Consider the following 288358-nt stretch of genomic DNA (forward strand, 5'->3'; position numbering starts at 1 on the left):
CTGCCCTTACGCACGGGGAATGCTCCGTAAAGTTCTATCTGCTAATTTTACTAAAACATCAAGATAATGAAAGTAGTGAAATAAGACATTTCACTTGTGTCTTTTTCACAAACATCAGCAGGCAAGAATTTCATCTCTATTTGATGTATAATATATGCTGTGGTGTTCCTGTGAAGATATAATTCAGCTTGCATCTATCATTTTACCCTGTGGAGGATACTATAACAAATGGCAAGTCAGTGCATTCATGCAGTTGATGTGGGAATAACAATTGTCATTATCATTGCAGTTTATCAAGTTATAATGTCCAGTTCATTCCTGACAAATAACACACTTTGTATGCATTGTTATTGCAAATTTCCTCCTTTTTTTAAAAAACAAATTCCTTCTCCACCCCTTGCAATACACTACCACTTGCTTAAGAGCGGTCAGGTGGCCGAGCCTCTGCCAATGTTGTGCTGTTTCTACCAACCTGAAAAGAGTGCAAGAGCAAACGGAGGTGATGTGCTTTCCCAGAAGCACAGATTACTGACTAAGAAAACTGGGTAGTTTCACAAACAGTATTTGGCGTACTATGGAATTTTAATATGACTCATTTGACTTGCACATTGGATATCAAAGTAACTATCTGCATATTCCATCATTACCAAGAAACGAGACTTAATCTATTTAATGTTTCATATTATAAAGTGTTCACGTGACCTTGAAGAATGACAATAAAAAACAAAGGAACTTCTTTATACTTCCGAGTTTTGCATGTAATTTCACATATATGCACACAATATATAATGGGTAGGTTTCATTGAGTCAATATCTATTGAAGTAGTGTTTTACTAGTATTCCTTGCCTTTTTAAAGCAAGATCTAATTAGACATATTTGACTATGGTGATGCCAACAAAGGGCAGAAGTATAAACAGAACCCTTGGAAGTGAATGTTGTCAACGGAAAGTATGATGTAATGAAACAGAATCCCATCTTATTAATGTCTGCAAAGCACACGTTTTATTTACTGCATACAACTATTCAACAATTAAAAACAAGTCAGAAGTGAATTAGAAGGCAGTTCTAATTTGCACAGTACTAATATCTTTATGCAAATTAATAAAGATGCTGTAAACTGCATAAAGATGTTTGTATAGAACATATATGAAATTCAGCAGTCCATAAAAAACTGGAAAACTTGGCTTTCTTCTTTTCCTCCTCTGTACTTTTAGAGAGTGTGTGTGTGACAGTTTAATTATTTACATCGAAAATAGAATCACAGTTTGAAATCAAGAGTAACATTTTCCAGGAATTATAAATCTCACAAACAAACTACATTTTTAATTAATAAAAATGAACATACACAATACTTTGTGAAACACATTTATTATTTTGACAGTATTTCTTAGGGTGGGTCTCTTTAATTAGTTAACCTTGCAGTCATATAAAATCTGGTTTGCATTTGCTTGGATCCAACATGCAAATTTAATTCAGTCAAAAAACCAAACCCAACAGTCTGACGCGTTGGATCATATCTAACACTGAGGGCTTCTGATCCCATGAGAAAATGTTATAGCGGTTAACCATTGAATACGGCCAGTAAAAAGTTAAGTTTTCAATATTTGAAATATTAAGGCAGTTTTAAGATTCTTCAGCAACCTACTCCCATCCTACACATAGAACAGTAGAAGAAAGGTTTGATTTCTTCCTTTGAATTAGAATGTCTAGAAACATTCCCTAAAATAATGTACTATGAATAAATAAACCGGAATTTACTGGAAAGTTTCAGCGTAACTACGGCATAAAAGCGGAGTTGTGCCATTTTCCTTCTCCCAAGAAAATTCACATGTAACTGATTTATGCCGAAACAATGCTACGTGTGAAATTCCTCAATCGTTTGCGCCACTCCCGACTTATATCCGCCGAAAACGCACCATCCATTGTCATAGCCCCGTCCCCCATGCAAAAGACCAAAGTATGCGGGTTTCCTGCACTTATGCCAATTATGAACCCCAAATTTTGTGCTGCAGGACTCAGTCATATTTCTGGTGTTTTGGGTGACTTCTTTTATTTCTCCTTACAGAGATTTGCACTGTACTTTTGATTGTTTTTTACAGCACCAGAATCGGTTACCTTAAAAAGAGAATAGCTTCCACAATTGTCTTTTCTTAATATGCGTAAGTCTTGGTTTGATGGCATCATTTTTTAAAAAATGACATCAATAAGATAAAGAGGGACTTAGAGAAGGAAGATGTTCTGCCCTCCCTCGGGTGCAAATTATTTATACGGATTTCTGCTTGTTTTACGGAGTTTTCTTTATGTTCAGGCTATGATGAGACTCTCAGGAAATTACAGTGTAAGTTGCCGTTGGCAAAATCGGCGTACAAACCAGCCGTAAAATTTCAGCGTAATTTTGGTGCATATCAGATCGAGGAAATTCCGGTCCATGTATGTTTAATATTAAGGGGCATTTTCAGTGCAAGTTTAGCATTAGTGCGAAGAGATTTCCATCCTGTATCCAGGCACAGCCACAACGCTCGTTTGCAAGTCTGTTACAATTCCAGCCAGTCAAAGCAAACACAGTTCTGCCTGGCTGGAACTTGAGATACAGCAACTAGTCTCAGGCTGGTATTTGCAATCTAAATGCACCTCAAGGCCATTTCCTTGTCAATCTTGTTTGCAACTCCAAATGCCACGGATAAAGTGATGGCTGAACGAATAATGGAAAAAAAAATCCAGCAAACTACTTTTAAATGCTTGACTCAATGAATGTGTCCACAATCGCCTAGGTGCTTGATTTCTTTTAGTAGCACACCGATTAACACAAAACTCTGCCCTGTGCTGCTCGGACACAATCATGAACTCATTTAAAACAAATGGTTCAACAACTGCATTAAAATAGCACAGGAAGAAATTTTATGCATACACGTCAAGCAGAAAATTAAACTCCATTGTCTTATTTGGGAATCATATCCAAAGTAGCATTTTAAAAATGAAATTAAAATATGTATTTGGTACAGTTGGGCACATAATATTCAGAGACGCACAGATTAATACATGCCATTATATGCAATATATTAACCCCAACAGGAACGTGCTAGTATTTACCACTTTCATCACAATCGATTTGGAGAAATTTAACGCAACACTAAAGTTAAGCAGACACATTTCTGAATGACTCAAATAGAAATCTCTTGACTTAGCCAGTCTCGTAACTTTGGCCAGTTTGCGCAGAAATCCCAGACTTTTTGTTAAAAATGGGTGTCTCACTTTTGTAAATGTGACCTTATTTCTTTTATATTTAGATTCCATAGGGCGTCCTCCTCTTTTTAATAAAATGTTCTGTCAAAACGTTTACTTGCAAATCAGAATTTGTAATGGCAAATTTTCTTTGACTTAAGAAAATTAAGCCTCTGAAAACTACATTAATGATATAAACCATCCTAAAACACTCCAGGTACAAGGCGGTAAGCCACTGCATCCGTATAACGCTTCCAGTCCTTGCCATATTTGTTTAAGCAACGATGCTCATCCCTGATACAGCGATGGACCAGCAAAATTGTCATGTAGATGATGTAGAAGTATGGCAGGAGGTGTCCGAATCCACAGGCCAGGCAGTAGGAAAGGGAGCCAATAAGATCCCCGGTGTAGTTAAAATGGCGAGCCACCCCCCAGAATCCAGAGACCATCAGCTTACTGTAGTGCTTTTTACCATCAATGGACACATAGGAACATTCAATATACGCAGGAATCCTGCCCCAGATCTTGCAGTTTCCATCTGTGCGCCGGAAGAGATCTTTCTGGTGGTTTGTCATTCTGAAAATGTAATAGCCAACCAGCCCCAAGAGAAGGACACCGACGACATTGGCTGTCGATAGTTGTACTGGGTTGTAGACTAGGTACAGGCCCTGAGACATTGAAGAGAACATTAGCTTCCAATTTAAGAATGGTAATATCATGAATATTTAGTAGCAGTCTTTTTTAAAACCTAATTTATTTGTAAGAATAATACTCTATAAAATTACAGAATTAACAAGTGTGAAATACATATTCCCTCCTCCCGCAATGAGTGAGTTGTGAAAGGGCTTCCTCAGAAATGAAATAAATGGAACACTTTACAGTTCTGATTCGGCCTTCAAAGTGAGGAAGATTCTAGCAATCTGTGGCGAGACATTAGCTGACATTCAGTCCATGTCGGTGAAACATGCAGCCTCCCTCAGTTGAGCAGCTAAATTGGAATCTCGCCACGTCAGAAAATCTGAGGCACAAAACGGATAGCACTTGTTCCTCAAGGACTTGAACAAATAAACTAGGCTAACACTCCAGTGCAACACTGAGGGAGGCTGAATTGTTGGCGGTGCCATTTTATGGATGAGAGGTTAAACCAAGGCCCCATCTGCCTGTTCTAGTGGATGCCAAAGATTGGATAGTATTACTTAGAAGAAGAGCAGGAAGTTCTCCCAGAGCTGGACAACATTTTTCCTTCAACCACACCTCCAAAAACAGATAAACTGGTGATTCATCTCATTGCTGATCTTGTACCAGAATTCATTGCTTACGAAGCTCTTTGAGATATTTCCGAGAGAAGTGATAAGGCACTATATGAACGCACATCTCTTTCTTAACATCCGATTCCCATAACTCTCTATACTGGGTTAAGTGCCATGCTAACGCTGCCATTTCCCATTGCAGAGGTATCGTGCAGGCGTTGGACACACGGCTTTAAGACCAGGAAGTCTCTTCTCTTGCCAGTAAGCCCATTTATGACCTTGCACTATTGGAACAAATCAGTGGAAAATGAAGGGCCTGCTTGTATTTACATATTTTTTGAAGGCCTACTGATGCTCATGCAACCTCGTGTCACATGCCTCCTGCTCCCCCCGTGTTGCCTGGTTGGAAAATACCAGGCTGTGAGCTTGTGGTGGATTTCCGGTACTCAACATCCAATTTTCTGCCCCCACTCCTATCCCTGCCTGTGTCACCAGTGCATGGTAGCAGAAAATCTCTCCTCACGTTGAGCTTTCCTCTGGGATCTGCTCCACATTATTATTCTTTAAAGAAACAACTTGTACCATCATCACACCCCCATCAAAGTGAACAGAGAACAAATCTGAAAGTGAAGTATTTATTGGTATAACAGTTTAAAATTGTTTTACCTGCAGAGTGTAAAGGTATGGCAGCCAGACACAGTCACCCCAACCCAGGTACCAGCCAAAATGGTCATGGCAAATATCAATTGTCTTCAGATACCATGTTTCATTCCAGAAGAAATCCAGCACATAAATTGCCTAAAAATACAGTCAGTGACTTTACAGTGATCACATGAAAAGCTAATCAACATTTGTAGAGACATTGTATATGTATCATTAACATTCTCCGCCCCAGCATAGGTTCCCCAATGCTGCCTGCCAGAATCATAATTTTGCAGCACAGAAAGAGGCTGTTCAGCCCATCGTGACTGTGCCAGTTCTCTGAAAGAACTATCCTCTTAGTTCCATTCCACTGCCCCTTTCTCATACTTTTTTCAAAATATTTATCTACCTCCCTTTTAAAACCTATTATGGGTTCTGTTTCCAGCACTATTTCTGGTAGGGTATTCCGCTGTGCAAAAGAAACATGTACAAACCTTTCCCTTTGATCTTTTGGTGCCCTCTAGTTAGCAACTCACTGACCAGTGGAAATGTACTCCTTCATTGGCTAACTGAAGCCGCTTTTACATAGCATCTGACCTTAAAAGATAACCTTAGAGCCTAGCATTTGTGAATCAGTTTGTGGCATTATGCTGTTAATTGTGCCAGTCTACAGAAACTGGATTTAACAACAAACATTGGAAGCCAGCTAACAGATGCCAGGCGTTTGGAATCCAGCTTAAAAGGCCAATACAAAAGCACTCTTCTGCCCCTATATACCCTCAGTTCATGCGGGTACTGCCTCCCATCCTTGTACACCTGTATTCTTCTCCCCATTACATCCAGTTCACACTGGCACTCATGCCCCACTCACTTCCCCCTCGATTCAAATTGGCACTCTTCTCCTGTTCTCTTCTCAGTTCAAGTTGGCACTCGTCGCCCTTCCCTCCCCAGTTCGTGCCTGCACGTTTAAAATGAACTCATTTAGAGTTTATCATTCAAATCAGAACATTTAAAACAGCAATTACTTCATTAGTGCCTACCAATGTTGTCATCCATTGCAGTGCTCTGAGGCTCTTTCCAATGAATTTTTAACATTTCCGAGGAAACAGAAACATACTGTACCTGCAGCACATTCACCAAGATCATGGAATTGGTCACTTGACCATAGAGCTCTTGCTGTTTGGCAGCAAAGGAAAGGTTAATAAGGGTCCATGCCACAATACCAGGACGACCATTAAAGAACAGCTTCAAGTCAAACCACTTTCCTATCCGTGGGTTAAATTCAATTCCCATCATGTAGTCGTAGAAAAAATTGTCAGTAAATTTGCTAAAGAAAGGGAATAAACAAGTAAATATTGTACTTCAGCTTTAATAAAGTAATTAGCAATGCTAATATTTTTAAACTGTACTTTGTTCTCTTTATTCAGTTGTTTGTGGGCTACTCCATTACAGAAGGGTGGATCTATCCACTAGGCTTCTGCTCACCAAGGCCACCAATTTGCAGTTTTCAACAACAGTCCCAACAACAACAGCAACAACATGCATTTACATAGTGCCTTTATTGTAGAAAAATGCCCTAAGGTGCTTGAAAAGTTGTGATTGCATGGCCAAAGAAGGGAACATCAGGAGAGGTGATTAAAAGTTTGGTCAAAGAGGTAGGTTCTAAGTAGGGTTGTAAAAGAGGTGAAAAAGCAGAAAGGTTTAGGGAGGGAATTGCAAAGCGTATGGCCAAGGTGACTAAAGGTACGGCTATGAAGGGTGAGGCGAAGGGGAGGAGGGAGATGCATAACATGTCAGAGGAACTGAGAGTTTGGAGGGGGGTGGGGGTGGAGGGTGTAGTGCTGGAGAATGTTTCAGATAATGAGGGCTGAGGCTATGGACTGATTTAAACGAATAGAGGAGAATTTTAAATTTGAATCATTGGGAAACTGGGAGCCCAAGTAAGTCAGCAAGATAAAAGGTAATGTGCATGATAGGTTTCAGGCTGCAGAGTTTTGGATGAGCTGAAGTTTTTTTTATATATTCGTTCATGGAATGTGGGTGTCGCTGGCAAGGCCAGCATTTACTGCCCATCCTTAATGGAGGGTGAAGGATGGGAAGCCAGCCAGGAGATCATTGGAATAGTTGAGTCTGGAAACAATAACGGTATGGATGAAGGTTTCAGCAGCAGTTGGGCTGAGGTAGGGAAAGAGGCAGTCGATGTTACGAAGATGGAGAAAGTATGGAGTCAGAAGTTCAGCTCGGAGTCGAACAGGATGCCAAGTTTGGGAGAGTCTGGTTCACCTTGAGAAAGTGGCAAGGGAGATGGATGGAATCGGTGGCAAGGGTAGGAACATTGTGGTGAGGGCTGAAGATAGTGTTTTGCTGACAACCTGAAACGTTAACCACACCTTTCTCTCTCCACAGATGCTGTCTGTCCTGCTGAGTGTTTCCAGCATTTTCTGTTCTTTATTTAAGCTGGAGGAAGTTGCAGCTCATCCAAGATTGGATGTTGGATAAGCAGTCCAACAGCACAGAGGCACTGGACGGGTCGTGAGAGGTGGTGGAGATGTAGAGATGGATGTCATTAGCATATACGTGGCAGCTGGCTCCACAGCCACAAGGGGCAACATGTGAATGAGGAAGAGGAGGGGGCCAAGGATACAGCAGGGGTGCAAAGAGAAGCTTTTGACAGCGATGGTCTCGGTACGATTGGAGGAAGAAGACTTGTCGAAAACTGCAGAGAGGATGAGGAGCTTTAAGTGGGATAATGCACCACATTCACAGAGAATGTCATTGTGGCTTTCATTAGGGACATTTCAGTGCTGTGGGAGAGGTGGAAACTTTACTAAAACAGTGAGCTGGAGACAACATGGGCATGGATGTAGGAGGCAACTATAAGGTCAACGACTTTGGAGAGGAATGGGAGGTTAAAGATGAGGCAGTAGTTTGCATGGACAGTGTGGCCAAGGGTGTGTTTTTTTTAAGTATGGGGTGATAACAGCAGTTTTGAAAGGCAGGGGGGACAGTGCCCGAGGGAACAAATCACAATGTCAGCCAGCACTTACACAGTTCATTACTATTCTGTAAACTGCTTCAATAAACCTGTATGTTCAGCTTTTAAAATGGAGCATTGGAGGGGCAAGCAACGCTGACTAAAACCCGAGAACAGGTTCTCATCGAACAATTCTTCATTATATGTTGCAGATTAAATTCTTACCAGTCTTTTGCATTACTGGGAAAGAGGTATGCCTTTATCATCACAAATGTGGCCACAGCATAACCCAGGATGTTGGCACACCACAACAGAGGAATCCAATTATCAAAAATGATGGTTGGAGAGAACCAATAAAAATAGTTGGCATTAGCAAACCAGAGCACATGGGTAATGATCCACGCCTGTAGTCCATTGATCTCATACTTATTGATCAGACCTGTAAAGTAAAGACGCTATTTTAGGGTTCATGTTCTTTTGAAAACAATTCAGCTATCAGACTAATGAAAGGATGGGTTACTTCGTCTTTGGCCAATTGGGTGTCATACCTCCCACCATTGGGAGTCTGGTTTGGCAGCAGTCCCCAGACACAAGTTCAATCAGGTACAGCTAGAAATTCAGATCGGATAATAATTGTTTAATGAGCTCACTTGCCTTGAAAAGCAAACGGCTGGAGGGGACCTATACCAGCACTTCCCACAGCTATGCACTTTCAAAAGCAAAGTTTCTTTTAAAGATGGCCGAAAAGGAGAGAGGTACCCTGGAGCATTCTTGCCGAGTTCTGAGCTGCCAGTTCAAAAGCATCATTGAGTGAATTTTTTGTGCAGGTCAGCTGCTCAATTTATTAGATTAAGGATTTCACACCAAAAAAGATGAACGTGCGACTGCTGCATGTCATCGTGTGAGCTCAAGGTGCCATTTGGGCCTCATCAAAATACGGTGCAACAGTGCATGCTGCACTGCATCACTGAATGGTGTGCAAAAGGAGTGACCAGAGGCAAACTCTATTATAAACAATCAAACTGGATTTATTTAATTATGGAACTGTTTCTTGAAATAATCCTGATTTGGGAAGAAAAGAAAATCCATATCGGCAGTTTCTGCCGGGATCTGGGCAAATATCATGCAGTCTGGCACTGCTTCTTGAAAGCTCACACAACGTAACCATCCCGCCACCCCACATCACAGTGACCCACCCACTGACCATGAAGGGCAATGACCTTAACTGACATGACCAGTACTATGCTGGGCTCCCCCCCCCCCCCCCCCCACAACCGCCACCTCCGCTCCTCCACAGGCCTAATTATTTTCCAAAAGCCAAGATCAAACAAGCTGCCTCCATCCTTTTCTTGATCCTCACTGTGGTACAACCACAGACATGCCAAGAAACCTGGACGTATCGATGCACTTCTCTTGCAAGCACCATGTATTCAAAATCGGTTCAGAACATCTATGGATGTACTTTGAGAATTCAATATAAAAAATAGCCTTGCATCTGCTTTAGAACAGAAGCAATCGCTTTCAAGACCAAATGATTAACAGATGTTAACAAAACCAAACTTTGTGATTCGAGGCCAAGTGGAAGCACACATTTAGTGCTTTGAATAAAAGAAATCCTAATGCATTATCCCTGAGCAAGTTACTCCTTTTCCACAATGGCCATCTCCTCTTATCCTTGTTACATTCAACCGTCTATCAAAGCAATGTGACTTGGCTGTGCTTTTTACTGCTTGACAAAAAAAAATGAAAGATTAATCTTACCTGCAGGGGTATATGCACCATCTTGCACTCCACCAACATAGCCAGGAAGGACCTTGTGACAAACATCAGGCACACACATGTACAAAAACACCTGCAATTCATGTACAGAAAAAGTGTCTTAATAACTGGCAAGAAACCTGTTGGAATGGGTAATTTAGGAAGATTTAGTTGTACTACCAGTAAGCCTCATCAGCAATGAGTCATTCTGATGGAAGGGAAGGACTTGCTGGGCCAATTATTTTTGTTGTTCCAAGCTTTTATCTCCTCTTTAGCACAACACAGTCACTCAGAAACAGCAAGAATTGAAACTCTATCATTCTGGCTCATGCATAGTCACAAGCAGCACTAGTTTTTCTTTATTTTGTATAGCCTGATACCAATCTATGATATAAATAACTAACCTGGGAAGAGTGGAGTATGTGAAAATATGCAGCAGTTTATTCCAGACATCACTAAATTATATCTTACTGCTTCCTAGTTATTCCATTCATATGTTACAATCATGACAACTGGGTATCATGATGGTTTGGTTGAGAGAGCCATAGTGTGTTCAGTGGCCATGATGAGCACACAATTAGACTGGTTATCTGTACGAGAGTCAATCCCACTGCAGTTCTTTCTGATCAAGCAACCTAAAATGCATCTCTCATTTGACAAGGAATTCCATTTCAACATGCACTCAACAAATGTCCCCCTTACACTGGGAACAATTAGGCTTCCTTATCAAAATTCTGGTTTATTAAAAGAAATGGTTTAAAACTTGCCCAGCTCCACCTATCCTCCTATCAGTTGCCTGCAAAGCATTATTGGCAGTAACAAGTGGCTCCCAGGCTGTATGAGACGAGAGGTTTCCCTCGTAAGAACATGACTGGAATTAAATTAAACATTCCCTCCTTGCTGAGCACAAGACATATAAAGCGTAATTCCACAATCCCGTGAGCACAGCTACCCATTGGGAGAGCAGAATCATCCCTGCAGAGTTCCACATGGTACCCGGCACAAATCCACCTTAAAGAAAGTCACGACTGTGTTATGTGGAACACGCACTCTTTGTTTAAATGGGTTGAATCAGAATCTGTGTTTTTTTTTTATTCATTCATGGGATGTGGGCGTCGCTGGTGAGGCCAGCATTTATTGCCCATCCCTAATTGCCCTTGAGAAGGTGGTGGTGAGCCGCCTTCTTGAACCGCTGCAGTCCGTGTGGTGAAAGTTCTCCCACAGTGCTGTTAGGGAGTTCCAGGATTTTGACCCAGAGACGATGAGGGAACGGCGATATATTTCCAAGTTGGGATGGTGTGTGACTTGGAGGGAATGTGCAGGTGGTGTTGTTCCCATGTACCTGCTGCCCTTGTCCTTCTAGGTGGTAGAGGTCGCGGGTTTGGAAGGTGCTGTCGAAGAAGCCTTGGCGAGTTGCTGCAGTGCATCCTGTGGATGGTACACACTGCAGCCACAGTCCGCTGGTGGTGAAGGGAGTGAATGTTTAGGGTGGTGGAAGGGGTGCCAATCAAGCGGGCTGCTTTGTCCTGGATGGTGTTGAGCTTCTTGAGTGTTGTTGGAGCTCATCCAGGCAAGTGGAGAGTATTCCATCACACTCCTGACTTGTGCCTTGTAGATGGTGGAAAGGCTTTGGGAAGTCCGGAGGTGAGTCACTCACCACAGAATACCTAGCCACTGACCTGCTCTTGTAGCCACAGTATTTATATGGCTGGTCTAGTTAAGTTTCTGGTCAATGGTGACCCCCAGGATGTTGATGGTGGGGGATTCGGCGATGGTAATGCCGTTGAATGTCAAGAGGAGGTGGTTAGACTCTCTCTTGTTGGAGATGGTCATTGCCTGCCACTTATCAGCCCAAGCCTGGATGTTGTCCAGGTCTTGCTACATGCGGGCTCGGACTGCTTCATTATTTGAGGGGTTGCGAATAGAACTGAACACTGTGCAATCATCAGCGAACATCCCCATTTCTGACCTTATGATGGAGGGAAGGTCATTGATGAAGCAGCTGAAAGTGGTTGGGCCTAGGACAATGCCCTGAGGAACTCCTGCAGCAATGCCCGGGGGCTGAGATGATTGGCCTCCAACAACCACTACCATCTTCCTTTGTTCTGGGTATGACTCCAGCCACTGGAGAGTTTTCCCTCTGATTCCCATTGACTTCAATTTTACTAGGGCTCCTTGGTGCCACACTCGGTCAAATGCTGCCTTGATGTCAAGGGCAGTCACTCTCACCTCACCTCTGGAATTCAGCTCTTTTGTCCATGTTTGGACCAAGGCTGTAATGAGGTCTGGAGCCGAGTGGTCCTGGCGGAACCCAAACTGAGCATCAGGGAGCAGGTGCCGCTAGATAGCACTGTCGACGACACCTTCCATCACTTTGCTGATGATTGAGAGTGGGCTGATGGGGCAGTAATTGGCCGGATTGGATTTGTCCTGCTTTTTGTGGACGGGAAATACCTGGGCAATTTTCCACATTGTCGGGTAGATGCCAGTGTTGTAGCTGTACTGGAACAGCTTGGCTAGAGGTGCAGCTAGTTCTGGAGCACAAGTCTTCAGCACTACAGCCGGGATGTTGTCGGGGCCCATAGCCTTTGCTGTATCCAGTGCACTCAGCCGTTTCTTAACAGCACATGGAGTGAATCGAATTGGCTGAAGACTGGCTTCTGTGATGGTAGGGATATCGGGAGGAGGCCGAGATGGATCATCCACTCGGCACTTCTGGCTGAAGACGTTTGCGAACACTTCAGCCTTATCTTTTGCATTCACGTGTTGGACTCCGCCATCATTGAGGATGGGGATATTTACAGAGCCTCCTCCTCCTCTTATTTGTTTAATTGTCCACCACCATTCACGACTGGATGTGGCAGGACTGCAGAGCTTTGATCTGATCCATTGGTTGTGGAATCGCTTAGCTCTAGTCTATGGCATGTTACTTCCGCTGTTTAGCATGCATGTAGTCCTGAGTTGTAGCTTCACCAGGTTGGCACCTCATTTTTAGGTACGCCTGGTGCTGCTCCTGGCATGCTCTTCTACACTCCTCATTGAACCAGGGTTGATCCCCTGGCTTGTTGGTAATGGTAGAGTGAGGAATATGCCGGGCCATGAGGTTACAGATTGTACTGGAATATAATTGCTGCTGCTGCTGATGGCCCACAGCGCCTCATGGATGCCCAGTTTTGAGCTGCTAGATCTGTTCTGAATCTATCCCATTTAGCACGGTGGTAGTGCCACATAACACGTTCGATGGTATCCTCAGTGTGAAGATGGGATTTCTTGGAGATGGACATTGAAGTCCCCCACCCAGAGTATATTCTGTGTCCTTGCTACCCTCAGTGCTTCCTCCAAGTGGTGTTCAACATGGAGGTGAACTGATTCATCAGCTGAGGGAGGGTGGTAGGTGGTAATCAGCAGGAGTTTCCTTGCCCATGTTTGACCTGATGCCATGAGATTTCATGGGTCCAGAGTTCAATGTTGAGGACTCCCAGGGCCACTCCCTCCTGACTGTTTTCCACCTCTGGTCGGTCTGCCCTGCCGGTGGGACAGGACATATCCAGGGACGGTGACGGAAGAGTCTGGGACATTGGCTGAAAGGTATAATTCTGAGGGTATGGCTATGTCAGGCTGTTGCTTGACTGGTCTGTGGGACAGCTCTCCCAATTTTGGCACAAGTCCCCAGATGTTAGTGAGGAGAACTTTGCAGGGTTGACTGGGCTTGGTTTGCCTTTGTCGTGTCCGGTTTTATTCTTATTATGACTTTTTTTAAGCTAGATTTTATAACTGAGTGGCTTGCTTGGCCATTTCAGAGGACAATTAAGAGTCAACCACATTGCTATGGGTCTAGAGTTACATTTCGGCCAGACCTGGTAAGGACGGTAGGTTAAAGGACATTAGTGAACCAGATGGGTTTTTACGACAATCCGGTAGTTTCATCGCCACTATTACTGATACTCGTATTTTTTCATTCCAGATTTTATTTAATTAATTGAATTTAAATTCCGTGGCAGGATTTGAACCCTTGATGCCAGATTATTAGTCTAGGCCTGTGGATTATTAGTCCAGTAACATAACCACTATGCTACCAAACCCACTGCGTGAGGATCGCTTTATGCATTGGATTTCAGTTGAAAAAAAAAACTTAGTTTAAATAAAAGATTTTTTTAAAAAAACAAATGGAGCATCTATGTTATATTCATATGAATGGATAAGGATTGCAGCTGTTACATACTATGACTATGCAGATTTTTGTGTTGGGTATTATAGCTGGAGCATCTGAATATAGGTCATGAGGGAATTTTTGAGGGATTATTTTTATGATTTTTTTAAACATTTCTCTTCTAAAATTTTCATCCAAAACTCTGTTGCCCGTATCCTAACTTGAACCAAGTCCCGTTCATCCATCACCCCTGTGCTCGCTGACCTACATGGGCTCCCGGTCTGAGATTGCCTCGATTTTAAAATTCTCATCTTTGTTTCCAAATCCCTCCATAGCCTTGCCCCTCCCTATCTCTGTAACTTCCTCCAGCCTTACAACTCTCCGAGATCTGTGCGCTCCTCCAATTCTGGCCTCTTGCACATTCCCGATTTTAATCGCTCCACTATTGGTGGCCGTGCCTTCAGCTGCCTAGGCCCTAAGCCCTAGAATTCCCTCCCTAAACCTCTCCATCCTTCTTTAAGACGCTCCTGAAAACCTCCCTCTTTGACCAAGCTTTTGGTCACCTGTCCTAATATCTCCTTATGTGGCTCAGTGTCAAATTTTGTTTGATAATCGCTCCTGTGTAGTGTCTTGGGATGTTTTACCACGTTAAAGGCGTTATATAAATGCAAGTTGTTGTTGTTGTAAATTTGAACAAAGAGTGACAGCAGCATTGTGATACTAGGTGACGCAGCACACCTTGTGACTTATAAGGAACAGGCCTGTGAGAAAGTAGTCCCACACTGGTGCGGTCACACTGTCCTTGAGGTCGTAGGAGTTCTGTGAAGTATGGTGGATCCTCAATGGAGACTTTCAAAGATCAAAGCAAACCAATAACCCTGTTATCACTTCAGCTTCACAAATGTAGAAACTGAAAACATCTTTGGTAATCACAAGCTTCCTTTAAATGAAGGAAAAGACTAAATTAAAAACATGACGACTATATTTGTTTTTTTAAATATTTAAAAAAGCGATGGGAAGTGTTCCAGAGGAAGTGGTTTATGTGGTGGGCCAGCTCAAGTGACACATGAAGTTCCAAATCAAAGTGAAAGAAGCTGTTGCTCAACAATCGGGTTTAGACATCTGCAGGTTGACTGACAGGAACCCAGAACAAAAAGAGTGAGTGTCAGTACACAAAGTACTATAGAGGTACAAAGGTTGTGTCTGCAGTCTGGACTATGTTCTCTATTCTTGATGCAGCTTGGAAGAGAAGATTATTTTATAAACACACAACAAACTACCTTGTAAGCTCTCTCTCTCTCACACACAGCTTGCTTCCACTCAGCGGAGACCACAAACTTCACAACCATCAATGCTGCTCTGTTGCCTACTGCTCCTAACCCACAGACAGAATTTATCATAACAAGAGGATATGTGAAACTCCTCAAAAAAACAATCAAGACACTTATTCATTTCACGCTTCTCTCCCAACTGAAAGACTTAAATCAATTTTTAAGAATGGATCTGTCAAGAAATCCTGAGGCAGATCCTCTTCTGAGGACTTTAAAAGCAAGCTGACATACAGACCCTTAGAAATGCCTCTTACAATCGCTCAGAAGGAGCTAGGCTCTTCCTCTGCCTTCGAGCCTCTTGAAATGATTGCGTTTTTTTCTTCTCCCTCAGAAACTTTTCCTCCGACCCTTTTTTATTACTGGGGTATGGTTTAACATATAAAATACAGCTCAAGTGGTCTATGCCGGTGTTTAAACTTCACATGAGCCTGCTCCCATTCTAATTACCTCTTCACACCCTTCACCCCGATATCCTTCTTTTCCTCTCTCCCTCGTGAATGCATCAAGCTTCCCCTTAAATGGGCCAATGCTATCTGCTTCAGCTACTCCGTGTGCCAGTGAGTTCCAATTCTCATCACTGTAATGAAATTTCTCAATTCTTTGTTAATGGTTATCTCATATGTATGACCCTTGTTCTGAACACACTCACAAGTGCAAACAGTTTGATCACATTCACCCTATCGAACCCCTTCTTAATTTTGAAGTCCTCTATCAGGTCTCATCTTATTGTTCTCTTTTCCAGAGAAAAGAGCCCCAATGTGCTCAATCATTCCTGACAGTTGCGTCTTCCCAATTCTGGTAACATCCTTGTAAATCTTTTCTACACTTTCTCCAGTGCTTCATTATCCTTTTTACAGTACAGAGACCTGGGTGTCCTTGTACACCAGTTGCTGAAAGTGAGCATTCAGGTGCAGCAAGTGGTTAGGAAGGCGAATGGTATGTTGGCCTTCATTGCAAAAGGATTTGAGTACAGGAGCAGGGATGTCTTGCTGCAGTTATACAGGGCCTTGATGAGACCACATCTGGAGTATTGTGTAAAGTTTTGGTCTCCTTATCTGAGGAAGGATGTCCTTGCCATGGAGGGAATGCAACAAAGGTTTACCAGACTGATTCCTGGGATGGCAGGACTGACATATGAGGAGAGGTTGGGTCGGCTAGGCCTATATTCACTAGAGTTTAGGAGAATGAGAGGTGATCGCATTGAAACATATAAAATTCTAACAGGTCTAGACAGACTAGATGCAGGGAGGATGTTCCCGATGGCTGGGGAGTCCAGAACCAGGGGTCACAGTCTCAGGATACGGGGTATGCCATTTAGAACCGAAAAGAGGAGAAATTTCTTCACTCAGAGGGTGGTGAACCTGTGGAATTCTCTACCACAGAAGGCAGTGGAGGCCAAGTCATTAGATGTATTCAAGAAGGAGATAGATATATTTCTTAATGCTAAAGAGATCAAGGGATATGGGGAAAAAGCAGGAACAGGGTACTGAGTCAGACGATCAGCCATGATTGTTTTGAATGGCAGAGCAGGCCCGAAGGGCCGAATAGCCTACTCTTGCTCCTATTTTCTATATTTCTATGTTTCTATGTAGATCTGCACAAAACACTCCAAGTGTGGCCTAATCAAGATTTTATATTCTAGTCCTGTAGAAATGAACAAACACTGGGCATCTTCCATGATTTTTTCCAAATAGCCACTGTTCATGTGCGCATCTTGAAAGTGAGTTTTAGCAGGCTATTTAACTGGAGAGAGCATCACAACTCGAGCCTGATTGCATCCTTACCTAAAGCCCGCACATGGACACTTCCACCAGGGGCTGCTGGATAGCGGTCAGGAGAGAGATCCCTAACCTATGGGAGTTGGGGCGAATTGCAGGACACCCGCTGCAGACTCAGCTGAGATCGGCCAAGTCGGCATAGACCAGAGATCACATGACATCACAAACTCAAATACAATTAATGGTGCACATAGGAGGAGAAAGATAACTGGCACAAGGGAAAACCAATCCACTTCCCTGGCACCTTTCTGATCTGTATGAATCACCTACTCACTGGATAAGCACATTTCATGGAAGAGACCACGAGACATGCCATTTTAGATGGGTAAGTATACACAACACGGATCCGCACACTTCTTGGTGGGAGGCTAAAAGTTACTCAATACAAAACTCTTCATAGGGTATACAGGCCCACGTGCATCTTTTTGGATAAGTATCAGATAGGTTGGTTGCTGTGGAAGATGTGATGAAGGCCTAACTGTTCTGGTCGTACAAAGTCAAGATCTAGCCCATTAATTCCTTAGAGTGTTTCACTCAATCACATGACCCACTAACGAGTGTTTTTAATATTAGGAGACCTGTTTTTAAAACTTTTTTTGTTGGGATCTCACAAAAGGAATTGGTGCCTGCCATTTTGTTGGCAGCTCATAAATCATTTCCACTGTCCTGAGAAAGTCAAATGGACATTCAGCTTGTGGCTAACGGGCCCGATTTCCTAACATAGATCCTACTTTCTGACATGGCAATTTCTGAGTCCTTATGCTTGCACCTTGAAGTGAGGGCAGACCTTGTACAAAGGATTTGTTGGCTTCTTTGGAACATATTTGGCTCATCCTCAGAACCTGATCTACCCCCTGGTTTTGTTTGGGGCTTTCTCCCATTGGAGCTGTGAATTGTTGCCAAGTCAATAGATGGAAGGTCATCACCCTGAAATGTTAACTCCATTTTTCTCTCCACATTTTTCTGCTGTCTGACCTGCTGAACGTTTCCAGCATTTTGTGTTTTTATTTTAATAAAACACATTGTTCATTTTATCGATGCTCTTTGTTTGTTCTTAAAGTTAAAAGGTTTTCTGGATAGCCTTAAGTAAATACATAAAATCCTGGTAGCAATCTTACTGCAGGATATTTACAGTAACCTGCGGTCGATGTATTTTTTACAATCTGTGCTTCAAGTGTTCTTTTGTTCCCTTTCAGATGGTACGGCCGTGGCTCAATTGGTAACGGAAGGTTGTGGGTTCAAGTCCCAGAGACTTGAGCACATAATCCAGGCTGACACTCCCAGCGCACTACTGAGGGAATGCTTCACTGTTGGAGGTGCCGTCTTTCGGATGAGATGGTAAACTGAGGCCCCATCTTCCCTCTCAGGTGAACGTGAAAGATCCCATGCCACTACGTCGAAGAGGAGCAGGGGAGTTCTCCCCCAGTGTCCTGGGCAATACTTATTCCTCAACCAACATCACTAAAACAGATCATCTGGTCATTATCACATTGCGTGCAAATTGGCTGCCTGTTTCCTACTTTACAACAGTGACTACACTTCAAAAGTACTTAACTGGCTGTAAAGCATATTAGGATGTCCTGAGATTGTGAAAGGCGCTATATTGAGCCCATGGAATAAAAAAGGGCAGTGGCAGCATGGAGAAGAAATTGGCTAAGTAACAGGAAACAGTGTAGTGCTGAACGGTTGTCTTTCGGACTGGAGGAAGGTACACAGTGTTGTTCTCCAGGGGTCGGTATTAGGACCATTGCTTTTTTTGATATATATTAATGACTTGGACTTGGGTGTACAGGGTGCAATTTCAAAATTTGCAGATGACACAAAACTTGGAAGCATAGTAAACAGTGAGGTGGATAGTGATAGACTTCAAGAGGACATGGACAGGCTGGTGGAATGGGCGGACAAATGGCAGATGAAATTTAATGCAGAGAAGTGCGAAGTAATACATTTTGGCAAGAAGAATGAGGTGAGGCAATATGAACTAAATGGTACAATTCTAAAGTAGAGCAGGAACAGAGAGACCTGGGGGTATATGTGCACAAATCTTTGAAGGTGGCGGGAGAGGTTGGGAAAACAGTTAAAAAAGCATACGGAATCCTGGGCTTTATAAATAGAGGCATAGAGTAGAAAAGCAAGGCAGTTATGTTGAACCTTTATAAAAGACAGTTTCGGCCACAGCTGGAGTATTGTGTCCCATTCTGGGCACTGCACTTTAAGAAGGATGTGAAGGCCTTAGAGAAGGTGCAAAAAAGATTTACTAGAATGGTTCCAGGGATGAGGGACTTCAGTTATGTGGACAGACTGGAGAAGCTGGGGTTGTTCTCCTTAGAGCAGAGAAGGTTAAGAGGAGATTTGATAGAAGTGTTCAAAATCATTAAGGATTTAGATAAAGTAAACAAAGCAAAACCATTCCCATTGGCAGAATGGTCGAGAATCAGAGGACACAGATTTAAGGGATTGGCAAAAGAACCAACAGCGACATGAGGAAAACTTTTTTTTACACGGTAAGTAGTAATGATCTGGAACGCGCTGCCTGAAAAGGTGGTGAAGCAGATTCAATCATGGCTTTCAAAAAAGAATTGGATAAATACTTGAAGGGAAAACTTTGCAGGGCTACAGGGAAAGAGCGGGGGAATGGGACAAACTGGATAGCTCTTTCAAAGAGCTGGCACAGGCTCGATGAACCGAATAGCCTCCTTCTATACTGTAACCATTCTATGATTCTATATAAATGCCAAGTTCTTTCTTTCTTTCATTCCTTTAAAGGAACCTTGTAATTAAACGTTCCTTAAGTCCAGTTAAACACATATTAAAAAATTGTCTCTTTCCCCACCCACATGCCATTCATTCTCCACTGGATAATGGAGCTTGACTTGGTCAGGGTATCAAAATGAAATGGCCTAGATTTTCCACCCAAAACCTAGCCCTAAAAAGGGAATTGGAATGCCTTGCTGTAACTTAGCATCTTCCGGTGGAATTCTGTACCTAAATTTTAAACAAAATTGGCAGCCACACGGTTAAAGGCCTACAAACAGAAACTTACTTGAAAACAGACCCACGTGGCATAGATCTTAGCAGCTGTCCAGTTGAAGGATGGGGCTCGACTCCAGATGTCACCGAAGCTCGACTTTCCAGAGTATAAATCAAGAAGAGGACCAGATAGAGCACACTGGTACTGGTCACAGGACATCACAAAGTAAAATACAATTAATGGAGCACATAGGAGGAGAAGGATAACTGACACAAGGGAAAACCAATCCACTTTCCTGAAAAAAATAAGCACAGGTAGCCATTTCAATTATTTATTTTTTTAAATTTGAAAAGTATTTTGAGAACCACCATATAATGGCAAGAAATTAACATGTTAAAAGTATGAAATCAATAAATCTTCAAAAACTGAATACCTAACATTATAGAAACTAGTGAGTGTCCGAGTCTAGTAATAACAGACGTACAACTCAAACTAACTCTGGCTGACTTTCCTGCCGCTAATAATAAAAGCCCTACTGTCATCCTAGCTGAGATCAACTAACTTAACACATGAAGTGGACATGCCGGTGATGGACTGGGGTGGACAAATGTAAGGAGTCTTACAACACCAGGTTATAGTCCAACAGCTTTATTTGAAATCACAAGCTTTCGGAGCTTTTCTCCTTCGTCACGTGAGTGAAGGGTTCCATAAAGGCACAGCATATATAGTCAGAGAACAATGCCTGGTGATTACAGATAATTTTTCCAACTGCCCGTTATCACACCTCGGCAGAGATATAATCAAAGCAATCAAAGGAGTGGATGGTGTTCAGACAGAGAAACATTACATCCAGGACTACTGAATACACAAGGGGTCAGAACACAAAGACAGAGAGAGAGAGAGAGAGAGAGACACCTGAAAGGCAGAGAGAGAGAATGACCAGTTGTATTAAAAACACATAACTTTTTTTCGCTGGTGGGGTTACATGTAGCGTGACATGAGCCCAAGATCCCGGTTGAGGACGTCCTCATGGGTGCGGAACTTGGCTATCAATTTCTGCTCGACGATTTTGCGTTGTCGTGTGTCTCGAAGGCCGCCTTGGAGAACGCTGGTTTGTTTGAGGTTGGACACCTACAGACGCTGAAAGACGCCCTAGTAAGAACGGGATATGATGCTCGACTCATCGATCGACAGTTCCGACGGGCCACAGCGAAAAATCGCGTAGACCTCCTCAGAAGACTAACACGGGACGCAACCAACAGAGTACCCTTCGTCGTCCAGTACTTCCCTGGAGCGGAGAAACTACACCGTGTTCTCCGCAGCCTTCAACATGTCATCAATGATGACGAACACCTCGCTATGGCCATCCCCACACCTCCACTACTCGCCTTTAAACAGCCACCCAACCTCAAACAAACCATCGTTCACAGCAAATTACCCAGCCTTCAGGAGAACAGCGTCCACGACACCACACAACCCTGCCACGGTAACCTCTGCAAGACATGCCAGATCATCGACACAGATACCACCATCACACGAGGGGACACCACCCACCAGGTACATAGTGCATACTCCTGTGACTCGGCCAACGTTGTCTACCTCATACGTTGCAGGAAAGGATGCCCCGGAGCGTGGTACATCGGCGAGACCATGCAGACACTGCGACAACGGATGAACGGACACCGCGCAACAATCGCCAGACAGGAGGGTTCTCTCCCAGTCGAGGAACACTTCAGCAGTCAAGGACATTCAGCCTCCGATCTTCGGGTAAGCGTTCTCCAAGGTGGCCTTCGAGACACACGACAATGCAAAATCGTCGAGCAGAAATTGATAGCCAAGTTCCGTACCCATGAGGACGGCCTCAACTGGGATCTTGGGTTCATGTCACGCTACATGTAACCCCACCAGCTAAAAAAAGTTATCTGTTTTTAATACAACTGGTCATTCTCTCTCTCTCTCACTGCCTTTCAGGTGTCTCTCTCTCTCTCTCTGTCTTTGTGTTATGACCGCTTGTGTATTCAGTAGTCTTGGATGTAATGTTTCTCTGTCTGAACACCATCCACTCCTTTGATTGCTTTGATTATATCTCTGCCGAGGTGTGATAACGGGCAGTTGGAAAGATAATCTGTAATCACCAGGCTTTGTTCTCTGACTATATATGCTGTGCCTTTATGGAACCCTACACTCACCTGACGAAGGAGGAAAGCTCCGAAAGCTTGTGATTTCAAATAAAGCTGTTGGACTATAACCTGGTGTTGTACGACTCCGTACATTTAACTCAACACAGATTGGGGATCGAATCTGCTAACTTCCTGTTCCATGTAGCTCAGCTAATCACTGCTGTAAGTAAATAAGTCATCAGGTGAAGCTTCTCCTGGTTTTTAATTCCCTCTGTTGATTACGGTGTTTCACTCCCACAGCTGGGAGGATGGTGTGAAGGCTTTCTATTGACTTACAAACCAAATATTTGAATTCTGCAGCAAACTGACAGGCATAATATTATACATGTTTATGCTCCAAGCCCTTTATGCTTTGGGATGTTTCATGAACGAGGGAGGAGATGCATCTGGTGGCAAAAAAAAGGGCATCATTTCATCTGCCTCTTGCTTCTGTTCTGGGCAAACGGCTTTCATGGGACCTATGTCTTGTATGTCTGCAACAACAGCAATTGCAGCAACTGGCATTTATGTAGAACCTTTGAAGTAGAAAAACGTCCCAAAGTGCTTCACATAGGTCTCGTCAGACAAAGATGGATGCTGAGCCAAAAAAAAAGGGAAATATTAGGAGGGATGACCAAAAGCTTGCTGTAAATATTCAAATGGTTCAAAAATAAAACCAGGGCATAGTGTGAAAAACTGTGCCTACACCAATACTCTTCAGGGTTTGTGCACACTTCATTCTCAACATTTTTTCCTCGTGACATTTTTTTCTGCAGGTGGATGGAGTAAAAACTGAAGGAAGAGTGGAAGAATGGAAGGTAAGAGGTCATGTTGAACTTGCAGTGGTGGAACTGAAAGTGGGTCTGACCAGCCTCCCCATAAATGTATAGAATTTGGAATAAATGAAACCCTCATGGTTTTCTTTACATCCAATGGTCCAAATTTGTTTTGTGAATGGAAGCTGAGTTACACAATTTGTTCTGCAATTCAGCTCCCATTCATTACGTACTATTCTCCAGTGTTAGGAGGGTGATTGGAGAATCATGCAGCACAGAAGGAAGCCATTCAGCCCATCATGCCTGTGTCGGTTCTTAAAAAAAACTATCCAATTAGTCCCACTCCTCTGCTTTTTTCCCATAGCCCTGCAAATTTTTCCGTTTCAAGGATATATCCAATTCCCTTTTGAAAGTTACTGCTCAATCTGCTTCCACCACCCTTTCAGGCAATGCATTCCAGTGATTATGAATTGACCTGGCTCATATCCTTTACTGTACGTATATGCAATTTATAACATTAGGTAGAAGGAGAAATTAACAAATTGTATTTATATAATGCATTTAACATAGAAAAATATGCCAAAGCTTTTCATAGAGGAAAAAAGAAATGAATGGATGCTGACTTTTTGTGAGACAGTTACAGATTAATTTTAACGAGGCATTTGAAGGAAAGAAGAAAGAACTTGCAATTATGTAGGTGGTTATATGTACTCAGGACATCCCAAACCGTTTCATAACCAATGATTTGCTGTTAATTGTAGTTACTGCTGTTATGTAGGCAAAAGCAGCAGCCAACTTGCACACCAAGCTCCCACAAAACAGTAAATGAGACGAATGAGCAGCTCATCTTTTTTTTTAAATTGGTAGTATTTGTTGAGACACAAATGTTAGCCAGGAGACCTAGAGAACGATCTTCTCTCTACTGCCATAGAGTTTTTCATCCACTGGGTCAGGCAGTTGGGATATAATGTCTCATCCAAAAAGATAACAGCACTGACAACGCAACACTTCCTTCATACTGCAGTGGAGGGTCAGCATAGATTATTAGCTCAAGTCCTGGAGTGGGACTTATACCCACAACTTGCTGACACAAAAGCAAGAGTCTTACCGACTGAGCACAGCTGACAATGAGCAAAGTGAGCAAATTAGAGAGCGCAGGGGTAAAGGTTGATTGTATATTGTGATGCACTTCAATTTTTACCAACGACATCCCTAATTCTCGGTCAGTCAGTATCTAACAACCAGCTTTACTACAATGGAAACCACAAATAAACCCTCGTATATGAGGGTGTCGAAAAAAAAACAAATAAGAAAAAACTGCAAATACACATCATAGCTATCGGAGGATTCAATTTATAATTTAGCCGGCTCAAGTTTTTTTTGAAAACCATCCTCAATGTTGATATGGAACAGAAATGTTGCTATGGAACATTCACTTGTTAGGACACGCAGAAGGCTTCTGGTCCCGCAGATTGTATTGTAACACATACATGCAACCTCAGGGTAGAACTGTGAAGTTCTTGAACGACATCTTTCTTATGAAAATCTCTTCTTTAGAAAAAAAATTGAAGCTCCTGACATTTATATAGAATTAGATTCATTGCAGAAGGTAATGGATTTGAGATGAATCAGTCCAATCATCACAGATCAAAACAAATGTTATGACATACTGTTTACTCTATAGGCAAATCACTGGGCAAACACCAATTCCTATAAAGCTGTTTAATCGTATCAAGGTGCAAACTGTAGATAGAAAGTCTGTTTATAGAGAGGTTTTTCAACATTCTCTTCCAGAGAAAATAGGATTTTTCATTGGAAGATATTAATACTTTTTTGAGTAGAAAAATGTCTTACTTAAATACTTGGATGTTTAGATGAAACATTAACTATTTATGAATAAACCTCCTGTGTTGATCATGGGTAGTTTGGGGCATGCACTCTCGTCTCTGAGTCAGAAGTTGTGAGTTCCAGCCACATCGAAGAGACTTGAGCGCGTAATCTACGCTGGCATTTCAGAAGTGCAGTACTGAGGGAGTTCTGCACTGTCGGAGGTGCCGTCTTTCGGATGAGACTTTGAACCGAGGCCCCGTCTGACCTCTCAGGTGGATGTAAAAGATCCCACGGTACTATTTGAAGAAGAGCAGGGGAGCTGTCCCCAGTGCCCTGGCCAATATTTATCCCTCAACCAACGTCACTAAAACAGATTATCTGGTCATTGTCTTATTGCTGTTTGTGGGATCTTGCTGTGCGCAAATTGGCCGACGCCATTTCCCTACACTACAACAATGACTACATTTCAAAAGTACTTCATTGGCTGCACTTTCGTTCTCTGTATTTGCTGTCTGCACTGAGCTAATCGCACACTTCGTTCCTCATTGTGGTCTTGCAGTTGACTCTCAAAAGTCAACGAGAATACAAGGCTCAACTCCTGGTTGTCCAGACTAATTTGAACCTTATATGCAGGTTTTCCTTAAGTTGTACCTTTCCCAAAAATCAATCCATATACTTGGCAACACAGTAAGAAAATGAAGTGAAAAATAAATAGATAAATTGAAAAAAAGAAATTGCGCTTAAATGGTGCCTTATTGCATTTCTCAGAAACGTACCAAACCACTTCACTAACAAAGAATTACTTCGAAATTCAGTTATTATTTTACATGGGTAAATATATAGTATAAATCCCACATACACCTTCAGCCCACAAGATAGTCCCTATGTGGCAAAGTCCTGTTACATGTTTGTCTGTTATATTCATTTTCTTACCAAGCTCTGCCCCATTGCCCCAGTTGCTCCTTCTCACTTGGGCCAACTCCATTTGCAGGATTCTTGCTTTGTCGTTTTACGGCTCCTGAGTTCATTGTGGCAGGCATGGTGCTCTGTTACAAAAGGACATACAGCCAAAGGTTGGTTTATGTAAAAATAAAGGCATAGTTATTATTGACAACAACTTGGGCAGCCCTGCAGTATAAGCAGGTCTTTGTGGTTGCAATTAGCTGGCTATCATCTGACAGGACACTTTAGCGGATGACAATTTTGAAGTAACCAGATAAGCAGAGAGTTAATCAATTGAAACCCAAGGCTTAGTTTTATTTATTCTACAAATTCTAAGATCATGAATGTTTCAGCACTTTCACAATAACTGGGTCAGTATAAATATTGAAATTATACCTTTTTCTAGTAAGATTTTTATGCTGTATTCATGCAGCTACAAGCAGATATCCTGATGCTCCCAGTGTAGATTCACTGAATGACGCCACTGTCAAATGTGTGACTTACGAAATGTGTGGCAACGGAACCCTGTGTGAGAACCTCTCTGGATACATCGAGGGCATCCTGAAACCCATCGTACAGGGAACCCCCAGCTTCTGTCGTGACACTACAGACTTCCTACAAAAACTCAGTACCCACGGACCAGTTGAACCAGGAACACTTCTCACCACGATGGACGTCTCGGCACTATACACCAGTATCCCCCACGATGACGGCATCGCTGCGACAGCATCAATACTCAACACCAACAACAGCCAATCTCCGGAAGCCATCCTACAACTCATCCGCTTCATCCTGGATCACAATGTCTTCACCTTCGATAACCAGTTCTTTACCCAAACACACGGAACAGCCATGGGGACCAAATTCGCACCCCAATACGCCAACATTTTCATGCACAAGTTCGAGCAGGACTTCTTCACTGCACAAGACCTCCAACCAACACTATACACCAGATACATCGACGACATTTTCTTCCTATGGACCCACGGCAAGGAATCACTAAAGAGACTACACGATAACATCAACAAGTTCCATCCCACCATCAAGCTCACCATGGACTACTCCTCAGAATCAGTTTCTTTCTTGGACACACGAATCTCCATCAAAGACGGGCACCTCAGCACCTCACTCTACCGCAAGCCCACGGACAACCTCACGATGCTCCACTTTTCCAGCTTCCACCCTAACCACGTCAAAGAGGCCATCCCCTATGGACAGGCCCTGCGAATACACAGGGTCTGCTCAGACGAGGAGGAACGCGATGGACACCTACAGACGCTGAAAGACGCCCTAGTAAGAACGGGATATGACGCTCGACTCATCGATCGACAGTTCCGACGGGCCACAGCAAAAAATCGCATAGACCTCCTCAGGAGACTAACACGGGACGCAACCAACAGAGTACCCTTTGTCGTCCAGTACTTCCCCGGAGAGGAGAAACTACGCCATGTTCTCCGCAGCCTTCAACATGTCATCAATGAGGACAAACACCTCGCTATGGCCATCCCCACACCTCCACTACTCGCCTTTAAACAGCCACCCAACCTCAAACAGACCATCGTTCGCAGCAAACTACCTAGCTTTCAAGAGAACAGCGTCCACGACGCCACACAACCCTGCCACGGTAACCTCTGCAAGACATGCCAGATCATCGACACAGATACCACCATCACACGAGATGACACCACCCACCAGGTGCATGGTTCATACTCCTGTGACTCGGCCAACGTTGTCTACCTCATACGTTGCAGGAAAGGATGCCCCAGAGCATGGTACATTGGCGAGACCATGCAGACGCTGCGACAACGGATGAACGGACACCGCGCAACAATCGCCAAACAGGAGGGTTCCCTCCCAGTCGGGGAACACTTCAGCAGTCATGGACATTCATCCACCGACCTTCGGGTAAGCGTACTCCAAGGCGGCCTTCGAGACACACGACAACGCAAAATCGTCGAGCAGAAATTGATAGCCAAGTTCCGCACCCATGAGGACGGCCTCAACCGGGATCTTGGGTTCATGTCACGCTACACGTTACCCCACCAGCGAACAAATGTTATCTGTTTTTAATATAATGGGTCATTTGCTGGCTCTCTCTGCCTTCCGGATGTTTCTGCCTCTCTCTGTGTTTTTTTTCTCTGTTTTTTTTCCCTGTTTGTTTTTTTGTTGAATGTGTATTCGGGGGTTCTGCAGGTGACACCTCTCTGTCTGAACACGGTGATTGCCTTGGCAACGGGCAGTTGCAGGGGCAGTCTGTAAACACCATGTATTGTTCAATATGTATAAATGCGTAGGCTTCAAGGAGCTCTTGAAACATTTGCCTGAGGAAGGAGAAAATCTCCGAAAGCTTGTGAATTTAAAATAAAATTGCTGGACTATAACTTGGTGTTGTAAAATTGTTTACAATTGTCAACCCCAGTCCATCACCGGCATCTCCACATCATGACTACCATCGACACCACAAACTGCCGGCTCACAGTGGAAAGGATATCCAAGAAGATCGCGCATTTAGACACAGACATCAAGTTTTTACAGAGCTGCAAGAAAGCAGACAAGATCCCGAAAGGACTCCAGATCACGAACCCACTCAAGTCCACATACAACTCGGATTACGCTGAGAGACTCTGCCGCCGTACCTCTCGCACACTCCGCAACCATCTCATACACCAACTCTACAGCAGACGCCACAACCTCGAAACCAAGATAGAGTCCATACTCTCAACCTGTACTCAGGACACAGCAGACCAGCTACGTTATACCGCCAAACAGACGAGGCAACGGAACTACGCTGCCTACATGAAAACCAAGAGCAGGAAGCTTGAGAAACTCGGCATCACCACCAGCAACGACCAAGCTTCCCCTGGTACCACGGTTGCAACCACAGGGAAGTCTATTGTCAATTTATCCGACCACACCCTTCAACCAGACGAAATCGAAGTTCTCAGCCGAGGGCTCAATTTCTGCCCCACTACCAAAATGGACCCCACTAGTCTCGCGGCGGACACAGAGGAATTCATCAGGAGAATGAGGCTCCGGGAATTCTACCACAAACCCCAAGATTTCAGCAGCGAACCCAATGAGACAATCGACGATCCGGAACAGCAGACAGAGGGATCCGCGGTACAGCAACCGAAGAGGAAAGAGTCAAACTGGACTCCTCCGGAGGGTCGCTGCCCTCAGCTGGACATGTATGCTCAAGCTGTCAGGAAATGCGTCAATGCCAGATTCATCAGCCGCACTCAGAAGACAGTCCAGAATGTCACCCGAGCACAACGCAACGCCATCAACGCTCTCAAGACCAACCGCAACATCGTCATCAAACCAGCGGACAAAGGAGGAGCCATAGTCATACAGAACAGAACAGACTATTGCAAAGAAGCATACCGACAACTGGACAACCAGGAACACTACAGACGGTTACCCGCAGATCCGACCAAAGAACACACCCACCAGCTCAACAAACTGATCAAGACCTTCGATCCAGACCTTCAAAGCATCCTACGCATTCTCATCCCACGTAATCCCCGCGTGGGAGACTTCTACTGCCTCCCAAAGATACACAAAGCCAACACACCCGGACGTCCCATCGTATCAGGCAACGGAACCCTGTGTGAGAACCTCTCTGGATACATCGAGGGCATCCTGAAACCCATCGTACAGGGAACCCCCAGCTTCTGTCGTGACACTACAGACTTCCTACAAAAACTCAGTACCCACGGACCAGTTGAACCAGGAACACTTCTCACCACGATGGACGTCTCGGCACTATACACCAGTATCCCCCACGATGACGGCATCGCTGCGACAGCATCAATACTCAACACCAACAACAGCCAATCTCCGGAAGCCATCCTACAACTCATCCGCTTCATCCTGGATCACAATGTCTTCACCTTCGATAACCAGTTCTTTACCCAAACACACGGAACAGCCATGGGGACCAAATTCGCACCCCAATACGCCAACATTTTCATGCACAAGTTCGAGCAGGACTTCTTCACTGCACAAGACCTCCAACCAACACTATACACCAGATACATCGACGACATTTTCTTTCTATGGACCCACGGCAAGGAATCACTAAAGAGACTACACGATAACATCAACAAGTTCCATCCCACCATCAAGCTCACCATGGACTACTCCTCAGAATCAGTTTCTTTCTTGGACACACGAATCTCCATCAAAGACGGGCACCTCAGCACCTCACTCTACCGCAAGCCCACGGACAACCTCACGATGCTCCACTTTTCCAGCTTCCACCCTAACCACGTCAAAGAGGCCATCCCCTATGGACAGGCCTTGCGAATACACTGGGTCTGCTCAGACGAGGAGGAACGCGATGGACACCTACAGACGCTGAAAGACGCCCTAGTAAGAACGGGATATGACGCTCGACTCATCGATCGACAGTTCCGACGGGCCACAGCAAAAAATCGCATAGACCTCCTCAGGAGACTAACACGGGACGCAACCAACAGAGTACCCTTTGTCGTCCAGTACTTCCCCGGAGCGGAGAAACTACGCCATGTTCTCCGCAGCCTTCAACATGTCATCAATGAGGACAAACACCTCGCTATGGCCATCCCCACACCTCCACTACTCGCCTTTAAACAGCCACCCAACCTCAAACAGACCATCGTTCGCAGCAAACTACCTAGCTTTCAAGAGAACAGCGTCCACGACGCCACACAACCCTGCCACGGTAACCTCTGCAAGACATGCCAGATCATCGACACAGATACCACCATCACACGAGATGACACCACCCACCAGGTGCATGGTTCATACTCCTGTGACTCGGCCAACGTTGTCTACCTCATATGTTGCAGGAAAGGATGCCCCAGAGCATGGTACATTGGCGAGACCATGCAGACGCTGCGACAACGGATGAACGGACACCGCGCAACAATCGCCAAACAGGAGGGTTCCCTCCCAGTCGGGGAACACTTCAGCAGTCATGGACATTCATCCACCGACCTTCGGGTAAGCGTACTCCAAGGCGGCCTTCGAGACACACGACAACGCAAAATCGTCGAGCAGAAATTGATAGCCAAGTTCCGCACCCATGAGGACGGCCTCAACCGGGATCTTGGGTTCATGTCACGCTACACGTTACCCCACCAGCGAACAAATGTTATCTGTTTTTAATATAATGGGTCATTTGCTGGCTCTCTCTGCCTTCCGGATGTTTCTGCCTCTCTCTGTGTTTTTTTTCTCTGTTTTTTTTCCCTGTTTGTTTTTTTGTTGAATGTGTATTCGGGGGTTCTGCAGGTGACACCTCTCTGTCTGAACACGGTGATTGCCTTGGCAACGGGCAGTTGCAGGGGCAGTCTGTAAACACCATGTATTGTTCAATATGTATAAATGCGTAGGCTTCAAGGAGCTCTTGAAACATTTGCCTGAGGAAGGAGAAAATCTCCGAAAGCTTGTGAATTTAAAATAAAATTGCTGGACTATAACTTGGTGTTGTAAAATTGTTTACAATTGTCAACCCCAGTCCATCACCGGCATCTCCACATCATGACTACCATCGACACCACAAACTGCCGGCTCACAGTGGAAAGGATATCCAAGAAGATCGCGCATTTAGACACAGACATCAAGTTTTTACAGAGCTGCAAGAAAGCAGACAAGATCCCGAAAGGACTCCAGATCACGAACCCACTCAAGTCCACATACAACTCGGATTACGCTGAGAGACTCTGCCGCCGTACCTCTCGCACACTCCGCAACCATCTCATACACCAACTCTACAGCAGACGCCACAACCTCGAAACCAAGATAGAGTCCATACTCTCAACCTGTACTCAGGACACAGCAGACCAGCTACGTTATACCGCCAAACAGACGAGGCAACGGAACTACGCTGCCTACATGAAAACCAAGAGCAGGAAGCTTGAGAAACTCGGCATCACCACCAGCAACGACCAAGCTTCCCCTGGTACCACGGTTGCAACCACAGGGAAGTCTATTGTCAATTTATCCGACCACACCCTTCAACCAGACGAAATCGAAGTTCTCAGCCGAGGGCTCAATTTCTGCCCCACTACCAAAATGGACCCCACTAGTCTCGCGGCGGACACAGAGGAATTCATCAGGAGAATGAGGCTCCGGGAATTCTACCACAAACCCCAAGATTTCAGCAGCGAACCCAATGAGACAATCGACGATCCGGAACAGCAGACAGAGGGATCCGCGGTACAGCAACCGAAGAGGAAAGAGTCAAACTGGACTCCTCCGGAGGGTCGCTGCCCTCAGCTGGACATGTATGCTCAAGCTGTCAGGAAATGCGTCAATGCCAGATTCATCAGCCGCACTCAGAAGACAGTCCAGAATGTCACCCGAGCACAACGCAACGCCATCAACGCTCTCAAGACCAACCGCAACATCGTCATCAAACCAGCGGACAAAGGAGGAGCCATAGTCATACAGAACAGAACAGACTATTGCAAAGAAGCATACCGACAACTGGACAACCAGGAACACTACAGACGGTTACCCGCAGATCCGACCAAAGAACACACCCACCAGCTCAACAAACTGATCAAGACCTTCGATCCAGACCTTCAAAGCATCCTACGCATTCTCATCCCACGTAATCCCCGCGTGGGAGACTTCTACTGCCTCCCAAAGATACACAAAGCCAACACACCCGGACGTCCCATCGTATCAGGCAACGGAACCCTGTGTGAGAACCTCTCTGGATACATCGAGGGCATCCTGAAACCCATCGTACAGGGAACCCCCAGCTTCTGTCGTGACACTACAGACTTCCTACAAAAACTCAGTACCCACGGACCAGTTGAACCAGGAACACTTCTCACCACGATGGACGTCTCGGCACTATACACCAGTATCCCCCACGATGACGGCATCGCTGCGACAGCATCAATACTCAACACCAACAACAGCCAATCTCCGGAAGCCATCCTACAACTCATCCGCTTCATCCTGGATCACAATGTCTTCACCTTCGATAACCAGTTCTTTACCCAAACACACGGAACAGCCATGGGGACCAAATTCGCACCCCAATACGCCAACATTTTCATGCACAAGTTCGAGCAGGACTTCTTCACTGCACAAGACCTCCAACCAACACTATACACCAGATACATCGACGACATTTTCTTCCTATGGACCCACGGCAAGGAATCACTAAAGAGACTACACGATAACATCAACAAGTTCCATCCCACCATCAAGCTCACCATGGACTACTCCTCAGAATCAGTTTCTTTCTTGGACACACGAATCTCCATCAAAGACGGGCACCTCAGCACCTCACTCTACCGCAAGCCCACGGACAACCTCACGATGCTCCACTTTTCCAGCTTCCACCCTAACCACGTCAAAGAGGCCATCCCCTATGGACAGGCCCTGCGAATACACAGGGTCTGCTCAGACGAGGAGGAACGCGATGGACACCTACAGACGCTGAAAGACGCCCTAGTAAGAACGGGATATGACGCTCGACTCATCGATCGACAGTTCCGACGGGCCACAGCAAAAAATCGCATAGACCTCCTCAGGAGACTAACACGGGACGCAACCAACAGAGTACCCTTTGTCGTCCAGTACTTCCCCGGAGCGGAGAAACTACGCCATGTTCTCCGCAGCCTTCAACATGTCATCAATGAGGACAAACACCTCGCTATGGCCATCCCCACACCTCCACTACTCGCCTTTAAACAGCCACCCAACCTCAAACAGACCATCGTTCGCAGCAAACTACCTAGCTTTCAAGAGAACAGCGTCCACGACGCCACACAACCCTGCCACGGTAACCTCTGCAAGACATGCCAGATCATCGACACAGATACCACCATCACACGAGATGACACCACCCACCAGGTGCATGGTTCATACTCCTGTGACTCGGCCAACGTTGTCTACCTCATACGTTGCAGGAAAGGATGCCCCAGAGCATGGTACATTGGCGAGACCATGCAGACGCTGCGACAACGGATGAACGGACACCGCGCAACAATCGCCAAACAGGAGGGTTCCCTCCCAGTCGGGGAACACTTCAGCAGTCATGGACATTCATCCACCGACCTTCGGGTAAGCGTACTCCAAGGCGGCCTTCGAGACACACGACAACGCAAAATCGTCGAGCAGAAATTGATAGCCAAGTTCCGCACCCATGAGGACGGCCTCAACCGGGATCTTGGGTTCATGTCACGCTACACGTTACCCCACCAGCGAACAAATGTTATCTGTTTTTAATATAATGGGTCATTTGCTGGCTCTCTCTGCCTTCCGGATGTTTCTGCCTCTCTCTGTGTTTTTTTTCTCTGTTTTTTTTCCCTGTTTGTTTTTTTGTTGAATGTGTATTCGGGGGTTCTGCAGGTGACACCTCTCTGTCTGAACACGGTGATTGCCTTGGCAACGGGCAGTTGCAGGGGCAGTCTGTAAACACCATGTATTGTTCAATATGTATAAATGCGTAGGCTTCAAGGAGCTCTTGAAACATTTGCCTGAGGAAGGAGAAAATCTCCGAAAGCTTGTGAATTTAAAATAAAATTGCTGGACTATAACTTGGTGTTGTAAAATTGTTTACAATTGACTTACTCCACCAAGAGCTACCCAAGGTGTTGGTCTGACGGCAGAGTATCATTCTGCTGGCTTCTCATTGTACACTGGAGTCAACACAACATCCTATAAGCCAATACAATCAAATATCATAGTATGTATAAAGATCTGGGGAGCACAGTGTGTTAGATACAGGCCTTTCACCTCTGGAACCTGGGTTCAAATAGAGTCCCCCTTGCTGCATTTCCTAGGTTTCACACTGGCTCATTATGGGGCGCTCCTCAAAGGCTGTGACCGAGGCATGCTGCTGGGCTGGGTAGAAGGCGTTTTACTCCACATCTGGCTGCGCTATATCTGACTTGGCATGAACATCTGTCACACTGATAAGCACAAAATTTAAAAATGAAATGACACGAAGGGAATCAAGGGATACAGGGATAGAGCGGGAAAGTGGAGTTGAGGTAGAAGATCAGCCATGATTTTACTGAATGGCGGAGCAGGCTCGAGGGGCTGAATGGCCTACACCTACTCCTATTTTTTATGTTCTTATGATGCGCATAAACACTGCCAATTAAACCTGACATTTCTAGCACTGCTCCAGATACACAACAACATATCAAAAAGGCATTGTCCTAGATCACTGGCTGTGAACACGTGAAGGCTCAACTTCTCACTGGCTCACTCGCAAACAGATATCAGCCACCTCCCCACAGAAAGGGTGGGAATCATTATGGGGAGTCAACAAAGGGCTGATCCTGTACGCCAGCCATCAGCTTGTTTCACACCACCAATGGGGCAATTTGCTCTCAGGGAGGGAGAAAATATTTGTCCGTTAAAAAAAACTGATGAAATGCAAAGCCTTCCTGCTTCAGTGTTGTTGATCAAGTTATGTAGTTTATTGTTCCCTCTGTAGTTTATCCTTCTTCCCAAACTACCGAACTGATCAATTTACTGTAGTGGAGTACAGTTAACAGCCAGGGCTAAAACTCAAACCTGATAATCATTTGTGGATTTGGGCCACCTACAGTAATCTGCTAAGCGTTTTGTGTTTAATCCATTGTCTAATCACTAATCAGGACTGCTTAGAAAAGATAAGTACTTCAAAGGAAACATCTAGGTGAGGACAAAGTTTATTTCATGATATTTATGGCAAACCTCGGGTTTCTTCCACCAGCAGCAGACCACATACTTATCACAGATTTTTAACTTATTTTCTTCTCTTTAGAATAGGAGACACTTCTCTCTGTTATGACACATTACACATGATTAAGAATCCACCCCAAGGAAGAGGAGATGAAAGGGACATAGTGATATGAGCTCTGAAATGTTTTACAATTAAAATAAGGATGCCTTATTGACGAAGATGGTGTTAATGGGCTTAAATTTATTTCATATTCCATTTTATTCATGCTTTTTTTTTTATTCGTTCATGGGATGTGGGCGTCGCTGGCAAGGCCAGCACTTATTGCCCATCCCTAATTGCCCTTGAGAAGGTGGTGGTGAGCTGCCTTCTTGAACCGCTGCAGTCCGTGTGGTGACGGTTCTCCCACAGTGCTGTTAGGTAGGGAGTTCCAGGATTTTGACCCAGCGACGATGAAGGAACGGCGATATATTTCCAAGTCGGGATGGTGTGTGACTTGGAGGGGAACGTGCAGGTGGTGTTGTTCCCGTGTACCTGCTGCCCTTGTCCTTCTAGGTGGTAGAGGTCGCGGGTTTGGGAGGTGCTGTCGAAGAAGCCTTGGCGAATTGCTGCAGTGCATCGTGTGGATGGTACACACTGCAGCCACTGTGCGTCGGTGGTGAAGGGAGTGAATGTTTAAGGTGGTGGATGGGGTGCCAATCAAGCGGGCTGCTTTGTCCTGGATGGTGTCGAGCTTCTTGAGTGTTGTTGGAGCTGCACTCATCCAGGCAAGTGGAGAGTATTCCATCACACTCCTGACTTGTGCCTTGTAGATGGTGGAAAGGCTTTGGGGAGTTAGGAGGTGAGTCACTCGCCGCAGAATACCTAGCCACTGACCTGCTCTTGTAGCCACAGTATTTATATGGCTGGTCCAGTGAAGTTTCTGGTCAATGGTGACCCCCAGGATGTTGATGGTGGGGGATTCAGCGATGGTCATGCCATTGAATGTCAAGGAGAGGTGGTTAGACTCTCTCTTGTTGGAGATGGTCATTGCCTGGCACTTGTCTGGCGCGAATGTTACTTGCCCCTTACCAGCCCAAGCCTGGATGTTGTCCAGGTCTTGCTACATGCGGGCTTGGACTGCTTCATTATTTGAGGGTTGCGAATGGAACTGAACACTGTGCAATCATCAGCGAACATTCCCATTTCTGACCTTATGATGGAGGGAAGGTCATTGATGAAGCAGCTGAAGATGGTTCGGCCTAGGACACTGCCTTGAGGAACTCCTGCAGCAATGCCCGGGGGCTGAGATGATTGGCCTCCAACAACCACTACCATCTTCCTTTGTGCTAGGTATGACTCCGGCAACTGGAGAGTTTTCCCCCTGATTCCCATTGACTTCAATTTTACTAGGGCTCCTTGGTGCCACACTCGGTCAAATGCTGCCTTGATGTCAAGAGCAGTCACTCTCACCTCACCTCTGGAATTCAGCTCTTTTGTCCATGTTTGGACCAAGGATGTAATGAGGTCTGGAGCCGAGTGGTCCTGGCGGAACCCAAACTGAGCATCGGTGAGCAGGTTATTGGTGAGTAAGTGCCGCTTGATAGCACTGTCAACGACACCTTCCATCACTTTGCTGATGATTGAGAGTAGACTGATGTGGCGGTAATTGGCCGGATTGGATTTGTCCTGCTTTTTGTGGACAGGACACACCTGGGCAATATTCCACATTGTCGGGTAGATGCCAGTGTTGTAGCTGTACTGGAACAGCTTGGCTGGAGGCGCAGCATAAGGCCTCCTTTACCATGTTTAAAATATACCATTGCCCTTTACCATGGCTCAATTGGCAACCCATTTGTATTATACTGATATGAAACAGTACAAAACAGTACAAAATGCACAAAGTCTACAATATCAGAATGTTACAACAGTGACTACACTTTAAAAGTACTTCATTGGCTGTAAAGCACTTTGGGATGTCCTGCGGCCGGGAAAGGCACTAGATAAACGCAAGTTTGTTCGTTCGTTACTGGTATAAAAGCTAGTACTATCAGCTAGTCGGTGGTGAGGACAGAAAGCTGGCTATGCTGCTGCATTGTTACCCTTTGGCTCAAATGCTGACTCAAAAGCAACTTGCACACTCATTACTTTGTGTCAGCGTGCTGCACCCAATTGTACTTGTGCCAGCCAGGTTATCAATGCTGCACACCTTCCTTCCTTCAAACTACCCAACAGTGCTACCATTATACAGTATTTGCATGAAACATGTGTTTATACATAGAAGTGTTGCTCTGCGATTTAGAGGAACACCAAACTTCAGCACATGCGGTCAGTATTAAAAGCCCCGAACAGTTACACTTGCCACTGACACATCTTCTGCCAGCCTAACAAGTCAGACTCGAGCTGACAGGGTACAGTAGTAGTACTGATGGGCATCATATTACAAAGGAGATGTGTGTTGGCTCTTGGTGTTAAGACTAGAGCTGACTCTGCAATTCCATCTCCAGTCCACCACCTAGGGTAAGTTTCACTCCTGGCAGCAGTTAACAGCAGGACAATGCCAACATGTCGATGCTCAATTCTAAGTGCCACTTTGCAATTACATCTACGTGAATGCACTACTAAAGTCAAATATAACAGAGGGTAAACCTGACCAATGTTTGTCAATGTTTCTCAAATTGTGCACAACTGTTTGGTCTAGGCATCCAGTAACCCAGATTTGGGATAGGTATTATGCCAGTGCCAATTCATAGACACTATAAATTTTACAGCCAAGTCTGTTACAGTCTCAGTACCATTTTTCCCAGGACATATAATGAATGGAACAAGCACAAATTATATGGGAGTCACTCCCCATAGGACCTGACATACACGTGGAGCAAGAAAACAGGCACACATATTTAAAGAGTTACTGCTGTGCAGTTGCCCCAATAATAACCAGCAAGCAAGTAGAGCAGATAACAATGCTTCCTGGTTAATTAATAACATTACAAGATAAGAACTGTAGCTAGATATTCCACAGGGGATAGTAAGATCCAGGTCCAGTCACCTCTCTCAATAGTGGTAATAGGCATCAGTGCAGAGAGGTAAGAGGCTTTAGTCACAACCCTAATGGGTAACACCATAGAAAGAAATTGTGAGGTCCAAAAATGCATGGTTGCCATTCTAACAATTACTTCCTAGTGTGGATACTTTACTCCTCCTACGCAACAGCATTCTTCCAACTTACCTTGATTGTGGCACCTCCTCAAGATATCTGGCGTTTTTAAATGAAATTGCCTCAGGAACATAGGAACAGGAGTAGGCCATTCAGCCCCTCGAGCCTGCTCCACCATTTGATAAGATCATGGCTGATCTGTGATCTAACTCCATATACCTGCCTTTGGCCCATATCCCTTAATACCTTTGGTTGACAAAAAGCTATCGATCTCAGATTTAAATTTAGCAATTGAGCTAGTATCAATTGTCGTTTGCGGAAGAGAGTTCCAAACTTCTACCACCCTTTGTGTGTAGAAGTGTTTTCTAATCTCGCTCCTGAAAGGTCTGGCTCTAATTTTTAGACTGTGCCCCCTACTCCTAGAATCCCCAACCAGTGGAAATAGTTTCTCTCTATCCACCCTATAATATCTTATAAACTTCAATCAGATCACCCCTTAACCTTCTAAACTCCAGGGAATACAACCCCAATTTGTGTATTCTCTCCTCGTAACTTAACCCTTGAAGTCCGGGTATCATTCTAGTAAACCCAAGCTGCACTCCCTCCAAGGCCAATATGTCCTTCCGAAGGTGCGGTGCCCAGAACTGCTCACAGTACTCCAGGTGCAGTCTAACCAGGGTTTTGTATAGCTGCAGCATTAACTTATGCCCCCTTGTATTCCAGTCCTCTAGATATAAAGGCCAGCATTCCATTAGCCTTATTGATTATTTTCTGCACCTGTTCATGACACTTCAATGATCTATGTACCTGAACCCCTAAGTGCCTTTGGACATCCACTGTTTTTAACTTTTTACCATTTAGAAAGTTCCCTGTTCTATCCTTTTTTGATCCAAAGTGGATGACCTCACATTTGTCTACATTGAATTCCATTTGCCACAATTTTGCCCATTCACCTAATCTATCAATATCGCTTTGTAATTTTATGTTTTCATCTACACTGCTTACAATGCCACCAATCTTTGTGTCATCGGCAAACTTAGATATGAGACTTTCTATGCCTTCATCTAAGTCGTTAATAAATATTGTGAATAATTGAGGCCCCAAGACAGATCCCTGCGGGACTCCACTAGTCACATCCTGCCAATGTGAGTACTTACCCATTATCCCTACTCTCTGTCGCCTTTCACTCAGCGAATTTCCTAACCAAGTCCGTACTTTTCCCTCGATTCCATGGGCTTCTAACTTAGCTAACAGTCTCTTATGTAGGACCTTAACAAATGCCTTCTGGAAGTCCATATAAATAACATCCATTGACATTCCCCTGTCCACTACTTTAGCCACCTCTTCAAAAAATTCAATCAGGTTTGTCAGGCATGACCTACCTTTGGCAAATCCATGCTGGCTCTCCCTGATTAACTGAAAATTCTCGAGGTGTTCAGTCACCCTATCTTTAATTATAGACTCCTTTGCATGCAATAGTACCGTACATGCAAACACATGTTTAATTTCTTCAGCTGGTTCCCTCCATAGATGTTATATACTTTGCTCTATTGTGGAGTTTACCAACCTGCTCCGTCTTATGAAGGAGGGAACCAACCACAGATGAAGCAAAGAACATAAGAGCTCAGTGAAAACATCTTCCAGACCCTCAAAAAGGCAATAAAGTAAAATTCCAGAACACTTTGACCAGCTGCTTTCCATTGCTATTTCTCCATCATTTTAGCATTGCATAAACCATCAGGTTGCATGAAATATTTGATTATTTATTGAGTATCACTTCAAAATTTTCAGCCCCATTCTTTAACAGAGTTGTTTTAAATGATATTAATTTATATAGCATTAACTGTTTTACCTAGGAGCCTATTCCATATATCCATTGCTCTTTGGAGAAAAAAATTCTTCCAAGCTCTCCTCTCACTTTAGTTTAATTAATTTTGTGCTCACGCTCTTGGTTCTGGAACCACATTCAAAATTAAATAAACTTGCATACAACCGCAATTTCCAGGATTCTCATGATTTAAAAAAAACACAAAACATATCCCCTCTCAATCTTTTCTCTAAGGGAAACAAATTTAGTTCTTTGAGTCTTTCATACCGGAGAGCCCTAAATTTGGGAAAAATCCTCGTCACTCTAAACTGAACCTTCCCAAAAGCCTCAATATTCTTTTGATGGTAGGGTGCTCAAAAGTCCATATAATATTCCAAATGTGATCTCACCAATGATACAAGGTAACTTGCTTCAACTTATAATTAAATCTCCTTGAGATGTATCCTTGTGTTTGATTAGCTTTGTTGATAGTAGCTTCATATTGACTGTAAACTTCTAGTCAGCAATCATATCCCATCTTTTCAAATGGACATCCCTTCAATGGGTAAACATTTCATGATTCTTGTTCCAACTACATTTCTTTATATCAAAATTAAATGTAAATCAGGAGTCAGAGCCCAACCTCATTTTAGATCAAATCTAAGTCAGCCTCCAATGGAATGTAACCCCACTGCGGTGTCAGCCCTGGTGTAAAAAGTGCCCAAGGGTCCTTGGGGCCTCCAGCATACTTTCTAAACCTTTCTTAATTAATTGAAATGTTTTGATGATGTGGATGCCTGCACAGAGTTAAAACTGCTAGGGAACGGGGAGATCTGTGCATTTGTGTATGTGCATTGGCAGAGCTCTTTCCTAAGGAGCACAACTGAACTTTCAGTCAGGGAGTGCAAATGAGTTACACCACAGCCTGGCTGAAGGCTAAACTGTGCTTTGGTTTGAGACTGATTCACACCACAACTGGTGTAGTTCCTGCCAATTCTGAAGTTAAGCAGAGTGAGACTCTCTGGAGGACATTAGGTCCTGAGGCTGGATTTACACTACAACTTCTCAACATCAGTGTAAAATTAAACCAACACGACAGTCACAGGACATATGCAACATTAATGCACCTTTATATGAACACTAAAAGCACCCAGTAAATTGTTCTGGAGCATGTTCACGTCTGTTGGTTAAGCTACCTACAGCAATGGGCCTACAATATTTAGTCCTTAGCAATGAACCTACTTCTTACATGATAAAAAATAATTTATTTGGATCTATTTTGCTGTTTGCAGTCCACCTTCACTGAACTTTTGTATGACATCCACTCTTCACCATATTTGTTCCTTTTTTTGAAGAAAAAAATCGGTTTGCATTTTAGGTTAAAATCTAATACTTTATTTGTCACTGCAGTCTTGGTTTCGATGTTGACATAATAATCTTTGTAAAAGGATTTGTCTCTGTATCAAAAAACAGAGGGAGAGGGGGAAGACTTCAGCTCTCGCCTCCTGAGATATAATAATACTGAAACAGCCACTTTTAAACCTGCATATGTTAACAGTACAGACTCAGCTTCAGGCGCAAGTCCTCGGTTAGGGGCCCGGAGGGGTAAGGCATCGTCTGCCAATGCAAACTCCGCCCCACGGCGGCTGACAGCGCAGTATGGAGCGAGCATCGTGTTTATCCCCCGCTGCAAACCGTTGATCCAGTCCAAATAAGGGGTTAAATTCCACTGGCAGATGAACACGTTTAAATGCGTCCACCCGCCCACCCCCCGACTTTATTTTTCGCGATACGAAGACGCAGCAAAGAGATCGAGAACCGTTAAAAAGAGGACAATGCCTCGGGTTTAACTGCACTAAAATTACAATGAAACAAAACGATCGAAAATTACAAACGTGCCTTTGGTTGCATCCTTACCCTGCGCTTTGCCCCAGGACTGCAATCTCTTCAAGTTGCCCAGCGCTTTTTACTGAGATGCTCCAAACCCGCTGCACCGGGACCGCGTTCCCCCCTCAGCACCGCTCTGTCAGCTCTCCGCCTGTCAATCACCAGCCGGGGCCGCGTTCCCCCCTCAGCACCGCTCTGTCAGCTCTCCGCCTGTCAATCACCAGCCGGGACCGCGTTCCCCCCTCAGCACCGCTCTGTCAGCTCTCCGCCTGTCAATCACCAGCCGGGGCCGCGTTCCCCCCTCAGCACCGCTCTGTCAGCTCTCCGCCTGTCAATCACCAGCCGGGGCCGCGTTCCCCCCTCAGCACCGCTCTGTCAGCTCTCCGCCTGTCAATCACCAGCCGGGGCCGCGTTCTATGAATGGCACGCCCTGTCGCTGGCAGACCCGCCAATCAGATCTCGCAGCACCTCTGATCTGGCACGGGGAGGGGCGCGTCCTTGGCAGCGATTGGTCGGAGCGCCTCAAACCATTCCATAGTTCGATCTGGGGATTCTGAGCAGTAACCATGACGACTGGACAACCTTCACATTGGTCAGGATGAGGAGGCAATGACTGAGGAAGATGTGTGGTGATCATAATTGTTGCTGTGCAGCAAGCAGACAGGATAGCATCCAGGCATTTCCTTTTCAAACATTAACTTGGCTAGCCTTGAAAAAAAATCGTTGTGATAATTCAGTGTGCTAGGAGGTATGCAGAAGATGTTGCCAATATTTTCAGCATGACTATGTCATTGCATCACTGATTGGATGTGCTATTCATTAAATTTACAGACTTGGACTTCCTTCGTCAGCCATCAAAATACAACATTTTAATTGCAGTGTTGCCAACCTGATGAATTTCCAACCTTAGCTCAACTCTCAATGGGAGCCAAAATGGTAGATTAGTACCCACAAACTTCATGAAGTTTTCAGAAAGCTCTTGATAACCTACATAAGTCTTCAGTCTCCTGATCCTGCTGAAAACTCTTGGACCAAAGTCGTGAGCCCTCTGCCTCTGATTTATTTTCTTTTTGCTCATTGGCTGAAACTATTCTTACAAACATGGACAAGCAGACACGACTGGGTGTATTCTATAGACCACCAAATCATAGGAAGGATATAGAGGAGCAAATTTGCAGGGAAATTAAAGAGACGTGCAAAGGCTATAGGATAGTGATAACGGGAGACTTCAACTATCCAAATGTAGACTGGGATAACAATAACATAAGGGGCAACAAGGGGGAGGAATTTTTGAAATATATTCAGGATAACTTTGTGGACCAGTACGTTTCCGGCCCAACGAGAAAGGAGGCATTGCTGGATCTTGTTCGAGGGAATGAGGCAGGTCAAGTGGAGCAAGTGTCAATGGGGGAACATTTAGGGAACAGTGATCATAGTATCATAAGGTTTAGAATAGCTAGGAAAAGGACATGGACCACTCTAAAGTAAAAATACTCAATTGGAGGAGGGCCAATTTCAGTAGGATGAGAACAGATCTGGCCCGAGTAAATTGGAATCAAAGATCGGCAGGCGAAACTGTAATTGAACAGTGGGCGGCCTTTAAGCAAGAGATGGTTCGGGTGCAGACTAGGTACATTCCCACGAGGTAGAAAAGTAGGGCAACTAAAGACAGAGCTCCCTGGATGACAACAGAGATAGAGAGTAAGATGAAGTGGAAAAAAGGGGTGTATGACAGATGTCAGGTTGATAACACAAGTGAGATCCAGGCAGAATATAGACATTTCAGAGGGGAAGTGAAAAAGGAAATAAGAGGGGCAAAGAGAGAGTATATAGACTGAATAGACTGGCGGCAAACATAAAAGGGAATCCAAAAGTCTTCTACAGGCATGCAAACAGTAAACGGGTCGTAAGAGGAGGGGTGGGGCCAATTAGGGACCATAAAGGAGATCTACTCATGAAGGCAGAGGGCATGGCTGAGGTACTAAATGAGGAATTTGCATCTGCCTTTGCCAAGGAAGAAGATGCTGAGAGAGTCTCAGTAAAGGAAGATGTAGTTGATATGCTGGATGGGCTAAAAATTGATAAAGGAGAGGTACTAGACAGGCTAGCTGCACATAAAGTAGATAAGTCACCCGGTCCAGATGGGGTGCATCCTAGGTTGCTGAGGGAAGTAAGGGTGGAAATTGCGGAGGTACTGGCCATAATCTTCTAAACATCCTTAGATACGGGGGTGGTGCTAGAGGACTGGAGAATTGCAAATGTTACACCGTTGTTCAAAAAAGGGTGTAAGAATAAACCCAGCAACTATTGGCCAGTCAGTTTAACCTCGGTGGTGGGGAAACTTTTAGAAACGATAATCCGGGACATAATTAACAGTCACTGGGACGAGTGTGGATTGATTAGGGAAAGCCAGCATGGATTTGTTAAAGGCAAATCATGTTTAACGAACCTGATAGAGTTTTTGATGAGGTAACAGGGAGAGTAAATGAGGGCAATGCTGTTGATGTGGTGTATATGGACTTTCAAAAGGGGTTTGATAAAGTGCTGCATGGTAGGCTTGTCATCAAGATTACGGCCCATGGAATAAAGGGGGCAGTAGCAACATGGATACAGAATTGGTTAAGGGACAGGAAACAGAGAGTAGTGGTGAACGGTTGTTTTTCGGACTGGAGGATAGTGTACAGTGGTGTTCCCCAGGGGTCAGTGCTGGGAACACTGCTTTGCTTGCTAGATATTAATGACGTGTACATGGCACAATTTCAAAATTTGCAGATAACACAAAACTTGGAAGGGTAGCGAACTTTGAGGAGGATAATGATAGACTTCAAGAGGATATAGACAGGCTGGAGGCACGGGTGGACACGTGGCAGATGAAGTTTAACGCAGAAAAATGCAAAGCGATACATTTTGGTCGGAAGAACGAGGAGAGGCAATATAAAGTAGAATGCACAATTCTAAAAGGTGTACAGAAACAGAGAGATCTGGGGGATACGTGCACAAATCGTTGAAGGTGGCCGGGCAGGTTAAGAAAGCAGTTAAAAAAGCATACAGGGTCGTGGGCTTTATAAATAGAGGCACAGGATACAAAAGTAAGGAAGTTATGTTGAACGTTTAGAAACATAGACATAGAAAATATGAGCAAGAGCAGGCCATTCGGCCCTTCGGGCCTGCTCCGCCATTCAAAATGATCATGGCTGCTCGTCTAACTCGGTACCCTGTTCCTGCTTTTTCTCCATATCCCTTGATCCCTTCAGCATTAAGAAATATATCTATCTCCCTCTTGAATACATCTAATGACTTGGCCTCCACTCCCTTCTGTGGTACAGAATTCCACAGGTTCACCACCCTTTGAGTGAAGAAATTTCTCCTCATCTCGGTTCTAAATGGCATACCCCGTATCCTGAGACTGTGACCCCTGGTTCTGGACTCCACAGCCATCGGGAATATCCTCCCTGCATCTAGTCTGTCTAGTCCTGTTAGAATTTTATATATTTCGATGAGATCACCTCTCATTCTTCTAAACTCTAGTGAATATAGGCCTAGTCGACCCAATCTTTCTTCATACGTCTGTCCTGCCATCCCAGGAATCAGTCTGGTAAACCTTCGTGGCACTCCCTCCATGGCAAGGACATCCTTCCTCAGATAAGGAGACCAAAACTGCACACAATACTCCAGGTGTGGTCTCACCAAGGCCCTGTATATCTGCAGTAAGACATCCCTGCTCCTGTACTCAAATCCTCTTGCAATGAAGGCCAACATACCATTCGCCTTCCTAACCGCTTGCTGCAACTGAATGCTCGCTTTCCGCGACTGGTGTACAAGGACACCCAGGTCTCATTGCACCTCCTCTTTTCTCAATCTATCACCATTCACATAATAATCTGCCTTTCTGTTTTTACAACCAAAGTGGATAACTTCACATTTATCCACATTATACTGCATCTGCCATGTTCTTGCCCACTCACCCAACTTGTCTAAATCACATTGGAGCCTCTTTGCATCCTCCTCACAGCTCACATTTCACCCCAGCTTTGTGTCGTCTGCAAACTTGGAAATGTTACATTTAGTTCCCTCATCCAAATCATTGATATATTTATTGTGAATAGCTGGGGCCCAAGCACTGATCCCTGCGGTACCCCACTAGTCACTGCCTGCCACCCGGAAAACGACCCATTTATTCCTACTCTCTGATTCCTGTCAGTCAACCAATTCTCAATCCATGCCAGTATAATCCCCCCAATCCCATGTGCTTTAATTTTGCACACTAACCTCTTGTGTGGGACTTTATCAAAAGCCTTCTGAAAATCCAAATACACCACATCCACTGGTTCTCCCCTATCTATTCTACTAGTTACATCCTCAAAAAAGTCCAGCAGATATGTTAAGCATGATTTCCCTTTCATAAACCCATGCTGACTTTGTCCAATCCCGTTAATGCCTTCCAAGTATTGTGTTATCACATCTTTTATAATAGACTCTAGCATTTTCCCCACTACTGATGTTAGGCTAACTAGTTTGTAATTCCATGTTTTTTCTCTCCCTCCTTTTTTAAATAGTGGGGTTACATTTGCCACCCTCCAATCTGTAGGAAGTGTTCCAGAGTCTATAGAATTTTGGAAGATGATCACCAATGCATCCACTATTTCCAGGGCCACTTCCTTTAGTACTCTGGGATGTAGATTATCAGGCCCTGGGGATTTGTCAGCCTTTCGCCCCATTAATTTCCCTAGCACTTTTTTTTACTAATACTGGTTTCCTTCAGTTCCTCCCTCTCACTGGACCCTTGGTTCACTAACATTTCTGGTAGTTTATTTGTGTCCTCCTTTGTGAAGACAGAACCAAAGTATGTGTTTAATTGTTCTGCCATTTCTTTGTTCCCCATTATAATGTCCCCCATTTCTGACTGTAAGGGACCTACATTTGTCTTCAGTAATCTTTTTCTCTTGACATATTTATAGAAGTTTTTACAGTCAGTTTTTATGTTCCCTGCTAGTTTACTCTCATACTCTATTTTTCCCCTCTTAATCAATCTCTTTGTCCTCCTTTGCTGAATTCTGAACTGCTCCCAATCCTCAGGCTTGCCGTTTTTTCTGGCAATTTTATGTATCTCCTCTTTGGATCTAATACTATCCCTAATTTCTTTTGTAAGCCACGGTTGAGCCACCTCTCCTGTTTTATTTTTGCCCCAGACAGGAATGAATAATTGTTGTTATTCCTGCACATGTTCTTTAAATATTAGCCATTGCCTATCCACCGTCATCCCTTTTAGTAAAATTCCCCAATCTATCATAGCCAACTCGCACCTTACATTTTTGTAATCTCCTTTATTTAGATTCAGGACCCTAGTTTCGGATTCAACGACTTCACTCTCCATCTTAATGAGGAATTCTATCATGTTATGATCACTCTCCCCTATGGGACTCCGCACAATAAGATTGTTAATTAATCCTTTCTCATTGCACAATACCCAGTCTCGGATCGCCTGTTCTCTAGTTGGTTCCTCAACGTATTGGTCTAGAAAACCATCACGTACGCACTCCAGGAATTCCTCCCCCACAGTATTATTGCTAATTTGGTTTGACCAATCTATATGTAGATTAAAGTCACCCATGATTATAGTTGTACCCTTCTTGCATGCATCTCTAATTTCCTGTTTAATGCCCTCCCCTACATCTCCATTACTGTTTGGGGGCCTATAGACAACCCCCACCAACGTTTTCTGCCCCTTGGTGTTTCTTAGCTCCACCCACACAGATTCCACATTGTGATTTTCCGAGCCAATATCCTTCCTCATTATTGCATTGATTTCCTCCTTTACTAACAACGCTACCACACCATCTTTCCCTTTTTGCCTGTCCTTCCTAAATATTGAATACCCCTGGATGTTCAGTTCCCATCCTTGGTCACCCTGCAGCCATGTCTACTTAATCGCAACTATATCATAACCGTTAATATCTATCTGTGCTGTTAATTCATCTACCTTATTGCGAATGCTCCGCGCATTTAGACACAATGGGCTCGATTTTCGCACCCCTGAGTGGGTGCGTTCGTGGCAGGGGGTGCTGCGAAAATCGGGGATTCCCGGGACGGGTCCGGAGCCCGGCTCCAACCCGCCCACTTCCAGGTTCCCCAGTGATGCGCTGACATGCGCGAGCAGCCCCCGCATGTGGGACTCCTACCGGCAATGAAAGCCGGCGGATTGCCACTTAAGGTAATTATTTTGGTACTTCAGGTCATTTACAGACCTGATTAACATGATATTTTAGGAGGGGTGGGATTTTCCAAACACTCCCAGTTGAAATGGACATGTTGCAGCCATCAGCCTGTGGGAGCTGCAAATGTCCATTTGACAGGTGGCGGGGTAGAGACCCTCACTCATTGCAGGAGGCCACTCTGTCACTCTGGATAAAGTTTGGCCTCCACCACCCTCCTCCTAACAATAAAATTCACAAACTTGCACAGTTACCCCGGTGTCCAGACACATTTACCTAACTTGCGGACCCATTCAAATGTACATCTTCCGGATGGGGGCCGCCGTAGCTGCAGTCATGACCTCCTCAGAGGACGAACAGCATCACCAGCCTCGCCGGCCACAGTGTCCACCTCTGACACGTGGTGCCCCACAACACATTGCTGTGACACATCCACCTGCACAGCAGGAGGGAGGGCAACGGCAGAGAGAGATGCGTCGCAGAAGGCACTACCCTCACCACAGGGTCTACAGACCGAGGCTCAACTTCCTGGACCTCTCTGAGCAGCAGTGCACACGGAGGCTCAGATTCAATTGACATGTAGTCGTGGACATCTGCAGCCTCCTTCATGCCGAGCTGCTCCCGGCTGGCCCGAGCACCGTCTTCTTACCTGTCGCTGTCAAAGTCACCACTGCCCTCAATAACTTCTCCTCCGCATCCTTCTAGGGTGCCACCGGGGACATCGCCGACGTCTCTCAGTCGTCTGCACAAAAGAACCCTGCAAATACACCTACACCCACTCTGCAGTGACACAATGGGTGGTATCAGCTGTGGGTCTTCATCGTGATCCTCAGGAAAGGGCATTATTGCACAAACCAGACAAGATTCGCAAAGGTGTGGCAGTAGTGGTGACAATATAATACATTATGTGAGTTGATCAGAAATTAAATATAAGTAAAAACCATGACAAACCCTCAAACACCCTTGTGCATCCCCTTCATGCTCACGACACGTTTTCCTTACGCTTCCTACTACACATATGTGATGCATGCCTTGTGGCTGCAGCACAGGTAGTGGCAGGTTGAGTGAGGCTGACCATGAAAGAGATGCATGAGAGGGTGAGTATGAGATAGAGCCATGAGATTGTATGAGGATTGGGTTGAGTGGTAGTGGTGGGATGAGTACTGGCAAGGTGAGTAAGTGCAGGTAAGATGAGGATGAGGTTTGAGTGGGTGTGAGGAGTGATGTGATAGAGTAGTGTTGGCAGTGCAGAAGGAGATGTGGGGTGGGAGCGGTGATGTGGCAGACGGAGTGTAGGGGAACTATTAAGTGTACTCACTTTGGCTGACCTACTTAGGTCATTGAAGCGCTTCCTGCACTGTATGCAGGTGGGCGATATGTTGGTGGTGCAGGTGACCTCATCTGCCACCTCGAGCCAGGCCTTCGTGGTGGCAGAGGCAGGCCACTTCCTCCCGCCCGCCAGGGGGAAGATCTCTGTCCTCCCCCTCCTCCTCACCCCATCCAATAAGAGCTGGAGTGAGGCATCATTAAACCTGGGAGCAGCTTTTCCCCTGGGCTGCTCCATGCTGTAATTTTTCCTATTTTCTGCAGCATCAGTCAGTGGAGGACTGCCCCTTTAAATAGGGCTCCTCCAGCTGACAGCCTATGCTGCGCATGCACAGTCCGCCCGCTGCGCAGCTTTCCAGCGCAAAACCCGGAAGCCAAGGTAAATAGCTTCAATTAGCCTGCGATTGCGTGTTGAGCACCCCGATTTCACTGGGCGCGTTACCCACGCACCCAGTCGACCCCCTGCTGCGAACCCGCCGCCCTCCTAATATCGGGCCCAATGCCTTTAGACTTGTCTTTTTAAGATTGTTAGTCATCTTAGTTTTATTTTGCACAGTGGCCCTATTTGTTTTTCGCCCTTGTTTTCTCTGCCTTCCTCTATTGCTTCTTCCCTTTCTGTCTTTTGTTTCTATCCTTGTTTCCCCCTCTGTCTCCCTGCTCAGGTTCCCATCCCCCTGCCACTCTCGTTTAAACCTTCCCCAACAGCACTAGCAAACACCCCCGTGAGGACATCGGTCCCAGTCCTGCTCGGGTGTAACCCGTCCCGCTTGTAGAGGTCCCACCTTCCCCAGAACCGGTCCCAATGTCCCAGGAATCTAAATCCCTCCCTCCTACACCGTCCCTGCAGCCATCTGGTCTATTCTCCTGTTCCTATATTCACTAGCACGTGGCACTGCTAGTAATCCTGAGATCACTACCTTTGAGGTCCTGCTTTTTAATTTATCTCCTAATTCCTTAAATTCACCTTGCAGGACCTCATCCCTTTTTTTTTACCTGTGTCGTTGGTACCGATATGGACCACGACTACTGGCTGTTCACCCTCCCTCTCCAGAATGCCATGCAGCCGCACCGTGACACGCAACATGCCATCCTGGAGTCACATTTGCGGCTGCAGAAACGCCTATCTGTTCCCCTCGCAATTGAATCCCCTATCAATATAGCCCTGCCACTCTTATTCCTCCCCTCCTGTGCAGCAGAGCCACCCGTGGTGCCACGAACTTGGCTCTTGCTGTTTTCCCCTGATAAACCATCTCCCCCACCAGTATCCACAGCGGTATATCTGTTTGAGAAGGAGATGGCCCCAGGGGAGTCCTGCTCTGGTTTGGCCACAACTGGAGTATTGTATCCAGTTCTGGGCACCGCACTTTAGGAAAAATGTGAAGGACTTAGAGAGGGTGCAAAAGAGATTTACTGGAATGATTCCAGGGATGAGGGACTTTAATTACATAGATAGACTGGAGAAGCTGGGGTTGTTCTCCTTGGAACAGAGAAGGTTGCGAGGAGATTTGATAAAGGTATTCAAAATCATGAAGGGTCTAGATAGAGTAGATAGAGAGAAACTGTTCCCATTGGCGGAAGTGTCAAGAACCAGGGGGCATAGATTTAAGGTGATTGGCAAAAGAATCAAAGGTAACATGAGGAAAATCTTTTTTATACAGTGAGTGGTTAGGATCTGGAGTGCACTGCCTGAAGGGGTGGTGGAGGCAGATTCAATCATGGCCTCCAAAAGGGAACTGGATAAGTACTTGAAAGGAAAAAAATTGCAGGGCTATGGGGATGGTTGGGGTGGGGGGGGGGGAGCGGGTCTAGCTGGATTGCTCTTGCATAGTGCTGGCGTGGACTTGATGGGCTGAATGGCCTCCTTCCGTGTTGTAACCTTTCTATGATTCTATGATTCTACTAAGTCTGAAACGCTGTTCCACATGAAGTGCAGAAACTTGGCATGTATGGAGCTTGGCTGTGATGCCCCAGAGTCAAATAGCTTACTGATAATCATTCTGAAGACTCACACATGAACAATAGCCACTTGAATGAGGTATTGGGGAGCAACAAGTCCTAACAGAACCAATCAACAGTATAGGAGTGAACAGCTCATGGAAATGTGTCCTGGCCTAACCACCTTCAGCTGCTTTATCAGTGACCTTCCCTCCGTCATAAGGTCAGGAATGGGGGTGTTCACCGATGATTTCACAGTGTTTAGCTCCATTCACATCTCCTGTGATAATGAAGCAGCCCACGCTAGCAAGATAACATCCAGGGTTGAACCGACAAGTGGCAGGTAACATTTGAGCCAAACAAGAGAAAACCCAACCATTTCTTCTTGACCTTTAAAAGCACCACCATCGCTGAGTCCTCTATCATCAACATCTTGGGTCACCACAGTCCGGAAGTTTAATGGAACCAGCCATATCAACATCCCTCCCCTGCAACCTAGAAAAGAGAAGGCTGAGTCTTTAAGGTAATGAAAGGGTTTGATTGATTAGACGTAGAGAAAATATTTCCACTTATGGGGGAGTCCAAAACTAGAGGTCATAAATATAAAATAGTCGCTAATAAATCCAATAGGGAATTCTGGAGAAATTTCTTTTCCCAAAGAGTGGCAAGAATATGGACCGCTCTACCACAAGGAGTAGTTGAAGCGAATAGCATAGATACATTTAAGGGGCAGCTGGATAAGCACATGAGGGAGAAAGGAATAGAAGGGTATCCTGATGAGGTTAGATAAAGTCGGGAGGGAGGGTGCTCTTGTGGAGCATAAACGCCAGCATCGACTAGTTGGGCCGAATGGCCTGTTTCTGTGCTGTAGTTTTGATGTAACACAATGTAAACTCCACCACAGAGAAATGCAAGAGCAGCATCATTGTAGGAACACCACCATCTCCAAATTCACCTGCAAGTCACACACCATCTTGACTTGGACATATATCACTGTTCCTTCATTGTAGCTGGGTCCGAATCCTGGAATTCCCTACCTAACACCATTGTGGGAGCAACATCTCCATGAGGACCGCATTGGTTCAAAGACAAGACCCACCACCACCTTCTCAGGTCAACTAGGGGTGGGCAATAAATGCATAGCCAACATTCCAAGAAGAAATTACAAAAGAAGGACAAGGGAAAACATTTGGAGGAGAAAATAAAACAGAAAAAGCAACAGATATCAGAAATTGAGAAAAATAATTGAAGATAAAGAAAGAATTAAGTATATGAAATATAGAAATGTTTTCAGTTGAAGTTTACAAACAATTGCTCCAAGGGATCAAAACTCTGCTATGGGTGAGGATTCCTAATCTCATGAAACTATCATGTGAACCAGAGAATTAACTGAAACAGAAGTTTGAACAAAAAAGAAAGAATAGAAACACAGAAAAATGCTTGTCGCAAAACTTTTTAAGGATCTGGAAAATTACTTTAAAAAGTGAAGGAGGAAAGTGAGACAATGTTATTTTACAGGTTGGTGCTGAAGATTTCTCATTGTCTTGTTATTAATTAGTAGCATTAGTGTATTGTTTTATTACCATTATTACCAATAATTACTTTATTATTACACAGTACTAGCTAAATCACAGTACATGATCAAGCCATATTCTGACTGTGCTTGTAAGCTGTGGCTGGGACACAAGTTCACAACATAATTACAGATGAGGAAGGCCATTCAGCCCATCTTTATTCATCCATCCAGAGAAATTCTAATATCTTCCCCATTGTATCATCCAATTGTTTCTTAAATTATTCCAGAATTCTTGCCTCTAATTCTGTATATGGAAGTTTATTCCATGCGCTGATCACTCTTTGTGTAAAGAAGACTTTCCTGATATCAGTCCTAAAATTACTTTTTTATTAGTTTGAACCTGTGTCCCTTTGTTCTTTGTTCTTCTAGTTTAATTTAAAGTAATATTTCAGGTTAACTTTTTCCATTCTCTTAACAATCTTATAGACCCCTATAAGATCACCTCTCAGATGCCTCCTTTCTCGGCTCAAAAGCCCAGTCTTTCCTCATCGTTCAGGCCTCTGACTATAAGGATCAGCATCTTGGCACTTTTCTACATTGCTTCCAGTGCATGAATGTCTTTCTTATTTCCTGGCAATTAGAATTGGATGTAGTATTCAAGATATGGTCTGACCAGAGCTCTGTACAATTTGATCATTTCCTCCTCTGACTTATACTCTACTGTTTGAGTATGCAGTTCAGCCTCTTATTGGCTTTGTTGCTTGCTGATTTACATTCATAGAACCATAGACTCATACAGCACAGAAGGAGGCCATATGGCCCATCATGCCTGTGTCGGTTCTTTGAAAGAGGTATCCAATTAGTCCCACTCCCCTGCTCTTTCTCCAATAGCCCTGCAATTTTTTTGCTTTCCAAATATATATCCAATTGCTTTTTAAAAATTATTACTCTTCTCCTTAGCCTTTTTAGGGTCAGATACAGAGGGACTATCAGTCATAGACACAAGCCAATTCTTTTGGTAAACTTTAGCAATGTTTTTATTAACGCGTGATTTTGGTCAACAAACAGTTAATCGTAAACCTTTGTATGGAGAGTTTCAATGCTCAAGACCAAGGGAAGTCAGGGTGGAATTTGCAGAGGTCCTGGCCATAATCTTCCAATCCTCCTTAAATATCCTCCTTAGAGGACTTGAGGATTGCAAATGCTGCACCCCGTTCTAAAAAACAGGGGACAGGGATAATCCTGGTAACTACAGGCCAGTCAGCCTAACATCGGTGGTGGGGAAACTTTTAGAGACGATAATCCGGAACAAAATTAATTGGCACTTGGAAAAATATGGGTTAATAAATGAAAGCAAGCAGGGATTTGTTAAAGGCAAATCGTGTTTGACTATCTTGATTGAGTTCTTTGATGAAGTAACGGGAGATGGTTGATGAGGGTAGTGAGGTTGATGTTGTGTATATGGACTTCCAAAAGGCGTTTCATAAAGAACCACATAATAGACTTGTTAGCAAAATTGAAGCCCATGGGATTAAAGGAGCAGCGGCTGCATGGATACAAAATAGGCTAGGGGACAGAAAGCAGAGAATAGTGGTGAACAGTTGTTTTTCAGACTAGAGGGAAGTGTGCAGTGATGTCCCCCAAGGGTCCGTGTTGATATATATTAACAACCTGGAATTCGGTATACAGAGCATAATTTCAATGTTTGCAGATGAAATGAAACTTGGAAATGCAGTAAACAGTGAGGAGGCTAGTAACAGGCTTCAGGAGGACAGAGACAGACTGGTGAAATGGGCAGACACATGACAGATGAAATTTAACACGGAGAAGTGTGAAGTGATTCATTTTGATAGGAAGAATGAAGAGAGGCAATATAAATTAAATGGTACAATTTTAAAGGGGGTGCAGGAACAGAGAGACTTTGGGGTGTGTGCACACAGATCTTTGACAGTGGCAGGACAAGTTGAGAAGGCTGTTAAAAAACATATAGTATCCTTGGCTTTATAAATAAAGATGATGTGGAGATGCCGGTGATGGACTGGGGTTGACAAATGTAAGGAATCTTACAACACCAGGTTATAGTCCAACTGTTTTATTTGAAAATCACAGGCTTTCGGAGGCTTTCTCCTTCATCAGGTGAGCGAGTGTGTGACGAAGGAGAAAGCCTCCAAAAGCTTGTGACTATAACCTGGTGTTGTAAGATTCCTTACATTTACAAATAAAGGCACAGAGTACAAAAGCAAGGAAGTTATGCTGAACCTTTATAAAACACTGGATAGGCCCCACCTGGAGAATTGTGGCCAATTTTGGGCACCACATTTTAGAAAAGATGTTAAGGCCTTAGAGAGGGTGCAGAGGAGATTTACTAGAATGGTACCAGGGATGAAAGACTTCAGTCAGGTGGAGAGACTGGAGGAATTGTTGTTGTTCTCCTTAGAGATGAAAAGGTTAGGGGGAGATTTGATCGAGGAAAGAAGGAGAAGCTGTTTCCGGTGCCAGAAGGATCAGTAACCAGAGGACACAGATTTACGGTAATTGGCAAAAGAGCCAGAGGCGACAGGAGGAAATTTTTTTTTTACACTGCGAGCTGTTATGATCTGGAATGCACTGCCTGAAAGGGTGGTGGAAACAGATTCAATAATAACTTTCACAAGGGAATTGGATAAATACTTGAAGGGAAAAAAATTGCAGTGCAAGAGGGAAAGAGCGGGTGAGGGGCACTAATTTGATAGCTCTTTCAAAGATCCAGGACAGGCATGATGGGCCAAACGGCCTCCTTCTGTGCTGTATCATTCCATGATTCTAGGAAGGTGGAGGGTTGATCGGACCCGTGGTCTTCGAATGGTTTGCTTTTTGACGTCTTCCGTCTTCTTAGGCGACAGTTTCTTACCATTGACTGCGGCCCTCAGGAAGGCCAAACAGCTTCCTTCTATTCATTTTTTTCTGCCTGTTCGGTGCATGAATACTTGCATGATCTTCTTCTTCTCCAATCCAAAGTCCTTGTCCACGTGCACAGTTTTTGGTGATTCGCTAACCTTGTTTAGGGTAGTAAATCATGAAGTTTCATAGCCCAGACTGTTAGTGTGGTCATGAGCCATCTGTTTTCCACGTTCCATTATCTCCTTTGTTTCCTAGGTCCCACCATTTCCTTATCTGATGGTAACCTCATGATGTGGTTCGCTTCTTAATGATAAACTAGTTCAGAGTGCAACAGTCCTTGCCGTCAGTGACTTGATGTGTTAAGGTTCTTTCTTTTTATGTCAAGCAAACTTTTTCCAATAATCCTTCACAATTGAATCTGTAAGAACTCAAACTGTTGCTCAATTAAATGGGTTTAAGAGACTTGCCAGTTTGCCTTGATATGAACAGCTTGAGAAAGGCCCTCAATGGAGTAGGAATCAGAAAACAAACAAAACCGGTGTCTCTTTTTGAAATATTTTTATTTGACCCTCTTCTGGATTCGGGAATGCCAGATGTCAATTTGGATAATGTAGCAAGTCAGCAAACTGCCCTTTCACCTCTGCATCCTAGATTTGAATCCTTCTAACTGGCATCCTTCTATGTGAATGAGCTTGGATAGTTTTCACCCAAGTCCTACTGTCCACGGCCTCACAGCACACAATTTGATATAATTTGGAAACCAAATGGGGAACTCAGTCAGAGATCATAGGATATCTGGGAAAAGTACAAACCAGTAGCTAGGAATGTATTATGGAGTTTGGAGGTATGGCATATTATTGGCACAGACTGGAGGGAACTTTACTCTGCAAATAAATAACAAGATGCTCCACTTTTCCAGCTTCCACCCTAACCACGTCAAAGAGGCCATCCCCTATGGACAGGCCCTGCGAATACACAGGGTCTGCTCAGACGAGGAGGAACGCGATGGACACCTACAGACGCTGAAAGACGCCCTAGTAAGAACAGGATATGACGCTCGACTCATCGATCGACAGTTCCGACGGGCCACAGCAAAAAATCGCATAGACCTCCTCAGGAGACTAACACGGGACGCAACCAACAGAGTACCCTTTGTCGTCCAGTACTTCCCCGGAGCGGAGAAACTACGCCATGTTCTCCGCAGCCTTCAACATGTCATCAATGAGGACAAACACCTCGCTATGGCCATCCCCACACCTCCACTACTCGCCTTTAAACAGCCACCCAACCTCAAACAGACCATCGTTCGCAGCAAATTACCTAGCTTTCAAGAGAACAGCGTCCACGACGCCACACAACCCTGCCACGGTAACCTCTGCAAGACATGCCAGATCATCGACACAGATACCACCATCACACGAGAGGACACCACCCACCAGGTGCATGGTTCATACTCCTGTGACTCGGCCAACGTTGTCTACCTCATACGTTGCAGGAAAGGATGCCCCAGAGCATGGTACATTGGCGAGACCATGCAGACGCTGCGACAACGGATGAACGGACACCGCGCAACAATCGCCAAACAGGAGGGTTCCCTCCCAGTCGGGGAACACTTCAGCAGTCATGGACATTCATCCACCGACCTTCGGGTAAGCGTACTCCAAGGCGGCCTTCGAGACACACGACAACGCAAAATCGTCGAGCAGAAATTGATAGCCAAGTTCCGCACCCATGAGGACGGCCTCAACCGGGATCTTGGGTTCATGTCACGCTACACGTTACCCCACCAGCGAACAAATGTTATCTGTTTTTAATATAATGGGTCATTTGCTGGCTCTCTCTGCCTTCCGGATGTTTCTGCCTCTCTCTGTTTTTCTTCTCTGTTTTTTTTTCCTGTTTGTTTTTTTGTTGAATGTGTATTCGGGGGTTCTGCAGGTGACACCTCTCTGTCTGAACACGGTGATTGCCTTGGCAACGGGCAGTTGCAGGGGCAGTCTGTAAACACCATGTATTGTTCTATATGTATAAATGCGTAGGCTTCAAGGAGATCCTGAACATTTACCTGAGGAAGGAGGAAGTCTCCGAAAGCTTGTGAATTTAAAATAAAATTGCTGGACTATAACTTGGTGTTGTAAAATTGTTTACAATAAATAACAAAACTGCAAATGCTAAAAGCCTGAAATAAAATAAGAAAAAGCTGGAAATACACAGCAGGTTAGTCAGCATGTATAAATAGAATCACAGAATCATACAGCACACAAGGAGGTCATTTGGCCCATATTGCCTGCGTCAGCTCTTTGAAAGTGCTATCCAATTAGTCCCACTCCCCTGCTCTTTCCCCATAGCCCTGCAAATTTTTCTTTTTAAAATATTTATCCAATTCCCTTTTGAAAGTTACTATTAAATCTGCTTCCACCAGGCATTGCATTCCAGATCATAACAACTCGGTATGTAAAAAAAGTCTCCACATCTCCCCTCGGGCTCTTTTGCCACTTGTCTTAAATCTGTGTCCTCTGGTTGGCAACCCCCTTGTCAGTGGAAGCAGTTTCTCCCTATCTACTCTATCAAAACCCTTCACATTGGTTGGATGTGTTCAGCATTGAGTCTGCTATGACTCCTAGGCCTCTTTCAACTTCATCCTTCGCCATTTCAATATTAATGGACATGCTGTAAGTTCAGCTCCGATTTGTTGCACCTGAGATGCAGATTTATTACTCTATCTACGATGTAGTGGCAAATACAGTCAGCAAGTACTGTAGTTACCCTTCACCCAAAGTGCAGTGACCAAGAGCCAAAAAAAAAGCCACACCATCACAAATACAGCTGGCAAGCACAATGCTGTGAGCAGGGACCAAACATAGAGCCACAGCATCACAAATATATCCAGTAAGTATGGTGTAATATCTCACTAATATGATATTCCTGAATCCACTTGTTATAGAGAGACTATTTTGGACCAGGCTACTTTGTAGTTAGATGCTAGTCAGGATATACCTGTTGTATTTCAGTGTAGATACATACATGGTGAGGATATACCTAGTATATGTCATTGTAGATAAATGTATGGTCCATATAAATTCTATTGTACTCCAGCGCAGATCTGTGGCTTTTAACCCTTTCGGTGTAGGTAACACTCCCAGGAATCAACTGAAAATAATAAGGCCTCTTGTCCAAACTTCCAAAAGCCAGTGCCAACCATGCAAAGAAAAACAATGTTATCATTGCAGAAAGCATTTTTAATGAAGCAACAGACATAGTAGTAAGTTAACGAATACAGAAATCTAATAGAACACAGAAATCACAACCCAGGGATCCTTTTGTGGGCTTCTGAGGACCAGGGACCTCAATTTGAAACCTGTGTTGTAGATAGCTGCATGGTCAGGATATACCAGTATGCTTTTTCTAAAATAGCCAATAAGGAGATACTGGGTTGTTCCAGTGTCATCAACCAAAAAGCAAACAAAAGTGCCCCCTTTTAAATGGGCACAACTAATAAAGAACTTAACCATAAAAACAAAGGAAACTTATAAACTTAAATAATAATATTGTTACTAGAGTCTACTAGCGCACTAGTAACCAGTCCCTGCGGTGCCCATCGGTCGCGGAAGGCCTCAAGCGTACTGGCGGATACATACACTCCCTCTCCAGGACCACCCGGGCATGGCAAAGCCACGGAATAGAGGCAGGCAGCCAGAGCGACTACCCAATAGGTCGCGTCCAACCTGGACCTGTGGATGGCCACCAGGAGCAGACCCATGAGGAGGTCCTCTGACTTGCCCAACCCCCTCCACACCGGGTGGTCAAAGATCAGGAGCGTGGGATTGAAGTGGAGCCAGAAGTTGAGGAGCAACCCCTTCAAATAGTGGCTATACCAGTATGTGTCAGTGTAGATAGAGGCATAGTCAGGATATATCAGTATATGTCAGTGTAGTTAAATGCATGTCCACATGGTATAGATAGAAATATAGTCAAACTAAACCTAAAGTAATTTGGTATCATTAAATGTCTGAGTACACCAGGTGTATGTCAGTATAGGTAGAACTGTGGTCAGGACATACCTTGCGTATTTTAGTGCAGTTAAATGTACACTCAGGATATACTGATGTGTTTCAGTGCAAATAGATGTATGGTCAGGATATGGATGATGTATTTTAGTGTACTCGGATACATGGTCAATATATACTCTGTGCAAGCAGTGTAGTCAGATATAGGTACAGTATTTACTGCATATTGCAAGCTGAAATCCTTTTACTACATGCTGGCTTTCAAACAAACATTCTGAACACTGCTGCATGATGTGGAGTAATAAGGAAACAAAGGCCCACTTTGTCATGTAGGCTGTTCTTGAAGACATATGAGTCTAATGGCAGATTGCAGCTAAATCCTTGCAGAGAAAGGGGGAATGAATGTACAGTGGAACACTATTGCCTGTGGAGGTGTAGCAATCAAGGACAATAATAATTGTAGTGGAAAGACATGTCAACATGTTGGAGCTTTTATTATATTATCAGCCTTGGCACATGGTAACACTCTTACCTCTGAGTCAGAAGGTTGTGATTTCAAGCCCCACCCCAGGACTTAAGCACATTTCAGTGCAGTACTGCATTGTCAGAGGTACTGCCTTTAAAACAAGACCCCTGCTGCCTTCTTAAGTGCATTTAAAGGCCAGACGATATCATACGAAGAAAAGCGGGGGAGTCCTCTTAGTGTCCTGGATAACATTTGTTCCTCAACCAACACAATCATTGATCTCATTCCTGTTTGTGGGACCTTGCTGTGCTCAAATTGGTGGTAGCATTTACTGACAAAACAACACTGACTACACTTCAAAAGTAATTCATTGGCAGCAAAGCACTTTGGGATGTCCTGAAGGGATAAAAGCCATTGTATAAATGCAAGTTCTTTCTATCATATTGTTTTGCTTTATTAGCTGTTATGAACGTGGGTTTTTAAAGATCTGGTTTTATAATGGGAATATATAAGGTCTGAGCATATGAGAGATTACAGAATGTTTGAAGGGGAAAAAAAAACACTGGTTGGTTGTGAGTATGTACATCAGCCAAGAGGGAGAATTTTTGTTTGAAAGCTTGATACGGAGCTAAAAAGGATGGGCAAAGGAAGAGTAAACGTGAGAGAAAATCAGAACAACTGACAGGAAGTAGTTTTATCTGGAAATAGAAATTTAGGACAGTGAGGAATGGTAAAAGTACTGGAAGGAAAAATTATTAAGGCTTGAAAACAGAAGACACAGCTCAGGAAATATCAAAGAATATACACGGGGCAAAGTAAAAATGTTCGACAGTGGTACACTAAAAAGATTAGTTATCATTAAAGAGCAGGAAAGAGAATCTGTATGAGGCTGACATAAAGCAACAGTACAGCAATAGAACAGTAAGTAGAGAGCACGGTGGAGAGATGCAAGTCTTTCTAAAGAAAGAAAAACTTGCATTTATATAGCTTCAGTCACAACCTTAGGCTGTCCCAAAGCGCTTTACAGCCAATGAAATACATTTTAATTGTAGTCATTGTTGTAATGTAGGAAATGCGGCAGCCAAATTGCACACAGCAAGATCCCACAAACGGCAATGAGATAATGACCAGATAATCTGTTTTAATGATGTTGGTTGAGGGATAAATATTGGCCAGGACAGCAGGGAGAGCTCTCCTGTTCTTCTTTGAAATAGTGTCATGGGATCTTTTACGTCCACCTGAGAGGGCAGACAGGGCCTCGGTTTAACATCTCATCCGAAAGACTGCACCTCTGACAGTGCAGCACTCCCTCAATACTGCACTGGAGTGTCAGCCTAATAGGAACAGGAATCGAACATTCAGACCCTTGAGCCTGTTCTGCCATTCTATTAGACATGGTTGATCTGTACCTTATCTCCATTTACCCGTCTTTCCTCCATATCCCTTGATACCCGACAATAATCTATCAATCTGTGTCTTGAAAATTTCAATTGACCCAGCATTCACAGCCTTTCCCGATATGTCTCCTCTGGGCGCTGAGACTACCCCGCGGGAGTGCACATTCCTGAAATTTGCTGTTACAGCTCCTCACCAGTAATCTTAATGGTTGATTGTCTGCCCATTCATGGTCCTAGTTGTAAGCCCAAAAGAATATATTAAAGGAAATAATGAAAAATAGAGAGCAGACTGCAACGGTTTTAAAATTCTCCCCTGCACCATTGGGATCTGGGGTGGAGAGTGTCACCCGGAGCAGTTCTGTCAAACAGGTTTTTAAGTCACTTCATGGACTCCCAGGCTGCCTGTAACTTCTGTGGCCTGGATGAGTCCATGTTTCACATTTTTACCGAATGTGGGAGGTTGCGGCCCCTGTTTCATTATTTGAAGGGGCCGCTCCTCAACTTCTGGCTCCACATCGGTCCCACGCTCCTGATCTTTGGCCACCCAGTGAGGAGGGGGGCAGGCAAGTCAGAGGACCTCCTTGCGGGTCAGCTCCTGGGCCTGGCCAAGGTCCACAGGTCCAGGTTGGATGTGGCCCATGGGGGTGGTCGCTCTGGCTGCCTGTCTCTCTTCCGTGACATTCTCCGTGCCCGGGCGGCCCTGGAGAAGGAGCACGCGTTGTCTGCTGGTATGCTTGAGGCCTTCCACGAACAGTGGGCACCGCAGGGACTAAAAGGCGTGGTAAATAATGCAAATAATATTCCTATTTAAGTTCATAAGTCTCCTTTCTTTTCGTTTAAGTTCTTTATTAGTTGTGCCCCTCTAAAAAGGTTTTTAGTTTGATGACTCTGGGGCAACCCAGTGTCTCCTTATAGTTTAATTATGTAAAGCAACGGCTTACACCAATTGGTTAATTTAAATCACTCTTTTGCTCTGTGTTCGAATCAAATTGCAGAACAAGTATAATATTGTATAAATGCCAAATGAGCCCAGCCACGATTCGAGGGGCAGAAAGGTAGTAGAACAAGCGGTAGCTGCAAAGTTTGTCTTTTTGTGTCAATATACTGCAATAAAAATATCACATAAATTGTAGCCAGATGGGATTAAACTCGCGGCAAACAGAGTAAACTAAATAAGCAGAGATTGCAAATGGTAATAAACCCAGGCGACAGCAGTTACATTTGATGACATGGAAATGACAATCTGTCATTGAAGCCAATTCTCCACCTCCCTCTGCATCAGACAAGATGAAACTGACCCGGAAGGAAAGCCGGAAGTTGATTGCAAGGCAATAGCAGCAATTGGAGGAGTTCGCAGTGCTTTAGGTTATAATCAATCTAGTTTCGGTATACTTTATACCAAAAAAAAAGTTGTCTTTTTGCATAATGCTAGGTCGTAAAGTGACATTGGCGACTTGCGCACTGAACCAGTGGGCATTAGATTTTGAAGGAAACCTTCAAAGAATTTTGAAAAGTAAGTTTTAAAGGATAAGTCTCGATGCAGTTTAAATGGATAACAGGAAGGGCAACCTCGCAATAGTACACCATTGCAATCAGAAGCATTTTTATTACTGTACTTGGAAATACTTGTTTAGAATTTAAATATGTCTTTCTCCCGCCCCCTCCAGGATTGTAATTGATTCTATGTATCGGCGATCCAGCAACCGCACCCATCTTGCAGGATTCGTAAACCTGCAGTTTATCTTCTAAAGTATGGTAGATCCATCATATGGGAACTGCCAGCGGCACTGATATACTGACAATACTTTTAACAGTTTCAGGACTGTACCATTGTAACAACCTAAACATCAATAGTTTTATTGCAGATGTATATAGCTGTTCATGCATATGTGTCTGTTTTCATTTCTGTGCACTCATTTTTCGTTTAGATATTCGTAATCTGTACACTAGTCAAGAGAGAACATGTACCCCCAGGTCTCTGCCGCTGCTGCTTGGAGGTGTATTACTCTCTCCTCATGTGGGGAAGTGTGTGGCCTCCACTCAGTTTTGACTCTCGATAGTCTTGCTGAGATCTTGAATGCATCATATTGGCAGAAGTGGCAGCCTGTGTTGTATTACTCTTCAGCACACTTCTGTCGGTGCTTCAATATGCTGCCACTACCACCTTGTTTATGCATTCTTGCAACAACACTATCATTCTTCAAGGAAAGGAAGTGTATCTATTGGTGTGGGGGAGAAAGTAATGTGGAGCATCAATTAGAACTGCCCTTAAATCACATTCAGTAGTGAGATACCCCAAGTGTCCACAATGTGTCAGAGATACTTAAGTTAAAGGGTTAAATATTTGAATACACATACACTGGTGTAGCCATTGCTACACTTGCAACAGGATGGACTTGGGCCTGTTAATGAGGAAAAAAATTAAGGTACATTCACATGCCTTGATCCTTGGGCTGATAACATTATAAAGAGGCCTTGAGAGGATGTTAGCAGAGTTGCAAAATCACACACTTTGGTAGTGATTTATAGGTTTGGAGAAAAGAGGCAGGAATAAAATAATGCAAGTGTATTTTGTGAAACTAATTAAAATCTGGCAATGGTAGTTTCCATGACAGGTCAGTTTAGTTGATTGACATCTTTGAAAATAACCAAAAAAGTTGAATTGGTCACTTTGATTAGTCAGGTCACCTAAAGTGGGATTGAAGTTTAAGGTAAAAATGTCAGATATTGCCCACCTAAAGCAGAAGGTTTTAAAAGAGGGTTAGAAGGTTCCAGAAGAATTGTTTTGAAAGTTGAGGGAAGTAGAAAGATCAAGTTGTTGTAGCTAACAGTTAATTCAATAGCCTAAGTTTCTAAGTACAGAGGGAAAAAAACAGTGTATCAATCAATAGATAAAATATAATGCAGAGAAGAAAATGACCAAAGAAAGAAGCTGGTGGCTGTGGACGACAACTTGCTTCAGATGAAACCCAGCGGAAACATCAGAGTATCACGGCAGAAGATGGAATTTGCAGAGGGCCAACACAGACACAAAGGGCCTCTTTCTGTGCTATAAACCTCTATACACTGTAACCAACCTGCTACCAAGGGAAGTGCTTTGAAGGTCACTCTACCCAAAGGATAGCCTTAACACTGGAAGCCTACCAGTGGCATGTTGACTAAACTATGAACCATACCTTAATCTTGGATGTGGAATGTTGCTTTGCTGGAGTGTATTTAAGCAAAACGTGGTTAATACTGAAATATTCTGATACTTAGTTGTTAATGTGCTTATGATGATTTAGATTCTGTCAATCTATGCTTAATGTAAATCAGAATGTAAGTCAATGTAAGCACAATAGTAACTTAAATTTACTTTTACTGTAACCATCAATGCCAATCCTTACCATATGGTAGGTATTGCTAATTAAGATAGTGTTAAGTAATACATCTGTGTCTGACTCAGTCTTTGATGCCTCTAGTAAGTAAAAGTTAAACAGCTCTTCGCTGCGTGCTGTACTGTAGTCATGCTTTTGAGACCTGGTTTGGTTAGTAATCAATATATCTTTTGGGCAAGGTAATGTAGGACAGTTAGAAGTAAGTTAATTCAGGCATTATATCGTGAAACTCTAAATGTAAAAGGTACATCCCGATCTAATTCTCTGATACGTAGATAGAAACAGGCCATTCAGCCTAACTGATCCATGCTGGTGTTTATGCTCCATATGATCCTCCTCCCACCTGACTTCATCTAACCATATCAACATATTCCTTTCTCCCTCATGTGTTTATCGAACTTCCCTAAATGCATTCGTGGAAAGGTGGAAAATTCGTCTGATATCCTTCAATTAACATAGGTTACATATTAAAATGTTTTAGTACAATCTTTCTTCCATATCATACGGATTTAGCATTCACACTTCCAACGAGTGTTTCGACAATGAGCTCTCAAGTTAGAGGGCCTGTAGACACGTTGCAGTCATTTTATTGACATTTCCACTTCGGCTTCGGGGGGGTGGGGAGGCAGGGGGGGTAGGGGGTGGTGGTGTGAAATATCTGTGCCAGTTTCACTCAGATTACCAGCCACCAGGGCAGGGGTGAGGGGGAAGGAAAGAAGAAATGACGTTGACAATCAGATCATTACCAGGGAGAAATTTGTTAATTTCCGCAGAGAGGGGTAAGCTTAACAGCGAAGAGATATATTTATTCCAACACTGTTGAACTGTGCTTCCTGGAAGTGGGAAGAAATAGAAGAGGGAATATTAAGGAAAAAGGCCAAATAGCTTACTGAGTCATTTAATATTTTAAATGATGGCTGTTCATCTGTGGTTTTAATTTTCCCGTTCTCTTTATGGGTTCTGTTTTGCACCTTGAACTGATGACATGGCTGAGACTGGAGGATTATGAAGGTGAATTCAAGGCCCACGGCGTTGCGGTGAAGACACACTTCACTATTGTTTTGTCATGTAGTCAAATCGTTAAATTGCAACAGTTTCCTCACTGTTTTATGGAGTTTGAACCTTAACAAAATTAGTAGTTGTAATTGAAATAGAAGTGTACTGATTTTTTTATATATATATTCTCGTTTACAACACATTTGTTTTTGTGTTTGCCTAAATTTAGAGGTTTAAATAATCTACAAACAGGTTTTCAAATATATTCTCAGTTTTAAAAAATATTTTGTATTTAAATATATGCAGGTATCGAAATAGCAAAATCAAAAGGGGCAAGGTACAGGCTTGGACCTGAACTGGAAATCTGGTGAGTAAAGTAAGAAAAGAAAAAAAGGAAGACTTTATATTGCTCCTTTCATGACCTCAGGACATCCCAAAGCGCTTTATAGCCAATGAAGTACCTTTGAAGTGTGGTCACTGTAGTAACAGAGCAGGAATAAACTGGTCATTCTCAGGTTGGCAGGCTGTAACTAATGGGGTGCCACAAGGATCAGTGCTTGGGCCTCAGCTATTTACAATTTTTATTGATGACTTAGATGAAGGGACCGAGTGAAATGTATCCAAGATTACCGATGATACAAAGGTAGGTAGGAAAGTAAGTTGTGAGGAGGACACAGAGTCTGCAAAGGGATAGAGAGAGGTTAAGTGAGTGGGCAAGAAGGTGGCCGATAGAGTATAATGTGGAGAAAGATGAGGTTATTCACTTTGGTAGGAAGAATGGAAAACTAGAATATTTTTTTAAATGGTGAGAAACTATAAAATGTTGGTGTTCAGAGAGATTTGGGTGTCCTTGTACAAGAAACACAAAAAGTTAGCATGCAGGTACAGCAAGCAATTAGGAAGGCAAAATGCATTTTGGCCTTTATTACAAGGGGATTGGAGTACAGAAGTCTTACTACAATTGTACAGGGCTTTGGTGAGACCGCACCTGGAGTACTGTGTACAGTTTTGGTCTCCTTATCTAAGGATTTCATTTCATTTTGGTCTCCTTATCTAAGGATTTCATTTTGGTCTCCTTATCTAAGGATTTCATTTCCAGTTTTGGTCTCCTTTTCGAGGATTTCATTTCCAACAACGTTCACCTGAGGAAAGAGGAAGCCTCCGAAAGCTTGTGAATTTAAAATAAAATTGCTGGACTATAACTTGGTGTTGTAAAATTGTTTACAATTGTCAACCCCAGTCCATCACCGGCATCTCCACATCTTATCTAAGGAAGGATATACTTCCTTGGAGGCGGTGCAGCGAAGGTTCACTAGATTGATTCCTGGGATGAGAGGATTGTCCTATGAGGAGAGATTGAGTAGAATGGGCCGATACTCTCTGGAGTTTAGAAGAAATGAGAGGTGGTCTCTTTGAAACATATAAGATTCTAAGGGGGCTTGACAGGGTAAATGCTGAGAGGTTGTTTCCCCTAGCTGGAGAATCTAGAACTAGGGGGCATTGTCACAGGATAAGGAGTCGGCCATTTAAGACTGAGATGAGGAGGAATTTCTTCTCGTAGAGGTTTGAAAATCTTTGAAATTCTCAACCCCAGAGGGTTATGGATGTTGAGTCGCTGAATATGTTCAAGGCTGAGATCGATAGATTTTTGGACTCTATGGGGATCGGGCGGGAAAGTGGAGTTGAGGTCGAAGATCAGCCATTATCTTATTGAATGGCGGAGCAGGCTCGAGGGGCCGTATGGCCTACTCCTGCTCCTATTTCTTATGTTCTTATAATGTGGGAAACGCAGCAGCCAATTTGCGCACAGCAAGGTTACACAAACAGCAATGTGATAATGACCAGATAATCTGATCCTGGAAGTATGTGTGGAGAGGGTGATATTTTGATGAACGGGTACAAAATCATCTCGATTAACTTGTCTTGCTAAAAGCTCTATATGGAAATTCAGAATAAATGAAATGTGAGGAGTACATGTTTGTGAAGTTAGTGTAGTGTTTGAATCCCTCTGCCCGCTTGAACAGCAAAACACTTCAGCAGGACTTGTCTCCTGCATCAGACGCTTAGTTGAAAATGTTTGAGCGATCCCTTTGTGGCTCAGTAGATAAAGGTATTGTGGAACTGAGCTATACCTGCTAGAAAGATCCCAGGTTCAATCGCCAGTCTGCTGAGTTAATGAAGCTGTGCTGGGGTGGCAGAGCAGAAAGGGAAGCCCAGATTCCCACCTCTGACAGCTACCCAGTAAGCCCAGACCACAAGTACTGCAGTCTTTTTAAACATTCATTCTCAAGATATGGGCATTACTAGCAAGGCCAACATTTACTGCCCATCCCTAGTGAACCTCAAGAAGGTGGTGGTGGGCCACCTTCTTGAACTGCTGCAATCCGTGTGGTAGAGATACTCCCACACTGTTGTTGGGTAGGGAGTTCCAGGATTTTGACCTAGTGACATTGAAGGAACGGAGATATATGTCCAAGTTGGGATGGCATGTGACTTGAAGGGGAACTTGGAGGTGGTGATATTCCCATGCACCTGGACATCAGATAAGGACAAAATTGACTTGAGATGCCTCTGCAGCTGAGTTGGCAATTGGCACCCACCATCTAGACCCAAACGTGAGGAATGGCCCCAGCCTGTTTAGTCTTTTCTGATAGATCTATTATCTCAGTTCCAGTATCATCCGTGTGAATCTTTTTTGCACCTTCCCTAATGCCTCTATATCTTTTTTATAATGTGGAGCCTAGAACTGTTCACAGTACTCCAAATCTGGTCTAAACAAGGTTCTATATACAAGTTTACCATAACTTCTCTGCTTTTTAATTCTATCCCTCTAGAAATGAACCCCAGAGCTTGGTCTGCCTTTTTTAATGGCCTTGTTAACCTGCGTCGCTACTTTTAGTGATTTGAGTATCTCTACCCTTCGATCCCTTTGCTCCTCTACCTGTTCAGACTCTTATTATCCAAGCAATATGTGGCCTCCTTATTCTTTCTACCAAAATGCACCATTTCACACTTATCTATATTGAAATTCACTTACCAATTACAAGCCCATTCTGCAGGTCTACTAATGTCTTCTTGCATTTTAACACATTCTCCCTTTGTATTAACTACACCCCCCCCCCCCCCCCCCAATTTCGTGTCGTCCGCAAATTTTGAAATTGTAAATGGTGAACAACAGTGCTCCCAGCACCGATCCCTGTGGAACACCACTTCCCATCTTTTGCCAGTCTGAGTAGTCGCCCTTAACCCCTACTCTCTGTTTTCTGTTTTGTAGCTTGCTATCCATTCTGCTATCTGTCCCTTGACTCCACATGCTCTGACCTTAGTCATGAATCTACCTTATCGAAGACCTTTTGAAAATCCGAATAAATTACATCTACTGCATTACCCTTGTCTACTCTTTCTGTTACTTCTTCAAAGAATTCAGTAAGGTTGGTCAAGCATGACATTCCCTTCTGAAATCTGTGCTGACTATTCTTTATTATATTTTCATTTTCTAGATGTTTTTCTATCACATCTTTGAGTAAAGATTCTATTATCTTTCCTACCACCATTGTTAAGCTAACTGGTCTATTGTTCCCTGGGTTTGTTCTACCTCCCTTTTTAAATATAGGAATAACATTAGCTGTTTGCCAGTCTCCTTTTCTAATTAATTTTTATATATGTGTAATAGTGCCTCTGCTCTCTCCACATGGGATTGTGGAATTTTCTTGGATTTTTACTGGTGCTATGGGGATCGTATTCTACCCATTTTTACATGAAAACCATATATCGGTGGTTTTGGTTATGACTTGTATGCAGATACTGGAAGGTAAACAAGTGTTGCACACTTTTCTTGTTTGAATGTGGTTGATAGCCTATACTTTCACTGTTGTGGTTGGATATTTTCAGCTGCTGCTGAACATGGCCACTCAAACAGTCTTCGGTGACGAGCTGCGATAAAGGCTCCAGCCTTACAGTCGAACCAAAAACTTTGTGCAACACCCTTTAAGGGGATGCAGTCTTTTTGTTTGCTTAACACATTGTGTCAACACACATCAATGTGTTGCATGCATATGATGGCATTACGAGGCAAATGACACACAGCTGTTAACGGCTCTTACCCTACCCAGTGATGAAAACCGTGACTCTTTAGATCGATTTACAAGTAAACTACTTGATGTACTTATTTAACATCTCTTGTATTTCTCTTTCAGAAAAGTTATTTTGTGTGTTTTTTTCCTTTTCAGTGGGTATGGCTGTGCTGATCACTACTTGGAATCTGATACCCTTCTTCACTCGTTTCAAATGCTGGCAGAACTCTTGGTCTCTCCAGTCACTGAAGACATAATGTGTGATGTAGGAATGTGAGTGCATTTAGTGCAGAAATGTTGATTAGATCACATTAAAATGATCTCAATACCATTAAAGCTGGGATTTTAGATTTGAGGGGTGAATGTCAAGTTCCTCTCTGTTATTTTAACACAGGCATTAAACCACTTAAAATAAACAGGTTAATGCCTGAATTAAAACAAATTAAAACAACATAGAGTGGAATGTGATATAAGCATGTTGTGTTCATACCAGAGTAGCACTAATTGTAATCTCTACCCTAGCAAGTCTGGTAAAGGTCTTGGATGAGGGAATAATCGTAACCGATGTAATCAGCAAAACTTGGAAGACTTCAGTAACTAGTTTGCTGAAGTTAAATCCTTATGTTACATTTCCTCACTCTTCTCCCCATTGAACGACTGTTCCATGGTGAAATTACTAACTTTAACCCTATAATCAACTGGGTTAAGAGGAAATTACGCCACAGTGATTGTTGGGCGGTTATCTGTCTGAGAGGTGCATGTAACACCACAAACTGAAAAGTGATGGTGAAACAGTTTGGAACGATTACCCTTGATGAGGTTACTGCCTTGGAATCTCTCTCATACAACAACTTACACTTCTATAGCACCTTCAAAGTAACAAAATGCCCCAGGGTGCTTTTCAAAGTGAGATGAGGGGATTGTACATTGAGCGGGAATGCTGAGTTTAGGGTAGTGACTGAAGCTTTAATCCAAGAGATAGGTTTTCAGGATTCTTTTAATAGTAGTGAGAGGTCTAGGAAGAGAATTCCAGAGCGCAGGGGTGTGATGGCCAAAGTTTTGCCACCGATGAAGGAACGCAGAGTGGGAGAACTGAAGGGTATGGGCTGGCACATGGGGATGGAGGAGGTTTGCAGAGGTAGAGTGGGGCAAGGCATGGCTGGATTTGTAATCATTGGGCTGGAGAACAGGGAGGCGGTGGAGGGTTTGGTGAGAACTGAGGTGGTGAATGGAGAGGGCAGGAAAGGTTGAGCCTGTTGGTGTCAAAAGTGTGGATGAAAGTTTCAGCAGTACTGGGGTGAGGTAGCGATGAAGGCAGGTAGGCATGGTGATGGACTGGATGTGCGGTTTGAAGCATAGTTCAGCAGTGAACAAGACACCAAGGTTGAAGACTGTTGGATTCGGCCTAAGAGAACAGGTGGGAAGGGAGATTGAATTGGACAGAGTTTCTAGCGAGAACCCAATGGGGTGGCTGGTCTTGACAGTGTTTAGCCAGAGGTTGTTTTGCAGGGAAAAAAAGTGTGCTCACTGTGCAGAACAGTGTTGGTGAGATGAGTTTTTGGTGTGCTCTCTGCGCTGGGAGAAACATGGCCTTTGTAGGGGTGAGATAATGATTCTTTGCTGGGAAGGCACTAGACAGTTCAGTTTCCATACTGAATGCAGCAGAGTCGGTTGGCCAATAAGGAGGGAATTAGTCAGTTCAGGCAGAGACTCTTGCACCTATGAATCATGATCTTCTGGGCTGGGATTTCAACACTCGAATCCTGCCTCTTTCAGTAACACTCGTTTAAAGTAATCTTTTAATGCTGATGGCCCACATAAAGGCTGACTTTTGTTTTCTTGCTCTGAACCTGTAGGTAACTGATTTGATTCCTAAATATGTCACAACAGTGATGATAAGTAGTCAACTGTCTTAATTCATTATTTTATTTGAATGGTTGCGTAGCTGTTATAATACTAGTGATATGAAGTTAAAAATGATCTTCTGGATTGGAGATTCTGTCATTCGTTTTCAAATTACAAGATTGAAAAATAATTAGAAATGAGTTGAATAAGCTAAGATTCACTGTAATTGGTTTTAATTCTCCATCTTCATCCTATAATGCAGGCCAGTCATGCACAAAAATGCCCTCTACAACTGCAGAGTGATCTTTCTCAACAAGTAAGTTGTTTCCTTCACTGTATTTGCTATTAAGTATGTATGTTAACTTTTTAATGCAATTTGCTGACAATCGTACTTAAATTCTATTTTTCAGCATACCTTATAGTAAGTAGTTTGTTTCCTGTTAATCCATTGCTGGATTTGTATGTCTTGCATGATGCCATATACCTTCAGGCCTTGTTCTTTCATTTCCATCACATGATCTCTACTGTGCTTAACATACCCAATCTTTTAGCGAGCATTTAAAGTAGATCAGCATGGTCTGATAGTGCAGATATGTTTAAAGATAGTTTTATCGACCTTGCTCGTTGCATAGATTCTAAAAATACTCTTAAACCAGGTAGGTGACATATATGAATAAATAACTCCAAGACGGCAGATGAGACCTTTACATTGTTTCTATGTAAATACGAGGAATGTTAGAAGCAAATTGTTAGAACTGCAATCATATGCTGTCTTGGAAAAATTAGATATTTTGTGCATTTCTGAGATGTGGCTAGATGAAACTGCTAGGACAGAAATTCACCTAAAAGGCTACAAGGGATTCAGAAAGGATAGAATAGGTCAAAGAGGAGATGGCGTTGCGAATTTTATCAGTAAGAAACTAACCGCTTGAGAGAAACTTGATTTTGCCTCATTAGGTACAGCTGAGGCTATCCGGGTTCAAGTGGACTAAGCTTATGGGCAGGAACTAATTATTGATAATTGTTACAGAGCCCCAGGTCAGACACCTGAATATGGTGAGTTACAATGGAAGCAGATTTCTATAGCTTCAAATGATGAGATGACTTTAATTTTCCTGGAATTCATTAGCACGATGGTTCACCCTCTGTTGTGGTGGGAGGTGCAGCTGAAATATTGAAAATATGCACAACTGTTTCCTGACGCAACATGTCAATGAAGTAACCAGGGATGATTATATATTAGATCTAGTGCTTATCTTTTTTTATTTGTTCATGGGATGTGGGCGTCACTGGCAAGGCCAGCATTTATTACCCATCCCGAATTGCCCTTGAGAAGGTGGTGGTGAGCCACTGCTGTCGTGTGGTGAAGGTTCTCCCACAGTGCTGTTAGGTAGGGAGTTCCAGGATTTTTACCCAGCGATGATGAAGGAACGGTGATATATTTCCAAGTCGGGATGGTGTGTGACTTGGAGGGGAACGTGCAGGTGGTGTTGTTCCCATGTGCCTGCTGCTCTTGTCCTTCTAGGTGGTAGAGGTCGCGGGTTTGGGAAGTGCTGTCGAAGAAGCCTAGGCGAGTTGCTGCAGTGCATCCTGTGGATGGTACACAGTGCGCCGGTGGTGAAGGGAGTGAATATTTAGGGTGGTGGATGGGATGCCAGTCAAGTGGGCTGCTTTGTCTTGGATGGTGTCGAGCTTCTTGAGTGTTGTTGGAGCTGTACTCATCCAGGCAAGTGGAGAGTATTCCATCACACTCCTGACTTGTGCCTTGTAGATGGCGGAAAGGCTTTCGAAAGTCAGGAGGTGAGTCACTCGCCACAGAATACCCAGCATCTGACCTGCTCTTGTAGCCACAGTATTTATATGGCTGGTCCAGTTAAGTTTCTGGTCAATGGTGACCGCCAGGATGTTGATGGTGGGGGATTCGGCGATGGTAATGCCATTGAATGTCAAGGGGAGGTGGTTAGACTCTCTCTTGTTGGAGATGGTCATTGCCTGGCACTTGTCTAGCGTGAATGTTACTTGCCACTTATCAGCCTAGGCCTGGATGTTGTCCAGGTCTTGCTGCATGCGGGCACGGACTGCTTCAATATCTGAGGGGTTGCAAATGGAACTGAACACTGTGTAATCATCAGCGAACATCCCCATTTCTGAACTTACGATGGAGGGAAGGTTAATGATGAAGCAGCTGAAGATGGTTGGGCCTAGGACACTGCTCTGAGGAACTCCTCAGCAGTGAGTCTGATCTCATATCGGGCCTCCATGTGGGGGAGCACCTGGGCAATGGTGACCACAACATTATAAGTCTTCAGTTGGCTGGAAGAACTAAAGGTTCCGTAAATCTACAACTTGTACCAGATTTCAGAAGGGCAAACTTTGCTAAAATGGCAGACGATTTGGAATGAGGGCTAACCTTACTGGGTGGTGATGAGACTGATTATAGTTTATAAGAACAAGATAAAAACAAAATGTGGAAGACAAATATGTACCCAAAGTCAAAAGAAGGGAGTGTGGGAAGAAAATGCCAAGGTGGCTGACTGGTCATGTACAAAGACAAAATAAGATGTAAACAAAAATGTTTCTATGATCTTAAGGCATCTAATACTCAACTAACAAAGTTAAGTACAAAGAACAGCTGAAGAAAACGAAGGCTGCTATTAGATCAGCTAAAAGGATAATGGAAAAAAAGATTGTAGACAATTGTGGAAGTAATGGGAAAAACTTTTTAAGTTATGTGAAGAGTCAGAGGAAAGTCCAAGACTATATTGGTCCATTGAAGATTGTTCATGGACAGGTTACAAAGGACTCACTGGGTATGGCAAAAATATTAAATGAATACTTTGGAACAGTCTTCACTCTTGAAGACACTGCTCAACTGTTACAATTTAATGATGCTAATAAAATTATTAATATTAACATAGATGATCATATTGTTTTAGATAGAATTAAGAACCTGAAAGTAGATCGAACAGCCGGGCTGGATGATATCCACCTGAGAGGTCCTCAGGGAGGTGGGACAGGTGCAGTGTGAGCCCCTTGCCCGTATTTTTAATACCTCTCTGCACTCTGGGACGGTTCCCGTAGACTGGAAGGAGGCTAATATGGCCCCCATCTTTAAAAAAGGAGTCAAGACTGATCTGGGTAACTATAGGCCCATTAGTTTGACATCAATAATAGGGAAGATGCTTGAGGGTATCATTAGGAATGTAATATATGGTTACTTGGATAAAGATACTGGGGACACCCAACATGGCTTCAAAAAAGGGGGTCATGTCTAACAAATTTGATATTTTTTGAAGAAGTAATCAAGATGATGGATGAGGGAAGCCCGTTAGACATTGTCTACTTAGACTTCCAAAAAGTGATTGACAAGGTACCACACAACAGGGGTCCGAGTGCAAGAAAATCAAAAGGTTGGTATGCAGGTGCAGCAGGTGATCAAGAAAGCCAACGGAATGTTGGCTTTTATTGCTAGGGGGATAGAATATAAAAACAAGGAGGTATTGCTGCAGTTATATAAGGTATTGGTGAGACCGCACCTGGAATACTGCATACAGTTTTGGTCTCCATACTTAAGAAAAGACATACTTGCTCTCGAGGCAGTACAAAGAAGGTTCACTCGGTTAATTCCGGGGATGAGGGGGCGGACATATGAGGAGAGGTTGAGTAGATTGGGACTCTACTCATTGGAGTTCAGAACAATGAGAGGCGATCTTATTGAAACATATAAGATTGTGAAGGGTCTTGATCGGGTGGATGCAGTAAGGATGTTCCCAAAGATGGGTGAAACTAGAACTAGGGGGCATAATCTTAGAATAAGGGGCTGCTCTTTCAAAACTGAGATGAGGAGAAACTTCTTCACTCAGAGGGTGGTAGGTCTGTGGAATTTGCTGCCCCAGGAAGCTGTGGAAGCTACATCATTAGATAAATTTAAAACAGAAATAGACAGTTTCCTAGAAGTAAAGGGAATTAGGGGTTATGGGGAGCGGGCAGGAAATTGGACATGAAGCTGAGTTCGGATCGGTCAATGCCCTGTGGGTGGCGGAGAGGGCCCAGGGGCTATGTGGCCGGGTCCTGCTCCGACTTCTTGTGTTCTTTAGATTTGTGGTTGGGATCAGATCAGCCATGATCTTATTGAATGGCGGAGCAGGCTCGAGGGGCCGATTGGCCTACTCCTGCTCCAATTTCTTATGTTCTTATGTTCTTATGTTCTACAAGGTCGAAGCCTCTGCTATTAATGGTAATATATTGAGCTGGATTGAGAACTGGCTGGAAGGATGTAGTTATAGATGGAATAAAAACAGAAAATGCTGGAAATACTCAGCAAGTCAGGCAGGATCTGTGTGGAAAAAGACAGAGTTAACGTTTCAGGTCGAAGACCTTTCATCAGAACTGGAAGAAGTTGAAGAGTTCACATTAACTCTGTTTCTTTCCTCACAGATTCTGCTTGACTTGCTGAGTATTTCCAGTATTTTCTGTTTTTATTTCAGATTTCCAGCATCTGCAATATTTTGCTTCTGAGTTATAGATGGATTTGGATCTGTTTGGAGAACGGTCACCAGTGGTGTTCCACAGGGATCGATGTTAGGACCGTTGCTCTTTACTATTTTTATTAATGATCTAGATGTAGGTGTTGGGGGCACGATCTGCAAATTTTCAGATGTTATCAAGATCTGTGCGAGTGTCAGGACTGTAGACGATGCTCGACTGCTTCAGGTGGATCTTGATGGGTTGAGGGATTGGGCTCATGACTGGCAAATGATATTTAATTTGGAGAAGTGCAGTGTTACGCATGTGGGCAGGACAAATGCTCAACATACATACACCCTTCAGGGAAAAGCATTAAAGCAAGTGGAGAAAGAAAAAGATCTAGGCGTTCTAGTGCATAGGTCTCTAAAGGTTAATGAGCAATGCCATGAAGCGATAGCATTTATAGGACAATTGACTATAAGACAAAGCATACTATTTTGTCCTTGTACAAAACCTTGGTCGGGCCTCATTTGGAATACTGTGTCCAGTTGTGGTCTCCTCACCTGGTGGGTAATATTGAGGCTTTGGAAAGGATGCAGAGTAGGGCCACTAGAATAATTCCCAGCTTAAAGCATCTTAGTTATCAAGATTGGCTAAAAAAGCTGGGACTCTACACTTTAGAGAAGTGTAGACTTATGGGTGATCTGATTGAGGTTATAAGATGATGAAAGGAATAGATTGTGTTTCAGTTGACAGTTTGTGCCAATTAAATACGTTAGGGAGGACCAGGGGTCACAATTTTAAGTTGTACAAGGCCAGATTGAGATTAGATGTCAGGAGGTGGTTCTTTTCCCAGAGAATAGTGGACCTTTGGAACACGCTGCCGGCTCGTGCGGTGGACGCTGATTCGCTGAATTCCTTCAAGTGAGAGCTGGACCTGTTTCTGGCTGGGGCAAAGATCACCTCTTACAAAAGGTAGGTAATACAGAGAATTATCAGGGCCAGAGTGATCTGGACTAGTTTTGATCGCCAAAGGGGCCGGAGAGGTATTTCCCAGATTTGTTTTCCTCAAGTTGGCCTTGGTTTTTATCTTTTTTTGCCTCACCCAGGAGATCACATGGTGTGGGTTGGGGAGTGTATATATTGTGATGCACAAGGTATCACAATTTTGTGGGACAGGCTGGATGGACCAGAGGGTCTTTTCCTGTCCATAATTGTTCGTATGTTCGTAACCGTATATAAGTTTAATAAAAGTGACTTCAAATAGAAAGGAAAAACTGTATTATAATTTTTTAAAAAGAACAAAAAGTAGGCCGTACAAGAAAAGAAGTAGTTTAATTGCGCAAGTTCTGCCGAAGTAACTGTACCAGAAAACAAATTTGTTCACAATCACATGAAGTTTGTTTTAAATTAGCATCTACTTTGTGCTGTAAACTCTAGAAATGGAATGAAATTGTCCAAAGTGTTTGCACTTTATAAACACACAGAGATTTCTGAAAGGGGAGCTGACTCATGTCATTGCCCTGTCTGATACCTGAAGAGGATTGCTATATTGGCTACATTGGTTTGGAGTAGGTGCCTTCTCTATTTTATTTTCCACCCAGAATCATAACAGAAAGGATCAGAGATCTCGACTATCCCTGTATTTCCCTAATTATCCTACTTTCCAAACTGCCGCAGACCAGTTTCATCCCAAGCACCGTGGGACATTTTACTACGTTACAGGTGCTATATAAATGCAAGTTGTTGTTGTTGTTCTTGTCAGATCGATGCCAGCCTCTGTATAAAGTTCAGCTTTGGCATAAAATCCTTGCCTTGCATCACAAAAAATGGACCTTGAATGAATCTTACTTGGATCATTCGGAGAGTACTGGCTCTGCCTCTGCCAGGGTGTCACTGAAATGGCTTCAAAATTTGGATGTCCAAATACAGTGACTGTCAGGCAATAAGTGATTTACTGATTCCAATCTCGCTGTTCTTGTCTTTCATGATGGGTCAAAATGTTCCCCTTCTAAGTACCATGTATATCTTGAGTACAATGGCAAATAAAACATTCCAGTTGTCAAATAGCGTGAGCACTATGGGCCTGTTGCCCATGCCTTTTTTAGCTTTTGTTTGTGTTTTGTTTTTCTAAAGAAGATTGGGAATAATTCTGTGCACTTATTTTAAAAATGTGTTTCAGGAAGATTTTGTTAATTAGACCAAAGATGATCATGGCAAATGATGGTAACTACAGAGAGTTACGCTGGTTCCTGCCATGGAGTAAACTGAAGTAAGGCAACAGTTCTCTTTCATAGTATTGATATTTAAAATCCTAGCTATCATTCTTGTGACAGAGGATTAAGGATTCAGTTTGTTCTGAATGTCTGCAGTGTGTGAGCTTGCATGTAGCTTCTTTTGCACATTTGTGATCGAATGTCTGATCTGAGGACTGGAACTTCAGCTCAGTCCTATCCGCTCAATCCATAGGATAATTAATGTTCGGAGATAATGTATGTTGTACCTCCAAAGTATTTGCAGGTATGAGCATTAAGAAGCCCAATTTAATTAGGTTTAACCCGAGAATCTCCACTGAAAGCTTTCTTGCTGAGTTATTTGAGTAAACTGATTCTTTATTCCTGTGTCTAAACCCAGGCGATCACAACTGGCTTTGTTAATTTCACAATATGTTGGCTATGTACAATTTTATGCCATTTCTTCCTGTTCCATTTTAAGTCCTCATTTTCTTGGGTGTACTTGCTCATTCCCTGACCAAAGGAGTAGGTGAGCCACCACATCAGCCAATGCTTTCCATATCTGATGCTGCGAGAGACTAACTGGCCTTCTAAATAATGATGTTTACTCCCTCTCTCGTAATAAAGTATGGATCTAGAAAATGCTATTCGTCCGCCAAGTCTGGACCATCCACAGATCATGTACATTTATCCCTTGTGGACTCTACCCAACTCACTCAGTCTGCTCAGGGAGGTAACCAACCACCCAATAGGTAAATCTCCAAGAAAATAGTGCCTTGTAATTTTTTTTCCCCTTACCCCTAAAAAAAAATCAAGTAGAATATTAATCCAGCCTTACAACCCACACTTACAACTCTGACCACATTCCACAGGTGACTTATCCATCTTCTCAGCTGTGCCTGAACAAAGTATTACTTGAACATATGTGTCTATCCTAAAAACATTCAATACTGTTTTGTTTTAAAACAGTTAATTGACGTATTAATTTATTTTGCTCAGAATCTTTCCACACCACTTTGGGGGAAATAATTTTTTTCTAATCTCATGGAAGGCATGCTAATTTTTTGATCTCATGTCCTGCAGTTCTGGAATTATAATCCAGTTAAATAACCTCCTTACAACCACATTATTTATATTGGTTGAAAAACATGACTCATTTATCCTCACAATCTTTTCTTTAATGCAAACCAATTCAGTTATGTGAGTTACTCTTCATAATTTAGATCCTTACATTTTGGAAACATTCATATCATTCTTGGCTGAACTCTTGAATGCATTGATCTTCTTTTGAAGGTCAGCTGCCCAAAAATTGCACATAATGCTCTAAAAGTGGTTGCCTCAGTAAATTATACAGGGATACAATAATTTGCTTCAAATTAAATCAGATGTCCTTGAGATGTATCTTGGTAACTTGGTTAATTCTGTTGATAATGGCTTCATTGGATACATTCAGCAAATTGTGAATAATTGGCCCCAATCCTTTTTCTTTTTCACTGCTGCTGATAAATGTTCTTTTATTCCAGTGTGTGTTACATTGCATTTACCCACATTCTGCATTTCCTCAGCTCATCCACTTAATTTCTAGAGATCCCTGGAATTTCCCAAACTCTGCTGATGGGCCTGCTTAACTTGAAGAAGGTGCAGAAGGAGCATACTACCACTCTGAGCCTCGTGCATCAGTGTAACCTGACGCCTTGGAACATTTGGTTTAGTTGTTCTTTAATTGGAAAACGTGTACTTGTGAGCACTTTTACTATGGCCATGTTTGGTCTCACTGTCGTGGTATTTTACAGAAATATTTTGTTTCTTGTTTGTATAGTGTTGGTTAATGATGTCCAGCACTGCCTGATGTAACATTTTACTGCATGCATTATAGAAGCTGAATCTCAGATTGTATCATCATGTTGATGAATGGGGTTCATCACATTTGTTAACAAATGTGCGGCCTAAGGATAAATACAGTGTACTCTTTGTTTGGAAGTGCGCATAAAATACCATTAGCAGTTTGGCAGAGAGGAACAGCTTGAAGTCTGATTATATTTAACTATATTCCTTCATACTTGCAATGGTTTATCCATTTTTGTGAAGTTTATAATATATGTTTAAAAAATGATGTCGGCACACATTCCTGTCCTGATGACACACTGTCTCATAAATATTTCTGTCTTCTTGCGCCGTACTTAAAAAAAACAAGTATGAAGAAACAAAGGCAATGCATAGAAAAGCTTCCCAGGAACAGAAAATACTGGAGCCACAATGTCCACAGGCTCTCAATTGACCTTTCCAAAAAGAAAGCCAGGGTGGAATAGCAATTAACCTTTTGAGTAGACGTCCATATAATTACTTAACATTGATTAGAGTTTGTAGCCTTAACGGTCATGCACTTACCGTTTGGCTGCAGAATAATTATATTGCATTTTGCATGGTAGAATGTTGCATCTCTATAAAACAGCACATTCTTTGACTTAACAGGAGCAGCACCATGGGAAATTTACTAGTATTACAATAAACTTTAAAAATGATTAAAGCTCTCTCATAATCAAGTATATCTTTGGGAAATTATTTCTGTTCATAATTTAAGTAAGCAATCATTTTTTGTTTTTCCCTTTTCCTAGGATAGTAGAAGAGTATTCCCTCCCGGGAATAATCCAAATGGTTACAGGACAGGTGAGCTGAATAACAGTGTGTTTCCACCGCTACTACTTTTCCAGGAATCAATAATGTTTTTGGGTCTTTCTTAATGTGTATGGAGCTTGTCTCATAAATGCAAAATTAAGATTTTCTGCATTTTGAATGCTGAGTACTATGAAGTACAACTATAGAAATGTACAAACCGTTTCTTCATTAGCTGATTAAATTCAAAATGTTTGTCCTTTTATTTTGGGGTCAAGCTCGGTCATTAATCTGGGAGCCAGTTCAGATGTTATGAGTTTGGATCTTTTACAGTGTTAAGCAGAGTCGCAATTTTAACTGAAACATTTTTTTTGCGGCCGTAATTGAAATAAAGTTTTCAAATCGGAGTTTGCTGTTCCATCAATGCAACGTTGCCTGTGTTTGGTTTATTTGTTTGTTGAAAAAGAAGTGAACAACAATGGACACATCAATGCAGTCTTCCCACAAATACTGCAATCAAAATGTACAAAGACACCATAAAATATGAATGTAAATGTACAGTGGCTTCATAAAATATATGGCCAGGAATTCCTTCGGAGCTGCCCCCGCTCGGCTGCAGTAACTTCGCCTGTAGAGTGGCGTAAAACAGGGTTTCTGCAACACTTCTGGCGAAGTTCCAGCAACAGAGCGACAGCAGCTTCGAGGGAATTCATAAGAACATAAGAACATAAGAAATAGGAGCAGGAGTCGGCCAATCGGCCCCTCGAGCCTGCTCCGCCATTCAATAAGATCATGGCTGATCTGATCCTCACCTCAAATCTAAATCCATGTCCAATTTCCTGCCCGCTCCCCGTAACCCCTAATTCCCTTTACTTCGAGGAAACTGTCTATTTCTGTTAAATTTATTTAATGATGTAGCTTCCACAGCTTCCTGGGGCAGCAAATTCCACAGACCTACTACCCTCTGAGTGAAGAAGTTTCTCCTCATCTCAGTTTTGAAAGAGCAGCCCCTTATTCTAAAATTATGCCCCCTAGTTCTAGTTTCACCCATCCTTGGGAACATCCTTACCGCATCCACCCGATCAAGCCCCTTCACAATCTTATATGTTTCAATAAGATCGCCTCTCATTGTTCTGAACTCCAATGAGTAGAGTCCCAATCTACTCAACCTCTCCTCATATGTCCGCCCCCTCATCCCCGGAATTAACCGAGTGAACCTTCTTTGTACTGCCTCGAGAGCAAGTATGTCTTTTCTTAAGTATGGAGACCAAAACTGTATGCAGTATTCCAGGTGCGGTCTCACCAATACCTTATATAACTGCAGCAATACCTCCCTGTTTTTATATTCTATCCCCCTAGCAATAAAAGCCAACATTCCGTTGGCCTTCTTGATCACCTGCTGCACCTGCATACTAACTTTTTGATTTTCTTGCACGAGGACCCCCAGATCCCTTTGTACTGCAGTACTTTCCAGTTTCTCGCCATTAAGATAATAACTTGCTCTCCGATTTTTCCTGCCATAGTGCATAACCTCACATTTTCCAATATTGTATTGCATCTGCCAAATCTCCGCCCACTCACCCAGCCTGTCTATATCCCCTTGTAGGTTTTTTATGTCCTCCTCACTCTCTACTTTCCCTCCCATCTTTGTATCACCTGCAAACTTTGATATGTTACACTTGGTCCCCTCCTCCAAATCGTTAATATAGATTGTAAAGAGTTGGGGACCCAGCACCGACCCCTGCGGAATACCGCTGGCTACAGGTTGCCAGTCCGAGAATGTACCATTTATCCCAACTCTCTGCTTCCTGTTAGATAACCAATCCTCCACCCATGCCAGAATATTACCCCCAATCCAGTGATTCTTTATCTTGAGCAATAATCTTTTATGTGGCACCTTGTCGAATGCCTTCTGGAAGTCCAAATACACTACGTCCACTGGTTCCCCTTTATCCACCCTGTACGTTATATCCTCAAAGAACTCAAGCAACTTTGTCAGACATGACTTCCCCTTTGTAAAGCCATGCTGACTTTGTCCTATTAAATTATGTTTATCCAAATGTTCTGCTACTGTCTCCTTAATAACAGACTCCAAAATTTTACCCACCACAGATGTTAAGCTAACTGGTCTATAATTTCCAGCCTTCTGCCTACTACCCTTTTTAAATAAGGGTGTTACATTGGCAGTTTTCCAATCTGCCGGGACCTTTGCCGAGTCCAGAGAATTTTGGAAAATTATTACCAAAGCATCCACAATCCCGACTGCCACTTCCCTCAAGACCCTAGGATGTAAGCCATCAGGTCCAGGGGATTTATTCGCCTTGAGTCCCATTAATTTACTGAGTACCAATTCCTTAGTGATTTTAATCGTATTTAGCTCCTCCTCCCCCCCCCCCCCCCACCTTAGAGCCCCCTGTTTGTCCAGTGTTGGGATATTCTTAGTGTCCTCTACCGTAAAGACTGAAACAAAATATTTGTTCAGCATTTTTGACATCTCCATGTTTCCCACCATTAATTTCCCGGTCTCATCCTCTAAAGGACCTACGTTTGCCTTAGCCACCCTTTTTCTTTTTATATAACTGTAGAAACTCTTGCTATCTGTTTTTATATTTTTTGCTAATTTATTTTCATAATCTATCTTCCCTTTCTTAATCAATCCTTTTGTTACTTTTTGCTGTCTTTTGAAGACTTCCCAATCTTCTATCCTCCCACTGAGTTTGGCTACCTTATATGTCCTTGTTTTTAGTCGGATACTGTCCTTAATTTCTTTACTTAGTCATTTCTTTTACACCCTTTTTTCCTCAGTGGAATATATATTTTTTGAAAGTTGTAAAATAACTCCCTAAATGAACACCACTGCTCATGTACCGTCTTACCCTTTAATCTATTTTCCCAGTCCACTTTAATCAATTCCGCTCTCATACCATCATAGTCTCCTTTATTCAAGCTCAGTACGCTTGTTTGAGAACCAACCTTCTCACCCTCTAATTGGATATGGAATGTAACCATGTTATGGTCACTCATTCCAAGGGGATCCTTAACTAGGACATTATTAATTAATCCTGGCTCATTACACAGGACCAGGTCCAAGGTTGCTTGCCCCCTTGTAGGATCAGTTACATACTGCTCAAGAAATCCATCCCTAATACACTCAACAAACTCTTCCTCAAGGCTGCCCTGCCCAATTTGATTTGTCCAGTTAATATGATAGTTAAAACCCCCATAATTATAGCTGTTCCCTTGTTACATGCCTCGACTATTTCCTGATTAATACTTCTTCCAGCAGAGTTGCAACTATTAGGAGGCCTATATACTACGCCCACGAGTGTTTTTTTCCCCTTATTATTCCTTATCTCCACCCAAACTGTTTCATTATCCTGATCCTTTGTCCCAATATCTTTTCTCTATTACAGTGATTCCTTCCCTTATTAATATAGCCACCCCACCTCCCCTTCCTTCCTGCCTGTCCTTCCTGATAGTTAAATACCCTGGCATATTTAATTCCCAGTCGTTGTCACCCTGCAGCCATGTTTCTGTAATGGCCACAAGATCATACCCATACGTCGTTATTTGTGCTGTTAACTTGTCCATTTTGTTACGAATGCTACGTGCATTCAGATAAAGAACTTTCAAATATGTTTTGTGACACTTAGTTCCTGCTTTTTCCTTTTTTAACACTTTACCTTTTACTCCATACCTTCTGTCCCTTCCTGATATGCTTTCCTCTGTCTCCCTGCTCAGGTTCCCAACCCCCTGCCACAGCTTTGATGTTGGGTTAATCGCCTTACGCCTTCTAGTTTTCATTTTATCTGTCGTGCCTAAAGTACACTTTCTTTCCGCTGCTCTATGCTTTTCCCTTTCACTTGTTCTTGAACAACTGTTCGTACTATTTGTATTGTAGATTTCCCCTGGGTCTTCCCCTCTCTTGCTGCTCTCAACTTTATTCCCTTCTGACTCCCCGCTCAGGTTCCCATCTCCCTGCCACTCTAGTTTAAACCTTCCCCAACAGCACTAGCAAATACCCCCGTGAGGACATTTGTCCCGGTCCTGCTCGGGTGTAACCCGTCACGCTTGTACAGGTCGCACCTTCCCCAGAACTGGTCCCAATGTCCCAGGAATCTAAATCCCTCCCTCTTACACCATCCCTGCAGCCACGCATTCATCCTGTCTATTCTCCTGTTCCTATACTCACTAGCACGTGGCACCGGTAGTAATCCTGAGATCACTACCTTTGAAGTCCTGCTTTTTAATTTATCTCCTAACTCCTTAAATTCACCTTGCAGGACCTCATCCCTTTTTTACCTATGTCGTTGGTTCCAATATGGACCATGACTACCGGCTGTTCACCCTCCCCCTCCAGAATGCCCTGCAGCCGCTCCGTGACATCCTTGACCCTAGCACCAGGGAGGCAACATACCATCCTGGAGTCACGTTTGCGCCCGCAGAAACGCCTAACTGTTCCCCTTACAATTGAATCCTCTATCACTATAGCCCTGCCACTCTTCTTCCTCCCCTCCTGTGCAGCAGAGCCACCCGTGGTGCCCCAAACCTGGCTCTTGCTGCTTTCCCCTGATAAGCCATCTCCCCCAACAGTATCTGAAGCAGAATATCTGTTTGAGAGGGAGATGGCCCCAGGGGACTCCTGCTCTACCTGCCTAGTCCTTTTACTCTGCCTGGCGGTCACCCATTTCCTTTCTGCCTGCGTATTCTTTACCTGCGGTGTGACCACCTCACTGAACGTGCTATCCACGATAGTCTCAGCATCGCGGATGCTCCACAGTGAGTCCACCCGCAGCTCCAGCTCCGAAAGACGGTTAGCCAGTCGCTGCAGCTGGACACACTTCCTGCACACATGGTCGCCAGGAACACTGGTAGTGTCCATGACTTCCCACATCGTGCAGGAGGAGCATATCATGGGTGCGAGCTGTGCTGCCATGACTTGCCTTCGACTCCTAGACTCTCTTCCCACTCTAGGCCTCCCCTTTTATACTCTGCTCACCTCTCGGACTCTCCTGCCTCACCTGTGATGTCGCACAGTAGTTGTCTCTTGGTGCAGTTCTGCTGCTGCTTTTATTCCACAATCTCAGTCTTCTACTCTCAGATCCACTGCCGCTCTGCAGGAAAAGTTAGGAAAAGCAAGGCAAAGCAGCACCTCCTTCCCCCACTTCACTGAACTCCCACACTTACCGAACTCGCAGCACACTGGCCATAAGTGAACGTACTTTTTAAATTAAATTCTCAAAAAAAAAACACAAAGCAAAAAAAAATAAAGAAAGTACAAGACAAGAATGTCGTGGGTGTTTTTTGTCTTTCAGGAAACTGTCCCATTTGGTGATGCCGTCATAGCAACAAAGGATACCTGTCTTGGAAGTGAAATCTGTGAGGAACTCTGGGCTCCTAATAGGTACAAACTTTAATCATAATGCTTTCAGCATCTCCAAGGATTCTGTACCCCTTGGGCTGTTCAGGTTATAAAATATCAGCAAAGTGATGGAAGGTGTTGTCAACAGTGCTATCAAGCGGCACTTACTCACCAATAACCTGCTAACCGATGCTCAGTTTGGGTTCCGCCAGGACCACTCGGCTCCAGACCTCATTACAGCCTTGGTCCAAACATGGACAAAAGAGCTGAATTCCAGAGGTGAGGTGAGAGTGACTGCCCTTGACAGGCAGCATTTGACCGAGTGTGGCACCAAGGAGCCCTAGTAAAATTGAAGTCAATGGGAATCAGGGGGAAAACTCTCCAGTTGCCGGAGTCATACCTAGCACAAAGGAAGATGGTAGTGGTTGTTGGAGGCCAATCATCTCAGCCCCAGGACATTGCTGCAGGAGTTCCTCAGGGCAGTGTCCTAGGCCTAATCATCTTCAGCTGCTTCATCAATGACCTTCCCTCCATCATAAGGACAGAAATGGGGATGTTTGCTGATGATTGCACAGTGTTCAGTTCCATTCGCAGCCCTTCAAATAATGTAGCTGTCCGAGCCGGCATGCAGCAAGACCTAGACAACATCCAGGCTTGGGCTGATAAGTGGCAGACAATGACCATCTCCAACAAGAGAGAATCTAACCACCTCTCCTTGACATTCAACGGCATTACCATCGCCGAATCCCCCACCATCAACATCCTGGGGGTCATCATTGACCAGAAACTTAACTGGACCAGCCATATCAATACTGTGGCTACAAGAGCAGGTCAGAGGCTGCGTATTCTGTGGTGAGTGACTCACCTGACTCCCCAAAGCTTTTCCACCATCTGCAAGTCAGGAGTGTGATGGAATACTCTCCACTTGCCTGGATGAGTGCAGCTCCAACAACACTCAAGAAGCTCGACACCATCCAGGACAAAGCAGCCCGCTTGATTGGCACCCCATCCACCACCCTAAATATTCACTCCCTTCACCACTGGCGCACAGTGGCTGCAGTGTGTACCATCCACAGGATGCACTGCAGCAACTCGCCAAGGCTTCTTCCACAGCACCTCCCAAACCCGCGACCTCTACCACCTAGAAGGAAAAGAGCAGCAGGCACATGGGAACAACACCACCTGCACGTTCCCCTCCAAGTCACACACTATCCCGACTTGGAAATATATCTCCGTTCCTTCATCGTCGCTGGGTCAAAATCCTGGAACTCCCTTCCTAACAGCACTGTGGGAGAGCCTTCACCACACAGACTGCAGCGGTTCAAGAAGGCGGCTCACCACCACCTCCTCAAGGGCAATTAGGGATGGGCAATAAATGTTGGCCTCGCCAGCGACGCCCACATCCCATGAATGAATAAAAAAAAATCACCTCAAACACTGAGGCTAAAAAATGACACATATTTGAAATCATTACTTCTATTTTGTCTGCTTTTGTTCCTCCCTATTCTCATTCTGCTATATTTTGTATTTGACCTCTCTTTCCTGTTCTTTATGCATACTCTGGAAAGCAGTTAAAAAAGCATACACGACCCTGGGCCTTTTATAAATAAAGGCTTCGAGTACAAAAGCAAGGAAGTTATGTTGAACCTTTATAAAGCACTGGTTCGGCCACAACCAGAGTATTGTGTCCAATTCTGGGCACTGCACTTTCGGAAGGATGTGTCGGCCTTAGAGATGGTGCAGAAAAGATTCCATGGATGAGGGACTTCAGTGGATATACTGGGGAAGCTGGGATTGTTCTCCTTGGAGCAGAGAAGGTTGAGAGGAGATTTGATAGAGGTGTTCAAAATCACGAGGGGTTTAGATAAAGTAAATAAAGAGAAACTGTTCCCATTGGCGGAAGGGTCGAGAACCAGAGGACACAGATTTAAGGCGATTGGCAAAAGAACAAAAGGCGACGTGAGGAAAATCTTTTTTACCCAGCGAGTAGTTATGATCTAGAATGCACTACCTGAGAGGATGTTGGAAGCAGATTCAATCATGGCTTTCAAAAAGGAATTGGATAAATACTTGAAGGGAAAAAGTTTGCAGGGCCACGGGGAAAGAGCGGAGGAATGGGACTAACTGGATTGCTCTTACAAAGAGCCAGCATAGGCTCGATGGGCTGAACAGCCTCCTTTTGTGCTTTAACCATTCTATGATTCTAAGTCAGAATTTAGTATATTGCAATATGGCATAGAAAGAGCCAATGGAAAGTACTGATTCAACTTCCATTACTCAGTCTTGTCCTGCGCTTTCATTGTGATTATAAGAGGTTCAGTAATTTGTTTCCTTGAATATGCTTTTGCTAGAAAATTGGTCAGTCTGACACTTCAAAGAAATGACAAAAATTTAAAACTTGGGAATCTGGATTGTGTGCAGTCACAACTCTGCCCTTTTGAATTTGCAGTCAATCTAGACCGATAAGATGAAAATCTTCTTTCTGCTGCCTGTAAGGGTCCTTTGCCAAATTAACTTGGACAGTGTCAACCTAGTTCCTATTTGCAGGCAGCATACAGCGCAAAACTGACTTTAATTTGAGAGAAATTGGCAATCTTATTCAGGCTGGTCATAACAAAGACTTGTGCAAAACATGCAAAGGTGTCATTGTGAAGCAGTAGGAAGGTAATTTTCTGACTACAGGCTCCTTTACTTTGCACCTACCCCACATTATATCTAACCAGGGAGTGCTTGACTTTGACAATGGCGGCATATTTAATACTGAATGTTACAAACTACAGCCAGGGGAATATATTCACAGTGTGTTCTGAATCAAATCAGATTTATTGCATGTTAAATAACTGAATTGCTACCGTGCTCTTGAAAAGTTTGCTGCGGCTTTTGTTTTAAGCCTCAGTGTAAGATTTCTTCCACGTGGGCACAATTCTGTGCTTAGTGCTTGTTTGACTTGTAGTGGTTGAATGCATATTTAATTCACATTCAGTGTTTGTTGTAAAAAGATACGGTGTGTGATTGAAAACAATGGTTGGCTGCTGGATTTGCTTTTGTCGGTGAGCTACATGAAGAAAGAAATAAAGAATGTGTATTTATATAGTGCCTTTCAGGACCCTGGGCTATCCCAAAGCGCTTCACAGCCAATGAAGTACTTTTGAAGTGTAGTCATTGTTATAATGTACGAAAACACGGCAGCCGAATTGCACACAGCAAGGTCCCATGAACAGCAATGAGACAAATGACCAGATAACCTGTTTTAGTGGTGTCTATTGAGGGATAATTGTTGGCCAAGAAAACCGGGAGACCTCCCTTGCTCCTCTTCGAATAGTGCTGTGGTATCTTTAATGTCCACCCGAGACGGGGGCCTCGGTTTAATGTCTCATACGAGAGACGGCACTTCTGACAGTGCAGCACTCTCTCTGTGCTCCCTGAAGGCTGACATCAACTCATGTTAACATTACTAATGTTTAATGTTTTACGTGGGCAGGTGCTGTCTATGTAGATAAGCTATTCTACCAAGGAGATGATAGAGCTGTTATGGTGACAGAAGTCCAATTGAACTTGAAAATCGATCAGCCATATTGTGTGTACAGAACAAGCTCTGAAAGTAAAACCCGTCTTGGGAGCTGGTTTGGTGGCAGTGCTGATTTGGATGCATGCTGGTGAACTGAGCAGCCGGTGCCTGACTGAATTCTATTCTCCCTGCCCGCTTGATTGGCACCCCATCCACCACCCTAAACATTCACTCCCTTCACCACCGGCGCACTGTGGCTGCAGTGTGTACCATCTGCAGGATGCACTGCAGCAACTCGCCAAGGCTTTTTCAACAGTACCTCCCAAACCCATGACCTCTACCACCAAGAAGGACAAGAGCAGCAGGCACATGGGAACAACACCACCTGCACGTTCCCCTCCAAGTCACACACCATCCCGACTTGGAAATATATCACCGTTTCTTCATCGTCACTGGGTCAAAATCCTCGAATTCCCTACCTAACAGCACTGTGGGAGAACCTTCACCACACGGACTGCAGCGGTTCAAGAAGGCGGCTCACCACCACCTTCTTGAGGGCAATTAGGGTTGGGCAATAAATGCCAGCCTTGCCAGCGACGTCCACATTCTGTGAACGAAAAAAAAACTTTTCAGTCACCTTTCCTAACTCTCGCACCACAGCTTGGCATCAAATATTTATGTACTCCCCGCCTCCCCCCTATAGCACGTTTTCCACATTAAAGACACTATATAAATGCAAGTTATTGTTGTCAGAGCTCTTGTAGTAGTCACTGATATTAGTGCCTATATGATACTTTGAAGACGGGACAACATTTTCCACATTTGTGTAGTGTTGGTTATGAAGATGAATAACTTGGAGCATTTGCTTGACAAATTGCCACTTGGACAGTTGCACACCTGACAATTTAAGTCAATGGACTCAGTGAAGCCCTGTCAGGATTTCTTCGCTCCTCTTATCAAAGTGTTGATTCCTTCCTCCCTTTCATTCCGTCTTCGCCACCTTCTTTCTCTCTCTCTCTGCTTCTTAATTAAATATTTTTCAGTTGCTTTGCACAAATTCAGTCATTCATCAGATGATGTTCTCTGACCCATCTGATCTCATAGAGTTCTGGGATGTGATCTGTGGGCCCACTGGAGCAATTTTGACATTGGGGTAGCTTTTTCACCACCTCCAACTGGGCTATAATCTGGCACAGAGGATTGCCTGTCCCTTATAGACACTGATAGAATGAAGATTGGGTGGGTTCTATAAAGGGCGGGCGACTTGTTCCCCCAGTTTACTGCACAGGTTGTGAAGATGAAGGTCTCGCCCGTTGATTCCGCTGCCGTGTTACACCAGCATGCACGCAGATTTGGATTAATATGAAACTAATCTCGGGGAGAACTCTGCTTTATATTGGCACTGATTCATTGCTGAAATATTTGTAGATATTATAAATGATTACTTTCTCACGTACATATCACGTAAGAGACGATACCAGAGAAAGTAGTGCACTGGACCTAATTCTTAGCAGTGACCCTGATATGGAATCATACCCCCATGTGGGGGAACAGAGACCTGGGCATCATTAGATATAACTTGATCAGCCAAGGTAATGTTGCTGAAAATGTCATGCATGTGCCAGACTTAGGTAGAATCCCAACAATAAGGCTGAGGTTTTAAATGGTTGATTTGCATCGCCCCCCAGTACTGTAGATGCTGAATTACCAGTGCTGCTGCACAGTGGTGATGCTAAAATTGAATGTGTACATGTGGATGCAGAAATAGTCCTTGCGAGCAAATTGGGGTTCTGGCCCTGATGATATTTACCCTGGGATGCTTAAAGATATGGAGGCTGTATTATGCAACATTGGCTCATATATTTAACAGCTGACTGAGGTCTGTGATTATTCCCATGGACTGGAGAGAGACCCATATGGTGCCTATATTTTAAAAGGACAGTAAGCCAGAACCAGGAAACTATAGGCCATTAATTTAACATCGATTATAGGCAACTTGTTGGGGACTATTACAACAACTTGCATTTATATAGCACCTTTAAATGTAGTAAAACGTCCCGAGGCGCTTCATAGGAGCGTTATCAAACAAAATGTGACACTGAGCCATATAAGGAGATATTAGGACAGGTGACCAAAAGCTTTGTCAAAGAGATAGGTTTTAAGGAGCATCTGAAAGGAGGAGAGAGAGGTGGAGAGGTTTAGGGAGGGAATTCCAGAGCTAAGGGCCTAGGCAGCTGAAGGCATGGCCGCCAATGGTGGAGCGATTAAAATCGGGGATGCGCAAGAGGCAAGAATTGGAGGAGCGCAGAGATCTCGGAGGGTTGTAGGGCTGGAGGAGGTTACAGAGATAGGGAGGGGGGCGAGGCAATGAAAACAAGGATGAGAATTTTAAAATGGAGGCGTTCCCGGACCGGGAGCCATTATTGGTCAGCGAGCACGGGGGTGATGGGGGAACGGTACTTGGTTGCAAATTAGGATATGAGCAGCAGAGTTTTGGATGAGCTCAAGTTTATGGAGGGTGGAAGATGGGAGTGCTTTGGATTAGTTGAGTCTAGAAGTGACAAAGGCATGGATGAGGGTTTCAGCAGCAGATGAACTGAGGCAGGGACGGAGACGGGTGATGTTACGCAGGTGGAAATCGGCGGTCTTGGTCATGGAGTGGATACGTGGTCGGAAGCTCATCTCAGGGTCAAATAGGACGCCAAGGTTGCCAACGGTTTGGTTCAGCTTCAGACAGTGGCCAGGGAGAGGGATGGAGTCGGTGGCTGGGAATGAAGAGAATGGCTTCAGTCTTCCCGATATTTAATTAGAGAAAATTTTTGCTCATCCGATACTGGATGTCGGACAAGCAGTGTGACAAATGAGAGACAGTGGAGGGGTCGAGAGAGTTGGTGGTGAGGTAGAGCTGGGTGTCATCAACATGCGTGTGGAATCTGACGTGTTTCCGGACGATTTTGCCAAGGGGCAGCATGTAGATGAGAAATAGGTGGAGGGCCGAGGAACGATCCTTGGGGGACTTCAGCAGTCCATTGGAGATGCATTATATGATCACCTGGATAGAGTAGAGGTTATTAGGAAATCCCAGAATGATTTCTGGAAAAGAAGTCCTGTCTTGTCAACTTGATTTGAATTTTATGAAGAGGTTACAAAGTTGGTGAATGGTGCAAGTCCAGTGGATATTGTACATCTTGATTTTCAATAAGTCTTCCATAAAGTGCCACACAAGTGACTGCCAAGTGAGAGGCATTTTAGGTTGGATAGCCAATTGGTTGTATTTGCATAGAATCATAGAATCATAGAAGTTACAACATGGAAACAGGCCCTTCGGCCCAACATGTCCATGTCGCCCAGTTTATACCACTAAGCTAGTCCCAATTACCTGCACTTGGCCCATATCCCTCTATACCCATCTTACCCATGTAACTGTCCAAATGCTTTTTAAAAGACAAAATTGTACCCGCCTCTACTACTGCCTCTGGCAGCTCGTTCCAGACACTCACCACCCTTTGAGTGAAAAAATTGCCCCTCTGGACCCTTTTGTATCTCTCCCCTCTCACCTTAAATCTATGCCCCCTCGTTATAGACTCCCCTACCTTTGGGAAAAGATTTTGACAATCTACCTTATCTATGCCCCTCATTATTTTATAGACTTCTATAAGATCACCCCTTAACCTCCTACTCTCCAGGGAAAAAAGTCCCAGTCTGTCTAACCTCTCCCTATAAGTCAAACCATCAAGTCCCGGTAGCATCCTAGTAAATCTTTTCTGCACTCTTTCTAGTTTAATAATATCCTTTCTATAATAGGGTGACCAGAACTGCACACAGTATTCCAAGTGTGGCCTTACTAATGTCTTGTACAACTTCAACAAGACATCCCAACTCCTGCATTCAATGTTCTGACCAATGAAACCAAGCATGCCGAATGCCTTCTTCACCACCCTATCCACTTGTGACTCCACTTTCAAGGAGCTATGAACCTGTACTCCGAGATCTCTTTGTTCTATAACTCTCCCCAACGCCCTATCATTAACGGAGTAGGTCCTGGCCCAATTCGATCTACCAAAATGCATCACCTCACATTTATCTAAATTAAACTCCATCTGCCATTCATTGGCCCACTGGCCCAATTTATCAAGATCCCGTTGCAATCCTAGATAACCTTCTTCACTGTCCACAATGCCACCAATCTTGGTGTCATCTGCAAACTTACTAACCATGCCTCCTAAATTCTCATCCAAATCATTAATATAAATAACAAATAACAGCGGACCCAGCACCGATCCCTGAGGCACACCGCTGGTCACAGGCCTCCAGTTTGAAAAACAACCCTCTACAACCACCCTCTGTCTTCTGTCGTCAAGCCAATTTTGTATCCAATTGGCTACCTCACCTTGGATCCCGTGAGATTTAACCTTATGTAACAACCTACCATGCGGTACCTTGTCAAAGGCTTTGCTGAAGTCCATGTAGACTACGTCTACTGCACAGCCCTCATCTATCTTCTTGGTTACCCCTTCAAAAAACTCAATCAAATTCGTGAGACATGATTTTCCTCTCACAAAACCATGCTGACTGTTCCTAATCAGTCCCTGCCTCTCCAAATGCCTGTTGATCCTGTCCCTCAGAATACCCTCTAACAACTTACCCACTACAGATGTCAGGCTCACCGGTCTGTAGTTCCCAGGCTTTTCCCTGCCGCCCTTCTTAAACAAAGGCACAACATTTGCTACCCTCCAATCTTCAGGCACCTCACCTGTAGCTGTCGATGATTCAAATATCTCTGCTAGGGGACCCGCAATTTCCTCCCTAACCTCCCATAACGTCCTGGGATACATTTCATCAGGTCCCGGAGATTTATCTACCTTGATGCGCGTTAAGACTTCCAGCACCTCCCTCTCTGTAATATGTACACTCCTCAAGACATCACTATTTATTTCCCCAAGTTCCCTAACATCCATGCCTTTCTCAACCATAAATACCGATGTGAAATATTCATTTAGGATCTCACCCATCTCTTGTGGTTCCGCACATAGATGACCTTGTTGATCCTTAAGAGGCCCTACTCTCTCCCTAGTTACTCTTTTGCCCTTCATGTATTTGTAGAAGCTCTTTGGATTCTCCTTTGCCTTATCTGCCAAAGCAATCTCATGTCCCCTTTTTGCCCTCCTGATTTCTCTCTTAACTCTACTCTGGCAATCTCTATACTCTTCAAGGGATCCACTTGATCCCAGCTGCCTATGCATGTCATATGCCTCCTTCTTCTTTTTGACTAGGGCCTCAATCTCCCGAGTCATCCAAGGTTCCCTACTTCTACCAGCCTTGCCCTTCACTTTATAAGGAATGTGCTTACCCTGAACTCTGGTTGACACACTTTTGAAAGCCTCCCACTGACCAGACGTCCCTTTGCCTGCCAACAGACTCTCCCAATCAACTTCTGAAAGTTTCTGTCTAATACCATCAAAATTGGCCTTTCCCCAATTTAGAATTTTTACTTCTGGGCCAGACCTATAATTCTCCATAGCTATCTTAAAACTAATGGAATTATGATCACTTGTCCCAAAGTGATCCCTCACTAACACTTCTGCCACCTGCCCTTCCTTATTTCCCAAGAGGAGGTCAAGTTTTGCCCCCTCTCTAGTCGGGCCATCCACATACTGAAGGAGAAATTCCTCCTGAATACACTCAACAAATTTCTCTCCATCCAAGCCCCTAATGCTATGGCTGTCCCAGTCAATGTTGGGAAAGTTAAAGTCCCCTACTATTACCACCCTATTTTTCTTGCAGCTGTCTGTAATCTCCTTACATATTTGCTCCTCAATTTCCCATTGACTATTTGGGGGTCTGTAGTACAATCCTATCAAAGTGATCTCTCCCTTCTTATTTTTCAGTTCTGCCCATATAGACTCAGTGGGCGAACCCTCGGATATATCCCCTCTCACTACTGCCGTGATGTTCTCCCTAATCAAGAACGCAACTCCTCCTCCTCTCTTACCTCCTGCTCTATCTTTCCTATAGCATCTGTACCCTGGAACATTGAGCTGCCAGTCCTGCCCCTCCCTTAGCCATGTTTCAGTAATAGCTATAACATCCCAGTCCCATGTACCCATCCATGCCCTGAGTTCGTCTGCCTTGCCCATCAGACTTCTTGCATTGAAATAAATGCAGTTTAATCTAGACTTCCCTTGGTCTTTGCCCTGCTTTCTCAGACCATCTGTCCGGTCATGTTTTGTACACTCTCCCTTACTGCCTTTTGTTTCTGTCACCACTTTACTTCCCACTGACTTCCTGCATCGGTTCCCATCCCCCTGGCACATTAGTTTAAACCCTCCCCAACAGCACTGGCAAACACTCCCCCTAGGACATTGGTTCCAGTCCTGCCCAGATGCAGACCGTCCAATTTGTACTGGTCCCACCTCCCCCAGAACCGGTTCCAATGGCCCAGGAATTTGAATCCCTCCCTCTTGCACCATTTCTCAAGCCACGTATTCATCCTAGCTATCCTGTCATTCCTACTCTGACTAGCCCGTGGCACTGGTAGCAATCCTGAGATTACTACCTTTGAGGTCCTACTCTTTAGTTTATCTCCTAACTCCCTAAATTCAGCTTGTAGGACCTCATCCTGTTTTTTACCTATATCGTTGGTGCCTATATGCACCACGACAACTGGCTGTTCACCCTCCACCTCCAGAATGTCCTGCAGCCGCTCCGAGACATCCCTGACCCTTGCACCAGGGAGGCAACATACCATCCTGGAGTCTCGGTTGCGTCCGCAGAAACGCTTGTTTATTCCCCTTACAATCGAGTCCCCTATCACTATAGCTCTGCCAATCTTTTTCCTGCCCTCCTGTGTAGCAGAGCCAGTCACGGTGCCATGAACCTGGCCACTGCCACCTTCCCCTGGTGAGCCATCTCCCCCAACAGTATCCAAAACGGTATACCTGTTTTGGAGGGAGATGACCGCAGGGGACCCCTGCACTGCCTTCCTACTCTTCCTCTGTCTGTTGGTCACCCATTCACTATCTCCCTCAGTAATAGACGGAGGGAAGATATTAATTGTAGCAACTGCGTTAGGACCAGTCACTAGTGGAGTCCCACAGGGATCCATGTTGGGTTTGTTACTCTTCAGTAGCATTTATTAATGATCTGGATCAAGAGAGTGGGGAACAGGCCGCAAGTTTACCGATGACCTGAAGATATGGACCGGAGTTGGGACCTTTGACAAAATAAATAGTCGGCAGGTGGACCTAGATGCATTGAGGGAATGGGCCAGTGTATGGCAGATGCCTTTCAAAGTTGGCAAGTGCAGTGTGATGAATTTGGGCTGGGGTAATGCTGCTCCATTTTGTTAGCCATGGCAGCTGTTTATCTTTTTAATGTCCATTCATCACCGTTTCTCTATAGCCTTTAATACCTTATCGACTGTCAGACCTGATGCTTGCAACTTGACTCGACTCTCTTTCTATCCTGACCTGACTATTCGGCCTTTCCATTTGAGGTCTGACCTAACTGTCTAGCCTGACTGCTGATGGCCCAATCTGGCCCTTTAACTTCCCTTCTCTCTACCCTACTTAATCTTTAACCTCCCCATTTATTCCTGAGCCAACTCTTGAGCCAGCCTGTTCACTATCTGTAAGGAAGAATATGGAAAATGTACTCAACTTGGGGGGGTGGTGGGGGGGATGGGGAAATAGGGGAAAAAAACTGAAAGGGTATTAATGTTTGATTATTTTCAACTGTTTGATTTTTAAATGGGATCCTGATGGTGAGAGTCCATCCTTAAGTATAGTTTCTTCATCTTCTGCTTCTGGTCTTTTATACAACATGTACAGGACTCTTCCTCCACCCCCCATTTTTGTTTTTTAAAACATTTTATTTATTTGTTTTTTTTAGGTCCCTGAAGGACACTTGACATTTGCCTGTTGAGATGATGGGCAGTTGACCTGTTCCCAGGTTTCTCCTTGAGCCGGTGCTAGGAGGTGTATGGGAGTTGCCTCTTGTGTTGTGAGGAAGTGTTGCCTCTTGTGTTGCAGGCAATTGGGACTAGCTTAGTGGTATAAACTGGGCAACATGGACATGTTGGGCCGAAGGGCCTGTTTCCGTGTTGTGGCTTCTATGATTCTTCTATGAAGTCCTTCCCTCTGCTTTCTCCCTAATTCCCTGATATTACCAGAGGTCCCTAGCAGCAAGACCCATTCACTAACACTTAACCGCTAATTGAGATTTATTCACCTGCTGACCTTGATCTCCCTGGAACAAGATGCCTTTTTATGGATTCCATGTGATATCTTTGATATTGTTTTAACATCAATAATGTGTATATTTCTCACCTTTACAGCTGATGTGTCCAAATATTTGCCTGGAAAAATGCCTGTACCAAAACACGATATCATTTGATATGATTGAGTAGTTATTTGATTGAGTAGTTATTATTGGTTCAATGGACCTTTTAGATACAGTAGCCTTATCACTTCTGATATAGTGATCCCATTACTAAACCCTGTGAGTAGAATTTCTGACTGAAGCAGAAAAAGAGTTTTTGTTTAGCTGGTATGTTCCAGTTCTGTTGTGTGTGAGGGAATCTGGGCCCTAGACTGTCGCCCAGCAGTGAACTTGTTTAATACATGTTCCAAAAGGCTAGGTTGTGCAATGTGTGGTTATACATCTTAACTGTGCCAGTGAGAACGTATGTTTGAGACACTAACTACTCTTCTTCTCTTCTCAGTCCCCACATTTCTATGGCACTGGATGGGGTGGAGATATTTACCAATTCGTCGGGGAGCCACCATGTGCTTCGGAAAAATTACATAAGGGTCGACTTTGTAAAGTCAGCTACTGCAAAGGTACAAGCGTTGAAATGGTGGTGTCTCCAAATTAAAATGGATTCCCAGGGCTGCTTCAAGAACTGACAAAAGAAAAGTTTCAAAGAATGAACTTGCTGCTGCTGCACAGCCAACCAGATTGTTTATCAGATTGCAAGCTTACTGCCCGAGTTGCTGACCAGATAACTCACTAGTGGACGTGTATCTGACGCAAGAGAATTGTGCCAAGTATTGACCTGGTGACAGCTGTAACATGACCGTGTCAGCCTTTGTTTCTAGGCCTTAATGGGTGAAAAACAAGTATTTGGGCAGGGGACGCATTTCTTGCATGTCTAGTATTTTTATAACACTATGGATCCGGCCAAAATTTAGACAAAATGCATTTATATCGTGCCTTTAATGTAGTAAAATGTCTCGAGGCGCTTCACAGGAGCATAATCAGGCAAAAATTCGACACCGAGTCACAGAAGGAGACATTACGACAGATGACCAAAAGCTTGATCAAAGAAGTAGGTTTTAAGAAGTGTCTTAAAGGAGGAGACAGAGTTGGAGCGGAGGAGAGGTTTAGGGATGGAATTCCAGAGCTTAGGGCCTAGGCGGTTGAAGGCACGGCTGCCAGTGGTGGGGGCAAAGGAAGTCGGGGGTGCGCGAGAGGCCAGAACTGGAGGACCACAGAGTTCTCGGAGGGTTGTGGGGCTGGAGGAGGTTATAGAGATAGTGAGAAAAGTTATGTTACAAAACAGATCTTGCTGTTATCTGCTGCAAGATTTCTGTCAGCCAGTGGTGTTGAAGAAACCTTAGATAGTTACTGAAGACAATCCTCTGCTTACAATATGGACTGCTTCTTGCTAAGGGGGGAGCAGTCCAATCAATTGTTTACTGCTGCTTTCATTCTTGGGTTTTAAAGTAGCCTATGCCCACATTTGTAATTAGCAGTTATGATTTGTGAACCGAATATTTGTATGAGATATTGTGACAGCATACTGTTCCATTGAGTCGCGGGATGCAGGCTCACGCTCACAGTTGCCCACGCAACAAGCTCCCATTTCCATCCATGTACAGAACAGGGACCAGGTACATCCCTTTCTAGAGAGGATCATTGGATGTGGAGTCATCCCAGGCTTCTTTTAGTATACCTTGCTGTTTATTATCTGTGTACTTCAGTCCCTTGTTGTTTTATTGATTTTTGTATAAAAGTGGCAACTGAAATTATAATCATGTGCGCCCTCTAGAGGTCATGACTTGCAAAGTAGCCTCAGTTGCTCAGCCTGTGCTGCTTTAAAAAGAAAAGCAATAAAACATTGCGGACTATAAAACGGTTTAAATTGTCACCAGAAACGTATGGAAGCCCATAAAATGATATCAAGATCTGCATTTAGGAGTTTTTCTGCTTTGTCCGCTCCAACTGTGATGCAGCCCTGTGCTAAAGCAGACCTTCAAACTTCTTCCAAAGCTTTTCCCACCAGATTCATCCTTCAAAAAGTGTCATTGTACAAAGATAGCTTACTGTCGGTCCTAGGCTGTCTCTCCAACTTTCTTCTTTTCCGTCTCCCCAGAATGGTGGTATTTATCTCCTTGCCAACCAGAAAGGCTGTGATGGTGACCGCCTGTATTATGATGGCTGTGCTATGATTGCGGTGAATGGACATCTTGTGGCTCAAGGATCCCAGTTTTCATTGGACGATGTGGTAAGACGTGAATATTGTAGGACCTTTTGAGATTGGCTCACTTTGCTTGTTGTTACCTGGGCTAAAAGGGTTAAATTATGAGGACAGGTTGCATAGACTCGGCCTGTATTCCCTTGAGTATAGAAGATTAAGGGGTGCTCTAATTGAGGTGATTAAAGGAAATGATAGAATAGATAGAGATAAACTATTTCTTCTGATGGGGGAGTCCAGAACAAGGGGGCTCAACCTTAAAATTAGAGCTGGCCATTCAGGGGTGATGTCAGAAAGCACTTCTTCACTCAAAGGGTAGTGGCAATCTGGAACTCTCTCCCCCAGAAAGCTGATGAGGCTGGGGAACAATTGAAAATTTCAAAACTGACATTGATAGATTTTTGTTAGGCAAGGGTATTAAGGGTTACAGAACCAAGGCGGGTAGATGGAGTTAAGATATAGATCAGCCATGATCTAATTGAATGGCGGATGAGGCTCGAAGGGCTGAATGGCCAACTTTCCTTTGTTTGTCTACAGACTGTTGCATGTTTTCTAAGTGGGGAAAAAAAAATTCAAAGTTGCCTTCTGCAGAATTGTTCAATATTTGAAGGGATAGCTGGGATCCATCCTAGATTTTTTTTCTTCTTCTTCTTCCTTTAGGAAGTTATAACCACCACTCAGGATTTGGAAGATGTAAGAAGCTATCGTGCAGAAAAAATCTCTGGAAGATTAGCGGTTTGTACGAGTTTTCCTCTATGTTGAAGAGGGAGTTTTATTGTCAGTGTCCAGTAAATGAGTTGCTAATTAGTGTTCAACTGTAAACAGAGGGAAATTGGGGCACATTCATGTTCTGTTGGTTTGTGGGCTGCAAGCTATATTTGTTCCACTGATTTTACCCTCAAGCCAATGAAGTAACAACTATCTTTAAATTTAAATTTAATTTTAACTTTTTTTGTTGTGCTCATAAAGCTGAGGGATGTCATTGCTGGTGAATAGAACACGTTTCCATTAATAGGACATCTGTCAGCATCAAGCAATCAGAAGTCCTATAAAATATACTCACATGCAGAATAAAGCTCTGATGGAAACAGAACACTTAAGGTTACGTACCTGAAATGTTACCCTCTTTTTTTCTATTTAAGGTAATTGGCAAAAGAACCAGAGGGGAGATGAAGAGAATTTTTTTTACACAGCGAATTGTTACGATCTGGAATGCACTGCCTGAAAGGGTGGTGGAAGCAGATTCAATCGTAACTTTCAAAAGGGAGTTGGATAAACACTTGACAAGGAAAAATTTGCAGGGCTATGGGGAAACAGCAGGGGAGTGGGACTAATTGGATAGCTCTTTCAAAGAGCCAGCACAGGCACGATGGGCCGAATGACCTTGTGTGCTGTATGATTCTATGATTCGTGATTCTGTTTACACATGCTGTGTATTTCCAGGTTCTTTTTAATTTCAAGCTTCTAGCATTTGCTTTTTTGTTCTTTATTTGCATAGTAAAGTTCCCTTCAGTCTGTGCCAATAATATGCCCCAAATTCCATAGGGCATTCCTTGCATCACTGGTTTGTACTTCTCCCAGATACCCTGTGATCTCTCACTGTGATTCCTCATTTGGTTTCCAAAGTGTGCTGTGGGGCCGTGAACACTAGGACCTGGGCGAAAACTACCCCAGCTGACCTGCTACGTTATCCAACCTGACAGCTGGCGCTCCATAGTCTAGAAGAGGGTGAAACAAAAATATTTCAAAAAGAGACACCGGTTTTGTTTGTTTTCTGATTCCTACTCCATTGAGGGCCTTTCTCAAGCTGTTCATATCAAGGCAAACTGGCGAGTCTCTTAAACCCATTTAATTGAGCAATGGCTTGAGTTCTTGCAACTGCAGTGTGATTTTCCTTTCTTATCAGTCACACTACAGTATTCCTTCTTCTTTGGGAAGGGAGAAAAATGTTTTTATTTGGTTGAAAGTTTTTCATGGTGAGCGAATCACTGACACTATTCATATGACTCACTAACTCCGCGCACAGGAGTTTCATCATTGTTATCAACAGCTGACACTCGTTCCTTCACTTGTACATATTTCTAAATGTCAGAATTAATGCTGTTCCTGCAAATGATATCCCAAACAGGCAAATGAAGCAGAGCCATATCTTCGGGTGAAAGTAAACTTCGCAATTTCTTCAGTTGATGATGTCTATGTACCCTCCATTGAACCCATTCAGATCCGGTGCCATACACCAGAGGAAGAAATCAGGTAGGGTGAAACTTTCAAACTGTTCAATGATCCCACAAAGACTGCTTTTTAACCTGTGTTAAATAGCACACCTAACATGCTCGTCATTAAAAGCGTCCATGTCCCATTAGACATTTGCAGGGCTACGGTGAGAGAGCAGGGGAGTGGGACTAATTGGGTAGCTCTTTCAAAGAGCCGGGACAGGCTAGATGGGCAGAATGGCCTCTTTCTGTGCTGTAGGATTCTATGATTTTAGACAGTGACATATTACTTAATTTCTAGTTTGTAAAAGCAACAGCAAAAAAGTTGTTGTAGAGCAACTGAGATTACATTGGGTGGGAGAAAAGGAAAATTATATCTAGGTCTGCAAACACTCCTAAATGGAAATGCTGCTGTGGATGTGTTATTGCAGCAGATGGTCTATATGACTCCAGAACCCATATAAGTATTTCTGAAGATGAGCCTGAAATAGGGGAGAATGTTATTCCATTTTGTCCATGAGCTGCTCTTATTTCAGTGGAGAGTGTTATCCTGGATTCATTGGAACAGGAGTGGGCCATTTAGCCCCTCGATTCTGTTCCGCCATTCAGTTGGATCATGGCTGATCGGTACCTCAACTCTATTTACCCGCCATATCCCTTGATACCCTTTCCTAACAAAAATCTATCGATCTCAGTCTTGAAAATTTCAATTGACCCCTAGCATCCATATCCTTTTGGGGAAGAGAGTTCCAGATTTCCACTATCCTTCGTATGAAAAAATGCTTCCTGATTTCACTCTTGAATGGCCTAGCTCTAATTTTAAGATTGTGCCCACTTGTCTGGATTTCCCCACCAGACGAAGTTGCTTCTTTGTATCTACTCTATCGAATCCTTTTATCATTTTAAACACTTCATTTAAATCGCCCCTCAATCCTCAAAACTCAAGGGAATACAAGCCAGATTTACGCGACCTGTCCTCGTAATTTAACCCTTTAAGCCCTGGGATCATTCTGGTGAATCTGTGCTGCACGCCCCTCCAAGGCCACTATATCTTTCCTGAGGTTCGGTGCCCTAAACTGAACGCATTATTCCAGATGGGGTCCGGTCAAGGCTGTTATTGTTACTTACACTTTGTCAGCCCTATGTTCTTATGTTGTGTTGTTTTTATGGCTCTTGATAATGCAGCATTTTAATGATTAAAGGACTAACCATTTGGTCCAGTGTGGTTGAAGACCATTTATTCAGTCAGCATTCAACATCTCTCTGCTTACAAACTTCATTATACAGACTGACTTTCTTGTTACTGATTCTCTCCTCTTCCAGCCACTCGCTTGGGCTGAACCAGACCATGCGTAAACTTGCTGCCTTGTCTGACACTGACTTGAGTATCAACTCCACATCTGGCCAATCACCAAGACTGCCTATTTCCACCCGCACGACATTGCATGTCTCCACCCTACCTTAGATCCTCTGTGGCTGAAGTGCTTATCCATATTTTTGTCATTTCTAGTTTTGATTTATTGCAATGTTCTACTTTCCAGCCTTCCATCCATCACACTTCAAAACCTCAATTTTATTCAAAATGCAGCCACCCATATGCTGTCACTTACTCAGTCCATTGGCCCATCGTTCCCATCCTCGTTGATCTAAAATGAATCAATTCTACATAAGAACATAAGAAATAAGAGCAGGAGTAGACCATATGGCCCCTCGAGCCTGCTCTGCCATTCAGTAAGATCATGGCTGATCTTCGACCTCAACTCTACTTTTCCGCCCAATCCCCATATCCCTTGATTCCCCTAGAGTTCAAAAATGTATCTATCTCAGCCTTGAATATGCTCAATGACTCAGCATCCACAGCCCTCTGGGGTTGAGAATGCCAAAGATTCACAACTCTGAGTGAATTCTTCCTCATCACAGTCCTAAATGGCCGACCCTTTATCCTGAGATTATGCCCCCTAGTTTGAGACTCTTCAGCCAGGGGAAACAAACCTCTCAGCATCTACCCTGTCAAGTCCCCACATAATCTTATATGGTTCAATAAGATCACCTCTCATTTTTCTAAACTCCAGAGAGTATACGCTGATTCTACGCAATCTCTCCTCATAGGACAACCCTCTCATCCCAGGAATCAATCTAGTGAATCTTTGTTGCACCGCCTCCAAGGCAAGTATATCCTTCCTTAGATAAGGAGACCAAAACAGTATACAGTACTCCAGGTGAGGTCTCACCAAAGCCCTGTACAATTGTAGTAAGACTTCCTTACTCTTGTACTCCAACTACCTTGCAATAAAGGCCAACATGCCGTTTGCTCTCCTACTTACTTGCTATACCTGCATGATAACATTTTCTGTTTCTTGAACGAGGACACCCAAATCTCTCTGAACGCCAACATTTAATAGTTTCTCACCATTTAAAAAATATTCTGTTTTTCTGTTCTTCCTACCAAAGTGAATAACCTCACATTTCCCCACATTATACTCCATCTGTCACCTTCTTGCCCACTCACTTAACCTGTCTACATCCCTTTGCAGACTCTTTGGATCCTCCTCACAGCTTACTTTCCCACCTAACTTTGTATCATCAGCAAACTTGGATACGTTACACTCTGTCCCTTCATCCAAGTCATTAATATAGATTGTAAATAGCTGAGGACCAAGCACTGATCCTTGTGGCACCCGACTATTTACAGCCTTCCAACCTGAGAATGACCCGTTTATTCCTACACTCTATTTTCTGTCCGTTAGCCAATCCTCTATCCATGCTAATATGTTACCCCCAATCCCATGAGCCCTTGTCTTGCGTAACAATGTTTTATGTGGCACCTTCTCAAATGCCTTTTGAAAATCCAAATATACTACGTCCACTGGTTCCCCTTTATCTACCCTGCTAGTTACATCCTCAAAAAACTCTAATAAATTTGTCAAACATGATTTCCATTTCATAAAACCATGTTGACTCTGCCTAATCATATTATGATTTTCTAAGTGCCCTGTTACCACTTCCTTAATAATGGATTCCAGCATTTTGACTGATGTAAGGCTAACTGGTGTGTAGTTCCCTGTTTTCTCTCTCCCTCCTTTCTTGAACAGTGGTGTAATATTTGCTACCTTTCAATCCATTGGGACCATTCTAGAATCTAGGGAATTTTGGAAGATCACAACCAATTCATCCACTATCTCTGCAGCCACCTCTTTTAGAACCCTAGGATGTAGGCCATCAGGCCCAGGGGATTTTTCTGGACGATCCTAACAAAACAACAACAATTTGCATTTACATAGTGCCTTTAACGTAGTAAAACGTCCCATGGTGCTTCACAGGAGCGTAATCCAACAAAAATTGACACTGAGCCAAAGTAGGAGCCTTTTGGACAGGTGTCGATAAGCTTGGCTAAAGAAATAGGTTTTAAGGAGCGTCTCAAAGACGGAGAGAGAGGTGGAGATGTTTCGGGAGGGAATTCCAGAGCTTGGGACCTAGACAGCTGAAGGCATGGCCACCAGTGGTGGAGCGAAGGAAGTTGAGGATGCGCAAGAGGCCAGAATTGGAGGAACGCAGAGATCTCAGAGAGTTGTAGGGCTGGAGGAGGTTATAGAGAGAGGGAGAGGTGAGGCCATGGAGGGATTTGAACATGAGGATGAGAATTTTAAATTTGAGGAGTTCCTGGACTGGGAGCCAATGTAATTCAGTGAGCACAGGGGTGATAATTGAACGGGACTTGGTGCAAGTTAGGGTACTAAAACCGGACCTATCTATCACTAACTTAAATGTTATGATGAGAAAAATTAACCAGAAGGACACTAATTCATCCACAAAGAATTCGTAGCATAAGAACATAAGAGATAGGAGCAGGAGTATCCTGCTCCGCCATTCAATGAGATCATGGCTGATCTGATTCTGGCCTCAACTCCACTTTCCCGCCTGTTCCCCATATCCTTTGACACCCTTGCTGATCAAAAATTTGTCTAACTCAGCCTTGGATATATTCAATGACTCAAATTTGTCTAACTCAGCCTTGGATATATTCAATGACTCAGCCTCCACCGTTCTTTGGGGCAAAGAATTCCAACGGTTCACAACCCTCAGAGAAGAAATTTCTCCTCAGCTCCGTCTTAAATGGGCGACCCCATATTCTGAGACTATGTCCCCTAATTCTAGATTCCCCTATGAGGGGAAACATCCTCTCAGCATTTACCCATCAAACCCCCTCAGAATCTTATATGTTTCAATAAGATCTCCTCTCATTCTTCTAAACGCAAGTGAGTATAGATCCAACCTGCTCAATCTTTCCTCATAAGAAAACACTTCCATACCTGGAATCAAACTAATGAACCTTCTCTGAACCACCTCCAACGCAGGTATATCCGTCCTTAAATAAGGGGATCAAAACTGGACACAGTACTCTAGGTGTGGTCTCACCAGCACCCTGTACAATTGTAGCATGACTTCCCTGCTCTTATACTCCATTCCCCTTGAAATAAAGGCCAATATTCCATTTGCCTTCCCAATTACCTGCTGCACCGTATGCTCACTTTTTGTGTTTCATGTATGAGGACACCCAAATCCCTCTGTACTGCAGCATTCTGTAGTCTTTCTCCATTTGTATAATATTTTGCTTTTTTATTCTTCCTCCCAAAGTGGATGACTTCACATTTTCCCACATTATACTTCATCTGCCAAATTTTTGCCCACTCGCTTAACCTTTCTATATCCCTTTGCAGACACTTTGTGTCCTCCTCACAACTTACCTTTCCACCTATGTTTGTATCATCAACAAATTTGGCCACAGTACACTCCCTTCCTTCATCCAGGTCATTGATGTCGGTTGTAAATAGTTGCGGCCCCAGTTCTGATCCCTGCGGCACCCCACTAGTTGCAGATTGCCATCCTGAAAATGACCCCTTTATCCTGACTCTGTTTCTGTTAGTTAGCCAATCCTCTATCCATGCTAATATATTACCCCCAACACCATGAGCTCTTGCCTTGTGCAGTAACCTTTTATTAATCAAACGGTTTGAACATGGTGTAATTTGATGTAATACAGTGTATTCATTCTACGCCAGCTATTTTCGCCGCAAATTCATTGATTCAGGAGGCATTTCACTGTCACAGACTGAACTTCCTTTTAAGCACATGTACAATATACCATATTGCAGGGAAATTGTATGATCTTGTGTTCATTACCTCTTACTTATGTTTTATTTAGTCTGGGACCTGCTTGTTGGTTGTGGGATTATCTGCGGCGTAGTTCACAGGTAAGTCAGTGAGAGTACCATACCCGGAATCAATCTAGTGAACCTTCTCTGAACCGCCTCCAATGCAAGTATATCCTTCCTTAAATAAGGGCACCAGAACTGTATGCAGTACTCTAAGTATGGTCTCACAGCACCCTGTACAGTTGTAGCAAGACTTCCCTGCTTTTATACTCCATCCCCCTTGAAATAAAGGCCGAGTACTGGTATATGAATCGAGGCATAAATGGCAAGGTTGGCTTTATAATGTGTGAACCAGCTCCTGACTGCTGTTTCATACTTTCCATATGTAATTTACAAGACCCTTTTGTTACAAAGCCTGTTCATCAAGTGGGGTGTTTTCATTTGCTGAAGAAAAGTTATTCAGGCTCCCTTGTTATATCCCATGCACCAACACATGACACATGATTATTTTACCTGATGTGTGGATTACGCCACAACTCATGGAGAGTTACCAGTTCAAGTGGTGACTCATTCAGTGGCCTGATATGTGTGTACACGTGCATTGCACTGTGCCTACAGTTATCCACATGACTTGTTTGCTCTGCTGATCCAGTCCTCATCCTATCGATGTGCTTGTTTAATGGGGGAGGACGGAAAATAATAATTTGAGTTGATGCAAGAAATTACTATGCTGAGTAGAGGCACTGCAGTTTTATTTTAAGTTATGGTGATTTTTAGCTACTACCTGGATTTTTAATATTTTCTCATGAAGGCACATATAGCTTACATATAGGGCTATGTTAAATGTTTTTACTGGCCTGCTATTGCAAACCAGTGATAGTGGAGAAAAAGATTTTGGGGGAAAAATTGGTTAAGGGTCCGTTCTGGGCGATGTTACACACCCCGCGCCCGACGGACCCTGGGCAGGCAAGACGCAAGTTTGGTCCCCAGGGAGCACGTACCTGCAATCGGTGTTCCTTTCCAGGCCTTGCAGGTGGAATGGATGCAATTCACACTTTCCACCGCCAGAAGGAGCTCCATCTCTTAAAGGGAGGATGTTTTTTAGAAATCTCTTAAAGGTAGCTGGTACCTGTTATTTGCTGAAAATAACAATCTACTGTCTGCATGGAGTCTGAACAGAGATCAGACGTCGCACATGTAAAACACAGATGCAGATCCCATCCCTATGTTTACACACTGATGAGTTATGTTAAAACATTGAATGAAGGTTGTGCATTACTAAATCCCACATCCTCCAATCTGCACACCAGACCTCACCAATCTGCCAATCTGTGTGGTACGCCTCTGAGAGTGCACGCACCAAGGTTCTCTGCTGATGCACTGGAGACCTTGGGTGCAAGAGGTGGACAGAAGGAGGGACATCCCATATCCGCAGTGGCGCGGTGGGGGTGGGGGCAAGAGGCCCTCCAGTACATACTCAAAAGACAGTGGGAGGCAGCAGGGGACGAAGTCAATGCCAGGCGCACAGCATCATGAACATGGATGCAGTGCACGAAGAATTTCAATGCTTTGACATGAGTTGTCAAGGTGAGTGAGGTAACTATCAAGTGGCATTTCCTACCAACTGCTCCACGCACTACACCCCCATCCCCCACATACCAATAAACTCTTTCCATCAATATTAAACTCTTCCAATTAGATGCTTTCTCCCGCCCTTACACATTACCACTGTTTCAAGCCACCCATCCACAACTCACAGGCCACACACACTGGCAGTTATTCAACCATGACAGGCACATCACCCAGGCACATGCCTCACTTTCTTGCAGGAGAAGGTGTGCATATCAAGAGGCAGCAAGTGGCAGTGGCATTTAGCCCCTTGAGCCTGTTCCACCATTCAATGAGATCATGGTGGACCTGTGACCTAACTCCCGCCTTAGCCCCATATGCCTTAATACCCTTGGTTCACAGAAATCTATCAATCTCAGATTTAATATTCACAAGTGAGCTAGCATCAACTGCCGTCTGTAGAAGAGTGTTCCAAACGTCTCCCACCCTTTGCGTGTAGAAGCATTTCCTAACTTCACTCCTGCACGTCCTGGCTCTAAATGTTAGGCTATGTCCCCGGTTCCTAGTATTGAAGTCTAGGAGATCTCCAAAAACGGTTATAAATGTCTCTGCAGCCAGAGGCAATAATCCAGGCACTAACCCGTAAATACTTCATGGTCCCTTTAAATAGCTCTGGTGGTGGGTCCTTCAGGCACTCTAAGACACGTTCAGATGGTCGGGGTTAAGACTGTGCTTTGAGTTGAGCGTTAAGTCCCAAAATGGTGTCTATCACTTTAAATCAGCGTTGCACACTGATTGAAGCCATTTTCTCCATACTTTACATGATTCCAGCGTTTCTTATCTGCGCCTGCGCTAACTCCTATACCAAGATGGCATCTGGCGCTTGTCACGCAGGAAACTTGTGTGCGCATCCCCAAGATGCCATCTTGGATGTCAGAGAGGCCGTGTAGCGCCGAAACAATGGGCGCTACATGGCCCAATTTAGCGCATTTTAACTTTATACAAAGAGGAAGATACAGCGAGTCAGTGAAGATTTGGGACATGATCATTTTCATCCCTGTTTCAATCTTCTTCTCTTTGACCATTCACTCACTCGCTGTGAGTTCAGACAGGCCACCTGCTCCCCGGCCTCTGCTGTTGTGTGTTTTGAGCTGACAACTAGGAGGTACGCAGGAGTGGCTCAGCACAGTCCAACCTCCACAGGGTGTGTCTTGCTGATGTTTCAGCCGAGACTGGAGGATCAGGAGTGTGAGCTAATGTCCTTTTACCCTGTGGCACAGTGTGATGGAACACCGATATGTGGTGCCACAGCACCGTCGGTTGCGAGACGTATTTTACTGTATCCTTCTATGTTTTTATTTAATTCTCAAAAGTGTGTTTGTATAAAATGAGCCAGATTTCGCTGGAGCAGGGCATCTCGCGGTGTGCCGCATTAGTTAGACTTATTCGTGCACGTTCAGATTTTAAAATTTTTTACCCTGGAAATACGAGCTGATAACAGCACAGTGAGGGCAACTGGGCATCTGGGACCCTTGGTGAACAACAGGACCAACAGTGCATCTCCTTAAATAATGAGATTAAACGACTGAGAAATAAACAGAGGAAGCACTGAGAAGGAGGGTGAATTAGAGTGGGTGAATTCAATTTCAAATTAGGTACAGAAAGAGAAATAAAGAGAGGGAAAGAAAGATTGGATTAAGAGAGAGGGAGAAAAGAGCCAGAAAAAAAAGTAAAAATTTAAAACTTTACATTTTTAAAATTTCCTAAAACAAATCACAACCTGAAGGAATGAGACTCCATGTAATTGAGCCACTCCTGCATAATTGTTTACTTTCTGGGCAAGAGAGGTTGATTGGCAGTCATTAACAATTATCGTTAAAAGACTACTTACACTATTAATTACTGGACTTAATTTTCTGTGGCGAGTTTGATGGGCAATTAATGTGCAAATGCAGCAACTTCATGAAAATCACGGGGAGGTTAAGCGCGACATGCCGTTTTTGTGATGCTAATGGCGGAGCGGCACAAATCAGCCAGCAACTTGTGCCAATTCACAATTCACGGGGTATCTCTTCCTTGCCACAAGTTGCTGGCCGATTTGCACGTTAATAGCGGCGTGCATCGTTCTGATGCCGTTATTTTTTTCAGCAAAATCTGGCCCATAATATTGGCAGTGATATATTCAAGTCTTTTGGTGGTTGTTTTCGTATCTTCACACTCTTCCCTTGGAGAACAGTGTGAAGTAGTGGAAGGATTCACAGGCTGATTAACACTCTGACAGGCATGAACGCTCCTTCCGTGGTCATAACCATCTTTATACCAGCCCCTAGGGTAGTTAGTCCTATAAGGCGGGAGGGTTTTAAGAACTCCCATAACCTACATGATAAGCGGGGAGGCGTCACCCACGCCCACAGTGAATATACCACTGGATGAGAACTCAGAATTCAGAGCCGGAGCTCCGGTCTCCACTCGCCCTGCACCTTCCGACTCAGAGGTGGAATTCCTATGATTAAGCCAAAAGCTCGCTCCATGTCTTTTGGTATGTCTCTGCTTGTGCTGGGAGCAATGTGGATCAAGGGGTTGAGGCAACGTGTTCAATCTTGTTTTCTGTGGATTAGTTAGATCTGGCAGTAGGAGTGGAAGTGGGATGGGCCCTCGTCCATCAGTAGTTATCTAGGTTGCTTTTCTTTCTTTCATGTTCATTGGGTGTGTTGTTGTGATAAGGGAGGAGGCACTTTGTGCTGAGTGAGTCTCCAAGAACAGGTCCCAAACTGCTTGGTATTTTCCAGTTTCAGGTAGAGAACATTACTCAACCTGATTGGCAGATGTCCCATAAGTGCTTCAGCCATGTTTCTTGTGGGATGGGCTCCACTGACCGGGGGGTGGGGTGGTGCACTTTTTTTTTCCAGCTAGAAGTGCAATCTGTGCTAGCTTGCTCATTGCAGCAAATCTATGGCTCTCCAGAGCTTTGGGTAGGACCAACAAGCTCTGGAATTGCCAGAGTGATCATGGTTCCTGTGGTCCCGTGAACCACTGGCCAGAATGGCTGAATGTGGGGACGTGTGTCGGAGGGAAATCTTTTGGCCACTGTCCCTCCAGCAGTCATCCAATACGGAGGGATGAAGTTTACGGAGCTTGTGTAGGGTGTATAATGTGCCATGCACGATCTTGAGTTGACCTTGGTGCACTGTGCTGCCAATGGTGTTGAGAGTCTTATCTCCATACCTCTCCCCATTCCTCCCCTACTTATTCAGCCAGAGAGTTCATCCATTATGCATATACAGCTGTTTCTAGGACATGCATAAAAGTCATTCTGTCAGCCACCAGTGTGGGCATAGCAGCTAAGATATGCAGGTAATAATCTATAACTTCCCTGCCTTCTGTAGCCAGCGTAATGCGGACACCAAAAAGAGAGGTGTGTTTGTTACAGCTGTAGAGAGTCACCCACCTAACAGCTGCGATGCACCTGGCCTCTACTAGGATTCAGTGCTCCAATCTGAGAGCATACAATTGAGAACATTGTCATTTCTCCATCCAGTCTATTCATTTCCGTTTTGGGAACAAAATCATTTCCTCCACCTTTGGTTTGATCTACCAGATGAAAATTATCTGTGTGCTGATGGGGTGGGTGGAAGGGGGGCCCATTTTCCCTAAGTACAGAAAGAATTTTACAATCCGCCAATTCTAATAAAGACAGAAAGTTCTGAACAGTTGAGCCTTCATAATCATTACTAATGTCTATCATTAGAAACAGTTCCTGTTTATCTTTACACTGAGCCCGTGTGGGTGGTTATGCAGGAATGCAATACATGTGGAAGTGTTTTTTACTTTCTGAATTGAGCAGGATCTTGCTGGTTATTTCCTGTTCTGTAATCTATTATTTTTTGTGTGTCTGTAGGCTGGTTTTCTTCTACCTCTTAGTGGGGGAATTGATAGCTCAGCTACAGCCTGTATTGTCTATTCCATGTGTCGTCAGGTCTGTCTTGCTGCAAATAATGGAAGTAAGTAGCTGCAGAGTTCCGTTTCTTTCCATTGCTTCTCCTCCCCCTCCCCCACCGCTCATGATCTGTTTTGGTTCATAAGTGAGTACAAGCTTTGACATCTTCATTTAACTTCGAACCACGATAATGATAGACGTGGAGGTGGTGCTGTGGTACGACACACTTGTGTTGCATTACGGTGTGTGTTAAGAATGGTAGGACGCCATTTCATATTCATATCAGTGTAGCTTTGAGCTGTGGGTTCATGCCAGCACGTCCTAAATGAAGTGAGTTCCTGGCCAAAAACAGCCAACTTGGCGATGATGCTGAATAAAAGTAACATGGTTCCCCATGTAGAGGGAGGGGAGAAGAACCATTCTGAGTTTTCCTGGCTGTTCTTACAACACCTCCCACCAGCTGGGCATAGAGTGGTATTGGCAGAGGCTTGCCAGCAGTTGACTGTGTAACCCTGGGCTGGGGAACGTTACGTAAGATGGGAATAAAAATAACTGAAAAATGGGGTTGCTAATTTTTTTTTAAAAGTAGACATGTTAGGTTTTTGCACTGTGTGAAGTTTGACTTAATTCAGTTATAAATTAACTGAGAATATTTAGAAAAGTGTTGAACGGTTTTTACTGTGAATTGTGGATCGAAATACTGTTTGTCGATCACAAACTGGTGACAGTCATTACATCTCAAAGTGACATGATATCCGTTCAGATCAGCAGGTGACAGAAGATGCCCAGAGGATAGTGAGTGATCCTCATTACATTCCCAAAGATCCACGGGAATTCTGTCGACGCATCTTTACCACTTGCTACATGGCTAGTGAGAACTCCTCACAAGACACTTGCAATCGGGCCAAAGAGCTAGCGGAGCAAATAGGCAGGTAAGGAAGCACAGAATGTGCCTGATTAGTGTGGCATTTTTGAAGCATTGGTTCATACTTCTCTTCAGAGTTTTGGCAACTTATGCAGTGATTTCTGCGTACAGATACGATATTCTCCTCAAGGCTTTAGATATTGAGATGACCTCGTAATGCTTGCAATTGAAAATCTGTTGGCCTGTTTTAAAGAAAAAATCCTGATCCTATTTTAATTCATAATACTATTTTGCCTTTAACCGTTCAAAGGTTATTGTTCTTGTCTGTAATTTTGCTGACCCATTGTCCTGATTGTACCGTGTAGTTGATTTATTAAATAGTGTTCCTTTGAAAAGAAATACTCTAGCTTAAATTTGCTTCAATCTTGTAGTTAGTATATTGACTATTTTTTCTCCTCTTACATTACAGCAGTGTTAAAGGGAAGTACGATCCCGTTGAAATCATTCCTTTCATTATTATATTGTTTTCCCATTTAATTGCTGTGGACCTTTCTCCACTGTTTTCCTTTCATTTATCTTCAGTTGACTGTCAGATTTTAATATGGCATCCTTGCGTCTCAGTGCAACTTAGCCATAACTCTGTTCTTATGTGTATGAGCAGCCTATGTTGCCAGTAGGGCTTTTCATCCTCGTATTATGGGTAAATTATATCGTGCCTAGTTCCTGTGTGATCACAGACAACACTATGTTAGGAAGGACTAGCAAGAGCAGCCATTTTAGGGAAACCCCCTGCTGAGAGAGTAGTTTGCAACTGTGTCATATGAGGGACACACGATTAAAATGTCACCACATTAGTTCAAAACAGCATTCCTGTTTGTTTCCACAGCTTGGCTGTGTTGTAATCTGAAAAATCAATGTATTTGAAGCCTGCTTCTGATGTTCATGTCATTACTTTAATAAGAATGGGGCCAACTTTCAGGTGGGTGGTCTTATTGCTGTGCTTTTTCCTGCTATTCTATTTTATGATGTGTGCACAAGTGCAGTAAAAGCCTTGTTGCTTCCATGATCATCTTTTCTAAATGGGGAAAAGAATGCAGCAATTACCACCTACTCTTGTTCTTTGATTCAATCTGGAATAGGGAACTGTATTAAGGGCAACAGAAAGCTGCCCATCATACTACTCTGGCAAGTTAATAGAATGATACAGCACAGAAGGAGGCCATTCGGCCTATCCTGCTTATGCCTGCTGATTGAAAGAACTATCCAGTTAGTCCCACTCCTCTGTTCTTTCCCCATATCCTGCAAATTTTTCCCCTTCAAGTATTTATCCAATTCCCTTTTCAAAGTTGTTATTGAATCTGCTTCCACCATCCTTTTCAGGCAGAGCATTCCAGATCATAACAACTCGCTGTGTAAATTTTTTTTTCCTCATGTCGCCTCTGGTTCTTTTGCCAATTACCTTAAATGTGTCCTCTGGTTACCGACCCTGCTGCCACTAGAAACAGTTCCTCCTTATTTACTCTATCAAAACTCTTTTGTTTATAATTTTTTTTAATAAGCATCTCTATGAATTTGAAATCATGTCCTGAGCGGGGCAAGACTCCATTCATGTCAGATAATGGCAAACAGTGTGGGGCCATTTCCAGCCATGGTTTAGTGCTGGATCACACATTGCACAGTGAGCATTGTACAGGTGGTATGTCACTTTTTTTCAAGCATTAAGCACCCAAAGTCATTTAAAATATTTAAATGAAGCCCGTACCAACTCGACTGTTCAATAGCTAGGTTGGCGACCTCATCATCTCTAATAAAACCGTATACCCTTGCACTCAAATTTTCCTCCCCTGTCATTCACCAGAATGATACCAGGACTTCAAGCGTTAAATATATGAGGACAAGTCGCATAAACTTGGCTTGTATTCTCTTGAGATTAGAAGGTTGAGAGGTGATCTAATGGAGGTATTTAAAATAATAAAGGGATTCAGTAGGGTAGAAGAAACTATTTTCTCTGGTGGGGGAATCCAGAACTATGGGGCATTATCTTAATATTAGAGCTAGGCCATTTAGGAGTGAAATCAGGAAGCATTTTCTTACACATGGGGTAGTGGAAATCTGGAACTCTTTCTTTTCCCCTCAAAGGCTGTGGATACTGGGTCAGTTGAAATTTTCAAGACTGAGATTGACAGATTTTTATTAGGTAAGGATATCAAAGGATATGGATCAAAGGCGGCTAAATAGAGTTGAGGTACAGATCATCCTTGATCTAAGTGAATGGCGGAACAGGCTCGAGGGGCTGAATGGCCTACTCCTGTTCCGATGTTCCTATGTCATGTTTGGGTTGCAGTGTGCAAGTGGAATTTACCCCAGAATTCTTCACAGGAAAGAAAAGATGCCATAGCAACCCACATGGCCTAAATAGGTGAGCACAGACTGCTCTGACCATAGGAATAAGAAATACTTCAGAATCAAAATTATTTACAGCTTGTTGAAATGACTGCAATAGCAAGAAGCATTCAGAAGTGCAATTCTGCTGTAGATGTGTATTGTGCTCTGCTGCCGGGTCTCTTAATATTTTACTATTTTTTTCAGTTACCACATAAACTTGAACATTGATCTGGCAGTGAAGGCTGTGATTGGAATTTTCAATTTGGTGACAGGCAAATCTCCACAGTTCGCAGTGCATGGTGGCTGCAGAAGAGAGAACTTAGCCTTGCAGAATGTGCAGGTACATATGACTACATGGTTTTTTTCAAATATTACTGTCACCTGCAAGGTATACATGCCAGGTGAATATGGGGCCATGCTGCGCTCATATACACCAAAATTTATGTAAATAGAAGAGTCCTGTTGCACATAGGATCATATGGCACTTGCACACTGATCCGTATATACCCAATACAATATGTGCGAATGTTAAAATCTGTTTTGAATAGAACTCATGTCCCTCCCAAAATAGTTGGGATTCATGTAATATTTTTCCACCATTGTTTGGTTTACAGTGCAGTGTACACAGCTGAACTGACCAGCTCAGTGAACTCTCTGAGTTAATGAATACTTAGTACTGTTAATTCAGCTCTTTCAAACTGTTGCCCTCCGATAACCTCTTTTAGCTGGTTCCCAGATGGCGACATCACACTCAATGTTTAGACAGGACTTTTTTTGAAATCGACAATAATAGATGGAATAAAGGACATCCAAATTAACCTTTTGAACTGTTTAATGTTTGTCAGAAGCCCTGTTGATTGGACCTCTTTAACTATATTGATTATATTATTGGCCATGCATAGACAATTCTTGCAGAAGCTGTGTGCTTCAGTGAAACCACTAATGCAATAATAGTTCACAACCTCTAATGCCACCCCTGCCTCACTGTGGTCTGGTTTTAGATCATCTGTTTGAATTTAATTTGGTTTATGATTTCCTTTTTCCGACGTTTGTACGTACACGTTCTCAATCTGCCAAAGCGCTAGAGTCCAACCTCACATCTTATTGATCCATGAGAAAGTGTACATTCTGTGCAATGAACTGGTCAGAGCTACGTTATCACTCTTGTAGCTGGCGTACATCACTGATGAAACATGTTGCATGCTTGACTGGCAAATTAATATGTCAAGACAGTTCTGAGGCTGATGGTGTTAACCACTGCCTCATGAAGGAAGTTTCCTTGTTGCAAAGCTGTCTGCTGCCCTGTAATCGTGAGGTGTTGGGCTTTATACTAAATGACGTGCCTCGATCCTAAAGTTGGGACTTAGTTTTACAATCCATCTGTGCTCTTAGATAAAGAGTGTTTTGTGAATGAAGCTCTAGATGCTGGAATTTTCTTTTCTGACCTCTCAAGGCTAGAATCCGCATGGTCATCGCCTACCTCTTTGCTCAGTTGAGTTTATGGACTTGTGGTAAACCTGGTGGATCGCTGGTTCTGGGATCAGCCAATGTGGATGAGAGGTGAGCTTTGTTTGTCCATTTCCAAAAGTCTCATTGTTAGTTACAATCTTTGATCCCGTTGATACTGCTGACTTTCTGTGGATTCAGACTAAAAAAAAAGCCGCACCACACTATTTCTGGGAGTGAACCCAAGTAGGTTTGTAACTGTACTTGTAAGAGGTCAGTTAGTTTGTCAGTTCATAAATTGCCACAGCACATAAGTGAAATCACAGCAAGATTCATTCAACAACAACAACAACTTTCATTTATGTAGTGCCTACAAGTAAAATGTCCCAAGGCGCTCCACAGGAGTGTTATCAGACAAAATTTGACGCCAAGCCACATAAGGAAATATTAAGACAGGTGACCAAAAGCTTGGTCAAAGAGGCAGGTCTTAAGGAGTGTCTTAAAGGAGGAGAGAGAGGCAGAGATGTTTAGGGAGGTAATTCCAGAGCTTGTGGCCTGGACAGCTGTGGGCACGGCTGCCAATGATGGGGTATAGGAAATCAGGGATGCAAAAGAGGCCAGAATTGGAGGAGTGCAGAGATCTCTTAGGGCTGTAGGACTGGAGGAGGTTACAGAGATAGGGAGGGGCGAGGCCATGGAGGGATTTGAAAACAAGGATGAGAGTTTTAAATTTGAGGCATTGCTGGACTGGGAACCAATGGTCAGTGAGCACAGGGGTGATGGGAGAATGGGACTTGGTGCGAGTTAGGATATGGGCAGCAGAATTTTGGATGAGCTCAAGTTTACGGAGGATGGAAGATGGGAGACCGGCCAGAGAGCATTGGAGGAGTGGAGTCCAGAGGTAACAAAGGCATTGATGAGGGCTTCAGCAGCAGACAGGCTGAGGCGGGGTGGAGATGGACGATATTACAGAGGTGGAAGTAGGCGGTCTTGGTGATCGAGAGGATGTGGGGTCGGAAGCTCAGCTCAGGGTCAAATAGGACACCGAGGTTGTGAACAGCCTAGTTCAGCCTCAGAAAGTGACCAGGGAGAGGGTTGGAGTTGGTGGTCAGATGGAAAACACAACCAAATCAAGGAAAGAAACAATTGAGAGCTGCCATTGACCGGCTGCGCTCCACAGTACTTTGCACAACAGTAGCTGACTGCAAACAAAACTGAACCCTGTCAGATCTGAATTCAGGCGGTTTCACCTGACTTCTGACCGTCAGGATGACAAGCCAACAGTCTGTTGTCTCTTGCAGTCTAAGACTTTTTTTGTGCTGATGCGTACCATCACCTTTTGACCTTTACAAAGTTACCTGCAGGCAACCAAAATAATTTAAACCAAGGAAATTTTCTGGCAATAACTAATGTTTATGAAAGTAGTTGCTTAAACACTGGAATAATTAATAAAACCAAATGGAACGTTAAGAAATGCTTAGGTTGCTCGGATCATTTAATAGGGGCTTTTTTTGTGTTTATAAACCAAGATAACTGCTACAGAGAAATATGTATTTGAGAAGTGTCCTATGATATTGGCATGAAACTGCCTATAATGAGAAGATCTATGGCACAGTGGTTAATGCACATTTGTGGTCATGGGTTTGAGTGTCAAAGTTGCTGGATAGATGGCTGCATCAACTGTGCTTGTAATGAGTTTCCTTCTCTGCCAGACCACCTGTTGGGGAGCCTTCCTGGAACAAAACATTTTCTCTTAGCATTTGGAAAAAAATATTAGGCTTTCTGGGCCTACGTGAAAACTTGTCTTTGTGTGCTGAATGTGGAATAACATAAGCATGGAAATCGAGAAGGTTCTGGCTCGGAAACTTGTTCCCAGTTCAAAACGGCTGCATAGAGGGAAGAGCCCTCAAACAGTTCAAATTGTTTGTAAAGAAATCTTTGACATTGACATTGACCCTGGATGGGTGACTAGAGTTTCTAATCCTAGAAAACTGATCTGTTTCAGTCTTAGAGGATACATGACCAAATACGATTGCTCTAGTGCGGATATCAATCCAATTGGTGGCATCAGTAAGACTGATCTAAGGAATTTTATACAGTACTGTATTGAAAACTTTCAGCTCACAGCACTCCGAAGGTAAGTTCATACACTATTATGTTGCAAGAGTATTGTTTCAGCTTACATTCATAATATGGTTTGGGCCTGCCTCAGGTCCAAGATGATGAAGTGGGAAATACTTTGATTCTTACAATGTCAGTTCCTATTGAGGTACCACTGGTGTTCCTCTGTTGCAGCATTATGTCCGCTCCACCAACTGCTGAGCTGGAGCCACTGGCAGAAGGACAAATATCACAGACGGATGAGGTACTAGTTGCTAATTTGGTGAATACAGGATAACTTCTGATATGTTGTACAATTTGCTATTGCTTTGATACTTGCCTTACTAAAGAAAGGGACAGCATCGAACATGAATGTTACAGCCAGTAAAAGTGTAAACTGTACAGGAACTATAAATTAGTAAGCATTTTTACTGTATATGCAAGAATGGCAATGAATATGCTTATTGTTTATGAGACTGTAGTTCCAAATGGCAGACAGTCTAGTCCATTGTATCGCCGTTGTCATGTAAAAGTTGTCCTGGATTTATAATTGTGGACTGGTTGGACTCCACCTCAACATGATGCAAATGCTTCAATGCAACAATCATTCCTGCACAGGCCGATATGGGGATGACATACGCTGAGCTGTCGGTCTATGGGAAACTAAGGAAGATTGCGAAGTGTGGACCCTACAGTATGTTCTGCAAATTAGTCTACATGTGGAAAAGCATATGCACTCCTAGGCAGGTGAGTGTAATAAAGCAGTAACTCTACAACCGTTTTATTCGAACTAATGGGCATATAGGAAATGTCCTCTTAAAAAAAATAATTTAGCAAAAAAAAAGTCCACACTAAATCCTTCAGGATATATTTTTCATGTTATTTGGTAGTGTGTGCTTATGAAGCCAGATTTAGATAGAACTGGATGGTGCATAAAGACATTTCCAACCACCTTTTAGATTCATTTTCAGATTTAGCCACTAGATTGTGATTTAAAAGTTCTTAGTTTTGTAGAATTTACGATGTTAATTCTACACAGTACCTCCAGTGAATCGAAAAATTGTATTGAAAAATCCCAGTATATAAGCTGTATAAGTGAAAAGGTGTCAGACAAATCTTCCCCCCTTCCCCCCACTAATATATACACATCCAAGAATTAGATTGGGATCTTTAGGATTTTATATCTGATGCTTAAATTGGCTTCCTTTGATCTACCACATAACTGAGTCCAAAGGATATTGATTATTGACCAAAGTAGTTCAGTCAGCACAGGATCACAGTGCAATACCGAGTGAAGTGCAACTTAACTCTTACTTTCCAGAGACATCAAAGATCAGGGCAGACAGTGATATAGTACTAATGCTACTTTATTTAACTACAATTGCAATGATGTGGTCAATGGCATCATAAGGTTAAATATCGGTGATTACAAGAATGGTAAATTGAGCCTTGACGACAATCAACAGAAGTTAAATCCTTATAAGTATAATACAAACTTGATTGTAAGCTTCCCAATATCTCAGCATTAGCTGTTAGATACTGTCACAAAGTGGAGACCTCGAGTTACAATTGACGTCAAAGATTAAAGATTAAATGGGCTTAATGAGCTGAAGCTCCAAGTCCATTTTCTGTGCATCACTGGTAGGCCTGCAGTATTATGGCTGCCAGTCATTGATGAGCAGGCTGATGGTGACATGTTCAGGGGTCGCCTCGAGAACAGCCTCAAACTTATGACAGTAACATTTGACATTCTTATCACTTTCCCTCTCCCTGCCTCCCTCTCCCTACCCCACTCCCTCCATTGCAATTAAATGGATGAATTCAAAGGCCATCCTCTTGGATGATGTCTAAAGTATATCTATTCCACTGTTTAACTAATGGTTTGAATGACATATATTCGGCTTCACTGGGAAGTTCTTTGAAGAGGATTATTTTAAGACCATGGGCATAATTTTAGCCCGGAGCCGGGAAGGGGGCGGGGGGTGGGGTCGAATTGTGGATGGGAAACCCGGAAGTACGGTTTTCCCGGATGTCCTCACGATTTTGACGTAAGGACGTCATTTTTATTTTGACTGTTTCCTGACCGACAAGCTGGCCCGATTCTCAGGCTGGTCTCAGTCGGAAGGGAGAAGAGGAAGGAAGAGTTAAGTGTTCAGCTAAGCCTTAGATTGGATGGATGAGGGGAGGGCATCGGCGGGGATGGTGGTCACCAGGGGGAGTTAGTCATCGGTGGGTCGGGGGGGGGGGCAGTCATTGGCAGTCAGTCATGGGGGGGTCAGGGGTCAGTCATCGGGAGGAATCAGGGGGGTCAGTATTCGGGGAGCAGTCATGGGGGGATCGAGGGTCAGTCATTGGGGGTGATCGGGGGTCAGTCAGCGGGGGTGGTCAGTCATGGGGAGGTTTGGGATCGGGGGTCATAATCATCGGGGTGGAGGGGCGCAATCGTTGGGGGGGATCGCTACAGGTAGGTTTGTTGGGCCTGGGGGGAGCACTCCTGCTCCTCCAGGCCCACAAGCTGTTTTGGGCCTTCTCGCCTTCTCTCACGTGTCGTGAAGGAGAAGGCCCGGGAATCCCGGCCCCCAGCGGCTAAAATCACAAAACCTGAAAAATTGGAGGCCCACAGCCTCCTTAAAAGGTTTTAATGACCAACCTGCTTCCTGAGAGTGAGTTGGTTGCCCGCCCCTCGTCCTGCCCCCATGAAAACCGGAAATGGGCGGCTTGGAGGCTGGTTTAAAATTTTTGCAATTTTCACTGCCCCCAACCCACCCGTTTTTCCAGGTTAATATCATGCCCCATGACTTTTCGGTCACACTCAGGGCAAAGTAATTCCCATTCACAATATTAACCCCTAAAGTTCCTTTTCACTTAATAGAACGTAACCAAATGCAAGCAGATGTCCGGTGGAGTAGAAATCTACCCTGACATTATTGAGCTGAACTGAAACTTGAAAGAGCAATTAAGAACTAGTGATAGGTTTTTGAAGTAAACTTGCAATTCCAATTTGTTTCAAGGTGGCTGAGAAAGTAAAGCACTTCTTCCGGATGTATTCAATTAACCGGCACAAGATGACTACACTGACTCCTGCATATCATGCAGAAAACTATAGTCCTGATGACAATCGGTTTGACCTTCGACCGTTTCTGTACAATACTACTTGGTCTTGGCAGTTCAGGTGTATAGATAACCAGGTAAGGCTCTGGAATCTAGTAGACCCGAGACTCTTCTTGAATGATCAAAGTGATTTGCTTCAGCTCTTGGATTATTAGACATTGAGGAGAGGGGAGGTGGAGAATTCCTCTGGGAGCCAAGTATAGTGATGCTGTTTGTGAAGATTTCCTCTGGAGTATTTCCAGCTCGGACTTTGCAATCAGAGGAAATCTTCCAAAATAAGTTTTAAAGTAATATATGGTGGTATCGTAAACACGTTGCTTTGGTGAGACTTAGCCAAAAGAGGAAATCCTCACATTTAGGTTGCCAATAAGAATTCCTGTCCTCAGATGCCAATGGGAAAAATCAGTCACCTTGGGCCAGTTTTCAGCACCTTCAGCCCAACCTCAGCAAAGCGTGTTGTCCTCCACCAGGACGATGATTCCATTTCCCACTATAGTCTTCCTGAGCGAGCTGTTCAATAAGTGCCCATTTTTATTCGCTTTGAGTTTTATTGAACCTTCAGCAGTCTGATGTATTGATCCAAGGAGTCAAAAGTGAAGAAAAAGTTGGTGCATTAATCTTGCTGTGCTCCCAGATGTTTTTTTCTTGACTTTTAAAAAAAAATTGTTCTGCACGTTTGACCGGTACATAATGACTTGATCCAATGAACCATGTACCCGTCAAATATTTGCATTATTATCTTAATGTATATTTTCTGTGATAAAAATCTGACATACAGTGCATCAATATAGGTGGCCTTTGGCTGACCTTGTATCGCAGATGTCTTTTCACTTTTTTTTGCACATGATATGGCACTGATTAAATGCACCAGTTACATCTGGCAGAACTTCAGTTTTCCCTCAACCACTTGTTGAGTTGACAGGCTGCATAGTTTCAACTGCTTGGATCCCGAGTTTAATAGAAATGCCAGCTACCTGTGGCTGAATCTAACTCTGGTGTACTAATCAATATTTCCCAAAGAAAATTTCTCAAGTACTTTGCTTTCCCTGAGGCTGTAGATCAGAAGAGATTCGCCAACTGACATCTTTCAAGATCATTTAAAACAGTATCTTTATAAAAGTAATGATTTTGATACGGATTGTGCAACCCATAGTTTAACTTTACATATTTTAACTTTACGCTTTTATTTATTAGTTACGAAAGTTCTTCATATGTCATTTCAATTTTTCTTCCCTCTTCAAGGTCTCAAAGCTCGAAAGCAGCCAAGGGAGTCATGTTGATGATGTTTGCAATGAGCTAGACTGAATACCACTACCTCAGTGTTAAGCACAGCTGCCTGGGACGGATACAGCCCACTGCATAACTTGTTATTGAAACTGTACAGCAACAAAACCTGATAGTTCTGATGAAAATGCTTTCCTTATTGTGCAGTAATACTCGCTGTTTACCATTTTCAAAGACATTCACTACAACAACAACTTGCATTTAAATAGCACCTTTAACGTAGTAAAACGTCCAAGTTACTTTGGCATTATCAGCCAAAAAAGGAGATATTAGTACAGGTAACCAAATGCTTGGTCAAAGAGGTAGGTTTTAAGCCGAGTCTTAAAGGAGGAGAGAGAGGTGGAGAGGCAAAGAGATTTGGGGAGGGAATTCCATTATTATTACATTAGTAATTACAGTAAGAGTTTTTAGATTTACAGCACTGATTTATGAATAGAATGGTAGCACACAATTATACTACAGGAACTTAGCCTTAGCCAATGAAAACTCTATGAAATGATCAACTGATTGGTGTCTAATCAGAAGTGTAGGATGATGGTTTTACTGTAAGACACGCATGATGAGTGGAAACTCAAAAAAAAACCCTTGACAGCTATTAGATAATTGAGAGACTGCAACAGGTCTCAGCTGTTAGAGGCTGTATCTGAACACACTGTAAAGCATCACCTGGTGTGATGTCATCAACGCTATAAGATTGTAGACAAATACAAGTTAACTTATATTCTTTGCGATGAAGAGAAAAATCGAACCATATTCCTTTTAAAGACATCAGTCTCATTACTACGTGACCTCAAGATGTATATTGCCGTATCCATGTCCCTTCCCATCATTCATGATTAATTTACAGACTTTCTAAAGGTTTGATGCACAACTCACATCAAAAGTGAGGGCACGGTGGTATATCGTGGGGTGGGAGTGGCTCTCAGAGTCCTCAACGTTGTCCTTCAAGACTTGGCCAGCTCGGTCAGTGGTGGTACTACCGAGACATTCTTGATGATGGACATTGAAGTCCTCCACCCAGAGTATGTTCTGTGCCCTTGCTACCCTCAGTGCTTCCTCCAACCGGTGTTCAACATGGAGGAGAACTGTTTCATCAGCAGAGGGAGGGCAGTAGGTGGTAATCAGCAGGAAGTTTCCTTGCCCATGTTTGACCTGAAGCCGTTGGATGGTTTTTAAAAACAAAGACTTGCATTTATATAGTGCCTTTCACGTCTTGAAGGACATAGCTGCCAGACTGGATTTGTGGCAGGAGGTGAGAGAACCAACATGAGAGAATAACCTAATTGACCTCATCCTCAGTAATCTATCGATCGCAAATGGATCTGTCCATGACAGTATTGGTAGGAGTGACCACTGCACAGTCCTTGTGGAGACAAAGTCCTGTGTTCACACTGAGGACACCCTTCATCGTGCCGTATGGCACTACCATTGTGCTAAGTGGGTTAGATTAAAAACGGATGTAGCAGCTCAAAACTGGGCATCCATGAGGTGCCGTGGGCCATAAGCAGCAGCAGAATTGTATGCCACCACAATCCGTAACCTCCTGGCCTGGCGTATCCCTCACTCCTCCATCACCATCATGCCAAATGACCAACCCTGGTTCAATGAGTGTAGAAGAGCTGCAGTGCTGTAGACCAAGCCGCGCCTCGAGCCAAGCTGTTCCAGTACAGCTACAATACTGGTGTCTACCCGACAATAATTTTCGCCAGTGTACTACCACTTGATGCCTGATGGTGTTGACTCCTTGCTGGGATTTGGTTCCATATGGCCTTCTGAGACATTCCCACGTTAGCAATTGTTCATATGTGAGCCTAAATGCTAAATATGAACAGATTATCCAACTACAAGTGAGCCAGATCTGGACCTTGACCAACATTCAAACAAGTGTGCTTCTAGCTGAAGCCGTTGGATGGTTTTTAAAAACAAAGACTTGCATTTATATACTGCCTTTCAAGACTTCAGGACATCCCAAAACACTTTACAGCCAATGAAGTACTTTTGAAGTGTAGTCACTATTGTAATGTAGGAAACGCGGCAGCCAATTTGCGCACAGCAAGGTGACATAAATAGCAATAAGATAACGACCGGATAATCTGTTTTAGAGATAAATATTGTTCTGGACACTGGGGAGAACTCCGCTGCTCTTCTTTGAAATAGTGCCGTGGGATCTTTTACGTCCACCTCAGAAGGCAGACGGGGCCTCAGTTTAACGTCTCTTCCAATGGATGACACCTCCAACAATGCAGTGCTCCTTCAGGGCTGCACTGAAACGTCAGCCAAGATTTTGTGCTCCAGTCCCTGGAGTCGGACTTGAACCCACAATCTTCTGATCCTAAGGCTAGAGGTGCTCCCAACTGAGCCATGGCTGATGCCAAACTATGGGTGCTGAGACCAATTATGGCACTGGTACACCTAACTCTGCTCATATCAAGGATTGGACCTGGGACCATGCTGGTTTGTGTCGCTCAACTAACCCTGTGAGCAACTGGGGAATTTGATGGTTAATTTGAATTTGGCCTATAAACCATTTGGCATGCAAAGGATCCTCCATTCTGTGGTTAAAAGACCATCGTTATGCCATCATTGGATTCCAGTTGGCTGTTACAGCAGTGTTTATATCAAATGGAAATTGTGAACTTGTTTATTTTGCTCATATTAAACTTTTTAAGTTAGAGATCTTGTACTTATAAAGCTCTTTTGGAGAGCTGGCACAGGCATGATGGGCCGAATGGCTACTTTCTGTGCTGTATGATTCAATCCCTAATGCCAATAGGAAAATATAGCCATCTATGTTCAAAGGACCAAAGAATAAAGATATATAACCAATCTCCACTGTGAAGGCTGACGGCAGTATTTCAGTTGAAAATTGCATATAAAAGGAGGATTAATTAATGGCTTGGCTACTCATTGGATAAATTCACTCAGGTTGGGAAGCCCGAAGGTTATTTTGTTTATTTGCAGCAGTATTCCTTACATTGACTATATAACTGCTTTATTTGTTTATGGAATGTCATCTGAGGCATACTGACAGACAAATGGAAATTTAGTGGAGAAGTGGTTAAATGTGCTTCTGAATATCTTCTTCCCATTTCATCAGTTTCCTTGTTAAATAGGATAACCATCTCACTCATTTTTCTTTAAGAATGTAACCCGATTTGATGCATCTCATCCTGAAAAATAAAAGCAGCTCTGTTATTTTAAAAGCGTTTGCAATGTGTCTCTTTTTTTAACATATGTGTTTAAATCCTTTGAATTCAGTCCATGATGAAAGTAGCAGTTTAGCATGACTTACGCTAATGGGGAAAAAAATATACCAACTTAAAACAGAAAGTGAATACTGACACAAAAATGGCAACTTTGTGTAACAACAACCTCACATAAACAAATCTGAAAATATATATAATTTTTATGTCATTATGGAATGGTCGGATACTGCTAATTGATCCCTGCCATATCTCAATGCTTCCTCCCAGGCACATTACTGGTCTGAGAGAGAGGAGGGAAGTGAAAATTGGAGAAGTCATCCCAGCCTAATTTAGCAGATTTCCTAATGGCCAGTTCAATAGCAACACTGACAGATGCCTGGAACACATTGCCCAGCTGCCCCTTTGATTAGAGGATGGTGCAAGAGACCAAGCAATTGAGGATGTGAAAATTGGTTTACTATTGGAAATATAGAATCATAGAATGGTTACAGTACAGAAGGAGGCCATTCGACCCATCGAGCCTGTGCCGGCTCTTTGTAAGAGCAATCCAGTTAGTCCCATTCCCCCGCTCTTTCTCCGTAGCCCTGCAAATTTTTTCCCTTCAAGCATTTATACAATTCCTTTTTGAAAGCCATGATTGAACCTGCTTCCGCCACCCTATCAGGCAGTGCATTCCAGGTCATAACTACTCGCTGCATAAAAAAAGATTTTCCTCATGTCGCCTTTGGTTCTTTTGCCAATCACCTTAAATCTATGTCCTCTGGTTCTTGATCCTTCTGCCAATGGGAATAGTTTCTCTTTATTTACTTTATCAAAACCCTTCATGATTTTGAACACTCAAATCAAATCTCCTCTTAACCTTCTCTGCTCTAAGGAGAACAACCCCAGCTTCTCCAGTCTATCAACATAACTGAAGTCCCTCATCCCTGGAACCATTCTAGTAAACCTTTTCTGCACCCACTCTAAGGCTTTCACTTCCTAAAGTGCGGTGCCCAGAATTGGACACAATACTCCAATTGTGGCCCAATCAGTGTTTTATAAAGGTTCAACATTACTTCCTTGATTTTGTACTCTATGCCTCTATTTATAATGTCCAGGATCTGTATGCTTTTTTAACTGCTTTCTCACCTGTCCTGCCACCTTCAAAGATTTATGCACATATACCCCCAGGTCTCTCTGTTCCTGCATCCCTTTTAGAATTGTAGCATTTAGTTTATATTGCCTCTCCTTGTTCTTCCTGCCAAAATGTATCACTTCGCACTTCTCTGCATTAAATTTAATCTGCCATGTGTCTGCCCATTCCACCAGCCTGTCTATGTCCTCTTGAAGACTATTACTATCCTCCTCACTGTTCACTACACTTCCAAGTTTTGTGTCATCTGCAAATTTTGAAATTGCGCCCTGTACACTCAAGTCCAAGTCATTAATATATATATCAAACAAAGCAGTGGTCCTAGTACTGACCCCCGGGGAACATGACTGTATGCTTTCCTCCAGTCCAAAAAACAACAGTTCACCACTATTCACTGTTTCCTCCTTAAAATGGAAGTGAGGGAACACTTCTTAAAAGAAAAGCTTATATTTTTATACACCTCTTATTTTCATAATTTTTTTCCCTTTATGTACTTTACAAAACAGTTTTGCTTTCTTTCCTTTTTTAGCTGTCCTACAACGAGTGAGCAGATTGCATAGTGTGTGAGTCTCGATTTGTCATGCAGTGATATTTCTGGCAGTAAGATTTCCTTCTTAGTTTCAAAATCTTTTTTCTTTCCTCTTTTTCTTATTTGGAGAGACAATCCAGTAGCTTTAAGATTTTCTCTTTCTAAATACAATGATGTAACCTTCTCTCAGAGGAATAGAAGTCTCTGGAAGATAGAAAAGAAAAAAATAGCTGCCACATTTCCCTATATTAAAACAGTGACTACATGTCAAAAGTACTTCATTGGTTGTAAAGCACTTAGGGATGTCCTGAGGGCATGAAAGGCACTATATAAATGCAAGTTTTTTTTCTTTTACCATGTAGGAACATAGGAACAGGAGTAGCCATTCCACCCCTCGAGCCTGTTCCACTGGCTGATCTGTATCCTAACTGCAGTTACCCACCTTGGTTCCATATCCCTAATACCCTTGGCTAGCAAAAATCTATCAATCTCAGATTTAAAATTATTAATTGAACTAGCATCTACTGCTTTTTGTGCCACATCATAAAATACAAGTGGATGAGGAAAAGTGCACAAGTAACATCCACATGGAAAGATTTATTTTTTCCAAAGCCATCCATTGGAATAATTTATTCAGATTCAAACTACAGTGGAATCCTGTTGATAGCCAATAGGTAGGGATGAAGTAAACATTGATTATATAATAGACTTACATATGATGGGAAAAACTATCCCTTTACTGACTCAACCACAAACAAACTTGTACTGGTGGGGGAGTCTGAGACAATGGGATGTAACCTTAAAATCAGAGCCAGGCCATTCAATAGAGAAGTTAGGAAACATTTCTTCACGTAAATAGTGATGGAAGTGTGGAACACTCTCCCACAAAAAGCAGCAGATGCTAGTTCAATTAATAATTTTAAATCTGAGATTGATAGATTTTTGCTAGCCAAGGGTATTAGGGATATGGAACCAAGGTGGGTAACTGCAGTTAGGATACAGATCAGCCAGCAGAACAGGCTCGAGGGGTGGAATGGCTACTCCTGTTCCTATGTTCCGACATGGTAAAAGAAAAAAAACTTGCATTTATATATGCCTTTCATGCCCTCAGGACATCCCTAAGTGCTTTACAACCAATGAAGTACTTTTGACATGTAGTCACTGTTTTAATATAGGGAAATGTGGCAGCTATTTTTTTCTTTTCTATCTTCCCAAGACTTCTATTCCTCTGAGAGAAGGTTACACTGTTGAAGGTGCCATTCTTCGAATGAAATGTTAAACCAAAGCATTGTATACCTATTTCACTGGGCATTTAAGAACTCATGGCATTACTTAAGAACTTCTCCCAGTGTCCTGACCCAACATTCTGCTTTCAACCAACACCATCAAAAACAAATTAGTCACATATCTCATTGCTGTTTGTGGGATCTTTCTGTGTGCAATATTACTGCTGCATTTGCCTCTGTAACATTTGCCTATATAAATGAGTCATTTCTTTCATCAACAAAAAAATAATTGTGTATCTAAAAGACAAACAGATAAGGAACTGTTGGAAATGCACAATTGACTTGTCAGCAACTGTCAAGAGAAAAAACATTTAACAGTACAGTTTGGGTTAAGACCCCCTTTCATACCGAACACGATAACCCAACTTCTCTCTTTACAAATGCTGGTGGATTTTCAGGATATTCTGTTTATAATTCAGATTTCCATCATTTGCAGTTTATTTTTAGTTGTGGGGACAGGTGCTAAATCTTCTAGCGTGGGTGACAATCACTCCCCTGACTCCAACGGAGCCCATTTTTCTTCAAAATATCATCAAATGGCCACCCCAACTATTCCTAGAAGTCGAACTGCAAAGTCTTAAAAAATCTTGAACAATATAACTATGGAGATAAAGAAACACCCACCATCAAAATTAATTTTAAAAAATGCTCATTGTAAATGGCATATTTGTATTAATTAAATGTCAACCTCGAGCAATGAATCACTGCATTTCTTTGAATGGAATTAAAACCACGGGCGTGGTGTGTTTTGTTTTGTTTTTGCACGGGGATGTCAAACCCTCCTCGCTGGTTTGACTGGGCGGGCCGCCTGCAATGCAGCCTTCACCTGGAAAGCAGGTGACATTTCGCCCCTGCCCACACGCTCGGGGTGTTGGCGCGGGGTGCGCTGGGAGTTGTAGTCCGGCCGGGCGACGCTGGCCCCTCGATTCGAATGCGGGCGGACCGATGACGCCGAGGCAACAAAGACTACGACTCCCAGAATGCCCGGGGCTGGCGCGCAGGCGCAGTGTGGGGCCGGGCTTGGCGTTAAATGGTCCGCGGGGAGGGGGAAAAAGTTTGGGATTAACTTTTTTTTGGGGGAGTCTAATGTCCGAAGGAGCAGAGCAGTAAGTTCGCGGGAGGAGGAGGAGAGTGCACGGGAAAAGTTAGTGAGCTTTGTTTGTAAACTTTCAGCCACAATGATGGGATTGCTGGGCTGAGTCTGAAAGAGGAATTAGTTTTGAGGAATTAGTTTTGAGGAAATAGTTTGTGGGTTTGGGCTCGAGTGGCTGCTATTTAAAATGATCTTCGGCGACGAGAATAAGAGTGTGTTTTTTTTCTACCCGTTTTTTTTTTCCAGCGCAAGTTAGGGATTTATGGAGACCGACAAACTCCTGAGACGCAACAGCTCGTCCTGGTATAACATTGATGGGAAGGAGGAGAGTCGGAGATCAGATTCATCGGGACCCAGGAGCAGCAGCAGCCGCAAGAACAGCAGCAGCAGCGGCGGGGGCAGCGGCAGCGGCGGCCAGCTCGGTACGAGGCAACATAGGCGGCGGGGGGGTCAAAGAATAGGGAGCTGGGTGAAGGAGTAGCGTATGGGAGTGAAGGTACATGGAGGGAGGGAGAGAATGAACAAAATACCTGAGGGGGGAGAGAGAGAGAGAGAGAGAAGGAACAAGATACCTGAGGGGGGGGGGAGAGAGAGAGAGAGAGAAGGAACAAGATACCTGAGGGGGGGGGGAGAGAAGGAAGGAAGGAAGGAACAAGATACCTGAGGGAGGGAGGGAGAGAAGGAAGGAAGGAAGGAACAAGATACCTGAGGGAGGGAGGGAGGGAGAGAAGGAAGGAACAAGATAGCTGAGGGAGGGAGAGAAGGAAGGAAGGAACAAGATAGCTGAGGGAGGGAAGGAAGGAACAAGATAGCTGAGGGAGGGAGAGAAGGAAGGAACAAGATAGCTGAGGGAGGGAGAGAAGGAAGGAACAAGATAGCTGAGGGAGGGAGAGACTGAAGGAAGGAACAAGATAGCTGAGGGAGGGAGAGACGGAAGGAAGGAACAAGATAGCTGAGGGAGGGAGAGACGGAAGGAAGGAACAAGATAGCTGAGGGAGGGAGAGACGGAAGGAAGGAACAAGATAGCTGAGGGAGGGAGAGACGGAAGGAAGGAACAAGATAGCTGAGGGAGGGAGAGACGGAAGGAAGGAACAAGATAGCTGAGGGAGGGAGAGACGGAAGGAAGGAAGGAACAAGATAGCTGAGGGAGGGAGAGACGGAAGGAAGGAACAAGATAGCTGAGGGAGGGAGAGACGGAAGGAAGGAAGGAACAAGATAGCTGAGGGAGGGAGAGACGGAAGGAAGGAACAAGATAGCTGAGGGAGGGAGACGGAAGGAAGGAACAAGATAGCTGAGGGAGGGAGAGACGGAAGGAAGGAACAAGATAGCTGAGGGAGGGAGAGACGGAAGGAAGGAACAAGATAGCTGAGGGAGGGAGAGACGGAAGGAAGGAACAAGATAGCTGAGGGAGGGAGAGACGGAAGGAAGGAACAAGATAGCTGAGGGAGGGAGAGACGGAAGGAAGGAACAAGATAGCTGAGGGAGGGAGAGACGGAAGGAAGGAAGGGACAAGATAGCTGAGGGAGGGAGAGACGGAAGGAAGGAAGGGACAAGATAGCTAAGGGAGGGAGAGACGGAAGGAAGGAACAAGATAGCTGAGGGAGGGAGAGACGGAAGGAAGGAAGGAACAAGATAGCTGGGCGAGGGAGAGGAGGAAGCAACAAGATAGCTGAGGGAAGGAACAAGATCCGGAGGGAGGGAAGGAAGGAACAAGATAGCTGGGCGAGGGAGGGAAGGAAGGAACAAGATAGCTGGGCGAGGGAGAGAAGGAAGGAACAAGATAGCTGAGGGAAGGAACAAGATCCGGAGGGAGGGAAGGAAGGAACAAGATACCGGAGGGAGGGAGAGAAGGAAGGAACAAGATACCGGAGGGAGGGAAGGAAGGAACAAGATGGGGGGGGTGGTGGGTGGGGAAGGGAAGGAACAAGATACGGGAGGGAAGGAAGGCAGGAAGGAGCAAGATACCGGAGGGAGCGAAGGAAGGAACAAGATACCGGAGGGAGGGAGAGAAGGAAGGAACAAGATACCGGAGGGAGGGAGAGAAGGAAGGAACAAGATACCGGAGGGAGAGAAGGAAGGAAGGAAGGAAGGAAGGAAGGAAGGAACAAGATCCTGAGGGAGCGAGGGAGGGAGGGAGGGAGGGAGGGAAGGAAGGAAGGAAGGAACAAGATACCTGAGGGAGGGCGAGAAGGAAGGAAGGAACAAGATAGCTGGGAGAGGAGGAAGGAACAAGATGAGGGAGGGAAGGAAGGAAGGAAGAAGATCCTGAGGGAGGGGAGGGAGGGAGGGAAGGAAGGAAGGAACAAGACAGCTGACTGAGGGAGGGAGAGAAGGAACAAGATACCTGAGGGAGGGAGAGAAGGAACAAGATAGTTGAGGGAGGGAAGGAACAAGATACGGGGGGGGAGGGAAGAAAGGAACGAGATACCGGAGGGAGAGAAGGAAGGAACAAGATCCGGAGGGAGGGAAGGACGGAAGGAACAAGATACCTGAGGGAGGGAGAGAAGGAAGGAACAAGACACCTGAGTGAGGGAGAGAAGGAAGGAACAAGATAGCTGAGGGAGGGAGGGAGGGAAGGAAGAAGATAGCTGAGTGAGGGAGGGAAGGAAGAAGATAGCGGAGGGAGGGAGGGAAGGAAGAAGATAGCGGAGGGAGGGAAGGAAGAAGATAGCGGAGGGAGGGAGGGAAGGAAGAAGATAGCGGAGGGAGGGAAGGAAGAAGATAGCGGAGGGAGGGAAGGAAGAAGATAGCGGAGGGAGGGAGGGAGGGAAGGAAGAAGATAGCGGAGGGAGGGAAGGAAGGAAGAAGATAGCGGAGGGAGGGAAGGAAGAAGATAGCGGAGGGAGGGAGGGAAGGAAGAAGATAGCGGAGGGAGGGAGGGAAGGAAGAAGATAGCGGAGGGAGGGAGGGAAGGAAGAAGATAGCGGAGGGAGGGAGGGAGGGAAGGAAGAAGATAGCGGAGGGAGGGAGGGAAGGAAGAAGATAGCGGAGGGAGGGAGGGAAGGAAGAAGATAGCGGAGGGAGGGAGGGAAGGAAGAAGATAGCGGAGGGAGGGAAGGAAGAAGATAGCGGAGGGAAGGAAGAAGATAGCGGAGGGAGGGAGGGAAGGAAGAAGATAGCGGAGGGAGGGAGGGAGGGAAGGAAGAAGATAGCGGAGGGAGGGAAGGAAGAAGATAGCGGAGGGAGGGAAGGAAGAAGATAGCGGAGGGAGGGAAGGAAGAAGATAGCGGAGGGAGGGAAGGAAGAAGATAGCGGAGGGAGGGAAGGAAGAAGATAGCGGAGGGAGGGAAGGAAGAAGATAGCGGAGGGAGGGAAGGAAGAAGATAGCGGAGGGAGGGAAGGAAGAAGATAGCGGAGGGAGGGAAGGAAGAAGATAGCGGAGGGAGGGAAGGAAGAAGATAGCGGAGGGAGGGAGGGAAGGAAGAAGATAGCGGAGGGAGGGAGGGAAGGAACAAGATAGCTGAGGGAGGGAGAGACGGAACAAGATAGCTGAGGGAGGGAGAGACGGAAGGAAGGAACAAGATAGCTGAGGGAGGGAGAGACGGAAGGAAGGAACAAGATAGCTGAGGGAGGGAGAGACGGAAGGAAGGAAGGAACAAGATAGCTGAGGGAGGGAGAGACGGAAGGAAGGAACAAGATAGCTGAGGGAGGGAGAGACGGAAGGAAGGAAGGAACAAGATAGCTGAGGGAGGGAGACGGAAGGAAGGAACAAGATAGCTGAGGGAGGGAGAGACGGAAGGAAGGAACAAGATAGCTGAGGGAGGGAGAGACGGAAGGAAGGAACAAGATAGCTGAGGGAGGGAGAGACGGAAGGAAGGAACAAGATAGCTGAGGGAGGGAGAGACGGAAGGAAGGAACAAGATAGCTGAGGGAGGGAGAGACGGAAGGAAGGAACAAGATAGCTGAGGGAGGGAGAGACGGAAGGAAGGAAGGGACAAGATAGCTGAGGGAGGGAGAGACGGAAGGAAGGAAGGGACAAGATAGCTAAGGGAGGGAGAGACGGAAGGAAGGAACAAGATAGCTGAGGGAGGGAGAGACGGAAGGAAGGAAGGAACAAGATAGCTGGGCGAGGGAGAGGAGGAAGCAACAAGATAGCTGAGGGAAGGAACAAGATCCGGAGGGAGGGAAGGAAGGAACAAGATAGCTGGGCGAGGGAGGGAAGGAAGGAACAAGATAGCTGGGCGAGGGAGAGAAGGAAGGAACAAGATAGCTGAGGGAAGGAACAAGATCCGGAGGGAGGGAAGGAAGGAACAAGATACCGGAGGGAGGGAGAGAAGGAAGGAACAAGATACCGGAGGGAGGGAAGGAAGGAACAAGATGGGGGGGGTGGTGGGTGGGGAAGGGAAGGAACAAGATACGGGAGGGAAGGAAGGCAGGAAGGAGCAAGATACCGGAGGGAGCGAAGGAAGGAACAAGATACCGGAGGGAGGGAGAGAAGGAAGGAACAAGATACCGGAGGGAGGGAGAGAAGGAAGGAACAAGATACCGAAGGGAGAGAAGGAAGGAAGGAAGGAAGGAAGGAACAAGATCCTGAGGGAGCGAGGGAGGGAGGGAGGGAGGGAAGGAAGGAAGGAAGGAACAAGATACCTGAGGGAGGGCGAGAAGGAAGGAAGGAACAAGATAGCTGGGAGAGGAGGAAGGAACAAGATGAGGGAGGGAAGGAAGGAAGGAAGAAGATCCTGAGGGAGGGGAGGGAGGGAGGGAAGGAAGGAAGGAACAAGACAGCTGACTGAGGGAGGGAGAGAAGGAACAAGATACCTGAGGGAGGGAGAGAAGGAACAAGATCTTGAGGGAGGGAGGGAAGGAAGGAACAAGATAGTTGAGGGAGGGAGGGAAGGAACAAGATACGGGGGGGGAGGGAAGAAAGGAACGAGATACCGGAGGGAGAGAAGGAAGGAACAAGATCCGGAGGGAGGGAAGGACGGAAGGAACAAGATACCTGAGGGAGGGAGAGAAGGAAGGAACAAGACACCTGAGTGAGGGAGAGAAGGAAGGAACAAGATAGCTGAGGGAGGGAGGGAAGGAAGAAGATAGCTGAGGGAGGGAGGGAAGGAAGAAGATAGCTGAGTGAGGGAGGGAAGGAAGAAGATAGCGGAGGGAGGGAGGGAAGGAAGAAGATAGCGGAGGGAGGGAAGGAAGAAGATAGCGGAGGGAGGGAGGGAAGGAAGAAGATAGCGGAGGGAGGGAAGGAAGGAAGAAGATAGCGGAGGGAGGGAAGGAAGAAGATAGCGGAGGGAGGGAGGGAAGGAAGAAGATAGCGGAGGGAGGGAGGGAAGGAAGAAGATAGGGGAGGGAAGGAAGAAGATAGCGGGGGGAGGGAAGGAAGAAGATAGCGGAGGGAGGGAAGGAAGAAGATAGCGGAGGGAGGGAAGGAAGAAGATAGCGGAGGGAGGGAAGGAAGAAGATAGCGGAGGGAGGGAAGGAAGAAGATAGCGGAGGGAGGGAGGGAAGGAAGGAAGGAACAAGATAGCTGAGGGAGGGAGAGACGGAAGGAAGGAACAAGATAGCTGAGGGAGGGAGAGACGGAAGGAAGGAACAAGATAGCTGAGGGAGGGAGAGACGGAAGGAAGGAACAAGATAGCTGAGGGAGGGAGAGACGGAAGGAAGGAAGGGACAAGATAGCTGAGGGAGGGAGAGACGGAAGGAAGGAAGGGACAAGATAGCTAAGGGAGGGAGAGACGGAAGGAAGGAACAAGATAGCTGAGGGAGGGAGAGACGGAAGGAAGGAAGGAACAAGATAGCTGGGCGAGGGAGAGGAGGAAGCAACAAGATAGCTGAGGGAAGGAACAAGATCCGGAGGGAGGGAAGGAAGGAACAAGATAGCTGGGCGAGGGAGGGAAGGAAGGAACAAGATAGCTGGGCGAGGGAGAGAAGGAAGGAACAAGATAGCTGAGGGAAGGAACAAGATCCGGAGGGAGGGAAGGAAGGAACAAGATACCGGAGGGAGGGAGAGAAGGAAGGAACAAGATACCGGAGGGAGGGAAGGAAGGAACAAGATGGGGGGGGTGGTGGGTGGGGAAGGGAAGGAACAAGATACGGGAGGGAAGGAAGGCAGGAAGGAGCAAGATACCGGAGGGAGCGAAGGAAGGAACAAGATACCGGAGGGAGGGAGAGAAGGAAGGAACAAGATACCGGAGGGAGGGAGAGAAGGAAGGAACAAGATACCGGAGGGAGAGAAGGAAGGAAGGAAGGAAGGAAGGAAGGAAGGAACAAGATCCTGAGGGAGCGAGGGAGGGAGGGAGGGAGGGAGGGAGGGAGGGAGGGAGGGAAGGAAGGAAGGAAGGAACAAGATACCTGAGGGAGGGCGAGAAGGAAGGAAGGAACAAGATAGCTGGGAGAGGAGGAAGGAACAAGATGAGGGAGGGAAGGAAGGAAGGAAGAAGATCCTGAGGGAGGGGAGGGAGGGAGGGAGGGAAGGAAGGAAGGAACAAGACAGCTGACTGAGGGAGGGAGAGAAGGAACAAGATACCTGAGGGAGGGAGAGAAGGAACAAGATAGTTGAGGGAGGGAAGGAACAAGATACGGGGGGGGAGGGAAGAAAGGAACGAGATACCGGAGGGAGAGAAGGAAGGAACAAGATCCGGAGGGAGGGAAGGACGGAAGGAACAAGATACCTGAGGGAGGGAGAGAAGGAAGGAACAAGACACCTGAGTGAGGGAGAGAAGGAAGGAACAAGATAGCTGAGGGAGGGAGGGAGGGAGGGAAGGAAGAAGATAGCTGAGTGAGGGAGGGAAGGAAGAAGATAGCGGAGGGAGGGAGGGAAGGAAGAAGATAGCGGAGGGAGGGAGGGAAGGAAGAAGATAGCGGAGGGAGGGAGGGAAGGAAGAAGATAGCGGAGGGAGGGAGGGAAGGAAGAAGATAGCGGAGGGAGGGAGGGAAGGAAGAAGATAGCGGAGGGAGGGAGGGAAGGAAGAAGATAGCGGAGGGAGGGAGGGAAGGAAGAAGATAGCGGAGGGAGGGAAGGAAGGAAGAAGATAGCGGAGGGAGGGAAGGAAGAAGATAGCGGAGGGAGGGAGGGAAGGAAGAAGATAGCGGAGGGAGGGAGGGAAGGAAGAAGATAGCGGAGGGAGGGAGGGAAGGAAGAAGATAGCGGAGGGAGGGAGGGAAGGAAGAAGATAGCGGAGGGAGGGAGGGAAGGAAGAAGATAGCGGAGGGAGGGAGGGAAGGAAGAAGATAGCGGAGGGAGGGAGGGAAGGAAGAAGATAGCGGAGGGAGGGAAGGAAGAAGATAGCGGAGGGAAGGAAGAAGATAGCGGAGGGGCGGAGGGAAGGAAGAAGATAGCGGAGGGAGGGAGGGAAGGAAGAAGATAGCGGGGGGAGGGAAGGAAGAAGATAGCGGAGGGAGGGAGGGAAGGAAGAAGATAGCGGAGGGAGGGAAGGAAGAAGATAGCGGAGGGAGGGAAGGAAGAAGATAGCGGAGGGAGGGAAGGAAGAAGATAGCGGAGGGAGGGAAGGAAGAAGATAGCGGAGGGAGGGAAGGAAGAAGATAGCGGAGGGAGGGAAGGAAGAAGATAGCGGAGGGAGGGAAGGAAGGAAGAAGATAGCGGAGGGAGGGAGAGACGGAAGGAAGGAACAAGATAGCTGAGGGAGGGAGAGACGGAAGGAAGGAAGGGACAAGATAGCTGAGGGAGGGAGAGACGGAAGGAAGGAAGGAACAAGATAGCTGAGGGAGGGAGAGACGGAAGGAAGGAACAAGATAGCTGAGGGAGGGAGAGACGGAAGGAAGGAAGGAACAAGATAGCTGAGGGAGGGAGAGACGGAAGGAAGGAACAAGATAGCTGAGGGAGGGAGACGGAAGGAAGGAACAAGATAGCTGAGGGAGGGAGAGACGGAAGGAAGGAACAAGATAGCTGAGGGAGGGAGAGACGGAAGGAAGGAACAAGATAGCTGAGGGAGGGAGAGACGGAAGGAAGGAACAAGATAGCTGAGGGAGGGAGAGACGGAAGGAAGGAACAAGATAGCTGAGGGAGGGAGAGACGGAAGGAAGGAACAAGATAGCTGAGGGAGGGAGAGACGGAAGGAAGGAAGGGACAAGATAGCTGAGGGAGGGAGAGACGGAAGGAAGGAAGGGACAAGATAGCTAAGGGAGGGAGAGACGGAAGGAAGGAACAAGATAGCTGAGGGAGGGAGAGACGGAAGGAAGGAAGGAACAAGATAGCTGGGCGAGGGAGAGGAGGAAGCAACAAGATAGCTGAGGGAAGGAACAAGATCCGGAGGGAGGGAAGGAAGGAACAAGATAGCTGGGCGAGGGAGGGAAGGAAGGAACAAGATAGCTGGGCGAGGGAGAGAAGGAAGGAACAAGATAGCTGAGGGAAGGAACAAGATCCGGAGGGAGGGAAGGAAGGAACAAGATGGGGGGGGTGGTGGGTGGGGAAGGGAAGGAACAAGATACGGGAGGGAAGGAAGGCAGGAAGGAGCAAGATACCGGAGGGAGCGAAGGAAGGAACAAGATACCGGAGGGAGGGAGAGAAGGAAGGAACAAGATACCGGAGGGAGGGAGAGAAGGAAGGAACAAGATACCGAAGGGAGAGAAGGAAGGAAGGAAGGAAGGAAGGAAGGAAGGAACAAGATCCTGAGGGAGCGAGGGAGGGAGGGAGGGAGGGAGGGAAGGAAGGAAGGAAGGAACAAGATACCTGAGGGAGGGCGAGAAGGAAGGAAGGAACAAGATAGCTGGGAGAGGAGGAAGGAACAAGATGAGGGAGGGAGGGAAGGAAGGAAGGAAGGAAGAAGATCCTGAGGGAGGGGAGGGAGGGAGGGAAGGAAGGAAGGAACAAGACAGCTGACTGAGGGAGGGAGAGAAGGAACAAGATACCTGAGGGAGGGAGAGAAGGAACAAGATCTTGAGGGAGGGAGGGAAGGAAGGAACAAGATAGTTGAGGGAGGGAAGGAACAAGATACGGGGGGGGAGGGAAGAAAGGAACGAGATACCGGAGGGAGAGAAGGAAGGAACAAGATCCGGAGGGAGGGAAGGACGGAAGGAACAAGATACCTGAGGGAGGGAGAGAAGGAAGGAACAAGACACCTGAGTGAGGGAGAGAAGGAAGGAACAAGATAGCTGAGGGAGGGAGGGAAGGAAGAAGATAGCTGAGTGAGGGAGGGAAGGAAGAAGATAGCTGAGTGAGGGAGGGAAGGAAGAAGATAGCTGAGTGAGGGAGGGAAGGAAGAAGATAGCGGAGGGAGGGAGGGAAGGAAGAAGATAGCGGAGGGAGGGAGGGAAGGAAGAAGATAGCGGAGGGAGGGAGGGAAGGAAGAAGATAGCGGAGGGAGGGAAGGAAGAAGATAGCGGAGGGAGGGAGGGAAGGAAGAAGATAGCGGAGGGAGGGAAGGAAGGAAGAAGATAGCGGAGGGAGGGAAGGAAGAAGATAGCGGAGGGAGGGAGGGAAGGAAGAAGATAGGGGAGGGAAGGAAGAAGATAGGGGAGGGAAGGAAGAAGATAGCGGAGGGAGGGAGGGAAGGAAGAAGATAGCGGAGGGAGGGAGGGAAGGAAGAAGATAGCGGAGGGAGGGAAGGAAGAAGATAGCGGAGGGAAGGAAGAAGATAGCGGAGGGAGGGAGGGAAGGAAGAAGATAGCGGAGGGAGGGAGGGAAGGAAGAAGATAGCGGAGGGAGGGAGGGAAGGAAGAAGATAGCGGAGGGAGGGAGGGAAGGAAGAAGATAGCGGAGGGAGGGAGGGAAGGAAGAAGATAGCGGAGGGAGGGAGGGAAGGAAGAAGATAGCGGAGGGAGGGAGGGAAGGAAGAAGATAGCGGAGGGAGGGAGGGAAGGAAGAAGATAGCGGAGGGAGGGAGGGAAGGAAGAAGATAGCGGAGGGAGGGAGGGAAGGAAGAAGATAGCGGAGGGAGGGAAGGAAGAAGATAGCGGAGGGAGGGAGGGAAGGAAGAAGATAGCGGAGGGAGGGAAGGAAGAAGATAGCGGAGGGAGGGAAGGAAGAAGATAGCGGAGGGAGGGAAGGAAGAAGATAGCGGAGGGAGGGAAGGAAGAAGATAGCGGGGGGAGGGAAGGAAGAAGATAGCGGGGGGAGGGAAGGAAGAAGATAGCGGAGGGAGGGAAGGAAGAAGATAGCGGAGGGAGGGAGGGAAGGAAGAAGATAGCGGAGGGAGGGAGGGAAGGAAGAAGATAGCGGAGGGAGGGAGGGAAGGAAGAAGATAGCGGAGGGAGGGAAGGAAGAAGATAGCGGAGGGAGGGAGGGAAGGAACAAGATAGCGGAGGGAGGGAGGGAAGGAACAAGATAGCGGAGGGAGGGAGGGAAGGAACAAGATAGCGGAGGGAGGGAGGGAAGGAACAAGATAGCGGAGGGAGGGAAGGAACAAGATAGCGGAGGGAGGGAAGGAACAAGATAGCGGAGGGAGGGAAGGAACAAGATAGCGGAGGGAGGGAGGGAAGGAACAAGATAGCGGAGGGAGGGAGGGAAGGAACAAGATAGCGGAGGGAGGGAGGGAAGGAACAAGATAGCGGAGGGAGGGAGGGAAGGAACAAGATAGCGGAGGGAGGGAGGGAAGGAACAAGATAGCGGAGGGAGGGAGGGAAGGAACAAGATAGCGGAGGGAGGGAGGGAAGGAACAAGATAGCGGAGGGAGGGAGGGAAGGAACAAGATAGCGGAGGGAGGGAGGGAAGGAACAAGATAGCGGAGGGAGGGAGGGAAGGAACAAGATAGCGGAGGGAGGGAGGGAAGGAACAAGATAGCGGAGGGAGGGAGGGAAGGAACAAGATAGCGGAGGGAGGGAAGGAACAAGATAGCGGAGGGAGGGAGGGAAGGAACAAGATAGCGGAGGGAGGGAAGGAACAAGATAGCGGAGGGAGGTAGGGAAGGAACAAGATAGCGGAGGGAGGGAAGGAACAAGATAGCGGAGGGAGGGAGGGAAGGAGCAAGATAGCGGAGGGAGGGAGGGAACAAGATAGCGGAGGGAGGGAGGGACAAGAGGGAGGGAGGGATGGCAGGAACAAGAGGAGGGAGGGAAGGAAGGAATGAACTAACAAAATACGGGAGGGAGGGAAGGCAGGAACAAGATACGGGAGGGAAGGAAGAAAAGAAGGAACAAGATCCCTGGGGGAGGGAGGGTACGAACGAACGAAGGAAGAAGATACTTGAGGGAGGGAGAAATTAGAGTTGAGGTGGCAGATCAGCCACGATCTTGTTGAATGGCGGAGCAGGCTCGAGGGGCCGTATTGCCTATTTCTTATGTAACCAGTGTTTTGTAAAGGTTTAGCATAACTTCTTCGCTTTTGTACTCTGCCTCTATTTATAAAACCAAGGACCCTGTTCCTTTTCACAGCCTTCTCAACTTGTCCTGCCACCTTCAAAGATTTATGTGCATACACCCCATAGTGTCTCTGTTCATGCCCCCTTTAAAATTGTACAATTTAGTTTATATTGCCTGTCCTTATTCTCCCTACCCAAATGAATCACTTCACTTGCATTAAATTTCATCTGCCACGTATCTGCCCATTTCACCAGTCTGTTCATGTCCTCCTCACTATTTACTGCATTTCTGAGTTTAGTCATCTACAAACTTTGAAATTATGTCCTGTATACCCAAGTTCAGGTCATTAATATATATCAAAGAGCAGTGGTCAAAACAGCGACCCATGGGTGACACCACTGCACACTTCTCTGCAGTCTTAAAAGCAACCTTTCACCACTACTATCTGCTTTCTGTCCCTTAGCCAATTTTGTATCCACGTAGCAACTGCCCCTTTAATCCCATGGGCTTCAATTTTGCTAACCAGTCCACTATATGGAACTTTATCAAATGCCTTTGAAAGTCCATATACACATCAACCCCCTCCTTTTATCTCATCAAAGTACTCAATCAAGATGGTCAAACACGATTTGCCTTTAAGTCTGTGCTGGCTTTCATTTATTAACGCATATTTTTCCAAGTGCAAATTAATTTTGTCCTGGATTAATGTATCTAAAAGTTCCCCCACCACTGATGTTGAGCTGATTGGCCTGTAGTTGCTGGGTTTATCCCCCTCCTTTTTTGAACAGGGGTGTAACATTTGCAATCCCCTGGCACCACGCCCATATCTGAGGGTTGGAAGGTTGTGGCCAGGGCCTCTGCAATTACCGCCTTTACTTCCCTCATCGACCTAGGGTGCATCCCATCGACCAAAGGCCAGATGACTTTTCTACTTTGAGCGCTGCCGACCTTTTGTTTTAGCACTTCCTCTTTATTTTTATCTTACCTAATTTCTCTGCTACCTCCTGTTAGTGTGACATTGGCAGCATCCTCTTTAGTGAAAGCAGATGCAGAGTACTCATTTAGTATCTCAGCCATGCCCTCTGCCTCCACAAGAAGATATCCTTTTTGGCCGTTGATGTAGTTTTTGCCTCAACCACTATCTCAGTGAATTCTACATCCTCACACACCTTTTAGGTATCTCCTTCCCTTGGTTCTCAAGCTCTTGTATCTATGACCTTGTTCTTGACTCCTTAACTACTGGGAACAGTGTTCTTCTATTTACCCTGTCCCGTCCTTTCTATTATATTGCCCTGTAATCTGTGTTCTAATTTTTAAAAAAAATACCCAATTTTTCACAACTTCATTGTTCGCAAAATTAAAGCCCATGCGATTTAAAGGGACAGTGGCAGTGTGGATACAAGATTGGCTAGGGGGCAGAAAGTAGATAGTAGTGGGGTGAAGAAAGAGGGAGGAGGGGTAAACAGTGAAGTGGGGGCAGGTCCTTTGAATCTTGTTGACCTCTGTTCCTAGAATCATAGAAAGTTACGGCACAGAAGGAAGCCATTCGGCCCATTGTGTCTGTGCTGGCTGAGAAAGAGCTATCCAGCTTCATCCCACTTTCCAGCACTTGGTCTGTAACCCTGTAGGTTATGGCACTTCAAGTGCTCATCCAAGAACTTTTTAAATGAGTTGAGGGTTTCTGCCTCTACCACCCTTTTAGGCAATGGGTTCCAGACCCTCACCACCCTCTGGGTGAAAAGATTTCTCCTCCGTTCCCCGCTAATCCTTCTACCAATTACTTCAAATCTATGCCCCCTGGTCACTGACCCCTCTGCTCATGTAAGGAATCTTACAACACCAGGTTATAGTCCAACAGTTTTATTTGAAAATCACAAGCTTTCGGAGCTTACCTCCTTCGAGGGAAATAGTTCCTCCCTATCCACTTTATCTAGCCTTGTCATAATTTTATATACCTCAATTAAATCTCCCCTTAGCCTCCTTTGTTCCAAAGAGAACAACCCAAGCTTATCTGATCTTTTCTCATAGCTAAAATTCTCTAGCCCTGGCAACATCCTCGTAAATCTCCTTTGTACCCTTTCTAGTGCAATCACATCTTCCCTGTAATGTGGTGATCAGAACTGTATGCCTTACTCAAGCTGTGGCCTAACCAATATTTTATACAGTTCTAGCATAACCTCCCTGCTCTTATATTTTATGCTTTGGCTAATAAAGGAAAATATCCTGTGCCTTTTTAACCACCTTATCTGCCTGTCCTGCTACCTTCAGGGATCTGTGAACATACAATCCAAAGTCCCTTTGTTCCTGTAGACCTCTGTATCCTCCCATTTATTGTGTACTCCCTTGCCTTGTTTGCCCTCCCCAAATGTGTTGCCTCACACTTCTCTGGATTGAATTCCATTTGCCACTTTTCTGTCCACCTGACCAGTCCGTTGATATCTTCCTGCAGTCTACAGCTTTCCTCCTCACTATTGACCACATGGCCAATTTTTGTATCATCTGCAAACTTCTTGATCAAGCCCTCCCACATACAAGTCCAAATCATTAATATATACCACAAAAAGCAAGGGACCCCATTGGAAACAGCCTTCCAGTTGCAAAAACAACCATCAACCATTACCTTTTGCTTCCTGCCACTGAGCCAATTTCCCTTGGGTCCCATGGGCTTTTACTTTTTTGACCAGTCTGCCATGTCGGTCCTTGTCAAAAGCCTTGCTAAATTCCATGTACACTACATCAAACGCGTTGCCCTCGTTGACCTTCCTTGTTATCTGCTCAAAAAATTCAATCGAGTTAGTCAGACACGTCCTTCCCTTAACAAATCCATGCTGACTGTCCTTGATTAACCCGTGCCTTTCTAAATGACAATTTATGCTGTCCCTCAGAATTGATTCCAATAATTTGCCCCCCCACCGAGGTTAGACTGACAGGCCTATAATTACTCTGTCTATCTCTTTGGCCCTTTTTAAACAACGGTACAACGTTAGTAGTTCTCCAATCCTCCAGCACCATGCCTGTAGCCTGGGAGGATTGGAAAATGATGGCTAGAACCTCTGCTCTTTCCTCCCTTGCTTCTCTCAACAGCTGGGCATGGCTTGGCTAAATGTGATGTGCCCATATGAGGGACAAAGTGTGCAACCCATATTGAGCATAGAATTTTTAAGTAGATTCCTCAGTACTTTTGGTTTGAAAATTGCTAAGCAGGGTGATGGGCTTCCACGTGTGTTAGACATCTGGTTGACCAAAGCTGATGGGTGCTAATCGACACTGATACGTTGAAGTACTTCTATATTCTGATTGTGTGATAATTGTAGGAATCCTGGAAAATGGGGTGACTTTGCATGTTAATATCTCTGCTGCAGCATTAGATGTGTTGGAGCTAGGCAATTGATCTGTCGTGGTTGTCCAAAGTATGATCTGATTGGGGCAGCAGAGACCCAGACTTTCTTTTGTAGGGCCCAGAGGAATCAACTTAAATGTTCAATTACAACAATTGCTGGTTTTTGACTCGTGGAATTACATATGAAGCAATACCTATTTTTGGGAAATTGCTGTGTTCTTTATAGGTTGTAACTGAATTCTAAATATAGAAGTGGTCCATTGGACTTGGTGCTTGCATTAGGTAGTGTTGTGTTTGGTGGTTTTTTTCCTGCAGTTGACTGCGTACTTGAGTTGGTGCGAAAAAAAATTGAGACATTGACTTTTTGGAGAGTGGCTGGAGTTTTATATGCCAGAACCTTTTCTGTGTAATATAGATTCTAAAGTTTTTGTCCTGGTAACTGAGTTGATCTACTTTTATACTGAAAAACATCAGAATTTAATTTTTTTTTAATTGACAGATGACCTGTATATTCAGCAAGCTGCTGTGTTCATTGAAGATGCAATACAGGTACGTTTTCAACATTTTTTTTTAAGGACTGCATGCTTTGCAGTGTGAATTAGTGGGCCGTAAAACCAACAGAGAACTGAATTTTTGAAATTCTGAAAATTCAAGCAATTGAGGTTCTCTCATGATGCTTTGCATTTGGCATGTGACAAACTTGAAGACAAATGCAAATAAGTCATGTGTACCATGACTCACCTAGATATGTAAAACCTGACTGGTTTGTATTTTACTTTGTTATAGTTAAATAGATGTCACATTTTGCCTATTGTCATACTAGTGTAGACTTGAGAATGTATTTTTATAATCAACTTAGGATCCAACTTTAAATTCATCCTGTTAGGGTTGTCATATTTCTTATGATTTTAGGAATTAAATTTGTATAGGCCAGAGGTTTTGCTATTTAACCTTTATCAAAAGCAGCTGGTATGGTATAATGGGGGGGGGGAGAAACTCAAGTTTGATTATAAATCCAACCACTTGCCTGTTGCAGTTATTCAGACTCAAAATGGGCAAGTAGTATATATGAAGTGATGCTGTTGACCATGTATGTGTTTGCTTAAGCATACTAATTTTGTTTAGTGTTTTATTCAAATAGATTGTCAGCAATTTTTTAAAAAAAATTTGAACTGTGCTCTTTACCACAGTGTGCACAGATACTTATTTTCGCAGAACTGAGTGACTTATGAAACTTCTGTAGTAACTTTGAGATAATTTGAGTGTTTTGGGTGTGGAATGGAAAGAAAATAATGCAAAAAATGAGGAAGGGTAAGAAAAAGCAAGCACTCATTTTATACAGTGCCTTCCATGTCCTTGGGATGTCCCAAATGCATTTACAACCAATGGATTGCTTTTGAAGTACAGGGATGGTTTGAGGGCAACTGCAGCAGCAAATTTGTGCACAAGGTCCCAGGAACATAAATCTGTTTTTGGTGCTGGTGGTTGAGGGAGGAATGTTGGCCAGGCTGTGGAGAAAACTCCTTGCTCTTCAAATATTGATATGGGATTTTTTTTTAACTTCCACCTGGGCAGCTGGACTAAACCTTCATTTAATGTCTTGCCAGAAAGGTGTCACCCCTGATAACCCAGCACTCCCTGTATCATATCTGCTTAGATTATTTGTTTAAATCTGTCGTGGAGTTTCTGACTGAGCACTACCCACTGACTCAGGCTGATGCTTGAGATAGGTAGCTTGTGTAGTCTAAGTTCAGTGCAAGCTTATTGAAACAATTCCTTCAAACTTAGTGTTTTGAAGCTTGCAGGGACCAGAGGACAGTTGGTGAAAAGATGGCAACTTCAGAAAAATATTGTTTGTTCTACTTTTCCCCTTCCCAACCCCCCACCCCCCCAAACAGCTTTTAGAAAGATGATTACATCCTTCAGTGTACTTAGCATTTAAAATGTTTGTGTAATAGCCTTCAAATCTAGCTGGTCAAGAGAATGAAATGAAATGCTGGAAGTTACTGCATACAAAACCTGGTGCTGCAACCAAATGAGATGATTTGATTGAGATTGCAGAAGATAATCTCATTTACCACAAACTACCAAAGGATGCAGGTTGTGGTCTTGGGATACAGGACGGAGCCAGGTCAAAGGCTGAGATTACATTCTGACATGCCCTGCCCATCTTTGTATCTCCTTGTAAATGTTCTCCATGCCATTTTATAGTCTTGGTAAATTGGCTTTCCTACCTCTTCGCAAAAATTCTAACTCCTAGGCTGCTCTTTGCCCTGCCCCTGTACACCTTCACTTTCTAGTGTGAACCAGTTTAGTGCACTCTGGAGAGCAGCTTACACCATAGACCTGTTAAGTCTGTTTCCAAGCAGGGAATGGTACAGATTACTGATCATACCTCATTACATTGCCCAATGTGGTATGCAACTTTTGCATGATTTAAACAAACACACATTTATTTTGATCATAAAACCTTACTGCAATGTTTGCCAACCAAAATATGTTTTGTTAGGATTTTTACTACCCCCTTCTCAAGGTTTCTTCAATTTTGAACAAAATGGTATTTTTCAACTTTTCCCAAACCATTAATTTTGAGACATATTGATTCTCACCACCCTGACTGACTAACTTTCAAAATTTCCATCTGAAATATACTGCTTAAGTATCTTTAATAGGTTTTTAAAAAAAAACCTAAGCTGAAATCTGCAACCATTACTGAATTTGTTCCATGTCTGACTTGGCCTTTTTAATCTTGGTTGCAGTATCGTGCCATAAATCATCGTGTAGATTCCCAGTCTCTACGGCTTTATCGATGGTACTATTCAAAGGCTTGTCAGAGGTAGGAACTGTACCAACGGGCTGTACTGCGAATCGCTGGGACTCAACCAAGCTGGATGCCTTTTGTGCTGTATGAAGAATCTTCCAATTAAATTTGCATGTTTAATGACATTAGCCCTGCTTTTAAGTTTATAACAACCTGTTGGGTGGTAGTATGGCTTGTGTATTAGAGGTTTAGATTTTTTGAAAAAGTAAGTGTCTGACTGGGATAGATGAAGAGAATGTAGTGTATATGGCTATTAGAAATGCTTTTGGTGAAGTGTCTCATGAGAAGCTTGTTCGAAAATGCAGGCACATGGATATAAAAGGAAATGTAGCAGCATGGATAGAAAGTTGTTTGATGGACAGGAAACAAATATTTGGGACAAATGGGATCAGTGCTGGATCCACTTCTGTACTTGGGGTGTATTTATATAGATGATTTGGGCTTGGGCACGGAGCACCATCTGCATCTGATACAAAAGTAATGGTTTAGCAAAGTGAGGATGAATGTAAAAGATCTGATGATGCAGACAGCTTAGTGGAATGGGCAGGGAAGTGGCAGATGCAATTTAATGTGGATAAATGGGGCAGAATAGATTTTGGGAGATAAAACGAAGACCGAGTGTATAATCAATGGAAAGCTGGTGACCGGTGTAAATGAACAGACTCTCCAATCGGGGTTCAAATACATAATTTCTTGAAACGTGAAAGTACAGGTAAGAAAAGACGAAAAGCAGTTTGGGTTTTCCAAATGGAGGTGTAAGATACAAGAGTAAAGAACTCAAGTTTGTTTAAAAGCATTGGTTAGGCTACAGTTGGAATACTGTATGCCGTTTTGGGCATCCCATTCGAGAAAGGACATTAAAGCCAGAGTAGACTCACCAGGATCATAGGGAAGGGAAACTATAATTGAGGGAAGACTTGCGATTAGTAGGACTTTTTCACTGGAGTTGAGAAATGTCTGATTTTTAAAATCAGAATTTTGGAGAGATTATATCCTCTCGTTGGGAGGAGGGAGTCAGTGATGAGGGGTTAACAATTTAAAACCTCCACTGAGGGATTGAGAGAAATCTTTTTATCCAGAGTTTGAGTATGGAATACTTTGTCTCAATCACTTTGTGGCAGAGATCATTGCATCTTTTCAGGGAAAATTGGAAAAATATTTGAAGCTGAGCGAGATGTAGATTGGGGACAGTTTGGGGCAGTGAGATTAGTTTGGGTGGAATTGTGCTTTTAGTATTGTAACCTGTAACAATATATTGCTACAATTTGAGGTTATTAATACTGAACCAGTGATGTCAAACATTCATCGTTTACTTGTGATGTGCATCTTGTAGAACTTTTAGTTGGTGATGCTCAAAACTTAAAAAATACACAGTTGGGGTTGACACCAACAAAAATGTTTGAAAAATCATCATTTAGATCCAAAGAACCTGAAACAGGAGGACCCATGAGCAGATCAGCAATGTTCTTTGTCTATAAATTGTGGAATCCTCCCAAATACATTGAGTTCCATCACTTGGTATCTCTCTCCATACCCCAACCCCCCCCCCCTCACCCCCACTTTTTGGGTAGCTGCTGTTAGCTGGTAGACTGACTACTGATTGTGTAGAATCTAAAATTTGAATTTTTTTCCTTTTTCATTTTCTGTCAGAATTGCTTGTGTTTTTAAGCTGGATTTTTGAACACTTTTTTTAAGACTGCACTACTTGTACTTCAATCTTTGGTTCTGTGCAGGTGAACAATTCTGGCTGGTCGCAATTACAGTTTTGTGATTAACAGAGGAGGGAGCAATAGTGAGCTCATCAAGGGATTGTGTGTTTTTTTTTCCTGCTTGATGTGTATGTTGGCAAGAGGCTGAGTTGCTGCTTTGTTTCCCTGCAGCCATTTCTTGTGTGGTTCTCATCTAATTTCCTTCTTTCCCAGGGTTTTGAGCACTGCTATTTTTGTGATTTTGGTCTTGGCCTTTTTTGAGAAACCTTCATCTCTGAGTGTTACGTCTGATCTCCGCTTCCGTCGTGTACTTTGGGAGCCCCCTTGTGGCCTGATGGAATGCATTGAAGCTTTTTGCCTTGTCTTATTCATTGTAGATGCAGTGATAAAGGTAAGTTTTGTTTTTTTTGGCTTTGACTAATGTGTTCACTGAATTCTGAAATGTCACTTGGGCATTTTTTTGGCACTGGGTTGTGTGTTTACAAAATTTTAAATGAAAATATTTAAACTTTTAGAAAGAATATCTAGATTGGAGCTTAACATGATATTTGAAGTTTATTTTTCATTTAACAGAATTATACTATTGGATTTCAGAGCATTTTTGGTAATTGTAACAGGTATTCTAATAAAACGCTATTCCAAACAACTGACATAAAAAGAACTGAGGTCTAGTCACTGCAGAAAAGATTGTGAAGCTTCAACTCCACTGAAGCAACCAATATTCTGTATTGTACACTAATATCAATTGAGTTTCAGAACCTGAAACTTTTTTATGCAATTCTTATTGTTAAGTGATGTATTACTAGATTTGCATTGCTTGTGAGAAAAATTACATAATTTTGCGCACACTTGTGTGGCATTTACAAAATAAACCTCTTACAGTTTGGAGCACAGCAGGACACTGACCAAATTGCAAAGTATAATAAGAACTTGGCCTGTATAGATGAAATTGTAGTCAGCAGCTATCTCGAGCACATTTAATTACCAAAAATCCAGTCTTTGGGTTCAAGTGATACATACATAACTACTAGCTTTACTCTATGTAATTGATGTAAATAGAAAACCTTGCCAGTGTGAGTCTGAACACTTGAGGTACATTGCACAACATCACTTAAGGCAGACTGTTAATTGTATGTTGCAATTTTCAGCTCCATTGTGCAAGCATAGTTGCATGACATGTACATCCTGATGGTACTCAGTATACAGGCTTCCTGCAAAAATCAGCTCAATGCATATTGAGTGTATGGACCCAAGGAATCCAAATTGCATCAGTGGGCATTCTTATTGCATTGTGATATGTATGTGTTGATTTTAATTTTGCATTGGAGCCAATGTTGTACTTCACTATGGCACCAAATAGGCTTGTGTTGACTGTGACACCATTGCGGCTGTTTTGGGTTTGCCAACTTCAAACTCCTTTTTGTGCTTCATTTAAAGCACAATGATGGCAAATATGTGAAAATCCTAGTAGTATAACTAAGATTATATTTTCTTAAGGTACTCCTGAATTGGCTCCCTTCCAGTGTCTGTATTTTGCAAGACCTTTCCCTTGTGTATGATTTTTAAAAATTATGTAGCACTCCTCGCCTCTGAGTGAGCAGACCATTCTGATATTTATTCTTAAACTCGCATGCATTTTTCTTCAGAGCTATTTAATTGGATGGGAAGAATTTCAGAAGACAAAATGGCTGATTGCCTACATTATTGTACTTGCTGCTTCCACTATGGACTGGACTGTCTCTCTCTGCTTATTTTGTAAGGAGGTAAGATATGCCCTTGAAAGTAGATTGGATGCATAGTTTTGTTGTGTAGTTCAGTCTTGCAGAGCTAAGTAAGCTGTAGTGCAAGGATAATTCAGTTCTTTGCTTTACTATATAGTCAGAATCTTAGTGTCATACATTGGTGTGTATAGTAAAATAATGCAATGCTGAATTATTCTAGATCTTGTGCTGCTTTTTAGTGTTCAGAGTGGGTTTTGTGATAGACTGATTGGTGCAGTAGAAGCAGTTCCCATCTATCAAGCAAGTGGTCCCATCATGATGGCAGATAGCGCTCCTTTTAACTGAACCTGTTACAAGCTAAGCATTCCCTTTCACTTGCAATGATCTTTGTATGGTGACTGGTGTGTGCTCACCACCCTCCCTGCTCCTCATGGTCAACTTTCTGTACTGTCCCACTGTCCGACAGATGTTCTCTTTTGCTTAGCAATTCCTTCAGTGGGTAGTTCTGGACAGTATGTTGTATGTAATTTCAGTTGGCTTTGTGTGTCCTTTTTAAATGGTTTGTGCTAAGTTATACTTTTCGCAGCTTAATTTTGAATGAATTTAAATATGGTTTTATTAAGACTTTAGTGTAACTTTTTAAACCTGCTGTGTCAGGCAGGACATTGCCTATTATCAAGTTATTTGAACTGCATCAAGTTAAACCATTAGGGCTTGTGGGTCCTGACTGCTGATAATATTTGAGTCTTATTTCCTTTTCTTAGAGGGTAAGAGTTAGAAGAATCTTGCGGCCGTTCTTCCTCCTTCAGAACTCATCGCTGATGAAAAAGACTTTGAAATGCCTCAGACAAACATTACCACAAATCACTAGGTAAAGCTTTTAAGCCTGTAATTACATCAAATATGATTAATTTAATAAAATAAATAAAAATGCTGATTTTATTTGTGTTCTTGAAACTTTTTTCTCTCACCCCCCAGTCAAGTTTCTGGAGAAATGCTTGTCTTAATGTGGGCCTATGCAGAACATGGTAAAATGTCATGGGCAGTTCTACATAGAACACTGTGTACAACCAACTTTTATCTTTCAGTATGGTAACTCACTGCCAATGGCAGGCTATGAAGTGTTAAGTTATTGCATTTTAATATGGGTGCATTGAAATGTCAGTTGCTGCTAGTTCCTGAACTTGCACTTAAAAAATGAGTAACGAAGCACTTGCTGCACTAACGGACTGAATATGTATTGATTTGGGGGGAAAAAAATCATTTATAGGATGGTCTTTGAGTTAGAAAATGTGGTGACTGATATTTTCTTGTATCATTTAATTGAAAGTTTTTGTCTGATTTTAGTACACTGTGATAAGACACATTTGAAAAATAAATCTCAAGTATTAAATCAGTCAGTGCAAACTGCAATAGCTCTTGATAGAATAAGAGGCCTGATGAAGACTGCAAATGCCTTAATTCATAAATCTCTTCTGGTGCATGCTATTTGTTGCTTGCTTGGGAGGGGGAGGAATAGATTAAAACTGCAATAAGTTATTTATGCACTACATTTTTTTAAAAAGCTTTTTTTTTATAAACAGTGTTATGCTGCTTTTAGTTTTGCATCTCGTGCTGTTCACTATGATTGCCATGCTGCTGTTTACCCGAGCCCAGGTAAAGTTACTTTTGATAATTATAAAATTTCTTTGATAATGTGTACCGAGGCGAGAAACTTGATTTTTAAAAAGTTTTTTAAACTTTATTTTGCAGCAACATAAGTGAGGATTTTTTTTCCAGCTTTTTCATTTAAAACCGGTGGGATCTATATTCAGTGCCTTTTTAGCCCTTTTGTCAAGTAAAGGTGCGCATGCCCGTTTTGTGACTGTCGTAAGCCTGTAATGTTGAATGGTCTATGTTAAACTGATGATACGATAGAAAAAGCTGATTCCCAAAGGAGTTGCATGAGGCAACTATTCAATTTTTGTTTTTAGCTTTTCTTTTTTTTAAAAAACTAATTTTATTCTTTCTCTTATGTAGTCATGTCAGTCTGCTCAACCCCTCTGCCTTGCCAGAACCAGATTTCCCTTCCTAAGTGCTGCACATTGAGGTCCTGACTCATTCTGCTTTTAGGCCCAACCCAATGCTCTGCCTTGCCTGATATTTGCATGTTTAATTTTATTTCCTGCCTCCTGTTCCCAGCACTAGAGAGCCTGAGGCCTGGTAGCATGTGTGGTTCTCTTCAGTCCTTCACTTGACAGTTTGATTCCTCCACATTTGGATGTGGGAAAGAGCATGAAAGATAGGAAGGGGAGTATGAAGGTTGAATGTTTCTTGATCAAAGTTTTAATAATTGAGTTGGGGTGAGGGATGGAATTACTTTTGTATATTTAAAAAAAAAAGTGTCTGACTGAACACGTTTGTGAATGCCCATATGACGGAGTCTGTCCTCCGCTCCTTTCTTTATATGCATGGAGAGAGATGATCATTTCTGTGGCTATCATGGGCTTTAACCTGAACGGGTTTCCAGAGGAGAAGAAAATGGGGGTAGAGAAATTTGGCAGAGAATGAAATGGGAGTGGAGAATTTGGCACAGAAGGAAATAGGGAGCGAGAAATTGCGAACAAGGCTGTTTGAACAGCACATAACAGCAAAACAGAAGTTTATAAGAGGTGGGTCAGGGAAAACTGTTGCAGCCAGATGCTCTGCCTTGCCCAGTGACCCTGAGTGGAATAAAGAGAGGGAGTCAAAGACAAACATTAAGATAAAGAATCAATGAGACAAAAAAAACAAGAGAACAGGAGACTTCATCCTTGAGTGATGCCATGTACAATCACCTGTGTATTTATTATGGATACCAGTTAACTTTTGTCAAATTCTTCAGATTTTGTGTGGCATTAAGTTAGTGAAACTTGAAGATAGGAAAGGACTTTGCACATTTTTATGGTTGGTAATTTATTCTCCTTCTGAACTATCCTCTAGACTACAGAGGATGAAGAATGGAAGACATATTTTCGGAATTTGCCAGAGTCGTTGACTTCATTACTGGTGCTGCTAACAACAGCCAACAACCCTGATGGTAATTTATTATACAATACACTTCAATGAGAAGGAGGCATCTGTGGCATCAGATGTGTAGTTTTTTTAACATGAGAAACAAATTCAAGGGAAATATGTTTAATATCCTGTCTGAAAATGGAGTTCAGGTTAATCATAACCAGACAATCACTTTCAAATGTAAATGTAGCTTTTGAGCTTCATAAACTATTAAGCAATTTTCTTGCGGTAATCTAGAAATAATAGAATCAGGTTTTTGACTGTCGACAACCCCAACTTAATCTGTGCAGTTGAAGCAATGGCCATTTGCTTGTTACAATGTGCTTTGTCCTTGCCTCTCCAACTAAAAATGCAAATTATACTGGGCTCTGCTTTGTGTGGTAACAAATCTGAGTGAAGATTCTTCAAGTGAGCCTGGACATTAAGCGTCAGCATGGTATGTGACTCGGGAGGGATATCCTTACTCAGCATTCCAGGCATGCCAGTAGGGAATCACTGCATAGCGATGGCGAATGAGCCATGACTTGCTCCTTCCCAGTCTAGGGACGCTAAAGCCAGATCAAGTTCACCTGCTCCCATCAGCTCACAGCAATGACCAAGGATTGTGCTTGGGACTTTCTTGGTCTGTATGGCTCAGTACTGTACAAATGTACATTTACCTAGTGAGTCAAAGGGAAAAGATTGTGTGCAGCTCTTAGCTAGAGGAAAGTGCTTCCTGAAGGTACAGTGGTATTGCTGGGTGGGAAGTTTTCTGTAATGCTTATCTGTTCTTTACTGGTGTACTCAGACTCTAAGATTAAGTACAGTATAAGTAGCACTAGATTTTTGATCGTACATTTGACTAAAAATAACATTGTCTTTACCCACTGCATAGAAGTATTTTTAATGTTAACAGGTCACCAATCTCATCCTTTTTAGATAATTTTTTTTAAAAATTCCTTTTTACATGCTGGTTTTCTTTGTCTTGCACTCATTTAACTGTGTAATATTTTCCTTTTTTTTTATAGTGATGATACCAGCATATTCAAGAAACCGAGCCTATTCTCTGTTCTTCATTGTCTTTAGTATTATCGGTAAGATATCTGCTCCTTGTACAAAGCGCACCTTCCACACCAGCTTTATGTTCAGGCCAAAGATTCTCCCTCAGTATCTGGCCAGTGTTAGAACATAAGAACATAAGAAATTGGAGCAGGAGTAGGCCAATCGGCCCCTCGAGACTGCTCCGCCATTCAATAAGATCATGGCTGATCTGATCCCAACCACAAATCTAAAGAACACAAGAAGTAGGAGCAGGACCCGGCCACACAGCCCCTGGGCCCTCTCCGCCACCCACAGGCCATTGACCGATCCGAACTCAGCTTCATGTCCAATTTCCTGCCCGCTCCCCATAACCCCTAATTCCCTTTACTTCTAGGAAACTGTCTATTTCTGTTTTAAATTTATCTAATGATGTAGCTTCCACAGCTTCCTGGGGCAGCAAATTCCACAGACCTACCACCCTCTGAGTGAAGAAGTTTCTCCTCATCTCAGTTTTGAAAGAGCAGCCCCTTATTCTAAGATTATGCCCCCTAGTTCTAGTTTCACCCATCTTTGGGAACATCCTTACTGCATCCACCCGATCAAGCCCCTTCACAATCTTATATGTTTCAATAAGATCGCCTCTCATTCTTCTGAACATTTGACTTAAAGGCCTACTAGTTATACCTGAATGAAGGAGCCTGCCCTTTTCATTAGTTACTGAATTCTGCTTGTCTTGGAATGGACTGTATTACTAAATAGATGGTTAACTTCACCAGAAACCTGTCTGGATTCAGGCCTTCTGCTCTCTTTCCTCCTCCCACTCCCTTTGCTCTGTTTTTGGTAGAGCCTTCAATGTCTTGGTTGTGCACTCTGGAATTCCCTCCTTTTAAAGCTTTGCATGTCTTTCTCTTTTGCAAAAATCCACCTCAAAATTCATCTCTTCAACTAAGCCTCTAGTCACTTCTCTTCCTGAGTTTTGTTTTCCTTACTCCTGTTTTGTGAAGCAGTTTGGGTTATTTCTTTGTTGAAGGTGCTAATAAATGCAAGTTGTTGGATTTGATTCTGTAAACGCAGCTTTTCTAAGCAGTGAGGTAACTCTAGCACCATTTCACTTTCCACACTTAAACATGGGTGTAGATATTCGAACTTTTGAACAGTGTATTTAAGTTTTTGGTCACCACTCCATTTGATTGACACTCCAGACCTTTGGAATCAACATTTTACAGTGAGATATTCATCTTTGTGATACTCATATGATGTGGACTGTTCAGAGTGGAATTTTTATTTTGAAGTTTGCAAATTCTGCAACTTTGGATTATTCCACATGTAATAAAATCATATTAAATATATAAAGCTTGGTTTAAAAACAACACTACAGGTGTTTGATTATCTTTTTAAATTGAAAGTTGGTAGCTTCTATAATCTCTAATCTAGTCTTTCACAAAACTGAAAATGCTTATTTTTCTTCAGGAACATTCTTGTTAATGAATTTATTGACTGCTATTATATACAACCAATTTCGTGGATATTTACTGGTAAGTAATTCTTTGTTTTGAGCATTGCTTGCTTTTTAATAACAATGAAGGTGTTTAGCTGAATTCCCATGGGCATGTCCACATGTTTGTGTGAGTGAGTTATTGCATTACTGTAATGACAGGCACCAGCTCCATAAGTTTACCTATTGTCAACCATTCACTTTCAACATTCTCAATCCAGGAATGTGAATGAATGGGAACATAAACTGGGTGGTGCAGTAAGTGATCCTTCCCTGTTTGGGATTTGTGGGTGGAAGTGGAGGGAGAAGAGTTGATTTTGATGCTCTTGCCCACGCCCCCCCCCCCCCCCCCACCCACTTTTCATTTTCTTTCAAAAACTCTGTCTTGGGTTATCATTTCTCTTAACCTTCCATATTTATTGAAGTTGTTAGGGAGTGAACTGGTGTGGAGTACTGTCTTGATGTTTCATAAGAATATTAGGATGCAGATTTGTGTAGATTCCATGTTCCCACAGCTTTGGTAAGCTGTTTAGGGAGGCACAACAGTGGAATTTTTTTTTTCATGGTGCGGGGAGAAATCAGCAGGGTAAGTTACCCTGAACCACGACTTGTGAACGTCCCAACTGTCACTTAGTGAACTTGGGAGCACATACCCTGTCACTTTATTGCTTGAGAAATTGTGCTTAAGCTTGGGGAAGGTAGAAACATCCTGTTCCTATAGTTTCAAAAAATGGAGGTGTAACATATTTATGGAATTGGGATTTTTGTATTGCTGATGCAGATTTATTGGTAGCTGGTTGGTTGAGAATTAAACAGACCATTGTAACTGAACACTGTCACGATGTCTTTGTTTACTTTGGGGAAAATTACACTTCTGTACATGCATGAGGGCATTTAATGTGGAGACATGGTGTGGTTTTGTGACTGAAGTAATACCAGTGTTGTATGGTATTGCATTTTATGGTTAAAGTGACAGTGTTAAAAGACTGGTGATAGCAATATGGCATTAAACATGGAATAATTGAGCTGTGAGCTACTTCTCTCAATTTTGGTTCTTAAAGTAGTTTGTACTAAAGTTGGAGTCAAATGAAATTTGCTTGGCTGTTTGACACTACCATTATCTAACACACGGCAGTGTGCTATGGTAAAGAAGCTTAAACTTGAAGTAAAGCCTGGCTAAATGTGTCTGATCTACACAATTACAAAATTATTGTACCTGCTTTTATTTGGTCTCAGTAACTTTCTCTACTCTCTTTAGTTAATTGCTTACTGAGCAGTAAAATAGTGAATGTTGCAAGTACTGTGCAAACAGCAGAAAGATGTTTGTGGTGTATTATATTCTCTCATGGCGTTACATCAAAACTACAGCACAGAAACGGGCCATTCAGCCCATCTGGTTTATGCCAGCGTTTATGCTGCTCACAAGCCTCCTCCCTCCCTACTTGATCTAATCCTATCAGCGTACCCTTCTATTCCTTTCTGCCTCAGGTGTTTATCTAGCTTCCCCTTAAATGCATTTATGCTATTTGCCTCAACTACTCCTTGTGGTAGCAAGTTCCACATTCTTACCACTCTTTGGGTAAAGAAGTTTCTCCTAAATTTCATATTGGATTTAGTAGCAACTATTTTATGTTTGACTTCTAGTTTTGGACTCCCCCACAAGTGGAAGCATATTTTCTCTAAGTCTACCCTATCAAACCCTTTCATTTATCTTCGAGCCCCAGCCTGCTCAACCTTTCCAGATGAGTATATACCCTCAGTTCTGCTATCACCCTTGTGAACCTTTTTGCACCCTCTCCAATTCTTTGTGTAAGAGACCTGAACTGTGCACAGTATTCCAAATGTGGTCTAACCAAGGTTCTATACAAGTTTAACAATTTTTTTGCTTTTCAATTCTATCCCTCTCAATGAACCCCAGTGTATGATTTTGCCTTTTATGGCTTAATTAACCTGTCACTACTTTTGTGATTTGTGTATCTCTGCCCTGAGATCCCTTTGCCCCACTTTCCCGTTTAGACTTATTATCTAAGCAATATGTGGCCTCCTTATTCTTCCTACCAAAAGCACCACCTTACACTTACCTATATTGAAATTAATTTGCCAATGATATGCCCACTCTGCAAGTTTATTACTCTCTTCTTGCAATTTGTGCATTCCTCCTTTGTAATAACTACAACCCCCAATTTGGTGTTTGCAAATTTGAAAATTGTACTTCTGAATCCAAATCGTTAATGTAAATTGTGGACAGTGTTTTCTGTACTGAACCCTGTGGAACACCACCTCATCTTTTTGCCAGTCTGAGTAGCTACCCTTAACCCCTACGTTCTGTTTTGTAGCTAGCTTGCTATCCATTTTGCTACCTGTCCCTAGCTCTTATGCTCTGAACTTAGTCATGACTCAAAATGCAGTGCCTTATCAAAGGCCTTTTGAAAATCCAAATATATTACATCTACTGCATTACCCCTGTCTACTCTTTCTGTTACTACTTCAAAGAATTCAATAAGGTTGGTCAAGCATGCTTTTCCTTTCTGAAATCAGTGCTAACTATTCGTAGTTTTCATTTTCTAGATGGTTTTTCTACTACATCTTTGAGTAAAGATTGCATTATTTTTCCTACTACTGACATTAAGCTAACTGGGTTATAGTTCCCTGGACTTGTTCTATCTTTTTTTAAATATAGGAATAATATTAGCTGTCTGCCAGTCCTCCTGGCACTATTCACTTTCCTAATGAATTTTCATATACATGTAATAGTGCCTCTACAATCTCCTCCCTAACTTCTCTTAATATTCACGTTCTTTTCATTAGGGAAAACTCATCTGATCAGTAATGGAAGTCATTGCTTTTCTTCAGAATTTGTATGCCTCTTCTGCTTGGAAGGCAGTAGCTTCTTTTTCCTTTTTAAGTAATGGAAATGAATTAAAATGGCAGGCCTAACTTTTGCATCCCTTCCTTTCAAGAATTGCATGGTTTTGTTTACAGTGTGTGGCTGTGGGCCTCTACTTTGCCCACTGCCAGCCTCTGATGGTGCAAAAATGAAGGGGCTGGCATCCCTCTGTGAAGCTATACACATAGCTGTAGGTGGAGAGTGATTAATCTGTTTTGAGCATTCTTTCCCCACACAGGTATTAAAAATAGTTTTGTGGGGAGGAGTAGGAATAAAGATCTGTGGAACTTGCTATGGCATTATTAAAGGTCATGAATAGGTGATTAACACAGCTACAAATGCACAGCACATGGTAAAAGATGGAACCTGGCCTAAGTGGGGATTGAGTGCAAAGAATTTTTGAGGTGCAGGAAAGCAGTGAGTAATATGAATCTTCTGACTAAGCATGCATACCCTTGCTCAGTCAGAAAACCCCACTATTATGCATGTGTGCATGGACACTTATTATTTGGATCTTTTAAACCTTTGTCCTAGATTATTTCATCTCTCCTATGTTGGATCACTCTTGTAGGTGAGTCCCAACACCTCAAACCTTGGTGGGGGGTGTTTGTTTCCTTGAGATTTGGGTAAACTCTCTGTAATGTGCCTGGATAAATGAACAACACACTTGCTTGTTAATTGCTTTTGGATACTAGATTATCTTTTCCTTCCATATGATCCCACAGTCTTTAAATGTGTTGGAGTATCATGTTGGACCTTGTTTAAAATATGAAGCAAATTTATTCACATACAATGAAAGTGACTAATTCTACTGTAAATATATAAAACTTTCATCTGACTCCAAGTCAACAAAATTTTAAAGAAAATTGCAACTCCTAAACCAAAGTCAGCTTTAACTTTTTAAATAGTGTTTCCTATTTTTCTTTTCAGCCTGTTGGTTTTTATTTAAATGATCTCCTGGCTATCTTAAACTGTCCTGCTTGAGATTTTCCAGCTGTGTATTCTCATGAGATTTTCCAGCTGCTGTTCTGAACAGAATAGCTCTCTTTTTCAATCTCCCAGAAAAAATAGGATTAGTGAGTCTTGTGGATTTTGAATTCCTGACTCAAATTCAAAAAGGAGCTCTGGTGGTTCATGTATTTGACCAAATCACAAAACTTGTTTATTTGAAATTTGGGCTCCCCCTTAAAAACTGTTAGCAGAGAGACCATAACAAGCTTCAAAGCTGTACTGGGATAAGCCTGGTACAAAATCCTGGTTTAGCTGGCTGTTAAATTCCCTAAGCAAAGTGACTTGAGTTTTAAAAAGACATCTTCCAAATCAAGACAAAAGTACAAAATTTTCTCTCCGGATGCATTCATCTAACAATGTTGTGCAAATCTGATAAATAAAGTACCTGTCACAGTTGCTTTGTGATACAGTCTACTGCACTAACAAATTTTGTATTTCTAATTTTGAATTTAGCAATGTGGGAATGTAAAAAATAATTATCATCTGAATTAAGAATAGATTGTGTTCCACTCTCCGTGCTGAACAAATCCAACGTTCTCCTGCAGGCATGTAGCCCCTTCAGGTTGGGGTGGGGTGGGGGGTGGTCTGGATGTGTCTCACTGCCTTTTAGTTGAGTACTGCCTCTATATAAATATCAGATACTGGGGTTTGAAGTGTGATTTGCCTCATGGAATTTAGCTCTTGTGTCCACGTTTGGACCAAGGCTGTTAGGTTTGGTGCCATGTTTTCCTAGCAGAATCCAAACTGAGCATCGGTGAGTTAAGTGCTGCTTGATAGCACTGTTGACGACTCCTTCATCACTTTACCTGTACTTGAGCATTCTCTTTGGCAAGTTCTCAAAAGAGAATGTTACATGGTAAATCCAATGAGGAAGAGCCATTTGGCTCAGCAAACCTATTGTTTCTGCAGATCGTATACAATCTAAGTGACACTACTCCACCTTAACATGAGGGGAAATTTCTGCAGAAATATTGCTTGTTTCTTAAAAGTATTAAAGATAAGAAAATCAAAGCATGAAACAAGAAAATGGAAGATACTTAGTGCGCCAACAATTTAAAAACAACTAGGGATCTCTTTCAGTGCACGCAGCCAACAGAATGGGGTGAAAGCTTCCAGCAGGACTCATCTCTAAAAGGCAAAAAAAAACTACTGGAAATCAAACAAACAGAAAATTCTAGATATATTCAGGTCAGGCAGTATCTGGAGAAGGAAATCTCATGGCTTGCCTTGGCTCCATGTGTCTGACATAAAGCTGAATGGAATAGAGATGAAAACTGGTGAGTCTGCAAAGGAATATAGGCAAGTTAAGTGAGTGGATGAGAAGGTGGCAGATGGAGTATAATATGGGGAAATGTGAAATTATCCACTTTGGTAGGAAGAAGGAAAAGCAGAATATTTTTTTTAAAAGGTGAGAAACTTTGTATGTTGGTATTCAGAGGGATTTGGGTATCCTTGTACACTAATCACAGTTAACATGCAGGCACAGCAAGCAATAGGAAGGCAAATTGTATGTTGGCCTTTATGGCAAGGGGATTGGAGTGTAAGAGTAAGGAGGTCTTGCTGCAGTTATAAAGGGCTCTGGTGCGACCACAACTGGAGTACTGTGTATAGTTTTGGTCTCCTCACCTAAGGAAGGATATACATGCCTTGGAGGGGGTGTAATGAAGTTTCACTAGATTGAATCCTGGGATGAGAGCGTTCTCCTCTGAGGAGAGATTGAGTAGAATGGGCCTATATTCTCAAGTTTTAGAATGAGGTGATCTCATCGAAAGGAATAACATTTTTAGTGGGCTTGATGGGATAGATGCTGAGACTGTTTTCTTTAGCTGGAGAGTCTAGAACTAGGGGTCATATTCTCAAGATAAGGGATCGGCCACTTAGGACTTGGATGAGGAGGAATTTCTTCACTCAGAGGGTTGAGAATCTTTGGAATGAGAGCTCAGTTGCTGAATATAGTCAAGACTGAGATCGATTAGATTTTTGGACACTCGGGGAATCAAGAGATATGGGGAAAGTGGAGTTGAAGTAGATCAGTCGTGATCTTAGTGAATGGCGGGGCCCCCTCGAGGGTGCGAGTTGGCTATGATAGATTGGGGGACTTTACTAAAAGGGATGACTGTGGACAGGCAATGGCTAATATTTAAAGAATGTGTGCAGGAATTACAACAATTATTCATTCCTGTCTGGTGCAAAAATAAAACAGGAAAGATGGCGCAACCATGGCTTACAAAAGAAATTAGGGATAGTATTAGATCCAAAGAGGAGACATATAAAATTGCCAGAAAAAGCAGCAAGCCTGAGGATTGGGAGCAGTTCAGAATTCAGCAAAGGAGGACAAAGAGATTGAGGGGAAAAATAGAGTATGAGAGTAAACTAGCAGGGAACATAAAAACTGACTGACTGTAAAAGCTTCTATAAATATCTCAAGAGAAAACGATTAGTGAAGACAAATGTAGGTCCCTTACAGTCAGAAATGGGGGAAATTCTAATGGGGAACAAAGAAATGGCAGAACAATTAAACACATACTTTGGTTCTCTTCATAAAGGAGGACACAAATAACTTCCCAGAAATGTTAGGGAACCAAGGGTCCAGTGAGAGGGAGGAATTGAAGGAAACCAGTATTAGTAAAAAAAAAGTGCTAGGGAAATTAATGGGGCTAAAGGCTGACAAATCCCCAGGGCCTGATGATCTACATCCCAGAGTACTAAAAGAAGTGGCCCTGGAAATAGTGGATTCATTGGTGATCATCTTCCAAAATTCTATAGACTCTGGAACAATTCCTACAGATTGGAGGGTGGCAAATGTAACCCCACTATTTATTTAAAAAAGGAGGGAGAGAAAAAACTTGGAATTACAGACCAGTTAGCCTAACATCAGTAGTGGGGAAAACGCTAGAGTCTATTATATAAGATGTGATAACAGAACACTTGGAAGGCATTAATGGGATTGGACAAAGTCAGCATGGGTTTATGAAAGGGCAGTCATGCTTAACAAATCTACTGGAGTTTTTTGAGGATGTAACTAGTAGAATAGATAGGGGAGAACCAGTGGATGTGGTGTATTTGGATTTTCAGAAGGCTTTTGGTAAGGTCCCACACAAGAGGTTAGTGTACAAAATTGAAGCACATGGGATTGGGGGGAAATATGGCATGGATTGAGAATTGGTTGACAGACAGGAAACAGAGTAGGAATAAACTGGTCTTTTTTTCCGGGTGGCAGGCAGTGACTAGTGGAGTACCGCAGGGATCGGTGCTTGGGCCCCAGTTATTTACAATATATATCAATGATTTGGATGAGGGAACTAAATGTAACATTTCCAAGTTTGCAGATGACACAAAGCTGGGATGGAATGTGAGCTGTGAGGAGAATGCAAAGAGGCTCCAATGTAATTTAGACAAGTTGGGTGAGTGGGCAAGAACATGGCAGATGCAGTATAACGTGGATAAATGTGAGGTTATCCACTTTGGTTGTAAAAACAGAAAGGCAGATTATTATGTGAATGGTGATAGATTGGGAAAAGGAGAGGTGCAACAAGACCTGGGTGTCCTTGTACACCAGTCGCTGAAAGTGAGCACTCAGGTGCAGCAAGCGGTTAGGAAGGCGAATGGTATGTTGGCCTTCATTGCAAGAGGATTTGAGTACAGGAGCAGGGATGTCTTACTGCAGTTGTACAGGGCCTTGGTGAGACCACATCTGGAGTATTGTTTGCAGTTTTGGTCTCCTTATCTGAGGCAGGATGTCCTTGCCATGGAGGGAGTGCAACAAAAGTTTACCACACTGATTCCTGGGATGACAGGACTGACGTATGAGGAGAGATTAGGTCGACTAGGCCTATATTCACTAGAGTTTAGAAGAATGAGGTGTGATCTCATCAAAACAACATCTAAAATTCTAACGGGTCTAGACAGACTAGATGCAGGGAGGATGTTCCTGATGAATGGGGAATCCATAACCAGGGGTCACAGTCTCTGGATATGGGGTATGCCATTTAGAACAGAGATGAGGAGAAATTTCTTCACTCAGAGGGTGGTGAACCTGTGGAATTCTCTACCACAGAAGGCAGTGGAGGCCAAGTCATTAGATGTATTCAAGAAGGAGATAGATATATTTCTTAATGCTAAAGGGATCAAGGGATATGGGAAAAGCAGGAACAGGGTACTGAATTAGACGATCAGCCATGATCATTTTAAATGGCGGAGCAGGCCCGATGGGCTGAATGGCCTACTCTTGCACCTATTTTCTATGTTTCTACGTTTCTACTCCTGCTGCCATTTCTTATTTTTGTGGAACTAAGCTTGAAGTGGAGGAACTTTTAAGGGAAAGTAGTAGAACAGATTCTCCACCCAGCATTTTCTACTCTAGACTTTATGTAAATATATAAAAAGTACAGTACTTTATTTCATTTTCAGAGTTCAATTCAGACATCTATCATTCGAAGATGCTTGGGAATTCGAGCTGCATTTGAGGTGTTATGTTGTGAGCGTCCAACCAAAGCTGGAAGAACTGGTTCTATGTAAGATTATCATTATCAGTAAATTCTTTGTTCAAGGGATTATTTAAAATCATTGTGTTTGTAGAGCTCGCAAGGGAACATGTTCAAAACATATCCCATGATGTTTGAAATATTCCATTGTCAAAAGGATTTTAATTGGTTTTCTAAATAGTATGCACTACATACGTTTCATGATATGGATGTTGACTTGTAGGTAACTGTGAATATTACAATTTTTGACTAATTGGAGAAACCTGGACGTTACATAACTAACATAATCTGATCTGCTTTTGATAAAGTTTAGAGGGGTTGTAGGGCTGGAGAATGTTAGTGATGGGGAGAGTTGAGTTCATGATAGAATTTAAGCAAAGATCTTTGGCTCAGTGTGCCTGAGAGGGTAGACTAGGGTAATGCAGTAGATGTAATACTTGGATTTTCAAAAGGCCTTGGACACGAGTCTACCATGCGGTGCCTTATTGAAGGTCAGAGCACGTGGAGTTGGGACAAGTAGTAGAATGGGTAGCAGGGCTGGCTACAAAACATAGGGGTTAAAGGAAGTTATTCAGACTGGCAAAAGGTGGGAAGTGGTGTTCCACCAGTATCTGTGCTGGGACCTCTTTTTTCACCATTTACATCAACGATTTGGACTCAACGGAAGTACAATTTCAAAATTTGCAAATGACACCAAATTGTGTGTGTGTGGGGGTGGGTGTAGATAATACTGAGGAGCACTGACAAAATACAGGAAGACATAAATAAACTTGCAGAATGGGTGTGTAATTGGCAAATGAATTTCAATATAGATAAATGTGAGGTGGTACATTTTGGTAGGAAGAAGGAGGCCACATACTTCTTGGAAAATGAGAGTCTAAATGGGGTAGAGGAGCAGGGGGTACAGATACACAAATCACAAAGTAGTGACACGTGTTAATAAAGCAAACAAAGCACTGGGGTTTGTTTCTAGAGGGATAGAAATGAAAAGCAGAGAAATTACAATAAACTTGTTTCAAACCTTTGTTAGGCCATACTTGGAGTACTGTGAACATTTCTGTCAGGAAAGATTGAACAGGCTGGGGTTCCTTTCTCTAGAAAAGAGAAGACTGAGGGGTGACCTGATAAAGGTCTTAAGATAATGAAAGGGTTTGATAGGGTAGACATAGAAAAGATGTTTCCACTTGCAGGGGAGACTAGAACTAGGGGCCATAAATATAAGATAGTCACTAATCCAGTAGGGAACACGGGAGAAACTTTTACCCAGAGACCAGTTAGAATGTGGCACTTGCTACACAGGTAGTTGAGGCAACTAGCATAGACAAGGGAGAAAGGAATAGAAAGATAGGCTGAAAGGGTTAGATGAAGTAGGGAGGCAGGAGGCTCATGTGGAGCGTTAATACCAGCATGGACTTGTTGGGTCAAATATATTGTACATTGCATGTGAAAGATGAAAATTTTAAATTGGGAATGTAAATTGGGGGAAACCAGAAGTCTGTAGGTCAGGAAGGACTGATCTGCTAGGGGAGTGGGCCTTTTTTTGCAGGATAGGATATGGGCAGCAGAGTTTTGAATGAGATGAAGTTGGTGGAGGATGGGGGACACGGAGTATTGGAATGGTTGAGTCTGGAGTTGAAAAATACCTGAATGAGAGTTTCAGCAGATGGGGTTAGAGCCAGAGATGGGGATGTTGGAGATGAAAGCAGGCAGTCTCTGTGATGGAGAGGATATGGGGTTGGAAGCTCAGCATTTCTATGTTGTGGCAGGAATGGAAACTGATGTTAAAACCTATAATGCAATTATCAAATAGCCAATCTTTCTGTTTCTTTTTTAAATCAGTAGTGTGACTGTAAGCACCAACACTGTGCTGCAAGTCCTGCAGAAAGTGAAAATGTCTTCATTGCACAAGCAAGAAATTATTAAGGTGAACAAACTTTACTTTTGTAGAACTGAATTTTCTTTACTGGATGAGAAACTCCTGAAATAAGGAAGAGAAGCATTCAAATGAAATCCTATATATTTTTGAAGTGTTGTGCAAGATTATCTAAATGTTCTTGTTCTCACTTGAGGTTGAAATTTCAGTTTCACCTTGCTTTTGTTTTTCTCCTGTTCCACAACTGGGAAGGCTCGTTGGCAAACATGATATTTCAGTTATAACTGGAAAACATAGACTAGAAGGTCCCAGGCTCAATTCCTCTATCTTCTAAGTCAGCTGGTTGCATGAGGAAAGCTTTAAGGTGTTCAAGTTGGCCTCAGCAGCCCTGTGTTTGGAGAAGAAAATTGGTCAGGATTTTGGCTCTTGATCACTGTTGACTAACCCTTGCTGGAAGTATGCATGTTGGGTGACGACGAGTTATATCATGAAGCAGTACTTTTTTTATGGGGTGGGGGGAGGGCGGCTGGGGTAATTTGAAGAAAACTTGACGCTGGCTTCAACCACAGTCCCAGGAACTCGATGTTTGCCTGAGAATTGATTAAATTTGCTCTCAAAAGAATGACTGGTGTATAGTAGCGATGAACAGCTGTCTGTCACCATTAGAGAGGCTTTTAATTACAGGTGTTCAGTGGATATGGAATGCTAGAATCCCAAAATAATTCTGCTCTTTAAAATCTCTTTAGGCAATTGAAATGTGTTGCAAAATTTTCCAAGTTTACGAACAGTACTTAATTGCCATCAAAACTGAGCATATTATTTCTTTTGCTTTTTGCAGCAAGCAAAGGCATTTACTCATGACTGTGTTACAGTAGAGCAATTTCGAGCCCTCTTTGATGAATTGCAGAAGGAGAGAATGAAAGAGGTATGTGAACAAATGGAATTTAAATAAATCTGTTTGCATGCTTAGGTTTCGGACTGCTTTCAGTGCCTGGGCTTGGAATCCTGATATAATTGACCATTAGTATGAAGTCTATATCAGTGTATTCATGTGTTTAATGAGCCTGTTTGTGCCATCTTTTCTGATTATAGGTGACCAAGAAACACAGTCCAGTAAAATGTTGGCACTTAATTGGTTGTCCTAGTACTGTGATTGATTAAGACAAATTTCCTAGGATGCCTTCTTTGAAGTGATCTTCATCTTCCCTTTTATATGCTGCCATAAAAATAGCTCACAATCTCCAACTTCTCCAGTGAATTGATAATTTTCAGGAGTGGAGTTGGTAATTGCTCTAAGATGAGCTTGGAGAGTTAGGGAATAGAATCATAGAATTTTATAATGGAGGAGGAGCCATTTGGCCGATCGTGCCTATGCTGATTCTCAAATCCTGAGAATAAAAAAAAATGACCCAACTCATAAGTTGTTTATGGGATGTAAACATGTAAATTTGTGTAGTCACAGCAACCAAATGTAATGTAGGATTATTTTGATGTATCTGTTTTATAGTGTCCTGTGAATGTAATTTGATTTTAAATAGAAGCATCTTTATTAACCTATTACTTAAAGGTGGTTTCACCTGTCTTTTTAATGACTTCTGAGAAAATGTATGGGTATTGAATGAATATAATGAAATTGCTCTGATTTTAAGTGCTTTTGTTTTTTTTTTGAAGCATTGCAAGGTGACTTAATATTCAGGACTATAAATTAAGTAAATACCTCAAGATTTTGAAAAAAAAATTGTAAAATTCAAGCTTGGGTAGAAAGGAAAAACCAAGAAATATGTAAAATGTATCTCCTTTCAGTACCCACCAAAGCCAGTATATCGATCATCATTCCTACAAAAGCTCCAGATTGTGTTCAGCCACCGCTTCGCTGATTATGTTGGGAACCTAATAGTTGCGGTGCACTTGACTTGCATTTTTGTAAGTAAGCCAACTTTTCTTGTGGGAAAGGCTTTTATGTAGGGTATCTGAAATGGAAAGTGTGCTAGGCATTTAACAAATGTCATTTATCAGGATGACCAGATAAGCAAGAAGTCCTGGCCGGTGTTTATCCCTCAACCAATATCACTGAAAACAATATATCTGGTCATCTATCTTATTGTTGTTTGTGGGGCCTTGCTGTGCACAAATTGATTTCTGTATTTCTCTCAATGTCGTAACAAAGTCAGAGTTTCCATGGGCATGGGTTAGGTGGGTGCCAGATATGTGTCCTTGGTGGCGCTTGCACCTGCTTGCCCAATGCTAATGAGGTGCCCTGTAAACTCCGGTGGGGTCAGCGCTGGAGGGCATATCAGAATCATGACCCAAGGAATTTCGGGACCACGGTCTCTGCCGGTACATACGTAAGCACTGCTTATGCAGCTCCATCCAACCTCATACATAAAAAATGAAAACTGATGAGCGTCCAGCAATTATACATTGGGCCTGAATTTGCTGGAATGGCATGTTTGATGGTGCACACTGTTATTTGGACTCCTCAGCTCTCCGTCCATATCAATTTATATATTATGTCATAACTTGCTTGAACGTCGATCCATCTAAGGTGTAGTGAGGTCAATGGCGACTTAGTGATCATTGAATACAGGAGTTGGGATGTCTTGTTGAAGTTGTACAAGACATTAGTAAGGCCACACTTGGAATACTGTGTACAGTTCTGGTCACCCTACTATAGAAAGGATATTATTAAACTAGAAAGAGTGCAGAAAAGATTTACTAGGATGCTACCGGGACTTGATGGTTAGACTGGGACTTTTTTCCCTGGAGAGTAGGAGGTTAAGGGGTGATCTTATAGAAGTCTATAAAATAATGAGGGGCATAGATAAGGTAGATTGTCAAAATCTTTTCCCAAAGGTAGGGGAGCCTATAACGAGGGGACATAGATTTAAGGTGAGAGGGGAGAGATACAAAAGGGTCCAGAGGGGCAATTTTTTCACTCAAAGGGTGGTGAGTGTCTGGAACGAGCTGCCAGAGGCAGTAGTAGAGGCGGGTACAATTTTGTCTTTTAAAAAGCATTTGGACAGTTACATGGGTAAGATGGGTATAGAGGGATATGGGCCAAGTGCAGGCAATTGGGACTAGCTAAATGGTATAAACTGGGCGACATGGACATGTTGGGCCGAAGGGCCTGTTTCCATGTTGTAAACTTCTATGATTCTATGATAAAAGCTGGTGTCCTAAGCTGCTCATGGTACCTTACTTGCTGGTAAAAGGAAGAACTGTAAAAAGCAAAGATTGGAGTTCAGAAATCGAAGTGTAGTCTCTAATTCTGCATCACAAATTATCTTAACGAATCATGTGAAGGAAATTTGAGCAATCTTTGCCAGGTCAGTGGCGTGAAGTGGTGCGAAATGTTTGTATGTTCTGAAAGCTGTGGATGAAAACTGGCTCCCATCAGGATTCAAAGGCTTTGTAAATTTTTCAATTTCCACACATTCTTGTATGTCATTTTGGAGCTTAACTGCCAAAACTTTTTAAAACCAAGTACTTTATCTGTGTTACATGTGGGCAGTCAAGACCCTGTGTCATTTTGTAGGGGAGTCCGGGCAATGGTGGAGGTGGGGGTAATTGAAACAGGGTGTGCAGATGTAATTCAGTCCATATTCTTACTTTGCCATTATGAATTTGTATGCCTACATTTATAATGGAAACTGCCGATGGGAACTTGTCACGCTGTAATTTCATCCTCCTGTCAATGGTGCTTCAGTGCCCCTACTGGGTGATGGGTGCAACTACAATGTGACTCGTCTTCATGCATCGGAATTTCTAATGGAAGATGGTGACAAAGTGTGAGTAATGCAAGATCTTTAATATGTTAATGGATGTAATTTTAATTGTTTCAATATTTTAACAGGTTGCCCTGGTACTTGATGCAGAGAAACCCATTTCTGAACGTGATGGGTTCTTTTTTGGGGTAAGTCTAGTTTTGCTTTTAAGAAATCCATTTGCTTTTTGGAAAACAAGCAGTTCCTGTTTTTATTTCATTTTTTTTTAATGGCCATATTGATGGAAACTTTTTTGCTCTTCATCTTGGATTTTCCAGGTTGTGAATGGTTCCTTTGTCCTCTACTACCTATTGGAAATGGCATTGAAAATCTTTGCTTTAGGAATTAAGGGTTATTGTTCATACAAAAGCAATCTATTTGATGGGCTGCTAACTCTAATACTACTGGTAAGTCTACTAATTTTTTTCTTAATAGATAATATTTCCCTGTAGTAGTCAAAATGTATTCATTGTCCTGTTCTTTTTGGCTGTCAATGGACATAAACTTTAAACTTGTGACCTTATCGCTAGTAGTTAATTTACATTAACAGATTAAGATTATGTGACACTTTCACTAGTTTGAAGACTGAGTCTATTTTATGCTAATAGCAGGTTTGGTCCAGATGTTTTGCCTGCGTTATACTGGCTATACTTCATCTACTTAAGAGCAGCAATTTGATTTTCTTTAACAAATGATCACAGCAGTTTGCTGAGCAGCATGAAAGTCAAGTTCTGAATACTTGGGAGCAAAATTTGCATCTGCTAATGATGCAGTAATGGATCATTTGCACTGCTAGCCATGCTGATGAATTTAAAAAGTGTTACTTTGGAATGCATGATACTGAAATAATGGTGTTAGTCACTGCTCCTTCATGTCTCTCTCTTTTTAATGCTTTCTCTGGCTGAGATGGACTAAAGAACTGATCTGGTTGTTTGAAGCATAAGTTATACTGCTCCGTTTGCTATCCAGAGTTACTTGAAAGAGGCCTGGTGTGACTAGGCCAACTGGAAGTATGATTATAACACAATAGGATGAATACCAATGATTTTTGTGAGCAGAAACTGATTTTTAAAAACTTTTTAGGTTCTGCAACTATCATCTCTTGTACAGTATGGCTTCCCTCATCCAGGATGGTATGTTTTTGATCCTGATATATTTTCACCTTGTAAATTAGTTTTGTCCTGTCCTAATTAAAGTAAGAAACTTAGTATAACATTTCAGAAGATGTACATAACTTGCAATCTCTACTTTCAAATCATTTCCTGCACACTTACTTATCCTTCTAACAGACTGTGTTGAGCATAATTTTAGAAAAGGGAGCTCTTGCTGTTATAGTTTTATTGTACTTGTCAAATTTGAAGAAATTCTCCAGAAGATTAAATATTGGCTATTTTTAATACTGTGGGAAATTAGTTTTTTGTTAAATGCATTGGTGTCTTCTCATTTTTTTAAAAAAAAAGTTCAGTATTAGATTTTTGAAGTTGAATTATAGAATGTTAAATGTCTGTTTTGGCATCTTCATCTTAAAGACCAAACCATTTTTGAATTTTAAAATGCTGTTAGTTACCGAATGTTATCTTTAAATTGTATCCATTCGTGTTAAGTTCTTGCAAACGCCTGCACATCAGGTTGTTTTCTTCTAGAATACTCAAAAGAAATAACATGTTGCCAAAAAACAAAATTGGGAACTTTGACATCGACAGTTTTGTGGTCAGTAGGTTTCCTGCTAGGATTATTGAAATGTGAAGTCTTTGGTCTTGAATTATGTTGTCCAATTTGTTAATTTATCTTAATGAACACTGACAAAGTGGCCTAAACCTGTTTTTGGACTAGTGTTAAATGCTGAATGTCAGTGGGACACATTCTTTTACATTTTGATTCAAAGCCTCCACTTCAATCTTTGTATCAGCACTTTCCATGTTGCAAGATGGAACGGGAGCATTGGTCATATTTTTGTTGTTTTAACTCATTTCTCACTTGTGCTGGGTTCTTGCAAGACAACAGAAAAACAAGATTTCTCACTTTAATTGGTTTCCGTTAAGAGATTGGGGAGTAAGGTGGTTGCAGTTAGTATTCTGCATTAAAGTTACTTCTGCCTCTTTCCTTCTCCCCATACAATCCATTTTGGTCTTGTAACTGTCTTTTCATCTGAGTTTTTAAAAAGGTGTCTTGTATGAGGTAGTACTTTTGGAAATAGCAATTTCCAAGGAAACTTTCGATACTCCATCACCCTGAAGATTATTATGGGAGTCATTGGCGAGTAAATATGCCCAAGTACATGTCTGTCTTGTCAGCAACCGCAAACCAAAACAAATAAGGAAGTTTGTGTCTGAAGTAATTTTGGAATTCTTTCTTCATATCTGACTCACTGCAGGAATCCGGATTTGCATGGATTGCTTTCCCTTTGGGAAACCGTTCGGATGGCGAATATGCTCATTGTTTTCCGATTCCTTCGGATAATTCCCAATATCAAGGTGATTTTTGGATCAAAATATTCTCTTGAATCACTGTTGCATGAAGTATTTTTGTAGAAGGAATTTCTGAAAATAAGATACACATGCTGGAACATTTTAAACCTTTGTAAGAACATAATTTCATGAGTTCTAATTGAATTTTCATTCATATTTATGTACTGTGTATACACTTTTTGGACCAGTAAATGCATATTCTGTTGAAATGATGCACCTACTTGGAGAAATTTAAGTGGAGTAGTAGTTAAGTAATTTTCTGTAGTGCCTAAACTCTTAAATTTGTCACTTTTTCAGTTGCAGAGCTTCTGTGTCCCCTTGCAATCTAGCAGATTGTATTGATGTAAATAAATTCTGGTGACTTGGACTCCCTGTTGAACACATGTACAGCCCAGCTTTGTTCGTTGCCATATTGTTGTATAATATAAAATTCTATTTGATGTAAAAAGTTCACCAGGTTAATTAATATGCGAGGGCATCGGGATACTTCGACTCAAAACCCTTTTAGGAACCATTTGTCATTTCTTAAACAAAAAAACTAATACTGAGGCTCGGTGCTGTAGCCTTAGATTTGACTAGGAAACCTTGTCACTGGCATGCTGCCGTTTTCATGTATATGACTAGATCGTTCCACAACCTCCAATCAGTAGTGAAATAATTGAAGATGGTTGGTTCCTGAAGTATTGCAGACATGTGGGATATGAAACCTGAAGGATTTGCATAGTGCTTGTCTATTTATATAAAAAATAATCTTTAGTGGTGTGGAATGGTTTACGATGGGTATATATTTTATCCATTTACTGTTTGCATTTTCCAGTTGATGGCTTTAGTTGCTGGCAGTCTCTTCGATCTGATTAAGAATTTGCGAGCTTTTGCTGGAATTCTTGTGGTAAGTGGCCAAAATTTTTTCATAAACTGAGTAATGTTATCATTCATTTGTTTAGCAGGTAATGCATTTTATGTCTGCTGGAAAAGGACATGAGACACTAACAAAGTCAGGTTATGAAATACATTTTCCACTTCAGGAGTTTCTTCCATTTGAAGTTGAACCCTGATCGAGCTCAGATGCATGCTTGTGGTATGAATAAAGTTTAATTATGGAAATACAGGATGATGGCTGATAACAACTTCGGTTTGTTCTAGGTTTATTGTGGAATAGAGGTAAAAGGATCGTCTCTGCCCTGTACCTTTTTTTGCTTTTAAATGCTGTTTATCTGTAGTTTTTTTGTTTTTCATGGTTTTTGTCCATTATTTGACTGACCATTTCACTCCTGATTCATCTCCTGGGTTTGTCTTTTTTAGATCTATGTTCCGCTCCCCTCATTCTGACTGTATTAATACCTGTCCACACCCAAGATATTAAATGGCCCATTCTCTCTGCAGACGCAGCCTGACCTGCCAAGTGTTTCTAGCATTATCTGGTTTTGTTAGATTTCCAGCATCTGCAGTTTTTTTATTTTGCTTTTTGTCTCCAGTCAGCTTGGTTCAATTGGTTGATGGTTTGCCTGTGAGTTCAAGTCAAACTCTGGGACCCTACAAGGTTAATGAGCCTATAGCCAGAGGATACAAATTTTCAAAGAATAACTCCGTTCCCACCACATTCAAAATTAAAGGTAGTTGCATTGTCCAATACTTGGAGCGGTGAGAATAGAGAACCACTAAATAAATTGTGAAATTGCTCCACTCTCCATTTTAGAGGAGGTGTCATGCATCTGGGAGGACTGGGAGTTTATGCTTAGTGATGCCCAGTTGACTACCATTGTGAAAATAAATGCCCTGTATGATCAAATGCTGCACATTGTGTTGCCTTAACAGAATATAAACTAGAATAAACTTTTGATGATGGAGAAATTAACTTCTGATAATGACTATGTAGAATAACTTTTTACAACCTAGTTTGCTGCTTATTTTACTGATCGTGTACTGTTTTCTTCCCTGTTACAGGTTGCATACTATGTTTTTGCAATTGTTGGTATAGTGTTGTTTAAAGACAAAATACCTGCTCCCCATAACTCAACAAACTCGAGGCAAGTTTCAATCTGGGTGCAAATGATTTTTTTCTGGTGGTTATTTTTAAACTGGGAATTTGATTGTGCAGATAAGAAACTGAAATTGTACACTAGGTTACACCTTGTTTTTTCTAAAAAAAAAAATTATGGAACAACATTTTTATGCCAATTTTCTCCCCATCCCTCTTGAAAGCATTGACTGCATGATTGGCTCTGGCTGCCCTGATAGCTGGCACAAGTGGCCATTATTCATGGGGGTGTGTGTGACTATTTGATCATGGGGTACATTGCAGCTGAGCCTGATCCTAGCTTCATCCAGTGATCATACATGTGTACTCCCAGCTGAGCCTGATCCTAGCTTCATCCAGTGATCATACATGTGTACTCCCAGCTGAGGTCATAAAATAGCGATCTGGAACCCTCTCCAATTTCCCCTCCTTGCTCCAGAATGATGAGGCCAATTGTGATGCCCTTACTGTCACCTCAGCTGACTTAACATAGACCCATGAAGCTACCCTAGCTGAGCCATTGGGAGAGCAGCATTACGTGACTAAACTTACTTTCCGGGTACAGTCAACTTTTGGGGGCAGCAAGGGCTGACCTAACTGAACACCCTTTTTTCAAAAGCTTGCTCCCGCCTCCAAAAAAGAGGGGAAGGGAAGATGAAAGGCAGCAAGTTTTGTTTAACTTTTTTAAAAGTTAAGTTTTAAAATAAAAAAAAACATTAAAAATTTTCAGACTCCATTCAGGTGTAACTTGTGTGGACTTATAGGCCCCCTTTGGCCTACAAATAGTTATTTACAGCTTGAATGCCTTAGATTTTTTTAAAGTTTGGAGACTTTTTAAAATTTGCTGCTGTACCTTTTTGTAGTAATGCTTTTTTCCTTGTTGTCCTCCACCCTTGATACAAGATGCATGACTAATTGAAGCAACACAATGTACTCTGTCTTTCTTATTAATTCTAGATAAAATCCTCAATTAACCAGACATGTAAGTGATGGGTCGTACGGTGTATTCTAAAATTGAAGTTGATGGTATTTGTGCTTTCTTTGCTTTAACAGTCTGAATGTAAACATTTCACTAGAAAACATAACACTTCAGTGTGGCACCTATGAACAGCTGGATTATTGGCCCAACAACTTTGATGACTTTGCGGTAAGTTGTCTAGCATAACTCTATGCTAGAAATCGATCCAGAAATAAATAACTTGCTTGTACCTTGGCATTTAATGGCAACCTTGAGATGTTCAGAGTGGGAATAATGAAGCAAAGCCTGATGTTGATACGTGTACATCTCCTCCTAAAAAAATATGGACATGTGGAAGAATGGCTGTAATAATTTCAAGATTTTTTTTGTTGCAGGCTGCTTTGGTCACCCTGTGGAATCTAATGGTGGTAAACAACTGGCAGGTTTTCCTGGATGTCTTTTCAAGATACGCAAGTCCGTAAGTAGACTTTTTAATGTGTTTATTTGGTTGGTGTTAGAAAAAGTTTTTATCAGCAGTTCTGAGAAATGGAGTCTGACTTTCACTCTTGAGTGCCACCTAATCTTCAAAACATTTTAATGCTGAGTTGCAGACCAGTCTAAGGAAATGATACTTCCTTTTTGATTGTAGCTTTGCTAATTTTCAGCTCCTGGTGAAAGTGACTTTAAAAATGATTACTTGCATTCTCCTTGCCCTGTTGCCCCTCTTCTCTACTGTCCCATACTGTCCTTGGCTGTGTGTCTGTCATGTCCATTTTTGATTTTACTGTTTGTGATCTAACCATTTTTAATGTTAAAAAAACTTGACTCCTTTTCATTTTTTTTTTATTTGGAGGCGGGAGCAAGCTTTTTTAAAGAAAAAATTGGATGTTCAGTAATGTCAGCCCTTTCTGCCTCAAAAATTCAACCGTGCCCAGAGAGTAAGCTTAGTTGCAGTGCTAGGAGAAGTCAGAGCACTGGTGGTACTTGAATGCAGGTGTTAGAACACATTAGTGAGCTATTAGTTACCTCTGACTCCATTGACCCACCTTTTTGGTAATCCCTCCTTACCCTTGCCCAATAAAAATGTATCCATCTCCATCTTGAAAGCTCCAATTGTCCCAGCATCCACAGCCTTTAGAAGGAGATAGTAGAAATCTGGAACTAACTTTTTTTGTGTGTGGGGAAAAATGCCTTCTGATTTCTCGTGAATGGCCTGGCTGTAATTTTACAATTGTCTTTCTTTTCTCCCATCCCACCCCCACCTCACCCAAAATTTTTGATTTCCCCCACCAGAGGAAATGATTTCTCTTTATCTACCCTATTGAATCCTTTTTAACATTTTAAACACCTTGATCAAATCAGCCCTCAATCTCCTATACTCTGGAATACAAGCCAAGTTTATGCAACCTAGCCTCATAATTCAGCCCTCTAAACCCCAGTGTCATGGTCTGGGGAAAAGCAGTGATTGTGTTTGAGACAACAGTTGCTTTTAACTTTTTTTTAAAACCAGCATTGACCTAGAAATTGTGGGTTTAAAGTACAACATTTGAGGGGAAACAACTGGAGACCAAAGGCAACGGTGCAGAGAATCCATCTCCATGAGTTGAGTGCATGTCTCTCAAATCTAAAAGTTGTTATCATTGAAACATGAATAGCTGATTTATTTCTGAAGTTTGATAAACATGTTCTCCCAATAAAATCTGATTTTTTTGGGGGGGGGCTTAAACATACTGTAATTGGGACTGAAACAGTTGTCTGCATTGATGTATTTTAATTTTATATTTTGCTTCCACTTTTCCAGTTTTGCTTCCTTCCTCAGATAGGATTGCTGGACAATCCAGGAGATCACCAGAATCCATAAACCTCATTCCACCTTTCTCTTGCTGTAAAGCAGAATATTGTATTATCATGAAGCACCACCTAGTGGCTAAATTGAGAACTGAAAGGCATTGCAGTTGAAGAATGGCATTGGGTAGCAAACAGCCCTGGCTGATTTGTACGAGCAAACTGAATCTGACTTTATTTATTAGATTTAATTTTATCAGGTTAGAATTACTGGATTAATTGAATAATTACACTTAAGCTTGTTTTGACCAAGCTAAAAGCCTGAGGTACAAACATTTGGCTCTATTTTGTGTGTCTTAAGTTGGATAGTCCTATTTAAGGAATTGAGATTTTAATTTCATCAGACGATTAAGTTGTGATGAAAAAAATTATGCTGAAGTCTTTCAACATAATAACTTACCAGTGGTATATTTGGATAAGGCCATGCATAGGATGGGTAGTGTTTTGTCTGAGAAGAGCCTTGGGATGTTTAACTATGTTAAAGATGCTGTATAAGTGGAAGTTATTGCTGCATTCATCTCACTTTTCAATTTAAAAAAAAATTCATTCATGGGATTTGGGCATTGCTGGCAAGGCCAGCATTTATTGCCTTTTGAGAAGGTGGTGGTGAGCCGCCTTCTTGAACCGCTGCAGTCCGTGTGGTGAAGGTTCTCCCACAGTGCTGTTAGGAAGGGAGTTCCAGGATTTTGACCCAGTGACTATGAAGGAACGGCGATACATTTCCAAGTCGGGATGGTGTGTGACTTGGAGGGGAATGTGCAGGTGGTATTGTTCCCATGCGCCTGCTGCCCTTGTCCTCCGAGGTGGTAGAGGTCGCTGGTTTGGGAGGTGCTGTCAAAGAAGCCATGGCAAGCCGCTGCAGTGTATCCTGTGGATGGTACATGCAGCCACGGTGCGCCGATGTGGAGGGAGTGAATGTTTAGGGTGGTGGATGGGGTGCCAATCAAGCGGGCTGCTTTGTCTTGGATGGTGTCGAGCTTCTTGAGTGTTGTTGGAGCTGCACCCATCCAGGCAAGTGGAGAGTATTCCATCACACTCCTGACTTGTGCCTTGTAGATGGTGGAAAGCTTTTGGGAAGTCAGGAGATGAGTCACTCACCACAATACCCCGCCTCTGACCTGCTCTTGTAGCCACAGTTTATGTGGCTGGTCCAGTTAAGTTTCTGGTCAGTGGTGACGCCCTTGATAATGGTGGTAATACCGTTGAATGTCAAGGCGAGGTGTTAGACTCCCTCTTGTTGGAGATGGTCATTGCCTGGTGCAAATGTTACTTGCCACTTATCAGCCCAAGCCTGGATGTTGTCCAGGTCTTGCTACCCGTGGGCATGGACTGCTTCATTATCTGAGGGGTTACGTCTGGAACTGAACACTGCAAACATCCCCATTTCCTTTATGATGGAGGGAGGGTCATTGATGAAGATGGTTGCATCTAGGACACTGCCCTGAGGAACTCCTGCAGCAGTGTCCTGGGGCTGAGATGATTAGCCTCCAACAACCACTACCATCTTCCTTTGTGCTAGGTACGACTCCAGCCACTGGAGAGATTTCCCCCTGATTCCCATTGACTTCAATTTTCTAGGACTCCTTGGTGCCACACTCTGTCAAATGCTGCCTTGATGTCAAGGGCAGTCACTCTCATATCTCACCTCTGGAATTCAGCTCTTATATCAAAGGCTGTAATGAGGTCTAGAGCCGAGTGGTTCTGGTGGAACCCAAACTGAGCATTGGTGAGTAAGTGCCGCTTGATAGCACTGTCATCTCAGCCTTCCATCACTTTGCTGATGATTGAGAGTAGGCTGGATTGGATTTGTCCTGCTTTTTGTGGACAGGACGTACTTGGACGATTTTCCACTTTGTCAGATTGTTGCCAGTTGTAGCTGTACTGGAACAGCTTGGCTAGAGTGCCGTAGTGCCATGCAAAATATGAAATAGGCTTAAAATTGGGGGGAGCAAAACCTCTACACAATATTTACTCCTCTCCACTGGTACTGCTATGCTGTGTTGCACAATCTGAAGCCCTGTCAATTTGATGAGTCTGGAGGCTAAGTAGTAAAAGTAACCTCTGGCTGGTGAATTAATAACCAGGGATAAATTTCAGGTTAGCACATGGGAGGGGGTAGAATTTTTTTTTTCATGCAGGGGGGGGGTGTTATTGGGCTGTGCAATCATTTACCACAAGCAGCTATTGTAGCCAAGTCAATCGTGATATTTAAGAGGAAACTGAATTTAAAAACTTGATGAATATTAAAGGGTATGAGGAATGCATAAGGAAATTAAAAGCTCCAGTGGGGAACTAGCATTGGCATGGGTTGAATGGCCTCCTACCAATTTCTGTGGGATACCACATACTTTGTGGCTTCACCTGTCGTTGCCAAGAACCGATTTGCTGTGAAGAAACTCAATTTACTGATTAGTCTGTTTCAACTTTGAATGTGTTCGTTTTCTCTTCCCGTTTCCTCACATTGTTGCCTTTTAGGTTAAGATTTTTTTGCATGATATGTTTAAGTTCTAAATTAAGTCTTTGCATCTTGCAGGTGGTCCAAGCTCTATTTTGTAGCTTGGTGGCTGGTGTCCTCTGTCATTTGGGTTAACCTCTTTGTGGCTTTGATTCTTGAGGTAAGTGTGGGGGTTTAGCAATTCCGAGGAAAAAACTGCATACTACATAAACTTTTATTTGTTCACAAAGTGCCTCTTGTAGAGGATCAATTTTAACTTCCAGATTTTCAATTAAAAGCTAATTCTGCCCTGGAGTGCTGTGGAAATGAGTGCATGTCTTGGAATAAAGAACTAACTTCACAATTGTTCTTAGTTTATAGCCTGAGATTTTCAGTGCACATAAAGAAAATATCTTTTTCTTACAGCATGCCCAATGGGGCGGAGGGCATCACATATCCTTCCACACACTTTCTTGCCCTCTCTCCGACGCTCTCTCTCCCCCAATCCCTCTGCATGCGTCAGTACCAGAGGACAGTCTGATGCTTCCAGGCTTTGGCTAGTGCTGTTGTGAACTGGCTGCCAGGAGGATGCAAAAGCAGTCAGGGGTGACTCTCCTCCCCTATTGATACGCATGAGTGTGGGATGTCTGAAATTAGCTGAGTGTGGCATCAAACCTACGTTGTACTGATGTTCCAGCTCATTATACCCCCTGTGTAATGTTTAATGTGGTGCATTGATCTGGGGATGTTGCAACTGCTGTACATTTTTTATTTTGAATGAATATAGAACTTTATTCACAAATGGGATCGGAGCTACCATCCATCTTTCTCTGATCAGGAGTCTGAATACCAGATGAGTGTGCAGGATATGTTCAGGTGAGTGCTGATCCACTAACTTGTATGATGCACTGTAGTGGAAATGCTGTTTATACATTTGGTACCTTAAATATATGTAGAAAAGAAAACCAGTCCTCATCTTCCACTTGCATAGTTCGAGGTGTGCTAATCAATGTGCTAAAATGTGCCTTTTTAAAAAAAAATGCTTCATTCCTTATTCTTAACTGCATTGAATAACAATATTGAATCATTTTTGGGTACTGGACCTATTCTTAGTGACCTTGATGTGGCATCTGATCTTCATGTAGGGGAACAATTGGCAACAGTGGCCATTACATTAGATTCAAGTTGATCAGCCAAGTCAGTGATGCCATTGTAAAGGGCTAAATTTGCAAAGATGGTAGATGATTTGGATAAAGCTTACTGGGGGAGTTCTATTCGGTGGGGATGATTGCAGCACTGACACAAAGCAGTTTTAAATTTTATGGAAAGAAGCCATGTACGATCAAAAAAAGACTCTTGGTGAAACAAAACCAAAATGGTTAATTAGTCATGTTCTAAGACGGCTAGTGTAAATATTTTAACAGGTTTTAAGTGAATGAGAATAGAGATAGGTGTTGTATTCAGCTACGGGCAACAATATCTGAGATTGGCTAAAAGGGTAATGGAGAAGAGGTTGATGCATAGGTCAGGCAGTGATTTTTTTTAAAGCTGTTAGGAGTCAGAGGGCCATTTAAGGAATGCATGGGACTATTGAGTGAATCTGCAGGGCAGATTCAGATAGAGTGCCAATATGGCTGAGGTTGTAACTGGCTACTTTGCATCAGTCCATTACCAATAATGTAGCATACAGTTGATGCTAAAAGTGGATGTGGAAATGGTCCATTCTAGAATTGAAGCTCTTGTAGCAGACTGAGCTGATGGCCCTGATAGAGAGCTTCAAGAAATGGGGATTGTTCTGTGAGCCACTGGCTCATATATTTAGTTTCTAACTGAGGTCTCTGATTATGCCCATGGACTGGGGAGAGGCTCATGTGATGCCTACATTTTTAAAAAGGGCATTGGGCCACAACCAGGACAATATGGGCCCATTCGTGTCATTTCAGTTATAGCCAAGTTACTAGAAGAGATGGTTAGAGATGCACTGTATGATCACCTTGAAAGAACAGGGGCTGTTGGAAGCACCACAAGGTTTTTGGAAAAGGAGGTTCTAACTTGATGGAATGTTTTTGAAGGGGTAACCAAGTTAATGCCTGGTTGCTGTGTAATTAGACTTTCAAACAGCTTTTGAAGTAATGTACAAAAAAGCTACCAAGCGAGGTTGCATCTGGTGGGCAGGTATTGGGCTGGATAAAGATCAAGGGATATGGGGATCAGGCAGGAAAGTTGAGTTGAGGTCAAAGATCAGCCATGATATTGTATGGCTGAGCAGGCTCGAGGGGCCTGATGGCCTGCTCCTGCTCCTATTTCTTAGGTTAATTGGTTGCATTTGAGTGGACAGAAAATAGTTGATAGTTCTGTTTGTGGCTGGTCACTAGTGGCATTCTGCAGGGATCCATTTTAGGGCCTTCCTCCTTTTTTATAAATGATCCAGATGAAGGCATCGGAGGAATGATCTGCAAGCTTGTGGATGACACCAAGTTATGTGCAGTGTAAGGACTTTGGATGAAAGAAATATAAGTTTCAGGCAGATCTAGATGCAATGGGAAATGGGCCAGTGTCTGACAGGTGTTTTCATATAAGTGCAGCATGGTGCATTTGAGTGTGGGCAATTCCAATACACCATGCTCAAGGGGGTTAGTCATTGAAGATCTATGACCAGTGTCTCAAGGCTGCCACAAAAGTGAATAGGGTGTTGGAATGTATTGCTCAGACAATTAAATATAAAACTAAAAGTGCAATCCAATCTCTGTACAAGACCTCGGTCTGGCTGCATCTAGAATAGTGTTATGCTTTGCTCCCCTCATGGTGAGGATATAAATGCCCTAGAAAGGTTCAGAGGAGGGTCACTTGATTGATATCTAGTTTAAAGAGTCTTGGTTATCAGGACAGGCTTAGAGCTGGGGCTTCATACTTTGGACACGTGTAGACTTTGAGGTGATATGATTTGAGGACTTCAGAATAACAAAGGGATTAAATTATGTCCATGCTGCTGGAGTACTTGAGCCACACAAGCAGGAGAGGACTACAGGATGTCAGTTTAAGTTACGAAAATACAAGTTAGGTTAGATGATAGGAAATACTTTTCACCGAGTCATCGACCTCTAGAATAAGCTACCAGCATGTGTGGTGTGTGAATTTGTTGCAAGCGTTCCAAAAAAAATGAATTCCTGTGAGTGGCAGACATGTGCCAAGTTAAAGAAGGTAGGGGATGGGATGATGATCATTAATCCAGTCACTGGTCTGCTGGAGCTTGCTTGATCACCTAATGGTAGAGCTTTTTTCCCTGAATTTACCTAAAGGTTTTTACTCTTTTTCCTAAGAGTGCAGGGGTGGGATGTGTTTAATGGTGTGCATGGTTGGATGTGACCATGACTTAACAAACCAACTGGCCTTCTCCTGTATTATTTTCATACGTTCATTTAACTCGTCAATAAATTTTTAAGCTATACCTTTCTTCCATTTTGAAGGACGAACAAATGTAAAAACACTGAGGAAAGCAGGTTTCTAACCCCCCCCCCCCCACTTAGTAATATTTTTAATGGCCCTCCTGCCATTAAAAATGTTTCACTAAACGTCCTGGAAAATGTTTTTTTTGCCCATTACGAAGAGCGCTCAATAGCCAAATGGCAATAAGCAGCACATCACTGTTCTCTGAAAACTCTAGCACTCAAGCCAGTATTTTCTCTTAACAGAAATTATATCTGTAGGCTAATTCGAGTTGTGTTTTTTTTAAATTAAGAGGCGATCTGGAGGAACCAACCGAGGAAGAATTGTTAGAGAGATTGCGACATCATCCACACCTCCATCTACCAAGAGGGCCCACTTAGTTGCATCCCTGTGTACTATGAGAACATTTTGATTGAAATGTGACTCCTCATCCAGGACTCTTGCAGTGTGTGAAGTGCCTCAAACTGGGTTCACACATTCTGCTTGCATTGCACAACTGCCAAACTTGGCAACTGCTCCACCTCACAAGATGCACAAGAACTGAAATTGAATTATTTAAGTTGTGAATGAGCTATGAGTGATGGACCTTCAATTTTCCTTGCATAGTACCACATGCTTTGTATATACACTTTGCTCTTTTTTTACAAATATTAACTGGGATCTTTTTTAATTTGGCTCTTTTCCAATCCAACTTTTAATACTGACATTTCCTTTTCAGATGTTTTGGAAAAGTACTAAAATGTTTGCTTAAAGATGGAAAAAAAAATGAAGTTTTTGAGAAACAGATACACATTAGTAGCATATATTTACAAACCCAAACCTGCACCTAGAATATTGAATTAAAACTGTGTAATCTGCATTTTATTACCTATTTCACTTTTTTTTTTAACAGATCCAGTTTTCTGGATTTTCACTATTTGCAACTTGCATCTTAACTAAAACACTGGGGTTAGCAGGAATACTTCTGCAATCATTACTGAATATACTCTGCACTATCCCTTAAACATCTTTGTTTGTACCCCATAGATAACCTTTACAAAAATACAATATTTCAAGTCACTGTCAATTATTTTGTTAAACTTGGTCAGTGAAAGAGTAAATTAATTATTTTGTATGATATGAATTAAAGGCAACTATTTTTCTTATTGCAGCTCTAAAGTTGTGTTCGTTGCTCACCATTTCATAACATTTTACTGGGCAAACTATATGCATATTTTCACATGGCATGGGATATAGAAGGTAATGAGATCTGATTAGAAAGCTACTTAAGTGTCTCTTTCACCATCTATGGCGCTTGATTTTTGTAGGCAGTCAGAATTGGCCTTTTTATTGCCTCATTTTCAAGAAATTGCAGCCCATTTAAACTTTCATTTTAATACCAGAAACACTCCTTTTTAAATTTCTTTCTTTTACAGTTTCAAACAAATGGCTGTAAAATGTAAAGTTAAGAATTTTTAGACTGGCATAATTTTTGATGCCTTCACAGGCCACCTCTGACTTGGCAGAAGCGCTCAACGTGGGTAAGTCCATTCAAACAGTCATGGCCAGTATTTGAGGCCAACTCTGGGGGGGTGGGAGGTGGGGGGAAAACAAGTGGTGGTCATGTTTTACCTGTAAACCTCTTCAGCTTGCTTTGTAATTGCAGTGTGCAGTATTAACTAAATGTGTGTGCCACCTTGGGGCAGGATGTCTGTGCTACACTGAATCTCTCTTGCTTGTTGCTCAGTTTAGGGGGCACCTAGCCTTTCTTTTGTGTGGTCAGGGCATGTATGGCAAGATCTAACCTGAGATCTCAGTGACCATAAGCTCCGGTGGCTTGAATTACCTCTGGTAACCATTCTTATTGTATTGCACATTAAAAACAAAGTTTCTAAACTAAAATTAGTCCAATTTTAGGTAAATGCAACTCTTTGTATTACATACCAAATTAACTTAGTTTTATAACACCTTTTTATAAACATCCTTTAAGTAATTCAAAACTGTTCTCTCTCCAGTGTGCTTAAATATATACTTCATTTGTATGTGATTTTAACGTGTAATTTTGATGCAACATCAAAGTTTTGCAATCAGTTTTAAAAAAAAATAACTTGTGGTAGTATTGGGGTTAAATTAAGAGCTCTAAATGTTTGCTCGTGATTGTGACCTAGATCAAGCACTACATACGTTTTCATATCTGGGTCATTAACGTCTCCTGTGAACAAACCTAACAAAACCCCTGCCCATTGTAAATTCCTCACCAGCTGCCTGAAATACCCTTTGTGCAGCTGCTGTAATTCCACTGACTGGTGTCTGATCGCTATTTGCGTCAACTATTAAACTCCAGTGGGGTCGGCTGAAACTTTCGCTATCACGTTAGACTTTGGCTCAGTGCTGCCTGTAGCTTTTAAGGGAATATCAAAAATTTAGTGCATGGCATTGAATTATTAATGTATTTTTATAGGCCATGATGGACCAATGCTTTACACTCTCAATCATGTACTGTTGAAATAAACTTTTTCCGACTCTTTAAAAGATATTATATAACTTGGCTGGCTGGCTGCTGGCCCTTTCAGAATGTTGTCGTTAATGGGCCAGTCAATGCAAGCTGCTACAGCTAAATGGAGCTTGGTTGAAACCCTGTTGATCAGCTTTTGATTTGCTTTCCCAAGCCTACTAATATTACTAGCATTCTGTCTAACTTTGTGCTGTAAATTTGGATTTGAAGCACAGAGGCCATTCAGCCCATTGTGGCTGTACTGGTATAATGTCTGTACTTGTACAAAGACTGTGTAAATTTAACAAATGTAAGATGTTTTTAACCCTTCCAATGAACTACCCTCCTGGAGGCATGGATTCAAAAGGGTAAAGTTCCTCAGGCACTGTTAACCATTTTTGAGCCTGAAAAGTGAGTGGCTGGCTAATCCACTGTGGAGGGCATCACAGGCAAGCCAGATCCTGTTGTCACCCAATGCACACGCATGCACTTTCCACCAGGTGTCACTAGTCAGCAATTAGGATTAGGAAAATCAGCTGTTTTTCCCCCAAATCCCTGCCTCTGGCACGGAGGCCAGTTATAGGTCCTTCCTGACTTAGCAGAGACCAGTTATTGATTCTGCAGTTTAAGAATGCTATATAGTTTTCTGGATCAAGTGAATCAGATTTTAGTTTCTGGTACATAAAAGTGGGGCATTCTTTCTTTTTAAATGTAAATAGTCAGGAAATGGCTTTTGGTGCTGCCTTTTCTGTTTTTTTTTTCTTCAAATTTATTCTGTAAACTGCACTTTATTTCATAATGTAACATTTAGAACTTTATGCACTTATTAAATTACTAATGAACACTGCATCTTAGTTATGTTAAGTATAAATGTCTATTTTCTAGTTTTTTTTTGTATTAAAATCTGATATTTGAAGTGTTCTTGAAGTTGTGTATATGTTATCTCTGTGACTAGTTATTCTCTATCTTCTAGCTGTTATGTGCAGATATTATGTTTAGTCTCTGAAATTAGGAACAGGAATAGGCCATTCAGCCCCTCCAGCCCACTCTGCCATTCAGTTCGATCAAGGCTGATTTGTATCTCAACACAATTTATGTGCTTTAGCTCCATATCACTTGATGCCCACCCTTAACAAATCTATCAATCTCAATCTTGACCACTCCAATTGTCCCAGCAGCCATAAAGGGTTCTTAAAATTCCCACATTTTTCATATCATTGAGGATATGACTTTTGGACTTTTTATGGCAGAGGACCTAACTGCTGGGTTAAATGTGGGACCCTGCAGAAAGGAGGTTAGGCCCATGAGGGCCTGGGACTGGACATGCCCGGGCTTGGGTGCAGTGTGGATTGTTACCTGAAACCAGACAACGAGAGGACACAGAATACGCATTCTTCCCTTTAAAACAATCAACCCAGAGAAAGACGTCATCTTACATGAAACTAAAGCCCATCAAAACCTTGCATAAATAATCACTACTAGCTACTAAGGCAGGAAGGTAACAATGGAGCAATTATGCAAGCCCATCAAGACTTCACATATACAGTGGCTTTCAGTTCAAAACTAGTTACGGGTGCAGGAAGGCAACGATAAACATTATGCAAGCCCATTAAAAACAATGTGACAAATGCCCCAAAAGCAGTTAAGGCAAAAAACTATAATCCCCTGAAGAAGCCCAACTAAATCAGACAAAGAACTAACCTTGATTTGGCGTTCAGATAAGAAATTCGAAAAACAGTATAACTGGGCCACCAGTTACGAAGGGGGCAGGTTTTAAGCAGGGAGAGATAGCTAAGCGAAGGAAGGAGACCCGGAGGTCCGCAGGAAACATCACGGCGAGGGGCACGGTGTGGCAGGCTCAACCGAGGACGACAAGGCCGCAACCGCAGCCCTCCACGAAGATCGACCACCCACAACCGCGCCTTACCGCATCAGCGGACTCCACCCACCTGAAGAACCTTTGCAGATTCCACAGACCAGGACCACGTGGGGACGGCAGGACAGAGCGTACCCCAAAACTGCAACCGGTCTACCTGGCTGGATTTCGAACTGTCAAGGAACCCTTGTTGGTGAACGTGATCCCTGACCTCTCCTAGTTCAACTTAGTTAGGTTTGGGGGGTGGGACAAGGGTAAGGGGATTAGTAGCGTGATTTTCCCCCATTATGCCGTGTGTTCCCCATTCTTAACTAAGTGTACTTTTGTAGGTCTGTATAATCTCATTGTAATCCGAATGTTTTAAGTTCATTTGTGACTTCAATAAACCCAGTTGTCTGCTGCACTTTGTCACAATCCCCAAATAAGTCCAAGGTCTAGAACCAGGGGAGTGGGAGCGATTTGAACCGCTCAGAAGTCAGGTGAAGCTGATACACACCACAGCCTTGGCCTTTTGGAGGAGAGAACATCAGATTTTCACTAACCTTTGTGTGGGGGATAAAGTGTTTCCTGATTTCAATCTTGAATATGGCCCATCTCTAATTGAGTTTTTTTATTTGTTCATGAAATGTGGGCGTCACTGGCAAGGCCAGCGTTTATTACCCATCCCTAATTGCCCTTGAGAAGGTGGTGGTGAGCCACCTTCTTGAACCGCTGCAGTCTGTGTGGTGAAGGTTCTCCCACAGTGCTGTTAGGAAGGGAGTTCCAGGATTTTGACCCAGCGACGATGAAGGAACGGCGATATATTTCCAAGTCGGGATGGTGTGTGACTTGGAGGGGAACGTGCAGGTGGTGTTGTTCCCATGTGCCTGCTGCTCTTGTCCTTCTAGGTGGTAGAGGTCGTGGGTTTGGGAGGTGCTGTTGGCGAGTTGCTGCAGTGCATCCTGTGGATGGTACACACTGCAGCCACAGTGTGCCAGTGGTGAAGGGAGTGAATGTTTAGGGTGGTGGATGGGGTGTCATTCAAGTGGGCTGCTTTGTCTTGGATGGTGTTGAGCTTCGTGAGTGTTGTTGGAGCTGCACTCATCCAGGCAAGTGGAGACTATTCCATCATACTCCTGACTTGTGCCTTGTAGATGGTGGAAAGGCTTTGGGGAGTCAGGGGGTGAGTCACTCACTGCAGAATACCCAGCCTCTGACCGGCTCTTATAGCCATAGTATTTATATGGCTGGTCCAGTTAAGTTTCTGGTCAATGGTGACCCCCAGGATGTTGATGGTGGGGGATTCGGTGATGGTAATGCCATTGAATGTCAAGGGGAGGTGGTTAGACTCTCTTGTTGGAGATGGTCATTGCCTGGCACTTAACTGGCAAGTAACATTCACGCCAGACATCAACCCAGGTCTGGATGTTGTCCAGGTCTTGCTGCATGCGGGCACGGACTGTTACATTATCTGAGAGGTTGTGAATGGAACTGAACACTATGCAATCATCAGCGAACATCCCCATTTCTGACCTTATGATGGAGGGAAGGTCATTGATGAAGCAGCTGAAGATGGTTGGGCCGAGGACACTGCCCTGAGGAACTCCTGCAGCAATGTCCTGGGGCTGAGATGATTGGCCTCCAACAACCACTACCATCTTCCTTTATGCTAGGTATAACTCCAGCCACTAGAGATTTTTCCCCCTGATTCCCATTGACTTCAATTTTACTAGGGCTCCTTGGTGCCACACTCTGTCAAATGCTGCCTTGATGTCAAGGGCAGTCACTCTCTCCTCACCTCTGGAATTCAGCTCTTTTGTCCATGTTTGGACCAAGGCTGTAATGAAGTCTGGAGCCGAGTGGTCCTAGCGGAACCCAAACTGAGCATCGGTGAGCAGGTTATTGGTGAGTAAGTGCCGCTTGATAGCACTGTCGACGATACCTTCCATCACTTTGCTGATGGTTGAGAGTTGACTGATGGGGTGGCAATTGGCCGGATTGGATTTGTCCTGCTTTTTGTGGATAGGACATACTTGGGCAATTTTCCACATTGTTGGGTAGATGCCAGTGTTGTAGCTGTACTGGAAAAGTTTGGCTGGAGGCGCGGCTAGTTCTGGAGCACAAGACTTCAGCACTACAGCCGGGATGTTGTCGGGGCCCATGGCCTTTGCTATATACAGTGCACTCGGCCGTTTCTTGACATCACGTGGAGTGAATCAAATTGGCTGAAGACTGGCTTCTGTGATGGTGGGGATATTGGGAGGAGGCAGAGATGGATCATCCACTCGGCACTTCTGGCTGAAGATGGTTGCAACTGCTTCAGCCTTATCTTTTGCACTCACGTGCTGGACTCTGCCATCATTGAGGATGGGGATGTTTACAGAGCCTCCTCCTCCTGTTAGTTGTTTAATTGTCCACCACCATTCATGACTGGATGTGGCAGGACTGCAGAGCTTTGATCTGATCCGTTGGTTGTGGAATCGCTTAGCTCTGTCTGTAGAATGTTGCTTCCGCTGTTTAGCATGCATGTAGTCCTGTGTTGTAGCTTCACCAGGTTGACAACTCATTTTTCGGTACGCCTGGTGCTGCTCCTGGCATGCTCTTCTACACTCCTCATTGAACCAGGGTTGATCCCCTGGCTTGTTGGTAATGGTAGAGTGAGGAATATGCCGGGCCATGAGGTTACAGATTGTGCTGGAATACAATTCTGCTGCTGCTGACCCATAACGCCTCATAGATGCCCAGTTTTGAGCTGCTAGATCTGTTCTGAATCTATCCCATTTAGCACGGTGATAGTGCCACACAACACGTTGGATGGTGTCCTCAGTGCGAAGACGGGACTTTATCTCCACGAGGACTGTGCAGTGGTCACTCCTACAAATGCTGTCATCAACAGATGCACCTGCGACAGGTAGATTGGTGAGGATGAGGTGAAGTAGGTTTTTCCTTCGTGTTGGTTCGCTCACAACCTGTCGCAGGCCCAGTCTGGCAGCTATGTCCCCTCGTTCTTGATTTTTCCCCCATTGGAGGAAATAATTTATCTACCCTGTTTGAGTCCTTTTTTAACATTAATATAATCTAATGCACATTTCAGTCCAGTTTGCATGGAATTACAGAGGAGAGCAAGAAACTATGGTTTGTGGATTGGGAAGAGAATATGATAAACCAATCTATATGTAGATTCAACATTTCAATTTCAGAGCACATGAAACCCTTGCATATGAACTCTTCCATACAGCTGTGAAATAGGTGAGTGGCTTGTTTCTATACTTGCACTAGGTTAGCACTAGATGTCACTGTTTGTGTATACTGATTTAAAAAGATAAAAGGCTTGAGGCAGAACTAAGCTGGGTTTAGAATATGTATTTATTTCAGGAAAGCATGTTTGAAGATTTACCAGAGAAAACCATGCAACAATATTTACTCTTGACTCCTGCTGGTACTTCAAAGTGTCATTTTGGTAAACTTCAGGCACGATGGTCTGAATGATTCCAGTGACCAAAAAGTATGTACTGTGGGCACCAGCTGGGTTAGAATTGCAGTGGCTTTGTAGCTTTGGGTTTAAATTCATCTTTGTGCTTGTTTGAGGATGGTTTTGATTTATGGACATCTGTAGAGCTCCTGAAAGGTTTACTTGAATAGTTTATTTTTATGTTGGTACAGTTTTGTTCACTTTCTTTCTTTTCCAACGTTGTTAGCATAATAGAACTGCCAAATAGGTGTGGAGTATCAAGGCCTAAGTAGGTTCTGTAGAAAGAGTTAATCATGGGGCAGGGGCTTTTTCCAGCTAATTAGGCTACCTGTGGCCTTTCACAAACTTTGAATCATAGATCAGGGAGAAAACACTCCAGTAGCTGGAGTCATACCTGGAACAAAAGATGATGGTTGTTGGAGGTCAATCATCTGAACACGAGGACATTGCTGCAGGAGTTCCTCACGGCAGTGTCCTAGGCCCAACTAACTTCAGCTGCTTAATCAATGACCTTCCCTCCATCATAAAGTCAGAAATGGAGATGTTCACTGACAATTACACAGCATTCATCTCCATTCGCAATCCCTCAGATAATGAAGCAGTCCATGCCTGCATGACCAGTAGAACATTTGAATAGTTAAGTCTAGAGGTGACAGACATGAGTGTTTTGGTGGCATTGGGCTGAGGTCGGGGTGGAGTTTGGCAATGTTATAAAGATGGAAATAGGTGGTCTTTGTGATGGAGTGAGTATGGGGTCAGAAGCTCAGCTTGGTTGAATAACATACTGAGATTGCAAACATTCTGGCTCACCCTGAGACAGTGGGCATAGAGGAGGGGCAAGGGTATGGAGCTCGTGGCAGGCATTTAAAACGGTGGCTTCAGTCTTCCCACTGTTTAGCTGGAGGAGGTTGAGGCTCATCTAAGATTGGATGTTGCATGAATAAGTCAGGGAAGTACGTAGAATGTACAGCACAACCAGGCCATTCGGCCCAACAGGTCCCTTCTGGTGGTTATGCTCCACACGAGCCTTCTCCCACCCTACTTCTAACACTAACAGCATAACCTTCTATTCCTTTCTACCTAGTGTTTATCTAGCTTCCCCTTGAATGCATTTGTTGTTCACCTCAACTACTTGTAAACAATTTTACAACACCAAGTTATAGTCCAACAATTTTATTTGAAATTCACAAGCTTTCGGAGGCTTCCTCCTTCCTCAGGTGAATGTTGTGGAAATGTTCCACAACATTCTCCTGAGGAAGGAGGAAGCCTCCGAAAGCTTGTGAATTTCAAATAAAATTGTTGGACTATAACTTGGTGTTGTAAAATTGTTTACAATTTTCAACCCCAGTCCATCACCGGCATCTCCACATCTCAACTACTTGTGGTAGTGAATTCCACATTCTAACCACTCTCTGGGTAAAGAAGTTTCTCTAGAATTATCTATTGGATTTATTACTGACCATCATATTTATGATACCTAGTTTTGGTCTCACCCACAAGTGGAAACATCATCTTCTCTGTCTATCCTATCAGGTCTTCATTTATCTTATGATAAAGCTGGTTGAGGGGTCTACTTTAGTGGACCCCCACAAGTCAACATTGGAAGAAAGACAGATAGATACACTGCCCCATCACATGGAAACAGGAGTAGGCCATTCAGCCCCTCAAGCCTGTTCTGCCACTCAGTTGAATCATGACTGATCTGTATCTTGACTCCATCTGCCCGCCTTGGTTCCTTAACCCTTAATACTCTTGCTTTACAAAAATCTATCTCTTGGTTTTGAAGTTTTTAATTGACCCCTAACCTCAACAGCTTTTTGGGGAGTTTTTTTCCAGATTTCCACTAACCTTTGTCTGAAGATGTGCTTCCTGACATCACACCTGAATGGTCTAGCTCTAAGGTTAAACCCCATTGTTCTGGACTCCCCAACATCAACACAACATCACAAAATACTCAACAGTGAATTCCTTTTGGGAGAAAAAAAAATCAATACAATGTGACTGACATCATTTTTTTTTTACACCAAGTTTTCTCCCCTTTCTTCCCCTCCCCAAAAGATTGTCAACTTTTGGCTGGGATACGTTACTTTGGCACCTGGTGCCCTGCACTATCTTGCATAAGTGTCAGCAGGCTATTTAAGTAGAAGGACCAGCACATCTAAGTAGAAACCTCCGTGTACTCCCTCTACTGCACTGAAGTGTCAGGCCAGATGATACGCTCAAGTCTCCAAGACTGGAGGTTGTGGGTTCAAGTCCCATTCCAGAGGTGAGCGTACCACCAATTAAGCCACGACTGACACTCCCCGGTGTTATACCAGGGGGCGCGGGGAGGTAGAGTTGGTGTTGTCAGCATGCTTGTGAAAGCTAAACCTGCAGATGTTAGGGGTCCGCATGTAGATGAGGAAGAGAAGAGGGCCGAGGATAGATCCATGGGGCACTCCAATAATGGCGCAGAGGCGGGAAGAGAAGCCATTGCTGAAGATGCTCTGGCCACAATCGAATAGGTAAGAGTGGAACCAAGCGAGGGCAGTCCCACTGAGCTGAATGATAGTTGTTGGAAGTTGATATGGTTGACCATGTCAAAGGCTGTAAAGAGAGAGAATGCATCATAGTCCCAGACATCTTAAACGTCATTTGTGACTGGTTAGGGCGGTTTTGATTCTGGTGGCAGGGATGGGAACTAGATTGGAAAAAATCATAGTTATAGGAGAGATGGGCATTTTGGAGGCGATAACACAATCAGGGAGGTTGGAGATGTGGCGGTAGTTTGCAAGGGTTGATGGGTGGGTTTTTTGGAGAGGGGGTTGATGGCTGTTTTGAAAATGAGATGGATCCATTTTACAATATCAGTTATGATAGGGGCCAGGAAGGGAAATTAGGTGGTTAGTAATTTAGTAGGAGTGGGTTCAAGGGAACAGGAGGTAGGTCTCATGGATGAGCTAAGCTCAGAGGGTGGGGGGGTGGAATGGAGATGGGAAAGAGACTGGTTCAGGATGAGGGGGCCTGGTGAGAGGTTTGGTTTAGTGGGGAAGGGATGGGGAAATTAGTTGGTAAAGCTGAACAGTCAATCTCTATCTTGGTACAAAGCAGTCCATATGCTCCTTGTGCTTGTTATAGGTGTTTTTGTGGAGGGTACAGGGGAGAGAAAGAAAGAGACTGGCACTTATATGGTGCTTTTCATGACCTCTGGATGTTCCAAAGCACTTTACAGCCAATTAAGTACTTTTGAGGTGTGGTCAGTGTTGTAATGTAGGCAACACAGCAGCCATGTGGTCCCATAAACGTCAATGTGGTAACTACCAGATAATCTGTTTGTGATGTTGGTTGAGGGCTAAATATTGACCAGGACACCGGGAGAACTTCCCTGCTCTTCTTCGAAATATTACCAAAAGATCTTTTACATCTAACTGAGAGTTTTAAGGAGATGGTTGGTAGTGAAGACCTGAGTGCTTGGGGTTATCTTTACTTTCCAGGATGACCCTAGAGAAATGTGTGGTTTTGATAACCCTCTTAAAGAAATTTCTCTTAACCTCACCCTTTGATCTTTTGGTGACTACTTAAATTTATATCCAATAGTTAATGACTCACTGACCAGTGGAAATAGTTTTTCCCCTATTCATGTATCAAAATCCCTCCATTTTGAACACGTCAATCAGATCTCCTCAGTTTCTCACATCTGTTCGCGTAACTAAATCCTCTCCGCATCCCTGGTATCATCTTACTAAATCTAATCTGTACCCTCTCCATGGCCTTGACATCCTTCCTATGAGAGTGAGGAAGTCTCTTTGCACTGCCTCCAGGGATTGAATATCTCCCTTTTTGTCTTGGTGACGAGAAATGAATACAGTTCTCAAGGTGTAGTTTGCACAGAGCACCGTATAATTTTGAGCATGACTTCCTGGTTCACCATTGTAAGGTGGACAAGGGTAATGTAGTACATGTAATATATTTAGATTTTCAAAAGGCCTTCAATAAGGTACCACATAATAGACTCATATGACTAAGGTCTGAACATATGGAGTCAGGGGACAAGTAGCAGAATGGATAGTAAGCTGGCTACAAAACAGAAAACAGTAGGGGTTAAAGGTTGACCACTACTCAGACTGGCAAAAGGTGGGAAATGATGTTCCACAGGATCGGTGTGGGGACCACTATTGTTCACTATTTACATAAATGATTTGGACTCGGGATTCGGAAGTACAACTTCAAAATTTGCAGATGACACCAGATTGGGGGGTATAGTTAATACTGAGGAGGATTGCAACAAAATACAGGAAGACATTAATTTGTGGAATGTGTGTAATTGGCAAATTTCAATATAGATAAGGGTGAGGTATTACATTTTGATAGGAAGAATAAGGGGGCCACATACTGCTTGGATAATATGTCTAAATGGGTAGATGAGCAGAAGGATCTGGGAGTACGGATACACATCACTAAAAGTAGTGACGCAGGTTAATAAGGCCATTCTTTTAGAAAAAAAAGCACTGGGGTTTATTTCTGGAGGGATGGAATTGAAAAGCTGAGAAGTTATGTTAAACTCGTATAGAACCTTGGAGTACAGTGCATAGTTCTGGTATTATAAAAAGGATATAGAGGCCCTGGAGAAGGTGCTAAAAAGATTGACAATGATACCAGAACTGAGAGGTTACACCTATCAGGAAAGATTGGGCAGGCTGGGGTTCTTTTCTCTAGAAAAGAGAAGACTGAGGGATGACCTGATAGAGGTCTAAGATTTTGATATGGCGGCTCACCACCACCTTCTCGAGGGCAATTAGGGATGGGCAATAAATGCCGGCCTTGCCAGCGACGCCCACATCCCGTGAACGAATTTAAAAAAAAAAAAAAATGTAGAGAAGATATTTCCACTTGTGGGGGAGACCAGAACTAGGAATTATAAAAGATAGTCACTAAATTCAATAGGGAATTCGGTAGAAACTTCTTTACCCAAAGAGTGGTTAGAATGTAGAACTCGCTACCACAAGGAGTAGTTGAGGCGAATAGCATAGATGCATTTAAGGGGAAGATAGATAAACATACGATGGAGAAAGAAATAGAAGGATATGCTGATAGGTTAGATGAAGTAGGGAGGGAGGAGGCTCGTGTGGAGCATTAACACTGGCATGGACCTGTTGGGCTGAATGGCCTATTTTTGTGCTGTACATTCTATGTAATTTGCTCTGGATTGCTGCCCTGCAGTAATTGGACATTAGTATTGTCTGCTACAACCCCTAGAACTACTTTTCAACTTCCCCTTAAATATTTAAGCACCATTCATGGAATACTTGTTGCCCACTTTTTTCTTATTTGCAGTACTTTATAATTTTTTATATTAAATTTCAATTGTCACTTTACTGCCTATTTGCATATTTGTTCAACTCATTTTTGTAGTTCCTGACTTACCCGCTCTAATTCAACTGCCTTCCTCGTTGGTGTCCTCTATGAATTCACCCATTGAGCTTCTGAACTTGTCAGTTAAAGCAAATTAGACTCCTAACATCAATCCACTCTTTTTTCTTGCAACACCTTGCCATAGCTTGTCTAATAACTATCTGCTGCTTCCTACCCTTCAGCTAATTACTTATCCATTCCCAGATTTTATCTGAAATCCCTACCACCTTAAGCTCCAGGGCATTTCATGTGGAACATTTTGTCGAATCTTTTTTTGAAGTCACGTTGCATCATGTAGTGGAGTTTTCAACAGTCTGCTTAAATATCACTTCCTGAAAGCCAGGGATGTTTGTGAGGCAGAATCTTCTTTTTCTGGCTGCTGTTGACTACATGACCATAAGTGAGCGATTCTGTTACTGATGAGACTTAATGGGTCTGTAGTTCTTTGCATCTGTTGTATACTCTTTGAAAACGGCCTGTTTCCAATCTATTGGTCTTGTGCCAGAGAGGAGTTCTGCCACGATCCAAATCAAAATGTTTTTATGTATTTTTGGCTATTTGAGATGTGGTTTATTACTTTGAATTTCTGTTTGTGCTCAGGCTGGAAAGGATACACATTCACTGAGGTGCAAAATGATACTTCAGAGGTAATATTGCAATGCAAATATCTTCTGATTACAAAGCAAGTAGGTATCCCTTAACACACATTGCTTTCTTTGTCCCAAAATCCAATAAAGTAAAATACTGGCTGGTGTGTGCAAATGAGCTAGGATCACTGTCTTGTTCATTTGAGAAACTTGCTTAAGTATGGATGATGCCTTTTTAGTTTTCTTTCTTGTATCCTAGTTTTTGACTTCAAATATTGGCTGTAAAGTGCTTTGGAATATCCTGAGGTCATAAGGTGCTTTTTAAATGCAAGTCTTTCTTTTCAAAGGCCAGGAGAGGTCTATCCCAGATAAGGTGCTCCCAGCCACTAGAGGAGGTCTGTACTAGATAAGGTGCTCCCAAACTTGCATTTATATAGCACTTTTAACATAGTAAAACGTTGCAAGGTGCTTCACGGGACAGGTGCCCAAAAGCTTGGTCAAAGAGGTAGGCTTTAAGCAGGGTCTTAAAGAAGAAGAGCGAGGTAGAGAGGCGGAGAGCTTTAGGGAGGGAATGCTAGAGCTTAGGGTCTAGGCAGCTTAAGGCACGGCCACTATTGGTGTAGTGATGAAAATTGGGGATGTAAAAGAGGCTAGAATTAGAGTGCAGACCTGTTCCCAGCCACGAGAGGTCTATCCCAGATAGCACGCTCCTACCTCTTCAGTTCATTTTGCAGCTCGCTGGTCTGTTCGGCAATCTGGATCTCCATGAACCACTGCAGATGTCCACGTGTAAGTGTTACCAGCTGAAATCTGAGTACTTCCATATATTCCACAACTCCCCGTTCCAGAATGTAGCCTACAAGGCTGAGCCACAGGACATTCTGCAACAAAAAAAATGTACTGCATCTGCAGAATCTCTTGAATTGCAAGTTTGCCATGAGGAAATCTACATCGTAATCTGATTACTGTTTACTAACTGTGCTGTCGTACTTAAACCGGCCCCATGAGCTTGTAAGCTCACTTTCTCCACGCCAATGTCTGAACTACTCAAATCAGATGCCATGGCCTAAAGTGTGTGCATGTGTCAATTTATTAACACAAAATGGCTGCCTCTCATCCATGACCATTGCTCCTGGTGAAAATGGTTGGTAGTATTTTGTGCCAGCCTAAATAACTAGCACTACTTTCAAAGTAACTTAATTCAAAGTAATACAAGATGTCTAACAGCTGTACCATAGGATGAATAAAAGCCTATTTTGAAAGTCTTTTGAGTTCTTTTTGGTGTAAGTACATTATTGTTTTAAAAAAAGTCAGTGTTAGTATTCATCCTCTGTAACCAGCAGTCCCATGTACCCACCCTCTTTCCATAACCCTTTGTTTCTCTGCCCCACCTCCCCTTTCCTTCAACCACCTCCCTAACCTGTAGCACGATCTTCATCCTGAAGAAGTGGGTGGGGAGCAGTAAAATTTTTTAAAGTTTGGAGTGGGAATGAGTCTCTGCTCCAACGCGCCAAAAAAACGTTGGCGGGGTGCGTGCGCACTTTGGAAACCTGGAAGTCCTGCTGGCAATTAAAACCGTCGGCATGACATTTAAAGGGGGAAATTAAGATTGTTGAAGTACTTAAATCAATTAAATTTGTGGGGCTTGAGGTAGACAAATGATTTTAACTGCCTGAACGTGGCTTCTGAAATACGCCTTGGAAACGAAGGCGAGTTGCAGCCGTTTGGAGATTTAAACCAGTGACTGACAAATGGGGATAAAAGGTGAATTTTTGCAGCAGGGCAAGCAGTTCTCTCAGACAAACATTTGGTTGGGAGTTCTTTGTTTACACTCAGAATTCTTCTGTTCAGACATATTTGCCTGCATTTTGCACTCCCTCAACCTGACACCATCAGGATGGGGGGGGGGGGGGCACAATGAATTTATTCAGCACTACATCGAAGGAGGAGGCCCATCGTCATCCGTGGCAGGCACAGCGTGCAGTTCTGGGAGTAGCAGCTCCACAGGACAGAGGTCCACCACAAGGTCCTGCAGAAGAGCAGAGAGCACAGAGGGCCCGATGTCGCAGGAGGCACTACCCGCGTAAGAGGGTCTACAGGCAGAGGCTGAGCTTCCTGGACCTGTCTGAGGAGCAGTGCCTCCAAAGGCTCAGATTGAGTGGCCAGGTGGTTGCAGTCTTCTATAGCCTCTTGAGGACGCGAAACCCGGAAGTTCAGTTCAGTGGCTTCAATTTAGTCGTGATCGCTCGGGAAACCACATAATTTTTTTCTCCAGGTTTCCCATCCGATTATTGAGCCCCTCTGCTAGGATCCCGCCACCATGTTAAAATCATGCCCCTGGTCTCTGCTTCAGTAGCTAACCCTGATGGTGCATTTCACTACCTCACAGCGGCATTGGTGTGAAATTGGTGATTTGATCATATCCATGAGAGAAGTCTGCACATGTAGAACAGTTGTTATGTAAGAGGAGTGTAAAAGAACTGAATATCCTCCATTTCAAACAACTCCACCTGTGCGTCGACAACGTGTATGGAAACTTTTCTTCTGAGAAATGACTGATAACTGTATACTAAAATCTAGGCTGACACCCCCAGTGCAGTACTGAGTGAGTGCTGCACTGTCAGAGGTTCCATCCTTCAGATGCGACATTAAACCAAGGCCCCGTCTGCCTTCAAGTGGATGTAAAAGATCCCATGGCACTATTTGAAGAGCAGGGGAGTTCTCCCGGTGTCCTGGCCAATATTTATCCCTCAACCAACATCACTAAAAAAACAGATTATCTGGTCATACGTCTCTTTGCTGTTTGTGGGACCTTGCTGTCTGCAAAATTGGCTGCTGTGTTTCCTACATTATAACAGTGACTATGCTTCAAAAAGTAATTCATTGGCTGTAAAGTCCTTTTGGACGTTCTGAGGTTGTGAAAGGTGCAAGATAAATCCATGTTCTTCTTTCTTTACTGGTGCTGTGAAGAGCTTACCAGAGAAGTACATTATTAAACTCAGTGACCAACATGCTTGCAGGTGCTACTGAAACTATTTCATGTGCCACTCTACTCTGTTTGACGACTCATTCATTCATTCATTCATTAATGTAGGATAACCTTTTTTGAAGGACACATGAGAAAAAATGTCCGATACAATCTTTTACCAGTTGGTGCTGACATTTAATAAGCGTACCTAAATGACTCCATTGAATGAAGAAATCCACGTCAATCTGAGTATAAAATTATCATGGGGTGGCTGGAGTTTATTGCTTCCACGTCTTTTGAATGTGGACAAGATACGGTACGTTGTAATTTTTAAAAAAAATCGGTGCGAACGTTCACTTTATTGCGGGGAGAGGAGGAGTCGTCCTGCAGAACAATTTGCAGGCCTTCACTAACTAATCATCCTCGAATGTTCTAGGTGAGTCGCTTTTACTTTGGAGTTAACATTTTGTTGACCCATTAAATTATTTTTTTGCAATATTAACTATTTATGGTGCAAGGTAAAATGATTAACCTTTTACTACAGGGTTTAGTAGTGGCTGCTGGCCAGCTAGCCAATCTGTTCAGATTTTACTCAGCCATTTTCATTATCCAAGATGGCTTCCAATCTGAGTTACCCAGCTAACTCTTTCAAGGGAATTAAATTTTTGCTTAATTCAGCTCGTTATTCGAGCTCCTGTTAATTTGTAACTCGGTGAATAGTTAAGGTGAAACTAATGTGTTTTGAAACAAACTGCATTTTTTTTTTAAAAGTGTAAGTTTACTAACCCATAAAAAGAAAATGGTATATTCAGCGGTTGGAGTTAATAGTGCATTAAAGAATTTACAACTTTTAATGCAAGTATGCTAAAGGTAGCCTTTTGAAGGTTTAGTACCAGTGTAAACAAAAACATTTAGTGCACTCATTTCCTAAAAAGCGGAGTGGACTTTACTGCTGGTGCTATCGGACTCCTATCTCTTCACCTGCCGGTTACCAGCGGACGTGCCCAAGACTGCAGCTGTGCATACTCCGACATCTACTTAAAACCTTGGCCACACGATAAAAACACTGCTGTCCAGTCTTATCAACCAAAGCAAACAACGGATATTCCACCTTCCTACCTTGCTGCCTTTTTGCTTTAATACAAAGAACACTTTTCAATCACATCTATATTTGTGATAGCATGACATTGCTGTTTTGCACTTGGGGGGTGGCGATATGGGGGGAGGTGACGATGGGGGGGTGGGTGAACCGCACCATTTGTAATGAAATGTAAAACATTAGCTGAGGGAAGGTGATCGATTTAGTGATCTGAATACTACAAAAAGTAAACTGAGGTACTTAACTAGTACTTTGAATACCATATGGACTCTGCTCATCTGTTCAGTAAATCTAAGCAGCAACACAAAGGCCATATATGAATTTGATAAGTGAACGAAGTATTCAGTTCACCACATCAACAGCATTCGGCTTTTTATGTGAGAAATAAAATGAGCATTTGAGTGCAAGTTGTTTTGTACCCTGGTTAATTGGCACCCTTGGGTTTGTGGAGTTCGTATCAAAAATCGTTCAAAACCACCTCCCTTTCTGCTTAGCGGAGTGAAGTTCTAAGCTTATTTGAGTAAAGGTGCTGATCACAAACAATGAAAGTTAGATCAAAGTGACTTAACAGAAGGCTATAAAAAGGTGAATTGTCCTTTAGACCGTAGCACCTTGTGCAGGAAACGATCTTGCTCTGTTCTAATCATGTTTCACTTAATGAAACCTCCTTTTGTCATTTGAAGTTCATTCAGTGCTTCTGGCTTGTTCGGTAAGAAAGCACCTGCCCCAGTGTTGGTTTGTGCAGCCGGTTATAGGTGTCTTGATACCAGCTGTTAATCCATAACCTGGTCACATGACTTCAGTGCACCTGCTGTCCAGGTGTGTTTATAGCTTCATCGGGGGTCTGTGCTTTTAGCTGAATCATTCCCTGGACTAAGGTGTTGTTGTAATCTGATGTAGGAAATGCTTATGCACTTACTTGAAATATTGCATCCAAGATAGTGCTACCTGGGTCAATCTTGGACTTTGGTCTCATATTAATTTCACTGATTTTTAAAAGGCTTTTTTTTAAAAGCAGCAATATTTAGCATTTTTTTTCGTTTTCTATCAGTGCTATGGTGCGCTCGTGCATGCATCACATGTTTGTGATTTAATATAAAGTTCCTGATCATGACTGGGATGTTGGAAGGAGAAAGAAAGAAGAAAGACTTGCATTTACATAGTGCTTTTCACAACCTCAGGATGTCCCAAAGTGCTTTACAGCCAATAACGTACTTTTGAAGTGTAGTCACTGTTGCAATGTGGGAAACGCGGCAGCTGATTTGCACACAATAAGATCCCATAAACAGCAATGTGATAATGACCAGATAATCCGTTTTAGTGATGTTGGTTGAGGGCTACATATTGGCCAGAACTTCCCAGCTCTTCTTCGAAATAGTGCCATGGATGTTCTACGTCCACCTGAGAGAGCAAATGGGGCCTCTGTTTAATATCTCATCCAAAAGACGCCACCTCCGACAGTGCAGCGCTCCCTCAGCACTGCACTGGAGTGTCAGCCTAGATTTTGTGCTTAAGTCTCTGGAGTGGGACTTAAACCCACAACCATCTGACTCAGAGGCACGATTGCTACCAACTGAGCCACAGCTGGCACCAATGGGAGGTGCCAATGGGCCTGCTTCCAAGGGTAAGCAGCGAGCACTCCCTTAGCACATCTCTTTAGGCATCTAGTCCAAGAGCAACATGGGCCTGAGCAGGTTACTGGCAACCTTCTCAATCAGGGAATTTTATGTTGTGGAGGGGGGTGAAAGAGAAAATGAAATCCAATTTCCGTCTGACTTGTCGTTGAAGATATATGAGGAGATTTGGTTTACTGCAATAGCTGCTAAGTGTTAACTGGGTGCCTGTCTTCATGCTTGTAAATTTACGCAGGCCTGACTCACTGGGAGTTTAAAGGAAAAACAGACAAGGCTGCACACGCTTCGTACACCAGTGGAGAGAACAGACAAGTTTCAGGTGTCGATCCTTCATCACCACTGGGAGTTTATCTTTCCGTCAAGCACCAAATCCCAATACTCATTGAATTTACTATTTTACAGAAACTATTGGAGGGGAGGGAGAAATCTGTTTCATTCACAAAATGACCTTGGTGGAAGACTGCTGCATAACAGGATTGCTGTACTGTGATGCCGTTATTCAGCAGCCTGTTGAATTTGATGCGGAAAGCTGGCTGGTTTGCCCACTGTGGTGTGGAAACTTAGCAGACAAAAATTTCCCTTAACAACAGTAAACTTCCAGAAATGGGAGGACTATAGTAATTAACTTGCAAAAGTTCAACATACAAGGGAGAACAAGTTCACGCTCAGTATGTATGTTCATGTATCAGGTGATGCGTCATGAAATATGGGTATCAGAAAAGTGTTGGTTTCAGAAATAATCCTTCGCGAATAAACTATTCATGCTCTGTCCATATAGAAACAACAACTTGCATTTATATAGCACCTTTAAAATAGTAAAACGTCACAAGGTGATACACAGGAGTGTTATCAGACAAAATTTGACACAGAGCCATATAAGGAGATGTTGGGGAAGGCGACCAAAAAAGAGGTAGTTTTTAAGGAGCTTCTTAAAGGAGGAGAGAGAGGTGGAGAGGTTTAAGGAGGGAATTCCAGAGCTTAGGACCTAAGCAGCTGAAGGCACCACCACCAATAGAGGGGTGAAGGAAATTGGGAATGCACAAGAGGCCAGAATTGGAGGAACACAGAGTTCTCAGGAGGGTTGTAGGGCTGGAGGAGGTGACAGAGGTAGAGAGAGGCAAGGCCATGAAGTGATTTGAAAACAAGCAGGAGAATTTCAAAATCGAGGCGTTGCCGGACCGGGAGTCAATGTAGGTCAGCAAGGACTGGGGGGATGGGTGAACAGGATTTAGTGCGAGTCAGGATACGGGCAGCATAATTTTGGAGATGCTCAAATTTGTGGAGGGTGGAAGATGGGCAGCCAGCCAGGAGAGCATTGGAATAGTCGAAACTGGTGGTAACAAAAGCCTGGATGAAGGTTTCGGCAGCAGTCGAGCTGAGGCAGGGGCCTCATAACTATTAGTCGATGCCTGATAATGGGTATCGACTACTGCTAACCAAATGTTCACTCAGACCAGGAGTTGCAATGTAATTGTGTTTAAACTGAAGGCTCATATTAGATAAATTTACAAAAAAAGACCTACCCCTCGATATACACCTTATGTTTTCAACTTGTTAATAGCAGATTGTCAATTAAAGGTGTTTTTAAAAAAAAATTCATGTTTTAAAGGATTGAATTTGGTGTATAGTCTTATTTGTCTGTATCTTTGTGTGTTCCATATAATTTACTTTTTAATAAAAACTTTGGCATACTTCTAAAACACTGCTTTATGGAAGAATTACTGAAACAGTCAATATTCCTGTGACATTGAAATGTGGTAGAATCCTTGAAGCACACAACTGTGATACTTGCTGTGTGAGTACTGCAAAAAGTGTGTTCTATTGAAAGATTATCAATGTATAATATGAAATATTTGAAATAGGAAAATTGTAATTTAATGAAAAATATTCAGTGTTTTGATCATATCACTCCCCGGGCAGCAGATTTTTAGTTTTTGGTGGTTCTCTGCTCCATTATCTCCCCATTTCATTTGATGGAAACGTTAAGAACATTCAGATGTGGGAACAAGACTGTTCAATCTTCCAAACCCGTGACCTCCACAACCTAGAAGATCTAGGGCAGCAGGCACATGGGAACAACACCACCTGCATGTTCCCCTCCAAGTCACACACCATCCCAACTTGGACGTATATCCCTGTACCTTCACGGTCGCTGGGTCAAAATCCTGGAACTCCCTTCCTAACAGCACTGTGGGAGAACCTTCACCACACGGACTGCAGCGGTTCAAGAAGGTGGCTCACCACCACCTTCTCAAGGAAAACTAGGAATGGGCAATAAATACTGGCCTTGCCAGTGATGCCCATATCCCAAAAATGAAATTTTAAATATCCATCCAACTTAGTGCACTGTGCCATCTGAAAGTGAGAATTCCTTTAAAAAGGAATTATGTAAGAAAATAATTTTTTCCTACTCTCCATTGAGTTTTTTCCCTAGTGGTCCCTTTTACCATCTTCCTGTCATAACCCACCACCTCTGGCCTGATTTTCAGTTGGAAGAAATTTTGTCTCACCCCAAGTTTTTATGTCACAAACATGAAGCATTTTTGGGTTATTTTTTGGATTCCTCCTTGCTGGTCACAACACACACAGGGTTAAAATTGGTTACTACCAGTTGTATTTCAGGTCGTGCTGCACACTGGCTGATATGCCACACATCAAGACAAAACCTTGATATACATACAGTTTGATTGCTGCCATTGTCCATTGATGGACTGACGGCAGAGTCTCTCAGCGTAATCCGAGTTGTATGTGGACTTGAGTGTCCATTGTCCATTGAATGATGCTGGGGACAGGCCCCCATCCAAAGAGTTTTTTAAATTCGTTCATGGGATGTGGGCGTCGTTGGTGAGGCCAGCATTTATAGCCCATCCCTAATTGCCCTTGAGAAGGTGGTGGTGAGCCGTCTTCTTGAACCGCTGCAGTCCGTGTGGTGAAGGTTCTCCCACAGTGCTGTTAGGAAGGGAGTTCCAGGATTTTGACCCAGCGACGATAAAGGAACGGCGATATATTTCCAAGTCGGGATGGTGTTTGACTTGGAGGGGAACGTGCAGGTGGTGTTGTTCTTATGTGCCTGTTGCCCTTGTCCTTCTAGGTGGTAGAGGACGCGGGTTTGGGAGGTGCTGTTGAAGAAACCTTGGCAAGTTGCTGCAGTGCATCCTGTGGATGGTACACACTGCAGCCACAGTGCGCCGGTGATGAAGGGAGTGAATGTTTAGGGTGGTGGATGGGGTGCCAGTCAAGCGGGCTGCTTTGACCTGGATGGTGTTGAGCTTCTTGAGTGTTGTTGGAGCTGCACTCATCCAGGCAAGTGGAGAGTATTCCATCACACTCCTGACTTGTGCCTTGTAGATAGTGGAAAGGCTTTGGGGAGTCAGGAGGTGAGTCACTCACCGCAGAATACCCAGCCTTTGACCTGCTCCTGTAGCTACAGTATTTATATGGCTGGTCCAGTTAAGTTTCTGGTCAATGGTGACCCCCAGGATGTTGATAGTGGAGGATTCGGTGATGGTAATGCCATTGAATGTCAAGGGGAGGTGGTTAGATTCTCCCTTGTTGGAGATGGTCATTGCCTGGCACTTGTCTGGCGCAAATGTTACTTGCCACTGATCAGCCAAAGCCTGAATGTTGTCCAGGTCTTGCTGTATGCAGATTGGATCTGATCAGTGGGTCAAGCTGTTTCATTTGGTCTAAACAACCTATCTAACTTTACGGGGATTTAAAAAAGTAATAGGTTTGACTGATAGCTCTGTCTGTGTTGAAAATTTGAGTCGGATGTGTGAGAAGGGCTGGACCATGATCCTTGGTAGTCCTTTACGGACAGCCCTGTAACCAGGAATTGTTCAGCTCACTGGTCAGTCCGAGGCCATTGTGGGTAGAGTGTAGTCAGAGGGCTTCAAGGTAGCACATTTTGAGAAGAATGGTAAATTTGTAATTATTGTAAATATACTGTTTGCACTTGGGTACTGTTTAATTACTTGTTTAAATTTGTCTGTTGGTTTATAGCTCTGATGGACGGTATATTCCTCTGTCACTTGAAGTCGAGGAGAGCACAACAACTTTCATTTATATAGCGCCTTTAACGTTGGAAAACGTCCCAAGGCACTTCATAGGAGCATTATCAGACAAAAATTAACACTGTGCCAAAGAAGGAGGCATTAAGACAGGGGACCAAACACTTGGTCAAAGAGGTAGGTTTTAAGGAGCATCTTAAAAGGAGGAGAGCGAAACAGAGGTTTGGGGAGGGAATGCCAGAGCTTAGTGCCTAGATGGCTGAAGGGACAGCCGCCAATGGTGGTGCAAAGGAAGTGCAGGATGCGCAAGAGGCCAGAGTTGCCAAGTGATGCATCCAGTAAGCTGAAGCACAGTGATGAGGGCTCTCCAACTCCTGGACCTCTATGTATTTATCTGGATTTGAGGCAAGAACAGGCAAACACTGATTCACTGTGGGTGTGAGATCCACTCACAGATGTTACCCATGATGCTGGGTCCAGGGACAATACCTAGCATAAAACCCCCAAAACCATAACCATTGTTAGAAACAAATTTTGGAATGTTTAATAATGGCTGTAGGATTGATAATTGTTAAGTTTAATAAACATTTTTGGAGTATTTTTAAATGGTAAGTGTCATAAAAGGAAGGAATCAAGCAATGAGGAAGGGTATTCAGCCCAGCGAGCATATGGAGTGCACAATATCAAGTTCAGCTGAACTGTTTCATCTCTCCAGAGAATATTCTGCATAAATACTGCCTGGTTTCCAAATACCTCACCCCCAAATCTTTGCACCTTATTTCTCCTGATGAACAAAAACTTCCAATGTAAGATCGGTGAGAATGTGGAATTCGTTTACACATTGAGTGATTGAGGCGACTAGCTTAGATGCATTTAAGGCAAAACTAGATGAACACATGAGGGAGACAGGAATAGAAGGACATGCTGATAGTGTTAGATGAAGTACATAGAATTACAGCATAGAAACAGGCCATTCGGTCCAACTGGTCTATGCCGGTGTTTATGCTCCAGAAAAGCCCCTGCCCCTACTTCATCTCACCCTATCAGCATATTCTTCTATTCTTTTCTCCCTCATGTACTTATCTAGCTTCCCATTAAATGCCTCTATGCTATTTGCCTCAACTACTCCGTGTGTTAGCAAGTTCCACATTCTAACCACTCTCTGAATAAAGAAGTATGGTGGGAGGAGGTAGAATGGCCTGTTGCTGTGCTGTAAAATTCTATGTAATTCTCTTCATTCTCTGCCCATTACCTAACACTAATTTAAATGGCAGGCGATACATCGCTTCAACGTACGGTGGCTTTTAACATTCAGCATCTTTCCCATACACACTGTAACTTAAGTCTAAGTGCAGTTCTGTCATCTGATTTCAGCCGCAGTGCTTTTCAATCTTCTGAAACCCGTTCCTATATTATCCTGTCTGTGGTCTATGACATGTACTGTTCCGATGTCGAGCTAAATACTGTTGCGGGTTAGCGAGTTTGAGTTGCAATTGGCACTCCCCGCGACTAATGAAACCGAATCTTCGGATTGTGTGGGGAAACATTATTACTACAACTGACTGACAACTTGTCCATACTCGTCCTGATGGAAATTTTGTTAATTTGCTTAAAGGTGTCTTTCTTCCCTGTTGAGATGTGTATTTGTCACGTAGCTTTATTCGCTACAAAGTAAACCTGCAATCCTTATGCCAAAACTGAAGGGAAAAGATTCCTTTCGCCAACCTCGGCTTGAAGATTTCCCAGTAAAAATTAACCCAGAGCAAGTATAATAAGTGTTTTGTTACTGGAATAATGATAAGGTGCTGCAATCTTTTACTCAGGTTGGCAGGCAGATAAAAGCAATCTAGGTTGTATTTGCATACAGGTGAACGAAGTGCGGTATGCAGCAGAGTTCAGGTCATTGCCGGTATGCTAGGCAGTTTCAGCTGCTTAAAGGTATCCTGTAATTTACCTGATGAAGTCCTTGACCAGCTGTGAGCTCTGAACAAAGGGAGACCCGCAGTACTGCAAACCGTCACCGGGTGGCAGCAGAAACATGCTACAAACTTGTCTTGGTTTCTTTCGGTGAACGATCCTCAAGTGAGATGAGAAGCGGGACATCAAGTGCCCCGGTAACATTATTATTCATTACATAATGCCACAATTCAGCAATCTTGCAAATAAAAGTAACTGCCAATCTCGCCGAGTGTGAATGGTAATGGGGTGCTGTATTCCTTATCCTTGGCTTCTTATAAACCTCAATTAAAATGTACAATAAGTAAATTGGTCCTTTTTGAAGTTTTATTGCGGTAATCCATGCCTTAGCGCTCATGTTTCTCAATGACTGTTGTTTTATTTATTCCCCCCCCCCCCCCAAATGGACTCAGTTATTTGAGTTGGTTAATTATCAGGTTTACCTTTCCTACTTCCACTTCTGTATTCTTGGTGAGTTGTAGGTCATCAGTTGATACAGCTTGCAAGGCTGGTTTCCCCCATTCCTATTGCTCTGTTAATGCTATCCCGAGTTCTGCAAAAGTGTTAGAACTAAGACGTTAACTTGACTTTAATCTTTACTGATGCTGACCCACTTGCGTATTCCCAGCATTTTCACCTTTTGTTTCAGATTTCCAACATCTGTAGTTTTTCTTTTTATTTCTACCTTGTTGATGACTGCTGAGAGCAGATGGAGCCGTTTTGCTTTCTGCTTTTCCCTCACTTTTTTTTTACTAGAAAGTAAGTGTATTTCCTTGTGTCCTGAACCACATGGAATTATGTAGTTGTCCATGCTGGGGACTATGGTTGCAAAGCACCTCTTCTGCCATAACTCAGAATGGTGACCCATTGATGTGCTGTCTGTGCATGTCTGAGAGGGCACTTTTGATCACAGGTTCCTTTGCTTTGTAAATGTTAGTTTTCTCAGCAACATGTTTTATCATAGAATCGTACAGCACAGAAGGTGGCCGTTAGGCCCTATGTGCCTGTGCGGGCTATTTGAAAGTGCTGTCCAATTAGTCCCACTCCATGGCTCTATCCCCACAGCCCTGCAAATCATCTTTCCCCATAGCCCTGCAAATTTTTTCTTTTCAAGTATATATCCAATTCCCTTTTTAAAGTTACTATCGAATCTGCTTCCACCACCCTTTCGGGCAGTGCGTTCCAAATCTTAACAACTCGCTGTGTAAAAAGATTTCTCCTAATCCCACCTCGTACTTTTGCCAATTATCTTACCGACCCTCCTGCCAATGGAAACATTTTCTCCGACCAAAAAAATTCCCAGAATAAGACTATTTTATTAAACCAAATTAATTAATTGCTGGTGACAACTGAAATGTGGGCCAATACAGCAGGGTTATGTTTTAATGTGGTGCTACCAGTCATTGTAAACAGTGGCAATAATTAGAAATCTAGGAGGTGAGAGGTTTTGAGCAGTACTTTACTGAGAGATAAGATATTCTCATTGTTTATCAAGAGGTGAAACACAGTCTGCGTGAATTCTAATTAGCGGCCAAGTCCTGTTTTGGACAGCGTGAATTATTTCATGCTATATGGTGTTGTGTCTGACCATCTTGGCCCAATTCCATTGCTACATAGTACAGACTGCTTATTGTTTAAGAGGAGAGGGACCCTTTGCTAATTACACGATTATCATTAGGATCGTCCAACTGATTGCTGCTGGTGCGGCTCTGACCCAGTATATTTACTGTTAGTTTCACTTTTTATATTATAATCCCTACCTGAGTACAAAGTGAGAAACGTTTGATTACTGACTGTTTTGAGCTACTTCTCAATGATTTCTCTCTCTCCCCTGTGCAAGAATGTTAAACATGCTTAAAATGCAGGAGAGAGCTGAGAACACCCTCTGAAAATTCAGCCAAGTACCAACTCTGAATGTTCTAAGTTTTCCTACAAATTGAAGTTAGCAATACATTGTCAACTTTTTGTGCAGCATTCTAATCTCGTTAATGATTGAAAGATTCACCTCCATGAGTGGACTTGTCTAGGTAGCTGGCTGTTAGAATTGGTAATTTTGGGTGTGTGAACAGTGAAAGATTTAATAGTGTCTTGTACAGAAAAAAAGGTTGGGCATCAGATTAATGATTTATGACAACGTGTATGCTACATCCTGCCATTGTAATATTCCTTGCAACAAGCTATATTCCCACTCTTCATGTCGAATACAACAATGTCATCCGTTCTTTTCCTGAGATCACAAATGGCGAATGGCGCCTTTTGGTCAATGAGTTAAATAGTACAATGCGTTACTGCTAACGCATAGAAATTCCAGCTTTTCAACTAAAGATGGGAAATTGTCACATATGCTTCCTTGGGGTAGTCAGAAGGGCTTATTTTCACAACTTTGCACAATTTTGTTCAAAACCTTTTGTAGCCAAAACTTTCAACGCTATATTGGAAGTGTTTGCAACAGGCCCTTCATGCCTGCTATTGTATCACCTCCCTAGGAAAAGCCCGACACTGAATGCATTAAAGCAACATTACTGAAGAAGATGTTCAAAGAACAACAACACCAACGGTATTTTGACTTTTCAGTTCACCCACAGACAGCTTTGTTAAGATTTAAAAAGTATCAACTGGTTCAAAGAAAGCCTTATAGTTTTTAACCATTTAATTTGAAGGGAGGGGAAATTATTCAGTTAAATTAGAGGCCACAGGCCCTAATTCAAAAGGTGATGACTAGTCTTTGTGCAGAAGTGTCCAGGCCAAGGCATGGAAATGAATATTTGTATTATTGTTTTTAGATATTATGTCAAAAATAATGACCTTTTGCTGAATTTCACAAGTCATCGTTTGCAAACATTAATGAATGCAGGCGTAAAACCAGCTTACAGGGACTAGTTGGTGCAGTAGTTCGGAGCATTGCCCTTTCACCTTTGTGTCCTGTATTTGAGTTCTGATTAGGCTGTTGGGATAGAAATGAGCACAAATACACTTGTTTTATTTATTCCCCCCAAAAATGGTCTCAGTTATTTGAGTTGTTTAGTGATCAAGTTTACCTTTTCTAACCACCACCCCCCCTCCCTCCCTCCGCCCCATCAGTTGATACACCTTGCCAGCTGGATTCCTCTATTCCCATACCTCTGCCAATGCTACCCTGTAACTATATCCCGAGTTCTGACAAATTGTTAAACCTAAAACATTAACCTGACTTTTATCTTTACTGATGCTGACTGTCCTGCGTATTCTCAGCATTTTCACTGCTTTTGTTTCAGATTTCCTTTTTATATCTATTTGGATAAAAGGCCGTCAGGAGCAGATGGGGCAGTTTTGCATCTACTTCTTCCTCACTTTTTTTTTACTAGAAAGTAAGTGTATTTCCTTGTGCCCTGAACCACATGGAATTATGTAGTTGTCCATGCTGGGGACTATGGTTGCAAAGCACCTCTTCTCCTGCCATAACTCAGAATGGTGACCCATTGACGTGCTGTGTGTGCATGTCTGAGAGGGCACTTTTGATCACAGGTCCTTTTGCTTTGTAAATTTTGGTTTTCTCAGTAACTTGCTTTATCATAGAATCATACAGCACAGAAGGCGGCCTTTAGGCTCTACATGCCTGTGCGGGCTCTTTGAAAGAGCTGTCCAATTAGTCCCACTCCATGGTTCTATCCCCATAGCCCTGCAAATTGTCTATCCCCATAGCCCTGCAAATCTTTCCTTTTCAAGTGTATATCCAATTCCCTTTTTTAAAGTTACTAACGAATCTGTTTCTACCACTTTTTCAGGCAGTGCATTCCAGATCATAACAACTCGCTGCATAAAAAGATTTCTCCTCATCCTCTTCCCACTCTCCCTCTCTCTTCCCCGCCCCCCCCCCCCCCGTACTTTTGCCAATTATCTTATATTTGTGTCCTTTGGTTACCGACCCTCCTGCCAGTTTCTCCTACAAAAAAAACCCCAGAATATGACTATTTTGTTAAACTGAATTAATTCATTGCTGGTGACAACTAAAATGTGGGCCAATACAGTGGGGTTATGTTTTAATGTTGTGCTACCAGTCATTGTAAACAGTGGCAATAATTAGAAATCTAGGAGGTGAGAGGTTTTGAGCAGTACTTTACTGAGAGATAAGATATTCTCATTGTTTATCAAGAGGTGAAACACGGACTGCGTGCATTCTAATTAGCGGCCAAGTCCTGTTTTGGACAGCGTGAATTATTTCATGCTATATGGTGTTGTGTCTGACCATCTTGGCCCAATTCCATTGCTACATAGTACAGACTGCTTATTGTTTAAGAGGAGAGGGACCCTTTGCTAATTACACGATTATCATTAGGATCGTCCAACTGATTGCTGCTGGTGCGGCTCTGACCCAGTATATTTACTGTTAGTTTCACTTTCTGTATTATATCTCTTTCTGAACTACATAGTGAGAAACGTTTCATTATTGACTGTTTTGAGGTACTTCTCAATGATTCCTCCCTCTCCCCTGTGCAAGAATGCTAGGCCTGCTTAAAATGCAGGAGAGAGCTGAGAACACCCTCTGAAAATTCAGCCAAGTACCAACTCTGAACATTCTAAGTTTTCCTACAAATCGAAGTTAGTAATACATTATCACCTTTTTGTTTAGCATTCTAATCTTGTTAATGATTGAAGGATTCACCTCCATGAGTGGTCTCATCTAGGAAGCTGGCTGTTAGAATTGTTAATTTTGGCTGTGTAAACAGTGAGTGGTTTAATAGTGTCTTTCTTGTACAGAAAAAAGGTTGGGCATCAGAGTAATGATTTATGACAACGTGTATGCTACATCCTGTCATTGTAATATTCCTTGCACAAGTTATATTCCCACTCTTCACGTCGAATACAATGAGGTCATCCGTTCTTTTTCTGAGATCACAAATGGCAAATGGCGCCTTTTGGTCAATGCGTTAAATAGTACAATGCGTTACTGCTAACGCATAGAAATCTGACCATTTGAAATGCCAGCCTTTCAACTAAAGATGGGAAATTGTCACAAATGCTTCCTTGGGGTAGTCACGAAGGCTTACTTTCACAACTTTTGTAGTTAAAACTTTCACTGCTATATTGGAAGTGTTTGCAATGGGCCCTTCATGTCTGCTGTTGTATCACCTCCCTAGAAAAAGCCCGACACTGAATGCATTAAAGCAACATTACTGAAGAAGATGTTCAAAGACCATTAACAGTATTTGACTTTTCAGTTCACCCTTAGCTTTATTAAAATTTAAAAGGGGCAGCTGGTTTAAAGAAAAACATTTTTTACCTTTTGTTGACAGGAGGGGAGGAACTTACTCAGTTAAATTAGAGACCACTGGCTCTAATTCAAAAGGTGATGACTAGTGTTAGTGCAGAAGTGTCCAAAATATTTGTATTATTGTTTTTAGATATTATGTCAAAATGTCATTATTTTTGACATAATATTTAAAAACAATAATACAAATATTTTGGACACTTTTGCCAAATTTCACAGGTCATCATCTGCAAACATTGAGGAATGCACGTGTAAAACCCAGCTTAAAGGGACTAGTTGGTGGTTGCAGCATTGTCCTTTCATGTGTCATGCATTTGAATTCCGATTAGGCTGCTGGGGCCTTTCTGCTGCCTGCAAGAGTCGTATGTGAAATATTGTTGGAACGCTAGTAACACAATTCGAAGTAAAAATGCATTATCGACTTAAAGCTATCTGTAACTTGACACTAAATGGACGATTGCACTCAAAAGCAACCAATGACTGGAACAGGAAATGGAAATGTCACATTGGTACAGTAAGGGGTGCCTTTCTGAGGCTGAGGTCAAGGCACATTGTTCAGATATAGTTGAGGAAGCTTTGATCAGTACATGACCTATAAGCGTTTGATAGTCCCAAAGGGTATAAACAGTGGATAAGTGCTCCTTTCCCCAACATTGATAAAAACTTACCTAAGAAGAAAACATATTTAAAAACAGGCTCAAAATCTGTGTTTAGCATAAGCAGCTGACTCAAAATCAACACTTAGAATTACATTCTGGATTTATCTCAATTGAATGAAGTTCAGCTCCTCAAGAACAATTCAGACAAGCACTGAAAATGTTAATTTCTAAATAAGTGATTTTTAAAAATGTTTGTGGTTATTAAGATGAGGAACACCAATGCTAGAGAGCAAAATACTTTTCCAATTTAACGGTATTAGATGCTTCTTGGTCAGGTATGACATCCAGAAAGCTTCCTGTACTCTGTTCCAACGATGTCATTAAGCCTCGACTTAAATAACAACAACTACAGGCATTTATATAGTGCCTTTAATGAAAGGAAACATTGCGGAGTATTAGTGTCAGCTGTGGCTCTGTGGTAGCACTCTCGCCCGAGTCAGAAGACTTGAGCGCATAATCCAGGCTGACACTCCCAGTGCAGTGGGGGAGTGCTGCACTGTCAGAGGTGCCGTCTTTCGGATGAGACGTTGAATCGAGGCTCTGTCTGCCCTCCCAGGTGGACGTAAAAGATCCCGTAGCACTATTCAAAGAATAGCCGATATTGACCCCTCAACTAACATCACTAAAACAGGTTATCTTTTTTAAAATTCATTCATGGGATGTGGGCGTCGCTGGCGAGGCCAGCATTTATTGCCCATCCCTAATTGCTCTTGAGAAGGTGGTGGCGAGCCGCCTTCTTGAACCGCTGCAGTCTGTGTGGTGAAGGTTCTCCTACAGTGCTGTTAGGAAGGGAGTTCCAGGAACTCTGGTCATTTTCTTATTGCTGTTTGTGGGACCTTGCTGTGTGCAAATTTGGCTATCCCGTTTCCTACTTTACAATAATGACTAAACGTCAAAAAAAGTACTTAATTGGCTGAAAAGCGCTTTGGGACATCTGAGGTTGTGAATGGCGCTATATAAATGCAAGTCTTTTCTTTTACTTCAAAAGTTGATAAGAACCAGAAACCAAGAAATGCGGGAAGATGAATTAGAAGTGAGTGAAGATTGAGGAGTTATTTTTATTGAGGCATTTGAAGGAGAAGAGGGAAGCAAGGCAAAGTAGATTTGGGAGAGTGTCAGTGTTGGACTGAAGGAACTGCAGCATCTGCAACTGAATGCAGAATGAAGAGAGAGGGGGGGTACACAAAGAAGGCCAGATTCAGAGGAGTGGAGGACATGTACAGTAATGTAAGCCTTAATGAACGCCCTATTCTACCAGTGTGAGTTTTCCCATTTCCATTGTAGTCATATTTTGAGCGAGACTGTTTAAATTTTAGTGCTAAATTGCAGCTGAATTTGGGACAATTTTGTACAATGGATTTAAGTCACCCATGACCCATTACATGTGTGAGAATTTCATCCATTGGTTTGGGTTGAAATCAAATCCAGGACCAAGAGTTGAAAGGAGAGTAGAGGAGATTTTGTGCTTTGGCTTTCCTGGTCCAGATCTATGTCCATCAGGGGCACATATCTGGAAACTCTGCACCCCTAGCCTATGATTTTCCATCCATTTAGTTATCATATTAATCTTAATTATCCCCCACCTTTTATTTTGTGCTCAGGGAACTAAACCTAACTATAATTTTAATTTTTGTTTGTCATTTGCTTGTAGATTTGGCGTAATGTTTTTAATTATACCTCTTTACTCCTGCAACAAATTCTTCATTATACTTTGGGATGATCTGTCAAACTGCCTCGCTCATTGTGCTAAATTACGAGACAGTCCTACTGCATTCCTGAACACCTACACATTCAATCTTCATCTTTGGAGACACCACATTCAAAAGAAATGATGTATGTCTCTCTTATCTATAATAATTACTTGAACAAGAAAGCACATGTTTAAAAACATCACACTGAGTTGAAATCATATTGTTGCTGGTGACCTCAACACCCTTCTTAATCAAGAAAGAAAGTCCTTGTATCCAAACCTTACACGGTGTCAGCCATTGCTCAGTTGGTAGCACTCTTACCTCTGAGCCTGAAGGTTGTGGGTTTAAGTCCCACTCCAGAGACTTGGGCACAAAATCTAGGCTGAAAGATCTTATGGCACTATTTCGAAGAAGAGCAGGGGAGTTTCCCCCGGTGTCCTGGCCAATATTTATCCCTCAACCAACATCACTTAAAAAAACAGATTATCTGATCATTATCTCATTGCTGTTTGTGGGTCCTCGCTGTGTGCAAATTGGCTGCTGCATTTCCCTACATTACAACAGTGACTCCACTTCAAAAATACTTCATTGGCTGTGAAGTGCTTTGGGACATTCTGAGGTTGTGAAAGGTGCTACATGAATGTAAGTCTCTTTTTCCTTTCCTTTTCTTTCTTCCTACACAACCAAACAGTGTGTCGTTTATATCAATGCTGCACTGCACAACCCTTAAGTTGACAGAGAGTATTTTTCCCCTTATTGGCCTTGGGTTTTTTCTCTCTTTTTCTGCCTCTCCCAGGAGATTTCATAGCTGTGGGGGGCGGGAGGGAGGAAGTGTTTCATTATGATGGTCCAGCCATCATGGTGAGGGGCAGGCTTGATAGACCAGCTGATCTTTTAATGCCTTTCGAATGCTGGTAATAATAGTTTTATAGACACTTACAACTTACCAGAACTTATGATCATTTCCTTTCAGTTGTTACTTCTACAGGCCATTATTATTAAAAGTGATTCAAAGCATGAAGCAGCATGTTAAACATAGGTATCATCAAGAAAAATCTCATTGGGGATTGAGGGACCGAATAAAACTACTTTGGGGTCAGAATGAAAACGCCGACACCAATATTAATGAATGCATGTGCTGCAGTGGAATCCTCCTTTGGATTCCTGTCAGGAGTGCTTTGAGCAATTGGCAAAATAACTTGGATCTCCGGGGGTGAGAGATCATACATTTTTTTGTAAACCAGACTGTCCCTGGATTTGAAATGGATAATGCTTAGAACCCTTCCAGCTGGCAGAGCAAAGACTTTGAACATCAACATGTACCTATGGGTAAGTACCTCACATTCCCAGCCATTTACCTATAGTGTTTCCTTTCTTTAATATCTGCTTCAAAATTAATCCTTGGTAAAAGTGAACCATATGAGCAAAGCCCATTCACAGTGTATCATAGTGATCCATTGTTCTGGCAGGTGTTCTTTATTTTTCCATTTTATTTTGTGAGACGGGCAGTTTCATTTTCAGCCACCATCCTAGAGACGGCAAGGAATACAAAGCAATTAGGATTTTTTTTTTTAAAAAGCTGGGTATTCTTGTCCATCTCCTGCTTAAAGTCTAACTTTCAAAAGATAACACTAAGGTGTACATATGCCTGATTATTGGTGTGGATTAAGGAAGCACGTTAAAATATTTACGCGGTGGCACCAGTAAAAGTAATGGTGAGATATTACACTTTATTCATAATCTTGCATCAAATATTTTCCCACAGCTTATGGTGTCGCCAAACAATACAGCCACTATCTGCAAGGCTTCTGCTGCATCCGTGTTTGACATGAGAATATATCTGCTCCTTTTCATCTCTCTGATGCAGGTTTTGGATGAGATCCAGCACACCTTGGTTGTTAGTTGTTATGGATTGCTCTCTATGACAATCAATCATAATGACGCTTCCTGTATTTCAGCAGGTACTAAGTTGTGGTTTCTGTCTCTTCATCTGTCTGAAAGTACTTCATTTCCCCCCCAAAACTTGAAGTAATGACTTCAATAAAGGCCACAATGAAGTTGGTGAAAAGCAATCTATAGCACTGATGCTGGCTTGTAAACCTGAAAATAAAAATGAGCAGGCAGCTGCTGTGTTCACAAAGTGACCGTGTACAGCCAGTTGCGATACTTGTAGTCCTTTCAGATTGTCATCAGTCATAAGGCACCCAGGTGACATTGCATTCCACAAGGGCACAGTCCACGGCCCAAAAGAGCTTGGATGATTGACAGTTTCTATGCAGGATTCTGGTTAAAATCTGAGACCAGTTGCCTGAGATGCCGGGACTGCCAAATATCCTGGGGGTGTAACTTTAGGCAGATTCAATCACGCTGCCATGCTATTCATCTAAAGGAGCTCTCACACAGCGTCTGTCAATTTTTGATGTGTTGCAATGATGGAAAGCTCCTTTTAATTGTCCTCTCTTCATGCAGTACAGTTTTACTAAGTATGTGTCTCTGGATATTGTCAGAAACAAAAAATTACTCCGAGATTGGAGGATTTTCACTTCCTTTGTCTGGGTGACTCCACCCATTCACCATTAGCAACCCTCAGTGTGTCGCCCTGCATTGTTTTATTATTAGTATAATTTTCTTCATTCTTCTTCTTGAGGCACTGACTTTGAAGGATTGGAATACGGTACCATACCCTTCAGTACATCACCAACTAACTATACTTCACATGTAACCTTAAACAGTGAGCAACAGCAACTTATTTAACCATGTACGGCCTCAAAGGCAAGCACAAATCCTGTTGTTAGTGACATTCAGATGTGCAATAGAGTTACAGGTTAGCAATCAGGAGCAGGAATCCGAAGAGATTTTTTTTCTCTTCCTTAGCCGGTGGATAAGGAGGCCAATTGTAGAGCTTTCGGTTGATTAGGTTTGTTAACTAGGCATAGACTAGGATTGAAACCAGGTACTTTTTGGTCTGTACGATTCAGTGCCACCCTAGAGGCTGCCTTTAGCCACAAAGCCACTAGGGGAGCTAGACTCCCACATTGGTTTAGAGAAATAAGTTAATATTACAGGTAAGTAATTTTTTTCAACAGGTTGTCCATTACGTTTAGTAGAGCTGACAGCAAAGAGACTGTGCCTTACTAGTTATTGCCATGGATGGGAACATTTGACACAGTTTGTAGGTCTTTGGACAACTTGTAAATGAAAATCTGATCACCCATCTTGGGAGAGGTGCAAGTAGGGGCATATGCTTTTTTTAGTTACTGAGCACTGATGCCATTCAGGCCAGTGGCCTTGTTCACATTGAGCTAGGCTACAATATGCTTAAATTCTTAACCATCATTGGAAAATTGCCAAAGTGCATTGCTGCCCTCCGCTCAGTGTGAAAGCCAACGTGTGCACTGAGCTTAAAAAACCCTAAGTTTCTATGCCCTATTTCTCATGATTGTATTAACCTTAGAAGAACCATGAGATAACAATTAAGAAATGTATAATGATTTCTAAACATGTTTTCGTTTAAATGCAATATCAAATCACCAACGTAAAGAAGATTTAAGCTTGCTTATTAGCTGCATAGGGCCTACACAGATCGTATCCTGTACCACATAACTTATCATACTGAGATATCACGGCACTGAGTATAGAAGACAGACTCACTTATAGATTGACGGAGGTGTGGCTGGAGATTCATGTTAATGGAATGGGGAAGATAAGGATCACACCAATCAAGAACTGTCAATGCAGCAAACTGAAAATGTATTTGAGTATCATAACCAACTTTTACCATTTAATAAAGTTTACAGATTCTGGCAACTTCAGATTAAAATGTAATACAATAACAATAACTTGCATTCATGTAGCATCTTTATTGTAGAAAATGGCTCGAGGTGCTTCACAGAGCAGAATCGGGCATCAAATATTGGTAGAGGAGTCAAGGGAGCTGACCAAAGGCATGGTCAAAAAGATAGGTCATGAGGCTTTTGAAGGTGGCAAAAGAAATGCAAGGTGGAGGGGTTTAGGGAAGGAATTTCAGATAATAGGGCGGAGGTGGTTGCAGGCTTTGACAGTGATGGTGCAGTGGGGAGGAGGGGGAGGCAGGAACCAAAATCATAGATCAATGTATGAGCTTGCCGATCCTTTTTATTATTTTTGGTCAGCTGGGTGCATTGAATTCATCACCATGCTTAAAATTCTCCAAATCAAGCAACTGAGAAATCCATACAGGCAGAGTTGCTGTGTGCTCAATATGGAGTGGACAGTCTCTCCCTGTAGGGACGTGTGACAAAATTCAATTATTTTTGTTTATGATGTGTCATGGGATTGGTTTTCTTTCTTCCTGTCACTGTACAAAGGGCCTTCAAAACCAGATTCACTCACCGGAAATGGTCTAGCTTGTTTTGGTATGCAAGAGCCTCAGTTTATAGATGCTTTGTCTGGATAAGTATCTGAGGGAGGCCAAACCATTCAAATCAAATACAAGCATCTTGCAGGTTTTGTTTGCATACGTGTTTGTCTGGTAGCTCTTTTTTTGAGTTTGAGGTACATATTTGAATTTTTTCTTAATCCTAGTCATTTTTAAAAAAAATATTTCTTAGCCTGACTTAGTCAAATTAGGCAGTCCATCTGAAGTCATCAAAGAAAGATAGATTACCCTGGAAAGTTCCATTGACTATCAGCAAGAAACTGTTACATAAAGGCTAATATTTAGGAACCCTGTGCCTGGTGCAGCTTATTTTGCAGGTCAGTGCAGCAGATGTGACTATTTGTTATTTCTGACTTCCGAGGAGGAATCGTTAAGCCTGTAAATACTGTGCCAATGGTTCTGCTCAATTATCCATTTACTTTTTAATAAATTTGTAGCTTAAGCCAAAGTTTAATGGAATGTTTATTCTACTGCCTTCTGAAGTTTAAGATTGTGAGGGCATGTGATATAACCAGTAAACCAAATAAAGTGACAAAGGTTTTCTGTTTGACCTCAGGCTTGTCTGCAGGAGTGGTCTGAGATGCTGAAGCTGAGGAAAAATATCTAGAGCATAAACCTAAAAACGTAACAGGACATACCCCATTACCTAAATCTGTAGAGTTTAGGCATACCTTCCAAACCTGTGACCTCCACCACCTGGAAGGACAAGGGCAGCAGGCGCATGGGAACACGTTTCCCTCCAAGTCACACACCATCCTGATTTGGATATATATCGCTGTACCTTCATCGTTGCTGGGTCAAAATCCTGGAACTCCCCTACCTAACAGCATTGTAGGAGTACCATCACATGGTACAAATTACAAAGAATTTCCTTAAATGGGGATTAAAGAGTTCACAAAGAATTATCATGACTCCAAGTTTGAAGTTTGACTATTCTGTGTCCTATGAAAACTCTGGTGTTTCCTGGATAAGAGTTCTGGTACAAGTCTTTAAATGTCCCCAACTCTCTTGGAATATAGGAAAGTGATGCTCCAGGGGCCATCTAAAGAGTTGTGCACCAACCAGCCACCAAAATAAACTGTCCCGACTCCCAACCCCTACCCCTGACTTCAGGCAATTAAACCTTAGGATTTCTGATGTACGTGAATATCGTTGTATGACAAGAAATTAAGTAAATACTTAAGGATTAAGTGATAAAATGCAGATATTAAACTAGACACATGATGCATGCAGCAATCAAATTTGTAGTGTCAGAATGAGTTGGGTAAGTAAATTTCTGTGAAACTGACAATAAATAAAGGCAGCATATGCTGTGGCTGAACATTACTTGGCTGTGGCAGATTTCAGGTAAGCTATCAAGTCTTCACGCTCACTTTTCTTCTGGAGACCTGCAAAAATCATTTTTGTTCCTGGGATATATTTCTTCGGATTCTCCAGGTACTCCCTGAGTGTGTCCTCACCCCAGATAATACCTTTGTTTTTATTTGCTTCTGTGTAAGAAAATCCTTCAGCCTGGCCAGTCTTGCGTCCAAATAAGCCCGACAGGGTTCAGTCTTCACATGGTATCTGTGTTATACTGTTAATATAGAGATTACTACCGATAGAAATATAATGGTTATTGGTAACATCAGGACTGAATTTGTTCAATTATAATTGTCTAACTTGTGGATAAAAATGTGGCAAGAGCTACGAAATGTGATGTGTAGGTAGTATGTATAATTATCAATAAAAACTTGTATTTGTACCCTGGTGTAAGTTTATATGACCTTAGCACTTAAAATTAGAGCTAGGCCGTTCAGGGGTGATATCAGAAAGCATTTCTTCACACAAAATGTAGTGGAAATCTGGAATTCTCTCACCCAAAAAGCTGTTGAGGCTGGGAGTCAATTGAAAATTTCAAAACTGAGATTGATAGATTTTTTTTTAGACAAGGGTATTAAGGGTTACGGAACCAAGGCGGTAAATGGTGTTAAGATACAGATCGGCCATGATCTAACTGAGTAGCGGAACAAGCTGAATGGCCTACTCCTGTTCCTATGTTCCTTTGAACTTGAACAAGAGTACTTTATTTTAGTTAGAGGATGCCATGAGTTAAGAAAGTCAGTAAAATTCTCCAACTGTTTTAAGTGAGGCTTTCATAATTACAGCCAAGCTGAAGTTGTAAGGATTGAAATATAGGCTGGAGTGTGTTTCAAGAGAGTGACCCATTGTCAGATAACATCATAAGCTGCAAGAGTGTTAATGCCTGGGAACACAGCCCTACTTGTGGGGTTATAATCCTGTGAATCTTAAACAATATTTTCTTCTTTCGAATGGACTAAAGGGCCCTCCTTATCCAGATTTATCGTGTGATTTTGTGATTCATACTGAAATGATAACTGGGTTTTTAAAACTATATTACGGACAACTGGCATAACATAAGTTTATAACATTAGGCACCAATATGAAACATTAGAAGTGCATAAATAATCCATGTTTAGTAATTCATGTGCATGTAGATGCACGTATATAGAATTGCAGTCCATAATGTGCTTTAAGAGCATCTGTTATTTTGAATAATGTGCACAAGGTGCCATTGAATCAGGGTAACACTTAACCATTATATTTCTGTTACAGCTGCCATTAGTTAGAAAAGTATTTGGAGTATAACATAATATTGCTATGTTTTGCTATCCATACCGTGCAAATTAATAGACACTGCAAAATCACTGAAGGAAAGCCTGTCACCCTAAGTTATTGCCATTCTTCATATAAGAATGCTTTTCACCTACACCTACTTCTTAATAGTTAATTTCTGCCTCCTTGACAAAGGGTGGGGTGTGGTATGTTGTCAGGCAGAGGTGTTTCAAAGAAGGAAAATTCATGATTTATGCGTAGAGAACAACTGCAGGGAGGATAGTGGTAGGTGTTGGCTCTATGGGTAGAATTCTCGGCTCTGAGTCAGAAGGTTGTGTGTTCATTCCCGACTCCAGGACTTGAGCACGTAACATCATCTGACACTCCAGTGAAGTAAGGTGTGCTGCACTGTTAGAGGTGCCGTCTTTCAGATGAGTCATTAAATCAAGGCCCATTTGCCCTCTCAGGTGGATGTAAAAGATCCGATGGCACTATTTCAAAGAAGAGCAGGGGAGTTCTCCCCGGTGTCCTGGCCAACATTTATCCCTCAACCAACGTCACTAAAAGTTTAATTGGTCATTTATCTTTTGCTGTTTGTGGGTCCTTCCTGTGCACAAATTTTCTGATGCGCATCCCTACATTACAACAGTTGACCATACTTCAAAGTAATTCATTGGCTGTGAAGCACTTTGGGACATTCTGAAGTTGTGAAAGGCACTATATAAATGCAAGTTCTTTCTTTAATAAATAATTTCTCAATTGTAGTTAATGTACATGTCATGTCATGTTTCTGTAACACAGAGCAATGAAGTGGAATGGTGGATGAATTGGTTAATGTGATCTTACAGCGGAAACTTCCATTCATGCTTTAAAAAGCATGTGGTATCCAAAGTCAATAAGACGGCAATGCTGAAAATTAGCAATGGCGAGACTCCAGGAGTCAGCATTGGAAAGAGAGAAGGCACACATGCACATAGGAAAGAACTACAGAAGAAATGCTAAGAGCTGTTTGTCACAAGAGCTGTTAGAGAAATGTGACTGCCCTTTATAAAATGCAAAATATGAAATAATTGTGCATATACAAGCTTGTTTAAAAAGAGGAAATATTCAGTCATCATGTTAATTCAATATTATTAAATTATTTAAATAACGGTTTTGGTAATTTGGCCAGTATTTTTATCACAGTACCACAAACTAATTCAGTTTTTCAACAGGTTGATTGTAAATTGGACCTTATGGTCGCCTAAAGTTGGTTTGAGCTGAATAATCATAGTGTCGACATTGTGAGCTGGGCTCATATAAGTTGGACAGTCACTCAGAAGATAGAAAAATGAGATGTACCACCTTGCATTACTATAATATTCTATAAGATTTGATGATTAATTTCTGTTTTTGTGGGTGTAGTCTTGCCAGCAGCACTATTATGTGTGAGCATCGAGATTGTTCTAAAACCAATAATATCCTTGAATAAATCTTATAAAGTCTAAATAAATCATAATTTTTTACTTACTAAAATACACTTCTCAACCCCTATTCAGCAGCCATATTTCAACGATTTATGAACCATCCCAACCAGTCCACGTACAATCCAGGGTTTAATTAACTCTGCTGGTTTTTTAAAAAAAGGATTCGGTTTGGGTCCAAAAATGCTGATGCAGCATATCTGGGTCGCAGAAAACAGCATGTACGAATGACACTTGAGGCGTGTGGTCCTTTAGTTAAGCGTGTGGTGCTTGATTACTTGCCTCTGGTTTGAGAGTTGCATCTCACATGGTAACTATTGTTCCTGATTGACCAAACTGATGTCACGGTGTAGAATAGCATAGGAAATGATTCGCAGTATAACTTTATGGCTCTGTACAGTGTGTTGGTGATTTATAATAGGCTCTCCTTTGTATCTCCGTGTAAAATCTGGGTACAGTTCTTTTTGTTTGGTTTAGTTGGACGGCAAACACGCCTTACATTCTAAGTGATGTGGCAAAATTTACTTTGAACTCTGAACTTACTAGATGTGGTCAGTATTGACAGGTGAATATGTAGCAAAAATGTTGTGGTCCTGTTAAACAGGTGTTTGGTATAAGTAGATTCGCAATCCATAGACTTGCGCTATGTCATTGCAGGGCCGAGTATTGTTAAGTGACAATTGACACAAAAGTCTTTAAGTTACTTTTCTCCATTTACGTTTAATTGGCAGTTCAGTTACAGAAGAAGGGGTTTCTTGATTACTGAGGGAGTGACGTGAACACTGGGTGTTATAGTGAGGGATGAGGCATAACTTTTGTGGGATAAAAAGTGCATTCATTTAATTCCGTTCCGAAAGGCTCAAGATACATGGTTCAAGGGCAAATGGAAAAAGATTTATGGCTTGTTAGCTTTATACTGCTTGTGTCAGCTGAAGGCACACATTGAAATGGAATGAACAAGTTACATGTGACTTTGGAAGTTCACACGCTTTAATATCCTGTATGCGCTATTAGCACTGACCGATTTACCCAGCTGGTTAATACTGTAGTATACTAAAACCTTGGGAAAATTCTTCTAACTTGTTTTATGTGGGAAAAATTGTCACATTTCAAATTAGCATGTAAATTGGCAAGCCAGAAAGCTTTTGACAAAATTTGCCACTGCATGATTGTAAACTGAGCTTAAGCAAAATATAAAAGGGGCCCGTAATATCACATGAATATATGGCACGTGCATAAAATGTTAGTTAACTCACAATCTCCGTTTTCTTTCACCCCTTGACCTGCACAGGCTGTAACTCAAAGCTGTCAAAAATTAAGCAGTGCATCGTAGCTCAGACTGTTGACTAGTTGCCTTCCAACCAGCAGGATAGCAAGTTCAAGGTTACTTGTTGAAACGGTTTTCACGAGCAATTCTCAGCTCAGGTGAAGTAATGGGATGCCATAATGAAGCAAGAAAGGAAAAATTGCTAATTCCATAACTTTGTGACTCCTCTGAGTAGAATTAGGGTCAAATTCGTGGAAGTTCTTAACTGCATTTAAAAAAAAATTTCAGGATGTGAGTGTCATTTATTCTCCGTCTCCAGTTACGCTCAGAAGATGGTGGTGGGTCTTCCTCTTGAACCACTGCAAGTGGTTTGATGCAACTGAGTGGCTTGCTAGGCCACTTCAGAGGGCAGTTGAGAGTCAACCATATTGGTGTGGGGACTGGAATCAGATATAGGCCAGACTAGGTTTCCTTCCCTAAAGGATGTAAGTTCAACCAGATTTTTTAAAAAAACAACTGAATTCAAATTCTCAAGCTGCCATGGTGAGGATTTGAACTCACGTTCTCTGGATTATTAGTCCAGGCTTCTGGATCGCTAGTCTAGTAACACAACCATTATGCTACCATACCTACATATTCTGCCTTTTTTCTATAATTAGTGAAAACAGGAATTTTGGACCCAGATTTCATAGTTGTTTCACTTCATGGAATTGACTATGCAGTGACAGCTGGTAAGTTCATTCCACCTCAGTTTTAGGAAGAGCACAGCAAAACAAAGGTTGTGTTCAGCAATAGCTGCCCAAGATGCTCAAAGTCTCTGTTAACCCTACTGCAAATAATCTTTTTTTATTTTAACCCACCTCATTGTTTCCTACATAGGCCAAGTCTACTGAAAATGAGAATTGGATATATTCACAATCATTGGATTGAAATTGCTCATGCTGATTTTGATTTAAACCCTACATTTAGGGCAAATGCACCACTAGCTGGCTTAAAATGGGGTAGATATTCTTTTACATAGTCTCATCAATGTCCTTTAATTTTGTTTTGACCACGAGAAATAAGTATAAGTATGAGGCAGGTACGAAAGAGGTGAAACCGTTTAGGCTGGAGTAAATCGATTGTGAATATGAACAGACCATATTCTAAATGTTTACATGTTCACCACAGCAGTGATAGACATTTCTATTGTGCTCAATAATACATATTGAGCCCAAAAGAAATAGAAATTTAAAGACAAAGTGGAAGTGTTTCCTGCCCAACAATCGGGTACGGTAGCATAGTGGTTATGTTACTGGACTGGTAATCCATAGGGATGGGCAATAAATGCTGGCCTCGCCAGCGACGTCCACATCCCATGAACGAATAAAAAAAAATCATAAGTTCAAATACCATCATGGAAAGTTTGAGAATTTTAATTCTGTTTTTTAAATAAAAGCTGGTAGCTTATAAAAACCCAACTGGTTCACTAATGTCGTTTTGGGAAGGAAACCTTCCCACTCTCCTTACCTGGTTTGGCCGATATGTGACTCCAGACGCACACCAGCATGGTTGATTCTTAACTGCCCCCTTAGCAAGTCAAAGGCCTAGCAACTTACTTGGTTGTATCTCAGGACAACTAGGGATGAGCAAAAATGCTGGCCTTGTCAGTAATGCCCACATACCAAGAATGAATAATAAAAAAAGTGGTGCAGTTGATGAATCCTGATGCGATCAACAAACTGCCTAGGAAACAGATGTGGGACTCAGGAAGCTATCAAGCTCTCTGCGTTGAGGACTGAAAAGCTGTCCTCCCACAATGCTAAAGTCTTCTCCCTGAGACAATCTGTTAAAGTGTATGCTCCATGGCACCAATGACAATTTACAGACTAACCACACAACTCACTTTCATGGGTACTTGGCTAGGCTCTGTGCTCATGCAGTTGCATCTGCCCACAATCTTTCACCACAGTCAAGATAAAAATCCAGACTTTACAGGCTCAAATAAGCCATTTGAATTTTGCCTGCCAGGCAGTCTTAACCAGGCGAGCTTTTAGCAGGTATTTCAACTTAGCCTTTTGTGGAATTTCAAGCATTTTATCAGTGTCCAAAGGAATGAGATAGGAAAGAGCTGTATGGTTCTTTTGCTTTCTGAACTTTGTTGAGATTTCTGGCACATGCAAAGTTTCCAGTAGTAAACTTTGATACCAGGAATTTTGACACCTACTCTTAATGGCTACTGGATTGTTGGAGTAAGGTCCCAGTTTGATGGGTATTGCCCATTATCAATCTCTGACTTCATGCTTCCAGAACGTTTTACCATAGGAATCACATTGTACATTTGGGCACTGCTGCTGAGAGACAAAAAAGGTTTTATCCAGGACAGACAACAACACAGTAGTTGCTACCCTGAACAAACAATCCAACTCCTCCCTCCTTACCATAGTCCTTGACAGGAAACTTGTATGAACTTGTCTGCAGGATAACATTGTTTTTCACACTGGAAATATTCCAACTGTCAGTAACTCCATTGCTGATTCCAATTCTCATTTTCAGTAGACTTGGCCTGTGTAGGAAAGTATGAGGTGGGCTTAAAAAAAAAAGGGATATTTGTGGTAGGGTTAAAAGGGACCTTCAGCACCTCAGGCACCTATTGCTGAACACAACCTTTGTTTTGCTCAACTCCTCCTCAAACGGAGGTGGAACGAACTTACCAGCTGTCACTGCCGAGCCAATTCCACAAAGTGAAACAACTATGAAATCTGGGTCTAAGATTCCTGTTTTCTCTAATTATAGAGAAAAATAGATCCACGTCAAAAGTGACGTTTGGATTTTGAGACTGTTGACTTGCTAAACTTGCATACCAGTTTTACCTACAGGGAATTATGACTAAATCATTTCAGATAATTAGCTTAAATATACTTTATTCTCATGCCTACCTTTTTGTTAAAATTAGCAAAATTTCAGCCACTCTGTAAACTCACATCAGAAAATGGAGGTCTTCAGTAATCTACACTCTCCGACTGCTCAGCATTATTTCTTGGCTTAACATCAGGTATTAATGCACCATATTTTCCTACTCAATCAACGCCTGTTTATTGCACTGTGTTTTCTTTTGTTTTTCTTGCTGTCACTCCAGAGGCAGGTCTGTCATTAGCCCTCACAGTGGATGGGGGAGCCATTAAGTTCGATGCCAGGGAAATTGAGAATGGAGGTTGGGGGGGAGGGGGTGATTGGGGGGGGGGGAGGGGGGAAGAGACGGTTGCTTGGGGTTCCCTTTGTGGGCGACCATCATTCTTACCTACTCTGGTCCCGCTTTTGGCATGATCCTTACCAGCACAGCAGGAGGTTAGCATCTGAATTCGCAGGGAATGATAGACAAGCTCTTTTGGCACTGGACTGGGTTCGAGCCATTGTTTGCTGCACACAGCCCCTGAAGGCAGGCAGGCACACTGATGGCTTGCAGCTGGACTGCCCTGCTGAGTATCTGTGCCTCTTGCTTATCCTCATCCTCTTGCTTATCCTACCCTGAGTGCAGTTTTCCTCCCCAAAGCTTTCCCTATTCTATCACTTCTTTTAAGGCAAGTAAGTAATGATATAATTGAACCCAACAGGTCAAGTACTTGTGTGTCATATTTTTTTTTCTGAATAAACCCTTTTGTGTTTTTCTCAATGTTGCGCTAGTGATGATGTGCCCTGACCAGCCATTAGTTTGTAATATTTTACATGCACCGCTGTCATATTGCATTAAAGATGTACTCCTGACAGCTACCCTTTATGTTGAGAGAATGACATTGATTGCAAAAAAAAGAACAGTTTCTCAGGGTGAAAAGAGACCTTTGACCACCTCAAGCAGCTATTATCTACCATAACCTTGGCTCTGACTGGAGCTAGTGTATTTTGTTTTTTTTATTATTATGTGAAATTTCTATAAAGAATATTTTTCATAACAAAGAAATTGTGCCTACCTTTACGACTAGTATTAATACCCAGTATATAATCTATTATAGTGTCTGGTAATTTCTCCAAATATGATCATTATTGTTTAATCTCTTTGTTTCTGGGTGGGGGGAGGAAACTTTTAACATGAAAGAATATTGAATTACTTCATACCTGATACAAGATACTGCAGACAGTTTCTTAATAAATATTTCCCTTTCTAAAAAGTTAAACACCTGATGGCATCTTCTCAAGTCTGCTTACATCCTCCCTTATAGAATGTCTAAGAAATAATTCTGTAAATGTTTTATATATTATAAACTGGAGCTGTAAACATTCTATATTTACGGTATTTTGAGAATAAAGTAGGATAAGTGCAATCCTATTACTGCAGTCCTCAACCGATTATTAATTATTGATGTTTCTATATTTCCTGTTAAAACTGTTTTAAAAATTCACTTTACAGAGTGTGGGTTAGGCTAGTTTATGAACAATCACTTCAAAGAAGGCCATTGAGGGATGCTATGGCTTGAAAAAAAAATAGTCACGTCTCTTCGCACCGATATTCCTTTTTGTATAGTTATCCTATTTTCAGTTGTTCCTGTGTGAAAAAGTTCATTCATAACCCATCTCATGCTAAACAGCCCCATTCCCTCCCCCCACATTCAAACCTCACACAGTTGCCATTGCTAACAACAACCTGTCAACCATTTTTCCTGCACTGTGTTATGCGGCTTTTGTTTTCCCACCCAGCAAGCCTTGCAGCTGTCGTCAGGCTGAAGAATAACCACTGCACTAACAGCCTGTGATCACTCAGCTGGAAAATTCACACCGAAGGAACTTTGTATTCACAGCTATAATCAGGCCAGCAGAGTGTTTCCTCCCCTCTTGCAGTAAATCTTTATCAGTTGTGTTCTGCTCATCAGCCAGTGGCGCCAACTCTTTGGGTCACATTGAGCCCTTGTTTCATTTCCCATACTCATACACATTCTACATTATAAAAGCTGGTTTTGTTAAGGGTTTAGTGTAGAAAAGGATTCATTAACTCTTTTTTTTTGAGGAGGGTTGTGGGGTGGTGGTGCTAATTTAGAAAACTGCAGCCAGAATGCAATTAATCATTTGCCACAACACTAAGCACAACATACAGCTGGCCGTTAATATTATGTCAGATAAGACACATGCACGGTCGAAGAGCTGCAAACCGACACATGCCTGGCACCAATCGAGTCACATCATACCTGCCAATATTTGAAATTCAAAAAAAAAAGGAGTAGGGGCTTCAGTCACAATGTGATGCGATATAGGGGGTCACGGGCGAAGCAGTGCGACAGACTCACTCTATCTCTCTGACAGGCTGTCTCGTGTCGCCAGCTCGCTCCTCTACATTAGCCGATCCTTTCCTCCATTCAAAAATTGCCCTCCACACAAGCGCGAACTCGGCTTTGCTCCATTGCCATCCACTGCTGCTCACAATGTACTACTCCCAACGCACTGCGATACAAAGTAATATATTTTCTGAATCATAAATACTGACTCGTCAATCATCTTATTTGAAAATGTGCCATATTAAGATTGAACTTTAAAAAAAAATAATGATTTTACTCCAACACATTCTTACTCCCTTTTAAGGATCATGTATTTTCTGCAAAACATTTCTTTTTTAATTGAAATCTCCCCCTGCCCAGGCCTAGTTGCACATGTGCAAAGGAGACATTCCACTAGGAGTTAGGAGGCAGGTAGTAATGACTTACTCTAACCAAATCAGCTCATCTTTTCTATAGTAGGAGTTAAAATGCTGTATTTTTTTGCATAATAAGTCAAGTAATTGCTGAAGTTATAAATGTGGTGCATTCTGCTGAACTTTAGTACTGGGAAAACTTTGTCTGAACAAACTTGCAGTTTGCAGGACGATGCCCTGTGTTGACAGCAAATTGTTTTTCAATAGCGCAAGAGTGTCATAAAACACATTGGTTTAAATAATATATACTGTAGATTTCAAAATTATAAAATCAAGATGTAAAGTACAAAGGATAGCTTGAGGAGGATGTCATTCCCTTTCAAAGACTGATTATTTCCTTCCATGAACTCTAAATTGAACATATTTTGGAATTGCCCTCTTCACGCCATTAGGTGGTGCATAAACCTCAGCTCTACCATGCCCGGTCTCTCTCGGTTTTTCCAGCTACAACACTGGCTTGTTCTTAGATCAAGTCCATTGCCCTCGGCTCCTGTTTATATGCTGACCTTGTCATCTTTTGTTTCCCCCAAAGATTCCCAGTTCCTGGCTTGTTTTGGGTTGTTACTTCAGATTTAATTCTCATCATTACATGCCTCAAGCTATCAGTCTATCCCATCTTGTTACATTTATTTGCATATGCTTGTTGAATTTGCCTTCTGATCTCCGGAGTTTCTGATTTTATATTTTTTCCTCTCATCTCTCACAAACTTCCTTACTTTATTTTAAGTTAAACCCGTTCACTATAATCTTTTCAGATTTTCTTGTTTTGAAAAGTAATGAATCCACTGGTTAGAAAGGGTATGACTGCTCCCTTGTACAGTCTCAGCTTGATTTTGAATTCCACATCTGTCCTTGCCTATCGCTTTCTATGTGCAGAATACTGCTGCTGGCCTTTTCTAATCTTTTCCTCATTTTCTTCATTCTATATAGTTGGGAGGAGAGAAACACAAAACCAAAAGCTCTGTTTCAAAATTAAAACAAAATTCCTGAGTCACTGTGGCAATGGATTCCCCACAACATCTTGGATCATTTCAGCTTTCAGTCCTGTGTGATGCCCTTTGTGAGGAGCCTGTAATAATCTCTGGGATTTTTTTTGATGGATTAAACAGTTCAACTGTAATTGGAAACTCCGTTCAGTGGAAAACATTTAGAATAAAAACAGATCAGGTACATTGTTAAAATTAACACTTGACTGTTCTGAAAGTTTTTTTTCAGGAGTTTGAAATCTATTCACAGATTTTCATGACATGAAATTTAAATAAAGAATGTTCTGTAACATAATTAACGTACTAGGGATTATTATCCTGTTGCTTACCAATATATTAGTACTATGAATCTTAACAATAATCATTTAGGAATGATGATATTGGGACTGTGGTCTCCTCCCCAATCATATTTATCTCTTTTTCCATATAGTTTTGCTGTTTGCTGTTACTCCTTCTCAGGAGGCTGGGATAGGCTGATTAATGGTTTGCTATTAATGCACCTTTATGATTAGTCAACAGAGGCTACAATCCAAGGAAAGAAAGAACTTGCATTTATAAGCTCAAGTTCAGGATGTCCCAAAGCGCTTTACAGCCTAAGAAGTACTTTTGAAGTGAAGTCACTGTTGTAATGTAGGAAACACAGCAGACAATCTGCGCACAGCAAGACCCCACAAGCAGCAATGAGATTCTAACCAGACAATCTGATTTAGTGATGTTGATTGAAGGAAAAATATTGGCCAGGGCACCGGCCGAGAACTCTTTTTCAATTAGTGCTATGGGATCTATTACGCCCACCTGGGAGGGCAGACGGGGGCCTCAAGTCTCTGGAATGGGACCTGTACCCACAACCTTCTGACTCAGAGGTGAGAGTGCTACCAACTGAACCAAGGCTGATGCCTGGAGAGCAAACTGGCCTATGTTCTTTGCCTTTTATCTCCCCCTTCAGAAAGAAAGTCTTGTGTTGCTCCATCCTGTGGCCCAGTTGACAACTGATAAAAAAAAATCACTGAATGAAGGCAAGTGAGTTGGAGTGATAGGCAACCTGGGACTTGAAGTCACAATCTTCTGACTTGGAACGGAGCACTCTTAACAACCGACTCCATACTTCAGGGACTACACAGTTAAGTTCTTCATCATAAATTTGATGGATTGAAATTGTGACCTTCCATTTACTGTTGGATTTAGCACACAAAAGATTAAAGTTACTGAAGTCCATCAAAGCTAACACCCTTACACAAGGGTCAGTTTTCCTCACATCAGAACAATATTTTGGCTCTTGACCACAAGTCACCATTAAATAAACAGCAATATTTTAACTTCACTATAAAGTCAGTTCACAACTTGAGACATTTTCGCTGATCCATTGTGTCACTCATGCTATTAACATGAATGTTGTGCTTTTGACTTGATAAGCAATTTCTCATCATTCCACATTATAAATTTGCTTCATGTTGAAAAGGTGTTGTTGTTTTGTCAGAAGTTTATATAAAATGAACACTTTGATTCTTATTGACATATTCCATAGTTCTTTATTACTGAAAAATAAAACTTTCCTTTCGGAAACTACAAGTTGGCTAATAAGGTCAATGTTTAGAGTGTATGTGAAGTACCTAAAGTCTTGGGTCTAACCATCTCAGTCATGATAACTGACATCAATTTGAAACTATGACCATTTTTAAAAATGTTAATGGTGTAACTTAGCAATATTGTATATTTTGTGTTACATCTTGTTTGCATTTATGTATTGTACTGTGCCATCATTCTGAGGCAGCAATAATACTCCATTACCAGTTGGTAAATTGGGCCTCCCTTCAGATTTTTTCATAGGTTTGGGGGACTATCCAGTCCAGTCCATCTAACTCAACCTTGGGTCCAATCTACTTAGTCTGAGTTAGAGTTGGACGTTAAATGGTTCAACCATACAGAACAGGAAAATTCCAGGTCGAATTCCCAGTTAGTCCTGAATTAGCTCGTCTCAGCTGGGAAAGGGATAGGAAAGTTGTAACTTGCTTCAGCATTCCTGGGTCAGGGAGGGATAAATTGGGTAAGTTCCGTCCTCCTGATAATTCTTGTTGGAAGTGTGATTTTGTGGCTGGAAGAGGAGTCCAAAGATCATAAATAGTCCTGGGGACACCTAAAGGCTGCAGAAGGTAATCAAATGTCTGGAACTTTCTGCAAGAAGATAAAATTTACGATAATTTCTTGTGGAAGACCAAAAATGCTTAATAACTTCAGAAGATGCTACCGTTTTGTATTGTTTGGTGAAGGTAGCTCTCGGGATACACTCAGGCTCCTGAAGTTGTAGGCTGAAAACTAACTTTCCATTTATACATTTCAATAAATGAAAGTACAATTTTATATATATATAAGTTGAAAAATTCACTCAGGCCACATAGTTAAAATCCATTTTGCCACAACAAATTGAATCTCACTACTTTTGGGGAACACTGGTGCAGCATGGTGCCATGTAATTCATTGTGTGGGGTGCTTTGAGATGTTTTGTTGCAGTGAAGTGCTATGTAACTACAAGCACATCTTTTATTTTGACTTCTTTCTCTTTTAAACAGCAGAACGTGGATTCCACCAGTCAGAAACCACAGTGATTCTGTCTTCAGATATTTTCTCCTCTATATTAGATCCCTGTGCCATCTCTGACACCACAGTCTGGCAGTGTTCTTATTCCTAGAGACCACCATTGTTCCTCTATAAACAGCCAGCAGAGGGTTTGTTTATTTATTCTCCTTCCCTCTCTCAATAAAAGATGTATCAAGCTGAGCTCACTGCCTGAACTCATGTAAAGTTCAGGATTTTGATTTGGCTCAAACTGTTTCAAAATACTCTCAATTATTGGAACAGATCTTTTAAACTTCAAAACATTGGGAGACAACAGAGAATCACATCTAGTGCAAGATCATCTAACATTCCCTCCTCCACTGCACCAGATGCAAAAGCACAACCAGCTATCGCACATTTAATATGCATTCTTTAGGGGGTGATTTTAACTCTTCCCGATTGGGGGAGCAGTTAAAATGGAACGGCTCCATTTCCCGCTCCGTTCCCGCTGATCTGCAATTTTAACGCCGCTGGTACAGCTGGCGGCCTTCTTCTGATGTCAGTGGGCAACCTCTGGCCGTCCGATTTTTGTTCTTCCCCACAGGCCAGTTGCCAATTTTCCACCAGAAATGGCCCAGCAGCTGACCGGCGGGATTCAAATGAGCACCAGCAGTTAAAATCCGCCAGGCCGTCAACACCAAAACCTGATGATCTGGTAATTTATCTCATTGCTATTTGTGGGACCTTGTGCGCAAATTGGCTGCCGTGTTTCCTACATTACAACAGTGACTGCACTTCAAAAGTATTTCATTGACTGTAAATTGCTTTGGGATGACTTTCTTTCCTTTTCTCTTTTCTTTCTTTTTCTCTCTCTCTCCCACGGGGGTTTGCTGTCCACTCCTGCCAGGAGCTAAAATCAGCCGTTTTATTACTGTTTTGAGTTGAGTGTCAGCTTGGCTCCATTGGTAGCACCCTTGCTGCTGAGTCAGAGGATATGGATTCAGCTGCACGCTGAGACTTGAGCACAGAATCTAGGCTGACACTTCAGTGTACAACTGAGGGAGTGCTGCATTATCGCAGATGTAGTCTTTTTGGATGAGACATTAAATTGAGACTGTGGACCTGTTTGCCTGTTCAGGCAGATGTAAAAGATGCCATGGCATTATTCAAAGAAAAGAAAGGAATTCTCTTGGTGTCCTGGTCAACATTCATCCCTCTATCAATATCACATAAAAAGCAGATTAACTGGGCATTCATCTTGTTTGCTATTTCTGGGATCTTGCTGTGCACATTGCCTACAGAACAACAGTGACAGCACTTAAAAAAACAAAATCAGTGACCTGTAGCGCTTTGGGATGTCCTGAGCATGTGATAAGGAAGTTGTTCCTTTACCATGATTACCAATCTTAGTCCAAGTATCCAAACTGAGCCAAGTTCACAAATCCCTGAACCCTACATGGTACATTTCCAGATATCTCCAGCTTGAGATTGGGAAGTGATTTTGTGGAGAATGTCAGTGTTCAAACCTGAGGGCATAATTTTAACATGAGCCGCGTGGCGGGAAGCTGACAGGATCGGGTCGAACACCAGTTTTACACCTGCTAGATTTTACTCTCCATTGACGTGAATAGAGAGTAAAATTGGCGGAGTGTAAAACCAGCATTCGACCCGATCCTATCAGTTTACCACCAGGTGGGTAGGGTTAAAATTACTCTGTGTGTGTGTGTGTGTGTGTAGCCTCAGTTATACATTCTTAAGCAGCATTTAATGGATATATGCCACTATTTGAGACAATGCGAATAAGATGAGGGAGTGAGGAAGAAACTTGTCTCTTTTGTATTCAGAGAGGGAGATTAGTCAGATTCAGATTTTAACCTACCTTCCAGTATCTTTATTGAGAAAAGTTTTATGTGGTTATATTGTAAATTCCTCAGCACTCAAAGGGTTTATAACAGACTGGCACTGGCACTAGTTGGTTCTGTGACAGAGAATACACGTACCCGAAGGTCACCTTCACAGCAGATCACTGTGGGAGAATTGGAAGGGCAAATACCACCTCCATGTAAGCAGATTTTATGGCACAAACCAATATAATTTCAATCAAAAATTGGTAAAGTATCTTGAAGCCAAGGACATATTGTGTACATTACATAAAAATACTGTGTATAATTTTTGAAACTGTAGCTAATTTTTTGCAGTTTTCTTATACATTATTTGACTCCTTAGGCATTTATTAATTTGCAATACCCATGATGCTTTCTCCCATGTTTACAGTCCTTGTTTTCTCACAGGCTCCATCAGCTGGGATGGCAGCTGAGTGAAAGGCGGACTTCCTGCAGCTTCAGTGCCTATGTTGGTCCAGGTTCAGCCAACAACATAAAACACAGACGACACGATGCTTTCTGTGACGTCCCGTTTCAAAAGAGAGAAAGCTGTGAGGAGGGAGACTCCCCCTTAATAGGGAGATTGTAGACAAAAGTAAGTAAAAAGAAAGAACTTGCATTTATATAGCGCCTTTCACGACCTCAGGACATCCCAAAGTGCTTTACACCAATGAAGTACATTTTTTGAAGTGTTGTAATATAGGAAAAGCTGCAAAAAAGTTGCAAACAATGAAAACAAGTCACCGAGATGTTCCAATACTAAGCACAACACATTGTTGATATTTCAAAATTGTTTTGAGTCTTCTGCAAAATTGCTCCTGCTCCATCATTGACATAACCTAAGCCTCTTCCCGCAATGAGTGACAGGAGCAGCGCTCTTTTTGCACCACTGACGTGTTGCATCCGTTGGCGTTCGTGCAGCTTGCTCACGGTGAGGTGGCTGATCGGGTTTTCTTTCCCCTCTACCCCTTTGGCAGAAAGACATTCTTCTGCCGCAAGTCATTTTTAAATAGTGAGCTGCGAACGAGAGCTGATGAAAATTGTCACAAGGAAGTTTTTGGAAGTCATGTCAAATGATCCTGGAAACCCTTGCCCAAAGTCACAGGACTGTATAAGAGCTGGTAAGCTACACTGCTCAAGTGGCCAGACTAGCGTGATTTTCAAAAGTATGCAACAGTGGCATGCAGAAATTGTCTTGCAGCACTCAACCGAAATAGTTGGAAGCATCCTTTGATCTGTGAAATTACTTTGAAAGAATGAAGCAAATTACTATAGAGATGTTAATCGGGGATTTGCCCTACAAAAATCTCTGATGCGCTAATTTTTACATTCCAGAAACTCTGTTTTATGTCATTTACATCTTCACACTGAATCCTGACCTAAATCTCGGTTAAGAGGGCTGTAGCACTTTATAGAGAGAAAAAAAAATGTTGCGGAACAAAGCCATTCAAAATAGAGGCTTTTTAAGGACTCTGCCATAATTTTTCATAAATAGTTTTCTCTCATCAATTTAAAAATCCAATTGAGATTCCTACATTACAACAGTGACTACACTTCAAAGGTACTTCATTGGCTGTATAACGCTTTGGGACGTCCTGAGGTCGTGTACGGTGCTACAATAAATGCAAGTTCTTTTTTATCTTTATGAAGAAACACGGCTAATCTAAAAATTGTGGCAGATTGGCATCGTGATGGCCAACTTTTGTGGAGCTCCTGGCTGCAAAATGTTTTCAGTTCAAGAGAATATAAATGCCTGACAATCCTATATATTCATGTAGAAAGCAATATGTTTCTACCAGGTGGGGTTTCCGCTCTGATTGTTGCAGTTCCTCCTGCTGTAAAATGCACTTGTGTGATGTGGATTTGTCTGCGCTGTGCCCACAGTTCAAAACCATGCTGCCGCCTGATATCTCAGCGCAAACATGCAGAATGGCCCCAGGGGCGAGGTGAGCAGGGCTGCCAGTGGCTGCAGGGCTGTACCCCAGCAAGGGTCATAGAAACTTAGGAAGAGGAATAGGCCATTCAGCCCCTCGAGCCTGCTCCGCCATTCAATTAAATCATGGCTGATTTGTATCTTAACTCCATTTACCCTCTTTGGTTCCATATCCCCTCAATACCCTTACCTAACAAAAATCTATCAATCTCAGTTTTGAAATTTTCAAATGACCCCCAGCCTCCACAGCTTTTTGGGGGAGTGAGTTCTAGATTTCCACTGCCCTTTGTGTGAAGAAGTGCTTTCTGACATCACCTCTGTACAGCCCAGCTCTCATTTTAAGGTTATGCCCCCTTTGTTCTGGACTCCCCCACCAGAGGAAATAGTTTCCCTCTACCGACCCTTGCAAATCCTTTAATCATCTTAAACACCTCAATTAGATCACCCCTTAATCGTCTATACAGAGGGTCAGTCACCCTCTGGGACGACACGTGAAAAGGAGAGAAAAGCAAATGACTTACTGTTCAATCTTTAATGATTGTCATCTCATTTCAATAATTGCAAAACTCTCAGACAGTTGGAGACTGGAAATCAGTGCTGTGTGCTGCGTGCATACGTTTGAGCTTGGATGTGTGGAACACTGCCTTCCCCCATTCAACGCTTATGAAAATGTAAGGCCACTTGCATTGCTGTTGGAAATGCAGTTAACATCGAATCAGTTGGCACAGTACAAATGGGGCATTAAAGGAAGGCTTGCATTTATACAGCGCCTTTCATGACCTCTGGACATCCCAAAGTGCTTCACAGCCAATGAAGCATTGTTGTAATGTAGGAAGTGCGGCAGCAAGGTCCCGTAAACAGCAATGAAATAAATGACCCAGATCCTCTGTTTTAGGTGTTGGTTGAAGGATCAATGTTGACCAGGACACCGGGAGAACCTCCCCAGCTCTTCTTCGAGTAGTTCCGCAGGATCTTTCACGTTCACCTGAGGGAGCAGACGGTTTACCGTCTCAGCCGAAAGACGGCACGTCCGACATTTATTAATTAAAGAAGGATAGGGTCTGAGCCAATAGCATGTTAGCTCTTCAAAGCTGTGTTCGGTAACTATAGCATTAAACTTACAGGCAGCCAGTGAAACATTATTTGCTAACATTTAACCCAGAAATGCATGATAAAACATGTTTCTCTGTTACTCACTAAGAAAAGGAATCCCGAAATGAAGTGACTGATCATGACATGAAATGTGACTTGAGAAGTTGATGTGACACCCTCTTTGTCTTATGTCTGTGTTACTCCCTATTGTAGGAAGTAAATCATTTGACCTTTTACTGTGTTTGTTTTAGTTGCTGAATGTTTTTCCCCCCCAGAGCTGTTTCCTCTGATCTGGCTGACTGACTTTATCAGGTCATTGGCTCTTTCAGAAAAGTTCTTGTTCTGTTTATTTGCCCTGAATCCCTTGCATTTGGCTTCTGTGAATTACGGCCCATCCCTTCCTCAAAACCCACTCGGAGAATGCCTCACATATTCTGTGCTCAGGTTACCCCAGACAAAACAATGATCAGCAAACCCCTGTGTGTTCGCACACAAGCTGGCTCCCATGACCATCAGAGTCTTGCCAAGATGAATTCTGCCTATATATAGTGGTACTCCTACAGACCAATTTAAATAGTAGTATTACATTTCGTCCAAGAATTCAGTGTCAAGTTGTAATACAGCATTCTATATTGGAGGCCAGATCTACCTCTTTTAAGAGGAATCAGTTACACAGGAAGCTGAGAACTTAAGAAAATAAGGATCCGGGGCAGGCAATTTGCCTCATCTGGTTTGCTCCTGTGATGTAGACCCCCTTCTCAATCCATTTTGCCTCTCATACCGATGTACCTTGTACTGTAATTCTATCTCCTTTGTGCATTTATTTTGTTTCATCAGATTCTGGGCTGGTAAACGTTTAATCCCTCATGCAACAAGTACTCGTTGAACTCGTTTTTACAAATGAACCAATTGCTAATTTCTTTTATTTTGTTTTCAGGATGTGGGTGATGCTGGCAAGGCCGCATTTATCTCTAGAAAGAAGGAACTTGCATTTATATAGCACCTTTCACAACCTAAGGACATCCCAAAGCCAATGAGCAACTTTTTGAAGTGTAATCACTGTTGTAATGTAGGAAACGCAGCAGCCAATTTGCGCACAGCAAGGTCTCACAAACAGCAATGTGTTAATGACCAGAAAATCTGTTTTAGTGATGTTGGTTGAGGAATAAATATTGGCCAGGACATCAGGGAGAATTCTTCTTCAAATAGCACCGTGGGATCTTTTACATCACATGAGAGGGCAAACGAGCGGCGGTTTAATGTCTCATCCAAAAGATGGCACCTCCGATAGCACAATACTCCCTCACTACTGTACTGGAGTATCAGCCTAGATTATGTGCTTAAGTCTCCGGAGTGGGACTTGAACCCACAGCCTTCTGACTCCTAGAGGCAATCATGCTACCGTGGAACCACTCACACAATTAAATTGTTTTCTAGGCCTCTTCAATGGGGACAGTAAGAGTCAACCACATAGTGTGGGACTGGAGTCACATGTAAAGGTGGTAGATTCCTTTCCCTGAGGGGTTTGTAGAACAATATGACAACTTTCAGATTACTTGATTTACTCAATTTCACAGCTTGCTATGGTGGGACCTGCACTCACCCTCTAGGTGGCTAGGCCAGTACCATAACTGCGAATCGCAACCAAGTAACTCAATTCCAGATAACTCTCCCATTTCTCTGCACCCTGTTTGCCTAACACTTTTGTACTGTTCAATACCACTGCCCCAGCCATATTGCCTTCAACAAGGAAGGTGGGCAGAAAGAAAAGAGAGAGATCCGAACTGAAGTGATGCATAAGTTAAAAGTCAGCAGAAAGGTCCATTATTCATTTCAAATGCCTGAATTTTTGCACAGACTATTTCGAGTCAATTCATCCCTTTAAAAATAGTAACTGGTTCACAAAAGCACATAAGAACAGTGCCACCTTACTTTGGTGTAATACCAAGTGGTAAGTGGATGAATGGTAGGGTTGCCAACCCTCCAGGAATGTCCTGGAGTTTCCAGGAGACTTAAGCACATAATCTAGGCTGATACTCCAGTACAGTAGTGAGGGAGTATTGTGCTATCGGAGGTGCCATCTTTTGGATGAGACATTAAACCGCCGCTCGTTTGCCCTCTCATGTGATGTAAAAGATCCCATGGTGCTTCCAGAAAAATTATTGGGGCATTAAAACTAAAGTTTTTCATTTTCATTTTCTTTGAATACTTTCATTTATTAGTTATAAAAAGATTGGAGCTGAGGGGATAACCGCTCTTTGGCTGACAAAGGAGGGTCTGTTTGCTTTCCAATTAGCGTGGGAAGGCGGTGCCTCGTGAGGATCGAAATGTCGAGCAACCAATGGCGGGAGCGTGGGGGTGGGCTGGTTCGAGGTGGGAGGGTCATGTGACGATACCTCCAGGAATATGTCCAACCAGAGTCGGCAACCCTAAAGAATGGTCACTGTTTATAGAAGGGGCAACAGTGGCAAATTTTTTTTAAATTTCCTTGGTCTAGTGGAGTGCGGTCTCTGGGTTCATAGGCTAGAGAACGGGAATATCAACCAGGGTTGCTGCTTCTGGTTTCTATTCAGTGAACCCCATTGGAAGTGTGGAGTGAGGACAGAATTGGGTTGAACAGCTTGCTGGTATTCACTACCTGGTCACGCAGACAAAGGATGGTCACTTAAAACACATCTTACAGGACAACTCCTGCAAAAGTCTATACAGCTTGTAATGGGAAGTAAATAAAGTCGACCCTGAGGGAGGAAGCAAACTACAAAATGTACTCTGGTTAGACATCTCGAATACAAAAAAGAAATCCAAGCTTGTGTTAGTGTTATGCTATCTGGGGTAAGAAGCATGCTAGCAGAAGTTACGCAACAATTAATAAAAATTTCAGTGCTACAACAGTAAGAAGACAATTTAAGATAATTTGCAAAAGGCAAGGGGGGAAGTGAGATTAATTGGATAGCTCTTTCAAAGAGCCGACACAGGCATGATGGGCCAAATGGCCTCCTTCTGCTCTGTAAGATTCTATGATTCTAGGGAGGCAGTCCGAGAAGAGGTGAAAGGCCTAAATGATGTAAATGGGCTTGAAACTGAGGACAAGCACAAAATAGTAAATATTCTGAATGACTGCTTCCTCCAAGTACTCACAACAGCAATTTGTGTTTATAAAATGCCGTTAACATAGAAAACCATCCCAAGGTGCTCCACATTAGTGTATTCAGACAAACATTGATGCCAATGAAGGAGATATTAGGAGGGGTGACCAAAAGCTTGGTCAAAGAGGTGGATTTTAAGGAGGTTCTTAATGGAGGGGAGGGAAGTGGAGAGGCTGAAGTTTATAGAGGGTGGAGGATGGGATGCTGGCTAGGAGAATTGGGTTTTGGCAGTGGATGGGCCGAAGCAGGGGCGGAGAGGGGCGATGTTACAAAGGAGGACATGAGCAACACGCCCTCTCCAGGTATAATCAATGGGGCCAAATTTCCTTGGAGGTTCTTGACCTGGCTCAGTCAAAAAAAAAATGTTACTCAAACAGATGTTGCACATGCCCCTGTAGTAATATATCTGAAAAGAAGAAACTGTAATCTGATCTATGACCTGATTCAATAATGGTTCAGTGCAAGTGCTTGCACGTTTGATGAGAAAAACCAACAAAACTTATTAAGAATGCTGATCGAAGAGGCTGAATAAATTTGTTTTCTTTGTAAGTCCTAATCCTCTTCAGTATTGACTTCCTGGATGTGGAATTTTTCTTTCTTTTGAAACTTAGTTCTACTCCTGTCAGCATTCCAGTGAAGCTGTTTGATTACCCAGAGCGTGGCTACATACCTGTTTCAAATACTGTAAACTTGGCCCAAACAATGCTATCCCAGGGGGCACTTGTTTGGTGTTCACTGCCTTAAAATCTGTTCAGCAAATATTTCATTTTTTTTACAATCTAGACTGTATCTATGTTGAAATACTAAACTAACTACTACCCGGTCTGGCCACCAGTGATTTAAAGATTCTCATCCTTGTTTTCAAATCCCTCCATGGCCTCGCCCCTCCCTATCTCGCTAATCTCCTCCAGCCCTCCAACCCTCCGAGATCTCTGCGCTCCTCCAATTCTAGACTCTTGAGAATCCCTGATTTTCATCATTCCATCATTGGCGGCCGTGCCTTCACCTGCTTAGGTCCGAAGCTCTGGAATTCCCTCCCTAAACCTCTTTGCTTCTCTACCTCTCTCTCCTCCTTTAAGATGCTCCTGAAAACCTACCTCTTTAACCAAACTTTTGTTCACCTGGCCTAATATCTCCTTATGTGGCTCGGTGTCAAATTTTGTTTTATAATCGCTCCTCTGAAGCGCCTTGGGACGTTTTACTATGCTAAGGGCCCTATATAAATGCAACTTGTTGTTGTTGCTACTTGGATCACACGACAAACTTTTGGGGGGCCACTCCAAAATTATGTAGCCAAATCTTTTTTGTTTGCAATTGTGTGCTGTGTAAGGGTGCCTCTTTACTGAAGCTATTGGTCCAAGACCCTTCCTGACTGGGGATTATTTTGAGAATGAGTATGGCACAGTCCACACTTTCTAAATGCTTAAATCAACTCCAAAAATGTGCTTAAGAGAAAGACTCGCATTTATATAGCATCTTTCCAACCTCAGGACGTCCCAAAGCCAATGAACTATTTTTTGAAGTGTAGTCACTGCTGTAGTGTAGAAAATGCAGCAGCCATTTTTGCACACAGCAAGATCCCACAAACAACAATGCAATAATGGCCAGATAATCTGTTTTAGTGGGGTTGGTTGAGGGATAAATGTTGGCCAGGACACCAGGGATAACTCCTGTGCTCGTCTTCGAAATAGTGCTATGGGATTTTTTTATATCCACCTGAGTGGGCAGACGGGTCCTCGGTTTAACATCTCATCCAAAAGACGGCACCTCCGACAGTGCAGCACTCCCTTAGTACTTCTCTGGAGTGTCAGCCTGGATTCCGTACTCAAGCCTCTAGAGTGGGGCTTGAACCCACAACCTTCTGCCTTAGAGGCGAGAGAGCTACCCACTGAGGCCATGGGTGATACAGCCACCCAGGCTTGCATTGAGCCCTTTTCAAACTGTGTTTGACATAGCCCTGGAGTTATACTTCATGCAGCGTCACACCCAAGCAGTGTGGGACCGCCTCTTCCAGGGACTCTCTCACCGTTGAGGTCGGGAGTAAGGTTGGGACCTGACTGTGGTGTATACTGCATTTTAGCACTGCTACAAGGTGGAAATTGCTTTGCAGCAATGCTAACGTTGCAGTGTCAATGCACCCAACGACAACGTAAAGGCACTTTAGTGGGGTTGTGATAAAATTAGTTATTTGACTTATATTCTCTCCAAGCATAAACCCCCAACCATCGGGAGAGCAGTGAATCTACTCTCATGTTTTTATGATATGGAGATGCCGGTGATGGACTGGGGTTGACAATTGTAAACAATTTTACAACACCAAGTTATAGTCCAGCAATTTTATTTTAAATTCACAAGCTTTCGGAGGCTTCCTCCTTCCTCAGCTGAACGAAATGAAATCCTCGAAATGAAATCGCATTTATAATTCACAGAACAATGCTTGGTGAGTACAGACAGTTTTTTCAACTGCCCGTTGCCAAGGCAATCAGTGTGCAGACAGACAGGTGTTACCTGCAAGGTCTCAGAATATACAAATCACCAAAAAAAACAACAAACAAAAAAAAAACAGAGATAGAGAGGTAGAAACATAGAAAAGACAGCAACTGACCCGTTATATTAAAAACAGATAACATTTGTTCGTGTTTCATGTTTTTAGTAATGGTTCTGGGGTTTAGAACTCTGGCATACTATTGATGCGGAATTATTGAAAGTTCAGGGCATAGCCAATACAAATAGTGCCTTGGGCATTCTTAATATTCTTATCATTATTGTAATCCTATTGTGTTTTATTTGACAGGTGCCCATTTTGTTTTGTAGTGGAATGACGTTCCAAGAAAAACAATACTTAAAAATTAAGAAACAAATGCATTTCTACCTAAAGAGGCACTTTCATCTCTTAAGGGACAAGAGTTGTTGAATATTTCAAATTCATTTAAATCATTTCCTTATAAAGAATCTGTTTTGAAATAAATTATATAAAGAAATATGTATATTGTTGCGGGAAAATCACCCAGCTAGTTCAGACATAATTCTTGTTGAGTTATCTTGGTACAGATATATTGCTGTGTGGTTAAGAGTCCAGAAATGGTAGGACATGGGCAGATAAAAGAACATACAGTTATTGTGCAAAACTGTCTTATGTTTCATAATTATGCTTTGGCAACAAAAGAAAGGGAGTGTGAAGTTTTTAAAAGTTAATTTGAAAAATATTTTTAATTGTCAAAATCAAGGGAAATAGTCAAGACCCGTGCTGCGGCACACCACAATGACTGAAAAGAGTAAAAGAGCAGGTAATCATTGAAAAGAATAAAAGAGGTTAATCAGGCAGTAGTGATTTATTGACATTAAGCTTTGGTTTTATAAGCCTGAAGATTGTAGGAGGAAGGATAACAAAATTGTCCAAGTTTGCAGATGACACCAAAATCACGATGCCAGATTTCAATAATCCAAAGGGACCTGGACAATAACTGTATGTTCCTTTATCTGCCTATGTCCTAACATTTCCGGACTCTTAACCATACAGCAATATATCTGTACCAAGATAATTCAAAAAAGAATTATGCCTGAACTGGCTGGGTTACTTTCCCACAATAATATACATATTTATTTACATCATTTATTTCAAAACAAAGATTCGTTATGTGGAAGGTAACGAACAGAGAGCTGGCAGGTGGAACTCAAGGCAGAGAAGTGCAAACTTGTGAGACTAAGTGGGAATCATGGTAAATGAGAACTTGCTTGAGGTAACAGAGCAGGATAAAATCTGTGGATTTGATGGATGTCATCACACTTCGTCTAGTGTTTGCAGGAGGTCAAGAAAGCAAATAAAATGTTACACTCTATATCTCTGGCATGATTTATAAGTTAAGGAAGATGCTGAAGTAGTAGCTGGCCTTTTTAAGTCTTCTTAAAGTTACAAGTGGAGGCACTAGCCTACTTTTTTTTCAAAATATCGTTTTCCTCTGTGCTCAAAGTAACGTGACAACATAACAGGACTTGAAAATAAAAAGTAAAGCTATATCTGAGGGCCTAAGCAGAACACAAGGCAGAAAGTTGGATTCTCTTTTCTATGCTTCTTTACCTTAATAAAGAGTTAATTGGGTGGTCAGAAGTTTACTCAACATTATATATAGGTACTGGGGGCTGCAGTGGGTTAGCACTTTGCCCTTTCACCTCTGGGGCTTGGGGTCATGCTGATGGGATAATAGTTTCCTGTCTTTTTCATAGCTGCATGGACCAACAGGAAATGAATTTGGGCAGCGTCAACCGAACTCAGTGAGTGAAGGTTTCCAGAACGAAACTGCCTATAATTTGACAAAAAAAGGCACTAAATTTCAATCTTACTCAGAGTGACCATTGGGATGGCCGGTGCGGAAAATGGAAGAATTCACACTCGAGTGGAGTTTGAGGCAGAGTAGGGTGATATTTACTCCACGTCTCACCCCTGTTAGAATTCCTCACTTGCTAAGCACATAAATTCACTGAAAATAATATACTATTTTTTTTAAAAAAGGTTGCATATTTCAGGCAGTATGAGAAATTTTCAGTTGGACATTTTTAATAGGTTAACTCCTAATGTGATGTAGACATGTTCTTAGGTCTTGGAATACTTCCAGGTCTCACAAAGTTATCCTACATTTTGTAACCATCAGACCACAGTGATTTCATCACCTTCTGTGGAGCTGCAACTACAGGAAATCTAGTGATGAGCTCACATCATTTTGTGCCAAATACTGTAAAATACCTGGGTGGCAACTCATTTAAACGTCTAATAGACCCGTTCATTGCCAGCAGATTCCAGATACCTTTGGGGAGAAATTCCACTTACACCTAAAATGGCCAAGTCGGTGGAACAATTAGGACCATAGGAACAGAAGTAGGCCATTCAGCCCCTCGAGCCTGTTCTGCCATTCAATTAGATCATGGCTGATCTGTATCTTAACTCCATCTATCCACCTTGGTTCTGTAACCCTTTAATAACCTTGCCTAACAAAAATCTATCAACCTCAGTTTTGAAATTTTCAATTGATCCCCAGCCTTAATAGCTTTGTCAGAGAGGTTCCAGATTTTCACTACCCTTTGTGTGAAGAAGTGCTTCCTGACATCACCCCTCTACGGCCTAGTTTTAATTTTGAGGTTATGTTCTGGACTCCCCCACCAAAGGAAATAGTTTCTCTCTATCAACTTCTTTAATCATCTTAAACACCTCAATTAGATCACCCCTTAGTCTTCTATATTCAAGGGAATGCCATCTGGCCTCATAATATAACCCTTTCAGTCCTGGTATCATTCTGATGAATCTGTGCTGCACTCCCTCCAAGGTCAATATATCCTTCCTGAGGTTCAGTGCCCAGAACTGAACGCAGTACTCCAGATGGGGTCTAATCAGAGCTTTGCGTGTCTGAGGCCTGAGCTAAATTTGGCATCGGGCCTGATTTGAATGGAAGCGGCGAGCTGTGAGCGCCAAATGGGTGTCCTGATACAGCTTGGTGCTTGGGGATTGACGAACCAGCCTGCAGGTAAGTCCTGGGAGGGGGAGGCGAAGCCGATGGGGTGGGGAGCCCAGGGTTGGCAGCGACCCACAGTAACTTCGTAGAGCCAAGAGGGGCTCCTCTTGCTCCTTCTGACTCGATGTGGAGATGCCGGTGATGGACTGGGGTTGACAATTGTAAACAATTTTACAACACCAAGTTATAGTCCAGCAATTTTATTTTAAATTCACAAGCTTTCGGAGGCTACCTCCTTCCTCAGGTGAACGATTTGGAAACGAGTCCTTCTGACTCCACAAATATATAACTTTGAAAAAGTTGCATACGAACATATGACAATGATGGACAGGAAAAAACCCATTGGTCCATCCAGCCTGTCCCAAACAACTACAATGCCTACGTCACCCGAAAGCCATGTGATCTCCTGGGAGAGGCGAAAAACTAGATAAAATTAGGGAAAATAATCTGGAAAATGGCTTGAGGGGATCACAAGCAGTCCAAGAGACCACGCTGGCCCTGATTATTGTTATAAAATATCCGCCTCTTGTACGAGGTGATCTCTGCCTCAAATAGGCAGTTTCGTGGCTGATTTTTGATTAGCCTCCAGTGGTCCGTTTAAGGACTGCTGGTTAGGCCGCTCAAAACCTGGTACAACTGGAGTTTGTATGGCGAAAGCACGGCCCATTTTGTACCCGAACCAGCATAGGACCCTCGATTTGTATAGTAACGCAGCCTTGCGCCTGCTTCAGGCGGGTGGACTGCTCACCCATTTGCAGGCCCTCCTGAATATGGCATAGGGTGAACCTTGGGCATCAATGGGGTGGTCGAGGAACCCCGCCCCCCCCACCCGCTTGATTTTCAATTTCTTGCTGCCCGTTTTTCAGGCGTAAAACAGACACCTGTGAGTTAAAGTTCTCCCCCCTTATGTCTCCTTGGGTCCACCTGTTAGTTTGTTTTCACTGTGAATCTGAAGAAAACCCACCCTATTTCATCAATGTAAATCATTTATCATAATAGACATTAAATTATCAAAATGAACACATAAAACTCAATTTTATATTCGAATAACAAAATGTTCTTTCCGTGCTTACTCTGTCATCTCCTTTCCCTCCTATTTCTCTCAATTCCATATCTTAACTTGTTTTTTTCCCTTTTTCTAAAGAATATATTCATCTTTTTCCCATACTTTTTCTAATTTTACTTTTATTCTTCCAGCTCTCACCATCCGTTATGGTGCTAGCAGTGGCTTTACAAAATGTACTGTTTAATTGGTTAAAAACTAGTTCCAAATCGTGAGAGTCATTTTGGGTCTGTGGGTAGCACTCTTGCCTCTGAGTCAGAAAGTTATGGGTACAAGCCCTGTTGAAGCAATGGACCACATCATCCAGGATGACACTTCACTGCAATGCTGATAGAGTGCTGCTTTGTTGAAGGTGTTGTCTTTCAGACGAGATGTTGCTCCAAGTTCTGTCTGTTCATCTGCCTTATTAGGTGGAAGTAAAAGATCCCATGGCACCTTACAAAGAAGGGCAGGGAGTTCTCCAGGAGTCCTGGCCAACAGTCATCCCTCAAAATACCATCAAAGCAGATTAACTGGTCATTCATCTCATTGCTGTTTGTTGGACCTTGCTGTTTGCAGATTGGCTGCCCATTTGCCTGCACAATAACACTAAATGCACATCATAGAACCATAGAAAAGATACAGCACAGAGGGGGGCCATTCGGCCCATCGTGTCCATGCCGGCTCGAAGAACAACCAGGTGTCCATTCTAATTCCACCTTCCAGCACACGGACCATAGCCCTGCAGCTTACAGCACTTACAGCACCTGCTTACAGCAGGTCCAGGTACTTTTTAAAAGAGTTGAGGGTCCCTGCCTCTACCACCAATTTGGGCAGCGAATTCCATACACCCACCATCCCCTGGGTAAAAAAGTTTTTCCTCATGTCCCCTCTAATCCTTCCGCCAATCAGCTTAAATCTATGTCCTCTAGTTCTTGAACTCTCTGCTAGGGGGAACAAGTACTTCCTGTCTACTCCATCTGGGCCCCTCATAATTTTGTACACCTCAATCAAGTCTCCCCTCAGCCTCCTCTGCTTCAAAAGTCATTCATTGGCTTTGGGAGGTTCTGAGGAAATGAAAGTTGTTGTACAAATGCAAAAGCAAATTACTGTGGATGCTGGAAATCTGAAATAAAAACAGGAAATGCTGGAAAAGCTCAGCAAGTCAGGCAGCCTCTGTGGAGAAAGAAACAGAGCTAACATTTCAGGTCGAAGACCTATCATCAGAACTGGAAGATGTTAAAAGAGTTAAAGGAGAGGAGGGAGGGAAGGGGAGGAAAGAACAAAAGGGAAGGTCTGTGATAGGGTAGAGGGCACGAGTGATTAAATGACAGAAGGGATGATGGTGCAAGGCAAGGAAGGTGGTAATGGGACAGGTTAAGAAACAAAAGATTGATCAGGAGTAGCTGTAAATGGCAGCAGCAGAACCATTACCAGCACTAGCTGACCCAAAAAATGGGAGCAGTGGTTATGATGCAAAAATAAAATACTGCAGATGCTGGAAATCTGAAATAAAACCAGAGAATGCAATTATAAAATACAAACATATAAATGCAAGCTCTTTCTTTTTTTCTTTAAATCTAAATCTAAATCTAAATTATTGAAATGGTATCATCATAAAATTCTGAGAATGTGGATTTATGTTCTAATATCAAGGCTGCGACAACTACACATTCCTTTTTCCTGGAGTTACACAGTACATGTTTTATTTTGCACTTTTTTAGTAAATGTGAGTATTTTACTGTCAGCCATGACTGAGTGGTAGAACTCTCGCCTGCGAGTCAGAAGGTCATGGGTTCGAGTTCCACTCCAGGGACTTGAGCACGTAATCCGGGCTGATGCTCTAGTGCAGCACTGAGGGAGAGCTGTGCTGTCGGAGGTGCCGTCGTTTGGATGAGATGTTAAACCAAGGCCCTTTACAACCAATGAAGTACTTTTTGAAGTGTCATCTGCCCTCTCAGGTGGATGTGAAAGATCCCAAGGCGCTATTTGAAAAGGAGCTGGGAGTTCTCCCCAGTGTCCTGGCCAACAGTTATCCCTCAACCAACATCATTAAAACAGATTATCTGGTCATTATCACATTGCTGTTTGTGGGAGCTTGCTGTGCACAAATTGGCTGATGCATTTCCTACATTATGATGGGCTGAATGGTCTCCTCCCTTGCAGTACCTACTATGATTACAACAGTGACTACACTTCAAAGAATACTTCATTGGTTGTAAAGCGCTTTGGAATGTCTTGAGGTTGTGAAAGGCGCTGTGTAAATGCAGGTTCTTTCTTTTCACTGGTGCTAATATGTGGACTTCATAACACTCAGTCACCCTTGACAGAAAGAAAGTCTTATCTCCTGTCCAATACTTTCATAGATAAGATAATTTCACCTGACAGTACATCTAGTTGAATTTTGCTTAATTTCCCTTTTTGGTACAGCAGATTCAGCTGAAACAATCAGATTAATTTTAGACCACTCATAAAAGAAATAGAATCAACTTGAGTCAAATTACACCTGTGCAACTCAGTAGATGTCTGGTTTTAAGTTTCCTCAGGTTGCTCTTTCTGTTGGTGGCATATTTCTAGCCAAGGCTACAGTCTACATCCAGCGAACAGTTCCCACGACATTCAGATACAGTCAGGCCACAGGTAAAACAATGTATTCACTAGAGCTGCTGGCCTCTCTTTTCGGTAGAGTTTGAGAAAGGGGGTTGATCAAGTGAAATGGAATCTCAAATAGTTGACCCTTTGTTATTCATTTCAGTTACATCTGCCAGAATAACTTTGTTGATCATGAGCTACTTTTGAAAGCCTCACTGGATTGTTTCCCATCCCCCATTTTAAATGAATACTGACCAGCCAGCAGTTGTTATATCTACATAGCAGAGTTTACTTTATCATAAAATATGGTTTCCTCTGTATGAATTAGGGAGCGGAAAATGAGCTATGTAGCATTTTAATGTGTATCTTTCAGTTCCTTTAGGACGTTGTCTTTTCAACCACCCATAGGAATAGAACTGATTTCATCCTCTCTTCTCTCCATGGAGTCATGATGTGGAGATGCCGGTGATGGACTGGGGTTGACAATTGTAAACAATTTTACAACACCAAGTTATAGTCCAGCAATTTTATTTTAAATTCACAAGCTTTCGGAGATTTTCTCCTTCCTCAGGCAAATGTTTCAAGATCTCCTTGAAGCCTACGCATTTATACATATTGAACAATAAAACATGGTGTTTACAGACTGCCCCTGCAACTGCCCGTTGCCAAGGCAATCACCGTGTTCAGACAGAGAGGTGTTACCTGCAGAACCTCCGAATACACATTCAACAAAAAAACAAACAGGGAAAAAAAACAGAGAAAAAAAACACAGAGAGAGGCAGAAACATCCGGAAGGCAGAGAGAGCCAGCAAATGACCCATTATATTAAAAACAGATAACATTTGTTCGCTGGTGGGGTAACGTGTAGCGTGACATGAACCCAAGATCCCGGTTGAGGCCGTCCTCATGGGTGCGGAACTTGGCTATCAATTTCTGCTCGACAATTTTGCGTTGTCGTGTGTCTCGAAGGCCGCCTTGGAGTACGCTTACCCGAAGGTCGGTGGATGAATGTCCATGACTGCTGAAGTGTTCCCCGACTGGGAGGGAACCCTCCTGTTTGGCGATTGTTGCGCGGTGTCCGTTCATCCGTTGTCGCAGCGTCTGCATGGTCTCGCCAATGTACCATGCTCTGGGGCATCCTTTCCTGCAACGTATGAGGTAGACAACGTTGGCTGAGTCACAGGAGTATGAACCATGCACCTGGTGGGTGGTGTCATCTCGTGTGATGGTGGTATCTGTGTCGATGATCTGGCATGTCTTGCAGAGGTTACCGTGGCAGGGTTGTGTGGCGTCGTGGACGCTGTTCTCTTGAAAGCTAGGTAGTTTGCTGCGAACGATGGTCTGTTTGAGGTTGGGTGGCTGTTTAAAGGCGAGTAGTGGAGGTGTGGGGATGGCCATAGCGAGGTGTTTGTCCTCATTGATGACATGTTGAAGGCTGCGGAGAACATGGCGTAGTTTCTCCGCTCCGGGGAAGTACTGGACGACAGCGCACAATGAGTTCTGCCTGTGCCTGTTCACTATTTACTAACACAATTAAACATGTTTAAAACCAGTTCCCAGCATAAGTTCCCATTGAAATACTCTGAGGAAGAAGGATAGGAGAAATTTATTTAAGCAGAGAGTTGTTAGAACGTGGTATCCTTTGCCAAAATTTAAAGGAGATACTTTAAGGGAAAAGTGATACAGGACTATGGGAAGAGAGCAGGGTGGTGGGATTAATTGTGGATTGCTCTTCAAAGAGCCAGTACAGACATGATGGGCCAAATCATCTCCTTCTCTACTGTTAATTCCTAAGAAGCTCATAATAGACTTTTCTAGAGAATTATTATAAAAGCAAATCTTTTTCCTCTGCACCAATAAAATCACTGCTAAAGTATATACCGGCCTACTTCAGTATTACTTAGTGTTACCTATTGCTAAGTTGCTGCAGTGGCTTTGTATTCACTGGCAAAGACCATAAAGTTGACCTTTATCTTAAGCTTTTGGAATCAGATGGATGACTTCAACCATTGAAGATAAGAAATCATGTTACTCATTCCTGTAGTCCATTAATATTCTTTCGCCCCATTGTAACCCAACGTCACATCAAAGACAATTAGATAAACTGCTACCACTTTTTCTGCTGTGAGAATCTGAGATAAGATATTGTAGGCCTATCATGATGCCTTGATTGGTGGGTGGGAAAGGTATTTCTACCAGTTTTTAAAGTTGAACTCAATAGGAGCTGCTTCTGCAGGAAAGAGGCGTAAGTACCTGAAACTGCACATCAGATATTTCCTACTGTTTAAAATTTTTTTTATCACTAGCTAAATGTAATTGTGCAACATGTAAAACTAACAAGAGGTTATATAGCAGTTGCTTTCAGGATGGAATTTTAAGCGAGGTTTGAAGCAAAGAAAAAGGCCTGAAGAATTGTTAATATGTATTTTTCTTTCAAGTAATGATAGAATTTCCAGAGTATAACGGGAATGGAATGTCTTTTTTTTAACCTGCCATTGGGCTGCCAATTCACTCATTTTACACTATAATCCAAAGTTATAATTCCCCCGCCCCCCCGCCTTGATCTTCAAATGTTATGTTATTGGTGACTGATAGTCAGCTGCTAAAGGGGTGAATCTTTCAATCAGCTCTGCAAGTTATTTCAACTCCTGGAGGTTTGTTTATGATGCCACAGGACAAGTTGGACCATCCAATGCCAAATATGCCAATTCACTTGGTGATTTCCAGAGAATGGGACACTGCAATGCTTCTGTGTACAGCTTCCTGTAACACTGTTTGCCATTTTCAAGTTCACGCCAATGTAAAGTTCTGCATTTGTAACTGACTGTTGTTCAAAGAAAGTAAGGCCTTTTGGGGAATGCATTTTTGGCTCCTCATTGCATTTTACTTATTTTTGAATTTTATACATGATTGTGCGGACATTGAGTAATCATGGCCACAAGATACTGTTATTGTTCTGAAGATAATGGAGGGGAATTTCTCATTTACCAAGTCTATAGTATTATCAGGAGGTTTTATCAGAGCACCGCCTTTCTGAAAAAATGTCGGGGAAACCTTTTGCCACTTGTTTACAAATGAATGATACGATTATGTAAATCGTGTCATGATGCATCATTTTGCTCCATGAGTGTAATCATCACGATGAGACCAACTCATAGATTTTCTGTTTGCCTCTGAGCGAACAACATATTTTGCTGAACACTTTTTCATGAAGAAGGTTTCCTTTTAACACACACAATGTGAAACTTTACGTATTAAATTTCAGATGTGTTGTGATGGCACTGATCCTTCACTCTACTGTTGCAGACTTATTTCAATTTATGAGAGCAGAGTATTAGTTATTTACGGGGCATCTTTATCCGTACTTTATTTGGCTGAAACTTAATGCAGCTGTTTTGATTATTTTAAGGGATTATTGTGAAGGGATTAATGAAATACATACTAGCCATAGAATTTCCCAGCCATCAACTGTAAATAATTTCTCAGTAAACTTGCATTAGTGCAGTGCGAATGTCACTGCACATTCGTGATGTGGAGCACAGTCTGTTAGTGTTGGGAGTGACAGTTACTCTCATCACACAAATGAACCTGAAGCAACAGGACTAGCCTACAAATTAAATGTGCATATAGTAAAAATGGAGATATGCAAGACTGCATCATGTGACCTCCCTGGGATCCTTTATACAAATGAATTCCTGCTCGATTTTACTTTCAGTTAACTCTTCAATACTATTTAAAATTGATGGTCCTGAATTTCCTCAGAGCTTTTCCCGATCTCCTGCTGGAACTTTGTCAGGAAATCAGCAGAACCTCCACCCTCCCCCCCACCCCCCCCCCCACCAACCCAAGCCCGGGAAAACGGTGCAAAAGGCCATTTTTTGGCCATTTACACGGCTTCTCCGGGCGTTTGGCTGATCGTCCTCCAAAATTACGCCCGGAGATCGGGCCAACCCGGGTGAAAACTCAGCGCTGATATTTTTAAATTTCAAGGAAGTGACGGGTCGGACAAGCTGCACACATAGTCCCACCCCCTCCCCCGTCCCCACTCTGGATTCATGATCTTCACACCATGTGTCATCCTGATTGATGTGAAAGAATCGTGGTTCTGTCACCAGTTGCTAATACAGTCATGCCTACTCATGGTACAGATACCACAAGGAGCTGGTGGTAGTCATGTATCCTCTCGACCAGCGGTGTCCAAATCACATTGTAGGCCACATAATCTGCATACCACAAAGTTTACATTAATGTTCCCATTAATTCCCATCAAGCTGCAGGTACAAACAGATTTTGGTGTTCTGGTTTAGGATTTATCCACCAATGAGGCAACAGGTCTAAAAGTAGTCACTTCCAAACCTCTAGGTCCATGCAACTTAAACTGGAAAAACCAGCAAATAAAAAATATAAGCACAAATAGAATTGAATTGCCTGGCCTTTAAGGGCTGGGTTGCCAGGTCTTTGGGCTATAAGTGGTCCTAAGGCTGTAATTTGGTCAGCCTTGCTCTAGAATAGGAATACACTGGCATACAATGTCCCTAAAAACAACAACAACCTGCATATATATAGCACCTTTAATGTAGTAAAATGTCCCAAGGTGCTTCACAGGAGTGTAATCAGACAAAAATTGACACCAAGCCAAAGAATGAGTCATTAGGACAGGTGACCAAAAGCTTGGTGAAAGAGATAGGTTTTAAGGAGCATCTTAAAGGAGGAGAAAGAGGCGGAGAGGCAGAGGTTTGGGGGGGAGTTCCAGAGGCTAGGGCTTAGACAGCTGAAGGCACGGGCGCCAATGGTGGAGCGAAGGAAGTCGGGGATGCACAAGAGGCCAGAATTGGAGGAACACAGAGTTCCCGGAGGGTTGTGGGGCTGGAGGAGGTTGCAGAGATAGAGAAGGGCGAGGCCATGGAGGCATTTGAAAACAAGGATGAGAATTTTAAATTTGAGGTGTTGTTGGAAGAGAGCCAATGAATTGGACTTGGTGCGAGTTAAGACAACAACTTCAAACAACTGTGCACTTTAACTGCCTCGGTCAGCTATCTGCACACTTTAAACTGGCCCTCCCTGAGAAACAAGGTTGCAGAAATTAGGTGAATGGCAGAGGTCAGCAGAATGAATATATACAGAGGGCACCTTCTTCAAACCGATACTGATCTACTCTGGACAGCACTGAAGACCCAGTCATTCCTGCCTTTGTGACATTAATTTTGTGACTGTGTTTTGAATCTGCAATGTTCCAGAGTTGGAGCAGATTTTTAAAATGCAAACTGGAGTGTAGCCCATTTTAAGACATGTGTTGCTCCCATTTTCATGACCCTGACCTCCGCCTCTCTTGTCTGAAATTGATAAGAACCCAGGAGAGAGAAGAGGGGTCAGGAAAACTTGAAATAGCCACCAATGTCAAAATGGATTTTCAAAATGGATGGCACAGGGAAAGGGCACCTTTCCATTTCTTTTAGCAGACTTCCTTAGTTCATGAAAAATATTTTACGATTATTGAGCAGTGGGGCAGTGCTGCATTAAGTAATTTTTTGTTTGTTTCTTTTGATTTAATGCCAGTCTAGGCCAGTTGTAATGTAGGACCAGAATGGAAAATGTGATTGAAAAGAGCTGAGAGTTAGACTGAGAGGGCTAGAGACAGGAGCCAATAGTAACACAGATGTTAAGAAATAGGAAAAGAAGCAGGGAACGAGAAGGATAGGGGCATGGACTAATGGGGATAGAACCCAACAGGAACCGAGGCAGAAATAAAAGAGGGCAAAGAATAACTGGAGCACAGAGTTGGGTATGGACGGGTAAGGATGGGAAGCAGGAGTTTGTTTCTGGTTTAGTGTGTAGCTCTATTCCCTAATGGTCAAATGGCAGATGTGTTCAAGTACTGGAATTTTAGGGCACTAAAATTCCAAAGGATGGAGCCAAGCCAGGAAAAGAAAATGTGCGTGTGTGTGTGTGTGTGTGTGTGTGTGTCCTGGCATGAATGTATGCCCGTGTGTTTGTTTGCACCCATGTCTTTATATATATATATATATATATATATATACACATACACTGGGCACATATATATATATATATATATATATATGTATAGCATTTAAAGATGGATTCAAATCATTTAAAAGGCCTCTGGTTGGTAAATTGAATGGGTCAGCCACTCAAGGAAGACGAAGAATTTTTTTTTATGAGTAAACTTTATCCCTGACGTCATTAAAAAGCCCCAAATTGGACTATTTACACCACTTCCCTTATGAACAATTTAGAAAAAGTGCAAATATCCAAATTGCACATTTTTAATGGCTTAGAAATGGGCGCAAAAAAGGGGAATTTATGGAAATTAGCACAATGTGCGATTGTGCATTGTTCACGCATGTTCTTGAAAATAAATCAGATGGAAAACAGAATGATAGTTTGAGCAAACATATTTTGCACACTTTTTAAGCACAATCATAAAAGTTTTGGGATTTACAATATCTGTTTACTTAACTAGGATGTTATGTAGTAGATGCTTAAGTAAAATATTTGCTGTCCTTGTGGCCTATTGGATTAGGTCATGGCTGATCTGTATCTTAACTCCATTTACCTGCTTTGGTTCCATATCCCTTAATTCCTTGCCTAACAAAAATCTCTCAATCTCAGTTTTGAAATTTTCAATTGACCCCCAGCCTCAACAGCTTTTTGGGGGAGAGAGTTCCAGATTTCTTCTACCCTTTGTGTGTGGAAGTACTTCCTGACATCACCCTTGAACTACTGAGCTCTAATTTTAAGGTTATGCCCCCTTGTTCTGGACTCCCCCACCAGAGGATATAGTTTCAATCTATCGAACGTATCAAATCCTTTGATCATCTTAAACACCTCAATTAGATCACCCCTTAATCTTCTATACTCAAGGGAACACAAGCCTAGTCTATGCAACCTGTCCTCATAGTTTAACTCTTTTAGCCCTGGTATGAGAGTCTAGAGGAGGTGTAAATACTTAAACTTGCTTATAAACTGTTAAATCTCTAACTTCTTCCAGTTCTGATGAAAGGTCATCGACCAGAAACGTTAACTCTGTTTCTCTCTCCGCAGAATAAAAGGCCCGATTGTCTTTTCCGGCTGCTGGAAGCTGTAGCGTTGGACTGCCGGAGTGCAAGAGAAGGGAGGGGGGTTACCGGGTTTCGCTGAGCAGCTGGGGCCGTGGAGGTTTCGGGATTACGTCAGTGCTGGGGAAGGAAAAAAAAGCTGCACTTCACACACACACAAAAAAAAACACACAGTGCTGAGTTTTATGAGCCAGGATCTGGACTTCTCGGTCGATCCCCACACAATGCCGTCTTTATTGTCACCCATGAGATCGGCAGCTCCTTTTATGAATTAACGCACTGGACTAAATGGAACTTGTACATGTCCTTAATCTGTCAGCTGCACTATATAAATGTCACATGCCCTGTGAGATCATTTCAGCTGGAATGCTGAAAGCATTTACCGGGTTACATAGCACGGGCTGCGAAAGCAGAAAAAAAAGCTCAGTATATTTTACAATTTGATCTCCGAGGTTGTTTTCTAAATGACCTCATTATTCCCAGCTTTGCGCCTTTGACTTTAATATGGAATCGGAAGTGCTTATGGTGTTTGTCGTGATCATACTGTTGGTCCGGCTCTTTTTGTGGTGCTGTCTTGGTATGTACATTGACTATAAACTGGCTCAAAGGTTTCCAAACCCCGAAAAGAGAAAAGATTAGCCCTTTCTGACAGTTGAGGTGATGCTGTACCTTCAGGAGAAGGGCTCATAGGAACACAGGAGCAGGAGGAGGCTATTCAGCCCCTCGAGTCTGTTCTGCCATTCAATTAGATCATGGCTGATCTGGTTCCTGTGACCATCACTCCCCATATGTTGTACAGTGAGGTACTGGCCTCACCACGCTGTAAGAGCACCTTTGCAACAGTGCACTTCAGCCAGTATTCAGAATGATGCAGAAGACAAATTAAGTAATAAATAAAACTAAGTGAGTGAGAAACACTCAGCATTTTTGCAGGAGCAAAGTACTTTTGAGGAGTTCCTCTCACAAGTAGAGGAGACATATCTCGATATATATTTAATATGGCGAATGGCGTGTCAGAAACAACAACAGAGAAAAGGACTTCTACAGCCTTGTGGAAATGCTGAAACTGAAGATTTTCACAGACAGCCTCCTTTGTGTCCCAGATGCTCTGTCGGTCATGCTGTGCCTTGTAAATTTCAACACTATTTCATTGGGAAAATAACTCTCAGTGCAAAAGACAACAAACACTTCAATACCTCACCAAAAGTGAACAATTTATTCATATGATATTTTTCAGTTTACTTTAAGAAACCATAAGATTCTCCTGTCTGTATATTATCCTAATTTTCCTTAGTGTAAAGCATGAAGAATGTGACTCTTGCAGACGCTATGTGTAGAATCATTGTGACATGTTGTGCAAATGACGTCTTCAGTATTTGAAAGTTATTAAAAACCTGTCTAAATGGAAACCACACTGCATAACATTCCATTAACAAAATTGCCTCTCTGTTGCAAGCAAAAATATGCATTTTATCATTGCCTTTTAATTTGTAATGCTATTTAAAAATCAGGAAACTCCTGGGAAAAGAGTATTGCAAATGTTTTGATTCTTGGTTTGGAATGGCTGCTCCTTCGAGGCAAATCTGTTTGATTTTTCTGTAACACATTAAGAAAAACACGCCATATTTATTGGATGCAAAGTTGAGCAACCTTTGCTTTTTGCCGTAGAAGTTTAAAAAAAAAATGGGCAGGTTTTAAAAGCCGGGTTATTTATGGAGTAGCCATTTAAGCAATCGCACACGTTTCAAAGTAAATTTTGCCAGTTAAGAAGAAATAGTTAAATTTATGAGTTCAACAACAGCTGCCAGATGGTGATGTTCATTCTCAAATCCTGACCTTCAATTCAGTTTAGCCGCATGAAACAAGGGGATAAACTTTACCACGGGGTTAGGGTGGCCCCAATGTGTCTACACTGGTGTTAAATATTTTTACCACCATGTTGTGGTGTGTTTGATTGACGGAGGCATGTAGGAGAGAGCGAGAATATTGCACTGGTAGCAGTATATCACTGAGTTTAGTTCACAAGAGTGAAAGATCTATCACTGATGAGTTTATCATATGTATTCTATGGTACCAGGGATGAGGGACTTCAGTTATGTGGAGAGACTTAGAAAACATAGGAACAGGAGTAGGCCATTCAGCCCCTTGAGTCTGTTCCACCATTCAATTAGATCACGGCTGATCTGTATCTTAACTCCATCTACCCGCTTTGGTTCAGTAAGCCTTAATACCCTTGCCTAACAAAAATCTATCAATCTCAGTTTTGAAATTTTCAATTGACTCCCAGCCTCAACAACTTTTTGGGGGAAAGTGTCCCAGATCCCACTTTGTGTAAAGAAGTGCTTTCTGACATCACCCCTGAACGACTGAGCTCTAATTTTAAGGTTATGCTCCCTTGTTCTGGACTCCCCCACCAGAGGATATAGTTTCAATCTATCGACCCTATCAATTCCTATGATCATCTTAAACACCTCAATTAGATCACCCCTTAATCTTCTATATTCAAGGAAATACAAGCCTAGTCAATGCAACCTGTGAAACTGGGATTGTTCTCCTCAGAGCAGAGAAGGTTAAGGGGAGATTTAATAAAGACGTTCAAAATTATGAAGGGTTTTAATAGAGGAAATGAGGAGAAACTGTTTCCACTGGCAGGAGGGTCTGTAACCAAAGGACACAGATTTAAGATAACTGGCAAAAGAACCAGGGGGAAGATGAGGAGAAATCTTTTTATGCAGCGAGTTGTTATGATCTGGTGGAAGCAGATTTATTAGTAATTTTCAAAAGATGAATAAATACTTGAGAAGGAAAAACCAGGGGAGTGGGAACAATTGGGTAACTCTTACAAAGAGCTGGCACAGGCACGATGGGCTGAATGGCCTCCCTCTGTGCTGTATGATTACCTATATCTTCGTGTTGTCCTATGGAAAAGGAGCAATTTTCAAATTCTGTAATTTTATTATGCGAAATTTAAATGTGCGTACTAACGCAAACAGCAATTCCAATAATGCTGACCGTCTCTTCTGTGGCTCCTCTGATGGCTTAGTGGGTAAGTATACAGTGGGTGCGACATTGAGCCACATTGACTTGGAAGGACCCAGTATTTGGTCTGTGTTCAGTTAGCTGATCTCGGCTGGGGGTTAGTAATGCGACCACTAAAATCGTCCAGCGTCCCTGGGCAGGAAAAGATAAAATCAGCTGGAATCCCGCTCTTGGTCACTGACTAGTAACCCCAGCTGGGCGGGTGTGTGTGTGTGTGTGTGTGTGTGCTTGTGGGTGAAGATAGGAACAGCTTTCATTCTGATATGGTGCTTACACCCAACGTCTAGATTGAGAAATGTCCACTTGGATGAGCTACCAGAGAAATGCTGGCACCCTACACATGAAACCATTCCCTCCAGCTTAGGAGAAAAGCAGACAGGAGGAGAAAAAATATTTTCTACCGTTGATGGTTCTTTGTCCTAATGACGCCTACGGACAGAGGAGTACTCAGCTTTGTGAGGTGAGTTAGACGTGTGGAGCCTTTTAACAACAGTAGTCCCGTCAGATGGAGAATTCAGCATTTGGCAGGGACCCAGAGTGTTACTTTCACACCTATATATAAGTATTTTCACGGGGACTGCAAATATAACACTCAGAGATGTGTAAAATTATTAAATACCAGCTGGCGGATGAACTTTATAATGCTGGCATGAATGCCACATTAAATAAGCTCCAATTTATCTTTCTGCATGGGCACCCTCCCAGTGTAACATTCTGCTCGTATAGCACTACCCTGTTAACGTACAATGGGGACTTTGGGTTACCTTGCCCAGTTTACCAGACAGATTTACGGCATTAAGAAGGTCGTGGCTTCAGGGAGATGAACAGAACGATGGGCCAAGGATGGACAAGCAAGAGTAGGTTTAAAAAAAGGAGCTTGATCTACCATCGGAAGGCATAATAAAGAATTCACACAACGATTCCTGAAATATTCTAAAAATAGTAGTGAAAGCGTTAACTCTCAATGCAGCTGTCTATACATTGAAGACTTGATCGTGGCAGGCCAGTGTGAGGGTATTTAAGTGTACTCGCACATTAAAATTAGATTTGCTGCAGCTGGTTGGGGTACTATCGTTTAGAAGATTATGAAATGCAGTTGTTCTCAGAGAACAGTATAAGTAAAATGGATATGAGTGTAAAAGGTCAGCATTAGGGAAATGGGGTTGGAGGCTGGGGTTGAATATCCCACTGGTGGTATTACTGCAGTCAAATAGCAAAAAATCGTGCATTAGTACTTGGGCAGTAAAATACCCTCAACACTCGGGGGTAGATATTGGACCTCGTTGGTGTAAAATGGGCGCTAATGAGAGCCAATTTTGGGGACCAATGCCCTGCGTGCCAGGGATGCCTGAAAAGGCTTCCGACACGATATCGGGTCGGGCCACCTTTCAGGCATCCCTGGTGGCTGCCTAAATAAGGCGTTAGGCCCCTTCTGTATGTAAATGAGGGGCCTAATGACTGTTAGAGGCCCCCTCTGTTAAATTGGAGTCCGATGAGCGGAGCAGGCACTGGGAATGCTCTGCTCAGCAGTATTCAATGGGCACTGCAGCCTAGGTAGCAGCTGCCAACAAAATGGTAATATTGTTTTTATAAAAGTTTTCAAAATAAAGTTGCTGCGGAGCCAAAAGGAGCAGGAGTGCCCCCCCCCCCCCACCCCCCAACCCCAACTCCACAGCACTTGCCATCAGCCCCTTGCCTGCCGCTGCTCCAGCCCCGCCCCAGGGCGCCACCGCCAGCGAGACAAGCGGCATGGCAACTGTCTGTTCAAACCAGCTGAGCTGCCTGGGGAGGCACAACAGGCACCAGCAGCTCACCCAAATGATGTAAATAAGGCCGGAAGACGAATTTTGAGCTGGCCTCGGGCCTTCCAGTCTGGGCGGGCGTTGACAGCATGCTGTTGGGTATGCTCTCAAAAATGAGCCGTTACCAATTTTTACCCCTCATCCTTTTCACAGTTGGGATCATGGTCGTTAACTCTGGTTGCCTGAAAAGCAGCCGTGCATATTCACTTAGTTCCCTTAGTTTTACTATGTTAAAGGCGCTATATAAATGCAAGTTGTTGTTGTTATAATGTTGGGCTCAGTAACATCTTTTCATTTAGGTCAATTAGCATTGTTTAGACAAAAAGAAATGAAATAGTGCACACAATAACAGAAATAGACAAAAGCAATGTTGAAGTTGATCATAATACTTTCTTTTTTAAAGATGACACTAACTCCTTTGAGACAATTTGCAATGAGTTTATAAAGGAGAAATTAATTTTCTAGAACTTTTTTTAACAAAAAACAAAAATTGATGAGTTTTTTTTTATATAGTTTTAAATGTAACTGCAACACTTGAAAATTAGCAGCTTTTTTTCCCCCAGAGCTCTTGAATTTGCACATAGAATGGAACTAATATCGGCCTGTTTGGCAATGACTGGGTTTACGCTGCCCCTCAAGATCGACCAGCTCTGCGAGTCACTGTTTTATATACAACCTGAAGGATGCACAACACTCAGGACGTACCAGGCCCTGATCATAGAAGCATGAAATCGTTAAACAGTTAATCGTTAAGAAGAAGGCCATTCAGCCCTTCATGCTTGTGCCGGCTCTTTGAAAGAGCTATCCAATTAGTCCCACTCCCCTACGCCTTGTTAATTGTATCCATATGATTTACATCAATTAGTGTTAATTGTATTCAGGTGGTGCATATTAATTGGGGATTCCCTTGTATCCATTTATATGAGAGCTTATCCAGGGTGGTAATGTGGATCACTGTGAATAAAGGCTCGGAAGCAACCGAGGACCAGGCTCTAATATTCTATCCAGCTTTATGACACTCCTTCCCTATAGCCCTGCAAATTTTTCCTTTTCAAGTATTCATCCAATTTCCCTTTTGAAAGTTACAAATGAATCTGCTTCCATCACCCTTTCAGGCAGTGCATTCCAGATCATAACAACTCACTGTGTAAAAACATTTCTCCTCATCTCCCCTCTGGTTCTTTTGCCAATTACCTTAAAAATGATGATATCACCATTCTGGTATTTGCCTTGTCAGGTCATCAGTTACATCCTCGGATAGAGATTCTGGCTTGAAACATAGAACCTGCTCGTATTACAACACCTCAAGAATCATCCTAGCATGAAAGATAACCTCTGAAAAGATGTCTGTTGATCATCCGCTGGATTGTGAAAAGAAGCATTGATGCCAGATAATTCTATACTGAACTTATTGGTAAGAAATTGATGTTACTTTGAAATTGAAAAGACTATGGACAATGAAACAGACACAAAATATTGTAACAAAAACCCATACAGACACAATGTAAGATTTGGAGTTCACCTTGCTTCTGGAAGACTGCAAGTTCTTTAAAAATTCGCTGTGAGTTCAGTCACATCTTTCAATGTTACGGAATTAGACTGAACTGTTCCAGAATGTTTCATTGTACATTTGACCTACATAACTTGTGGTTGACACTAAGGCATTAAAAAGGCAAGGGTTTTTTAATGTGGTCATTTTGATGTGTCTGGTTTGGCAGAGGTAATGCTACTTGCAGTGTTGGCAGCCAATGTGTTGTCCCTTCACATGAGGATGACTTACTTCTGTTAAAGAAGGAAGAAAACTGGTAAAAATAGCACAAAACAGCACAATAATCAGTTTGAAGAACAATCGGATGAAAAGATTAAAAAACTGTCACATGAAAGGATTCAATATGGCATCATCAAGAGGCAGGTTGAGTTTCACTCAAAGGAATGAATTTAATGGCAGGAGTGCCTCTAACCTGCAGAGTTGGCTAAATGTTGGACTATACTAAGTGGTTTAGATGTGCCGCTTTAAAAATGGTTCATAGGAGTGACAAGGTTCACTGAAACAAGTGTAAAGAAGCTAAGTTAACACAGAGACATTAACACTAGACGCTTTATCTTCTCTATCAGTCACAGTAACTCTTGCCCCATGATATCATCAGCACTCGCAGTGCCAGAGGAAAGCTAAAGTCTGAGAGAAATGGGGCTGCTTTACGATCCTTCCTTGCTATGCTGCATCACAAAACAATCAAAAATTAAATGCAAATGACTGTCGCTAATTCTGTCACTCTGCACTAATTTTAAACTTAGAGTAACAAGAAGGTGAAATTGGGCAGTGGGGCCTCCTCCTTAAGCTGGATTTCTCTCTCCCCCGTTGACTCTGCCAGGACTGTTGCTGTTTCCTCCTTCTCCATCCACCACATGCAAATGCTGGCAGAGGGACGAAGCCTGTACTCTTGGCCCATTTCCCACCCACCCACCACTGTTCTCACCACTCCCTGGGACTACCAGGTTAACCATGGCGATAGGTTCGGAGTAGTGGCACGAAAGGTCCCAAATGTTCCAAATGAAGGGAGAGGGCCTTGTAGCAGCCTCTTTACCCTCCAACATGCCCCAATGCTAATCCTGCTGAAGGTCTCAGACTTAGCCCAGGCCTTCAGTGCTTGACTTGGTCCAGTCTTCAGGGTTCTTTGGCCCCCTTTAAGTTATATTTGGTCCTCTTCTGGTACTGCAATTGTGGTCTTGCCTGTATCTTCCTTGGAGCACGTGGTGGGCTCCCAATTTCTGGTGGGAATCCTACTGGGAGCTTGACGTGACTATGTAATGACTCTCGAACCAGCAAACTGGGCTGGGATCGTGGGCTAAGTCCCGCCCTGACCCATTAGAGGCGGGATCAGGAAAATCCAGCCCCTTGTGTATGTGTACATTGTATGAGTGCCAAGGCCTTAACATATCTGCGGAATTATTTTTAATTAAGTGTGGAGAGAGAAGAAGCAGAGACCTGGGTAAATGGTGGGAAAACTGCTCTGAGGGAGGCTGCCACAGTACAGCAGCGCAAGTTATGCATGGCCGTGTTGCTTTAACATTGATAATTTGGCAGCAGAACTTCAGTGCCAGTGCTGGAGCTCCAACGCTTTTGAATTGTCCAAGCACGGAGGCTGCCTCTTCTGGTGGTTTTCTTTGATCTGTAGGCAATTCAGACCAGTTCACTATGTTTACAGCGCAAAGCAGGAGTAGAATTTTCATTAAATTCAACTTCTGCTTGTTGCTATAAATGGGGGAGTGGCAGCTGCACCTCTGAATACTTCTTTTCTTTGGAGAGGATTGGGTTAAATGGCTTGTGTTTGGTGACTGAACAGAGGGCCTCATTGTCCATCTGTCCTGTGGCCAAAGCCAATGAGATTGCACAGTGCAATTGAATTTCACAACACATCTGACTTGTTGCCTATGTGGTCCAGAGTATATTATTAGCCGTGGCTCAGTTGGTAGCACTCTTGTTGAGGGTGGTGGTCTCACTCCAGAGACTTGAGCACATAATCTAGGCTGACACTTCAGTGCAGTACTGGGGGAGTGCTGCACTGTCGGAGGTGCCGTCTTTCAGATGAGACGTTAAACCGAGGCCACATCTGCTCTCTCAGGTGGATGTAAAAGATCCTATGGCACCATTTTGAAGAAGAGCAGGGGAGTTCTCCCCAGAGTCCTGGCCAACAATTATCCATAAAAACAGATTATCTGGTCATTAACTCATTGCTGTTTGTAGGACCTTGCTGTGTGTAAATTGGCTGCTGCATTTCCTACATTGCAACAGTGACTTCACATCAAAAATACTTCATTGGCTGTAAAGTGCTTTGGGATGTCCTGAGGTTGTGAAAGGCGTTATATAACTGCAAGTCTTTCTTTTATAGAAAACTAATGCACTGCATACAACACAATACTGTTTGTCAGTTGAAGTAATGTTTGAAGAGGATTGTGTCAGTGTTTAACCTCCCACCGAAAATCCTAGGAGCACAGAGTGTGTCTGTCAGTGTAACCCTAGCTGGAGCAGAATACGTTTTTAGTGCCCTTCACACTTTTATATAGAATCATACAGCACAGAATAATGGATACCCAGGAGTGAGTTACAGGCTGGAATCTAATTGAGGGGCTCAGGTGCTTTATAAGTGAAATAACCCAGGAGTGAGTTACAGGATGGAATGTAATAAAAAGTTTTAAGGTGGTTTATATACAGAATAATGGACACCCGGGAGTGAGTTACAGGCTGGAATCTAATCAAGGGGTTCGGGTGGTTTATATATAGAATAACGGATATCCGGCAGTGAGTTACAGTATGGAATCTAATCTTTTGATGCCAGGGATGTATATCAATACAGACAATTAACCTGCACAGCACTAATGAACCGAAGAATGCTTCCAAATGTAATATTCCTCGCAATTTCCCAATCTCCCAGCAAGTGTTATCTACTTTGATTACTTAAAAGAAAAGGGAAGTATAGATGGAATAATATTTGCTCTTATAGGTGCAGTCGACAAACATTTTGTCACTTAAATCACGTTCAATCATTTCCCGAGGATTCTCCCTTTATTTTTCAAGCTTTATCATCTTTATATGAAACAATGATTAAATTTCCTCTGGAAATGTCAGCTCCACCTGTTTCTGTTTAAGTGAACAGGTTTTTATTGATACAGAGTTACTTAAATAGATGTTAATTAAATGGGATGTTATTTGGCAAGTTTATTTAAACAAGTCTCTACTTGTAGCTGTCACATAGTCTGGAGGAAGCCAATTATTGCCTTGAGATGGTAGATGGATTTCACAAAAGCTGTAAACAGACTGGTTTTTCTTTAATAAATCGATTATAATCTTCAGTAGTCAATATTTTTACCAAAGAAATCTGACAATTCTAAGGACCTTTTCTTAAGCAGTTTCAAAGCTGGAATGTTGACTATACCACTGATTTGTGAAAATCTGAATACAAAAGTGTCAAAGTGAATACTTTGTGACAATTCCACGCATAGATTTTGATCAAAATCACGTGTTATAATGATCTAAAGAAATCTGCTAGTTTAACACTAAAATACACTAGGCTGCTACTTTAATCCTGAAATAGATTGGTATAACTCTGAAATTTAGTAGGCCTCTTCTTTAAGGAATTACTTAGGAGCTAACATATTCCAGTGAAGAGTAAAATCTATGGACAGTGTTTTATAAGGTTTCTTAGTCAGAGACACACCCATTGGCAGCACATGTTGTATAAGAGATGATCACAAAATCACAAGCTAGGCCCACCATGAAGAAAGCTTCTTTGGCCCATTTGATCTCATCTTTCCAGAATACTAACCTACTGTCCTTCCATTACAGCATCCAGCTGTTTCTGAAATGAGTCCAGTATGCTCAACTATCCTTCCTGGCAATCCATTCTGGTTTGTTATATCAGAGTGCCCTAGTGAGTATATTCTAAGATTCAAATATAACTTCCGATCTCCTGTTAATTCCTCAAATTACAACAAATCCCTCTTTAGACATTTTATTATCTTGCTTTAAATCAAATGCCATTTCACTTTTTGTTTGCTGAGTGTACTTTTACAGGCTTCAAAATATACATAAGTATTCTATCCCATAATAATTACATATTGTTTTTACACTTTTGCCCATGTGTTTTCACCCACTACGGAAGTGCCTCACGCTGGGAGGGCAACAATTTTGGCTCACAGACTGTTCCAAGACTGCCATCAATCCCAGTCTAAGGTTGTCTGGTGTGAGGTGTAGTTCAAACATGGCAAGTCTGATGATGTTTTTTCCTATTCTCTCAGGATGGAACAACCTATATAATTTATGATATGAAGATATGATTGGGGTCGTATTACGTCAATGAACGTTCACATGAACTACATAAAAAACCTGAACATGGGAGGCAGATTTTAACCTTAAGTTTAATGGGAAATGGGATTTTAACTGTCGGGCCTCATTTAAATGTCGCTGATCCATTCCCTGTCTGAAAGGGGCATGAAGAGGGTGTGGAGCTGCTTCCCACAGGCATAGATTGGGTGTGGACACCCACGGGCTTCCAGGTAAGAGGTGGGAAGGGGGTTTCAGGAGGGAAGGGGAGGGGGAATGTGAAGGGGCAAGGGAGGCCGTGACTTTGTGGGGCCCAGAGGTGCACTCCTGCTCCAAGAAAAGTATTAGACTTACTTGAAGGGTCTCCTTGTCTGTACACTTGCTCCTTCCTAGCGGGAAAGCCAAGGAAGATATCCCCACTCGGGCCCCAGTTAAAACTACGTCAGGGTCCCATTGATGTAATAGGACCCCGGTTTGCCTAAATTTACGAGGCTCTGGCCTGCTTTAGGCGGGTGGCTTATCCGCCTGCAAAACCCTGCAAAATCCGAAATAGGAGGAATGTGAGGGGGTAAGTAATCCACTCTTTTTTATATGCCCACTCACCCACTTTCTGCCTGGGAGGCGGGGTAGGGATAAAATCAACCCCATGAAGTTACAGCACTGCACCAATGTAGGTAGTGAGTTTGAATTTCAGGTTGTTTTGGAAATGTTTGGCTGGTGAAATGTCACTTTGAGTTACCTGACAGCTTTGAGATTCTACACTTATAAAATGCTGAGCGCTTAAGTCAAAATAATGAAAGATTTAAGTCACAATGCAAGAAATGTAGTGAACCCATGTAACGTTTTCATCACCCGAACTCTGTTAAAATGAGAATCAAGCAGTTATTTGTGGTATCAGAGTTTACAAAGATTTAATTTACACAACAAAATTACATTCAATTACGTCAGAAGTACCCCAAATTTCACACAGTTCCTGCCACATACCTTTCAAACAACTAAAAAAAAGGCAAACAAGGCATGGTAACAATTACAAGGGCTTTTTGAACAGTAATTGATCAGGACTTATAACTAATTGATCGTGAATGCCTACAATTATTTCCGCTAATCACACAAACTACTGGTATATTTATTTTAAACATGCCTGCGGCAAGATTTAAAAGCATCAGTTACTTCACAGTGATTTATCAGTGAACTGACTCCCCGCAAACATAGCAATGCAATCAGTCCCTGGCTTCCTTTAACCCCTGACTGAGAGGCTATGTTTGTTTACTCAGCACTCGTGATTCATGTGACAGTCACGTTCAAACCGAAAAGTGATCAGCTCATTGCAAATTATTTCGCAGCATTAAACGCAGAGGTTGCCTGAATTTAAAGGGACATTCCTTCACTGGTGGGATCCCAGGCATTAAAGAATACGATGTTAAATATTTGACTGCAAAAATATTTTCAGCAGTCACTCAACTGCAGCTTAAACCAACTTATGGAACTCTTCATCTTATATTCCTGGGCCTGCCATTTTGGACAAAAAGTTGAAGCAATTGTTTCAACAATTTTGTTTCTTCTGTTTAGAAATACTGAGAAAAGGCTGTATTTATTAAGTGTTTGGGAATTAATAGTATGCTTGTGAAATATGATTTCAAGAAAATTTCAATGAGATACATGTAGATCTTCATTCAAGGTCCACAATCGACATGTGGAGCTGGGTTACCATGAGGCTGAGGAGCCCTCCTGCTATATGGATTCATTCTGGTAATCTCATGGAGAAGTGAAGACTATCATGCAATACCTATTTAAATCTTGTGCATCCTTAGCACAGCCAACTTGGGATGTGTTTTTGAAACTTATTCTATGGAAAAAAGATATCGTTAGTGTGAAAAGTAACTGATTTTTTTCCATTAAGTGTACATATAATTAGTAATGATTCAATCCAGCAATGCGGTGAGATTTGCTATCGTGAATGAAAGGAGGAAGAAATGGACACACTCATCTCACCCTGTGTTAAGCATATGGTCTGTTAGACAGCGGTCATGAAGAGGCTTGTGCCCCTGACTGTCTGACCTTCGCAAAAGCTCAAGGAAGTAATGTGGCAGTTTGTGGATGCTGCATCAAACAGAAAAAGAAAATGAAATCACCCATAAAAATATCAACAGCGACATATTTAGGACCAAATAAACTGGGCCTGCTAGCAATGGATAGAAAATACCTACTTCCATCTGTACGTACTAACCATCATGGAAAATCACAGTAGGATTCTGTTTTTGTACATTTTATATCCATATGTTGCCCCAAAATTGGTAAATAAGCCTGTAAAATGCATAGTGTTCTGAGTTCTTACAGTTAATGGATGCTGCAATGGGTAGGTCAGGTAGGAAAGTAAAGACTGGTGTTATTCCACATGAAGTTGTGAACTATGATAAAGGTCAATTCCCCACTGTTTCAAGGAAAGCTCTAAGCATTAGAAACTCCCAACACACCCCCTTTCATGTAGTTAATGCCCAGATGTGATCTTTGAAGTGGACAGAAAGACATTCATACAAGGGAAGAGAAATGAACGAACCTTATACATGTTTGACTTGCCCCTTCCACTGAAACCCCTGTGTTGTGTATTTTCTTTCTTCCACGTACGAAAATAATTGACAGTAAAGGGTTTGTTGTGATGATTTCATCGTTGAGGTTCAGTATCCTACTGGGTTCCACACATGGCCAGCAGAATGATGTCATAGACACTGTTGCTTTGAGCAACACTCATGGATTACAAGGGGTCCCTTGCCAATATAATGGATGCTAGAATGACCTGGGTCTTTTAAGAAGAAAAAGCTTTTATTCATTCTGATTTTTCAGCTCTTTCCCGCAATTTTGTAAAAAACCAAAAGTAGCACTGTCTGGACTAAAATAATTGTAAACAATTTTACAACACCAAGTTATAGTCCAACAATTTTATTTTTAATCCCACAAGCTTTCGGGGGCTTCCCCCTTCCTCAGGCAGTGTGTGTTTCCACACCGCCTGAGGAAGGGGGAAGCCCCCGAAAGCTTGTGGGATTAAAAATAAAATTGTTGGACTATAACTTGGTGTTGTAAAATTGTTTACAATTGTCAACCCCAGTCCATCACCGGCATCTCCACATCATGGACTAAAATAGCACAAGTTGGTAACATTGTGGCCACATTTTTTTTTTGTTTTTGCCTTATTCACATGACAGTGACTCACCCTCACTTGAAAAAATGAAAAAACGCTGACAGCACTGTGAAAAAGAGCAATTTTACTGAAGAAAACGTTAACTCTAAGCAGGAAATAAATTCAGGAGGGGTTATCAAAGGATCAGACCAAACGCTGCCTCTTAAAGAAAGAGATCCATCAAGTTCACCAAACCATCCTGGTAGACAGATGAATTGTAGTTTCTTCCCGTTCTTTCTGCATCAGCACTATTCCATACCACTGTGAGACATTCCATTGGCACAAGGCTATCTAACACGGCTGCTAACATTTCCCGGAAATGTACCAGATGGACACTGATGTCAACCCAGTATTGGAAATTTACCGTTGAGCCATTTCAATTGGTACATTGATTGTTGCACCTGACTTAAGCACTATGCTTTTGTCAAGTCAGTGTCAGATGAGGGTCAATTTTAGTTGCTATGCCAAAGAGCCATTATGACTAGTTTATGGAGGTGAAAGTACCCACCTTTTAAAAAATACTTTGGTGAATCACTGTACTATCAGGACACTCTGGACGTTGATGGGAATGAAGAACCCATTTTAATTACTTTGCAATCAGTGTCTGTAGTGAACCATAATAGAAGGGTATATTGATAGGGTGAGATGAAGTAGAGTGGGAAGAAACACGTGTGGAGCATAAACACCGGCATAGACCTGTTGGGCCGAATGGCCAGTTTCTGTGCTGTAAATTCTATGTAATACTTTAACAACCATTTTATAGGATCAGTCAGTATATATTTTAAAGAAAAAAAGACTTGTGTTTATATAGTTCTTTTTTGATCAAGTCCCTCAGAAATATCTTAAAACACTTCGCACATTGACCAGGGTTTTCTGCTGGTGCAGTTTGGTAGCTGGCAATTTGCTCCCCCCCTCCACCATTCATTTTAATGGATTGGGAAATTGCGGGCTGTCGTGCTCAGAAGCGAAAAATGCCGGCCAATAACTATTGTTATGTAAGGAAATGTGTGCATAGCAAAATCCCACAATACCATGAATAATCAGTCCACCTGTTTTTAGTGGTGTTGCTTAAGGGAAGAGTGTTGCCCAGCACGCCCTGTGTTTCTTCCAGTAGTGGCATGGGTTCTTTATCTGCTACCTGCATAGGCAGACATTTAACATCTCATCCGATAATGTCTCACCTGAAGGGTAGCACCTCCAACGAGGCAGTTCTCTCAGCATTGCAATGGAGTGTCAGCCTAGATTATGGGGTAGAATTTCTGCAGGGTTCCTCCTGATGTAACTGTGAAAGATTGTTTGGAGAAATGGCATAAATGGCAGATGTTCCAGTCACACGAGTTTAAATCCTGCAGTGGGCTCAGAGGTGAGAGCTAAGCTAATAATATTCTTTTGTAAAGCATGTCACTGCTGGGAAATCGGGCACTTTTCACTACTCATTCTCAGCATCAGCCACTTAGAGGTCAGGTGTAGCGTGCCAAATCCAGAGGAAATCTCTCTCCCTTCTGCTCCTGCTCTTGTGGAGCAGTGTGACTTTTGCCATTTCTTATACCCCTTATGGCCATTTTAAGCTGGTTCATTTAGCAACAATTTGTGCTGAATTCTTCAACAGAGACTGGGTTGAGTCTTCCCAGATTCAATGGCCGCAGGACACTTACAGTCGTGGACAGGCAGGAGGCTTTCATCCTAAAAATCTCATCCTAAGCAGCACAATAGCCTCATACCTTAACAGGAACAATTAACAGCATTTTGAATTAGAAAATAAGTAATCTGACAACCTTCAGCAGTGACGTTAAAATCATCAAAACCTTCTATTTGATGTCTGAACTAACCTGTGGCTGACACAAACCGACCTTGAAGAAGAACTGGCCTGTTAATTTTAGTTAATGTAGATATAAAAACAGAACAGAGTAACTAAGACGTGCAGCACAGATAAGACAGCTGATGGATAAAAGATGGAAATTGCTGTTTAAGAGGAGGCATAAGTTTTTTCAGCAAAAGGTTCCTGAAGACCAAGGTTAAACCTTTAGCACTGCCATTAACTAACACAAATGGTTGAGGTGAGAGCAAAGAGGTAATACCGAGATCGATGGCTAACTTTAATCCAGGCCACCATTGGAATGCAAGGGTCTCGCCTAGGGATAAATTAGACAGATTATAAAAGCATAAACATCGCATTTCTAGTTCTCCTGCCACTTCCCAATAAATGAAAGAACAAATGGATTATACTGTGCATACATAAGGCATAGCCTCATTGTTATTCAGAATCTCCTCACTGGCTTACAGTGTTCACTTAAAAAGCTAGTAATGAAATTACAAATTGCTGGTTGTTACCACACTTGCAGCAGACTCATGGTGCATTAACTCAGTGCTGTGTATTCCCTGTAGCGCATCACATACTACCTGTTATTGTAGATTATGTATGCTGATTCCTCCCAAAGCACAGTTGAAATAATTCCAATATTTATCTGAACAGATTGAAATTTATAATTGATGTAAATTTTTTAAGAAATGTGAAATATTTGAATTGGCTTGTAGATTGGTTCCATGTTATAATGTTGTCACCTTAAACTGTTTCAAGTAAATAAAAGAAAAGATTCTAAAAAGTGAAATACATAAAGCCCTTGGGATGGCTCTGTGGAGTCGTTCACTCTGCTTCCCAGTCAACAGTTAGCTCTGTGCTACCATAGCATCATTACTGAAGGTAATTGGGGAGACCAAATGCAGACGGGGTGATCACTTTGCTGAACACCTTTGCTCTGTCCGCAAGTCTGACTCTGACCTGCCGGTTGCTTGCCATTTTAATTCCCCTTCCCATTCCTCTCTGTCCTCGGCCTCTTACACCGTTCCAATGAAGCTCAACGTAAGCTCGAGGAACAGAACCTCATCTTTCGATTAGGCACTTTACAACCTTCTGGACTCAACATTGATTTCAATAACTTCAGATCATAACCACTGCTCCCATTTTTTTGGTCAGCCAGTGACAGTAATGGTTTTGCTGCTGCCATTTACAGCTACTCCTGATCAATCTTTTGTTTCTTAACCTGTCCCATTACCACCTTCCTTGCCTTGCACCATCATCCCTTTTGTCATTTAATCACTCCTGCCCTCTACTCTATCACAGACCTTCCCTTTTGTTCTTTCCTCCCTCCCTTCCCTCCCCCCTTTAACTTTTTTTAACATCTTCCAGTCCTGACGAAAGGTCTTCGACCTGAAACGTTAACTCTGTTTCTTTCTCCACAGGTGTTGCCTGACTTGCTGAGCTTCTCCAGCAGTTTCTGTTTTTATATCATTACTGAAGGCTCTTTCTCTCTCTCAATTGTATTTCCCCCCCGCCCCCCCCAAATTTTCTCCCCTTTTCTCATCTCCTCTCCTGAGGATGCTGACTCCTGTTGGGGGATATGGGTCTGCAGGTGCTGGCAGCCTTCTGGTACCCACCCACAAGGCCATTCTTCATGTGTCAGCCTAGGACAGTGAGCGTGGGCAGATTTGTAATGTTTTCTTGGTGATTCATTTAATGTTTTACCTGGTAAGTCAACTTTCCAAAATTCTTTTTGAATCATTTGTTTCGCCTAAATGATTTTTTCTTTTTGTTTGCGTACACCTTGCTGGATGAAAAACTCCAGCATCAATTCTTCTGCATTTAAACTTGTTTATCCAAAGTCCAGCAGAGTTCGCTCTGGGTTCAAGCCGTAAACCTACACTACTGTGAACCTTGGACTCTAGCCACACAGGCACCCATAGGAGGGATAGAATCCCCTGTTGCTTAGAGATGGGCCGTACGACTGAAAGGCAGATTCCAGTGATACACTCTGGCTCTGTACTTAACCCAAATTCATCCCAACATGAAACTCACAGATGGAGGAATTCATACCATTGTCTGCCCCAGAGTAGAATCCACACTGGAATCACCCCACAGTTAACTTTGAAAAGGATTCAAGTATAATGAAAACTAGAACCAATGGTATGAGTAAACATAGAGATTAGTGTGTCCCTGACCAGCAAAATGGAGCTTATCTGAACTAAAAAGCAAATTTACACTATTGGTATTGTTAAGGGCATGCATGTCAGCTTTGATCTGCTTGCAATACATGATTTAACAAGTCAAAGGATTAAAATCACAGAAGGCCCACTTTTGATGATTCCCAGGTCAAAAGTCATGGACATTATTTGTGGCCTATGGGGAATGAGGTGAAGAGATATGGCAGGGAAAGCATTTCAAATTCCTGGACACTGTTTCGATCAGGGCAGGGGCATTTTGTTTGTTTTTCTGTTTCTTTGACTCCCGTGAAATGCAGGCTGATCACATAAAGAAAACACAGGCATCAAAAATCCTGAGACTGACTTAGGAGGAGGCTACCACGCCTGCAACACTGGAATGGGAAGAATAGGAAAACAAAAACAAAGACGTTTACACAGAGTCTCTTTGAAAAGTGGCAAATTCCCATTCCAATGATTTTCACATCAGTTTCAAGTCAATTTGATCAACTCAGAATCAGCTGTTCATTGATCTCCAATTCCTTGTGATGCTTTATATGGTGTAATGTTTTAATTACTTATACGCAGGTGGGATGTAAAATTGGAGAAATTTCAGCGCAGAATGACTACTCTGCCCATCTTGCCTGTGCCGATGCTAGCACCACATGAGGGCAACATACCTGAATCCCATATGGATTGCAACCGGATATTTCCTTATGTGGTGAGTCCTTGATCTCTGATGGAAAACAACAGTTTTTCATGGAATGTCCTATGGATCCAAGACACTTGACCAAAGGGAGGGATGGTATATTGCAGGATAGATTAGCACACATTGTCCTCATAGGACCTCACAGAAAAGAAAAAAAAAGACTTGCATTTATATAGTGCCTTTCACAACCTCAGGACATCCCAAAGAGTTTACAGCCAATTTTTACAGCGGCTTTGGTGGAAGCCTGGCAGTGGTTAATGTTCTCTTTGGTACTTCATTGGTTGTACAGCGCTCTGGGACTTCCTGCATTCGTGAAAGGCACTATATGAATGCAACTCCTTCCTTTCTTTCTTTCTTGGGGGTAATTTTAACTTATGGCAATAGTGTAAATGGAAAGGAAAACCTGGCAGGTATCTAAAGGGCGGCTGATCCGATATCACCCGTTTTACACTATCACCAAAACTTAAAATGACCGCCATTGTCTTTGTCTGAAAATGGTACACAGATACCTGGATTGGGCAGAGAAGAGAAAAATAACTTTAAATAGGGAGAGGTTGTGATATTAACCCTTTCCCATCCCACGGGCTCAAAATGGGCTGCAAATTCCCAGTGCCAATACAATTATGAGATGGCAATGAATTTAAAATCGCAGAACTCTCCTCTCTGTTTTATACTTAGTGATTTTGCTCTCCATAACCATGTGCTCTTTAGCTGGGAGTATATACCAAACAAATTTCTCCAAGACCAGATTAACTGATAAGAAGAGTGATTTTAGTGAGTCAGGTTCTGGTTGTTCTAACTTCATCATCATTTGATGCTCCATCTAGTGGCCCAGTCCGAAACTGACAAAACTCACCTCACTGAGGTAAGCAGCTTGCAATACCTGGGCCTTGAGCTTTCAGCCATCCGATAGGGAGTAAACTGTATGACTGCTTATTGGTTTGGATGCAATAGTTGGATTATAGACATTCAGAAAAAGGGGCAATGACTGTTGCCTATTTGACTGTACTTCAAAAGTAATTAATTGGCTGTGAAGTGCTTTGGGGTGCCCTGGAGGTATGAAAGGCATTATATTAATGCATGTTCTCTCTTTCCTTAAAATGATTTTAATGCAAGCCTATACAAGAACAAGGAAGAGGAATGCTTTTACATAACTGTTGTTTACACAGTAGAAATCTGGGGAAATCAGTCTTAACTGGAATGCGATGGCCAGACTGCGATTGTACTACATGTGTCATGTAAACAACCATCTCCAGTGTATTTTAGAATCCTTAAACCAGTTGCCTTTTATATTTCTCATTTTCCAGGCTTGAATAATAGAAAGAACTTGCATTTATACAGTGCCTTTCATGACCTCAGGAAGTCCCAAAGCGCTTTATAGCCAATGAAGTACTTTTTTAAAGTGAAGTCACTGTTGTAATGTAGGGAAATGTGGCAGCCAATTTACACACAGCAATGAGAAAATGACGAGATAATTTGTTTTAGTGATGTTGGTTGAGGGATAAATATTGGTCAGGACTTCCCTGCTTTTCTTCAAAATAATGCCATGGGATCTTTTAAATCCACCTGAGATTGCAGACAAGGCCTCGGATATAACATCTCGTCCAAAAGACAGTTTAGTACTAGAGTGTCAGCTAGACTTTGAGCTTATAACTCTGGAGTCGGGCTTGAACCTACAACTTTTTGACTCAGAGGGCTACCTGCTGAGCCACAGCTGACACCCAGTATAATGCATATAATAATACGGTAGGTTTTCTGAGTCCTCACCTACAGTGAGGTACCTGGCCTGCTCTGGGCAAGGACTTGGAAAATCTAACCTATAAAACGAAATGAGAATCAGACCTGTAGGTGCAAACGTAACAGTGCATCTGTTTTTCCACACTGACCCTGAATAACATACAGCAGATTCTGAAGATTTATATGGTATTGACTCATTGTGAAAAAGGAAAAGACTTACCTTTATGTAGTGCCTTATAACACCTCTCAAAAACATCACAAAGCACTTCACGAACACTGAATTATTTTGATACTCAGTGACTGTTGTTATGTAGGCAAATGCTGCAGCTGTTTTGCATACAGTAAGATTCCACAAATAACAATGAGTTGGCTGACTAGTTAATCTGTTTTTCGAGGTGTTGGTTGAGGGAGAAAATTTCGCCAGAATGTTGGAAGAACTCCCTGCTGTTCAAATAGTGCCACAGCATCCATCAGAACAGGCAGATAGGGCCTTGTTTTAACATCTCATCCAAAGATGCCTCAGTGCTACGCTGGAGTTTCAACTCAGATTACCTGCTCCAGTCTGGGAATGGGGGCTTGACCCCCACAACTTTCTGACTCTGAAGTGGGAGTGCTGCCAGGTTACGCCAAACTGACACCTAACTATGATTTTAATTTCATTTACTGACTTAATCCTATCAGTATGAATAAAATACGTCCTACAGAGATTGATAAAGAAAAACTGATTATCTCAAAAACATATTTGAATGCAACATTTTCTTCTGCTTCTTGAACAATACCAGGAGGTAATTATTACAATTTATTATTGATATTTACTATGACCAACAGAAAATATGAAAGAGTAAAAAAATTCAGGTACAGCAGACAACAAATGTGTTAATTTTTTTTTTACTTGCTGTCCAATCCACTCTGTGTGTTATTGGGCTTTGTGATTGCAACAGGCTTGGTAATGGAAGAGCTCTATTGATTCAAAGGTACAATTGTCTACACCATTTTCAAGTCAATAAAGCATCTCCAGTTTATTATGGCCCATGTTTGGAGTGAGTCACAGCTGCATAACATAACAGGATGTGCAAGGCTTGCATCTGTATATGCTCTTCCTTCAACTAGGCATGATGAGTAAGTGGCAGCCTTGGTGTCAAAAGCAAAGTGGTTACTCGAGAAGCTGTAATCAAGGTGCAATAGTCCTCGCTCCTCGCTCCATTGAGCTCTGAATACAGAAGCTTCAAAGTTGGGGTGGGCGGGGAGAAGTCACAAAAGCCAATGTAATCAACTGAAAAAATCAAACCCAGTCACACCAGTGGGATAAAGGAAACTGCAGGAAATGAAGGCATCTTTAAAACTGTCAACATTTTCAGTAAAATAGAATATTATCAGAGAATAGAATAGAACATCAGCAGAGACAGCAAACTCAGTGCTTTCGGTGAATTTTCTTTATTCAACTGAGAAATATTACTTTTCGACGTTTAAATGAACAAAATGAACCTCTTCTAAAATATAAATATGACATTTTATTTCTTGATGCTGTAAATTTTAATTCAGGGTTATATCCTTACAATTACATTACAAACATTTATGTTGCAGAATTCAGTCAAAAGTATGATATTTTGGTTGGACTACATAATATGTCAGCATATATTGAAGAAATGTAAGGAATCTTACAACACCAGGTTATAGTCCAACAATTTTATTTTAAAATCCTTACATTTGTCCACCCCAGTCCATCACCGGCATCTCCACATCATGGCTTATATTGAAGAAGGCAGTTGTCTCATTTACTGTCTTGACTCTTTTGCCAGGATTAAATTAAAAGAATTGAATGGAGTTAGTATATAACAGCACAGTGCTACCTATTCATTTGTAAATCTATTTTATAAAAGACATCTAGCATGAAATAAAAGGCAGCGCGTGTCAGGAAAACCAATTCTAGACATTTGCATAGGCTTTACCTAATGTCACCTGAAGTTGATCACTGTGTAACGTGGGTCCTGGGAGAATAGCACTCCTGACAGCAGCTGTTAATATTACTTGGAAACTGGTAATTTTGAGTCCACCATGTGGGTGACATATTTGTGATAACTTGCTAAAGTTACAATTTTTTTTGCAGTGTAGGTACATTTACATATGTGTGTATTTTGCCGGGACTTGCATCTTGTACAAACAAAGCGAATTGTACTCCTTATGCCAAAAGTGAAGAAATTGCTTCCTATAATAAAGTGCCATTTGAAGAATAAATACTTACATTGAAGGGCTTGGTCAATGCATTTTCTTTCCTATAGCTGCTGATAACTGGGCTGGTATCACACGGCCAGGTCTGTACAAACATCCACAATCAATAAAGCTATATCATTAGGGAAGAGTGGGTGTGTTCAGATTTTCACACCAGGTGGCAGAAGTATGAATGATATTTATCTGACCTTTCAAGCAAACTTCCGGTTATCTTGGCAGGTAGAAGCTGCCCATATGTTTCTGGTGATCAGTGTAGTAGCTAGCAAACTGCAGAACTCCCAACTTGTCACAGCTTCTTCTTTCAGTTATTCAAGTAAGTAAAATGGATTGCCTGATTAGCTGGTGATCCTAGAGGGCCTACAGGACTTTTTATTTATTCATGCTTCACCCTTTTTAGTCCCCTACTACCAGCACATGTCATTGTTCAACCAAGAAGGTGGGACTTCTCCATAAACAGCAGCAGTAAGGGGACCATTGGAACCCAACCCATCCCTATAGGGCCGATTTTAACTCATGGTGGGAAGCCACTGGTCAGCATCTGCCAGAACAGGCAGATTGGGCCTTGGCTTAACATCTCATCCGACGATGCCTCATTCCCTCAGTGCTGTGCTGGAGTTTCAATCTGGATCATGTGCTCTGGTCCGGGAGTGGGTTAAAATCCCATCTGGGTCCCACGTATGTCATGGACCCCAATTTGCATTCATAAATGAGGTTCCCGTCAGAGTCTGACCAGAGCCTCATCCACTGCCAAAATCAATGATGTTCAAATTGGACATCAGTGGGAACGGAGCCCCTCCATTTTAACTGCTCGCCCGCACTGTTCCAGCTGAGCGGGGAGTTAAAATTCCCCTTAAGTGTCTGTTTCACGCCTTCCAAGTCACTCATTTCAAGGATGACACCCTTATTTCTGACTTTTAAGATACAAATGTTTATCACGTTACCTGGTTGACAGGTATATTTTCAATTAAGCAGAATAACTGAAGGGTTTGTGACAACTCAAAGTTTCTGGGAGCTAAAACAGTCCCCGAATTTCCCAGCAAATGTCGGAACATATCACATCTTGAGCCCTGAGTCTGCAGCCTCGAAATTTTCCTTAGATTGGAAGGTCTGCTGTTCCTGGAAAGCATGACTAATTGTGAAGGTTTTTTTCTCCACAGGTTAATTGAACGTGCAACTGTAAAGTTCTTCGCCTAATGGTCTACACAAGAACTGCATACTCAGTCATGGCAAGACTGGTGACTCAACACTGATGTGAACTGTTCAAATTTGGTGTTTCATTGATCTTAGCAAAATAGCCACTCTCCCCATGCTGCCTTATCCCAGCCGTTACAGTACACAAGAGGACAAAAGGATCATATAGAGTTTTCAGCATTAATGTAACTGTCTGGTTTGTTGGACATAAAAAAAGGCATCAATGAGATGGAGAAGAAAGTTGGCCAGGGTATTGGTGCTTTTTAAACCATAAGATGATTTGCAAAATCAGACATTATGATAGTCATTTTTCAAAATGTTGTGCATTGCACTGCAAAAAGTTAGTAGCACCTAACTGAAGGTAATTCACACCATCACTGGATCTCAAGGTTGATTTATGCCCTGCATAAAAGGCTTACTCAGATTCTTGTTACTTTAGTTAAACATGTTTATCAACAACACATTAATGACTCGGGCTCAGAAACCTAATGTAAACGACTCAAATTTGCAGATGATACTAAACTGAGGAGGGGGCAGTTGAGTCGAATGAAACTGGCAGAAATCTATAAAAGGAATGAGATAAAATGGGCAAATCAATGGCAGGCAAAATTCACTGTAGACAAATGCAAGGCACTACACATTGGGAAGACAGTGGGTGTCACCAGTATACAATGGGTGTCACCAGTATACAATGGTTGATGTGGAAATAGCTAAAGGTGAAGCAGAAAAAGTTCTGAGGTGACAGTGAATTCTTAACATTTCTAACATGCCAAATTATTGTTTCACAGCAATAAACATAATGGACAGCATGCCAAGTTATGGTGCCAGGTCAGTTGACTGTGAAACGGAAGACAGCAGGCTAAAACTGTACTGTGTCCTAGTCAGACCACACCTCTCCAGTATCGTGTTCAGTTTCAATCATTAAGACATAGGTGAAACATTTCATGGAGGTGATGCAAAGAGGAGCCATGGGACTGACATCTGATGACAGAAGATTGAATTACGAAGAAAGGATAACGGAGAAAGAAGAAAGAAAGAAAGAACGCCTTTCACCACCTCAGGACGTTCCAAAGTGCTTCGCAGCTAATGAAGTACTTTTGAAACGTAGTCACTGTTGTAATGTAGAAAACACAGCTGCCAATTTGCATATAGCAAGCTCCCACAAACAGCAATGTGATAATGACCAGGTAATCTGTTTTTTAGTGATGTTGGTTGAGGGATAAATATTGGTCATGATACCGGGGAGAACTCCCCTGCTCTTCTTTGAATAGTGCCATGGGATCTTTTACTTCCACCTGAGAGGGCAGACGGGGCCTCGGTTTAACGTCTCATCTGAAAGATGGCACCTCTGTCATTGCAGCACTCCCTCAGTACTGCGCAAAGTATCAGCCTAGATTTTGTGCTTAAGTTCCTGGAGTGGGACTTGAACCCTCAACCTTCTGACTCAGATGAGAGTGCTCTACTACGAGCTGACATGGCTAATAGAGAAGATGGCCTTTTCTTTCTACAATGGTAGTGGATCTTAGAAAGGGAACGAATTCGGCCTGTCCTTTGTCTGCGTCCCTGATTTCGTCTCATTTTCTGAAGTCATGGTAATTCAAATAGTTAAGGTGGGATGCTGAAGCCATTTATGTGCTTCTGGGGAGTCTGCCTCAGGTGGAGGGGAAGGAAATTGCTGTGATGCCTCTCCACCGGGTAACACGGCTGGAACCATGCATCAGTGACCTGTTTGATATATCTATGAACAGCAAACTGGCTGATAATGCAGATATTCTCTGTGGTAACTTGAAAGGAGAAGGGCATAAAAGGTGATGACAGTGGCAACCTTGACTGTTACAGTTCCTATGCTGCAGGTTGTCTCCAGGTCTCCTTGCACAAGATGGCACAGTTCTGTAACTGCCTCACTAATAAACTTTAACCTGCCAAGGTAGTTCCCCTCTGTCAGTGCCAGGTAGCTGTGCGTGGACCTATAGATACAATTGATGGCATAATGACGGGTGTGGGCAGTCTGCTTCTGGTGCCATGTGACATCCCTAGCATCCCTTCTTTGTACTTCTTGTCCTCATCCATGAAATCCTGAGAGCCAAACGTAGAAAGCAATCTCTGTAGCTTGGAAATACTTTAAATAATAAATAATCAGTTTTAAGGGATTCCTTCCCGACAAGGGAGAACCTTGAAGGGAGAACATTTTAAATCCTGCCATTTATCTGGAATGAGACTTTGCAACGAAGGTCTTGCACACTATCTGCGTGAAAGAATGTCAGATTGGCAGGCAACTAGGCCAGCAATTCAACACGATGGAATGGTGGGAAATTGTTCAGTTTCTGAATGCAGAATTCTTCAGTCCCTGCCCAAACTCAAGCACATGCATCAGCAGGAATTTCTAGGCTTATATCTAATCTCCATGGACTATAAAGTGGTTGAGGCAGAAACTATGTCAACATTCAAGATTAGATTGGATAAATGGATGAAGGGAAAGGGTCAGAAGGGATATGGGAACAGGGTAGGTAAACGTGACTATTTGCTTGTGTGGAGGGTAAACGCTGACACAGGCTGGATAGGACCAAGCGACCTGATTCCATATTGTAACTT

General features: G+C 42.7%; 4 protein-coding genes across 8 annotated transcripts; 2 read left to right on the forward strand and 2 right to left on the reverse strand.

The window, feature by feature from the left end:
* Nucleotides 1-955: 955 nt before the first annotated feature.
* Nucleotides 956-42673, reverse strand: dhcr7 (7-dehydrocholesterol reductase). The gene is made up of 8 exons (XM_067994124.1): nucleotides 42324-42673; nucleotides 25776-25888; nucleotides 20150-20372; nucleotides 9851-9941; nucleotides 8315-8528; nucleotides 6238-6442; nucleotides 5140-5271; nucleotides 956-3891 (listed from the first exon to the last, which is right to left on the reverse strand). Exons 2-8 carry the CDS (start codon nucleotides 25880-25882, stop codon nucleotides 3427-3429), a joined length of 1437 nt encoding a protein of 478 aa, XP_067850225.1. The 5' UTR covers nucleotides 25883-25888; nucleotides 42324-42673; the 3' UTR covers nucleotides 956-3426.
* A 20688-nt stretch (nucleotides 42674-63361) lies between these two features.
* On the forward strand, nucleotides 63362-128247 carry nadsyn1 (NAD synthetase 1). Its single transcript, XM_067994125.1, has 21 exons — nucleotides 63362-63542; nucleotides 66709-66769; nucleotides 70632-70748; nucleotides 72583-72636; nucleotides 78970-79059; nucleotides 81637-81688; nucleotides 86950-87038; nucleotides 99227-99344; nucleotides 100880-101011; nucleotides 101642-101716; nucleotides 103110-103234; nucleotides 108398-108446; nucleotides 113815-113917; nucleotides 114617-114785; nucleotides 117308-117443; nucleotides 118557-118663; nucleotides 120555-120686; nucleotides 120845-120914; nucleotides 121268-121396; nucleotides 123661-123837; nucleotides 125003-128247. The coding sequence occupies exons 1-21, from the start codon at nucleotides 63455-63457 to the stop codon at nucleotides 125063-125065; spliced, it is 2136 nt and encodes a 711-aa protein (XP_067850226.1). The 5' UTR covers nucleotides 63362-63454; the 3' UTR covers nucleotides 125066-128247.
* A 3997-nt stretch (nucleotides 128248-132244) lies between these two features.
* Nucleotides 132245-186964, forward strand: tpcn2 (two pore segment channel 2). Of its 5 annotated transcripts, none has more exons than XM_067994127.1 (26): nucleotides 132245-132303; nucleotides 132537-132712; nucleotides 147329-147378; nucleotides 149589-149665; nucleotides 151573-151750; nucleotides 153006-153122; nucleotides 153845-153951; nucleotides 154664-154736; nucleotides 156042-156138; nucleotides 157124-157189; nucleotides 158607-158671; nucleotides 166940-167043; nucleotides 168853-168937; nucleotides 169725-169811; nucleotides 170690-170809; nucleotides 172740-172799; nucleotides 172929-173057; nucleotides 173734-173783; nucleotides 175025-175124; nucleotides 175936-176007; nucleotides 177063-177145; nucleotides 178189-178282; nucleotides 178489-178571; nucleotides 182472-182553; nucleotides 183160-183248; nucleotides 186112-186964. In XM_067994127.1, the coding sequence occupies exons 2-26, from the start codon at nucleotides 132553-132555 to the stop codon at nucleotides 186197-186199; spliced, it is 2316 nt and encodes a 771-aa protein (XP_067850228.1). In that variant the 5' UTR covers nucleotides 132245-132303; nucleotides 132537-132552; the 3' UTR covers nucleotides 186200-186964. The 5 variants fall into 5 exon arrangements, with proteins under 5 accessions (XP_067850228.1, XP_067850231.1, XP_067850227.1 ...); XM_067994126.1 differs by having other exon boundaries at nucleotides 132265-132341; XM_067994130.1 differs by lacking the exon at nucleotides 149589-149665.
* Nucleotides 186965-224572: 37608 nt separating this feature from the next.
* On the reverse strand, nucleotides 224573-231154 carry LOC137327787 (cytochrome c-like). Its single transcript, XM_067993593.1, has 2 exons — nucleotides 231046-231154; nucleotides 224573-224826 (listed from the first exon to the last, which is right to left on the reverse strand). Exons 1-2 carry the CDS (start codon nucleotides 231152-231154, stop codon nucleotides 224603-224605), a joined length of 333 nt encoding a protein of 110 aa, XP_067849694.1. The 3' UTR covers nucleotides 224573-224602.
* Nucleotides 231155-288358: the final 57204 nt, after the last annotated feature.

This window comes from Heptranchias perlo, chromosome 12, assembly GCF_035084215.1.
Source record: "Heptranchias perlo isolate sHepPer1 chromosome 12, sHepPer1.hap1, whole genome shotgun sequence".
In the NCBI taxonomy this organism is placed as follows: Eukaryota; Metazoa; Chordata; class Chondrichthyes; order Hexanchiformes; family Hexanchidae; genus Heptranchias; species Heptranchias perlo.

Coding starts and splice junctions, on each gene's coding strand:
- dhcr7 (XM_067994124.1), bottom strand. CDS start 25,882: ATGCCTGCCACAATGAACTCAGGAGCCGTAAAACGACAAAGCAAGAAT. Junction 8,529..9,850: donor TGGTGCATATACCCCTGCAG/GTAAGATTAATC, acceptor TTTACTTTACAG/GTCTGATCAATAAGTATGAG. Junction 6,443..8,314: donor CCCAGTAATGCAAAAGACTG/GTAAGAATTTAA, acceptor CCCTTTCTTTAG/CAAATTTACTGACAATTTTT.
- nadsyn1 (XM_067994125.1), top strand. CDS start 63,455: ATGCTAGGTCGTAAAGTGACATTGGCGACTTGCGCACTGAACCAGTGG. Junction 81,689..86,949: donor TCCAAATGGTTACAGGACAG/GTGAGCTGAATA, acceptor TTTGTCTTTCAG/GAAACTGTCCCATTTGGTGA. Junction 121,397..123,660: donor GCATATGCACTCCTAGGCAG/GTGAGTGTAATA, acceptor ATTTGTTTCAAG/GTGGCTGAGAAAGTAAAGCA.
- tpcn2 (XM_067994127.1), top strand. CDS start 132,553: ATGGAGACCGACAAACTCCTGAGACGCAACAGCTCGTCCTGGTATAAC. Junction 157,190..158,606: donor CATTGTCTTTAGTATTATCG/GTAAGATATCTG, acceptor ATTTTTCTTCAG/GAACATTCTTGTTAATGAAT. Junction 178,572..182,471: donor TTTTCAAGATACGCAAGTCC/GTAAGTAGACTT, acceptor TGCATCTTGCAG/GTGGTCCAAGCTCTATTTTG.
- LOC137327787 (XM_067993593.1), bottom strand. CDS start 231,154: ATGAGAATTGGAATCAGCAATGGAGTTACTGACAGTTGGAATATTTCC. Junction 224,827..231,045: donor GTTTCCTGTCAAGGACTATG/GTAAGGAGGGAG, acceptor GTGAAGACTGAA/CCCTGTCGGGCTTATTTGGA.